The sequence below is a fragment of the Mustela nivalis genome, assembly GCF_964662115.1.
Source record: "Mustela nivalis genome assembly, chromosome: 19".
Taxonomy (NCBI): Eukaryota; Metazoa; Chordata; class Mammalia; order Carnivora; family Mustelidae; genus Mustela; species Mustela nivalis.
This window is the reverse complement of record NC_139038.1, coordinates 24,781,255-25,025,047: the sequence shown is the minus strand read 5'-3', so window position 1 is coordinate 25,025,047 and position 243,793 is coordinate 24,781,255. Positions and strand designations below refer to the sequence as shown.

The window sequence follows — 243,793 nt, the reverse complement described above, 5'->3', positions numbered from 1 at the left end:
GTGACCATCTATAAAGAAAGTTAATGGGCCTTTTAGTTTTGCTGTGAAATTAGCTGGGCGCTAGCCATATTTTATATTGTGTTCAACAACCATACTTTGTGAAAGATAAAGGGAAATGATTACTTTGTACAAATAGTTGGTGGAAGTACATCTGTGGATTGACAGTAGTTACTGTACAGTCATTTCCTGGGTATATACCCACATATGCGGAACACAGACCAAGCCAAAGGTAAATGAATATAGATGAAGGAACCTCAATTTGTTAGCCAGTAAGCATAGAGTCACGTGTCAGCTGGACGAGAGATGAAAATTGGGAGGACTTTGCTCCAAAGTATTTTGGTAACTTGAGAATAAGTGTGAATTACTTTCATAATTATAAAAAGTAAAAGTTATAAATAAATAACATTTTCATTTTTTTAAAAGATTTTATTTATTTATTTGATAGACAGAGATCACAAGTAGGCAGAGAGGCAGGCAGAGAGAGAGGAAGGGAAGCAGAGAGCCTCCGCTGAGCAGAGAGCCTGACGCGGGGCTTGACCCCAGAACCCTGGGCTCACGACCCGAGCCCAAGGCAGAGGCTTTAACTCACTGAGCCACCCAGGCGCCCCTAGATAACATTTTCAAACCCATCTGTTTAACTTTGCTCCCACACCTAAGTGATTTTCTTTCTTTTTAATTTCACTGACACACTGAGTAAATCACTCAGCTCCTTCTTTTTACCATGTGTTCTATCTTTAACTTGGGGTACTTTGGCACTGAAATCCTCTGGTACAACTCCTTGTGAGTTTTCCTAATGACCCAGTACGGCCAAATTCAGTCACCTATTCCGGGGACGGAAAGGAAGCCAGAATGGAGGGAGCAGAGCACGCGAATGAGCTGGGAGGTGACGTGGCCAAGGTTGCTCTGTAGTGGCCACATCGTATAGGCCAGTAAAGAGTGTGAGTTTTATTTTAGGAGCGGTGGGAACTCATCACAGCAATAGTTCTCCATCTTACTGGGCCCAGTACCCCCTTGTCGCACTTTATAGAGCCCTCTTCGGGTCCTGAAAGGAAATGCTTAGATAATATTTACTACCTACTTAACAGTTACCTGATTGCTGTGTTGTTGTATCATAAACAACCTGGAAACTTTACGGCTAAAACAGTGATTTATTATTTCTGTGGGCTGACTATTCTCTTGGTCTCACCTCCACTCACTCAGGGGACTGCTTTCAGCAGGTGACTGGGCAGGGCTGGGAGGCCCAAGCTGGCCTCAGACACAGGGTTGGAGCCTGGGTGCTTGCTGGCTAGCCACATGCCTCTCATCCTCTAGTAGGCCAGCCGTGCTCCTTTACAGTCTGGTGGTTTGGGGACAGTGTTGCAAGAGGGCAAAGGCAGAAGTGTGACGCCGAGGCTCTGGAACTCCAACAGCATCCCTTCTACCACATTCTGTGGGTCAAAGCAAAGTGCCACCCAGGTGCCCTGGAAGTCATATATATATGTATGTGTGTGTGTGTGTGTGTGTATGTATAATTGGTACTACCCACCTGGAGAAAAATTCGGCAAAACCTAGTAAAATTGAAAATATACTCTATGACATAAAAATTTCCCTTCTAAATCTGAACTATGGCTAGAAAAACTCAGTCTTTGTAATAAGAAGCTCTGAAGAAGAACATTAAATGCAACATTGGTTAAAATATAAAGAAATGGAAATGACCTTAAAGTCCATTAACAGGACACTGTATAAATAAACTTAAAAAAAAAAAAAACAGCTTTACTGGGGTGTCTGGGTGGCTCAGCGGCTTAAAGCCTCTGCCTTCGGCTCAGGTCATGATCTCAGGGTCCTGGGATCGAGCCCCACATTGGGCTCTCTGCTCTACAGGGAGCCTGCTTCCTTCTCCCTCTCTGCCTGCCTCTCTGCCTACTTGTGATCTCTGGCAAATAAATAAATAAAATCTTAAAAAAAAATTAAAAAAAACAAAAACAAAAACAGCTTTACTGGGGTGCCTGGGTGGCTCAGTTGGTTCAGCATCTGCCTTTGGCTTCGATCATGATTCCAGGTCCTGGACTGAGCCCCGTGTTGTGCTCCAGGGACTCATCAGGGAACTTGCTTCTCCTTCCCCCTCTGCCTTGCCACCCCAGCTTGGGCTCCCTCTCTCTTTCTCTCTGCTATCTCTCTCTCAAATAAATAAATAAAATCTAAAAAAACCACCCCAGCTTTATTGAAGTATAATTTAGATACCATAAAATCCTTTCATTTCACCCAAGCGTCCATCATGAATGAGTGGATTTTTAAAATGTGGTATATCCATACAATGGAATATTATTCAGCCTTTAAAAGGAAGGAGCTCTTCTTGTCCTATGCTACCACATGAATGTACCTTGTGGACGTTATCCTAGTGAAATAAGCCAGTCACACACAACACAAACACACACACACACACACACACACAACATGGGTTCAGATACAAAGTATGATTTATATGTATGATTCCGCTCACATGAGAGGTACCTAGAGTGGTCAGATTTGGAGACAGAAAGGGGCATATGGTTGCCAGGGCCTGTGGGGAGGAGGGAATGGAAGTTGTTGTTTAATGGGTAGAGTTTCAGTTTTGCAAGATGAGAGAAATTCTGGAGATGGGTTACACAATGTGAATGTGTTTAACACATCTGAACTACAGCTAAAAAATTGTTAGGATGATATTATGTATATTTTACCACAATTTAAACAAGCAATTTTTCCACTCATTTTAACTGGAGCAAATTTATAGAGTTATGCAGCCATCACCATAATCTAATTTTAGAACATTTCCATACCCCCTCCCCCAAATCTTATTTCTGGTCACTCTTCACTTCCACCCCTAACCCCAGGCAGCAGCTAACCTACTTTTTATCTCCATAGATTTTCTGGACATTTCCTATAACTAGAATCACATAATAGATGGTCTTTTGTATTGGGCTTATTTCACATCATACAGTGTTGGAGAGGTTCATCTCTGCTATGGCTTCGATCAGCACTTCATCTTTATTGCTGCATGGTATTCAATGGTATGGATATACCACATTTTGTTTGGGGTTGTTGTCCTTTTTGGCTATTATGAGTAATGCTTCTATGAACATTTGCATATAAATATTATATGGACAGATATTTTCATTTCTCGTAGATATTGAGTAGAGGAAACTGAGTTTTTACCTGACCTTGTTATGTTTGAGTGAATATTATAGCATTGAAGTGGGTCCAGACAACAGATCCCAATTTCGCATTTTGGAATTTAATACCTAAATATGAAATATGGCTCCAAGGTAAGGGCTATTTCTTAATCATCTACTAAGCAATTAATCAGTGGTGACTGATGGCATTCATTTATAGAGTACTTCCTATATGCCAGGCATTATTTCACATTGCAATCTTATTTAATCATCACAGCAACCCTTGGAATGGGTGGTTTTACTGCCCCCATTTTGTGGGTTAGGAAACAGAGGCTCAAGGAGTACCCCCATTCACAAGGTCACTCAGAGGAAGAGCCAGGGTTGGAGCCCAGGAGTCTGGCTTCCAAGCTAGGCACTTAGTCCTACAGTAGCAATGCCCCCTAAGCTGAGGTTTCGGTGACCTATGGTCACACGTGTTCCAGAAGCTAGTGATGTTCCTTCTAATGATCATCAGAAGGTCAATAGTAGCCTAACACCCCTCCCTCATTCACCTCATTTCATCTTGTAACACAGACGTTTCATCATTTCACATCACTAGAGGAAGAAGGGTGAGTACAGGACAATAAGATATTCTGAGGCATATGGGCGCCTGGGTGGCTCAGTGGGTTAAGCCTCTGCCCTCGGCTCAGGTCATGATCTCAGGTTCCCAAGATCGAGTCCCATATCAGGCTCTCTCCTCTGCAGGGATCCTGCTTCCTCTTCTCTCTCTCTGTCTGTCTATCTGCCTACTTGTGATCTCTCTCTGTCAAATAAATAAATTCTTTAAAAAAACAAAGATATTCTGGGGCATAGAGAGACCACATTCACATGACTTTTATTTCAGCATATTTTTTCAGCATATTGTTATAATTGTTGTTGTCTTACTGTGCCCAAGTTACAAATTAAATTTATCATAGGTATGTATTTATAGGAAAAATATAGTACATGGAGAGTTCAGTACTGTCCACAGCTTCAGGCATCCACTGGGGTCTTGGAACCTACCCCCTGGATAAGGGGGGCCTGCTGTATGTCAATAACTCTGTTAGTGTTGAAAATACTTCCCTTTGAGGCTCTTGGAATTGCTGTCAGATCCAGTTTGTAAACCATGCAAGAAAATCTTATTATAACTTTATAGTCATGCTTCTTTTCTTTCTTCCTTTTAACAATGGCAGCATTGATCACTTCATTCCCAAACTTGGCTAGGAGTTGCTTTTGTTTCTAAAAATCAAAGTCATCCTCAAAAGAGAAGACTTTAAAAAGAAAGTCAACAGGCTCTGACCTGAGGGTGACCCCATGGTTGTCTTACAATATAAAGGGCAGTGGCTTTGTGACAGCATTTTCCTTTTCTGCTCTGAAGCTTTGTCCTCTGGCTTTCAGGGGCATGGCTTTTTGCCAGGTGGCTGTGGTAGCATTCTTGATGGGCTGCTACTTGGGGAGAACATGACCATTTGGCCATAAATTGCATTTCACTTATTAGTCATGGCATTAGTTAACGTTTGCTATGTAACAAAGTACCTCAAAAGTTAGGGCTTAAAACAACAATTTATTTAGTTCACTCTCCTACAAGGCAGTAATTTGGGCTGGGCTCAGCTGGGAGATTCTTCTGGCCTTGACTGGGCTTGTTCACGTGTTTGTGGGTAACTACCAGGCAGGCTGGGTACCAGCTAGTCTGGGATGGCCTTAGCTGGGATGCATCATCTCTGTTCGACTTGTTCTCTTAGCTTCCATCAGATGAACCCTGGATTGTTCACATGGTAGCCGGGCAGGGGTGTGAGGATTCAAATAGAAGTCCTCAAGCCCTCTTGAGCCTGAGGCTTGGAACTGGCACACTGATACTTTCATGGCATTATATTGGCCAAAGCAAGTCACAAGTCCAGCTTGGATTCAAGGACTAAGGAAATAGCCTCCACCTCTTAATGGGAAGATCTATAAAGCTACCCCACAGAGGGTGTGGATCCAGGGAGGGGTAAAGACCAATGACCCTTTTTGTAATTTACCTCATATGTTGTATTAGAAATAGTATGGATCTGACAGCAGGTGACAGGTTTGACTTCTGGCTCTAGCCTAGTGACTTCAGGGAAGCTGCTTGTTTCCAACTCCCTCCTCTCCTCATTTGTAAAGAACAGGTAGAATTATTGAGAGAGTTAAATAAGGCAAGGTGTGGAAGAGCAAACCCCAGAGTCCAGCTGGGTTCAAATTCATACTCTTCCATCTATGAGTAAAGAACTTTGGGCAAGGTATTTAACCTTTCTGGGTCCCTGTTTCCTAATCTGTAAAATGGGAATAATAGTAACAATAACAATAACAATAATAATAATGTGTAGCTGTCATGAGGATAAATGAGTTCAGTAAAATTTAAAAGAGTGCCTGGCATAGAGAAAACAGTACACATTAGCTGTTGTGAACACGATTAAGATAATGCCTGGGAAACAGCGAATCTGCAACAGAAATGTTACTCCCCAGGGTCCCAACCGGGTGACCCATTGTTGCTTGAGTAAATGGAAGGTGGCATCCTTGTTACTAATTTCTGGGTATTACAGATGGCCAAGGATGGACTTTCCTCATCATACTAAAAATACTAGGGCCTTTTAAACATAATATATATTTGTAAAAATCTAAACATAACTCTTGGAAATAATATGGTGAGCTCAGAACCTGAGAATGCAGTATGAAAGCCCTCCAAGGCTGAAGAAGCTGCTAGAATCACTGCCACGGTGACCAAGAAAGAAAGGAAGACAACTAGTGTCCCAAACTTCTCTTGAGAATTAATGTCTAAAGGACTGGGAGCCATTTTTTAAAAAATGAAAAAAAGATTCAATTGGTTCTTTTTTAAAAGAACCAACCTTAGGAGTGCCCTGGGTGGCTCAGTTGTTAGGCATCTGCCTTCAGCTCAGGCCATGATCCCAGGGTCTTGGGATCAAGCCCTGCATTGGGCTCCCTACTCAGTGGGGAGCCTGCTTCTCCCTCTCCTGCTCCCCCTGCTTGTGTTCCCTCTTTCCCTCTCTCTCTGTCAAATAAATAAATAAATAAAATCTTTTTTAAAAATTAAAACTATATAAAAGGACCTCCTTAAAATAAGTCATTGACCCTCTTGGTTGTTTTGAGAGCCGCAATTTCTCCTGCTACTTTTGAGGAACAAGAAACCTCAAATCATAAACTAATAACTGATCCAACAGATATTTAAACTGTTAATGCCTTAGAATAATAAAAGGGTTACCCAGGAAGTAGGTGAAACAGAGCTTTCTTGAAAATCACATTTCTGTGTCCCAAATCAAGAACTATGGATTTTTCCATATTTCTGCACGAAAGATCATCTATCAATGATTGACAGTGTTCTAAAGCGGAGGCCGGCAAACTACGGCCTATGGGGCCAGCTGCCTATTTTTGTAAAACAAGTTTTATTGGAATTCAGCCCACTCATTCCTTTAAAGATGGTCTATGGCCACTTTTGCACTTTTGTACTTTTTCAGTAGAGCCAAGTTGAACAGTTGTGACACAAGTCTAATATGTACACCTGCCTCTTTAAGAAGAAGTTTGCTGACCCCTGTTCTGAAAACCTGGAACTACCCAGATTTTTGTAGTAGTACCTGCTGCTCTTATGTGGGAGGTAGGGGAAGGAAAGCATCATGAATAAGCGTCGAGTTTAGAGCTGTGCTCACCTGAATTTAGGGTCCAGTTCTACCTCTTTCTAGATATGTGACTTTGGACATTGCTAGCATTGGAACCTTGTGATTTTAATCTTCCTAAGCCTCAGTTTCCTCCTCCATAAAATGGAAGTAATGATAATGGTTATGGTTAGTAGTAATAAGAGAGTTTATCAGAATTAAATAAGATAATGCATTTAAAATGTTTAGCTCAGTGACTGGCATAGCTACAGTGAAAAGTAGCAATAACACAAGAACAAAATTAAGTTGAAGAAAGTTTCCTTAGGCTTGGAATAGAAGACTAAGACTGAGGGCAGTAGGTAAGGAAGAGGAGGGTTGAGACTGCCCTGCGGGGAGTAAAAGACTGGTGGGAGATTAGACTTGGCCATGTGGAGGGCTCTGACAGAACACAATGATGAAGGGTACGGTAGGGGTGCTGGAGTCACACATGTGGGCTCGAATCTCCCCCTCCAACTTGTGTTAGTTCTGGGCTCCTGGGAAGATTCCTTAAACCATGAGCCTCAGTTTTCTTATCTGTTAAATGGGGAGGGTAATAATCCTAGTACCCACCTCACCAGGGCTTTTGAGAGGATTGAATAAGAAGTTGCATGTATAGCACTTAGCACAGGGTGAGTGTTCAGTAAGGGGTAGCCATGGTCTTTCAGGACTGTTTTGAAAGAGGGTTTCAGGAAGGGATGAAGCTGGCAGCAAGAGAGAAAACGGGACCAGGCTGACCGTGAAAAATAAATAAAATAAATCCTGTTTCAGGCAGGAATGGTGAGATGGATCAGCAGAGCCTCTCCCAGAAGCTTCCTTTTGCACAGGACTTGACCAGTTTTTCCATCTTCTCTGAGCAGAGGGCAGATCTTAAAGATAGTGCTCTAGATTCCTTGATCTCTTGGAACCTTGTCTATAAAGCTAGGTTGCAAATAGTTTCGATACTGAGATAGGAGTTTTCGTGGGAGTGGAGTCTTCATGAAGACTTGCTTGTCCCTTGTTGAATCTTTGTTGACATTGACCTTCCTGGTCTTTTATTTATGTTATAGTTGCCTTCCCTGGGACTCCTGGGCTGCCCACCGTCTATGTGATTCTGAAGGGGGAAGAGGTCTTAAGGCAGGAAATCAACTGTGCAATTGTTAAGGTAGAACTTCAGCATTTTTCTCAGACTGATGGTTGATTAAAAGGCTACAATACCACTCCTGTTCTGTCATGAATTGGGTTGTATTCCACTGGAGCAAATTAAGTTTGAAACACATAAATAACATCATAAAGATTAGACATTACAGTTGGCTCAATGTTCTTGGTGATCCCCTGACATCGAGCCATGCCTTTGGATTAGCTTAATTGGAACATGAAAGATCAGAACTAAATGAGAATTTAAATGGACTGATATATTGAACAGAGCTGGCTTAGTGGCTCTGTTGTAAACTTCACTTGGGAATTCTTTCCAATGTAACTCTGAAAATATTTTGTGCACTCAGAGTGAGGTTAATAATTTTTGCCATAAGCAGTTTTTGATAAAAGGTTGATATTGTTAGCAGTTAAAAATAGTATGAAGTCAAAAGAGTGTGTTTTAGTTGGCTGTGTTAAGTATGTCAAACTAACCAGTCCCATATCTGCCAGTTTACTCTGAAGGCCAGCCCCTCAAAATGGCAGAAAACCCCATTCAAGCTCACTTCAGTGAAAAAGATTTTTTGTTTGTTTGTATTTGTACATGCTCTCCCATGAGGTGATCTTCCACAGCTTGATCTGGGGCCCAGATGATGTCTTCATGATGTGGTTGCCTCTCCATCTCTTGATTTTGTTTCTTCTGGCTTGGCTCTACCTTCAAACGGTCCCCACCAGTGACACCAGCCCAGGTCTCATAGACTCAAGTGTACCTGAGAAAGAGAAAGTATCTTCCAGAGTTTCTAATTGAACAGATTCAGTCTATTACCTACTTTGGAGTCAGTCCTTGGAACCAGGGAATTGAGTGGGCAGTGGGCTGTTGGGCAAAGGGAAGGATCCCTAACCTAATGCACAAAGCTTTAGAACTGGGGAAGGGTAGATCCCCAAAAGGAACTCAGGATCCAGTGACCAAAAGAAGTCAGAAGGGATACTGGGCAGCTATCTTGGCTAGGACTCATTATGCTGCAAATAGCAGAAAACTGCTATTGGTTCAGGGAATTAGACAGGTCTGAGATAGAGAAGGAAGATCTCAGGATTGGTTTGATTTAGGAGCTCAGTGATGTACTCGAGGACTTGCTTCTCTTCTGCATCTCTGGTTGGCCTCTTGCAGAATTTATTTTATCCTCAGGCTAGCTTCCCTCAGAGTGGCAAAACAGCTACTGCTACTGGCCTAGGCTTTGCCCCCACCTACTTCAGCAACAAGGAGAGAATGACCAAGCTCATTTAGAAAAGCAAAGGAAATTATTTCCCAGAAGCCCCAGCACATCTCCTCTCATACCTTATCAGTCTGAAATGGATTGCACACCCATTCTTCATTCAGTGAATCTCTTGGGCCTGGATAAATGTGGACCAGATTGGTTTAGGTCTCAGTGGCAGGTGGGGTGGAGTTATCTGGACTGCCTTATCGGGGTTCACACCAGGAGCTGGAGAGGGGGTTAATCCTCTCTATTCATCACTGCTACAGCCCAGCCGGGATTGGCTGCTGGACATTAAATTAATAAGCACAGTGGGGCCATGGCTTACTCATTTCTTTATCTCTAGTGTTCAGTACAGGCTTGGCACATAGTAGGTCCTCAGTAAATGTTTACTGAACAAGACCAAACTGGAATAGTGCACCTTGTGTAATTTGGAAAGAAATCAGGAGTTTTTTGTATGAGTAAAATGATGCCTGAAAATAAAGCTTATCTCAGCTTTGAATATGGATTAAATGCAGAGTCTGGATAGAGGTGATAAGACTTTCCATCTCTTTTCCTATCCTATCCCACGTAGCATAAAATTTTCCCTTTCGCTTTGGTTGCTCATCAAATTCCATTACAATGAAGAATGTTGTAAACAAAAGTTAGTATCAGGAAACTATTTCTAACTCCTGATAAGTCATTCGATGATCTCATGACACTAAAATTTGCCACTGTGAATAATTCAGTAAAACAGAATCTTCTATTTCTTCTTAGAGTCCTTACCACCTAATGATCATTTATTGTAATTTTTTATTTTTTGAGCAAAACACCCAAATATCTTTTAAAGAGTGCAAGGGCTTTGGTCAGTGAAGGAAGAAACTCCACTTCCTGGCCTTGACTAATAAGGGAGTTAGAAATACCATCAGCTTTTGTTTGAAAAAGTTTTCTAAGGAATGGAAAAAAAATAGATTCTCACAGGAAAGGTGTGGTAGAATTATTTTAGCATTACTCCTTTTAATTAAGAACACTTTTAGAAATGACCACATGACCTCTGCTAAAAGGCTTGGTCAATACTTTGTGTGATGAGTACATATTTTTAGGTTCTTTTGAGAAGTATTGTTTTTCTCTAATGAAATTCTGATGCACTGGGGAGAAAACTGGACTTCTGTTTGAAGTTTGCTTTGATAAATATTTTGGCCTCTGGTTATCATCCAAGTATGTACTCATTTCTAGCTTGAGTTATTTACTGCTTTTGTCATGTCTGGGGGGGTTCTCTAGCATGTGGCAATTTACTGTGGAGAATACCTGTGTGGGAAAGGAGGCTGTGACATTCTAGGTGCATGCCATACCCACAGTCTTAACTCAGTCCTCTATCCCTGCCTTGTCCACCTCCCCATCAAATGATAGAGCCAGGAATAAGTGTCATTTTATAGCCACTTGGCTATAAAATGATCTGATACAATTGCTCTGCCCAGTAGGGATGGCCTATCCTGAATTGTACCTTACCAACCCAATCAGATTCTTCCTCCTGGGGAGTAGTGATGACAAAGGGCTTAGTCCCACACAGATCAAGAATGAGAATTGTTGAGCCACAAAGCTACTGATGGACGAAGCTATTGTGGTTAGCTAGAAATTGTGCCCCGAACAGCCACTTCTCCCTGAGACCTGCCCCCAGTCAGAGGAATTCTCATTTTCCTTCTACTCCTCTTACCTTTACAGTAACCCCCTGTGCCAGATAGAATATTTAAGTGTTCACAGATGTTTGTGGGCTCCTGTAACGGAAAGACCATGTGACTGCTTTGGTCAAAGCAATGTATGGACGTGACATATGTCATTTCTAAACACACACTCTAAGAGTCAAAGCATGGTTCGCCATAGTCTTTTCACTTGATAACTAGTGATATTTCAGAGAGAGTAAAGACAACATGGAGCAGTTATTGATTGAAATGTTCATGTAACATGAGTCAGAAATAAACCATGGATGATAAAAGCTTCTCAGATAGCAAAATCTATCCTTAACTGATTTGTCAAAAACAAACAAACAAAAAACAAAACCTAGTAACCAAGGTAACCTGAACATATTTCTATCCCTTGCAAACCCAGAGTTTCAACGAACACAATGTGATAGCAAGCCACACTTCAATTCACAAACCTCACAGCAGGTGCTTTTGACATTTCTGGGGTGGAAATACATTCATTACCTGATGCAGATTCAGTGCCTGTCCAGTGCTAGAAGTTTCTCTCCCCAGGCTCTGCACCTCCAGTCTGTCTCCTGTACGCATACTCTGCATGACCCCTGGATTGAATCTGTCTTTTCTCCCTGTTGGGTTTCAGCCTTTTATGATGATGTTCTCCCCCGCCAACCCCTCCCTGAACTTTAGTACAAAATTTCTCCAGCATAGAGAACAACTAAAAGACTTGCAGAGGGAACACCCACATATTTACCACCTTGATTCTATAGTTACCATTTTGCTTTATTCGTTTGGTTGCATATCTGTCCACCAATCCATCGGTCCATCCCGCTATCCATCTACCTTGTTTTTTGGATGCATTTTAAAGTAAGCTGCCAACTCATGATGACATTGATGATGCCTTTTCCCTTGACATTTAGTCTTTTTCCTTTTAATTCTGGATTTTTAAAAATTGCTTTTTAACCTTGAGGTTGTCTTAACTGTTTCCTCTGCCTGCCCAACCTTGGACATACTCATCCTTTAACAATCGTGAATTCAGTGTATTTGTCCACCTTACATAAACCCTGGGTGCCCACACTTTCTTAATCTCGCTCCTTAATTTTTCTCTTGGTTACTTCCTCTCTTATCTCTTCACTCACCACAACTTTTCATTTGCTTTCCCTTCTCTCTTTCAGCTCCCCGGCAGATAATTTTTAAACTAAACAACAGCTGAACAATATCCCCACTGTTCCAAGTGTCTGAGTATGCACGGCACGTCCACACTTGCCCAGAACAGAAGGAAAACACAATTTCTTCCATTTTATTTCTTTGCATCAAAAGTGATTAAATCGGTCTGCATGACCTTCATACATCAGACCATTTGGCTATTTTAAAAGTCCATTTAATAGAGTAAGTCAAGCTGCATTCCCTTGGTAGAAAGAATCTTTACCACCAAACGGCGCGGTAAATGCCAAGGGAACAATGCATCTTTTGTAGGACGGGAGAGAGAGACATTGCCATCTTACAATTGCTGAATTGTCTAAATTATTATATGGCAGTTCATACTAGATACATATTTGCATTGTTGTACAAGTATTTTCTTATTTTGGTTAAAGATGACTCTTTGAAGGGATAACCTACTCTTGCAAGGCAGGCTTAGAAAACCCCATTCCATGGGCTGGGACATTTAATTTTATTACCCTGGCCAGGAGTATTTCAATTTTTTAATAAAAGGCTATCAGCAAGAAGGTAAAAGGCTGCAAACAATCTCCAGTAACTCAGACACCACCATATTTTATTTACTAACAGCTATAATAAAGCTTTCAGTAAAAAATATTAAGCGAAGCTTTCCTTTTTGGTGAGAATCAATTTCATAACCATCTTTTCAAGCTCATCTAGGATTATAAAGCTGAGTTGGCTGTTTTGAAGTGAAAGGGGAAAAATAGGAACAAAGTAGGAAATTTTTTTTTTAAAGATTTTTATTTATTTATTTGATAGAGAGAGATCACAAGTAGGCAGAGAGGCAGGCAGAGAGAGGGGGGGGGGAAGCAGGCTCCCCGCTAAGCAGAGAGCCCGATGTGGGGCTCGATCCCAGGACCCTGAGATCATGACCCGAGCCAAAGGCAGAGGCCTAAACCACTGAGCCACCCAGGCGCCCCAAAAAGTAGGAAAATTTTTATGATAAAATATTATGAGAAGAAAATGAAGAGAAATTGTCCAGAATTATATCATTAATTTCTATTTTAAAAAATCAGAATTCTTAAAAACGGGTTCTTTCTTGGCATCTAGAAGGACAAATGGGGATTAGCGGATTAGAGAAGAAAGGAATAGGAGTTAAAACTCTTCCTGTTGTAAGCAATAAACAACCGAATGCAAACTGGCTTAATTTAAAAAAATATGTTCGCGGGGTGCCTGGGTGGCCGAGTCATTGAGTGTCTGCCCCTGCTCGTGTTCCTGCTCTCACTGTTTCTCTCTCACTGTCAAATAAATAAATAAAATCTTAAAAGATATATATATATATATATATGTGTGTGTGTGTGTGTGTGTGTATATGTATATATATATATACACACACATATATTTGCTCATATACCAGAGGACATGAGCCAGGGGATTTGGGCTTTGTATATAGCTGGATCCAGGATCTAGTACAGTGTTGTTAGGAATCTGCCATTGGTGGTCTAGCCAGCAGCATCTCCCTTCTTCCTTGCTAACAGAACCCCAAATTTATTCATTTTCTTTCGAGTTGCTGTGTCCTTCAGGGATGACTGGGCGAGGACCCCAGTGCAGGGCTCAATCCCACAACCCTGAGATCATAACCTGAGCCGAAATCAAGAGTCGGATGCTGAGCCACCCAGGTGCTCTTCAAGGTCTAGATTTAAATAAAATCCTTCTGTGATCATTCCAAAAGCATGTAGTTGCCTCCTACTGTGTGCACTATCTTTTATTTGTGCCTGCTGTCAGAAAATAGGCTTGTCCAAAGACGACTAGAGAAATATCCTCAGAAGTCTTTGCATCACCCCAAGTTACTATTTGTTGATATACTTATAAACCTCATAAAAGACTTGTGCCTATTTCCCTAACACAAAAAAGCAATTTTCCCCTCCTCCTTTGTCCTACTCAGACATGTGGACAAAGAGTATAATTTAATTCTCTCTTCTCTCTCTTCTCTTTAGAGAAAAAGAACCAAATTCATTGCCTGTGATTTTCTGACTGAGTGGTTATACAAGTAAGTTTTGCTTGTCTTCAAATATTCAATGACCCTAAGGGTTCAATAGTGTTAATTTGCAGACAAAATAGCAACAATTGACTTGAATTTTTGCTTACTGTTTTCTTGTCCACCAAACATATGGCATCGTTACCAGTCAAAATCCAAAGAGGATGGGGTTGGCTTTCACAGAATTCTTCTCCATTCCCTTTGTGGACCAGTGGCTGAAGCATCAGTAAGTACCAATACAATGCCTCAAGTAATTTCTCCTATTTTAAGATTGTGTTAATGATCATTTTCTCCAATCCAGCTAATCCATGTAACTCACCCAGGACTCCAGGTCAATTATATTTGTGGCTCTTATCTCTGGTTATTTTCAGTCTAGGTTAAGAACATCCTACCCATGTGGTGATTATTCAAAAAAGCACTTCAAAAATAAAGCAGAAAACTTAAAAAAAATTTTATTCTAAGTAATTCATCTCTCCGTATTCTCTCCTTCCCTCTTCTTCTCTTCCCTCCCTCCCCACCCCCTCTCAAGGTTATTGTGTCTCAAGAAATATGACCAAACTTTTCTAAACATTAATTTTTAGTTAATTTTTAGTTACCCATCAATTCTACATTTAAAATATTAGAGCATGACAGATGCACTTAAAACTGTCTTTGACCATCATTCTAATATGCCTCTTCTCTCCTCACAAACGTAATCAGTTTAGTCTATAGTGCATCCTTGCAGAGCTCATAGAATTGGTGGTTAATGTAAAATTAGATTATATCATAAAAAATTAGTAGTATTATTTGCTGTAAGTGAATTTCCATCAATATAATGATGATGATGAGAAATGACATTTATTGAATGTTTATGTCATTGTTTTCAGCATTTAACACTAATGAACTAACTTGATCCTCATAACGATGCTATTACTAGCCCTATTTTGCAGATGAGGAAATATATGCATTATTCTGCAACTTGCTTTTATTTGACTCAAATATATGCTTTGGAGATCTAGCCCTGTTGATTCAGTTACATCTCGTTCATGCCTTTGATGGTGTTGCAATATATTTCATTTCTAGAGTTGCATAATACACTCATTCTTACAATAAATATTTATTGAGTACTACAGTGTGCCAAACATACTAGATGCTGGAGGTAAAGCAGTAAACAAAGTAGCCCCAAATCCCTGCCTTAATGGAGTTTATATCCTAGTGGGGGATGCCAGACAATAAGTAAATAATTAAATGCTGCAGGGAAAAATAAAGCAGTGAGGCGGGGATACAGAGTATTTGAGGGGGCTTAATTTTTGCATAGAGTGGTCAAGAAAGATCTCACTGGGAAGATGACATTTAAGCAGTGGTCTATTATTTTAAGCCATAGATGGAAGAAAGATAGCTCACTTAAGAGAAAATGATATATATTTAACCTGTTGTTTTGAAATCTTTTCATGCCAGCCCTTTGCAAGAACAATTTCAGGAAACTGAGGCATTAGAAAATTAAGTGAGCCTCAAAAAACCCTACATTATACTGAGCAAAAGACCTTAAATTAGGCCCTTAACCCTCAAATGTCACATTTTTTTACTTGAATTGCCCTTCTAGAGAATACCAAGTTGAGTAGACTCTTCACTTTCTTAATTTTGAGAATTAAATGTACCACAGGTATTACCAGTGTTTTTTAAGAGGGTTTTTTTTTTTTTTTTTTTTTTTAAGTAATCTCCACACCCAACACTAGGCTTGAACTCGTAACCCTGAGATCAAGAGTTACATGCTCTATCAACTGAGCCATCCAGGTGCCCCATTACCAGTTTTTTTTAAAAATCTGAGAGTAGCTACACATTGAAGGAGAATGATATTGGAAAACCTTGTTTTTTAATTCAGCTTCTAAACCTGTGCCTAATTTTGCCCACTGTGAAAATGGAAGACCCATAATGTATTGAGTATAAGTGACTAATAAGTGGAAGATTTGCATGTTTTTTTAAAAAAGACTATTTATTTGACAGAGAGAGATCACAAGTTGGCAGAGAGGCAGGCAGAGAGAGAGGGGGGAAGCAGGCTCCAGGCTGAGCAGAGAGCTTGATGCAGGGCTCGATCCCAGGACCCTGGGATCATGACCTAAGCCGAAGGCAGAGGCTTTAACCCACTGAGCCACCGGGTGTCCCTGCATGTTTTTCTAAGACCAGGTTTTTTCAATATCATTCTGTTGCTTTGCCTTGAAAATGAAACATTTTTCCACTTCTAAGACCCAGTGACAAAGAATCTTAAAGATATGAGAACTTCTCTAAAGAAGAGTCCTCTCAAATCCCCAGTTACTTATTATACAAATCTTAATTTAAAATGGTTGCTAACTTCTGCTGGCAGTGCATATAAGTATACTGAGAAGTAGCCAAAGCAATCATTTCACTTTAACTCTGCAAGAACAAAAGCATAAGAGCTCTCACCTTAACTGGCATTTGTACTCTCTATTTCCATAACCTTCCAAAGAGATGCCAAGAAGCATATTAAAACTGTAAATTATATTATATTAATCTAATTTAATGTAATATTTATTGAACACCTACCACGTGCAATGCACAGAGCCTGGTGTTGTAGAATAAATTCAGATGAATCAAATATGGCTCTGGCTCCGGGGTAAGAGAGCCATGTTTACAACCAACTATAGTTCCTGTAGTGAGTGTTGTAATACAGGTGAAAGCACTGAAGGGAATTGGGGAAGCATAAGACCATTCACAGACCCTCCAGACAGGCTTGGAGCCAGCCCAGGTAGGGCAGAGGCCAAGCTGGTTGGTGCCCAGATCTGGTTTTGAGAGGCAAAGACTCAGGTACTGTATCCTTCTTGAAGATATTTTTGACCAGATGAGTCAGAGAGATAAGTAAGAATGAGAGTAGGACCTGGGAAACAATATCTAATCCAGGTTTTTTGAACCTCAGCATGATTGACAATTGGCACCGGAGAATTCTCTGATGTGGGGCTGGCCTGTGCATTCTGGAATATTCAGCAGATTCTCTGTCCTCTGCCCGCCAGATGCCAATAACACCTCCCTAAAGCCATCACCAGCAAAAAAATCTCCAGACACTAGCAAATGTCAGGGGCATGAGGAGTTGAGCGCAGCAAGGAGCCAACCAAGTAGCCCCTGGTTGAGAACCTCTGACCTAACCCACTGGGTTTCTACCTTGGCTGCACTACAAAGTCATCTGAGGAGCTTTTGCCTGGCTTCACCCAAGACCTGGTAAATGAGACCTATTAATTCAGGGTATAGCCTAGCCATTGTTGTTTGGGGTTATTGTTGTTGCTGTTGTTTTTAATAGCTTCCTGGGTGTTTCTTATATACAGCCAGAGTCAAGACCTCATCCCTACAGCAGAAGACAGGCTGTGTCTAAATAAATAGTATAATTATATTATACAGTATAAATAGTATGCTTGAGGTAATAGTATAATTTAGTCATTCCTCTGCTAAGCACTTTTATACATATTATCTCATTTAATCTTACTGACAACACTAGTATGTAAGTACTAAAGCTAAAAGGAGCTGGGAAGTTTCAAACAAAGTGAGGTAGGTCTTAGGCAAATATGGTGATTGTTGGGGGTGCAATAAATGGTCATTTTAGAGAGGGCTTAAAAGTACAGATTGGAGGAAGATGAATTTTGAGAGAAAACTCCGTCAATGTTTTATAAAGGAAGCAAAATATAAACTAGCACTTCAGGCAGCTTTGGACTGGGGTTAAGAGCTTGAGCTCTGGGGATAGACAAACCAGCATTCAAATCACTAGTCTACCACTTACTTGTCACATGACCCTGGGTGTTTTAGCTTCTATTACCATGTAACAAATTACCCCCAAGGTTTAGGGGCTTGAAACAATAAATCCTTATTATCTCACAGTTTCTGTGGATCAGGAATTCAGGTGCAGCTTGGCCGGGTGGTTCTGGTTCAAGGTCTCTCCTTGGCTACAGTCAAGATGTTGCAGGGGCTATAGTCTTCTGAAGCTATGACTGAGCCAGAGGGGTCACTTTCACAATGGCTTCCCCACATGCTGGTGAAAGGCCTCAGTTTTTCTCTACATGGGCTTTCCCATGGGCTGCTGAGTAGCCTCAGGCTGCGGTGATGCCTCTTTCAGGATGAGAGGCTCAACACCAAGAAGGAAGCTGCTGGGCCTTTTGTGATCCGATCTGGAAAGCCAAACACCTGCACTTCAACCACATTCTGTTGGTTAATTAGAAGTGAGTCTCTAAGTACAGCTCAAGTACCACGTTCAAAGGGAGTGTGATTAGGCTCTACCTTTTGAAGAGAGGGTTATCAGACCCTTTGCAGACATATTTTAAAAGCGCCACAGCAGGTCACTCTGTAACCTGGAACCTCCATTTCCTTGTTAGTGAAATGTTTAGTTCAGAAAATTAGAAAGATGCAGTGAAATGGTGCACCTGCAAATGAAATCATGAGCCAGGTTGGCCCGTAGTAACCTGTGGCTTACTAGTGCTACAGATGCCATCAAAGGACTCTGTGGACTTAGGAAGAGAGATACCACAGAAAAGGGTACTCAAGGCCAAAGGCAGGAAAGTGGGAGAAGGCAGGACTTGATCCAGGCACAGAAAACCAGCATGGCTGACTCATAGAGCATGTGAAGATACAGGGATGGGATATAGGAGATAAGGCTGGAGGGGAGTTAGGGGCTGGATTTTGGTTTTCAGTAAAACCATGAGGTTTGGGCATTATCCCATAAGCAAGAGAGCATATTAAAAGATTTTGGAGCGGAGGTGTAATGTGAGCAGGCTGTTTTGGCAAGATAACTCCCAAGAATGCAAGGGATATGTGAAACTGGGGAAAACCTGATTACCCTCTTGAACTGGGACAACAGGAATGGAAAAGGAGGTACCTGGGGTGGGTAGAGTGGATGGGTGGTGTGGGATGAGTTTAAGGATAGAGAAGAGATGTGCCTAAAAAGGTGAGATTTGCTGGGCAAATGGGAGGCCCATGATAGAAGAAAAAGACCTTGCCAGCAAAGCAGGCTCAAGGGTAAAGGCACATTGAGATTGAGGTGCCTCTAGGACACCCGTACTGGGAATATTGGCCTGAAGCTTAGAAGTGGGGTCTGGAGGGAAACACTGATTTTGGAATCAGGGTTCCCATGTCAGATGTATAGATCAAGCTGAGATGGACCACAGCTAAACTTTGGGAGTACCCCACAGTTGGTTCCAGAGATGCCTCGAAGGAGGTACTTTCTCTAAGTCATGTGGTTGGCAGTGGTGACCATGACTAGTCTTCTAGTTGTTTGCAAAGCAAGTCACTGTTTGCACTTGGATTTTGTGTTGACCTGAATGACCAGCAGGGAAGGAGTAGGAATACGTTACTTTTCTCTTGCTGCTGTAACAAATTACCACAAACTTGGTGGCTTTGATGAAGTTATTTTCTTACGGTTCTGGAGGTCAGAAGCCTGACATGCGTCTCCTTGGGCTAAAATCAAGGTGCAGGCAGGACTGCATTCTTTTCCAGAGGCTCTAGAAGAGTACCCATTTCCTTGCCTTTTGCAGTTTCTAGAGGCTTCCCGTATTGGCTGGTGGTGCCTTCCTCCGTCTTGAAAGCCAGCAGCATTGCCTATCTCTGATCCTGGGTTCTTAGTTACATTTCTCAAACTCTCTTTTGCCTCCCTCTTCAACTGTGAAGGACTCCTCTGATCACATTGGCTCGTCCACCTAATTCAGAATATTTTACCCATCCCAAGGTCTTTAATTTAATCCCATTTGCACAGTCCTTATTGCCATTGTAAAGGTAACATAAGGTTCTAGGAATCATGATGTGGACATGTTAAGGCACCATTGCCTACCTCAAAGGCTATTGGACAATATGAGAAAATTGAAAGTCCCTCACTCATAGGAATCACCTACATTTTCTTGGGGATCACTGACATTTTAAAATGGTATTATGGGTTTTGCAAAAATGTTACATGCTCAGAGAAAGAAGTAAAAGCAAGCAGAAAGGCTAGAAGAAAAAGGTGCAACTCACGTAATAGTCAGCCTCCCAGATCTAAACATTGTTGACATTTTAGTGGACTTCTTTTCAGAGGCTTCTCTATGCATGCATACACATATATTAGATATAAGAAGATGTATGTCTTGCTCTGAGACCCGAGCTACACGTGAAAGGAAATTTGAGGTGGAAGGGGAAAAGCTGAGCAAGTTCATGGTGGGTCCTGTCATTCTGCTTGTTCGTGTAGGTGTGGAGGCATCTGCTGAGAGGGAGGCCCAGGCAGGTTCTGGAGGCTTGTGGGGGATGGAGGAGGGGGCCGTAGCAGCTGCCATTGTGAAATGGATAGGGAATCAGCTAGGGATAAATAGGGATGGCCCAGCTGATGGCCCGAATATGGGGTGCATATAAACAGCCTGCTTATGTGATTTATCACCAGCACCCTCTGCAACCCTGGAACGGGGGTGGAGAAAACAGATGGTTGGGTAAAATCAGAGTTGAAGACTAGCAAAGCTAATATAGTGAAAGATCTAGACTGGGCCTAGGGGATCTTAAATAAAGGGAAAACATGGTTAACTTTTTTTTTTTTTTTTTAAGATTTTATTTATTTATTTGACAGAGAGAGATCACAAGCAGGCAGAGAGGCAGGCAGAGAGCGAGGAGGAAGCAGGCTCCCTGCTGAGCAGAGAGCCCGATGCGGGACTCGATTCCAGGACCCTGAGATCATGACCCGAGCCGAAGGCAGCTGCTTAACCCACTGAGCCACCCAGGCACCCCCATGGTTAACTTTTCTAAGAATAGTATCTTGGGTTTTTCTCAAAAACTACCGTATTTTTGAAATTCTGTTAAGGAGGGGCACCTGGATGGCTCAGTCATTAAGTGTCCGCCTTCAGCTCAGGTTATGATCCCAGGTCCTGGGATTGAGCCCCGCGTCAGGCTCCCTGCTACATGGGGAGCCTGCTTCTCCCTCTGCCTCTGCCTGCTGCTCCACCTTGTTGTATTCTCTCTCTCTGTCAAGTAAATAAATAAAAGCTTTAAAATAAATAAACTTATTAACGTTTTAACAACCTATTTCCAGAAAGAGAGAGAAACACTCCATTATGTGTTCACTTTGGAAGTAACAAACATACCAAACTTGGAGATATTAAAATGGGGACCGTAGGGGTCTGTATGGATTTTAAAATTTCAAGTGGTAGATCTTATTTGGATCATGATTCAAAGAAAGAAAAATTAGGAGGCAGCTGATGATGTAAAGAATTATTATTCTTTTATTTAAGGTATAATAATCATTTCATAGTCATGATTTTAAAAAGTTATTACCTTTTAGAGAAACATGCTACAATATTTATGAATGGAAGATCAAGTGTTATAATGTCTGTGGACAGGGTTGGAGAGTGACATTCAATAACTGACATGCAGAACAGTATATTTGAAGCTGGCTGACGGTGACTTGGGTTCATTTTTGTTTTCTGTCTTTTTTTTTTGTGTCTTTGAAATTTTCCACGATAAAAAAATCAAAAGGAGAAGAAACAGTGAGATTTTTCAAAGCTCCTCATGACCACTTGATTGAATGATTGATGTACCGTGGGCAAGGAGGTATCTTATGACTGGCAGAGTCAACTGGGAGGGCTGAGAGGTGTTCTCCACTGGAGGTGTCTGGAGTGACAGACAGTGGGGGACACTGAGTTTTCATGTGATCCTGCTCAGAAACTCAAATGGCATGGAAAGAAAATGGCTCTGGGGGCAAGATGAGAGTAGCAGACGTGGACCAAGTGAGTGGTGCTGGGGAGGCGTTGGTCGCCCTTCCTGACACCTGGCTCTGAAAGTGCATGACTCCCCAACAGTTCCCATACCTCAGCCTCATTTACCCTTCACATCCTCCTTCTGATGCCAAATCCACTTCTCCCCAGCACCAAAGAGAAGAAGGGTTAACATGATCAGACCATGGCTCCAGTAATACTTTTCCTTTTAACAAATACTTTTTGTAGAGCAGGATAAATCTCTTAGGTTTTGCAGGCTACATATGGTTTCTGCTACAATTACTTCAACTCCACCATTGTAGCACGAACGCAATCCTAGGCAGTGCGTGTATAAACAGGGCTGTCTGGATTCCAGTACAACTGTATTTATACAAATAGGTGATGAGTCGGGGCGCCTGAGTGGCTCAGTCGTTAAGTGTCTGCCTTCAACTCCGATCATGATCCAAGGGTCCTGAGATTGAGCCCTACATTGGGCTCCCTGCTTGGTGGGAAGCCTGCTTCTCCCTCTCCCACTCCCCCTGTCTATGTTCCTGCTCTCCCTATCTCTCTGTCAAATAAATAAATAAAATCTAAAAATAAATAAATAAATAGGTGATGGGCCAAATTTGGACCATGGGCTATGGTTTGCTGAGCCCTGTTTTAGATACCGGTAACCTTCTCAAATCCTAGTCTTACATAGGGACTAAAAATACAGGCGTGCCTGGGTGGTTCAGTGGGTTAAAGCCTCTGCCGAAGCTCAGCTCATGATCCTAGGGTCTTGGGATTGAGCCCTGCATCAGGCTTTCTGCTCAGCAGGGAGCCGACTTCCTCCTCTCTCTCTGTCTTCCTCTCTGCCTACTTGTGATCTCTGTCAAATAAATAAATAAATAAATAATCTTTTAAAAAAATGCATGTGAGTAAGTGGGAAAGATGGAAGGATTAGAGGAGGTTAAGATCAGAATGGGGATTTGGAAAATTGAGATATGATAGTCTTCAGGGACCACCTGTTCTACGATATGGCTGTTCTGTTGAGTGACTGACACAATGGAAGATGGGGTCATGGAATCATGTGGACTGGAAGCCATGGTGTTGGAGGTGTCATCAGTTTGAATACAGAAGCATCTGAGAAGGCCTTTGGGGGATGGGTTGGAGAAGATGACAGCAGGTCACATCCTGGAGCCGTCAGAGGTGGTATAAGAGTATCCTAGAGGACAAAGTGGCGACTGTGGAAAAGTAGGCATTAGGAACTTGGGCTCTGGAATCGCATCTCCACCTTACAGACCAAGCTTCACTCTTTCTAGCTGGGCAGAGATGACTTCATCTCTCTGAGCCTTAGTTTTTTCATCTGTAAAATGATCTTTCATCTAAACAAAGCTAATTCTTTATCCGAGAGGAATTCTGGTGCAACTATGAAGGGGCTACCATTTTTCCAGTACCGATACGTATACAAACAGCTGTGTTCCAGCTATTGAATGGGAGTTATTTATTTGTTCGTTTATTCATGTAATACATATTGAATGCTGAAATAAGCTCTAAAATTACAGAGCGAACACATTCACAAGCCTGTTGGCTACTGCTTATTGGATAAAAAGAAGCCTTCTTACTCTACATCATGGAAATACGACACAGATAAACACGGTCCTGTCTTCATGGACCGTTTTTGTGTAGAGCTGGATTGTAGTATGCATGTTCTTAATTTATACTCATTTAATGGTATGCTTTTGGGGGAAAGAGAGAGAGAGAAGGAAATAAGATTTTTGAAAATTCAAGCAGTTCCCCTTGCCATTTCACTCTGGAGGTTCAGCACAAATAGGACACATGACTCAGCTCTTTCCTTAGTTGTTCCCAGTGTTATGTGCCCCTCGTAACATGAGCGGCTCATAAGGCAACTGTTTCCTTCTGTTTGTCTATCTGTATGTCTGTCTGTCTACATAACTACTTGCCAACCAAGCGTTTATGTGGTGTTTACTCAGGTACTATTCTGAACAATTGATAAGTAAGACCTAATTTAACTTGGGTAACAATCCCACAGAGTAGGGAATTTTATACCCCCTTGTATTCGTCAGGCCATGTTAGGCTAGGTTGCAGTTATAAACAACAGTGGAGGGGTGCCTGGGTGGCTCAGAAAGTTAAGCATCTGCCTTTGGCTCAGGTCATGATCCCGGAGTCCCGGGATCGAGTCCTGTATCGGGCTCCCAGCTCTGTCCATGGGGAGACTGCCTCTCCCTCTGACCTTCTCCCCTCTCATGTTCTCTCTTACTCGCTCTCCCTCTCAAATCTATTAAAAAATTTAAAAATAAGTAAATAACACTGAAATACTCAATAACAGCTTACTTTGTGCTCGTACAAAGACAGATGCAGGTTGGACAGCCCTTTGGTTTATAGCTATTTGGAATATATGATTTTTGAGGTCACTGAAGCAAAGAAAGAAAAGAAGAGGCACCCTAGTTCTTAACCTTCTCTGTCTAGAATGTTCTTAACCTTCTCGCCTCTCCTCACAGAGCCTGAACCCAAACCAACTTCAAGGGAGGCCAAGATCCCTAAGGGAACACTGGATAGTCCATGAATACTAGCTGTCCTGATGACAGCATATTTCGGAGAAAGAAACGTGTCACAGAGATAACTTACCTGCCCAAGGTCATAAGCTAGCAAACAACAAGACAACAAGACGGGATTGAACTCGGGCGGCCTGGGGGCTGATGCCATGCCGTAAAGAATGGTTAACCAGTGACTCAGTGGGTTAAGCCTCTGCTTTTGGCTCAGGTCATAATTTCAGGGTCCTGGGATCGAGCCCCAGATCGGGCTCTCTGCTCATCAGGGAGCCTGCTTTCCCCTCTCTCTCTGCCTGCCTCTCTGTCTGCTTGTGATCTCTCTCTCTGTCAAATAAATAAATAAAATCTTAAAAAAAAAAAAAAAAAGAATGGTTAACCCATCTGCTCCACTGCCTCTTAGATCACCTGGCACTTAGAGTGATCAGGGCTCAGATTGGGAGGACACCAGCTATGTGACACTAATTGAAAGATGCTATGGGTAATTTAAGGTTTGTTAAGGGGAAATTTTGACTAGATGGGATTTTCATCTTATGTGCTGATTTCAGAGTGCAGCTGCTGTAGAAGATAGTACTCTGTATATTATGTGTGTGTTAGCATTTATTGCCTCAGAGAACCCTGTCTACCAGCCTGGGGAGCCATCTAAAATGTGAGCATGGCTCTATTTTAATGTTCTTGGTAAGACAAATTCTACCAGGCCCAGATGTCTGTGTTGCTTGATGTCCTTATACTGCCAGATCACAGCTGGTAGGTTAGGGTCATTTGCCATAGATGGCTGCCAGTCTCTTTTCACATAAATGGGGGGCCCTTCTCCTATAGGTTCCCCGTAATTTAGCATATTCTTCACTCTGTCCATCCTTTCTCAGTTATCCATTTCTTTTCTGTGATTTTATTCTTTAAATAACTATATTTTATGTAGTTATTTTATATAGACATTGGCAACCCTTAAAATTTTTTCTTAGATTTATAAAAATAAGATTTATCACATACAAAATAAGCATGTTTATTAAATAAACTATAGAGTGAAACGGAAAGGTTTAAAATCAAGGATAATCATAGAATTAAATAACTCTAGACCTAAAAATCTTTCGAAAGGATGTTTCACTCTATGGCATTGTTCTGGGCCTCTCTATATAGCCATGCCTAAAGCTGGCTCTACGCCTCTTAATTAAGCCTTTTTTTTTTTTTTTTAAGATTTTATGTATTTATTTGACAGAGAGAGAGATCACAGTAGGCAGAGCAGCAGGCAGAGGAGGGGGAAAGCAGGCTCCCTGCTGAGCAGAGAGCCCAATGCGGGGCTCAATCCCAGGACCCCAATATCATGACCTGAGCCGAAGGCAGAGGCTTAGCCCACTGAGCCACCCAGGTGCCCCTAATTAAGCCTTTTAAAAATTTTTTAATTTTTTACTTAAGACCGCTTGACTTAAGTTTCTAATACTTGCAAGTGAAAGAGTCCTAACCTGTATGTGCTCCTACATGGTATTGTCCCAACTTCCCGCCAGTATTCTGAATTAGTCAGCTCTCTCTAGGTTCTGTTGCAGTAACAAATAACCCTCAGATCTCAGTGCCTTATGACGGCAGATGTTTATTCTTCACCCTTTTTTGTGTTAGTTGCATGTCACTTTGGTTCCTTGTCGTTTTTCATTCAGGGACCCAGGATGCAGGAACAGCCCGCCCCCTCCCTCTCATGGCAGAGAGAGAAGAGCAATGGCTGATGCATGCAGTGGCAAGCAAGTCTTCTGCTCACATTTCATTGGCCAATGCAAGTCCATGGCCAAGCCAACTAGCAGTGCTATGGGGAAATTGACACCCCCCTAGGCAGAAACTGCAAACCGTATGGCAAAGTAGAGATGCACAATTCTCTTCCAGGGAAAAGAGTAATAATTGGGACCAATAACGCAAGCTACCGCATGCTCTAATCAGAGTTCCTCGAGGTTGTTTTCTTCCCCACCTTTCAACGGTTGTGGATTACATCATATTGCCTGATAGCTTTACTCCTGTTGAGGAATCTGGCATCATTCACTTTCCTGGTATAGAGTCCTGACTCAACAAGACAATCAGAAACAATGAAACTATTTGCTATGATATTGAGAACAAGTAAAGTTTCACTTTTTATTTTGACTGGGAAGAATTGGTCAGATTCATTTGCAAAAATAAATCACTAAATAAGCACAAGGAACAAAAGTTCCCTGCTGCCTATCTGGTCCCGAGCCCCAGGGGAGAAGGCTCATGAAAGACATCATTAAAGCCGAGACCTTCAATGAGACAAAGATGGTGTTTTAGAAAAGAAAGCTTGCTTAGGGTGAAATGTCTTTTCAGCTAAGTTCTACCCTTAGACCAAAAAGAAAAAAAAAAAAATTCACAATACTTTCATGTCAGTGAAAGGTATCTTATAACCAAAAGCTGAGGTGAAAACAAAACTGTCACCATGCCATTTGAGGACAGGCACCAGTGATATGATGGCGTGGTTGTGTGAAAGTTAATGGTGGGAAGAAAAACACTTGTGCTTTCTAAATGGCACAGGAAATAGCATGCGTGTTGCACTAAAGATCATAATTAAATGGCACAGCAGAAAATTTGCTGTCATACCCTGTGGAAAGGAAAACATCTTTTTTTTTTTCTTCTTTTTTTAAAGACAGAGTGTGTGAGTGGGGAGAGGCAGATGGAAAAGGAGAGAGAGAATTTCAAGCAGGCTCCGTGTCCCACGCAGAGCCCGATATGGGGCTTGATCTCACGACCCCGAGATCACAAATTGAGCCAAAATCAAGAGTCAGATGCTTAACTGACTGAGCCACCTAGGCGCCCCAGGAAAAAAATCATTTTATTTTATTTTGTCTTATAGAAGGGTAACTTCAGAGGTCAGGAGTCTCATGAGGATAATAAATCATCTTTGCTCTTTATATTAGCATATGGGAAGGAAGGAGAGCTATTTCCTGAATTTGGGACATGCTGGATGCATAAATCCCCTAAGCGTCTCTTTCTTGCTGGAGGTTTGGCATGTGGGTGGCCCTTTCTCTGAGTCACACAGCCCCACTTCCTTTCTTTCTTCCTCTTGTCTCTAGGTGACTGGCAGTAATCTCAGGGAGCCTGTGTGAAGGAGCGTGGCAGACAAGTCTAGGTTCCAATGTGAGCTCTGCCATTTATTAATTGGTGTATTCGTTTTCCAGAGCTGCCTAATAAACTACCACGAAACTGGTGGCTTAAAACCACACAAACTTATTCTAGTTCTGGAGGCTAAATTCATTCAATTCTAGATTCATTCTTTCTAGATTCAATTCATTCTGGAGCTTCTGGAGGAAAACTTGTTTTCTTGCCTACTCTAATTTCTGGAGGCTCCCTGTATTCCACAGGGTGAGTGACCCCTTTGCATAACCCTGACCTCTGGTGTCCACTGTCACATCTACTTCTGTAGTAGCATCTCCCTCTGCATCCCTCTCCCAAGGATACTTGTGACTACATCATACTTGTGCCCACCTGGATAAACCCAGGATAATTTCAAAATTCTTAACTGAATCAATTCTATGAAGTGTCTTTCATCATATAAGGGGACATAAATATTCAAAAGTCTGGGAATCGGATGAGGACATCTTGGGAAACTGTTATGCAGCCTGCCAGTCAGGCAACCTGGGACAATCCCTTCACAAGCCGTGGTCCTTTCTTCTGTTACTTGGGGATGGCAATACAGGTTTAAGTTGGTGAGGTTTAAGATGGTACCAGAGTATCCGAGTGCTTTGTCAAAAGCAACAGAAATTTAAAGGCTACTTAAGGAAAAGGGTATATACTGGAAGAAAAAAGACAACTCACAAACATGAAGGAAAAGGCAAGGACCTGGCTTAGGAAGCCAGTGTAGGGATTGGGCAAGCACAGACCCATATTTTCATGATAACTGCCAGGAAGCATCTCGTAGTCTCTGCCAGTCCACTCAAGATTCACATTCTAGGGGCGTTTGGGTGGCTCAGTGGTTAAAGCCTCTGCCTTCAGCTCAGGTCATAGTCCCAGGGTCCTGGGATCGAGCCTCACATCGGGCTCTCTGCTCAGCAGGGAGCCTGCCTCCTCCTCTCTCTCTCTCTCTCTCTCTGCCTGCCTCTCTGCCTACTTGTGATCTGTCTGTCAAATAAATTAAAAAAAAAAAAATCTTTAGGGCGCCTGGGTGGCTCAGTGGGTTAAGCCACTGCCTTCGGCTCAGGTCATGATCTCAGGGTCCTGGGATCGAGCCCCACGTTGTGTTCTCTGCTCGGTGGGGAGTCTGCTTCTCCCGCTCTCTGCTCATACTTTCTCTCTCTCTTTCAAATAAATAAATAAAATCTTAAAAAAAAAAAAATTCACAGTCTAGGGAAATAGCATCTGCTTGGCTAAGCTTGGGTGTCAGACATACTCCTCGGTCATGGGTAGGTAATGTGCTGTGACTCACATTCCCCCTAACACAGGGAGGTGAGCTGTCAAAGCAAAATCTGAAGGCTGATGCCACAAGAAAGGGGAGAGTATGATGAGCAGATAAAAATTAAAGACACCAGTGTAGAGGGCTCAGAGTAGGTGTCCAAAGAATGACAGCTTTCATTTTATCCTAAATCTTAGGAGAATACTAGTCACTCCTTTAGCAAGATGAAATGTGGACAGCCAAATAACCAAGCAAGAGAAAGACCAAATATCTGCTCTACCACTGATAAATCCTGACAGTAAGGAAAGTTCTGTTTTCTTTCTTTCTCTCTATCTTTCTTTCTTTCTTTTTTTTTTTTTTAATTTGTAATATTTATTTGAGAGAGAGCACGAGCAGAGGGAGGGGCAGAAGGGATGTAGACTCCCAGCTGAGCAAGGAGCCTGACTCAGGGTTTGCTCCCCTCACCAGCTGATCATGACCTGAGCAGAAACCAAGAGTTGGATGCTTAACCAACTGGGCCACCAAGGTGCCCCTGTTTTCTTACCTATAATAATATTCATTCTTTCAAAAATACCTATTGACGGGGCACCTGGGTGGCTCGGATGGTTGGGCGTCTGCCTTCAGCTCAGGTCTTGATCCCATCCATGGTCCTGGGATCCGGCCCCGAATCTGGCTCCCTGCTGGGGCGGGGAGTCAGCTTCTCCCTTAAAAAAAAAAACAAAAACAAAAACGAAAACAACAAAAAACCTTACTGAATGCTTATTTTTTTCCAGGCACTTTTCTAGGTGCTGTAGATAGAGTAGAGAACAAGAGAGAGAAAGTCTTGGCCCCCATAAAGTCAAAGACTAAGCTAACGTATCATATAATGTATAGAAGACCCAAGAGCTCTGAGGAAAAATAAAGCAGTGGAAGTGGACAGAGCATCCCAGTGCTGCGGTGAGGGCTGCTGCTGCTTAGAGAAGCCGAGGAAGGTATACTTCTCTAAGGAGGTAGCATTTGCACAGAGGTCTTAAGCCAGCCTTACAAAGAACAGAAGGAAGAGTGTTCCAGGTGAAGAGAATAGCCACTCTGAAGGCCCTGAGATACAAACTTAACTACTGAGACAACAGGAGATGAGGGAGGCCGAGAGAGTGGTAGGAAATACAGCCAGCCAGGCAGGCTAGGTTGTACCCAACTTGGGTGGGTGGGTCTTTGAGTACCATGGTAAAGAGTATGCTTTTACTTGTTTTCCTCTGAGCGTGACAGAAAACTTTTAGAGGATTTTGAGCAGAAGATGGAAGGAATCTGATTTATCTTTTAAGAAGATCACTCTGGGGGCACCTGGGTGGCTCAGTGGGTTAAAGCCTCTGCTTTCGGCTCTGGCCATGATCCCAGGGTCCTGGGATCAAGCCCCGCATTGGACTCTCTGCTCAGCAGAGAGCCCACTTCCTCCTCTCTCTCTCTCTCTCTCTCTCTCTGCCTGCCTCTCTGCCTACTTGAGATCTCTGTCTGTCAAATAAATAAATAAAATTTTAAAAAAATATATCACTCTGGGGGCACCTGGATGGCTCAGTTGGGTGAGCGTCCGGCTCTTGATTTTGGCTCAGTTCATGATCTCAGGGTCCTGGGATCTCGCCCCATGTCAAGCTCTGCAGTCAGCGAGGAGCCTGCTTGAGATTCTCTCCCCCTCTCCTTCTGCCCCTCCCCCTGCGCTCTCTCTCTCTCTCTCTCACACACACACACACATTCACACACTCTCTCTCTCTTTCTCTCAAATAAATAAATAAATCTTGTAAAAAAAACTTCACTCTGGCAGCTGGCAGGGGAATTGATCAGTCAACTCTAACAATACAAGTGGCCAGTTGGGGATCCCAGCACAGACAGACAGACAGGATGGCAGCTTGGAGTGCGGGAGACAAGAAAAGGTTGGATCTGGGATATTTTGATGTTGGAACCAAGCAGACTTGTTGATGGATTGTATGTGGAGTGAGAGAAGTCAAGTATGACCTGGAGGTTTCAGGCCTGAGAAACTGGCTGAATGGAGATCCAATTACTGAAATGGACTGGCAGAAATTAGAGTTCTGTTGTGAAAATTTAAGGGCTTTATGGAAAAATTACAACTTTGGGGGAATAAAAATATGAAGGTTTCAGGACACGTGGGTGGCCCAGTCGATTAAGTGTCGGGCTCTTGGTTTCGGCTCAGGTCATGACCTCCTGGGTCACGGAACCGAGCCCCGCGTCAGGCTCTGCGCTCTGTGAGGAGTGTGCTTGAAGATTCTCTCCCACTGCCCCTCCCTGTCACCGCCCCCTCTCCCCCACCACCACGTGCAGGATTGAGCGCACTCTGTCTTTCAAATAAATAACTAAATCTTTTTCTTTGAATATGAAACTTTTCATTTTTTTCCCCCAGTAACTGCCCCCACCGTCTCCCTTCCATCTGGGAGGCACCCTTTAAATAGCTTTTTGGACAAATTCCCTAAGTTCCTGGTCACTCTCTTGTTTTTAGATGGTCTCATTTCATTGGAATTCGTCCCGTTTCGTTTTAAATCTTTAGTCCTCAATCTCATTCCAGATGTAAACCTCATCGTCCTCCTCTTCTCTCGCTCTAGCCACAGCTGTCGGTAATTCAGGGGTTCCTGAACTTTGAAGGTGGACAAATTGCCTCTTCTGTTTTCATTAGCCTCTAACTGAGATTTAGTCTCACTTTTAATTATCAGCGAGGGCAACAAACCTCAGGAGTGTCCACAGTACCAGTGTCTTCATCACTAATTGCAATCAGATTTTTTGACACCCCAATCTCGTTGTTGCGGTAATCCTGAAATATCATTTACTCCTGTCACTTCTTCCAAATAACATTAGTGAATTGACCTCCTCTTAGTTCTTCTTACTCACTGCACACTCTAGAGGCATTTGTATTATTATATCACCAACTGAGTTTTTAAAAATATTTTTGAAAACTGTATTGCAGTATCATTGGTTTGCTTTGAAATATTTACTCTCATATTTCATTAAATATTATTTAGAGAAGAAATCCAAACTGCCAGCGTAAAAAGGGGTCCATGGTACAGATCCCCTGTAAAAGATTTGGAAGCCGTGAAGAGGGAGGTGGTTTGCCCTTCCCAGACGCTCACCCTTGCCCAGGCTCATGTTCTGGAGTGGAAAGACGGAGACTGGGAAGGGGGTAGGTCTCCTTCAGGTTTCCTTTGAGTCCCATTAGAGAAAACACGTAACCCATTAAAAAGAGACCGAAGAGGGCGCCTGGGTGGCTCAAAGGGTTAAAGCTTCTGCGTTCGGCTCAGGTCATGATCTCAGGGTCCTGGGATCAAGTCCCGCATCGGGTTCTCTGCTCAGCAGAGAGCCTGCTTCCTCCTCTCTCTCTCTCTCTCTGCCTCTCTGCCTACTTGTGATCTCTGTCTGTCAAATAAACAAATAAAATCTTTAAAAAAAAAAAAAAAGAGAGAGAGAGACCAAAGAGCACAGCACTCTGGACATGTTTTTCAAAACGCATTTTTGAGTATCACAACCCTGATTTTCAAGATGGCTGTATCTGCAGGGTGGGCACCTGGCCTCCTCGCATCATTAGGTGAGCTCTGTTGACTGGCGCCATATGCCGCTTCCGAGGATGGGGCTGGCAAAATGGGAGTCGATTCTGTGTCTGACTTAGGTGATTCAGCTTGATGCTGGGGTAATAACAACTTGTCGGGCTCCCAGGGTGGAGTTAGTGAGGGGGCGAAAGCCAGATCACATCCTAGTAACCACGGTTTCTAAACACATGTTAAGGCTGATGGAGAGATATGTAGCTGGCTCTCCCCTACTGGCTTTCAGAGCTCTTGCTCCCATCACAGAAAGGAGTCTGTCCTAGGCTGGTCACCATATATCTGGACACCCCATTCCAGAGAACCTCTTCTTCCAAATACTTGGAGTTTATTACGCAAGACTGATGCCTCCAACAGAATGTTTGGGAAACCCATTTAGGCCAAGATCAGGGACTGAATAATCTCTTCTGCTGGGATGGGTAGATGTTTTCAGATATGAGGCTCTTGAAAGACTATATAAACAATGGTTGATTTAGGGCCTGTGTCATTTTGTAAATGGCTTTGCATCACCTTCCAAGTGATGCAATGGCTGTGCTCTCACCTTCCAAGAAAACAACTTAATCTCTTACCTAATGAAATGCAGATAGAATTTGGATTCCAAGATTCGGTTTTCAATATAAAGCAAGCTTTCTCCTTCCTCCTTTATTCTGTTTAAATGCCACTTTGGGATGGTCCCTCTTGTTTTAGAACTGGATGCAGAGATTTTTAAAGACTGACTTTTCAGATTCCCTTGTGTATTTTGAAAGCATGCTGTGTCTTCTTTAGACCCTGCAAATCTTTTACTTAGCACCCAAAAGGGAGGAAGCAATTGTGTGGGTTTATGCATACACACAGAATCAGAAAAATAAATTCTCAGAATTATGGCATCAATTCTTACGGTTCAAATATATTTGATTCACATTTAAGAGAAAAAGAAAAGGGGAGTACCTGGTGGGTGCAGTCGGTTGATCATCAGACTCCTAACTTCCGCTCAGGTCATGATCTCAGTGTTGTGAGATCAGGCCCCAAGTTGGAGCCTGCTTGCGAATCTCTCTCTCCCTCTTCCTCTGCCACTCCCACTCGTGCTCTCTTTCTAAAAATAAATAAATAAATCTTTTTTTGGGAAAAGGAAAAGGATATGACAAATGAGCGTTACCAGCAAGCCAGGTCTTAGAAACATACTTAGTGGTTCTGTATTGCCAGTAGAAACCCATAAACCTGGGCCGCCTGGGTGGCTCAGTGGGTTGGGCCTCTGCCTTCAGCCCAGGTCATGGTCTCAGAGTCCTGGGATCGAGCCCCGCATCAGGCTCTCTGCTCAGCAGGGAGCCTGCTTCCTCCCACCCCCTCTCTCTGCCTGCCTTTCTGCCTACTTGTGATCTCTCTGTGTGTCAAATAAATAAATAAATCTCAAAAAGAAAGAAAAGAAACACAAACCTGTCTGCTCTGGGCAATCTCTTCAGGGGGTGCCTCCGGTGCTGCCTTCTCCTTTGACTGACATGGCCCATCATCCCCCACCCGAGTTCCCCAATGACGAGTGGTCGCTTCTACTCCACCTCGATTTTTATTTGACCTGAAGCCAGTTGCACTGATTCCAAAAGAGAGAAAAGGGCCTGACGTGGCTTCTATCCCTTCAAGCTGGCCTGCTGAAATGATTGATAATTCCCAGGGACTACTCTCGGAAGATTAAGTCCTTTTCATTTGGCCTGATTTACACTGGCTCTCTCATACTTATTCTTGGTTTGGGAACGAGACAGCGCCCCATTATTTAGCTGTGAAAGCAGGGATGTCACTAAAGGTGGCCTCATATTACTGCTTAAAGGCCTATTAGAAATCTCATTTTGCTTTTTGGAGATTCATTGTGATGCAAAGCCATTCGAGGTTTCATTACTGGTGAAAGCCCTTTGTCAGGCTGGCTCAGCCTGTTGTCCCAAGATTTGCAGTTCTCTTTTCCTACTGCTATTCCGAAACAGGAATACTGTTACTTTGAGGATTTCATGACATCAGTAGGAAAAAATATACTTAAGGCAGGAAAATTGCTGCCGAACAGAAAGGCGCCATCAAATCTCCCCTCAGATACAAGCGACAAACTCTGCTTTGTTCTGCTGTCCTGACATCAGATTTCCCCGTGGAACGTCAGACAAATGAATACCTGCCAAGTTATTTCTGTAAGAATTAATGAAGAGGGCATTTTCTGTGGTTACGACACCCCCCACCCCCCACCCCCATTTTTTCTTCTAGGCAAATGACTGTGCTTTCCTCTACTAAACACACACAGCTGTGAGACCCTGAATTCCTCATCAGTGACCTTGTGAGCTGCCTTCTCTTCTCCTTAGGCCAATCTCTGTGCTTCCCCGGGCCAAAAGATTCTCAGCAAGATATGGTCAGTGACCTTGAATGAGTCACTTCACACCTCTGTGCCTCGGTTTCTTCATTCCAAAAGAAGGATAACAATCGCTCATTACAGATACTGTGAGGATTTTTTTTTTTAAGATTTTATTTATTTATTTGACAGAGAGAGATCACAAGTAGGCAGAGAGGCAGGCAGAGAGAGAGAGGAGGAAACAGGCTCCCCGGTGAGCAGAGAGCCCGATGCGGGACTTGATCCCAGGACCCTGAGATCATGACCTGAGCCGAAGGCAGCTGCTTAACCCACTGAGCCACCCAGGCGCCCTGTGAGGATTTTTTTAAAAATTTTTTTAATTTAGTTTTTTTTTTTTTAATTTTAAACAGACATATAATGTATTTTTTATCCCCTAGGGGTACAGGTCTGTGAATCACCAGGTTTACACACTTAGCACACACCATAGCACATACCTTCCCCAATGTCCATTACCCCACGCCCTTCTACCAACCCCCCTCCCCCCAGCAACCCTCTGTTTGTTTTGTGAGATGAAGAGTCACTTATGGTTTGTCTCCTTCCTGATCCCATCTTGTTTCATTTATTCTTTCCCTACCCCTCAAACCTCCCAAGTTGCATCTCCACTTCCTCATATCAGGGAGATCATATGATGTCTTTCTCTGATTGACTTATTTCGCTAAGCATGATAACCTCTTGTTCCATCCACGTCATCGCAAATGGCAAGATTTCATTTCTTTTGATGGCTGCATAGTATTCCATTGTGTGTATATATATACCACATCTTCTTTATCTGTTCATCTAGGTTCTTTCCATAGTTTGGCTATTGTGGACATTGCTGCTATAAACATTCAGGTGCACGTGCCCCTTCGGATCACTACGTTTGTATCTTTAGGGTAAATACCCAGTAGTGCAATTGCTGGGTCATGGGGTAGTTCTATTTTCAACTTTTTGAGGAACCTCCATGCTCTTTTCCAGAGTGGTTGCAGCAACTTGCATCCCCACCAACAGTGATACTGTGAGGATTTAATGAAATAATGTATGGAAAGCACTTAGGACGCTGTGCCAGGCAGAGAGGCTCATTCCACAAATATTTATCAAGTACCCACTAAAAATGGTGTCCCCACCCCTAAGGTTCTCCCTGGCTTTGATGTCTTTGATTCTGGAATCATTCCTAAGCATTGGGACTACCAGGATGAGCAAACACAGGCCTGGTCTCTGCCCTCGTGGAGCTTTCCGTCCAGTTGACGATTGGGGCATTCATCAGATAACCACACAGAGTTACATCTCCGATTTGGGCCAAGGACTAGGAAGGAAGATTACACAGAGTTCCACTCTCCACTGGGTCCTAATATAATCAAAGAACACCTTTCCATAATCAGAAGAAAGAGTGAGAGTGAACCAGGAGGAGGAAGTGTCAGCCCCCTCACCTCCAACCTTAAGGTTTTGAGCAAGTTAGGAGAAGGTGGGCCTGCCATAGGTCAGATGGGCCTCACACCCTGAACATGGCCTGGGTTTCAGTGCCCTCTGACTCGCCGGCTGGGTGTCTTTAAGCAGCAACCTGCACAGCTGTACACAATGCCCCTGGCTGGGGTAAGGGGATTTGGAGGCAGACGAAAGCCCCTCTGCAAAGGCCCTGAGGTGGGAGGGCACTTTAAAGAGGTGAAAAGGGCCAGTGTGGCTGGAACACAAGGAGCAATGCTTATAGGAGGGGAATCCGGAAAGCTCTTGGTAAATATCAGCTAGTATTAATGCACAATAATGTGAGTCTTGTAAATCCATTGCCAGCACACCAAGTATCCTTAGAAACACAAGGTGTCTCTGGAAGCCATTGATTTTTAACTAGTGGAAGAGAATTACTTCAGGGATATGATCTGTTGGTGTCATATAACTGAGATTCTGAGAATAAGGACAGTGGATAAGCACAGACATTTACTGTGAAAAGCAGGCCTCCAGCAAAATATGAATGTTCCACTGCAGCCCAGAGAGCCAGATATTAGGCAAGAAGAAGTGAAAACCAAAAGAGAACCAAAGAAAAATTTTAAAAAGCCACCACATCATGCAAATAAAAATGGAAACAGAACATTAGGGAAAGGTTTCTAACAATGCTATCATTTTGAGGGTGTCGTCATCTCTCCAAAGACATAGAAGAATCTTCTTTACTTGGTGTCTCCGAAAGGGCCTGCACAGCCCAAGACCCAGAACCTGGCAACAATACCAAACTCCCTTGAAGTGATCTCGGTGACCCCAAGATTCTTCTGGGCTTTGATTTCTTTTTTACTGGAATAATTCAAAAGCACATTCATTCATTCATTCATTCAAGCAAACATACTATATCAAGGGTGGGTTGTGTTGTTGTTTTTAAATCAGAGTTTAAAGGGAAATAAGACCACACATCCTGGAGAATCTATGCAATGTTGCCTCTTAGCTTTGCAGTCTGGGCCAGGCTCCGCATCTGCGAGTGTTTGCCCAGGGAAAGTCTGGTGTCAGCAGAGCATTGAGAGGGAAGCCTACCTAGGCTTTGGGATCCAGTGGATCTGGGCTCAGATCCCAGCTAGGCCACCTACAAGCTGTGTGACCTTGGGCCAATTAGTCAGCCTCTCTGTATGATGGGAGTTACTATAAATTCAAATGATGGCTATTGTTAGGGAGAACTCTAAGGCCCGGGAACTTAAGAACCCCTGACTTGGAAAGTCAAAGCAGGATCCTGGGAGCAGCCTCCATGTGACCCACATCCTTTCTGAGGTTTATTTCTTTGTACTCATATCTAAAAAGGCTTAAATTTTCTTTCCAGAGGCAGCTGTGCTTTAGAGAAACAGAAGGAACCAGAATTAAATCATACTTCTAAGATCTTGTCAGGAGTTAGTCTCTCTATGCAACTTTTAAGGGGAGGGGGAAGGAAAAGAGCATTTCGCCATGATTTTTAAATGTGTTATCTATGATCAAACATCCCATCACAATCTGAAAAATCCCACAAGAGCAAACAATGTCATCTGACCCAGCACTTGAGATATTTTATTGCCTATTAAGATGTAGTAACAGAACTTAACTTAAAAATATGCCCAAGGGGTGGCTCAGTGGGTTAAAGCCTCTGCCTTCGGCTCAGGTCATGGTCTCAGGGTCCAGCGATTGAGCCCCCCATCGGGCTCTCTGCTCAGCGAGGAGCCTGCTTACCCCCCTCTCTCTGCCTGCCTCTCTGCCTACTTATGATCTCTCTTTGTCAAATAAATTTTTTTTAAAAATCTTTAAAAAAATATATATACGCCCAAACTCAAGCCACATTAAACTGGAATGCACACACAATTTATCAGAGATAGATTCCAATAATTTTGCCTTCAGGAAAGATATGAACTACTTAATTTCCCTTCAGTAGAATGGTAGAAAAAGAATCCTTTATTATGTCTCAGTTATAATGCAGTATTTAAGAGCCGCTCCTGCTTTGTCTCCTGTTTTACATCTATAGAGCCTTACGGATGTCCCACCTTTAGGACTCACATGCAGCTTTAGCAGCTGGAGCCTTTCAGAACAGCGCGGGCTCCCAGTGATTTCAGAGTACGCTGGTTAAAAACAAAGCAAAATGAATTCATCTCAGATTTTAAAATTAGACGCGATAACTCAAGGCTAAACTTCTCTATCAAAACTGGCATTGTTGCTTTCTAAGAATGGAAATGGATGAGGCGCTTAATCAGAGAGGCCATTATGTTGTCAAAGGGCTCGCTGAGGCTGAAGGATGGATTCTCATGGGCATATGACCATTTGATTGCTTTTCAGCCCCCGGCCGCCAGTCCCACTGTCCCTCCTGCTGACAGAGGAAGAGGCAGCGCTGTGCATTCAATCCTTCTGGAGAGCCTATCTGGTAAGAGTCATGTGCGATTATGGCGTTTGGCCTGATGGGGAATTTTTGTGATGTGGAGGGCCCATGGGAAAACTGTTAGATGAATTTGAAATAGAGGGTACTACAGCTAACATCCAAACCTCAGAAATAGGACTCTCTGTAAAATACAAAGAGTGATTTAGAATTTTTACCAAAACCTGTGTTGCAGTTATCATTAAAAGTACCCTCCAACCTTTTAATGTTGGGCTTACTGGTCTGTATTACCTAAAAAATATCATTATATACATGCAAAGAGCAATACCATGTTCATTTTAGAAAAGAGAAATAGAAAATTACTCAAGTAGAGCAAATAAAAATTTTTGAGGCACTGAAACTATTACCCCAAAGTAATTGTTGGCATTTTTGTGTAGGCAAAATGGTTGAAGGAGATTAAGAGTACATTTTTCTTGCTGAGCACTGAATCATACATGGAACCATCAAATGGCTATATTGTACACTAAAATTTATATAACACTGCATGTTCACTACACTGGAATTCAAATGAAAAAAATACAATAAAGCTTAAAAAATCTTAAAAGATAGAATAACATATAAACATGTATCATATGCTAGAAGTGACCTTTTCTTTCGAAAGCTTTCATTTCTAGTCATTGGTTATTCCCAGTTTATCATTATTCTAATGAATGCTGTAATAGATACCTTTGTGGAGGCATCTTTGCACACTTGTCTGGTTGTTTCTGTAGGACGAATTGTAGACGTAGAATTTCTAGGTCAAAAGATGAGTTCCTTTCTAAAATTCCTGACCCATATTGTCATGTGACTCTTCAGGAAGGGTTTGCTTTGAAAAATTCTTACCAAATACATATGAGAGTGGCATGTGTATCTCGTGCTAAAACATGTACATCCTGTTCGATTTGTTGGCAGAGTATCAATGTTAAGAAGTTTCGAGGTAGGGGCGCCTGGGTGGCTCAGTTGTTAAGCATCTGCCTTTGGCTCAGGTCATGATCCCAGGGTCCTGGGATTGAGTCCCACATCAGGCTCCCTGCTTGGTGGGAAGCCTGCTTCTCCCTCTGCCACTCCCCCTGCTTGTGTTCACTCTCTCGCTGCGTCGCTCTCTGTCAAATAAATAAATAAATAAATAAATAAAATCTTTAAAAAAAATGTAAAAAGAAGCTTCCAGGTAAACATGAAGCTCCCATTCTAGGTAGAAGCATGTCTCCATCCAAATCTGAGTGTTAGACATCAGTGGAGTGAGTTTAGAATTGATTTCAGGGGTGGTAGATCGCCACAGAGAAGGTCTCCATGGATTTACAAGGAAACCCAAGATGCAGGTTGATGCACTCTTCAAAATGACCACAGGAGAAGCAGGCTGAGGGGAACACACCAGCAAACTGTTCTCCATGAAGAAGTCAGATTTATTCTAATGAGACACAATTAATAAATCAACAAGTGAAATATTTGTTAAGTGACCATTAAGTGGGACTTGTCCTTTATTACAAGGAGCTTCCTTCTGTCTCAGGCAATATCGTCCAGTCACTCCTTTGTACGTGGCACATTCCTAAACCCATGGCTTGAAGTCAGGTGTGGAGGTTAATTAATAGACTCAGACATTACAAGGAGCCGTTTGCTCCCAAGGAGTTAAAAACCGATGATAAAACCCTCTATTATACCCCACGATTTAGATAGAACTTTTGACGACATAGGTTTTCAGCATTTCATACATACTTTATACCTGTGGTCTTTTTCCTTCATGATTGAACATCAGCGGGTTAGCTGAAGTTCCGGGACGCCCAAGCGAGGTGAATGATTCCAGGCTTCCACACGCTTTCTGAGCTCCGCCTTTGTCGGCCGCGTATTTCATTTGTAAGACTTACACTTGTTACACTAGAATTAGCCGTTTTACTTTCCCAATTTCTGATCCTTTTAGTGAAACAGAAAGAGCAAAATGCAATAAAATAGTGATTCTCAGGTTTCGTTTCTTTAAAAACAGCAAAGCCCTTTCTTCATACCAAATCATACTCAGAAGCCTGTAATATAACCAGTGTTAACAGTGTTAACAGGAAGAGGGGAGGTTCTGTCCCTGATCTTCCCATGCAGTAAGACGTTCACACTCAGGGGCCTGTGTTATGGGCACAGCATGAAAAACAGAGAGATCTTTCTCTACTTGTCATGGGGCAACATCCTGATAAACCCACTATAAATTGAAAATACTGTGAGTTGAAAATGCATTTAACACACCTAAACCCTCTGGACATCATAGCCTAGCCTTGCCTATAAACGTGCTCAAAACATTTACGTTAGCTGACAGTTGGGCAGGCTCATCCGCTGTAAAGTCTATTTTATAATAAAGTATTGAATAGCTCGTGGAACTTATTGAATATTGCACTGCAAGTGAAAAAGAGAATAGTTGCATGGCTACAGAATGGTCATCACTGTGTTAGTTATTGACCCTGGTGAGAGGCTGGCTGGCTGGGAGATGCGGCTCGCTGCTATTGCCTAGGATCACGAGAGTATTGTGTGGCGTATCACTCACCCAGGAAATGATCAAAATTCAAAATTTAAAGTACAGGGGTGCCTAGATGGCTCAGTGGGTTAAAGCCTCTGCTTTCAGCTCAGGTCCATGATCCCGGGGTCCTGGGATGGAGCCCCGCATAGGGCTCTCTGCTCAGCAGGAGGCCTGCTTCTCTTACTCTCTCTCTTTCTGCCTGCCTCTCTGCCTACTTGTGATCTCTGTCTGTCAAATAAATAAATAAAATCTTTTTTTTAAAAGATTTTATTTATTTATTTGACAGAGAGAGATCACAAGTAGACAGAGAGGCAGGCAGAGAGAGAGAGGGAAGCAGGCTCCCTGCTGAACAGAGAGCCCGATGTGGGACTCAATCCCAGGACCCCGAGATCATGACCTGAGCCGAAGGCAGTGGCTTAACCCACTGAGCCACCCAGGCACCCCAATAAATAAAATCTTAAAAAAAAAAGCTATAAAAAATTTTAAAGTACAGTTTCTACTAAGGCATATGGCTTTCAAATCATTGTATAAAGTGTAATCATTTTAAGTTGGGGACTCTCTGTAGTCTGCATGACAGCTGAATTCAGCCCATTCACGAGCAAACCCTACCATATAAAAATGTCAAAGTGGTTCAAATCACCATCATCACAACAATAGCTGGGAACGTTCCTTATGGTACAAAAGATGTGTAGTGGTAAGAGTTTGGGTGGTTCAAATCCAAACATCTTCTGTGTGTATATATACACACACATATGCATATACATGTGCTGAAGAGTGCCAAGTAGGGGGGTAAGATCCTAAGTTGTTACCAGAAGGAAAGATGTGTGGGCCAGCCTCAGAAGTTTCCACAAAAAAAAAGGAGGGACTTGATCCCATCCTTAAAAAAAAGATGGAAACAAAAAGAAAAAGAAAGATGGGATGCTGGAATATCTGCTGGGAACAAGATGGTATCTCAAGAGAAAATAGCACACACACACTCATATATGTATATATATTATACCATTTTTTATTAAAACATGTATTGTATAGGTGTGGCTTAGTCAGTTAAGTGGCCAGCTTCTGATTTTGGCTCGGGTCACATGATCTCAGGGTCTTGAGATTGAGCCTATGCAGGGCTCAATGTGCTCAGCAGGGAGTTTGCTTCAGGATTCGCTCTCCCTTTGCCCGCCACAAACTTGTACATGTGGGCATGCGCTCTCTCTCAAATAAATAAATAAATATATTTTTTAAAAAAACATATATTTTGGGGCGCTTGGGTGGCTCAGTGGATTAAAGCCTCTGCCTTCAGCTCAGGTCATGATCCCAGGGTCCTGGGATCGAGCCCCACATCGGGCTCTCTGCTCAGCGGGGAGCCTGCTTCCTCCTCTCTCTCTCTGCCTGCCTCTCTGCCTACTTGTGATCTCTCTCTGTCAAATAAATAAATAAAATCTTTAAAAAAAAAAAGAAAAACATATATTTTGGACAGCTACACACACACATACATACACACACATAGGATAGGAAATTACCTGAAAGGAAACGAAGCCATCTGACAGAAGCTGTTAACTGTGGATGGAGAATTAGGGAGACCATAGCCTTCTATACATTGAACAAAGTCTTTACAAAGAGAATGCAGTATGGCTTTCCTTAATTTCAGATTGATTTAAGCCATGTTGTGGATGCAGAAAGAACATCTGACAAAATCCAACAAGCTTTTTTTTTTTTTAAGATTTTATATATTTATTTGACAGAGAGAGATCATAAGTAGGCCGAGAGGCAGGAAGAGAGAGAGAGAGGAGGAAGCAGGCTCCCCATGGAGCAGAGAGCCCGATGCAGGGCTCAATCCCAGGACCCTGGGATCATGACCTGAGCCGAAGGCAGAGGCTTAACCCACTGGGCCACCCAGGTGCCCCGTTCCAACAGGCTTTTATCCAAATTATGAATAGGAAGGAACTTCTTCAACTTGATAAAGGGTAGTTACCAAATTCCACAGCTAACAACATATTTAAGATGAAAGACTAGATGTTTTCCCCCTGAGATTGGGAATGAAAAAAAGATACTCTCTCTACTTCAGTTCAACACAGCACTAGAGGTTTTAACCAAGGAAGTTAGGCAAGAAAAGGAATAAAAGGCATTCCAACCAGAAAGGAGGAAGTAAAACTATCTCTATTCTCTATATAAACATGACCTTCTATACGGAAGTTCCTAAGTAATTCACTAAAAAAAAAAATTAAAAATTAGGATAAACAAGTCCAGCAAGGTTGCAGGATACCAAATTAGCATACAAAAAATCAATCATATTTATATGTACTTAGCAATGAGCAATCTGAAAATGAAATTAATATAATAATTCCATTTGTAATACCATCAAAAAGAACATATTGCACGGAGCACTGGTGTGGTACATAAACAATGAATTTTGAGACACTAACAAAAGAAAATTAAATTAAAAAAAAAAAAGGAACAAAATACTTAGGAAGAAATTTCACAAAAGAAGTGCAAGACTTACATGCTGAAAACTACAAAATATCACCGAAAGAAATTTAGAAAGACCCAAACAAGTGGAAAGATAGCCTCTGTCCATCGACTGGAAGACCTGATGTTGTAAAGATGACAGTATACATTGATCTGCAGATTCAGTGCAATCTCTATCAAAATCCCTACTGATATTTTTTAACAGAAATTGACAAGCAGATCCTAATTTGTATGAAAATTTTACATTTTCATGTAGAGCCCAAACAGTTTTGAAAAAGAGCAAAATCAGAGGACTCACATTTCTCTATTGCAAAACTTACTATGAAACTATAGTAATCGAGTGCTAATGGCTTAAGGGTAGGCATAGATCAATGGAATGGAATTGAGAGTACAGAAATAAACTCTTCCATTTATGGCCTATTGATTTTTTTCAAGAGTGTCAAGACCGTTTGATGAGGAAAGAATAGTCTTTTCAGGGGCACCTGGGTGGCTCAGTGGGTTAAAGCCTGTGCTTTCAGCTCAGGTCATGGTCCCAGGGTCCTGGGATCGAGCACCACATCGGGCTCTCTGCTCAGCAGGGAGCCTGCTTCCCTCTCTCTATGCCTGCCTCTCTGTCTGCTTGTGATCTCTGTCAAGTAAATAAAATCTTAAAAAAAAAACAAACAAACAATAGTCTTTTCGACTCATAGTCCTGGAATTTCTGAATATCCACATCCAAAAGACTAAGGTTAGATTCCCCTACCTCATACCATATACAAAAATTAATCCAAAATTAAAGACCTAAATGAAAATGCTAAAACTATAAAAGTCTGAAAAGAAGACGTAGGTGTGAATTTTCTGACTTTGGGCTAAACAACAGTTTACATAACAAAGAGCACAAGTGACAAGAAAAGTCCATTGGATTTCATCAAAATTAAAAATTTTTTGCTCTTGGGGTGCCTGGGTGTCTCGGTTGGTTAAGTGTCTGACCCTTGATTTTGGCTCAGGTCACTATCTCAGGATTGTGAGATCAAGCCCCACATTGGGCACTATGCTCAGCGGGGAGTCTGCTTGAGATTCTCTCCCTCTCCTTCTTCCTTTACCCTGTTCTCTCATCCTCCACTCTCTTTCTAAAATAAAAATAAATAAATCTTAAACACACACACACACACACACACACACACACACACAAACTTTTGGAGCTCCTGGGTGGCTCAGTCTATTGTCTGCCTTCAGCTCAGGTCATGATATCAGGGTCCTGAGATCAAGCCCCTTATCAGGTTCCCTGCTCAGCAAGGAGTCTGCTTCTCCCTCTTTCTCTGCTCCTGCCCTCCCACCAGCTTGTGCTTGCACTCTCTCTCTCTCTCTCAAATAAATAAAATAAAATCTTAAAGAAAAAAAACAAAAAACCCAAATCCAGGCTTTTGGCTTCTAAGAACACCATCAAGTGAACGAAAAGACAATCCACAGAATGGAAAAAAAAAATGCAAATCATATATCAGATAAGGGTATAATATCCTGAATAGATAAAGAATTCTCACAGCCTGACAAATAACCGAGTTACAAAACTGGCAAGGGATTCCCATAGACACTTCTTCAAAGAATATCCACAAATGGCCAAGAGGCACATGAAAAGATGTAGGAAATGCAAAGCAAAACCACTGTGAGATGCGACTTCACACCCACCAGCATGGCTAAGATCCAAAAGGCAGTAACAGTGTTGGCGAGAATGTAGAGATCTTGCAAGAGCTCGCACACTGCTGGCAAGAATGGGAAATGGTGCAGCCACTTTGGAAAGCAGTTTGGCCGTTTGTCAAAAATCTAAACATTGAGTCACTGCTCCATGACTCAGCAGTCATCCTCTTAGGTATATATTTGAGGTAATTGAAAGCATCTGTCCATACAAACACTTATACATGAATGTTCATGGAAGCATTATTCACAATAGGCAAAATGTGGGAAACAAAACATCCACCAACTGATGAATGGATACATAAAATGTGGTACAACCATAGGGTGGAACGTTATTCAGCCATGAAAAGGAACGAAGTACTGATCCACACTACGAGTTGGATGAGCCTTGAGCACATGATGCTAAGTAGAAGGAGCCAGACGTAAGAGGTCATATATTCCATTTAAATAAAATGTCCAGAATAGGTAAATCCTTAGAAACCAGATTAGTGGCAGTCAGGGACCGGAGGAAGAGAGGAACAGAGAGTGACTGCTAACAGCGTTGTTTCAGGTGATGGAAATGTTCTGGAATTAGGTGATGGAGATGGCGGTACAACTGTGAATAAACACCGAATTTGAATTGTGAACTTTAAAAAGGGTGAATTTTTTTGTTAGGTAAATTCCATGTAAGCAAATGAATGAATAATTATGGGCAAAAAATGCAAAGCAAGTAATTCTATACATTTTAACCATGTGTTCTTATGACACAAGGTCTTGATTTTTGGCCTGGTTCTGTGAGTAACAGCGAAACATCCTAAGATGAGAAAAAAGGATTTTCAGGAATTAGTGACATGTTCTGTCACAGGTAGCACTCGCACAAACACTCTCTCCCTACACACTCCCGGGTAGTCTTATTGCACTTACCATGAAGAGTTTGCAATGAATGAAAACCTTTACTTGTACTGTCTTAAACACCATGAGGGGAAAATAGAGCCCCCCACAAAATTGTTTTGTATGGTAAACTATATATATCAGGGAATTTACCATTTTAACCTTTTTTTAGTTGTACAGTTCAGTGACAGTAAGTACATTCACATTTGTGCAACCATCACCACCATCCATTTCTAGAACTTTCTTCTTTCTAAACTGAAGCTCTGTCCCCACCAAACAATAACTCCTCCCCATGCCCCCCTTCCCCCCAGCCCCTGTCAGCCACCCTTCTACTTTCTGTCTCTGTGGTTTGACTACCTAGATACCCCATAGAAGTGGAATCATACAGTGTTTGTCCTTCTGTGACTGGCTTATTTCACTTCACGTAATATCCTCAAGATTCATCTATATTGTCGTATGTGTCAGAACTTCCATCCTCTTGAAGACTGAATAATATTCTTGACAGGTAGTTTTAAAATCCAGAAATCTGATATTCTTACTTGTTAACATAAAACTAGCTGGACATCTCATAGAAATATATTTTAACCGACCACATTAAAAGAAATGTCACATGGTATGAAAAGCTACGTGTAATGAATCATTCCCAGTAGCCATGACTTTATGATTAGCCTTAGAAATAGGTTCCTGGGGGCACCTGGGTGGCTCAGTGGGTTAAAGCCTCTGCCTTTGGCTCAGGTCATGATCTCAGGGTCCTGGGATTGAGCCCCACATCGGGCTCTCTGCTCAACTGGGAGCCTGCTTCCCCTCTCTGTCTGCCTGCCTCTGCCTACTTGTGACCTCTCTGTCAAATATATAAATAAAATCTTTAAAAAAAACAAACCCAGAAATAGGTTCCTGGTAGTTATTACTAGATGTTAAACATGTTTGTAAAAGTAGACACACTCTTGTTCCTTCTTTCCAAAATACTAGATTAACGGTTAGGAAGCCAGATTGTTTCAACACGCAAAACTGAATGTTTTTTTTTTTTTTTTAAAAAAGCTGTCTGGATATTGTGAATGAAGTCTGTCCTCTGAGCACTCTCCCTTCTGAAGTGTGGCTGGTGATAAGCTGCATTACCACATCAATGGTGCTCTTCTGCCGCTGAAACACAGGCTGTTCAGGTAACCCAGAACAGAGAAAACCCTGCTCTCCTGTGAAGTTCAAATGAGGTTCCCATGGGCCATAAGGATTGAAATTTCTTTAATGATTTAGGAGGCAGAGACCAGAGAAATCCACTGAATATTGATTCTGTCCAAATAAGCTTCGGGTGTTTTATGCCTTCTGCCTATTTGTTTTATTTTACTCTAACTCAGCCTGGACTCCAGCATGGCGTATAATCTTCCCCGCTCCCAGGACCAATGTCCCCTCCAGGCACTGTGACGGCTGACAATCACAAAGCCCATCAATCATCAATCATCGCTGCTTTTGTTCCTTTGGTGAACAATACAGGACAAGGTTGCTCTGGCAGCCCCTTTGTGGCTTTGCCAAAAAAACAAACAAAAAACAAACAAAAAAACCCCCCAAAACTGGCCATCCCGATTTCCACCTGCAGAGAACAATGAGAATCTGTGCCTTTATACCTTTGTCTGTCATGCCACAAGCTGGGGGGGATGAGGCACCCCCGAGGAGAAACAGCTAGCTGTGAACAAAGAGTACAGGTTTAGAATGGGACAGTCCCCGTCCATCCCCAGACACTAGAATATTGCCTCCCTCTGGCTACAGGAATTGATTCATGATGGGCAGGGGACTTAAATCCGTCATACCTAGTGAAAGGTATGTGGGAGTCTCATAGGAGTTGTTGAGACGGAGCAGCTTGCTTTGCCTGGGGGTTAGCTGGGAGGCCAGGCTATCTGCAAAGGTCTTGTCACTGAGTGAAGAAACTGACCGAAAAGAGAATGCGGAGGCCAGAGAGCTGGGAGCCAGGAGAGGGCTGACCCTTGAAGGCTGCGGAGCCCTGGATTCAACAGTGCCAGTGAGTCTCTTCATACAGGCTTCTGTCACAATCTGGAGTCCTGACAATGATCGTTTTCAAGACAGAAAGTTCTAGGCTCTTGTTTGCTTGCATATGAAGGAGGATATTGGTACAAAATAAAAATCTGAGTCCACTCGTGCAGGGAAACCATTCCAGTTTGTCCCAGAGGACTGTAGCCTGTATCGACTTGCCCTTAGCTGGAGAGGGGAAGCCTAACCCAAGGAGAAGTTTTTCTAAAACATATCTGTTATTTTTATTGTTCAAGTAGTACATTTCCATTGTGGAAAAAAGGAAAATACATAGAAGTTTCTTTAAAAATGTTAATGTATTCATCCTTCTGGAATTTTTCCTGTTCATAGAGGAATTTTTTAAAGCAAAATTGTGATGATAAAAACTGTTTTGCAGGGGCGCCTGGGTGGCTCAGTGGGTTAAAGCCTCTGCCTTCAGCGCAGGTCATGATCTCAGGGTCCTGGGATTGAGCCGTGCTTGGGGCTCTCCGCTCAGCGGGGAGCCTGCTTCCCCCTCTCTCTCTCTGCCTGCCTCTCTGCCTACTTGTGATCTGTCAAATAAATAAATAAAATCTTAAAAAAAATGGACATGTAGATAGTCCATAGAAACAAATATATAAAATAATATTGTAGTTGTTCAGAGGTAGGATAAGGGGTGATGTTTTCACCCTCTCCTTTTATCTATTTTTCAAATTATATACAAAGAATATATTGTTTTTACAGAAGAATAGAAACATTATTTAAATTAAGACTTGGAAATCTATATTCAACCATGATACTTTCTGTACCCTTTTCCTCTTTAGTTCAAATTTGGTCTCATGAGCCTTTTTAGGGTGTGTGTGTGTGTGTTTAGAAAAGATCTAGGTATTTATGCTCAAATAATATTGTAGGTTGTAAGAAAGTTTGCTTATTTTGCCTATAGCTCTCCTGTTACAGTCTTAATTAATAAGAAATAATAGACCACAGGTCATTTGGAGAACGGTTTGATTTCAAGAACAAAGAAAGCCTTTCACAGCCCATGTGTTAGACTTCACTAGAGAAAACCCATCCGATCGGCTGACAATTTAAAAGGCAGGGGAGAAATATTGGCATTCTGAAGATTCTAAATAAAAAGTGGCATGTATTCTACAAGAATTGAGAGTGGGGTCCCAAATAGATATTTGTACACCCGTGTTCATAGCAGTATTGGCACTGCCTAAAATGTGGGAGCACCTCAAGTGTCTATCGGCACATAAATGGATAAGGGAAGTGTGGTATACATGTGCAGTGTCATGTTAGTCCCCCTTAAAGAGGAAAGAAATCTGTCGTAAGCGGCAGTGTGGGTAAGGCTAAGTGAAATGCGCCAGTCACAAAAAGACGTGTACTGTAAGCAACATGAAGACAGAAGGTATAAGGGTGGTTGCCAGGGGCTGGGGAGAGGTTAAATGGGGAGTTAGGGCTCAGTGGTTATGGAGTTTTAGTTTTAAAATATGCGAAAGGTCCTGTGAATGGGCTTAATACTACTGTACTGTATGCTTAAGAATGGTTAAGGTGGTAAATTTTGTGTTAAGTGTATTTTACCACAATAAGAAAAAAAAAGAAAGAAAAAGAAAGAGATGGGTGTTCAACTGTGTTTGATTTGATTTAACTTGATATTTTCCCTCCTGAAAAACCACTCCTTTCTATTTAGAGATGACCTATATAGTTAGGTAGGAAATGGGGGACGAAAACAGCCCAAGATAAAAACCAAGCAACTGTGAAAAGACGCTTCAAGAACACAAAGAAAAAGTTTTGTGGTTCCTCCCATATTTTTCTGCAGAAAGCAGCACTTCCAACTTGAGGCTCTCTACCCAGAGGAAGAGAAATTTTTGTCTACTTCGGGCAGCTGGCTGGATTGTTGGGCATGACCCCCCAAAAAATTGTTTTTGAAAGATCACTTGAAGGTCTCATCATTAGCCTTAACTTTCTTGTTTTTGAAAGTTGTGGCTGAGTGGAAGGACTTGTTTTCTTCTATGTAAAACAAGCCTTATGGCTATTTGTTAATAATATGGACTGTACCAGCAGACAGATCTGTTTGAATCTGTACATCAGGTTATTGATGACTTTGGGTGGGCTGACTTTGGAATGACAGTTTCCTGCTCATAAAACGGGACTATTAAGATGAAATCAGGTGGTTAGTCCACATTTGGGCCTTAGTGCAGTGTCAGGCACATAGTAAATCCACAATAAATATTAGCTGTTGTTGTTACTGTTATTATTTTATTAGTATTACCGGTTCCATCTTACTTCATGGGACATCTTTTCTTTTCTTTTTTTTCTTTTTTTTTTTTTAAAGTAAGCTTCATGCCCAACATGGCCCTTGAAGTCAAGCAACCTGAAGATCAGAAGTTTGATGCTCTGCTGACTGGGCCAGCCAAGCACCCCCAGAGCATCTTTTTCGAAAGCCAGATAGTGGCCTCTTTGGAGTAGCTCAGGAACACCAAGCATGCTCCTGCCTCAGGGCCTTTGCACTTGCTGTTTGTTCTTTGTACTTGGCAACTCTCAGCCATGGTATCCTCTCTTGCTTAGTTCAGGATTCTCTTGAATGTCTCTCCTGGTTACCCTTTCTAAAATAGCACCGACTCATCATTTTCCAGCCTCTTACTATGCTTTATTTTCTGCCCATCACTTACTAGTTACCTGACATTATATTAGTTATTCATTTGTTTATCCATTGCCTGTCACCCTAACCAAAGCGAGCTCCAGGAGGATAGAGGTTGCTTGACCTGTTCATCTTGTATCCCCAGCCCCTAGAACATTGGCTGGCATATCTTACATAATAAATATTTTAGTGAATAACTGAATCCTTTAAATGATCTCTCTAATGAGGCCATTTGAAAACAAAGAAGAACAAATTGCTTTTGTTCCATTTTCAAAGTCCTTCTCTGGGATTTACGCAGTCACTTAAACAGGGATTTCTGTGGGGAGGTGCTTTTGTCCCAGGATCCTTGAACTCAACAGCTGTGCTCATTAATCCCCCAGAGATTACACTTGAGAAAAATGTATTCATTTTAGCATTGGCCTTCGTGAGCCACCTCTGCACCAAGCCTCATAATGTGAAGAAATGAAGTGTGCTATGGGAAATTACAATCCCCCAAACAGGCTTGAAAGGACAGCATCAGCCGAAGGGTATCTTTAGTTCATCTGAGTATTGGACAGAAAAGATTTTCTTCGTTTGGAATTTCTCTTCTGAGCGCTGATATGTGCTGGCAGGTGGGCAGACTTCGCTGGCAAACGTCAGACATTGTATTGTGTAAAAGGAATGCTGAAAATGGGGCACTGCATCAAATTACCCCCAGTTTTCCTCTTGATGGTGCACAGCCGCATCTCAGCCTCCGAGTTGCTGGTCACGACCTTTGTGGTTTGATAAGCAGTCTCAGCCCTGGGTTCCTCTAGTGGCAACTCCACGTGGAAAGATTTATCATCTTGTGGTATCCTCTTGGTGTTTGCTGGCCTATGGATATAGTTTTAGTCTCTTTCACCTTACCTTCCCAACCAGAAGATCCAATCCCAAACAGCCCTTTCTGTTGGGCTGTCTTGGAGGTATTTGTGAATCCTACGTAGTGAAACTGGTTTTGAGCATTTTCTAACCCATAGGGGATGTTTATAAACTGTTAGGGAGTTAAAGGCCACCTGTACAAACCCCAGTGATCCAGTGGAATAAAAGTCTTGACCTTCTCAACATTGTAGAGGTCTTGGTCTTAGGCTGAGGATTCCGATATCAGACCCCTAGCATTTGAAGTGGAATGCTCCCAAGGATGGCTGCTCTCCACCCTTCTGCCAGCTCCACTCCAATAGTGGCCTTACGCCTTCCGTTGATCTGTGACTCCATTTGTTCACTCTTTCATTTGACAGACATGTATTGAGGACCTTCTCCTTGCGAAGAACAGGGCTGCATACTTTACAAACAGAGCTCCTCTGTCCCTTGACGAACTCAGAGGCAGCAATAACAGAAGAATGTTAGCAAAATTAAGAATAGCAAAATCTAGGGGTGCCTGGGTGGCTCAGTTGGTTAAGTGGCCAAGTCTTGATTTCGGCTCAGGTCTGATCTCAGGGTCCTGGGATCAAGCCCCGCGTCGGGGTTCCAGCTCAGTGGGGAGTCTGGTTGAAGTACTTTCCCTCTCTCCTTACGCCTCCCCTGCTCCTGTGCTCGCTCACTCTCTCCCTCCAAATAAATAAATACATCTTGGGGGTGGAGGGGAAGAACAGCAAAATCTAGCATTTTTGGTTACTTGCTGCGTACCACGCACCAAACTAAGCACTTACTAGCATTGTCTCCTTTATGCTGTATGCTGATGCTGTAAAGGAAGCAGGTATTACTACTATTATCTCATGTGTAGATGAACCAACAAAGACTTAGAAACCCTAACTGACTTGCCCAACATCACACAGTGGTAAGTGGTAGGGCCAGAGTTTTAAGCCCAGGTCAGACTGTCCTTAGAACCACATCTCTCCCTTTTAAAAACAAAACAAAATGGGGTGGCTCAGTGGGTTAAAGCCTCTGCCTTCAGCTCAGGTCATGATTTCAGGGTCCTGGGATCGAGATCCGCATCAGGCTCTCTGCTCAGCAGGGAGCCTGCTTCCCTTCCTCTCTCTCTCTCTCTCTCTCTCTGCCTACTTGTGATCTCTATCTGTCAAATGAATGGATAAAATCTTTAAAAAACAAACAAAACAAAGCCATTTTGCATTCCTACTAGAAATGTAGGAGAGTTCCCATTGCTCCGTGTCCTTACCTGTAAATAGCATGGTCGGTCTTTTTAATTTTAGCCGTTTTTGTGGGTGTGTAATAATATCTCGTTCTGTGTGTGCATGTGTTTTTTGGTTTGTTTTTGTTTTAAAGATAGTGAGACAGGGGCGCCTGGGTGGCTCAGTGGGTTATAGTCTCTGCCTTCAGCTTAGGGCATGATCCCAGAGTCCTGGGATCGAGCCCCACATCGGGCTCTCTGCTCTGCAGGGAGCCTGCTTCCTCCTCTCTCTCTCTCTGCCTGCCTCTCTGCCTACTTGTGATCTCTGTCTGTCAAATAAATAAATAAAATCTTTAAAATAAGTAAATAAAGAGAGTGAGGCAGAGAGTGGTGGGGAGGGGCAAAGGGAGAGAGAATTTCAGGCAGGCTCCGTGCTCAGCACAGAGCCTGATTTGGGGCTCAATCTCATGACCCTGAGATCATGACCGGAGCCCTATTGTAGAGTCAGAATGGCTCTTAATCAACTGAGCCATCCAGGCGCCCCAAGGGTGTGCATGTGTTTTAATCGAGTTTATCACGATATACAATTTACCCTTTGTAGTGTATAGTCTTTCAATTTCAACAAATACATACAGTATATCTACCCCTATAATGAAGGCACAGAAACATTTATATCATCCCCCAAAATTCCTTCAGGCTACCCCTCTATAATTAACTCCTGCCCCCAACCACCAGCCTCTGACCCTCACGGATCCATTTCTGTTAGTCGGGTTTTGCCTTTTCCAGAACGTCAGAAAAGTGGAATCCTAAAATACATAGCCTTTGTGTCTGGCTTCCTTCACTGGAACTGATGCATTTGAAATTCTTCCACGCGGTTATGTGTATCAGTAACCTCTTCCTTTTCATTGTCGAGCAGCATGCCACTATAACACCCCAGTAAGAGGGTGTTCTCAGTCCTGGTGATGAGTTAACACATCTGAGTTTAACAGGAGACTAGCTTAGTTATACCCACGGATTGCGATGGTTTCAAGCCTCACCATGTATCAGGGTCATCCTTGAAAAGATTTTATTCTTATATTCTAATACCCAAGTTCTCATTCCCCTGAGATTCTTGTTCAACGGACCAGGATGAGAACAGGAGATGGGCAGTTTTTAAAAGACGCCCCCCTTGCACACCCCCGCCCCCAAGTGACACTAATATGTAGTCAGGTTTAAGACCCATCAAGGAGTTGGAATCCACTTTGCAACCTACCAGTTGGGTGACCCAGGACAAATCATGACCCTTGGAATCTCAAACTCTTCCTTTTCCAGTTGCGAATAATAACAGTTGCCCAGTCTAGCCCACTAGGTTATCATAAGGATCAAAATATCTTCTGGTGGCAACCCATGAGAAAGCGTCCTGTGAACTCTAGCTACAGAAATGAACAGTATCAGTATGGATGTAGCAATCCCGCCATGTCTTTTTTTTTTAATTTATTTAAAGATTTTATTTATTTGACAGAGAGAGATCACAAGTAGGCAGAGAGGCAGGCAGAGAGAGAGGGAGAGGGAGGGGGAAGCAGGCTCCCCGCCCAGCAGAGAGCCCGATGCGGGACTCGATCCCAGGACCCTGAGACCATGACCTGAGCCGAAGGCAGAGGCTTAACCCACTGAGCCACCCAGGCGCCCCCTCCATGTCTTTCTTATTTGAAAAGTACCAGGGGTTCTGTTTCCTAAACCAATGAGAGAGGTTTTCAAGAGCAAATGGAAAGAGCAGCCTTTCTCTGTCAATTTTATGTGTGCTCTTAGAAGACTGCCTGATGTGTAAGAGTAACTGGGACGCCAACAAGCAGATGGAGACAAGAAGCGGGGTAAACAGGAGCGCCTGGGTGGCTCAGCGGGTTAAAGCCTCTGCCTTTGGCTCAGGTCATGATCCCAGGGTCCTGGGATCCTGCATCAGGCTCTCTGCTCAGCAGGGAGCCTGCTTCCCCCTCTCTCTCTGCTTCCCTCTCTGCCTACTTGTGATCTCTGTCTGTCAAATAAATGAATAAAATCTTAAAAAAAAAACAAAAAACAGAAGCGGGGTAAACACACGCCTTCCCGAGACAGTGGGGATGCGGGCAGAAATGGGCAGCGCTGGAGACCATGGTCTTCTGCTGGATGGGTTAAGTCAGCACATTTGCAAAAAGTAAACACTAATGTAACTGAAAAGACAAGGCAAGCCAAGGTGTGGCGCCAAGGATACAATTACAGGGCAGCTCCTGATCCAGTCCTTACCTCCGAGCAAGTCTTGTTGGGGGCAAACATCATACAAAGCAAGAAGTCGTTTTACAACCACGCCTGCCCACCTCAGGACATATTGCAAGGAGGACCTTGTCAGTGTGATTATGGAAAGGAATGGCCATCTTTGCATGAAAAAAAAAAAAGTCTTTCTTTGATATTTTTATTGTAAAATAGCAGATATCCATTGTATTAAAAAATGAAGCCATATAGAATTAATGTCTTAGATTGGGGTGCTCTAACAGAATTCCACAGACTGGGTGGCTGAAGCAACAGACCTTTATTTCTTTCAGTTCTGGAGGCTGGGAGGCTCAAGGTCAAGGTGCCGGCATGTTCGGTGTCTAGCGATAGCCCCCTTCCTGGCTTGCAGATGGCTGCCTACTTGCTATGTCCACTTATGGCAGAGAGAGAGAAAGAACAAGCTCTCTGATTTCTTCTTCTTCTTCATCTTCTTCTTTTTGTTTGTTTGTTTTTTTTTTTAAGATTTTATTTATTTATTTGACAGAGAGAAATCACAAGCAGGCAGAGAGGCAGGCAGAGAGAGAGAGAGAGGAGGAAGCAGGCTCCCTGCCGAGCAGAGAGCCCGATGCGGGACTCGATCCCAGGACCCTGAGATCATGACCTGAGCCGAAGGCAGCGGCCCAACCACTGAGCCACCCAGGCGCCCTCTTTTTGTTTTTTTAAAGATTTTATTTATTTATTTGAGAGAGTGAGCAAGTAAGAGCACGCAGGGGGAGGAGCAGAAGGAGAGGGAGAAGAACACTATCTGCTGGGCAGGGAACCCAACATGGGGCTCGATCCTGGGACTCCGAGTTCATGACCTGAGCCAAAGACAGAAACTTAATCGACTGAGGCATCCAGGCGCCCCTCTCTAGTTTATTGTGAAGATACTAATCCCATCCTGAGAATTCTACCCTGGTAACCTCATCTAACCTTAATTACCAACCCCTAATACCGTCACACTGGGGGTTAGGGCTTCAACATATGAATTTTGGGGAAACCATTCAGTCCATAACAAGTACTTTAAACTTAAATGTGGAACTCTCCATTCTTGTCCAACTCTAGACCTGTTTCCCAGGCGAAACCACTGTTAACAGTTTGGAAATGTATCTTTTTAATGTTTTTCTTTTGCATATATGAACATTTATGTGTATATGCTATATTGTGGGGTTTTTAAAATAAACATGGGATATTTATTTTTATAAGTTTGGACTCACACTCTACAGCCTGCCTCCTGCCTTTCACTTAGCATTAAGGATAGCTTTCCACATCAGCACACGTACATCTACTCTGAGCATTTGTATTTGAAGGAAAATATCCTACTAATGTAGCTGGCAGGTAGAAATTTGACCATGCACTTTCTCATTCAAAATCCTCCCAACCCAAAGTGAGCCCTGAGATGGCAAGAGGGAAGCTTTAGGAGTTTGGTGTCGATTTCTGTTTCCTCAGCAAGTCCAACAATCAGTGACTTGAAGGACCAGCCTTTTTCCTTCTGCTTTCTTGTGAGTGTTGGCTTCCCCAGAGTGTGGGTCAGCTTTACAGCTTTCTTGACTTCCTCTTCCTCCTTTCCAGAGAGGGGTGTCTCCTGGTGCAGCTGTTGGAGGCAGGGGCGGGGCGGGGGGTGCATTTCCTCCCTTTGTGTGTGTCATTAGCCATCTCTCTGGCTTCCTGGGGACAGCCGCCCAACCAGGTGAGCCAGTGTCATTTCAAGCAGCACTTCCTTTCCCAGGCAGGGGTTGGTTGTCGTTTCTGGATGATGTCTGATATGGCCCAGGTGAAGAGGGTTGGCTTCTGGCAGAGAGACAATGGCAGACAACTTGGTCACATTTTCTTTGTAAAGGATAGGCTGCCTACGACTCCTGTTCAAGACAATTTTTTTTTAATACTTTGCCATTTTTTTAGGCGAGCTTGAAGGCAGTACAGCATAAAGGTTAAGCAAGTATGCTCTACAATTCATTCACCGATATTCATTCACTAGTATTTATTGGGGACCTGCTCTGTGGCAGGCGGGCATTGGTTTTCGATGCTGGGCATACTGCAGGGACTAAAACCATGCTCCCACCCTCAGGGAGCTTGCATTCTTGCAACAGACCGTAAACAGATATAAATAAATATGTAATCTTTCCATCTGGTTGGAAATGCAGACTCTAGGCCCCACCCCAGGCCTCTCGAATCAGAACCTATATTTTAACAAGATGCCCCCGTGAGTCTTTGCATGCAAAAGTTTGAGAAACAGAGCTGGTAGCTGGAGTGCCATGATGTGGGTTTGAATCCTGGCTCATCAACCCTGTGGCCTTCAGGAAATTTTCCTAAGCCTCTGTTTTCTTTCCTATAAAATGGGGATAATAATAGTGTTGCCTTCACAGAGTTATAGGTAAGGGTATAAAGGAAATGGTGCAAGTCAAGTGCTTAGCATAGAGCCTGGCACATGGTTAGGGCCTTGTAAGGGTTAGCTCTTTATTGCCTGGATCTGATCTGATCTGTGCATTTCCCCCCTAATATTTCCTGATTGTTTCCTAATGATTCACCTTAATTATTTTTTTTATTCCCTGCCAAAGAAAAATCCTATCAAAGAAAATCCTGTTTTGCAAAATGTCCTTGAGCTCTTCAAAAAGACCTTTGTGCTCAGCGTGATTCCAGTGATACCCCAGAATGAAGGCACCTGATTTTCATCATCAGTTCCCAGGCCCAGTTCTCGGGCAATTTTCAGGGCCACCCAGCAGGCCAAAATAGGCCACAGCACTATAAATAGCGAGTTTAGGCTGCTTGGGGCCTAGCTTCCCAGGCCAGACCCTTCCCCTTCCCCCTGCCTGGTCCTGTGGTTGTTGAAATATACTCTGGACTATATCTGTAAGTGGGTTTTTCTTAAGATGCCCAGAAAATGCTTTGCCAACTTGCCAGACTGTCTGCAAAACCCCCTTATTACTTGCTCAGTTGCAGCATATCCCCAGTATAAGAAGGAGGCCAATAAACCAAACTCCCAGGGTGTTGTGAGGAGTAGATGAGGAAGCCATGTACTGGTGGGACTGGCTACAGAATGTGTAGGGCCTGGTGTAAAATACAAATGCAGATCCCCTTGTTCAAAGTTTTAAGAATTTCTAGATGATGACAACAAGAGTATTAAAGCAATGTGAGGCCCTTCTAAGCTGTGTGTGACCGCCAAGGGCAATGCCCCTGAAGCCAGCTACAGGTACGAGGTGTGTGGGGGCACACGTGGCAATTAATACTAGCCAAATTCACAGCTTTCTGGAGTCTTTCTCTATAAAGGGCTAATCAATTTCCCTTCAAAGCAAAGTGTATGGGTACATTGTATAGCTGTAATCTGATTCCTTCTGCTGCTAAATCTTAGTGACTTAAGCCATAGCAATCCATTGTTTTTCACAGTCCTGTGGGTTAACTGGCTAGTTCCTCGGCTACTTCTCCTCCACTCACCCATGGGGCTGCTTTCAGCTGGTGTGTTTAATGGTGAACACTACAATCGGGAGCTAACACTATGGGATGTCCCCACGTAGCTCCACTCTGGGGCTCTGGGTCTGGTACTCCAGCCTCATCTGTACCGTCTTCAGTGGGCACTTCTTAGCTGTGATGGACCTTTCCAGCACATCATGGTATTCTCTGCCTAGATGATCTGGACTGGGAAGGTCCAAGTTGTCCTCACACACATACCTGGAGCCCTTCAGTTCTCCTCTACATGGCTTGTCATCCTTCAGTGGGTCACACCAGCTTCCTTACATTTTGGAAGAAACAGCCCCCAAAATGGAAGCGTTAAGCCTCCTTGGGGACTAGACTCTGAAACTTGTTCAGCACTTTAGTTATCTTCCATTGGTCAAACCAAGTCATGAGGCTCACCTAGATTCAAAAGGGGGGTGGTTAGACTCCCCCATTTAATGAGAAGAGTGGTATAATTTTCCAAAGGACAGGGTGCTTTTTGAAAAGGAAAGAGTGCTGGGATTCACTGGGGGCACAGTGTAATAGCTCTCAAACTGAAACCTATGTCAGAATTTTCTAGAAGGCATGTTAGTTAACACACGGATTGCTGGGCCCCAACTCCAGAGTAATCTGGGTCAGTAGGACTGGAATAAAGCCTAAGAACTTACATTTCAAACTAGCTCTCAAGAGATGTTGATGGTGCTCGTTTGGGAATCACACTCTGAGAGCCACTGGTGGAGGGGTTAAGTGTTCATACTTTGGAGCAGTGCCTCTCAACCTTGACTGCACATTAGAAACATCTGGGCAGCTATAACTACAAAAATGTCAGTTCCGGGTATCAGCGGTAACAAAGAGATCAAAGCATTGTGCAGTAATACCGTCTTTGGCATCGTTCACATGGCTGTAATTTATAATCATTGGAAAGTTCATCGAATCCCTTAAATGCTTTTGCAACTTAATCATTCCCTGATTATGTGGGTAAACAAGTACCAAGAAAAGTTGGATGAACTTTATCTCAACTGTCATCATTGAGCTATTGGGGGGAAATTCTGCTTTTTCCAAGTATGTACTGGGATATGACTTTATTATTAAAGGAACCTCAGTACAAAATAGGTGTGGCTTCCCGGGAGAAGGCCTTTCTGGAACTGCACTGAGGAGACTGCCCCACCAAAAAGCAGCTGCTGTTCATGAGTCATACAGATCCTGTCTCCTGACCACACACTAATAGCCTGAGCCATCCTTCTTGACTTGGATTGTCAGAATTTGCAATAATTGATGTGGCATTGTGTAAGAACTGAGACAGAAAATGTACACATGGTAAAGCAGTAGGTCTCCTAACACTGAGCTCGTTCTTCACGTTCTCTGTCCTTAGAGTAGCGTTTCAAACCTTTATTGTTCTTGCTAAACATATATGTTGGTTCCATGTCACATAGACTGAATCAGAATCTGCCAGGCAAGAGCCCGGAAGTTTTATTTTTAACGAGTCCCCTAAGTGATCTCAATAGCATCAGGTAAGGTTAGGGAATTAAAGCAATAATAATGTTATGTAATACATCCAGAAAGACAGAAGGAGCACTGAGGGAATCAGGGGGCTGCAGTTCTAACGCCTACTCAAGGATCAGAGCAGGGGCTGACAAACTACAGTCCATGGACCAAATCTGGCCCTCTGTCTATTTTTCCAAATAGTTTATTGGAACACAGCTGGGCCCATTTTTTTTAAAAAACATACTGTCTTTGGTTGCTTTTTTGCTTTAATGACAGCCATTGGGACAGAGACTATATGGTCCATAAAGACAAAAATAATCTGACCTTTAAAAAAAAATTGTATTGACTCTTGGATAAAAAACATGATCTCAGACCTGGGCAAACTTAGAATTAGAACTAAAGCCAGAGAGAAAGAGAGAGAGAGAGAGAAAGGGAGAGAGGAAGAGAGGGAGAGAGAAAGGAAGGAAGGAAGAAAAAAGGAAAGAACTAAGGCTCTCAGTAACTATGAGCTCATAATAAAAAATAAACCAACAAGGAACGGAGGCAGGGGGAGTCAGTGAGCACAACCAGCTGGAAAATCTAAGGCCTCAAGAGTGGCAGTTTGAGACTATGAAATAAGTATTTTTAAGATGATTATAGAGATCTACTAAAAATTTTTTTAAAGAATATAAACGTCGCTATAAAAAACGGGGTGATAAGAAAAAAAGGGATCAGGTTTGAAAAAGAACTAAGTATAAGCTGTAAAAATGAAAACCATTAAGTGAACAGGCTGAAGTCATGCTTCTCCAACTTCAGTAAGCATCAGGATCATCTGGAGAGTTCGTTAAAACTCAGGCTGCTGGGGGTGCCTGGGTGGCTCAGTGGGTTAAGCCTCTGCCTTCTCCCAGGACCCTGGGATCGAGCCCCACATCGGGCTCTCTGCTCAGCGGGGAGCCTGCTTCCCCCCTCTCTCTGCCTGCCTCTCTGCCTACTTGTGATCTCTCTCTGTCAAATAAATAAGAAAGCTGGGAATTTGCATGTCTAATGAGCTCCCAGGTACTGCTAATGGTGCTGGTCCACGGGCCATCCGTTGGGTGGGTGTACGTTGCGCAGCAGACGGACGCCGCTGGAGGAGTGACTGCTATCCGGGGAGATCCGGGAGAAAGAAGGCAGCAGGGAGGTAGACGTGGGGAATGTGGGACAGCAGTCGCGACAACAGAAGGTCAGACGTGAGTCTAGTAGGAATTGCAGAGGGCGACGACAGAATGAGCATGGAGACTCTCTTGCCCAGTAGCTCTGTCTACTGGGCGAGAACATCCCAGCTAAAGAAAACACAAATCCTGAACTAGATAAATAAGGACAAAACCGCAGCAGAATGCTACCTGGTTAAACCATGGCATGCCAGGAGCAAAGAGGAAGCCTTACTGGATTGCCTATGAGGGAAAACCAAGGAGACTGATCAAGACTTCTCATCATCCGCCGGAAAACGGTGATGTGGATCCTCTTCAAAGCCTAAGGGAAAGTAACATTCAACAGAGAATTATATGCTCACCAAATTAACACTCAAGAGCAAGGGCTAAATACATTTTGAAACACATTCCTCACTGAAAGAACCACTAAATGATGTACTTGAGTTAGAAGGAAATTGAATCTACAAGGAAGGAGTGGGAGTAGAATGCAAGAAACAGTAGTGAAAGGGGAAGCTGCTAGATCCAAATATACATGGACTATTATATAATATATACATACATGGACACACATGCACATATATTATATATGCATATAAACATATACACACATGTATATACATGCACATGTATATATACTGTATGTGCATTTATACACATAGATGCATATACACATATACACATATGTATACATATATACACACATCACATGCATATACACATACCACACACATATACACACACCACAGTCATATACACACACCAGTGAGGGCTAAAGGACATTAAACCAAAATACTGGACAGCAATCACGAGAGTTGAGAGTGGGATGTTAAAAGTGTTCTTAAGTCCCGTAACTGCTTGAGGGGAGGTTGGACAGACTCATTTTTTACTTTAAGTCATTTATTACATTATAGCAACATAGTCAAGAAAAAGTAGAATAAGAACTAACAACGCAGTAGAAGGGAAAAATGGAATCCAAAAAATCAAATACAATAAGAAGCAGGAAAGGAAAAAAGAAGACAAGAACATGTAAATAAAAAACAAGATCAGTACAAATGTATTACTGATCACAATGAATGTAAATAGAATGAGCTTTTGTGATTTTTCAGATTGGATTAAAAAGAAATCTGCGTCTGTGTTACGGGTAATACAAAATAACCCAGAATCGTTGAAAGTAAAGAGTTGGAGAAAGATAGACAATACAACACAAATACCAACTGAAAGGAAAGTAATCTTGCATTAGGAGCATCAGATAAAATAGACTATGAGAGAAAAAAAAAAAAGAACCTTTTTTAGAGATAAAGCAAGTCCTTAATGGTAAAGGAATATCTGGTATTTTCTATTGGGTCAGACTTTTTGTAATGCTTTTTACAACACACTGAACTGAATTTACCATACGCTAATGTGATGAACACACCGTTTTAAAAAATGTTTCTCTAGGGGCGCCTGGGTGGCTCAGTGGGTTAAGCTGCTGCCTTCGGCTCAGGTCATGATCACAGGGTCCTGGGATCGAGTCCCGCATCGGGCTCTCTGCTCAGCAGGGAGCCTGCTTCCGTGTATGTCTCTCTCTCTCTCTGCCTGCCTCTCCATCTACTTGTGATTTCTCTCTCAAATAAATAAATAATCTAAAAAAAAAAAAAAATGTTTCTCTAGAACACATTTCTACCCCTCCCTGAAAGCCCCAAGCAACTCCTAAGAGACATGCTGTCATACTACAGATGACTATCTGAAACACCTCCACAATACCAGGAAATATGTGATATCTACAGGTTTTTATAATTAGTTTCCCAACACAATAGAAACACTCATAACCACCCGAACGAGAAACTAACTTTTGTTTCATTTCACCAAAGATCTGAGAAGAAATCACAAAGCTTACTTACAGAGAGAAAATTGAATTTATGAGAGAGTTGGAAACTCTGAATATTCCATTAGGTATTTGAAAGAGAATTTGCAAACATTTATTTCCTTCATGTTGAAATCCACTTTTCTCGAGTACAAAAATCCTTTAATATAATCATGAGTGAATCAAGTCACGACAAGGATGTGATAAGAACCTTCGGAGGCAGCTCACACCGCCTTGGAGGGTCACTCTTGCTTATGTTGCTGAAGGGCTGCCTGTTGTGTTGTTTCTGCAGCATCTTTCCAGGAATTGTAATATACTGAAACTTTTTTTCCCCAAAGCCATTAGAAAAACTCCGGGGACTCATCCAGAGAAAGTAGTCATTGCTATGTTATTGTCTGTTTTGCCAAGAAGCAAGGAAACCAACTGAGCTAAGAGGAATTCAGAAGTATAGATCTAGGAAGGGTAACTTCCAAGTCCCAGGAGTGGCCCCTCTCTTCTTTCCTGCCTGCGGTCACCATTCTACACTCCTTATACCTCTACTGGCTGAACACTGCCTAAAGTTATATAATTACAAAATCATTTATGTATTCAATCATTTGCAAACCCTTGGGAAGAGGACTCACTTCCAGTTTTATGAATCACTGGCTTTTCAGCCAGTTGGCTCCACGTCCTACCAGCAACCTCACAATGTTACTGAAGGTTGCAATCTCAGAGCTGAATTCTTGTTCTTATTGCTCTTAAAAATATTTAGGTGTGTATGTATGTATTTTAGAAGGGGGGAGGGGCAGAGAGAGACAATCTCAAGCAGACTCCACACTGAGCGTGAAGCCTGACCTGGGGTGGATCCCACAGCCCGCGATTATGACCTGAGCTGATATCAAGAGTCGGGTGCTCAACCAACTGAGCCACCCCTTACTATTTTATTAGTTGAATTAAGAAATTGCTAACACAGGGGTGCCTGGGTGGCTCAGTGAGTTAAAGCCTCTGCCTTCAGCAAGTCATGATCCCAGAGTCCTGGGATTGAGCCCCACATCAGGCTCTCTGCTCAGCAGGAAGCCTGCTTCCTCCTCTCTCCTCTCTCTCTGCCTGCCTCTCTGCCTACTTGTGATCTCTGTCTGTCAAATAAATAAATAAAATCTTTAAAAAAAAAAAAAGAAATTGCTAACACAGTGAGGGCTTGTTATGGACCGGATATCTCATCTTGTTTTTAAAACACCAACGCAGTGAGGGAAATATCTATACTATTCCCCTTTTACAGATGAGGAAATCAAGGCTTAGAGAGTTTAAGTAACTTGCTCCAGGTTCCTTAGCTTGTTATATGAAGAGCTGAGATTCAGCTTCAGGCTTTCTGATCCAAAGTTGGCTCTCTTAACCAATACGGTACCCTGTTGGCTTTCATCAGAATAATAGATAATTAGGAGATTTTGATTGGTTCACGGGTATCTTTTAAGAAATTCACATCCAAATAATGGAGTTTTCTTTCTGGACTTACCCCAAAGTCAAGTACACAATAATGTATATAACTCAGGGTGCCTATCTTGGAAAACAGATGGACTCCATGTGGTGATTTAAAGGATTTAAAGAAGTAAAAATAGGAAGCCACTCATCAGGGAGGCCTTTTTTTTTTTTTTTTTTTTTTTTTGTAAAGCAATGAAATTGTTTATGTGTTAAACATTACACTGCACTCTACGGTATTTGCTGATTGGCACAACCGCTGCTGTTTAAATTGATTCCGTAATCATGACCATAATGACCAGGATTAGCCCAGTTCAATGAGTGCATGCTTTCCCCAGGGCTCACAAAAGCCTTCTCTAGGGATCGAGGCTTTCCTGGTAATGAGAAGTTAACTAACAAGGCTGCCGTACTCCACTTTGGTAAACAGCAAATGAAGGAAATCAAGAAAAAAAGATGAAGGGTCTCTGGCCAGACAGAGGAAAATCACCCTACACTGGTCAGCAGAACCCTGAGAACAACTGTAGGCTTCCAGAATGATGAAGGAAATGGGCGTTGCTGTTTGTTGAATATTTAGGTGATTGAGTGTTCAAAGGATTGTAGAAAAATTCACCAGATATTCTTAAGTTAAAGAACTCTTATTTTGCCTCTCAGCAGCCTGTTACTTAAAATTGAGACGCTTGTATTCCTGAATCAATATATGTTCATTGTAATCCAAAACAATCCGTCCAGAAAAATACCGAGTAAAAAGTGAAAGCCTCCTCCCCCATTTTACTTCCTCCCTAAAGGAACCCACACTCTGTGTGTCCATCCAAACTTTAAGAATACATCAGTTATGGAAGGAAAACTTCCAAACTCATTTTATGAGGCCAGCACTACCTTGATCCCAAAAACCATACAAAGGCCCCATCAAAAAAGAGAATTACAGACCAATATTGTTGATGAACACAGATATGAAAATTCTCACCAAAATACTAGCCAATAGGATCCAACAGTACATTAAGAGGATTATTTGCCACGACCAAACAGGATTTATTCCAGGGTTGCAAGGTTGGTTCAACATCCACAAATCAATCAATGTAATACAATACATTAATAAAAGAAAGAATAAGAACCATATGATACTCTCAATAGATGCTGAAAAATCATTTGACAAAGTACATCATCCTTTCTTGCTCAAAACTTTTCAAAGTGTAAGGATAGAGGGTACACACCTCAATATCATCAAAGCCATCTATGAAAAACCCACAGTGAATATCATTCTCAGTGGAGAAAAACTGAGAGCTTTTCCGCTAAGGTCAGGAATACAGCAGGGATGTCCTTTATCATCACTGCTATTCAACATAGTACTAGAAGTCCTAGCCTCAGTAATCAGACAACAAATAGAAATTAAAGGCATCCAAATTGGCAAAGAAGAAATCAAACTATCACTCTTTGTAGATAATATGATACTTCACATGGAAAACCCAAAAGACTCCACTCCAAATCTGCTAGAACTTGTACAGGAATTCAGTAAAGTGTCAGGATGTAAAATCAACGCACAGAAATCAGTTGCATTTCTATACACCAACAACAAGGCAGAAGAAAGAGAAATTAAGAAGTCAATCCCTTTTACAATTGCACCCAAACCCATAAGATACCTAGGAATAAACCTAACCAAGGAGGCAAAAAATCTGTACTCAGAAAACTATAAGTACTCATGAAAGAAATTGAGGAAGACACAAAGAAATGGAAAAATGGTCCATGCTCTTGGATTGGAAGAACAAATATTGTGAAAATGTCTATGCTACCTACATATAGATACAAATTTTTGTCTACAAATACAAATCTTTGTCTACATAGATAGACAAAGCAATCTACATGTTTAATGCAATCCCTATCAAAATCCCATCCATTTTTTTTTCAAAGAAATGGAACAAATAATCCTAAAATTTATATGGAACCAGAAAAAACCTCGAATAGCAAGAAAGCTTGCTAAAAAGAAAGCCAAAGTTGGTGACATCACAATTGCATACTTTAAGCTCTATTACAAAGCTGTCATCATCAAGACAGTATGGTACTGGCACAAAAACAGATGACACACAGATCAATGGGACAGAATAGAGAGCCCAGAAATAGACCCACAACTCTATGGTCAACTAATCTTTGACAAAGCTGGAAAGAATGTCCAATGGAAAAAAGACAGTCTCTTCAACAAATGATGTTGGGAAAATTGGACAGCCACGTGTAGTAAAATGAAACTGGACAATTTCCTTAGACCACACACAAAAATAGACTCAAAATGGATGAAGGACCTCAATGTGAGAAAGGAATCCATCAAAATCCTTGAGGGGAACACAGGCAATAACCTCTTTGACCTCAGCCACAACAACTTCTTTCTAGAAACATCACCAAAGGCAAGTCAAGCAAGGGCAAAAATGAACTATTGGGACTTCATCAAGATCAAATACTTTTGGACAGCAAAGGAAACAGTCAACAAAACCAAAAGACAACTGACAGAATGGGAGAAGATATTTGCAAATGATATATCTGATAAAGGGCTAGTATCCAAAATCTATAAACAACTTATCAAACTCAACACCCAAAGAACAAATAATCCAATCAAGAAATTGGCAGAGGACATAACAGACATTTCTGCAAAGAAGACGTCCAGATGGCCAACAGACACTTGAAAAAGTGCTCAACGTCACTTGGCATCAGGGAAATACAAATCAAAACTATAGTGAGATACCACCTCATACCAGTCAGAATGGATAAAATTAACCAGGCAGGAAACGACAGATGCTGGCGAGGATGCAGAGAAAGGGGAACCCTCCTACACTGTTGGTGGGAATGCAAGCTGGTGCAGCCACTCTGGAAAACAGTATGGATGTTCCTCAAAAAGTTGAAAACAGAGCTGCCCTATAAACTAGCAATTACACTACTGGGTATTTACCCTAAAGATACAAATGTAGGGATCCGAAGGGGCACGTGCACCCAAATGTTTATAGCAACAATGTCCACAATAGCCAAACTATGGAAAGAACCTAGATGTCCATCAATAGATGAATGGATAAAGATGTGGTGTGTATGTGTATATATATATATATATATATATATATATATATATATATACACACCTTGGAATTCTATGCAGCCATCAAACGAAATGAAATCTTGCCATTTGCAATGATATGGATGGAACCAGAGGGTATCATGCTGAGCGAAATAACTCAATCAGAGGACAATTATATGATCTCCCTGATATGGGGGATTTGGGGGGCAATGTGGGGGGTATGGGTAGGGAGGGAAGGGGTGAGGCAGTATGGGATGAGGGGCCATGGGAGACTCTTGGTCTCACAGGGCAGGCTGGGGGTTGCGGGGGTTGGGGGTGTGGAGGGTGGGGTTGTGGATGTTGTTGGGGGGGGGTTGTGGTGAGTGCTGTGGGGTGTGTGGGCCTGACGATTCGCAGATCTGTGTCCCTGGGGCTGGTAGTACATTGTATGTTGGTGGAAACTAAAAAATCTTTTTTAAAAAGTTATGCTACAGGGGGGCATGGGGGGCTTAGTCATTTAATGTCTGCTTTTGGTTCAGGTCATGATCCCAGGGTCCTGGGATGGAGCCCTGCATCGGGCTCCCTGCTCAGCGAGAAGCCTGTTTCTCCCTCTCCCACTCCTGCTGCTTGTGTTCCCACTCTTGCTGTCTCTCTCTCTTTGTCAAATAAATAAAATCTTTTAAAAAAAATAGAAGAATACATCAGTTATGCAGAAAGAATTTGACTGTAAGAAAATATAGTCAATTTGCTTGATTATAATTAGTGTTAACTTTTCTTTAGTGATTCAGAAGATCCTTCACATTTATTATCATTAAGGGTATCAGTTGTCACAGTGCAGAAATGTGGAGATTTCTGTGTGCTTGGACCCAGAGAAATTGAAGCTGGTAGGAAAGATGTGGATAATTCCTTTTTTGCTGCCCAAGAGGCTTTGGGCTTGCTCAATCCACAGAACAGAGATGTTGAAGGTGTCTAATATTTTGAACACAAGACTTTCTAAAACAGTAAAAACATTGCATTGTAATTTAAAAGACTTAGGGGATTACCTTGTGTTCTATGACATTAATAGAGGGGCATTTTACTCTCTGAAATTTGCATAACATTATACTGGTATATGTTATATACTTTATAAACAAAGTACTTGATATGTATAAACACACAATATACAAATTATATATATACATATACTATATATATGCACACAATATATACATATATGGTCTTTTGTATGTGTGATTTTAAAAATATATATTTATAGATAAATTGTATATTTTCTTTTTTTGTTAAACAAGTGTAGTTGTCATTTATAAGTTCAGCAGGAAACTACAGTCCATCTTTTTTATTTTGGAAAAAAAATCACTTGAGTAGTTTTTATTTTTTTAAGATTTTATTTACTTATTTGATAGAGAGAGATAGCAAGTAGGCAGAGATGCAGGCAGAGAGTGGGTGGGGAAGCAAGCTCCTCGCTGAGCAGAGAGCCTAATGCAGGGCTTGATCCCAGGACCCTGAGATCAGGACCTGAGCCAAAGGCAGAGGATCAACCCACTGAACCACCCAGGTGCCACTTGAGTAGTTTTCTTAAGACAACCAAGGCACCCCATGCCCTGGGAGAGGAAGTAATAGGAAGGAATTTATTTTTCTTGAATCTGATAAGGTCATCTCTCCAAATGCCTCTTAATGAGAAGAGCTCTGGTGCCTGGTATCAATTCACATAAAGAACCCAGGCACTTTCTAGAAGGGAAAGGGATTGCGATCACCCCAAACCCAACATTGCCCCCCACAAGTTTCCTAGTAATAAAAAGCCATGGAAGGACCCTACTAGAGGACAACAGCGTTTTTCAAAAACGAATCCAAGAAGCTTGGATCCCAGTGATCAGAGCAGGAAGTCTTAAGATCCAGTGCTGGTCTGAAACATCAGGAGGCAGGGACCTGGCTTTATGACATGATCACAATAAGCAGAAATGGACCACCGTTACACTCTACCCACCTTTCCTCCACGGCTAACTCTAGTTTATGCTTCAAAACTCAGCCCAGGGATCGTCTCCTCCATGAAGTGTTTGCTGACCACTCCAGGCTGAGTTCAGTTCCTCCTCTGCATTCCCTTCTACTCATCAGTATCCTTGTTGATCTTATTCCTGAATACTCTGTTTCCTACTAGATTCTCAGCCCCTCAAGGGCAGCTGAAACAGTCTGCCTATATTTCAACCTCAATACCATTTCCTAGCTCTGCAGCTCTGCAAGCTGCCTAAACTGAGTTTCTTCATCTGTAAAATGGGCATAATCATTCTTGTCTTATTGGGTGTTTTGATGGTAAAATTTGTAAAACACTGAAACAATGCCTGGAACCTAAGTGCACATAAGTATGAGCTATGAAAGAATAAAATAAAACTTAATTCAAATTATCATCAATAGTCTCTTTATTGACAATGTCTAGCACAAAGCCCAGTATGCAGTAGGTGCTCAGTTGGTGTTAAACGGAACAGTGATTAATACATTGTCTGTGATTCTTCTAGAACCAATACAGTAGCCACCAGTTATATGCGATCATTGAGCACTTGAAATGTGTCTAGCCGAAACTGAGGTGTGCTGTAACTGTAAAATACAGTAGATGTTGAGGACTTAGTATGGAAAACAGAGAGTAAATTATCTCATAAATAATTTTTGTATTGCTTACATGTCAAAATAATATTTTGGACCTTTGAGGTTAAATAAAATATATTCTTAAAAATAATCTCACTGGGGTGCCTGGGTGGCTCAGTGGGTTAAAGCCTCTGCCTTCGGCTCAGGTCATGGTCTCAGGGTCCTGGGATCGAGCCCCACATCGGACACTCTGCTGCGCAGAGCCTGCTTCCCTTTCTCTCTCTACCTGCCTCTCTGCCTATTTGTAATCTCTGTCTGTCAAATAAATAAATAAAATATTTAAAAAAAATAATCTCACCAGCTCGTTTTTACTTTTTTAAAATGAAACTGCTAGGAAATTTAAAATTTCACATGTGGCCCCATCATATTTCTATTAGACAGCACAGGTCTAGAATGTTTTCAACCTACCACTATTATAGCAAATCCTCATACAACCTCATTTACACTCAAATATTACATAACCTGTAGGAGTTCAGGTAAACAGAACACTGATTCACTTGGAATCCAGAGTATATCCAATTAGTTTGTAAATGATTTTCTATGCAGAGTTAACAAGCTAATGTATAGATGTATTTTTGAAAAGGAACCAAAGCTTTGTGGGCATTTTCCAGGTTCGGTGCGATCCTGAGATTCAAGAGTTGCGTCAGTGGCAGAAGAAACTGCGCGAAGACAAGCACATTCGCCAGCGAGTCAAGATTTTCTGGGCCAAACAAGAACAGAAAGGTCAGTTGTTTGAGTCACAGTCTTTAGTTTGTTTAGGAAAAGACGGAGTCGAAAGATTGGAGAGGGAGGAGTCAAGATGGCGGAGAAGTGGCAGGCTGAGGAGAAGACTGAGTTCGTAGCCCAGGCTCGAAAAGGAAGCCCTCTGAGTCCTTGTCAGGTCCCTGTCTCTGCAGGGAACTCACTTTGTGTGTGGGTTGGGGGAGTGACTGCAGATTAGGATTCTTCTCTGGAATGACAGAGGCGATGTGACATAATTTACAGGGCCATTCTCCTCACTCAGGGACAAACTCAGTGTCATCTTGTGTCTGCAAGTCGTTTTGCTTAAGCTGTAAGTCATCAAGGGTAACCCCTCATTTTGGAAGCACAGTGTCCATCAGTGTCATGGGTGGTTATCTTTTTTAAGTTGTTGATTGTGTGTCTGAACTGAAATGATGCATCATGCTGGTCCTCTCTCTCTTTGTGAGAAACTAAACGTGCACGCGTCCATGTACAGACACACACAGAAATACAAAGAATAACAAGCACTCGTCTCCCGTCATATGCAGATGTCACCATTTTGTCCTATTTGCTTTCCATACTCTTTATTATAAAATTTTAAGTTACTACACATTTATGATAGGAAAATTAGAAAACCAACAGCCAAAAAAAGGGGAAAAAACAGAAATCCCACCACTGTTACTGTTTTGGTGTATATCCTGCTGTACTTTTTCCGGTGCAAACAGGTACAAATAGATATCCGTACATATTTTATTAAAGACTGGATTTTACATTGTTACCTTCTGTCCCATGATCTACCTTGTCACTGGACGTACTCAGAACATCATTATGGCCAACAACCAGAGAGTAGCATCGTGACGTTTAACGGTTGTGTGTATGGATTTAGCATCATTTATTCAAGCAACAACACGGAAGGAGATTCATGATATATTATCAAGTGGAAAAGAATCACAGAACCATCGGTTTTTATCCATATTACAAGTATATATGTGTAGGGGCACTTGGATGGCTCAGTTGTTGAGCGTCTGCCTTCAGCTCAGGTCCTGATCTCAGGGTCCTGGGATCGAGCCCCGCATTGGGCTCCTTGGGGGGATCCCTCAGTGGGGAGCCTGCTTCCCCCTCTCCTTCCGCTCCTGCTCTCTCTCGCTGTCTCTCTCTGTCAAATAAAATCTTGAAGAAAAAAAAAAGTATATACGTGGAAACATGGAGGTATCTGAACGGCCTGGAAGGATACATTGATGATGGTCACCTTTAGGATTTGGACAAGGGAGGAAGAGGTGCACTGTTGGAATCTTTTAAATAATTCATAGTACTTTAGAATTTATGAAAAATAAACCTTCTCACCTCAGCAGGCTATAGGCCATCCATGCTTGGAGCCCTGTCACCTCCCCATGCTTCCCTGTACCTGTCCCCCATCACTAGGCTACAGCCCTTCCAGACTTTTCTGTTCTTGTCATATGCCAGTGCCCACCCCCCCACACCACCTTGGGGGTCTGTGCTTTCTATTTTCTTTCTGTCAAATCACTCATCCCCAGCTGCTTCTCATCTTCTAGGCCTGGGCATTACCTCCTCAAGGGACCTTCCCCCCGGGACCAGGAGCCAGTCTATGAACAACCTCAGCATGACAGTGTCTAAACAAAGTCTTCCTCTTCTCCCCAGAAACCATCTTCAACCCTATTTTTTCAAACCTCTCTTCCCAATCCCTTCAATGGCATATGGGGGTGGGGGATTCCGTGTTTTTTCAGTATGTTCTAATTTCAGAAAGCCCAGTCTAGTTAAAAATTTCAATCTCAGATCCAGTTTGATGCTTGCCCAACCTCATCTGCCCTCCATCCATGGGGATGGGAGTGGGGGAAAGAAGTGTTAGGTCTTGCACACCTCTATCCTTGCCTCTCCCGGACCCCTTTCTGCTGCAGTGGGATGGGTAGAAAGAAGGGAGATACAGGGTCATCCCTCTCTTCACTCTCTTGTCGTCCTCCCGTGGCCGCTGCTGCTTCTCTGGCTAAGGCTACCGCTCCTGTCCTGTGGGCAGGCATCTCCACGCTGACTCTCCGACTCCTGTATCTCATATGATTCTTCCTGGAGGTGAAACAGTAGGCGGCAGAACACCTCTGTGGGGATCTGGTTCTGTCTCTGCCTCTTCCACCACCACTTCGGGTTCCACCTCTACCAGTCTACTCTGAGTCTTTTGCTTTTGGGGTCTCCTTACCCAGTGGCCAGCCCTCTTGGTCAGAGCATTAGGAAAATAGTTCAGGTTACCTCTCACTGTCCACCTGACACACAGGAAACCAATGGTGGACATGCAGACTTCTCCATGGTCTCCTTCTCTCTGCCCCCGTGTGTCTACCCAGATCACATCAAACCTCCTCAGATAGGCATAGAGGAATGATCTAGATGTAAGTCTACCTTTAAAGCTGATATTTAACCAAATAATGAGACACCCCCCAATCTTTTTGAGTTGTTCTCTTGGATTTTCCCTCCCTTGCTTTAGGGCTTAGGTTTAGGGAAGCACCCATTTTAGTCTAAGAGAGGAGAGGGGCGCCTGGGTGGTTCAGTGGGTTAAGGCCTCTGCCTTCGGCTCAGGTCATGATCTCAGGGTCCTGGGATCGAGCCCTGCATCGTGCTCTCTGCTCAGCAGGAAGCCTGCTTCCCTCTCTCTCTGCCTGCCTCTCTGCCTACTTGTAATCTCTGTCAAATAAATAAATAAATAAATTTTTTTTTAAATCAGTACTTGCTAACACCATTGAGTGAAACTTTGATGAGGAATATGATATTTAGAGTCTTGAAATATCCCTCTACAAAGTAGTCATTAAACAAAAGGAAAAATATTAACTTTGCATTAGAGCAACCTGGCAGACCCAGTGTTCAAAATTAGTGTCGCCAGTATTGGAACAAGCTGACGTAACGTACCTTCTGGTGTGATGTATAAGACGGACACTCATCACATATGCTTATCTACTACTCCTGTCAAAACACGTAACTTGAATTGAATCATGGGGAATCATTGGACACACCCAAGTTGAAGGACATGCACCGGAATAACTGATTTGGACTCTTAAAAAATGCCGGTGTCAAGAAAGACCAAGATTAAAGGAGAACCAAGGGGACGTGACAGCTAAACACAACATAGGATCTTAGACTGGATCCTGGATGGGGGAAAAAATTCTAAGAAAGACATTATTGAGACAATCAGCAAACTTTGAATAGAGGCTTTATATAAATGACTACATAGCACTATCAAATTTCCTCATTTTAAAAAATATTTCATTTATTTATTTGTTTATTTGAGAGAGAGGGACAGAGAGGGCACAAGCAGGGGGAATTGCACAGGGAGAAGGAGAAGCAGGGAGCCCAATGTGGAGCTCCATCCCAGGACCCTGAGATCATGACCTGAGCCGAAGGTAGACGCTGAACCAACTGAGCCACGCAGGCGCCCCAAAAACAAAATCTTTAAAGAAAAAGAAAAGAAACCACCTCATTCTTAAGAAACATGCTGAAGGCTTTAGGGATCAATGATGTATACACCATTGCTGTCAGACATGTTGATGTACACATAGCAAGTATGATATGGAACTTAACCTCTAATAATTCAGAAAAAAAGAATGTGTAACACCCATGTGTACATGTGCACACACAGAGAGAAACCAGTAACGTAAATAAGGCACAGGGCAAACTACTGGTGAACCTGGGGATTGTGTGGATGATTTTTGCAACTTTTCTGTAAATTCAAAATTATTTCAAAATTGTAATTCAAAAATTACCAGTTCCTCACTGCCACAGCTTCTGACCTGATGGTTTTGGGATGAGCCTCAGGCATCTGTTAACGTTAATTTTCCGGGTTCTCCTGGTCAGCCGGGGTTGATACCCTAAGGAGGCACTGGCTCTGCACTTGTTTTGTGCTCTCTTTAAAATGTGGAGGCCCTCAGTTCCCAAGTTCACTTTAAGGGAAATTTAGGCCAGATTTGAAAGTGAGCGGCTTGAGAATTAACCTGTGTATATCTTGATTTTTCTTTTGCAATTTCTCCTTGCCAGAAAAAAAAAATAATAATAATAAAATAAAATAAAATAAAATGTGGAGGCCTCCCAAATTAAAATAAAATAAAATAATAAAATAAAATAGAGCAATTCATTAAAAAAAAAAAAAAGTAAATAAATGAAATGTGGAATCCTCTAAGCCTGCACGCCCTGAGCCCCGGTCAAGAGAAGTCCATCTGTTATTTGTTTACTTGGCAGTTATGTGTTTTCCTTATTAAAGTATAAGCTTCCTGAGGACAAAGACCTGTCCTCGGACAGTGCCCGGCACAAACTGAGCACCGAATAAATATTGGCTGAATGAGCAAGTAAGTGAGTAAATAGATGAGCAGAACGGTCTAGTCCTGAGGTTTAGGTGAGCCTGCCTGCAGACTGTGCCGTAAGGGGCAGGAGTTGGGGGGTGGACCTCCAAGTAAGAGTTCATCACACTGGCGGTTGTTAAAGCCTCCTTAACGGTTTAACCCTTGCTAACCCTTGAGCTGTGATTGGCAGGCTCGTATATATGCGCCTCTCTGCCACGCACAACTGCTGTTTCATTTCACTTCAAAATTGGAAGACGATCAAGGCTGTAATCAGTTTAAAGGTCAGGGAAAGTGCAGCGTGCCTATTTATTTCTGTGGTTTCTGATTCTTCTGAGCTGATTTGCTGTCGGTTGACAGATTGATTTGGCTTGCTGTGGAGCGGGGAAGAGCAGCCGGGCTGTGATGTGTGTCTGTGGTCCAGCCTGCGGTGCAGCTGCGGAGCGAGAGCCTTTGCATCTCGGCCACCTGCTGCTCGGACCCTGGCAGGCTTTGCAGGGCTCCAGAAGGAGCGGTCCTTTCCAAACAAGGTGGGCTCCAGGAGATGCCCCAGTGGGAACTCATAGACAAATTTCCCATTTACAGTAAGACTGTGAAATGGCCTTCAGGTGAAAAAGCCCGTTCTAAACACTGTCCCCAGAGCTGTAGTCAGCTAAGCAGGAGGTCGGTACAGTGCAGTGGGGAAAGGAGTGGGTTTTGAAATGATGTACTTACCCCTGATGTACTCAACTTCATTAAGCCTCAGTTGTCCCATGTAAAAACTGAGCTAATGATAGAACCTGCCTCCTATGGTGATTGTTAAAGATTTAAGAGATGATCTTTAGAACAAGTCCTGGCACATTGTTCCAACAAATGCTGGTTATTGTCGTGATCAGTATTATTAAAATATCTGTGTGCTTTTAAACAACCTTGTTGCTTTCCTCCACTAAATTCTAAGTTCCATGGGGTTCCATGAGGGGACTGTGCTTGTCTTCTTCAGCGTGTTGCCCCCCACCCCAGCCTAGCACAGGGCCTGGTACAGGGCATGCAGTCTTCATGCACATGGTGAGTGCAACTGTGGGCTTCATTTTACAGATGAATTAGTAGAGGCCCAAGGAGGTCGAGGGACTTGCCCAAGGTCACACAGCCAGAGGAGGGCCCAGGTGTTTCCTTTTCCTGTCCAGTGTTCTGACATACTGGGGAGAGACACGGAGAGAGAAAATGCTCCGTTGGGTTCTGCTGTCAGACCCAAACCTCTCAGGAATCCTACCGAACATGACACGCGCTTGTCCTATTTCTTATGACCTAGGCCTTGGGTTCTTGCTGTTTCTGTTGCCTGGAGCCCCTAAGTAGGGGCTGAGTTGCTAGGAACAGGGTATAACATGCCCACCGAAGGAAATTTTTCCCTTCAAGTGTCGCTGAGCTGAATCATTTTCTTATACTGGGGCACTACCAAGTTACTTCCTGTTTTAAACCTTGTGAATTTGGGTAATGTGGAAGTTAAGAGAATAATCCGCCCCCCTAGCCAAAGTGACACTGTAATTAGACCCTGAAGCCCTCTGATAAAGCAATTAATGTTAAACACATGCTAGTTCTCCTTTAGACTTTCAGTAAGGAAAAAAATGGAATAATTGCAAATAACAAGGTTTTTCAACTTCATAAAAAAAAAAAACACAAACTAATCTGTGTACAGATCCAACAAACAAACGTAATATATTTTTTTGAGTGGATGCCATTTTATCCATATTGTGTTCTGGTATTTATAGTATGAATAAATTTTGCCAAGTTCATTTCTTGGAGCAACCTTGGTGCAGACAGGAGGTCTGAGGGAGAACAGAGTCAGCTGTCAGGGTAGAGTCGTGGTCATATATAGCTCGTCTCACGTTACACTGAGTCAGAGGCCCTCCCAAACAGGATTTTCTTCTAGGATAGAAATGGTGTGAGGTTATCCTCGAGTCTCTATCCATCGGGACAGTTGCTGGAATTATTTTAAAATGTGTGACAAGAATTGCAGCCAATATAATTCCAAACAAGATGCCTAAGTCATTTTTGAGATATTGTCAAAAATCCCTTCTCAATTAATAGCGCATTTTTAGCTTCGTATACTTAGTAATTGTTTTCAAATGTGCCTTGTAATTGAATGGCCATATTTTATTTGGAAATCCAGTATGAGGAGGAAGAAAGAAGCCATAGAAATTGTTCCTACAACATCAGGTTACATTTTTCTGTGTGTGTATTCTTTATGTAAATGTAAATACTTTTTAAATGACTTTATCACTTCTTGTTGATATTTTAAAGAAAGGAATGGAGGAGGTTGACCTGTCAAAGGGAATCGATTATTTACTTTTGTTTGCTTACCTGTTTATTCCCGACCTCATTCCAAGAGTGCCTTGCAGTATCTTACAGAAATTTGTATAATATAACATTTTTAGATAAATGTGGTAATTGGGTTGGGGAACAATTAAAAGTCAAGAAAAAGTTAAACCACAAAATGCAGTAAGCAAAATACTTACTCCAAGCCCTATACTTGCTAAAGATTTTATAGAGATAAAACAAAGAGGGAAATAGGATCTGTTACATAATTCACAGTGACTGTAAGAAAAAAAGACAAGTTAGTTGTTCAGGAAACAACTGGGCCCTTCCCTAATACATTATACAACGTGAATAATAACCTCGAAAATGTTCCTATTATAAGTAGAAATACGGCTCTGAGCTTCCTAGAAGCCACAACAATGAAGAAAATAGGATCATTGTATTGTTTGATTGTGTCTTCAAGAGAAAAACTTTCTTGGAAGCACATTTATTCCTGGAACTGAGATTTTTTTTCCTTTACTAAGAGGACACTGGGAAAAGACAAAGCCTAAGGTGAGGGTCAGGTAGAAACCAGAGAAATTTCTTTTTCTGACTTTAAATATAGTATTTTAAGTTTAGATTGCAGTGACAAATCTTAACTGTTAAGATTAAGTTTTAAGGATAGTCTCAAAGTATCATCATGGCCATACCACATGGGTATGACGTTAGGATACCCCTGGAACTTCATTCTTAGAGCAGAGAAGGATGTCTGAAACTAAGAAGTAGCTGTAGTTTATTGGGCACATAGCATGTGTCAGACACTGTACTAAGCACTTTAAGTTTCCACGTACTCCTCACTGGATAGGGGAGGTTTGGAGATGGGGGAGGCTGAGTCCCTAGTCCAAAGGCTGCAGGATCTATGAACATGTTTCTGGGAGACATTTCCATTAGAGCAGGAAGCCAGGGCTAAGTGGATAAGGATGAAGATGTTCTTTGTCCTTCCTTCCAAATACCCTGCCCAGCTATCGATGAGGAACAGGAAGGGTTCCACTACCAGAGAGAATAGCCTAGCGGGGTGCAGAGAACACTAGCTTGTGGCTCAGGAGGGGGATTCTGGCATTGGCTGTAGCCTGTTGTGACTAACAAATATAATCTATCCCATAACAATGATCCATGTTAAAATAACCAGTCACTTATTTTCCAGAAACAGTTATTATTGAGTGGGTCTACCCTTCGGGTTTCTTCCTCTATCTACACATATGGAACCATATTATATACCCTGTACCGCAACATGTTTTTTTTTCCTTTACTTGGAAGGAAACTTTTCATGCCAAAAGTTCTAATACCAACTCCAATGTGTTGGGGGAGGGTGGTTTCTATACCACTAGCAAGCGATTCTCCGACACCAGCTGAGTTGGAGAATTCAACTCAATTCTGACATGTATTGACCCAGAGAAAGCATCAGACCCCACAGGTTAAGGGCTCTGTCATGTAGGACCACCACCACCCCCACTTCAGACAGTCCCAAGCCCAGGTTTTTACCTGTGCTTCTGACTGACCAGCACAGCTTGGAGTTTCCCTATTTGTTGGGTTCAATTAATTTGCTGGGGCAGCTCTCAGAACTCAGGAAACTAGTTTACTCTCTAGATTACTGATTTATTACAGAGGATGTATTAAGGGAAATGAAACAGCAGCCAGATGGAGAGATAAAAGAGAGAGGGAGGTCCCCAACAAAGGAGCTTCTGTCCTCACAGAGTTTGGGGCTTGGCTGGTAGTACCTGGAATTATTGTGACATCCCCACCTGGAAGTCTCTGAACCCTGTCCTACGGGTTTGTGTGGCTACTTCTTTGGATAGGCACATTTGATGAAATCATTGGCCACTGGTGATTGATTGAACCTCCAGCATTTTTCCCTTTCCGAAAGGTCAGGGGAATGGGACTAAAAGTTCCTAAACTTTTTAATAACATAGTTGGTTTTCCCCGCCACCAGCCATCCTTGGGTGGGTCTGAAAGCCACTTATTAACATAACAAAAGACACCTTCTGGTCTTCCTCCTCACTTGGGAAATTCCAAGAGTTTTTAGGAGGTCTATGCCAGAAATGCAGACGAAGAAAAATACGTATTTCTTAATATAAGTCATAATATCACACATGCCAATATATATAGATCTGTCTCATTATTTTTTTTGTGGGTCCATAAAAATGATAAACCTGTACCATACTTTTTTTAAAGCCAGTCCCTATAAATAGATATTTAGCTTGTATTATGAACAATGCTTCTGTGGACATTTTTGTAGATTTATTCTTGCTTTCTTGTAGAAGTATTTTTATAGGATATAGTCATAAGAATGAAATTCCTGGTTCAAAGGACATGCATATATTAAGTTTAGACTGTGATCGCCGCATTGTCATTCAAAACTGTTGCATCAATTTGCCCTTAAGGCCACCAACCCACTTTGGAACTTTTGATGGGTGATGTAATCTTTGTGTTTCATTTTCCCTACTTGTAACATGAGAATAATTATGCCTCGGGAATAATTTGAAATGGAGTCATCACTTTGGTAATACCATGGCTCTTTATTTACTTATTTTTTTGATACCATGGCTCTTTAAGAAGAAATATATCAATAACACTAAGGTGTCACTTTCATCTTAATTTTTCCTCTTAAATCTCCTCAAACCTTAGCTCCTTCTGCATTTGAACCTGCAAAAGAAATAAAACTTTGATTAAAAGAAACTAGTGACTCCATGCCGTGATATTACGTTCATCGGTTCTATTTTTAAGACTCACCAGCAGCTGGATATGTTTGGATGACATCAATTTTCATATGTATTTTTTCATTAAAACTTTGTAAAAGTCTGTACAGCTAGGACATGCCTTCTATTGAAATGCTTAAAGTCGTGGCACCTGGGTGACTCAGTGGGTTAAAGCCTCTGCCCTTGGCTCAGGTCATGATCCCAGCCTTGACCCCTGCTCAGCGGGGAGCCTGCTTCCTCCTCTCTCTCTGCCTGCCTGCCTCTCTGCCTACTTGTGATCTCTGTCTGCCAAATAAATAAATAAATAAATAAATAGATTTTTAAAAAAAGAAAGAAAGAAATGCTCAAAGATCCCCTACTATTCTGCTGAAATTAAAAAAGTAAAGTAATAGATGATTTCCTTTTTTTAAATGGTCCACCCCGCAAGTTCAAGATCCCAAATTTAAGTATATGTAAATGGATTCCTCCAACTTCCATAGCTTTGTTCCTTCATCTGATTATCCAGTATTCTTCTTTGCAGTTCCATAGATGCAGAATGCCTTGATAAGATCTAGATAAACCTACCAACTTCTGGAAGTCTCTTGAAACCAGATTGGATTAAGTTTCCCACTTATTAAGGACTGTAACCCTGTGCAGGTTGCTTAATCTCTCTCTGACTCAGTTTGCATGGCAATAAAGTGGAAATACTGATATGAGGAACAACCCTATAGGGTTTGGGAGGATTAAATGAACTGGAATAGTGCCTGGCTCATAACAAGAAATGATCAATAAGTGATTCGCTCTATATGGCTAATATATGTTGCTATTAAGAATATTGGCCTTGGGAAGGGGTACCTGCACCCCAATGTTTATAGCAGCAATGTCCACAATGGCCAAACTATGGTAAGAGCCTAGATGTCCATTAACAGACAAATGATCAAAGAAGATATGGTATATATACATATAATGGAATATCATGCAGCCATCAAAAATGAAATCTTGCTATTTGCAACGATGTGGATGGAACTAGAAGGTATTACGCTAATTAAAATAAGTCAATCAGAAAAAGACAATTATCATCTGATCTCACTGATATGTGGAATTTGAGAAACAAGGTAGAGGATCACAGGGAAGAGAGGACAAATTGAAACAAGATGAAACCAGAGAGGGAGACAAACCATAAGAAACTCTTAATCTCAGGAAACAAACCGAGGGTTGCTGGAGTGGAGGGGGTGAGAGGGATGGGGTGGCTAGCTGACGGGCTTTGGGAAGGGCACGTGTTGTGGTGAGCACTGTACATTGTGTAGGACTGACCAATCACAGACCTGTTACCCCTGAAACAAATAATACATTATATGTTAATTTTTAAAAAGAGAATATTGGCTTTGGGGTGCCTGAGTGGCTCAGTAAGTTAAGCATCTGCCTTTGGTTCAGGTCGTGAACCCAGAGTCCTGGGATGGAGTCTCATCTGCTTCTCCCTCTGGCTCTGCCTCTCTCTCTCTCACGAATACGTAAATAAAATGTTGTTTTCTTCTTGAAAAAGACTATTGGCTTTGGGATCTGACAGAACTGGGGTCCTGCCCCTTACTATCAGTGAGGTCATGGGCCAGTTGCTCATGCTCTCAAGGCCCACGTTTGCTCGTCTGTTATAATGGGGACAATTAGGGCCTATTGTAGAGGCCTCCTGTGAGGATCAAATAAGATTAAATACCATTGTATGCTGTTAAACAGACCCCTGGCACAGAGGGAAGGGACAATAACTGGTTGCTGGTTTTGGTAATATTTTTTAAACCGTCAAGAAGTATATATAAAATTTTTATTCCAGGTAATTTACCTGTAGCAGTGGCTCTCTATCCTGACAGCAGGATAGATCAGCATCCCCTGGGGGGAAATTTGTAAGATGTGTCAGGCTAGGGGCCCGAGAAAATGATGACACGGGTTTATTCTTAGTAGAGAATGTGTTGTAACCACATCAGCAAAATCCTAATACTGTGGATTAGTTGCAAGGTCCCAGCATAGGTCCCCAATTCAGGAGATCTGAGTTCCTGGCCCCCCTCTGCAGTTTACCTGGTTGATGGACTTTGCTTTCTCCTTTGAAAAATGGAAGGAGTAAACTAGGAAATCTCTATAAACAAGAAGCCTAATAGGTGTTTGCTGTAGAGTCTCCTGCCCTCTGGGCAAGCGGTCTATTGCTGAGCAGATGCAAACCTTGGAAAACTTGCTGTTGTCTTGGTGGTGATCATTGGCCTTGGGAGTTTGGTCTCAAGACTGGAGGCAAGAACAGTAAGATGGTGAACATTCTGGGCATTTGCTGGGGGGAGAGTCGGGCAGGATGGTTGAGGGCCAGAGCATAACTGGGGGGGGTTAGATGTTGAAGGGGGAAGACAAAAGGATGGATTGGGTATTTGGCCATTTAGGAGAGTTTGCAGGGAAAGCACAGGGGTGTTTAAAGGAGATTTTGGTTTGGTCATACACTGGAGGAGTGGGAAGCCTATGTTGTAGACTGAGGGCCTTTCTTACCACCCTATTTGGGTCTGTCACACTCGGGGTGACTCTGAATGAAAGGTGAAGCTAACAAAGGGAGGACAATGGGAACGCGCTCCTGCTGTGTGGCATCTTGACCTGCAGGAGACATGTCGCCTATATCCTTAGCTGCCAGACCTTGCTGGTCTGCCAAGATCTGTGGTCCTCACGAAAACTCAATTTATTGGATGCCTCCCATGGGCTAGACACCTTACAGATATTATTTTCTAATCTTCACCATAAATTCAACTAGTACAAACTATTATTACCCCTGTTTTTCAGGGGAGGAGAGTATCTCAGAGGTTAAGTCACTCAGCTTTGGTCACACAGCTGAGGAAATCTAGAAGTTTCCACAACATCGTACTGCCTTTACTGTTCTCACAGCCTTCCTTTCAGTCGGTCCGTGGACTGGTAGGCTGAGGGAAAAGTCTGGAATTCATGCTTTCCAAAAGCTCGAAAGGCATTCAACACAGAAACGAAGGCCACACTATGAGAAGAAATGAAGAAGGGATGCCTGCTCCACCATGGCTGGAACCTGGAACACATTATGCAAAGTGCAAAGAATCAGACATCAAAAAGACCACATATTATGTGATTTCATTTATATGAAATATCCAGGACAGGCAAATCCACAGAGACAGAAAGTAGATCAGTGGCTGCAAAGGGCTGGGGGAATGGAGGGAATCACAAAAGGGTATGGGGTTTCGTTTTGGGCTGAGGAATAGTAAAATTGATGGTGGTGGTGATTACACACTTCTGTGACTCTACTGAAAACCATTGAGTTGTGTGCTTTAAATGGGTGAATTGTGTGGTATGTGATTCATATTTCAATAAAAGTGCTACAAAAAAAATTAAAAAGAAGGCCCAGACCACCTCGTACCCAATCGGATGGATACTATCAAAAAATCCCCCAAAAGATAATATGTGTTTGTGAGGATATGGAGAATTGGATCCTTATGCATTGTTAGTAGGAATGTAAAATGGTAAAATAGCCAAAGTCGTTCCTGAAAAAAACTTAAAAAGGAATCACTGTATGATTCAGCAATTCCACTTCTGGTGATGTACCCAGAAGAACTGAAACCAGAGTCTTGAAGGGATATTTGTGCACCGAATTCATAGCAGCATTCTTCACAACAGCCAAAAGTTGGAAGCACCCTAAGTGTCTATCTGTAAATGAATGGATAAGGAAAATGTGGTCTATATATACAGTGAAATAGCATTCCGCTTTGAAAGGGAAGGAAGTTCTGACACCTGCTATAACATGGATGAATCTTGACAGCATTGCGCTGAGTGAAATAAGCCAGTCACAAAAAGACAAAGACCATATGACTCCACTTATAGGAGGTAGAGTAGTCAAATTCTAGAGACGGAAAGTAGAACAGTGGTTGCCAGGGGCTGAGCAAAGGGGAGAATGGGGAGTTCGTGTCTAATAGGCACAGGGTTTCAGTTTTTGCAGGAAGAGAACAATTGTGGGTATGAGTGGTCGTGATGGTTGCACAACAATATGGAGACACGGGGCGCCTGGGTGGCTCAGTGGGTTAAGCCTCTACCTTCGGCTCAGGTCATGATCTCGGGGTCCCAGGATTGAGCTCCGCATCAGGCTCTCTGCTTAGCAGAGAGCCTTCTTCTCCCTCTCTCTCTGCCTGCCTCTCTGCCTACTTGTGATCTCTCTCTCTGTCAAGTAAATAAATAAAATATTTTTAAAAAACAATATGAAGACACTTATTACCACTGAATTGTATGCCTAAAAATGGTTAAGATGGTAAATTTTATGTGTATTTTACCACATAAAAAACTGAGAGGAAAAAGGGACACCTGGGTGGTTCAGTGGGTTAAGCATCTGACTCTTGATTTCAGTTCAGGTCATGATCTCAGGGTCATAGGTCAAGACCCACCTTGGGCTCCTCACTCAGTGGGGAGTCTGCTTGAGATTCTCTCTCTCCCTCTGCCCACCCCCCTCCTCAAATCAGAAAATGAATCTTTTAAAAAGGAACTGAGAGGAAAAAATGAAGGCTCAGGTGCCAAATATCCTCATGGCTAATGCTCTTTCACCTCTTAATGTCACCTCTACTTAATATCACCTCCTTAGTGAGTCCTTCCTGACCATCTCTTGCTTCCCCACCTCTCTGCCCTGCTTGTCCGCATCCAACATGTCCTCTACAGAGCGATTCAAAAAGAGTTGACCATTTCTAGACTTGTCTTACAATATGCTGTAGCTGGTGGGCATCAAGACCTTGGTGTGGGGTCCACCCCTTCTTTGCAGCCTCGCAGGAGTAAAGAAACAAGTCACAGCTGCCCTTCAAGCTGTGACTAAGGATCTAGAGGAAACTGACTCCAGAATGGCTGGGCGCCATATTTCCTGTGTGTGTTACACGGAGCTGCATATACGTTGGAGTTAACTGTACTAGTTCCTTTACAAATTGTCACATAACTTATAATTTTTCCAAGTGTTTAATTCTTTTGAGTCACCCAAGATTTTTAAGATTTACTTTGTTTATTGCCTGTGTAACCATACAATATAAATTTGCTAATAGCAGGGACTTTTTATTTTTCCTTCCTGTTTTGTTCACTGCTCTATCCCTAGCACCTAGAACGGTGTCCAGCACATGGTAGATGCTCAAGAAATATTTGTTGATTAATGAATGAATCCGTGTCTCATAATCCCTTTCCAAAATTATCTAGCTTGGTAAGCTCTCCCAAGGACAAGTAAATGGAACTGTTTCCAAGCAAACAAGCAACCGTACACAGACAAAGGGAAGACATAGGCTTACACATAATATATAAAGGGACAAAGAGAAAAGTCTACTAGAATATAACCCTAAAATGTTAATAGTGATCATTTTTTACATTTTTCTGTTTGTTCTAGTAATCTCTACACCCAACATGGGGTTCAAATGCACAACCCTGAAATCAAGAGTCACATGGTTTTCCGACTGAGCCAGCCAGGCACCCCAGTATGGTGATTATTTTTCTAAGTAGTAGTAATGCTGAAGATTGATGGGTTGATTGATTTCTGCCTGGGGTTTTTTTTTTCCCCCTAAAATAGAAATACAGGTGATTATTTTCCTTTTTTGATTATTTATGTCTTCTAAAATGATAACACGGATTGTTCATATCCACTGTGCGCTTACTATGAGGTAAACACTTTTCGAAGTGTTTCCTTAATAGGGACTCTGTCCTCACAGCAGCCCTGTGAAGCAGGTACTACTGTGGTCTCCGTTTTATAGATGAAGAAACTGAGGCACAAAGAGGTTGAGCAGTGTACCGAGGGCCCCACAGCAAAGAAGTAGCAAAGCCAGGCAACTTCTTGGACTCTGGCAGATTCCAGAGTCCTTCCTCTTCCCCACTTCGTTATGCTGCAATGCACAGATGTTATTTATGGGGTTCAAATGCTCAGGAGAAATCTGTTGGTGTTTGGTTTCATACAAAGTCCATCAGGATCCAACCTCTGATTAAGTCGCTGAGGGCAAGAAGCACATGTCCCTCTATGCCTGTTAGCCTGGTTTAAAGGGCAGTGGTCCCACCCGCGTAACTGTCCCGCCTTCTCCCTCTGAGCGCCAGTCCAGCCCAGTTGACACATGGTATTCGCCCTTAGGATCTAAATTTAGGATCTGAGTAGCTAAAGTGTCTTGCCAATTTCCAGATTCAACTCTCATTAGTCCAGGACATGGAAAATTTTCAAGGTAAAGAGCTATGGAAGCTAGATGTTAAGAAGGGCAAGCTGATTCCTTTTAAACTAATTTAAAAACTGTCCCCTTATCGAAGTAATACATTCTCATGGTGAAACTACAGAAAAGCATCAAGAGATCAGAAAAAGCTACCCACCAATGCTGTTACGAATCCTTTGGCATATAAAAAAACTTTTAAAAAAAGATGTTATTTATTTATTTGATGGAGAGAGCCAGAAAGCACAGGGGGGCAGGGGGGAAGGCTGGGGGGGGGGTGGGGGAAGGGCAGAGGGAGAGGAAGAAGCAGGCTCCCCGCTGAGCAGGGAGACCCATGCGAGACTGTGGGTCTCGCATCCCAAGCCCCTGGGACCATGAATTGAGCTGAACAGAGCCACCTAACCAACAGAACCACTCAGGTGCCCCTAGAAAAACTTTTTTTTAAAGTGCCTTATTTTGTCCCATCCAAGTAGGAGGGAGGTAGCAGAAGCTGAGTCTATGTAATATCCTCCCGTTGCCATGTGCGTCGGAGTTACCCTCATTTGCTTTTCGTGGCTTCTAGAGACTAGTCTCTTAAGAGGTTTCAAAGTGACGTTTGAAGCTGTCCAGAGAGAGCAGCTCGCTAATGATGGCAAAAAAAAAAAAAAGTCCAGGCCTTGGACTGTACCTTCAAACCCTGCTTGGAAGCTTCCTAGCTGTGTGTCTTTGAGCAAGGCACTTAACCTTTCTGATCTCCCATCTTCTAACTGTGAAATGAAATTAACACCCCTCTAAAAGTCCAGCTGAGAGGTCATTTGAATGAAAAGACTTGAGCTCACACTTACCTGCAGATTCTCACTGGCTCTGTGACCTTGAGCAAGTTACTGAACCTCTCTGTGGTTTAGTTTCTTCATCTGTGCAATGGAAATAATAAAAGTACTTCCCTCACTGGATCCCAAAGGGACCTGTATGAGACAGTGGGTGAAACATGCTTACCCCAATGCCTCATTCATGTTAGGTGCCCAGTAATGATCAGTGACTACTGTAAACCATACAACTTTTGAAGCTTATTAGAGCTATTTGCCCACTGTGGATGGTGAAATCAATTAGTGGGTTGCCACAGCATTTAAAAAATAAAAGGGTAGGGGCTCTGGGTGGCTCGGTCAGTTGAGTGTCTGATTCTTTTTTTTTTTTTTTTTTTTAAGATTTTTTATTTATTTACTTGACAGACCGAGATCACAAGTAGGCAGAGAGGCAGGCAGAGATAGACGAGGAAGCAGGCTCCCCACAGAGCAGAGAGCCCGATGTGGGGCTCCATCCCAGGACCCTGGGATCATGACCCGAGCCGAAGGCAGAGGCTTTAACCCACTGAGCCACCCAGGCGCCCCGAGTGTCTGATTCTTGATTTTGGCTCAGGACCTGAGATCCAGCCCCGTGGGGGGGCTCTGAGCTCAGCGTGGAGTCTGCCTGGGATTCTCTCCCCTTCTCCCTCTGCCCTTCCCCCTCTTTGTGCTCTCTATCTCTCCGTAAAATAAATCATAAAATCTTTAAAAAATAAAAGAGTAGATCTAGAAAATGTTAGTATGCATTGCTTATAGTAAGGGATGTTCATTTGTGAACATTTAGTTTCAGGTGTGTGTGTTTGCCTACTATAAAAGCAATGTAGGGGTGCCTGGGTGGCTCAGTGGGAGAGGGGTGGGGGAAGCAGGCTCTCCGCCAAGCAGAGAACCCAATGCGGGGCTCGATCCCAGCAGCCTGGGATCATGACCCGAGCCGAAGGCAGAAGCTTTAACCCACTGAGCCACCCAGGTGCCCCAGAGATGACCACTATTGAGAGGTCCTCTTTCTTTCTTAAAAACAGCTTTATTGAGATATAGTTCATATGTCATACAATTCAAAGTGTACAAGACAGTGGCTTTTAGTATTTTTACAGAATTTGCAACCATGACTGCGATCAATTTTAGCATCTTTTCGTCACGTCACAAGAAACCCTTAGCCATGACTGCCAAGAGCCCCCTTCCTCCCAGCCCCAGACAACTGCTAATCTACTTCCTGTCTCTGCAGAGTTGCCCTCATGACTGGTTTATTTCACTCAGCACAATGTTTTCAAGAACCATCCATGTCATAGCATTTATCTATACTTCATTTCTTTTTATGGCTTGTATTAGTTAGCTTAGGCTGCCTTAACAACATACCGCAGACTAGGCGGCTTGAACAACAGACATTTTCCCACGGCACTGGAGGGGGGCAGTTGGAAATCAGGGTGCCAAGGACGACGCGGGCAGGGTCTGGTGAGAGCTCTTCTACAGGCTTGCGGATGCTGCCTCCCAGCTGCTACCTCGCACAGTGGAGGGAGAGCTCTGTATCTCTTCCTCTCTTTAGGACGGTACCAGTTCTATGAGATTAGGGCTCCACCCTTATGACCTCATTAACTTTGATCACCTCCTTAAAGGTCTTATTTCCAATACAGTCACTTGAGGGGAGATCACCATTCAGCTCATAACATAACTGAGTAACATTCCATGGTATGGATATATCACATCTCATTGACCTCTTCGTCGGTTGATGGACATTTGACTCATTTCCATTAGGGGGCTACCATGAACATTTCATGCACTGGTTTTGTGCGAACACGCAATTTCATTTCTTTTGGGTATAGACGTAAGAGTGGAATTGCCGGGTCATATGGTAACCCTAGATTCAACTGTTTGAGGAACTGCCAGACTGTATTCAGAGGGGTTAAACCATTTTACATTCCCACCAGCAATGGATGAGAGTTCCAGTTTTTGCACATCCTTGCCAACACTCTTTATTATCTGTCTGTTGGATTCTAGCCATCCTAGGGGGTGTGAAGTGGTATCCCGTTGTGGTTCGATTTATGTTTCCCTGATGCCTAATGATGTTGAGCATCTTTTCATGTGCTTATTGGCCATTTGTGTATCTTTTTTTGGAGAAATGCCTATTCAGATCCTTTGCCTTTTTAAACTGGATTATCATTTTATTGTCGAACTGCAAGAGTTCCTTGTATATTCTAGTCACGTTTCTTTTTAGACACATACTCTGCAGTTTTGTGGGCTGTCTTTTCATTTCTTGGTGTCTTAAAGCACTAGAGTTTTCAATTTTGATAACGTACATGTATTTTTTCATCTGTTGCTTCTGCCCTTGGTATCATATCTAGGAAACCATGGCCCAATCCGAGATCGTGGAGATTTATTTATTTATTTATTTTCTAAGAGTTGCTTGATTCAAGTTGTTTCCTTTAAGTCTTTGACCCATTTTGAGTTGATTTTTGTATATGGCCTAAGGGAAGGGTCCAACTCCATCCTTTTCCATGTGGCTGTGCCGGCACCCAGCAACGCTCGTTAAACAGACTCTTCTTTCCCCGTTGAAGTGATCTTGGCACTTCTGTTGAAAATTGGTTGAACATGAACGTAAGGGTTTCTGGACTTTCAATTCTTTCTGTTGATCTATATGTCTATTCTTATGCTAGGACCACACAGTCTCCATCGCCGTAGCTTTATAGTAAGATTTTAATTCATGAAATTTGAATATTCTTTATTTTTTGGATACTGTTTTTGGCAATTCTGGGAGCTGTGTATCTCCAGTTGTCATCTTCATTGTCAATGTTTTTGAAAATGCAACTTTAACTTTACATCAGTGAAATCAAGCTCCATAACAATTATTTTCATGTCTCCCTAACTCTACGTTGTGAACATCCTTCTATATTGTAAACTTATTTTACATATTCTTAGCACATAATTTAGTTTTTTTCCTATCAGACACTTGTTTCTGAACTTCACCATTGTAAATATTGACGCCATGGCTGCCTTGATTCCTAAAACAGTGTAATATTTGAATATTGAAGATATTCTTACATATTGAAAACCTCAATCTTTTCATTCAAACATTGAGATGATTTCCCTAAAAGCAGTAGAAGAGGCACAAATAAGAGTCAAATCTTACATTTGCAACTTAAAAAATCTACTAACCTTCTGAATCTCGATGTTCTCACCTGAAAAATTCAGATAATAATAATAGGGTTCTTGTGAAGATTAAAGGAATGTAGGAATATAAAGCGTAGCACACATATGACTCAATAAATAGTACTTATAGTTACTTTCTATGTTTTTATTTTTTAAGTAGACTCCATGCCCTGTGTGGAGCCCAACATGAGGCTTGAACTCACTACACTGAGATCAAGAGTCAGATGTTTAACCGACTGAGCCACCTCAGTGCTCCTATGTAATAATAATAATTATTATTATTGTTTTCATCATTGTTGTTATTGTTGCTAGCTATATTAAAAGTTTCAGAATGTAGCTGAAATGGAGATGATAGGCTGACGCTCATGTCTTTACTATCAGCCTGGGAATTGCAATCATAATGAAGACCTAAGGGGCGCCCAGCTGGCTCAGTTGGTGGGACATGCAACTCTTGATCTTGGGGTTTTGAGTTTGAGTTCCACATTGGGTGTAGAGATTACTTTAAAAAATTTAAGAAGACTCTATTTTTTAAAAAAAATAAAGAGTAGACATTAAATATTCCCTACATCAACCAAAGACCAGTGTTTTAAATATCATGCACCAAATTGATGTCTTCATTCCTAAATCTTTGTATGTATTTCAGATTAGTTTCTTAGAATCATTTCTCAGCAACAGCCATGAGATGGTCTGATTCCATTTGTGTAGCTATGGAAGATATTGTTTACATATTAAAAACACTTATCTTTTAATTAAAACATGGATTAGCTCCAAGAGAGCAATGGCTCTGTCTGGCATGTGCACCATTTTATGTCCAGCATCAACCAACACACAGTAGATGCTGACAAAAGAATGCAAAAAAGGAAAGCAGCAGGCTGCCAATATATTTTGTTGCTTTGGATTACTTTGTAGAGGCAGCAGGGGTTAAAGGGGTTTAGCCCAGGAAAGCAAGCACACAGCAGTTTGAACCACAATGAGAGCTACCTTTTTTTTTGAAGATTTTATTTATTTATTTGTGAGGGAGCAAGAATGAGAGAGATCACAGAGGAAGAGGGAAAAGCTGACTCACCGCTGAGCAGGGAGCCAGATGCAGGGCTTGATCCCAGGACCCGGAAATCACAACCTAAGCCAAAAGGCAGAAGGTTAACCTACTGAACCACCCAGACACCCCAAGAAATACCCTTTATGATTATGCACCTGCTGCATCTGTTTTGTTGATCATTCTTCTGGTGGATTTTTGTATGTGACCTCAGTTAATATATTTAAATATGAAGATTACCTGTGCAGTAAGATCCATGGAGAACCCAGTGCTACAGGCAAGGAAACAGAAGCTTCAAAAGGCTTAATGACTGGGCCTAAGGTGTGCTGGTAGTAAGTGCTGAGCCCAAATGCAAACATTTACTTCTCTGATACTAAAGTCTGGGTATTTTTTTTCCCAGGAAAGATGTGTGTCCTTTTGTGTCCTAGAGGCTGAGAGAGAGGGTGGTTGGGGCTTACAGAAGGAAGCTAGCGTCCAATTTCTTAATTAGATCAACAAATATTGATTGAGAACCTGCCCTGGGGGTGGACTGGACACTTCCAAGTGCTGGGGAGACAATGGATACCATACACCAGCACCTTCCTCTCCTGGAAACCCCAAATCTAGTGGGGGAAGCAGACACTATTCCAGTAATCACACAAGTACTTGATTATAGACTGTGATGACTGCTTCAGAGATGTTCAGGGTGCCACCAGAGATTAGCTGGGGAATTTGACTAGGTTCCTGCAAGGCTGAGATCAGAAGTAAACTAGGAATTAACTAGATGTCAGGGCCAGGGAGGGCTTTCCAGGATGAGAAAAAGACCTAAGTAAGGACCTTGAGCCTGGAAGAAGAAGGCCTGTGTGGCAAAAGCAGTACGCAGGGTGACGGGGCAGCGGGGAGAGAGCAGTGACCTCACAGATCCTATTAAAGACAGTGGCCTTGATCCTGAGGGCAGCAGGGAGCCTTTAAAGAGTTCTAGCTGAGCAGTGGCGGCATCAGATGGGCTATCTAGAAGGATGGATGTGGCCGCAAGTGGGAGACAAATTAGGTGACCAGTTGGCAGTGGGAATGGACGGAGGTAGATGCATTTAGGAGACATTTATGGGTTAAGAATGACATAGGTGTTAAGAGTAATCCTTTCCAAAATGCAGTTTTGTTTGGAGGTAAATATGTTTCTCACCAGTATCCACAGTCAGAAACATTCACATTTTCTTTTCCGTATTTTTCCTACTGGGAAGAATCCTGTGGTTGAAACTCTTGGTTTGTGAATTCCCAACCCCTTTCTGAACATTGATAAGTTTGGTTTCTTAGTCCTTGGAGTTTCTTGACTTGAGCTCTGTCTGCTCAGGGTTCTGGACCAAGCACTAAGATTATGAGTGAATACCACCCCAGACCCTCAGTACAGATCGAAATGATTTCTCAATTAGTTATTAAATTGTTACACTTGTAAAGGAACTGCTTAAAAATAAACTGGAGGATTTGTTTCCTTTTCGCTTAAAGGCAACATTTAATATACGAGCTTCTACCAGTCTGAACTGGATGAGACTGTTTATACCCAGGCTAATTCAAAATGCTTGGGATATTTCTAAAGGTTCAGTCTTGGCAGCGGCAGCTGAGAATGCAGAGATAAATAAAAAAGTCACAAGACGCGGCTGATGGGGTTCGTCTGTTCATTCACACCCATGACTCACTGGGCTTTTGGAGACACTGGATTTTGAAGGGCAGCCTAGTGGATGGTGGTGGGGTAATCAGCTGTGCTGAAACTCCAGTCTTGATGCAATTCAGCTAAATGGACCTACCCTCAGAAACAGATGTGGAGAGAAAATGCTTATACAGATATAGACATACGAATAGCACATAAAGCTTATCCACAAGACTTAAAGAAAATGCATTTAAATATCTGTTCGAAAATAGCATATTTTCCAGTTTTTCTACAGACACTCTGTTACTTGTATGATTAAGAAATAGTTTCATTGAGGGAATCCTGGGTACTCAGTTGGTTGGGTGTCTGCCTTTGGCTCAGGTCATGATCCTGGGGTCCTGGGATGGAGCCCTGCACCAGGCTCCCTGCTCAGTGGAGAGTCTGCTTCTTCTTCCCCCTCTGCTGCTCCCTCTTCCCGCCACCGCTTGTATGTGCTCTCTTAAGTAAATAAATAAAAGATTTTTTTAAAAAGAAGCAATGTCATTGAGGGGTACCGGCTGGCTTGGTCAGTAGAACAGGCAACTCTTGATCTCGGGTTGTGAGTTGGGTGTAGAGATGACTCAAAAATAACACCTTAAAAAAAAAAAAAGAATTTTGCAGCACCTGGGTGGTTCAGGCAGTTAAGCATTTGCCTTTCGCTCAGGTCATGATCTCAGGGTCCTGGAATCAAGCCCCACATCAAGCTCCCTGTTCAGCGGGGAGCCTGCTTCTCCCTCTCCCTCTGCCACACCCTCTGCTTGTGCTCTCTCTCTCCCTCCCTCTGTCAAATAAAAAAATAAAATCTCACCCCCCAAAAAGAATTTTATTGAGCACCTGCTATGTGTCAGGTCATCTCATCTGATCCTTCATGCCCCTGAGAGGAAGCTGTTATTACCCCAGAAGGAGCTGAGGCTTCCAAGGGCTTCAGAGACTTTGCTCAGGTCACTCCGTTGGTAAATGATGGTAGGGTTCTGGTTCCAGAAGGTGTGATCTGAGCAACTCCACTCTGCTCCCATGCCTCTGTCACTGGTTTTGCCTTGGTGGTTCCCTTCTCCCATCGGGGCCATACTTATAAAAAAAACAAGCCTTTTATTAAATATCTCCCTTTCTAGGACTCCAGATCCTTTTCAGGGTCAAAATTTGATAATCCCCATGTTTCGGTCTCAATATAACCAATGTTGTCGCTTCCAGCACCAAATGTCCCCACTTAAAACACTGCCTCCAAGGAAACTTCACTGAGTTTACTGAAGTAACACTGTTTAGAAGTCAGCAATAAGTCTTAATTATTGCACATTCAAGATTGTTAAATTCTCCCCAGTGCCTTGTGGCTTCCAAGGCTCAACTTTCCTTAAAATGATGCAGCTCAACATCTGACACTGTCTAGAAAGGGAGATAAACTTAATCAGACTACTGACCTTTACTGCTTGAATGTCAACATACGTTTCTTTTTAGACAAAAAGGCTTCCACCATTTATTCCCCCACTGGGGGGACATGGAGTTATATTCGTAGATTTTTTTTTTACACTTTTTTTGTGTTCTTCCAATTTTCTATTATGCCTGTGTTTTGTTTTTATAGTGGAAGAATACTCTGATTTTTAAAAGTCAGTCCAGTAAAGTAGAAGAGAAATAAAATCTTGGTAATATATATTGTATATCCCATGCCTTCTTAATTGGAAAGTATGGAAGTTGACTATAAACTCCACTAGATGATTCTCGGTCAGGATCAGGGACCCCAATTCTTACTTTGTAGTGCTATGACTTGATGGTGTGGACCATGGATTTTGATCTCAGATAGACCAGGTTTAGAATCTTGGCATGACAATTTACTTAGCTTTATGACCCCGGGCAAGTTGCTTAGTGTGTCTGACTCTTAGTTTCCTCATTATTAAAATGGAAATAATGATTACATCTACCTCCCAGAGTGGCTGGGGAGATTGAATGAGATGATAAATGAACATAGTGCCCAGCATTCCATTAATGCAAGTTTCTTGATTAATTATGTGATATTGTTAATATTCTGTTGCAATCCTCCGCCCCCCCCCCCCCCCCAGGGACTGATGAGGTACCTAAGACTTCTGGCCCTGGCTCTGAATTAAAAAGTCCTTGGATCTTTATTCTCTTCCTCCCCATTTTCCAATTTATTTTATTTTAGTTTAGTTTGTCTTTGAAGTGGAACTCACAGGCAGTAGGATATACTAGTCCCCAGTGAACTTCTATGTGTGTATACGCCGGCATAACCACCACCCAGATCAAGATAAAGACATATCCAGCCCCTCTGCGGGCTCTCTCATGCCCCTCTCCAGCTGACAGCCCCCAACCCCAAGGCAAACTCTATTATGACTCCTAAAACCATAGAAGAGTTTTGCTTATTCTCAAACTTCGTATAAATGAAAAACACAGGGTGAATTCCTTTGTGCCTGCTGAGCATTAAGTCTGGAAGATTCAGCCAGATTGTTGAGCATAACAGTCGTTTGCTCTTTTTCACTGACGCACAGTATTCTTTCTAATGAATCTCATTACAGCTTGTATATCCGTTCACTTTACTGATGAACGCTTGAGTTTTACCCAGTTTTTGGCTATTATGAAAAATACTGCTATTATGAATGTCTTTGTATATGTTTTCTGGCTCACTTCAGTTAGACTACCGGGAGTGGAATTGATGGGTCTGGGAGTATATATAATATTTAATTTTAGGGGATACTGCCAAGTCCTTTTCTAAAGTGGTTGCACCATTTCCCATTCCCACCAGTGGTACCTGAGCTTTCCAGTTGCTCTGCGTCCCTGCTAACCCTTGATATGCTGAGTCTCTTTCATTGTAACCACCCGGGTGGGGGGATGTGCGCTAGCTATCTTGTCATGCCTTTAATTTCCATGACATCTAACGATGTTGCACACTGTTTAATGTGATCATCCGCCATTGGGACACACCGTTGCGTTCCTCAATTCAGTTATACTCTTGGGATATCTGATAGCTGCGGTTGCCAGAATGAGGTTTACAGAATGAGCACACATGTTCTGGGAGAGGTTGCAGAGGTTCTCCTGGGACCAATATGGCAGAGTTTGGGGCACACACAAGCCATCTACGCTGGTTTCTGCTAACTTTCAAGTTCTTAACTCTTTGATAGTGAGCTTGCAAGAGAAATAACTTGCAGATGAGTGACATGCTGTGAATTTTTAAAAATGCTAAGTGAACTCTCTAGCAGCATTTCAGCTGGTATTTCTACAGTCCATGTTGGAGAAAAGAAGTCACATTAGTTGAGTATCCACTACGTGCCGGACCTAGCACTAGGCACTTTAAATACATTATCCTCTTGGAGCACCTGGGTGGTGAATTTGGTTAGCTGTCGGACTTTTGGTTTCAGCTCAGGTAGTGATCTCAGGGTTGTGAGATCAAGCCCTGCGTGGGGCTCTACACTGAGCACGTGTGTGCTTAAGACTCGCTTTCCCTCGCCCTCTGCACCTTCCCCAACTCGTGCACCCGCGGGCGCACTCTCTTTTTCTCTCTCTGAAATAAATAAGTAAATATTTAAAAAAATTTTTTTTCTAGGGGCGCGGGGGTGGCTCAGTGGGTTAAAGCCTCTGCCTTCGGCTTGGGTCATGATCCTAGGGTGTTGGGATCAAGCCCCACATCAGGCTCTCTGCTCAATAGGGAGCCTGCTTCCCCCCACTCCTCTTCCTGCCTCTCTGCCTGCTTGTGATCTCTGTCAGATAAATAAATAAAATCCTTAAAAATCTTTTTTTTTCTAAAGATTTTATTTATTTACTCGAGAGAGACAGCACAAATGGGGGAGAAGGGTTGAAGGAGAGGGAGAAATAGGCTGGATCCCAGGACCTGGAGCCCATGACCTGAGCTAAAGGCTGATGCTTACCCAACTGAGCCACCCAGGCGGCCCCTACCAAAATATATATTTTTTAAGATTTTATTTTTTTATTTGAGAGAGAGAGAGAGTGTGAAAGAGAGCATGAGAGGAGAGAAGGTCAGAGAGAGAAGCAGGCTCCCCATGGAACTGGGAGCCCGATGTAGGACTCGATTCCAGGACTTCCAGATCATGACCTGAGCCTAAGGCAGTTGCTTAACCAACTGAGCCACTCAGGTACCCACCAAAAAAAAAACACCCATTTTAATGACATACTTTGGAAGGCCCCAACCAGGAGTAAATGTAAAATAGGAGTCATTTGTTCTCCAAAAAAAATTTTTTTAGAAAGGGAGTTGGGAAAAAAGGGGCAGAGTAGAATGAGTGAAAGAAACTGGTTTCCACTTTTACCCTTTAGAAAGATCATCCTGTTTGGCTTCCAGACCAACAGACAGAGCCTTGGTGTCCCCCTTGGAGACAATGTTAACCTTTGGTATTGAGCAATTTTAAAATCTGCATCGTCAAAATTTGCAGAAAATGTGCTTCACTGTATTCCGCTTGACATTTCTCCCTGTTCCTTCGAACTTGGCAAAAGCATCACTTTGTTTTAGTGACTTCATATGTTTTACCAAGTTTATAAATTGTCAGACACCTCTTCATTCCCCAGTGATTGGATTATTCCCAATCACTGTTGGGCCTTTAGGTTGTCCCCAAGCTGTTTTTGTGGTAAGACAACGCGGTAGTGAACACCTTTGTCTGCGAGTCTCGTTGTGGCATCTTTGAGTATGGAAATCTTCATCTACTGGTGAGAGACACTGTAAGACCATGACCTTGCAGGGGTTAAAAGCACAAATGCAGGAGCCAGAGAGCCCGTGGTGTGACCACGGGCAAGCCACATAACCCGTGGGCCTCGGTCTCCCTGTCTGTCAGACTGGGGAGAATCATGGCACTTAGCTCACCATCACTTCGTATGTGTGAAGGGCTCGAACAGTGCCACAGAAGTGTCTGCTTGTATTATTTACCTCGAATCCTGGCAACTGGGGGCTAGTTAATGCTTTTTGAGTTTTCTTGGGGCACCTGGGTGGCTCAGTCGTTAAGTGTCTGCCTTCAGCTCAGGTCATGACCTCTCCCTGTGCTGTGTGCGCATCTCTCGGCTCTTGTAATCCCGTTTATTTTTCTGCTTCCCCCTCTGGACTGTGAGCTCCTGGAGATCCAAGACTACGCCCTAAAGATAATAATAATAGGTCGTGTTTACTGAGTGCCTAACTCAGGCCCGGACTCCGTGTCAAGCACCGGGCAGGCCTTGTCTGTCTTGCTCTCCCAGCACCATCTCGCACCTGGGCCCTCGGGAGACAGGTGCTGAGTGCTGGCGGAGCCGTAGCGTGCGCTTTCCCAAGCCCATCACATCAAAGGGATCACTCAGAGCACGAGGTGGGGGATGTTGAGTGCCAGGATTCACTCCTGGAATCTGATTCTCAAGGTCTAGAGCAGCCCAGGGATCTGTCCCATGCGATGCTTCGTTCTGAGGCCACATCTGGGCAACCCGAGTGAGAGGCTGCATGACCCCTTGGTCCCTGAATTTCCTGTGTCTCAAGCCTTAGGCAGTTTCTCCCAACTGTCCGGAATTCTCAGCCTGGTCACTGACTGGAACAGGAGAGGAGGAGGGTGACTGAGAGGAGGAAAACCCTAGCAAGTCTCATTAGTATGCAGAGCCTTTCTTGTCACACTGCCTTTAATTGAAGCTGAAGGGCTGGCTCCTGTCTCTGGGATTTTCCACTCTCCACTCCAGCCCTTCCGGAACTGGCTGTGCACCAGCCTGCTGAGGGGGACAAGGACGGTGCAGGGGCACGGAGGCATCTGTCTGTTGGTGTTGGAGGCCAACCGTGATGATGTCTCTAAACTAAAATGGAAACCAGGTTCTTTCGTTCAGTCATCGCCACCTTCTCCTCCCCTGCTGCCTCCTTCCAAGCTCCCTCCTTTTACCCACCTGAGGACCTACCTGTGCAAGGCTCTGTTCTGCCAAAATGAGGAAGAAAACCACCAAGGGGAGACTTTTATCTGTTTCTTAACTTTTAATCCCTGCACATGGTTCCCATGGTTAAAAGACAGTACCCATCTCCCTGCCTTATTGCTGGCTATGAGCATTCACTGGGGGTCTTAGAACCCGTCCCCCAAGGATAAGGGAGGACTACTGTGGAGGATGGACAGAAGGACATAACCAGCGTCATCCCTTTTACACCCTCTGCTACAGCATTCACTTTGAGCTCTTAGCTGTTCCTCTCTGAATAGTTGTGATTTTTGATATGATAGATATGATTTTAGACAGTATCTGATTTCCTGCTATGACAGATGAGGGCGAGTTCACTTATACCCCATCTCCACCCTCCCAAAGCAGTTAAATTGTTCTTTTCTGTTCATTAGTTGGCTTTGTCATTTCAAGTAACATATCATTTTTATTTCATTTTACCTGTTTTTTGGGGGGTAGGGGAAAGATTCATACAATATTGACCACAATGCACATATAACTCTGGGGCAAGCACTCACGTATAACTACCATCCCAGTTAAGGAAATAGAATACTGTCAACACCTTTAAAGCTTCTTCTCCCCCAGTGAAGCCACTTATCCTGACTTTGGGGCTAATTGTTCTCTTGCCCTTTTTTTTTTAAAAAAGATTTTATTTTTAAGTAATTTCTACACCCAACAGGGGCTCGAATTTACAACCCTGAGATCAAGAGTCACATGCTGTACTGAGCCAGCCAGACGCCCCGTTCTCTGGCCTCTTTTAGAGTTTTTCTCATCTTTAGAGGCACTCCTCGGTATTTAGATCTGCTGCAAATAGAATCGCACTATACGTATTACCCTGCACCTTCCACCTTTCCTTCAACGTGGGTGAGCGCATCTAAGGCAACAGGTGTAGCTGTGGTTTATTCACGTTCCCTGCTGTATACTCACCGTTCAGGCAGACCACGATTTGTTTATCCAGGCAGCTATTGATTGACATTTGGGTTCTTTGAAGCTTCCTGCTATCGCGGACATCTTAATCCACGTGGCTCAGACGTGTGTGCAAGGGTTTCCCCGGGGGGACAGCAAAAGGAGAGCAGTCGCTGCATTGTGGGGAGTGTGCATACTCAGTGTCACTGGATAATGCCACTTCCCCAGGGTGGGGACACCAGTGGAGAGGCCCCGCACTCCAGCAACTCTGACCTGACTGGCTGGGGTGGGCATTGAGGACGTTCAGATATCCCCAGGTGATTCCATCCTGGAGCTCCACATCCATCTTTATTTCCAGTCCATCAACTCTAGATAGTATTTTGATTTTTCAGTTTGGAGGAGCGGTCCTAGCCTCACTCTCTGCTCTCCTTTCTCAAGACGCTTGTGTAATAATTGCAAAAAGATAATAAGGGCTTTTTCCCCAGGCAAAGCCGAAGTATATGGGTGGCTAAGAGAGGTTATCAAGGCATGGGCAGGAATTGGTTGATACGGGGACAGAGGGGACCAGGTGAATTCTTCCTTCAGGCAGGACTGAGGAACAACAGAAAACCCAAAGGCTGAATTCTTCCCAGCAGTCTTCCTTCCCTCTCTGGCTACTGGAAGCCTCTAGCGACTGTCTGCCAACTGTGGGCCAGAGAGGTCATCAAACTGCTTCCATTTTGAGACATGGAGGGGAACTCTAGGCTCTTCTGAACTGTAAGGGTCTTTATGGTCACTTTTTTTTTTTTTTTTTAAGGGACTCCAACCCCAGTTTGGGTTTTTCAACACTGACTGAGCATTAGCAACATAGGGGAACTTTGAATACTGTTCAATACCCGGGCCTCAGACCAATTACATCAGAATGTCTAGGGTGAGACCCAGGCACTAATAGGCTAGACGCAGCTCAGGTAATTCTTAAACACAACCAAGGTGGAGAACCAGCGGCAGCGGGTCAAACTCTGATGTATCCGTCATCCCTTGGGGGGGCTTGTTGACAACACAAACTGGCTGGGCTCCACTGCTGCTGATATTCTTTAGGTGTGGGTGGAACTGTGGATTTGTGCTTCTTCTTCTTTTTTTTTTTTTTAAGGATTTTATTTATTTAAGAGAGAGAGAGAGATCACAAGTAGGCAGAGAGGCAGGCAGAGAGAGGGGGAAGCAGACTCCCCACTGAGCAGGGAGTCCGATGCAGGGCTCAATCCCAGAACCCTGAGATCATGCGAAGGCAAAGGCTTTAAACCACTGAACCACCCAGGCGCCCCTGGATTTGCACTTCTAACAGCTTCCCAGTGATGCTGGGAACAGTGCTGCTCCCCCTGACCCTGCCTAGAGCACTATCTTGCCCCTGAGGTTTTCCCGCATACCTCCCTGTCTGGACCGAGAGCAGCCCAGAACTGAGCTGTTCCATAGGGTGGAGCAGACCGCCTCCCAGCTCTGATGAGGCTGATAGCTTAAAATCGAATGTGGAAATTGACAAGGCCTACCAGTCGGGAATCTGCCATCCCCACTCAGTTGCTCAACTTTCCCATCCGGATCACATCAAGGATCAGCAGGATCCTGGGAAAGCACCTTCAGAGGCATAGAGCATCCTTGGCTCTGAAGGACCATTGTCATCAATAGGATGTAGAGGCACATGGGATATTCACGGTGGTTACTTGGACAGCTTTTGTATGTATATGAAACAAAAAACGGTGTATACACTCAAAACAATTCTTTTTTTTTTTTTTAAGATTTTATTTATTTGACACAGAGAGAGAGATCACAAGTAGGCAGAGAGGCAGGCAGATGGGGGAGGGGGAAGCAGGCTCCCTGCTGAGCAGAGCACCAGATGCAGGGCTGGATCCCAGGACCCTGAGACCATGACCTGAGCCAAAGGCAGAGGCTTTACCGGCTGAGCCACCCAGGCACCCCCCACTCAAAACAATTCTTTAAAATTTCCAGTGACCACAGGTTCTAAGTATTAAAAATACTTTTTCTAGTTTGAGTTATTAAGTCATTAGTAATGCACAAAGCCAAATAAATACACTTTAACTTTTGATAATTATTAAACACAGAAAACACGGGAAGGAGACTCTGGCGGACTGATTGCCTCCTTGTTTGCCACCTGGGGATTTTTTACACACTAGCCAGTGCCAGGACCAGGGGAGGTAGGAAAGGGAATCAATATAAACCCCACCAACCACAAGTCCACACTGTCCACAGCTGAGGACTTGGAGGGTGACTCTCTTTGAATAAACCATGACCAAATACCCTTCGAAAGCCCCAGCTTGAGGACTGCTGTGCTAGCCTGGGCTGCTGAAAGCTTTTCAGTCCACATCCAACAGGAAGTAACTGTGTTGCCCGTGATGGTGTCCCCACCTCAGTCCATGCTTGGGTCTGTGCCCTACACGCTAACAACACGCTTTCGGCTACAACACTCCTCCCCATGTGTGATCAGAGCCTGTGACTTTACTCAGAAGAACCTTCAGGCATTAATGTCCAGGACAAGCACTTGGAACGCTAGAAACAAAAACTTCTTAAAAACAAGAGTCTTTCTTGGGGGCGCCTGGGCGACTCAGCTGGTTAAGCAACCAACTCTTGATTTCAGCTTAGGTCATGATCTTGAGGTCCTGAGATCAAGCCCTGCTTTTGGGCTCTGTGCTCAGCACGGAAGCTGCTGGAGATTCCTGATTCTCTCTCTCTCTCCCTACCTGAACCCCCCGACTTGCGCAAGTGCACGCTGTCCCTCCAATAAATAAATAAAACCTTAAAAAAAATTTTTTTTAAATGAGAGGGTCTTTCTAAAGGGACTCCCCCTCCCCCCACCCTGGGGGACTGGTTTCCCTATTTTTCTAGGGAAGGGGCTTTTCCCTATTGGGACAATTTCCCTTACAAGTTGTGCTGTCCTGTGTTCTGCCAACTTTCCTGTTTAGCCGATGCAGGAAATCCCCCAGATCACATTCTTTTCCAGACCATGAAAGACTGGAAGAGATTCCCTTCTGACCTTGCATTCACCCCAGTGTTATCCTGAGATTTTAATTTTGGGTGGGTGGGGGAGCAAGGTGAGTGGTGACAGATTGGACGGAGTCAAGAGCCTGGAATGTGTCATCGTCTTCAGTAAAACTTCCTTTCTTCAGTTTCCCTGACCCGCAAAGAACACTTTTGACCTTCTACTGAACTACATTAAGAATAGCTTGATGGACTTTGAAGGCATTATGCTAAATGAAATAAATCAGGTAAAGAAAGACAAATACTGTATGATCTCATTTATATGGGGAATCTAAACAAACAAAAAAAAAAAACAGAACAAAACCCAAACTCACAGGAAAAGAGATCAGACTTGTGGTTACCAGGGACGATATAAACCTCCAGTTACATGATAAATCAGCACTAGGGCTCTAATGTACAACAAAATGACTGCAGCTAACACTCCTGAATGATACATAGGAAAGTTGTGAAGAGAGTAGATCCCAAGCGTTCTCATCACAAGATTTTCTTGTTATTGGATCTGTGTGAGAAGGTGGGGGTCAGTGAACCCCATTGGAGTAAATGTTTGACCATATATGTAAATCAAACCATCTTGCTATCTGCCTTAAAATTATACAGTGGTGTATGTCGATTATTTTTCAATAAAACTGGGGGACAAAAAGAATAGCCATGAACATTACATGGTTGAAGCTTTCGATTCCGTCCTTGGAACACAGTGGCCCCGCGTTCTTCCCTGGTAGGTCCATGGCCCCAGAACCAGAGCAGGTGCTCAGTGAGTTCCGATGTCGTGGACCTCCACACATCAGAGTTTGCTGTTTGCAAAATCACACAAGTCTGTCTGGGTATATAAATTGATTCTGACTTTCTCTTTCATTTCTTTGTAGTGAAATGCAAAATGGAGGACGATGAGGAAATTGCACCTACGACTCCACCACCTTAACTACTGGGGGATCTTTTCCCTTTGGAACTTCAAGGACCCTACGTGAGGAAAACGTACAAATTATGCTTCCTCTCTGTTGATTTTTTTTTTAAACGACTAGATTTGGTACATGTGAATACAGAACCTTTTCTGCACAAGCTAGGATTTGTTGCAAACATGCTTTACTGCATATAGTTTATCCTAGGAGAGTACGAATCTTAACTTTCTGCATTATCTCCAAATTTTATTATTTTACCTATTATTATTTCTTCAGTGCTTCCAGTATATTCTTCTACACCAACCGCCGTTAAAATATACAACAAACTCTAGATCCAAGAAACGCTGAAGTGTTTTAGTTTCCAGTTTCCCACTTCTGGCTGCCTTGGCAAAGACTGGTACTTAAATTCGAGTCCCAAACCTTTGCCATGGGCTTTAGGTTTATCTGGTGAGTATTCTCTTCATAAAAAAGATGTATTGCCTACAACCACTTGCAGAGGAGACTGACTCTTAACTCTGACTGCAAATCCAACAAGTTGAAGACACCCAGACAGTGACAGACAAAGGATTTTGGTTGTCAAGCCCCCAGAGTACTATAGAAAGTTCCTCATTGGTGGCTAAGCTAACTTATTACCCTCATTTGTTCTGTGGTTTGCTGTGAACCAGGATTCCCCCGTTCAAATTGCCACAGACTGAGCCTCCAGGCAAATCCAAAAGCCTCGTAGTTATTCTGGGTGGTTTTGACAAGCTAGCACACATCTTTTAAGTAAATAGGAACGCCTTTATTTTTGTGTTAAGAACAGCATTTTGAAAATAAAACCTATCTGCCCATGCTTTACAACCTTTAAATTTGTCATGTTTATATACAGTCATTTATGGTACACGTTGATTGTCTTGAAGTTTCTTTAACGATTTTTTTTTTTTAATAAGTATGCAACAGTCAGCCAGGGGAGGATAAAGGTACATTATAAAACACACATTAATACATTTAATAAATATATATTATCTATCAAAAACGAGCCTTAGCTCTTTATCAATTAATAAAAAGCACCTGCTCAGAACTCTTGTAAGCTGGTGTAGTCATTGCATCATTGGATTATAAAAGCCACAACACTCCCCCTTCAGTTTAGGGTTCAACTCAGCACTGGCTGACCTAGAAGACCACCCCAAGTTTACCCTTGTTTGCTGGGCCCAGACGGAGTCTGCGCTAAAAGCACGGGATCCCCACATTTCCCCAGTTTGTCGATTCTCTGAGCTGATTCCCTCACTGCCTCCACATCCAGTGGAGGTAACCAGGATAGAATGACCATTTTCTATTAAAAGGCGGGGGGTGGGGGGGGAGAAGCGTGGCTGTTATAGTCCCAGAGTGATTTTAATAACCGGACACAGAAAGATTTGTGCTTACAATTAGGTATTTTGATCACAGATGCTCTCCTTCAGGTCATTTTCCCTTGACAAGTGTTGTTTCCATAAACAGAGATGCCACTGGATTTTGTATTTAAAGTTTGCTCCGCGGGGCCAGCTGGCAGCCAGTCTCTTGGCAAAGAGGTCTCTTTGTACCCTTCAGGTGGAGTCATTAGGAAAATACCCGTTCTCTGCTCTCCGCCCTCACTCCCCACCTCTGCCCCACTGGGAGGGCATCCACCCCACTCTCAACCTTAAAGCCAAAATAAAACAAAATCCAGAAGCGCAATAACGTATCAGAGAATTAAAAAGAAAGGGGGGGGAGAAAAGGTCTCCGTAAGTGAGGTCTCCCATGGCGCAAAGCTGGTTCTGTGGTTATGTTGATGAAACGTTACTTTCCCCCTTGTAGCCATTTATGCTGTGCTCACCTTATCCGCCTGGACCACCAAGAACTGAGAGAGAAAACGATCGGGTGAATTGCTCCCTTCTGCAAGGGGGGGAGGGGGGGCTCTTGCAGACGGAATCACTGATGGGATCAGAGAGCTCCAAAGGACTCCAGAGAGCGGGGGTAAGCAACCATTTCCTGGCACGAGAATGTGTATTGCTGTGGTTTTTCACCGGACTGGACCGAGGCGTTTGGAGATTTCTGTATTTCCACAATCCTGGGTCTGCATGCAACCACCACCCCCATCCCCACCCCGGGTCCTAGCTTATTTCCCTCCCTCTCCTCCCCAATATTCCCAGTTTCCAGTCCGCCAAGGACGCGCCTCAAGAGAGGATTGGAATCTGATTCTCTAGAAGCAAGCACATGCTCTGGGCAGGGGTGGGCTGTTTCCCAAAGGTCGGGTAGGGGGTGGCATTCTGGTGCCATGCTTTTTCTTCCTCATGCGTGGCAACACAAGGAAATGCACTAGCTGGATGGAAAACTTGAAGGAGAGCCACGGAGGGAGGCCAAATTAGCCTGGTTTCCCCCGTCGCTCTGCAAGGTTGCAGTGGGGAAGGGGGCCCTGGCAAGGACGGGACACAGCAGAGACTAGGGCCTTGAGAAAAATCAGAAGGTTTATTAAAACAGCTCAGACATATTGGCTTATGAAGAGGTCAGTTTCACACCCCCCCCCAAACACTAACCTTTTTCATTTTCTTTAAAGGTTAAAGGCTTAAGGGTTGTTTTATAGAAAAAGCAATAGAATCATTAGAGTATATGCCAAAGGACTCACCCTCATTTATACATTTCATGCCGTCAAGTTAAAACTCTTTGCTTTGTGTCACTGCTAGTGATTATGCTGGCCAAACAGTGCAGAGAACATGGGGCTTTTAATGGCCGAGATGTTGGAAATGCCGAATAACAAAGGAATGACTTGCTTAGGACAGATGGAAACCATGACAGAAACAATGGGCTTTGAAGAGAACCATTTGCATGGAACTCACAGAAAACCAAGTCGCAACATGTCCCACATACCCTCCAGAAGCAGCAAGAACCTCTCTCGAGTGCTCCAGCCGTCCCTGGAACTTGCACTCCGTCAACGTCTAACACCTGAGAACTCACTGCATGCTAGGCAGCAGAGTGTCCCGGTTCCCCTGGGAAGCCCTGCCATGTGACATCATCACAGACAATCACTGTGGCACCTGCCTTCTGGCCTGCCCACCGGGGGGCGGGGGCGCTGTCAGCTGACAGCCCATCTGAGCTTTGGAAATGAACATGGAAATAAAACTGGGAAAGGGCTCTGGGGTCGGGGAGCAGGGCAAGAACAGGAGGAGCCAGAGCTCATCAAGGGAAAAAGACTGTTGCCCCAAGCAGGAATATCGCTCTGGCTCCAAGGAGGGAGGTGGGCATGCTTTTCTGCCGTAGACCTGCAGCAGGAGGCCCAGAGAGGGAACAGTGGTGGGTCACCACTTTTTAAATGCGACAGTCACTTCAACTCCCAGATAGCCTTCTCTTCGTTGGCACAGGCTGGGGCCCCTCCCCCACTACTGCTGTAAAGCTCATGCTGTGATTTGGCTGGGCCTCACCCCAGGATCACACCCACAACTCCGTTAAGTGCTCCTGACCCCCCTGAAATGTGCAAACCAACAGGCAAGCTGGTGGAGAAGTCCCCATTAGTCCTCTCCGTGAAACAGTCGTCTCAAAAAAGGCCACCTGAGGTCCAGCCCTTGCTGCCGAGGGGCGGTGGTGTGGGGACTTCCACAGTCAGCCAACACCAGCCCGGTCCACCGACTGTGAATGTGGTTCTGTTCTACCCCCGGAGGATGAAACAGTCTTCCCAGCCACATTTTTGAGTGAGCCTAATACTATTTGCAATTAGCTTTGCTTTAGTTTGCAGGGATTGAGGTTGGTTTGGTATTACGTGTGTGTGTGTGTGTGTGTGTGTGTGTGTGTGTGTGTGTGTGTGTGTGTGTGTGTGGCAGGGGACGGAGGGCAGTCGGTGTTAGCTTTTAGGTTCAGCAGTGTTCACATTTACACAAAATCCCCTTGTGTAGGATTTCCAGATCTCCCGGCTGTGAGGCAGCCTTGTTCGGCTCCTGTTACTGATTTCTCCCTCAAGAAAGACACAGCCAGGGAATAAAATCGGTTAAGAGAGATTCTTATTCTCTGGAACTTAACGTCTTTCACCAGAGGTGTCTTCCAGTGTAACTTGGCGGAGCAGTTGGGATCTGGAAACAAGGACAACACACTAAGAACTTCGTGCTTTGCAAAGTCAACATCAGAAACCAATTCGTTAACAATGTGCCAAAGATAAGTTATCTTGCTTTTTTCTAAGGGTCTGAAGAATTCCCAAGAAAAGCGGCAACCCGGTGTGTGTGACACGGCTCGATTCTAGGGATAGCTGGGTCCTCTTTTCTATAATCATACATCCCCGAATGAATGTGTCCTCACTCAGAAACCCACTTGGCTTTTCTCTAAGTCCACAGTGTTTTTACACCCACTGGCCTCGAAGAGCCTAGGAGAGCTTAAGAGTGACTGACGGGGGTTCTAACATTATTTATTACAACACACAGGCAGAATGCTTTCGAGTCAGGCTTTTTCTTGGCTCCCGACAATAATAAAACAGCCCAAGGGATGGCAGGGGGTTTTCAGAAAGCAAATCTGTGAGTCTGTTTGTCTTTGAGCCTGTTCCAAACCAGTGCAAACCAATGCCTCGCATACCATTCAAAAGGCCAGGAAAACCCAAATTCCCTCCAGAGATCAAAGACCATCCCCGACTTACATTAAAAAAAGGAAAAGAAAAGAAAAAAAAAAAAGCTCAGGTTGAGTTATGGAATTGGCACATGATAGAGGAATGGAAGTCCAATTTACACATGTAAACTGGCTTTATGCATTGTTTCTGAGGAAGCATGTAGCTATGTTTGGAAATTAAATGTGGGAATGACAGTGTGTCTTTGGATTGCTGGAGAAACAAAATGATGTAATTTGCACGGAGGCAAAATGTAAACAATGACAATTCTGCTGAAGGTCTGTTTGGCATCAGATAGTAAAATCTGTTTTTGTGCCCGCAGGGGGAGAAATGATAATTGCTCCGGTTTCTTAAGACATCTTTTAAGGAGTGGAGGTAGGGGAACCCGGTATCCAGCTGGGGCACAGAGATGGGGTGGGGGGACACACGGGGGTAGGCTAGGTTGGATGTCAGCAAAATCTGCCGGGGGGGGGGTGGTTCACAACTCTGGGCTTTTCCTAAAAGTCACCTCCCAGGGAGCAGAGGTGGGCATCTTGTGCAATAATGAAAGCCAGACTCGCGGGGTACAGGAGCCCTAAGAAACAGGGACTCTGTCAAAGGAACCCACACAGATGGTTCACTAAGTATAGGTGCATCTTCCGTGCATGGAGAACGGGGGTAGAGAGGGGAAGAGAAATGGAAGCACTGCATGCATTCTAGCTGCAAGGGGTGTCCACGTGGGCCAGTGTGTGCGGGGCCGTACGCAGCCTCCACAGAGCAGGATGCCCCCGTCGAAGCTGCCCCCAACACGGATCGCTCTTGGGCCTCCGGCCAAAACATCACCTCTTGATACTTACAGTCCCTCCATTGAGCACAACGGCCATCTCAGTGGGCTGATACACGTTGCTTCTGAACGGAGCGCTCGGTCTGTTTCCCAAGCTGCCGTTGCGAAATCCCGCTGTTCGGAGGGCTGAGGGAGGTAGGAAGCAGCAACACAACACCAAAACAAAAAACAACCCGCGATTTTGTTTTCTTCTCCTGCATCAACACCATGCTCCCCCGCACACATCCACCCCCCCACCCCCGCCAAGCCCTTGCCACCCCTCCCCATTGTCACAAGCCAGATTCAAAACAAAAGTCACAAAAGGGCTTTGTTCTCTGGCTCTCTTGGAGCTTGACCCATCTCAGTGGGGTTGGGAAGTTTGTAGAATCCAGGGAGCAGGCTGCTGGGGTGGGGGGCAGGGTGGAGCCTCTACCCCACCCCCTCCAGCCCCTGCAGGCCATGGGGGACATCCCTCAGAGGTCTCCTCTCTCACTACACAGTGTCTTTCATGTCAAGTTCAACATCACACCATTCAACCCCGGTCACCGTTTCTGGATACACAGAGGTAGACAACCCTAAGAGCGTGGACATCAAGTATATGACAGAGGCTGTCTTCGTGGGAAAGTGACAGGGAAGGGAACACAGGGGCTCCAACCCTCTGGGACAGGGTATTTCTAAACAGGAAAAAAGGGACAGCTGTAGCAAAGGTGGCAAAGTACGTCAGCACTTCTTAACCTGAGAGAGGTGTGTAAATGGCGCTCCTATTTGCTGTGTACTTTTAGAGACCTAAATTTCCTTTTTTGTAGAGAAAACCCAAACTACGCAAGAAGACATGGAGGAAACAAACACATATTGGTAAGTCAAAGAAGCCAGTCTGTAAAAGCTGCATACTGTGTGATTCCAACTGGGACATTGTGAAAAGGCAAAAGTATAGACCACGTCGAAAGACTAATGATTGGGGCGGGGGGGCAGTGGTGGTGAAGGAACAGGTTGAGCACAGGGCATTTTTAGGGCAGTGAAATTATGCTTTACGATACTGTAAAAGCAAAAGAGTGAGCTCTAAAATGTAAATTGTGGACTTTGGCTAATAATAATGGATCAATACTGATTCCTCAACAGTAGCAAAGGTACCACTAAGGCGAGCTGTTAATAATAAGGGCATGTGGGAACTCCTTGTGATTCCTGCTCAGTTTTTCTGTCAAACTAAAATTACTCTAAAAAGATAGTCTATTAAAAACCAATGCAGAATGTTGGAGCACTGTGAAAACAAAAGTCCATCTCCGTTGTAACACGGATTCCATTATTTTCATTCTTGTTGAAGGCACTAATCGTGTTTTGCCAAGAAAAGCCTCACTTAAAGTCTCCAAAGAGGGGGACTTGGGTGGCTCAGTTGGTTCAGCCTCCAACTCCTGGTTTCGGCTCAGGTCATGATCTCAGGGTCAGCCCAGGTCACGATCACAGGGGAGCCCGCCCCCCCCCCCCATAGCATCAGGCTCTGCACTCAGCAGGGAGTCTGCTTTATACCATAATAGGTACTTTCATTATTTCCATTTTACATGGGCACAGAGAGATTAAGTTACTAGCCCAAGGTCACACAGTTGGAAGGAGGCAAAACCAGCATCCAAAACCCAGGCAGAGAACCTGTGTTCTTAACCATCCCACATTGCTGGCCTCAAATATTGTTTTCAACCATCACACTTACTTAGAAGCAACCTGAATTTAAGTGACATTAGAGAGAGGCAGCTCAGCCCAAGCTGGGCCTAAGACACTGAGGCACAGTGGGGAGCAAATGTCTCTGGCCACAGGTAAACCTCTCTGGCTCTAGCAGCTCCATCCAAGCCTTCAAGCAGCTGTTTATACATGAGCTAAGCAAGGAGATAACCTCTCCCAGGAAGTAGAGAAGGGGGAGCCAGGGAGAGGCAGCCGGGGGCAGAGGAGGTAGTTCCTGGGCTCTTACTAGTCTCAGTCCCTAGAGAGGGAACGCCTTATAAAGCACAGACCCGGCCAGCTGCGTTGGGAGAATCTGACCCCAACACATTTTCCTCAAAGAAACAAAGGCTCGACTCTACCAGCCATCTGTGGGTGCCTTGGCCCCAAGTGTTGCTATGACCACCTTCTACCCTGGCCTGAGGTCAGCATGTGACTTCAATCTGGCCAATTAGGTCCATTCAGAGCCAACTCTGGGATTTTTGCTGGGAAACGATCCTCTTTTCCACTGGGACTCTGTCTAAGCCTAGAGTTGTGGGCTGCCCTGATACTAACAGGGCCAAGAGATGGAGAAAGATCAAATCTAGTCATCACCCGAGCCTCCTTGATCTGATTCCTGTAGCCTGATCCCCAGTACATTTGTTCCTTCTTGTGTTTTGGTTTGGTTTAAGCCAGTTCAAATCAGGTTTTTTCATTACTTGCCCCTGCAAGTGTCCCACCTAACACTGCACTCTGACCTGGGTCAGCTGTGAAAGGCAAGCAGGGCTCATAAAAGCTTCCCTACAGGGATCTAAGTTTATAGGTTGAATGCCGGCCTACTCCTATCCAGACCCTGCCGGTGAGGCTACATGGGCCCTCCCTCAAAGCTGACTCAGGGCCACACACCAGAAAGCTAAGAGTCCAAGTTTAAATAGCCCTTGGCCCTAAGGAGATCAGAGAGCCCAAATCCCCTAAAAGAAAGAACCTTTTTTCTTTATTGCTCCTTTGAAAGGTGAACATTTAATATGCCTCATTAACGCTTTCCAAGATGTGATCTGAGGTGCTACATCCTTCGGTGCATTTTCAACTTTCGTCACATACCTCATGCCTTGCTGATACTTATTAATAAGCAGGAGGCTGATAAAGTGCTCTATGTACCTGGGATCTCATTCGGGGGAAGGAAACCTGGAAGCAGAGGACACTGGGGCTTGACTGAGCCACAGGCCACCTGGGGAATGCCCTTCCCATCTCTTGAAGACGTCAAGATGGACTCTCAAGGGAAGAGGGCCCAAAAGGCTAGCTGGCTAAAGCGCCAAAGAAAGAGGGCCAACTGTAACTCCTGGGCAAGGCCCCTACTGGGGCCTGGTTCCCGAAAATACAAGCTGGCTGAGGTCAGCACCAAAGATGACAATAGTTGTTCTCACAGTGGCAAGGGAACACGCCCAGAGGTTCCCCAGCCAGCAAAGCAAGGGTTTCTAGAACAAGGACAATCCTAGCCAGCACTCCAGTTTAGCTCATGTGAGCTTTCTGACGGAATTGGCTTTGCCTGGGGCCCATCTTGCCTGGTCCCGTGTGAATTTTGGTTGACACACATTTGGGATGATCCAAAACAGGGCTATTAAAACAAAGTCTGATAATATGCAAGGTGAGTGAAGAAGTCGGGCGCTCATACAGTTATTGGCGGGGGCAGAAGATGAGTGTAACTTTTAGGGGGCCATCTGGCAGTATATATCAAGATTTAAAGGTACAGACGCTTTTGTGCATGTCTAGAAGGTGGTGGTTGGTTTGGTGGTTTTTTGTTTTTTTGGTTTTTTTTGGTCTTGCAAGAAGTTAATTGATCAAGGGCACAAAGATCAAAGTTCACTGCAACATTACTTATATGGAAAGTCAGAAACAAGTGGAATATCCACCAGCTGAGGATCAGAAAAATAAATTACTGTGCCCAAGGAAAGCTCTGCATCATGGAAAGGATACTAGAGCTCTGCAGTCACTGACCTGGAAAGGCCTCTGTCCATGATACAATACTGACCTAAGCAAACACACCACAGAACACCACTTAGATCGGTGGTTACATCTTCAAATCCTTTGGAAAGCTTGAGAAACCTGAACCCAAACAGACAGAACGAGGGGGAGGGCACTGGTAATTTTTTTTAGCTGCCCAAGTGTACAGCTAGGTTAAGAACCTGTCTACGGGACTGGAGTGTGTGTGTGTGTGTGTGTGTGTGTGTGTAAAAGAGGGAGGGAAGGAGAGATTGTGTGCTCACTGAGAGATGTCTGGCAAGATGGGAGCAAACAGCAGTAGCTGCTTTTGGATAACGGGAGTTTGAGCAATTTTTGTTATTTTTACTTCCTGAAACTTCTAGATGATTATTCTAGTTTTTGTCACCAAAATGGAATGAAAAGACTGGTTTTATTTTGGAAAAGAAAGAGGGGACAGAAAGACGACTTCCTTGGCTTTGGAATGTGTCAGAATGTGAAACAGATGGGGTTGGGGAGCACCTCTAGGACCCCCCCCCCAGCACCCCCTCATCACCCAGTGTGCCAGCCCTGGTACTGCTGGCTCTCACCTGGGTCCCAGATACCTTTGATCTCTGGATCTTACGTGGATAGAAAGGACTGGCTGCATTTTCACAAGAAAAAAAATGCACATAGTAGAAAACCAACTCCCCCCCTCCCTGCTCTTAGAGTGTGAGCCTAATTAAACATGTTGCCTGACAGCCCTGGAATTCAGTTTCCCACTCTGTAAAATGGGACTGATAAGCCCTGCTTTCTCAAGCCACAAAGTCGTCCTGGTAAACCAACCAGTGAGCTCAGGATCACTAAAGTGCTTTGAAGAGAGATGAGTAATTCTGTGGTAGACTAATCAAGCACGGGGCTCCAGAAACCGCCTGCATGGGCTCAGACCCCGGCCCTTCTGTGTCTCGGTTTTCTGTCTGCAAAATGGACTTCAATGGGTTATTGTAAGGATTAAATGAGATTAGCCACTAAAATGCTCAGAATGGTAGCTGGTCCACGGTAAGCACCTACTAAAGGTTAGCCATCCTTACTCGTGAAGACCCTAATACTTGGGTCATTCTAGCATTCCCATTTCACTGCAAGTAAACTAGACCTTCAGGTTCAATACCACTGATTCTTAGCCTTCTGGGGTCCACAGACGGCTTTGAGAATCTGACAAAGTGATAAACAAAAATCCCCCAATGAATGTACAAAGGTGCACATTCATTCCAGAAGCTGCCACTACCTCTCAGGTCCAAGGGGAGTCCATGGGTCTCATAAAAAGGATCCTGTTCCAGGGGCAGCCAGGAAGGGGTGGCTCCACCAGACCCCGGGAACCAGCTGGGCTCCTGACCTCTGCTCAGGACACCTTCTCTGGAGGGCCTTTGGGGCTCCCAGTGATGCTCCTGACCCCCGCCTTGTCCTGGCAACATGAGCCAACACTCATTCCTGCTAAATCCTTTGACAAACATGGGCTTGCTGGCCTGGGGCTTCCTACTAAGATTAAAACAGCTCCATTAAAGACCACACCAGGGTTTCTAGCCCTATCCCCGATGGAGCCGTTGGTGTTCCCTCCTGTGGGTCTGGTCCAGTGCAGAGGAAAGTGGGCAGGTGGGGAGGGCTCTGGGTGACCTTTGAGGATCTGATGGCTGAATGTGCTTACCCCTGCCTGCAGGGGACAGGCAGGATGCACTCAGCAGTCACCCCACAAGCTTGACTCCGCAGTCATGACCCAGGAACACTGCCCCGTTGCCTGGGTGAGCCGCACTACAAAGGGGACCTTGGCCATCTGGAATGAGCCACCTCCCAGCTATGTCTTTGGCAAGGTCCGGAACCTCTCAGAGTCTCCATTTATTCGTCTGTAAGATGGGGATAATAATAGGACGGCCTCACTGGGTGCAGCAAGGGAGGTCAAGGACTTAGAATAGCACCTGGCACATAGTTAATGCTCAGTATGCAATGACTGTACTAAGTAATCAGCACCACACAGCTATGGCTGCTGCTGTTAATGTAGCCATTATTATTATCATTAGAGCCCCTGATCAATCCTCAGGCAACTGAGAAAAGGCAATTTTATTGAATCTCAAGTGCTGGGAACCTACCCGACTCACTTGAAGGAACGACTCAACAGATACTTCAGAGGCATTCACCACGGGGGCTCTGAGTGCCCGCAATACATCCTCCAGGCTCAGCTCTGAACCCCACTGCAGGGGTGATGCATGGGCCTGGGGACGCAGACAGCCTCCATCTCTTGTGCCCTCAAACCTCTCAGAAGCCAGCAGTACTTATTTGGCCAGAGTAATGGGGGAAGAGGCAATGAGAGTGGGAGACAGAGGACATGAGTGACAAGGGGCGACGGAGGACTTGATGGCGAATGCTGCAGACTCCTGATTCGGAAGGTCAAGTCTGAGGCTCGTGCTACATGCACTCCTTTCAGGACCGAGCCCCAGCTGCCCACATCAGTAACTGGCTCATCGATGGACTTGTCTGGTTGTTTCTGTCTTCCTGGTCTGGTTATCCCTCCCCTCTCCCTTGCAGGGAACACCTCCTGGGGAAGGCAGCTGCACCCAAGTCTCAGGCTCTGCTTTCAGGGGAACCCAGCCAAGACACACATCCAGGAGGCCAGGTCCTGGGGGAGACCCTCAGGATGCTACTTCTCACAACAGCTCTGGAGGTACATTCTCTCATTAGTCTATCTTACAGATGGGAAAAACTGATGCTCAGGAAGATAAAGCAATTTGCTCAAAGCCACACATCTAGGAAGTACAGAGGGCAGGACTTGAATCTGGGCCCCTGACTCTAGGGACCCATTCATACACTCCTGAATGCTGGAAGTGGGGAGGAGACACAAGTAACTGCCCCCATCTAGTTCCTGGACTATAAGCTCAAACACTTCCAGGTAGCCAGGGAATTAATGTTAATATGTTCTAGTGGCTGAGTTCTAGCAATAGGGAGTGGTGGGGAGTGTGGTAAACACAAAACGAATTCCCATCTAAAGGAACAGCCACTTGGGCTGCTTTCATAATTTAGCTCTCGTAAGTAACAATTTACAATATTTGTTTACAACAGCTAAATTATGAAACCCCTGCAGTAATCACAGGGCTGTATATATCCCTTTGAATCAGTGTTCATTTTCTTTGGGTAAATAGCCAGGAGTGCAATCCAATTACTGGATCATAGGGTAACTCTATTTTTAATTTTTTAAAAAAAGATCTAATTTATTTGAGAGGGAGCAGGGAGAGGGGCAGAGGGAGAGGGAGAAGCAGACTCCCTGCTGAGCAAGGAGCCCCACTGGGGACTCGATCCCAGGACCGGGACATCAGAGCCCGAGCTGAAGGCAGACACTCAACCGACTGAGCCACCCAGGCACTTCTATTTTTAATTTTTTGAGGAACCTCCATACTGTCTTCTGCAGTGGCAGCTCAAATGTCCATCAACAGATGAATGGATAAAGATGCGGTTTATATCTATATCTATATCTATACCTAATCTACATAATGGAATATTATTCAGCCATGAAAAAGAACAACGAACAGCCGGAGAAAGACAAATACCATTTCAGTCATATACGGAATTAAGAAACAAAACAAACAAAGAAACAAAGGTCGGGGTGGGTGGCGGGAGACAAACCAAAAAAGAGATTCTTAACTATAGAGAACAGATGGTTACCGAAGAGGGGGTTGTAGGTTGGGGGGTTGGGTGAAGCAGGTGAAGGGAATCAAGACTCCAAATGCCCTGATGAGCAGTGAGTAATGTATGGAGTTGCTGAATCATATATTGTACCCCCGAAACTAAGACAACGCTGTGTGTTAACTACCCTGGAATTAAAATGAAAACAAAGGAGCAGCCCCGACTCCTGAGAGGTGGAACCTTCCAGCGCACACTGGTTCAGATCAGCTCCAGACAATCTTTGCCAGGTGGGAATGCCAAGCCAGCATTGCCAGAGCTGACTTTTCAGAAGAGGTGAGAAACCCAGATTTTGATATTAAATTCTTTGGCAACGGACCGGGGGAAAAAAATGCTAAATAAGAACCCATCCCTGGGCCAGATAAAGTACCGGGCCCAATATCTGTGGCTCCCATCAGCCAGGACTGGCCCCTGGGGCCACCCATCCCCACTAGGGAGGAAGGAGGGAGTCCTTTTGGGGGAAGCGGTCCCAGAGCCTCACCCCGCGGCACGGCGACCCCTTTACCTGCATTGTGTTCATCCATCGAGAAGGCCTTGTTCTCCATGTAGGTGCGTGGCAGCTGCACGTCCTCCTCGAACGCCGTCTCCCGCATCCGCGGCTGCGAGGTGTCGAAGTAGTTGGGCGTGTTCTCCTGCGGCGCTGGCAGGATGGCGCAGTGGATCTCCGGGATGGCGTGGAAGATGACGAAGACCCAGCCGCTGGCCACCAGGGTGATGGCCAGGGTGGGGTCGCCCCAGGCGTCTCCCCGCCGCAGCTCGGCGTTGCCAAACAGGTACATGGTCATCCAGGCCACCCAGATGAGCACGGACAGGAAGGCTGTGACCAGGATGCACGCCCCGTTCTGCTTCCACTTCTTGAACTTGCCGCACAGCGTGAAGAGCGCCAGCCCCAGGGCGGCCACGAGCAGAACCATGTCGTAGATGAGGGCCATTACGAAGTCCATGGGCTCGTAGGCACAGGCCGGCTTGGCGTCGCGCAGCACGGTCAGCACCAGCCACTCGATGGCGATGATGGCCTGCACCAGCATCAGACACAGCGCCACGCCCACCAGCTGCCAGCCCGAGGGGCTCTTGCCGTGGCGCACCAGCCTCCGCACGCGCCACGCCTGGCTCAGCAGGCAGGAGAAGCAGAGCGCGAAGAGGACGCCCCAGAGGAACCGGCGGACCGAGCAGATGGTCTCGTCCTCCCGGATGATGAAGGCGAAAGTCAGCCCGAAGAGGCCCAGGGTCCCCAGAAGGAAGAGGAAGTGGAGGCCCACGGGGTCCTTCTTCTCCTTGTCCTTGATGAATGGCAGCCGCACCAACAGGATGAGCATCAGGAGCAGCGTGATCAGGGCGCCTGCCCCAGCCACCGCCTCCACCACGATGCCCCAGATGGTGTCCAGGTCGCACAGGGACACGTACTGAGGGAGGAGATCCAGTCCACAGCCCCGGGAAGTGCTGGCGTTCTCAGAAGCCCCGGAGGCAATCACGAAGAGCAAGAGGAAGGCCAGCACCTGGTGGGTTTTCATCTTTCTCTCTGACACCGGAAAGGTTCCAGAACATTAAGGACGGGGGAGATGTTTGGAGGGAGAAAAAGACCAGTGCACTGTAAGATTCGCACTTTCCTGACTTCTTTAAGACCCTCCTCATTTCCAACCTGCTGGCCCATGAGGCACCTTTGACAGGTCAGAAAAAGGCACCCCTTTCTTCAGACAGCACAGCCCCTGGTTGGGGTGGGGGAAGGTACAGGACCCTGATTTAAGCTCCCATCTGCAGCCTTGATCTGGCACAGTGAACAATCATGAATCATCATCGCTAGCGGCTGGAGAAGAGGATGAGAGAGAGATTCACTCTCTCTGTATACTCTTTTGTATTCTTTGATTTTTATATTCTGTGCTACGTCTGACCTCTTCAAAAATAAGGGAATGAAAACAAAACTTTGAAGAGACAGCCATGAGACCAGCGCCGTGCTGAGAATGGTATGCACTGCCTCTTCCCAGTCTCTCAATGGTAACGGCTTAATATTTACCCATGACTCACTCTGTTCATTGGGGTAGACCAGGGCTTCTCAACCTTGGTATCATTGACATTTCGGGTCTCACTGCTCTTGGCTGTGTGGGCTGTCCTCTGTACTGTAGGATATTCAGCAGTACCCACGGCCTCTACCCACTAGATGCCCGTAGCACACCTACTCCCCGAACCCAAAAATCTTCTGACATTGCCAAATGTCCCCTGTGGGAGTGGGCATGCAAAATCACCAGGATGACCCCACTGGTGTGGACTCCAGCACTAGCCCCCAGTGCTGGCACAAAGGTGATGCTTAGTGGATGTTGAATGAATGAGAGGCTCCTTCACCGGGACTCTTTCTTGGGCCCCACCTGCCACCAGCTCTTGCTTCTGAACAGAGCGTGGCCTTCAGAAAGCTCCAGCCTACACAGCTCTGCTCTAAGCCCGTCTACAGGCAGCTCAGGCTGGACCCACTGGCTTCGCTGCCCCCTGTGTGAGGGCGTAACCAGCTGGATCCAGGCAGCTCCCGCTCCTCCCTGGGGCTTCCTTAAGTAAATGCAGTATCGACCACCTCTCTCTCCCCCTCTCTGCTCCTTTCAGGGATTCCACGAGCAGCTCTGATCCTGCCTTGGCTGTGAAGCCATTGATTGGGATAAATTATTGATGCCACCAAATGAGAAGGGGTCTGCTGCTATAGGGATCGTCACCTTTGCCTCTTCATTAAAGAAGGCAGGTTCAGGGCAGAAGGCATCTGGCAAGAGATGCTTCTAAAACATGCATCCCAGCATTGCACGCAAGCAAATTTGGGGTGAGGATGCACCCCAGATGTGGCAGTCAGACTCATGGTCCAGCCACTATTCATCCAGCCAATAAACGTGCCTTTTTTTTTTTTTTTTTAGATTAAGCCAGTTTGAGCTGGGTTTGTGTTGCTCACCCCCAAGGAAGTTCTATGACTCCTCCCACATCATGTGGCCCCCTTCTTCCAGGAAGTCCTCCCTCCCCAATGTCTAGGCTTGTGGGTGCCACCCAAGACGGCCAGGAGCTTTAGTGGAATCCACTGGTCTCTCGTGGATCATTATCATTGTTAAGGATGCCTAGGAGGTGTCTAGGATGATCAGGAGAGCTCCTCACAGCCCCACAGGATGAAGTGGAGCCTGGCTCATCTAGGATTTCTGGGGAGATTCAGAATTGCCCTCTAGAGTTTTCTACTGCTGCCAGAGTGACAATGACAATAACTAACTCACGGTGCTCACCACACTGCAGGCACACCTTCACGCACGGCACACATACGAATGCCTTATAATCTGCATAATGACGCTACGAGCCTGGTACTACTACTACCTCCGTGGAGGTCAGCTGGCTTGTTGGAGGTCACAGAGCTAGAAAGTGGTGGAGTGAAGCGGCAAACAATTGTACTCTTGTTACTTGGGCTCTTACTACACACCAGGGCTCTAGAAATGTCACCTGGTGAGTGAACCCTTGCTGGCCAGTCTCTTGCTGCCCCCCCCCATTATACTCTACACCAGTCCTGATTTTGTCTTTGTAGCATATGCCACAATTTTCCAAATATTTTATTACCTTTGGGTCCACTCCCTGCTCTCCCGTGTCCAGGGCTGTGTCTGTCTCGTTCTGCACTGATCTGCTAGCACCTGCCGCATGGTTCGACAGCCCAGCTGCCGAACCAATGAATCGGTAAGAGTAGTTTCAACCCTCATGTCACTCCTGAAGGACAGGTGTTCTCATTGCTCTCTTACAGAGGAAAGAACTGATGGCCTGAAAGGTTCAAGTCCAAGTCAAATCAAGTCAAGTCCATCCTCAGATGGCCAACAGCAGCAGGGTCACCAGGGAGCTCCCTGGAAATGCAGACCCTTGGTGGGGTTGGGCCTAGCCCCCTCCATTTTAACAAGCCCACCAGGCAAGCTCCAAATGCGCTCAGACCCTTGGGCACACAGAAGTGTGAGAAGCTTGGACCCGTGCAGCCGGGGAAGCCAGGAGCCATGGCCCCAGTACGCTCTGCCTCGCCAACTCTGCCAGGGACCAAGCAGGTGGCTCCCACTTGTCAGGTAAGCCCCAGCCTCCGCATCAGCCCCTTGGTGCTTCCTCCCACCAAGGGAGCAGTTCTCCCGGAATCCCAAAGGGAACAATGCCAGATTAGAGGTTTCAAGTCAGCCGCAGGCAAGGCTGATCGGCACGGGATAAATATATGGCAACAAACCCAGGAGAGGTAGGCGTGCGGCTCCTCAGAAGGAGGAATGAGCAAAAGTGAACGAACGCGCAAGCCTCGGCTCACATACTAATTACCTTTGCTGCCAGGCAGGCTCTCAGAAATGTGACTCATTCAGAGGCTCTTAAATATACTATCTCTGTCTCTGTCTCTCTCTCTGTCCACAACCCCCACCTGTAGAGGGGCCAGAAGCCTCCGGCAGGTGGTGAAGCAGCACGCTCCATTTCTCCACGAGCTAGGGCCTGCAGAGGCTGGAAAGAATGCAGGGAAGATTCCTTGTGAGAGGACAGTGCTGCCTGCCTGAAGGCCACGGGCTGGGCTAGCCCTCCCGGCCCAGCTCCTTACCGAGCAGGGCGAACTTCCGAGAGATCTTCTGGTTTCTTTCTTTCTTTTTTTTTTTTTTTTTTTTAATTTTATTTATTTATTTGAAAGACAGAGATCACAAGTAGGCAGAGAGGCAGGCAGAGAGAGAGAGAGAGGGAAGCAGGCTTCCTGCGGAGCAGGGAGCCCGATGCGGGGCTCGATCCCAGGACCCTGAGATCATGACCCGAGCCAAAGGCAGCAGCCCAAACCACTGAGCCACCCAGGCGCCCCAGATCTTCTGGTTTCAAGTTCTGCCCCTGCCACCTGCTAGTACCCTGTGACCCTGGACAAACGGATTTAACCTTTCTTGCCTCAGGTTCCTCCTCTGCAAACTAGGGGTGTGTTCACGGTACCCATCCTGTGGGATCGTTGTGCTTAAAATAATGAGGTTTTAGGACAGTAGTTGACACAGGGTAAGCACTTACATAAACTATCTGTTAAATAAATAGAAATGATTGGCAACTATTCCCTCGTCAGAGGTTATGAACTTTGCTGACTGCTTTTCCAGGAGGAGCAATTGCCATGGAGATGGGGTGCGAAGGGGGCTCACCCAGGTGTTTGTCCGCTATTGGTTTTCAGCCTCCCCCATCACGCCAGGCGAAGAGGATCCCTGAGGTGGTGTGAATAGGAGATGCCTTTGGTGGGAGTCTGCCCTGGGAACCTCTAAACTCACCCGATTCCCCAAACCAGGAGCTCTAAGTGGAGGCCTCACTGTGAAGGTGGTTTTCCCATGGGAAACCCAGGCCAATCTAGGAGCCCTCACACACACACACACACACACACACACACACACACACACACGGTCTCCAGGTCAAGAAGTCAGGGTGAGGACCCACAGAGATCAGACACTGGCCATTCTCTTGGGAACTAGTGTCCCCATCTACCCACTACCCACATGATATGGGAGGGGGATGCTAGAACATGGAAGGGAAAGAAAAAAATGAGCAGGCGGGGAGGGGGCCTTCCTACGTCTGGGCATAGTCAATAGTTTGGTACAGATGAATGCCTGGCACAGAATTTATACACTTTCATCAGTCTCCTCTAGAGTGACGCCAGATCTAACTATGGGACATGGGGCATTACTTAACCTCTCTGACCCTCAGTCTCTTCCTCTATAAAAGACAAAGATAGCGCTGCCTTCACAAAGCCAGTGAGAAAAGTACATGAAAAATAATCTCTGCAAGGTGCTTGTCCCCCAGGGAGGGAATACAGGATCCCTGCTTATTAAAAAGACAATCATGATTCCATCGTCTTTCCTCTCGGTAAAATGAGAGGTGGGACCCCTTTGCCAGAGGCTTACTGGAATTCACAGGCCAAGCTGGGACTAGAACTCATTTCCCCCAACTCCTGACCCCAGGCCTTTCCACTGCATCTCTGGTTTGAGGCCTCACCCGTGACTGGCAGAAGGCCAGGATGAGGCTGTGGAGCCGGTCTCCCCACACACTCCAGCATCACACTCTGTCCCAGCCCACTCCCCTTAGAGCCAATGGTGCATTTCCTGCTCTGCAAGATTAAACTGTTACAAGGTTTCCTGACATTAAGCTCTTTCCCAGACCCACAATCTCACTCTCTAATACCTTTTCCAAGTTACACCATCTCATAATCTTCATTTCCTAATGCTGCCCAGACCACCAGCCTATTTGGGGGCCCTTGAATTTAATAACCCTCCTGGGTTAGTAAACAGGGTTGCCAGAACACAAGCTCCACGATCCATGAATATGCAAAGCAGCTCGAATCCTGTAAATAAAAGCAATCATTTAAATGCAAATTGCATCCTTGGCTGTCCGTTCTGGGGTGGAAGGTTCCTCTTGGGCTGTAATTCCGAGAAGAAAATGTGACTAACTCAGAACCCCTAGGAAGCTCTGCGTGAAGGGCTTATGGGGCCAAGGGCCCCGGGTGGGGGCCACTTAAGGCGGACAAGAACTGCCTCAAAGTGGAGAGTGAATTTTAAAACCTGAGCCACTCCTCAAGTGGGCTCGTAGGACAGAGCAGGGTTTAAGCGGTCCCCGCAGGCCAGACGGAGTCCCTCAGAGGCTCCCGGAGCCTTGCCATCCCCAGAGGCAGAATGAAAGGGGAGCTGCTTTCCATCTGTGAGTTGAGGTCAGGGGAGCTTTTAAAAATCAGATCCTTGGCTTCCCACTCAAAACTCTCCAAGGGTTCACTGGCTCAAGGAGAATAAAACCTGGGCCCAAAAGATGGTGGTCTGGCTGGTCCCTACCATCCCCTCCCCGCACCCCCCACATCTGCCTCAGAGCTCCATCCACAATGGCCTTTGTTCAGTTCTAAACTCATTCCCACCTCCAAGCTTTTGCATTTGCAGTGCCCTCTGTCTGCACAGCGGTCCCCCAAGGGACCCAAGTGGCCCACCCAGAGATGAACCCTCCATCTTGCCAGGCTCCACAAAAATGTCACCCCTGAGAACGGTCTTCCCAACATACACAAACCCTCATTGCTTTTATATCCTCCTGTTTTACTTTCCTGGCAGCACTGACCCCAATTAGAAGTTCCATCTACTTACTATTTATTTACTTATTTAGCTATTTATTTGTTCACCCACCTGGCTAGAGCCCTGAGAGCAGAGGCTTGTCCATTCTCTACTCTGTAGTGTCCCAGCCCCAGTTCTGAAGCTGGTCCATTTACGGAAAGAACAAATAAACCAAGAAGGGTTTGAAGCTTCTCTAACAAGACTGCTTGTCTTGCTGCCTGCCCCAAATGGCGACTCCTCTCCCCTTCCATTTTTCTCTTTCTCAACTCAGCTGACCCCTTTTCAGACTTAGAGCAGGGAACAGATAGAAAACCCTTCACTCCACAGCCTAGATACAAAACTGGCCTCGTGGAGGGCTCCCAACCAACAGATGATGATTTGCATTCTATTTACATGCTATTTGCATGCAGCTTCACTCCAAGACAGAATCCACCGAGAGCCCCCACCCCACCGAGGAAACTTCTGAATCAAGGTTCTTTGGCTGAAGTTCCCCGGCTTTTGTGCCAGACCCTTCTCTCACTTTTCCCTCACTTCTCTTGTCTTTTCGAGGACCCCCAGTTCCTCCTGGGCTCCGCTCAAGTGCCCCCCATCCTGGCGCAGTTGGGCAGCCAATGTGGCGCGTGGGCCGGGGCCCCAGACAGGGACGCCGCTGCCCGCCACACTCCAGGGGCCTTTGTCCGCGCTCCAAGGAGCCGCCCCCTTAGTGAATGGGGGACGAGTGGGGGGCGGGGGGAGGCTGGTTGGGCCCGGGTGTGACAGAGCGAGAGCCAGGGGACGAACTCGCGAGCTGCGCTGGGGCCGTCCTCTGTGGCAAGGTCGGTGCCCGACTCCCCGGATGGCTAGCTAGCTCCCCCGGGCCCAGGCCGGTGCGGGCGGTACGGATCCCGGGATGTGCGGAGCTGGGAGCCCGTGTCCCCCAAGGGCAACGAACGCACAAGACTAGTCCTCAGCCCCAGCCAGGTCGGAATAGGAAAGCCAGCCCCCCGCCATTGTATGCAGACGCCCCCGTCTGTCCCTCAGCCCCAGGTCTCAGCTCTGCCTCCTTCCGCCCCCGCAGTGTCCCCCCTCCCCTTGTCCCGTAGTGCGCAGGCACCGCCGGGTGCAAGCCTGGCCCCCAGCCCCTGCGGCAGGTGCGGCAGGTCACCCCCAAAGCCCAGTCCTTATAACCACAACTCGGTCTGCCCTGCGGTCAGCCCCCACCGGCTGAGCACGCGGCCCCCAGACCTGCCCGCGGCTTCCCTCCCACGACGAGTCACTCGGGTACGGTTGGATTCCCGCACACTACTCCCAGTTGTTCTTCACCTGCGGTCGCCCCCAGACCCTCCTGAGACTTGGATCTCCACCTGGTCCGGGAGTAGGGCACCCTCTCCTCTCCCACCTCCGGCATTAAGGTCTGCAGCCCTCCCCTCCCCCCGCCCTGCCCTCGCGGGACTGGGGTTCCCCCCGCCCTGACCCCCCATCTTCCTCAGCAGACTAACCCGCCGGGGGGGCCTTAGAAGGGCACAAGAAGCACACTCCCCAGTTCTCCCGAGTCCGCGGCGGGAAAAGTTTCTGGGGTCCTAGCAGCTCCCTCTACCCCATCCGCGCGGCTCGCACTCACCGACCGCCGCGGCCTCGCAGCGCCGACGCTCCCGCTGGTTCTCGGCCTCAAGTCACATCGCTGCAGCGCGGCCGCGGCCCCCGCCCCGCGCGCGCCCGCCCGCCCGCCGGTCCCGTCTCACTGCATCGCCCTGGCGAACCGCTGCCGCGCGAGGCGCCCCCTGGCCCGGCCCGCGCTGCTGCAGACGCGGCGGCCCCGCCCCTCTAGCCTTCCCCGCCCCCCGGGGCATCCAGCTCCGCCCCCGGCCCCTGCCCAGCAGGCGGTTCCTTGCTGAGCCCCGGGCGGATGGCTTTGCCAGTCTCCACTCCCCCGGCGCAAGCCCCTATCTAGCTCCTTGCTGGGAGGACTGAGACCGCCCTCTTCCAGGGTCCCAAATTTGGAGACACTCTCTCCACATCCACAGTCCACCCATAAGCACTCCACACACACCGGACGTATTCCCAAATTGATTCATTTGCAGGAACACACACAGAGGGATACTCCCATCAGTGTCTTAGCACAGGGGATTTTTTCCGCCCAGGACAACTCTCCAACGTAGGTTCACAAACAGTAACTTCCCCTCAACCAACAAGCCCCAGGTCCTGGACCTAGAGAGGACCCCGCCGCGCGTGCCGAAGTATACAACTAGGCACACGCGCACGGCTTGGTGTCCTCTAGCGGGTGTCCGCCTGGGCACACTCCATTCCCCCCACCCCGCCCCAACTTGTCTTTTTCCCTTTGCGCGCACTGCTCAGAGCTTGAGTCCTTGACTACCCCAAACATACACATTCACAAGGTGCACCCCTCCCGTAGGTCCTTACGCGGGTTTTCCACCACCAATGCTGCACGCATCACCCACGTACACACACGTCCACCACTCTCCCCGGCGACATACACCCAGCGGTCCAGGGGGCCACTGGCTCGGTAGACGCTCAGGGCACAGTAGGGGTGCACGCCCACCGGACGGCCGCAGCCCCGGCTTGAAGGAGGGATCCCAGACAGCCTCGCTCCTCAACACTGAGTCTGGCTTCTGGTCGACCTGGCTGTGTGAGATCCGCATTGCCCAGAAGGGGCCTGGGGGGCTACGGTCCAGCACACCCATGAGGTTGGTTCCCTCGGTGACTTTCAGACTTTCAAGCTTCCTCCAAACCCAGAACTTTGAGGACCCACCACTCTGGTTTCTCAGAGTGAGACCACCTCCCTCCTGCCCATCTTGGTCCTACAAGACATGACAGGGAGGTGACCCCAGCTCCCTACCTCCCTGCGATGGGGTGGGGATAAGGAGGCAGGAAGGTGGGCTTTAGAACACGAATGATATTCCCTTCTGGAGGTAGTTATATACCCTGATCTTTAAAGACCCCAGACCTTTCAGATTGTTTTCTTCATCTCCCTCGAGCCTCCGGCCTCTCAGTCAGTTCCCGCCCCCACAAGCCAATATTCTCCCGGTCGGGCCTCGAACACACCTCCCCGAACACCTTTTATTATTTTTAAGGAAAAAATGGAAGGAAAAAGCAGAACAATTTTCCTGTTTTATTTGCCGACGTATCCTCAACGACTAGAACAATGCCTGGCATACAGTAGGCGATCACTAGGTATTTACGGGAAGACTCCCCCCCCCACCCCAGCCCTCTGCGGTCCCACGGGACTGCGTAATTGGAAAATGGATAGGCATTGCCACCTGGTGGTACCTAGTGGAACTGACGCCGAGATCCTTTCCTGGAAAAACGTGGTCAAGTTCACCCAAGACTCAATTTCTTGCAAAAGGCAAAATGGAGATAACTTTAGTAGTACATGCCTTTGGGGGTTGTTATGAAGATTAAACACATAATAAATGTACAGTGATTTATGTAGAGTCTGGCACGTGGAATATATATATATATATATATATATATATATATATATATATATATTCCCCTTTCAGACTTATTTTATAGAGGGATCCTCAATGCGATGATCAGTTTAGCTTTGAGTGATGTTACTTTGGGAAGCAAAGAAGGAAAATACAGGCGGCTATTGAGTGGCAGGTGCATACCACCCACCTCCCCTACCTTGTTCAAAGAATCATGGAGAATCACCACCACCACCACCACCATTATCATCATTATAAGGTATGTAGTGCTACTGTGTGCTAGATGCTGTTCTAAGAGCTTTATATTCTTTAAAATATTTAATCCTCCCAGTAGTCCTCTAGATCAGATATTATTATTATTATTATTTTTTTTTAAGATTTTATTTTTTTATTTGACAGAGAGAGATCACAAGTAGGCAGAGAGGCAGGCAGAGAGAGAGAGGAGGAAGCAGGCTCCCTGTGGAGCAGAGAGCCTGATGCGGGACTCGATCCCAGGACCCTGAGATCATGACCTGAGCCGAAGGCAGTGGCTTAACCCACTGAGCCACCCAGGCGCCCCTAGATCAGATATTATTATTCACCCCATGTTACGGATGGGGACACTGAAGCACAGAGGAGCTAATTAATGGTTCACGATCATACCGTTGACAGAGCTGGCATTCAACCCTGGCTGTTCCTTTCATTCAGTGGCTAAACTGGTATAATTTGCTGCAAGGTCAGATATCTTCTAACATCGCGGATGAGCCTCCTGTCCTCAGAGTTTCTCTCTAGCCCTGGAGACGATAGCTCTAGGCTGTGTAGCTGCGGAGCTGCATCAGGCTCTCAAATGTTCAGTCCTCTTTGGGTAAATGAAAACCAGAGGCTTCCCTGGCTCTGTTACTCACCTGAAAAATGACAAGAGCACTGCCCCCCGGATTTCCACTAACAAATGTCGCTGTGTGTAATTAGGTGTTTGTGTGGCTCTTTGTTTAGTGTCTGCCTTTCCAGCTAGGCTGTAACCCAGTGCTTTCCCAATGAGAACTTTCTACAATGGAGGAAGTGTTCTTTTTTTTTTTTTTTTCCTTTAAGGTTTCTTTATTTATGTATTATAGATAGAGCCCATGCAGAGAGGTGACGTGGGGGGAGGGGCAGGGGGAGGGAGAGGTGAAGAATCTCCAACCAACTCCCTCTACCACTTGTGGGGCTCCCCATAGGCTTGATCTCACCACCCTGAGATCATGACCTGAGCTGCAAAATAGAGTCAGATACTTAACTGACTGAGCCTCCCAGGAGCCCCAGTGATGGACGCGTTCTGCATCTGTGCTGTCGGTTAGGGTAGCCACTAGCCACGTGAGGCTATTGAGCACTTTATTTTTTTTATTTTTTAAGATTTTATATTTTATATTTTTAAGATTTTGTTTTTTTAAGATTTAAGATTTTTATAATTTTTTAAGATTTCATATTTTGTATAGTAAGATATTTGAGATTATTTGTCAAAGAAAGAGAGAGGGAGTACAAGCAAGGCAAGTGCCAGGCAGAGGGAGAAGCCAGGAAGCAAGGAGCCCCATGCAGGACTCAATCCCAGGACCCTTGGGATCATGACCTGAGCCAAAGGCAGACACTTAACTGACTGAGCCACCCAGACATCCCGATTGAGCACTTCCTATGTATTTAGGATGACTGTGGAAATGAAATGTCAGTTTTTAATTAAATTAAATTTTAAATTAAATACAATTTTAAGAAATATTTATTGTAGAGAAAAAGAGAACACAAACAGGAGGGCCAGAGGGAGACGAAGAGAGACTCTCAGACAGACTCTGCATTGAGTGCGGAACCCAGTGCTGGGCTCCATCTCACAACCCTGAGATCGGGACAGCCAAAACGAAGAGTCTGACACTTAACTGACTGTGCCACCCAGGCACCCTGAAATTAAATTAAATTTTAAATTAAATTAATTAAAGTTCCTAATTAAATTGAAATAGCCTCATGTGGCTAGTGGCTACTGTAAGGACAGTGTAGCTCTAAGCTCAATGGTAAGAGGAGTCATGTCTGTTGTTCACCCTTGTCTTCCTTGCCCAGACCAGGGCATGGCTCATCAGATATTTGTTGACTAAATGAATAAGTGAATTCCAGTCTTGTTTTTCCCTTTTAGAGTATGTCTATTTTGCATCCAAGCCTGTCAGAATCCTCTCTTCTCTGCAAAGTAGATCATCTCCCAGATGAATGTGGGGTTCAGGGCTCTGGAGTCGCCAAAGTCCATTTCCACAGATTGTGTTGCTTTAACTGCAGAACCTTCTGAGGTAGGTGTCTGTGCCTTGCTATGACAAAACCAGAGCTTGGAAAGGTTGAGTGGCTTCTCCAAATTGTCACAGCTGAGGCAGGATGCAAACCTGCCCTTCCCAATCCCATGCCCTTCTGGAAACATCAACCTAACTCTAAGTGGGAATGACTTTGAACAGTGGGCATTCAAGCGCTTGATAAGATGATATTTCAGTACTTCTCTAATTGCCTCAAGCAGGCAACTGCCTGGATATTGAACCCTGATGGTGTCATTAATATTTTCCTTGGGTGTCTACTAAATGCCAGGGTCATTGCCTCATTCTTTGTGGTTCATACACACGAGGTGGGTCCTGCTCTCAGCAGACTGTGGGAGGTGGTTAGCACAGGGTGTGGGGGAGAGCCTGGGAGTCCTGGAAGTCCTTGCTGGGCAAGGCTGAGAGGAGGCTGAGGTTCCCCAGAGACTCTAACAGTAGACTTTCTCTCGGGGTGGGAATGGGAGATACTTCACTCCACTGACATCTCCAGATACATATCTGGAGGGAGTTGCTAGGAATAAACAAATGTGGATACACCCATTGCTATCACTCCATTATTTTGTGCCTGTGATGGACATCACTAATTGATTGTCATGCTGCTTTTAATGCCTTTGATCTATAACTCATGCCACTCATTTTAGAAGATTCAGTCACTTTTGCAAAGGGCACATGGGTTTTTTCTAGATTCCCCAACGGGGTACATCATAGATGTTCACAAATCACAGTCAGCTACAATCACCGTGTGGTAGCCACCTGTTTTTCCTTCCCTGCATTGGCTCCCACAGGTCCTTCATTTTCTGTGGTCCATAAAACTGCTTGGGGCGCCTGGGTGGCTCAGTTGGTTAAGCAACTGCCTTTGGCTCAGGTCATGGTCCCGGAGTCCCGGAATCAAGTCCCTCATCAGGCTCCCAGCTCCATGGGGAGTCTGCTTCTCCCTCTGACCTTCTCGCCTCTCATGCTCTCTCTTACTGTCTCTCTCTCAAATAAATAAAATATTTAAAAAAAAAAACTGCTTGGAGTAGTCTCATGGTGACCTCTGGGGTCCCCTGTGTGGCCACCATGGGGATAACTTCCCAATGCCCCCAAAACTGGCAGGAAAAATTCAAGTGACAGGACCAAAAAAAAAAAAAAAAAAAAACCCAAACAATAGGGATTTTTGTTATCATACAAAAGTAAGTTAGGACATAGGTGATCTCACCTTTGGTTCACGTTCAACAATGTTGGGGCCCAGACTCTTTCCAGTCTTCTACTCTGGCATCTTCAACTTGGTTGGCACCTCATGGTCACAAAGTGGTTGCCATAGCACCAGGCATCAAGTCTTCACTAGTCTCCTAATGTAGAAAAGAAGATGTTCAGGGAAGAGAGCTCTCCTCCTGATCTTCATGGTAACCAGGAGGGAAATGATTCCTAGAACTATCTCCTCTCCCTCTCTCTTCCCAGCTGTAGACTTCCCCTTACATTTTGTTGGTGAGAACCAGGTCACCTAGCCTCCCTAGTGTAAGGGAGTCTGGGAAGCAAGCACTCGGCACACGGAGACTCAGTAAAGAAGGATGGTGAGGAAAAGGTGGTTGAGATAAGAACTTCAGTGTCTGCCCCTGTGCGCCTTTTCCAGATAGGGAGCACGGCCTGGGCTGCAGCACGTGTTTTCAGAGTCTCAGCTAGCCACACAGGAAAGGGGCTGCCAAACTTCCTCCAATTCTCACCACTGCAACTCAGAGGAAGCAAAACCAGTGCCCTCCCCTCTTCTCCTCTCTCTTTAGTTTCTACAAAAGCAACTTCATCTCCACAAAAGCAACTCTCTTCTCTCAAGAAAAGATTTCTTTTCTTTTTCTTTTAAGATTTTATTTATTTGTCAGAGAGAGAGAGGGAGAGAGAGCGAGCACAGGAAGACAGAATGGCAGGCAGAGACAGAGGGAGAAGCAGGCTCCCTGCCGAGCAAGGAGCCCGATGTGGGACTCAATTCCAGGACGCTGGGATCATGATCTGAGCCGAAGGCAGCTGCCCAACCAACTGAGCCACCCAGGTGTCCCAAGAAAAGATTTCTGCTTCACCGTTTCCCTGCTGGAAGCTGCCTTGCTGTATACCCAAAACAAAGGATTTGTTTGCTCCTAAAGGCAAATGAGCTACAAATGCTGTATGATCTCACTTATATGTGGAATCTTAAACAAACAAACAAAAAACCAACAACAGCAACAACACCAAAAAAGACCCAAAAAGCAAACGTATAGAAAAAGAGGTCAGATTTGTGGTTATCAGAAGCAGGGAGTGGGGGAGGGGGAGTTGGGAGAAAGTGATCTAAAAGTACAAACTTCCAGTTGTAATACATATTAGTGCTGGGGATGTAACGTATAGCATGATGATTATAGTTAATACTGCTGAATGGTGTATTTGAAAGTTGCTAAGTGAGTAGACCCTGGAAGTCCTCATCACAAAGAAGAAAACTTTTTTTTTTCTCTTTTTTCCCCTTGCATCTATATGAGATGGTGAATGTTAACTAAACTTCCTAGGGTCATCATTCCACAAGCTATGCAAGTCAAGTCATTATGCCATATAATTTACGCATGCACAGTGCCGAGTATCAATTGTAACTCCTTAAAAATGAAAAAAAAATCATAAAATGCAAATTTTAAAATATCGCAAAGAACCGTTTGAATTTTTGCAGTTCTAGGTGAGTCCTTTACAGGCTCCTCTGAACCTCCCCAATGAAGGTTTCAGAAACTTTAGGACCACTTGTCTTTACTCCGTTATTAAGCTTGGAGCAGTGTGGGCTCCGAGGTTAAGAGAGAAGCTGTGGCGGGTAGGGGGATTTGTAATGAGCTGCACCTGCCACAGAGCCTGGGCTCTAACTACTGCCTGATCTTGCCTCCTCCCCTCTGGCAGAGATCTCAGGTCACTTTCCTTTAGTCCAGGCTAAATGCACACTGTAATGTGCATACAGGTAGGCTAAATGCACACTGTAAGGTGCATACAAATCACCTGGCGCTCTTGTCAAAAAGCAAATTTTGGTTCAGAGTGTCTTGCTGGAGGCAGTTGTGTGGGAGGATTCTTCCTTGTAATGTGCTCCCGGGTGGCTGCTGTCAGAGGGCTGCGCTTTGAGCGGCCAGGGTTTAGCCCAGTTCTCAACCCCGGCTACACATTAGAATCATCTGAGTCATGAAGCATAATGGGTGCCTGGGTGCCAGTGGTTAGAACCACTGGGGATGGAGCCCAGGGACCAGTACGAAGGCTTTAGTGTCCACCTGGACGATTGCTAAGCTAGGTGGAGGGAGACCTTCGAACTTTGTATCTAAGAGCAGGAGCTCCTGAGTGGGGAAAACTGGGCACTGAGTCTCCGGAATGCTGCGCAACCTTGGAAAAGTCGCTCAGTCTGTGTCTCTGCGACTGTGCAGGGGGGTGGAGGCAATCAGAACAGCCTGCACCCTTTAGAGTTGAGTGAGCAGTAACAATGTGTCTCAAAGGCTTTGTCTCATGCCTGGTCCATGTGAATGTCCAGTACAAGGCGGGTGGTGGTGTTTTAATTTAAAAGACTGGAGGAGATTTGGGTCAAGAGAGCAAATCTGATGCCTGCCTTCTCTTCCTCATGATTCCTTTGGTGAATGCAAACTGGGTGAAAACATGACAATATTCCTGTTTCTCTCTGCTCTCTCCCTCTCCTCAGTGTACTGCGTAGTTCTCAAAGTGTGGCTCAGGGAACCTCTCAGAGCATCTACAAGATCAAAACTGTTTTTATAATAGTCCTAAGATTTTATTTGCCCTTTTCACCGTCATGCCCTCCAAGCATACAGAGGAATTTTCCAGTGGCTTCAAGACATGCGGTATCACAAGTGGCGGGATTCTGCTATAAATGTGGCACCCAGCTGCCTTTTATTAAGCAGACATTACAGAGATTTTCAAACATGTAAAATATCATTGCTTGCTTCTTAAGTGCATTTTGTTTTGGAAAGCACATTTGCTTTTCATAGAAAAGATTTTATGTTACCAGGTAATGTAATGAGCTTATTGTTACTTTTAGATGAATGAGTAAGTATTTTCAAAGCTATTTTTTTACATTTTAATTGAAAATACAGTAAACTTTGGCAGGTACAACCCACCTAAAAAAAAAGCTCCTTGAAGCCTTCTATCAATTTTAAGAGTGCAAAGAGTTTCTGAGACCATTAAGTCTGAGGACCACAGATCAAGGCACACCTATCTAGAACCATCTCTCCAAAAAACATAGCAAACAGCTCTATAGTAGTTATGGTGCACCAGGCACAGTTCTAGATGCCATATGTTCTAGATACTATGTGTGTGACTGTATACAAATATATATATATATATATATACTATATATATATATCTAGTATCTAGATCAATATCTAGATATCTAGTATCTAGATATTCATACGGTATCTTGGTATAGTATCTAGATACTAGATATATATAAATATATACATATTTACATATAGTCACACACATAGTATCTAGATGTTGATCTAGACACTGTATGTGTGAATATCTGTCAAGTATGTATATATGTGTATATATATATGTATGTATGTATGTATGTATATACACTTGATCCTTATGACAATTCCATGAGGTATACTATATCCCCATTTTATTTCTTTATTTTTATTTATTTACTTATTTTAACAGTTTGTTGATTTATTTTGGAGGGGGGCAGAGGTAGAGGGAGAGAGAATCTCTAGCAGACTCTACACTGTGGGGCTCGATCTCACGACTGTGAGACCATGACCTGAACCGAAACCAAGAGTTGGAACCTTAATGACGGCAGGTCATTAAGCCAGGTGCCCCTCCCTATTTTATTTTATTTAAAAGTTATTCTTCTAACTTTACTGAGGCATAGTTGGTGAATAAAACTGTATATATTTAAGGTGTACAACACGATCATCTGACATATGTACCTACCATGAAATGATTACCACAATCAAGCTAATTAACACATCCATCACCTTTCATCGTTTTGTTTTGCTTTTTGTTCATCTGTGGTCAAAACACTTAAGATCTATTCTCTGAGTAAATTTCAAGCATGCATTATAGTATTATTAACTACGGTCCACATGCTGTACATTATCTTCAGAACTTACTCCGATAACTGAGCATTTCCCTTTGACCAATGTTTCCCCATGACCCCCACCCCCAGCCTCTGGGAACCACTAATCTACTCTCCACTTTTTTTCTTTTTTTTTTTTTTTTTAGGATTTATTTATTTATTTAAGAGAGAGAGAGCAGGAGGAGGGGCAGAAGGAGAAGAGAGAGAATCTCAAGCAGACTCTGTGCTGAGCGCAGAGCCTGACACAGGGCTCGATCCTATGACCCTGGGACCATGACCTGAGCTGAAATCAAGAGTCAGATGCTCAACTGACCAAGCCACGAAGGCGCCCCTACCTACCTGTCCGCGTCTATGAATTCAGGTTTTTTGTTAGATTCATCATATAAGTGAGATCACGCAGTTTTTGTCTGTGTCTGGTGTATTTCACCTAGCAATGTCCTCTAGGCTCATTCGTGTTGTCACAAATGGCAGGATTTCCTAGGGTTTTTTTTTTTCAGGCTGAATAATATTCTTTATATATATATACCACACCTTCTCTGTCCATTCATCTGTCAATGGACACTTAGGTTGTTTTTATGTCTTGGCTATTGTGGAGGGCCCTGCAGGGAGTTTGGGGATGTGGAAGGCGCTCCTCCAGAGCTCATTCCTGCCTGTTGAGTTTCGTCCAGTCCCACTGTTGGGGTGAGGAATCCCTCCCCCTCCCCATCCTCCAACCCCCTCCACGTACTTGCTGAGAGCTTGGCCCAGCCAACTGTGAAAGATTGTATCAGACAGGCGAGGCTGAGGTGGGGATGGAAGCCTGAGGTGACATGGGTTACATAAGGGCCCCTGAGACAGGGGACAGTTATGTAATGGGGAAGGCAGGCAGCGATGGTGAAGTGTCAGGACAAGGAAAGAAACCGGGAATTAGGGGAGGAGACAGAAAAGGACAGAGCACCGGAGAAGTGTCTACCATCAGCCAGAGAAGCTGCCATGGAAGAGAAAACTAGAAAAGGTCAAGGGTGGGGCTTCCTCTGTCCTTGACCTTCCTAGTGCCCCTGCCCTGGGAGACTCCAACTTCTCTCCTGGCCCCTTTGGGTATAAATGATTCCAGAAGTCCCCCCAATATCGTTTAAGCAAATACCTGTACTGCTTCATTAATCAGAGCCAGTCTCTGTTGCTTCCAAACCAGAATCTTGAGTGATAGAGGCCTTTCCTACTCAAGTACTGGAATACCTGGGGTCTGGAAACTTCCAGGAACCTGGAGGAGGGGCTCAGTAGATACATGTTGAATGAATAAGTAAATAATGGATATTTATTCATATTCTTGTAATGGTTTTTACTGTTATACTTTTTCTATCTGAAGGTCACTTTGGGGGGCAAGTAGCCCAGTGAGTTACTTACCTGTCTATTCTCTATGGCCAACAGGAGAACGGACCTACTATCATAGTCATTTAGTCAGTCAACAAACACTACCAAGTTTGCCTAGCTGAGTACCAAGGATGCAACGGAAAACAGGATGTTAGAGCTATTCACCCAATATTTCCAGCTTGCCACCTCTGGATGTGTGGTAGGATTGCACCATCAGGCTCTTTGCAGGTGGAAAGGTTCTGTGACCTCTACTGACCAGTGAGTTGTGGCGGGAATAACTAGTGTCACTTCCTGGAAAATGATTTCATGGTTGGCTCAAGACCTTCCAGCACTTTCTTTTCTCTGGCACCATGCAGAATGGTGGCTGCCCTGCCAGCCTTGGGATCCTTCTGGGGCTCTGGATGCCTGGGTAACCGTGGTGAGCTGATACCCATGAGGTCCAGTTGTATGAACAAGAAATAAACTTTGCTCTTTTATGCAACTGAGGACTGAAGGTTGTTTCTGTAGCATAGCCTGGCCTTTTACGACTGATTAAATGGTACCAGTCTTCTAGGAGCTTCCAGTTTGGTAGAGAAGATGGACATGTGCTTATTTCTGTCTGTCTCCCTAGATCCACTCTCTGCCTTGCTCTTTGAGCCAGGAAGCTGAGCTCTGTGGATGGCCTCTGTGGGCTGCCTGTCCTCCAGCTTCTAGCTGGGTTTGGCTAACGGAAGCCCTGGCCGAAAACTAAAGGAGGAGACTGAGGTCTTAGTATTCATTCCCTTGGCTCCTTCCTTATGCCTTGGGCTGGTTGTGGTCCTCAGTTGAAAGGTCAATCCTTTGTGTGGCACAACCATTTCTACACGGAACTCTCTCCTCTGGGTTCTAGTAACCACTCCTTCCTCATGACCTGTCAGATGTGGGCTAGGAACCGCAGATGACAGCACTATCCTATATAGATGGCCCCCCAACCCATACCTTTGTTTCCCGCTCCTTTGTAAACAGATCCTTGTTGTAGATTAAAGACCTGGAGTGTATGATGCTCAGGAAGACAAGTTGGAGAAAGACAAGTACCATGTGATATCATTTATATGTGGCATCTAAAAAAGCCAAACTCATAAAAACAGAGATTAAAATGGTGGTTACCAGGGGTTGGGGGCAGGAGGGGTGGGACAGATGATGTGTAAGGGTACAGACTTGCAACGAGCAGGAAATAAGTCCTAGAAATCTAATGCACAGTGTAGCGAATATAGACAACAGTATTGTATTACAATCAGCAAACTTGCCAAGAGACTAGAACTCAATTATTCCAACCACAAAAAAGGAGCGGTAATTAGGCAACGTGATAGAGGTGCTAATTATCACTACAATGGCAATCATTTGACAACATATTAATGTATCAGATTAACTTGTTGTACACCTTGCATTTATACAATGTTGCATGTCAGATGCGTTTCTTTTTTTTTTTTTCCCTAAAGATTTTATTTATTTATTTGACAGAAAGAGATCACAAGTAGGCAGAGAGACAGGCAGAGGGAGAGAGGGAAGCAGGCTCCCTGCCGAGCAAAGAGACTGATGTGGGGCTTGATCCCAGAACTCTGGGATCATGACCTGAGCCGAAGGCAGAGGCTTTAACCCACTGAGCCACCCAGGTGCCCCTGTGAGCTGCATTTCAATTGAAATTAAAAACAAACAAACAAACAAACAAACGGTCATCTCTAAATTTTGGCTATCCTCCCATCAAGAGGTGAAATCTATTTCCCTTCCCCTGGAATCAGGGCCAGGCTTGCATCTGTTTGACCCATGGAATGTGGTGGAAGTAATGCTGTATAACTTCCAAGGCAGGGCCTTTCGGGACTGGAAGCTTCTGCTTCCACATGCTTGGGATACTTCTCTGGAACCCGGCTGTCATGCTGTGAGAACCCCAAGTCACACGGAGAGGCTCCATGTTGGCGAACTGAGGTGCTCTGGTTGACAGCCCCTGCCGAACATGCAGCCAACAGCCATGAGAGTGCACCACCTGGACACCCAGCCCAGCCCAGCCCAGCCCCATTTTCCACACTGTCTTATTTCTAGTGTGTCATCTCTTCTGCTGGGGCTCTGACTCATACTACTAGATAATTACAAGATAATTATAAGAGATGAGTTATGAATAGATAATTATAAGAGATTACCTGCTCAGAAAGAGGTAGCATGGGGCCCCAGGTGCTCAAGGAAGGTTCTTATCTCTGATTTGAGGTCAGAGCAGGTTTCACAGAGGCGGCGGCACTAAAGCTCACCCCTGGAGGCTGAGTGTGGTCAGCAGTAGCAACGATCAGGAAAATGGGGCTGTGGGTGTAGGGAACCACAGGGGCAAAGGCCTGGGGGCACTGGAGTTGCTGAATGAAGTTCGTGGCGGCTGGAACAGAGCAGGGAGTGGTCCTGAGGAGGGCAGAAGGGTGCAAAGGCCTGGTGCTCTGTGCCCTGTGGGAGGGGTTGTAGGTCTGTGCTGAGGGCAGTGGGATCCCCCAAAGGTTGCAGGAGGGCTACCTGATCTGAAGCCTCTTCTGTGATTTCCACTCCAACTGCTAGGAGGGAGATTGTCTCAGTCCACACAGGCTGCTATAGCAAAATGCCACAGGCTGAGTAGCTAATAAACCACAGACATTTATTTCTCATAGTTCTGGGCTGGAAGTCCAAGGTCAGGGGGCCGACACAGCTGGATTCCTGGTGAGGATTCTCTTCCTGGGTTGTGGACAGCTGCCTTCCTGCTGTATCCTTACTTGGCCGACAGAGGGGGCGCTGGGGTGTCTCCCTCTTCTTATAAGGGCTCTACGCTCATCATGGGGCAGCGCTGTCAGGACCTCCGCTAACCCTAATCACGTCCCAAAGGCCCTACTTCTGATACCATCCCATTTTGGGGGTAGGGTTTCAGTGTGTGGATTTGGGGCGGACACCAACATTCAGTCCATGACTGAGCTGGTCTGGGGACCACCTCATCTGTGGTTCGAGAGAAAACAGGGAACTGATGTGTCAGGATTTTAGCAAATCTCACCTGGTCAGTCTCGCCTGGTAGGGAAGACCAACATGGCTTGCACAGGGACCCGGGAAGTCCTGGGAAGATGAAGGCGCACCCCCTTTCCTTTCTTTCTTTGCTTTTCTTTGTAATATAGGTTATGGTACAACAGCTCCTCCCATTATGAAACTGATCTATTCATGTTGTAGAAAATCCAGAAAATATTATACATTTTATTTTATTTTTGAAGATTTTATTACTTTATGAGAGAGAGAGAGAGAGAACACACACAAGCAGAGGGAGCAGCAGAGGGAGAGGGACTAGCAGGCTCCCTGTTGAGCAGGGAACCCCTAATGGGGCTTTATCCCCAGGACCCTGAGATCATGACCCAAGCTGAAGACAGATGCTTAACCAACAGAGCCATCTAGGCACCCAAATATTATAAATTTTAAACAAAACAAATTCAATCCAATCCTGCCACTCAGAAAGACTCCATGGTTTTTTTTTTTCTATCTCTCGCACACAGTATTTTATCTACATATGTCTCTCCTTGAAATAATTTGTGTATGGTCTTGAGTTCTAATTTTAAAAGTTTACGCTGTGTTCTGAGGATCATGGCACATGGTTGGGTATTGTCTGAAAACACTCCGGTGAGTGCATCCCATTCAGTCACCAGGCCAGACAGACAGCCGGACAAGGGGTTCTTTCCCCCACTTTATTGAGATAGAACTGACATGCAACATTGTACAAGTTTAAGGCGCACAAGTGATGACTTCATATATGTATATGCTGCAAAGTGTTTACCACATCTTTTATCTCACATAATTACCAGTTTTGTTGTCATGGTTATGGTGAGAACATTTAAGATCTACTCTCCTGGGTGCCTGGGTGGCTCAGTGGGTTAAGCCGCTGCCTTCGGCTCAGGTCATGATCTCAGGGTCCTGAGATCAAGTCCCGCATCAGGCTCTCTGCTCAGCAGGAGCCTGCTTCCCTTCCTCTCTCTCTGCCTGCCTCTCTGCCTACTGTGATCTCTCTCTGTCAAATAAATAAATAAAATCTTTAAAAAAAAAAAAAAAGATCTACTCTCCTAACTTCGAGGTAGACATATTCTAGTATAAACGGTAGTCACTGTGCTTTGCATCAAATCCCCAGAACCGATTCATTTTATAACTGAAAGTCTGTGTCCTCCTGATCAAGATCTCCTCATATTCCCCTCCTTCCCACCCCTAGCAACCACGACTCTACTCCCTGGTTCTAGGAGTTTGGCTTTTTTTAGATTTCACATATATATCCTGTGAGATCAAACCGTATTTGTCTTTCTGAGTCTGGCTTATTTTTACTTTGCATAATGCTCTCCAGTTTCATCCACGTTAATGCAGAAGACAGGATTTCCTCTTTTTGTGGCTTAATAATCTTCTATTCTATAAATATATATATACACCATGTTTTCTTTATCCTTTCATCCATCAACAAACACGTAGATTGTTTCCATGTCTTGGCTATTGTGAATACTGCTGCAGTGAAGATGGGACTCGAGGGGCGCCTGGTTGGCTCAGTGGGTTAAGCCGCTGCCTTTGGCTCGGGTCATGGTTTCAGGGTCCTGGGATCGAGCCCCACATCCGGCTCTCTGCTCAGCAGGGAGCCTGCTTCCCTCTCTCTCTCTGGCTGCCTCTCTGCCTCCTTGTGATCTCTCTCTGTCAAATAAATAAAATCTTAAAAAAAAAAAATGGGACTAGATAGGTCTGAGAGATTCTTTTCGTTTCCCTCATTTACATACTCAGAAAGAGGATTGCTGGATCATGTGTAGATCTATTTTTAATTTTTTAAGAAACCTCCTCCTTACTGATTTTTTTTTTTATAGCGACTGCTCTAATTTACATTCCTACCAACACTACACAAGCATACCCTTTCCTCCACACCCTTACCAATACTTAATTATCTCTTGACAACACTTCCTTAAAACAAGTTTTAAAAATTAACTTTTATGAAAACTAGTGTATTATAGGTGTGGAATTCTACCTTCCTGGATCTCTCATTATGTAACTCCTTCTTATCATTGGGCAATTAGATTATTTGCGAACTTTCCCTGCTTATCCACAGTCCTTCAAGGAAAGCGTTATTTGTGTTTCAAACGTTACTTCTTTGAGCTCAATTTTTGAAAGTGGGTTTTTAATTTTATTTTTTATAGATTTTCTTTATTTATTTGACAGAGAGAGAGACAGCAAGAGAGGGAACACAAGCAGTGGGAGTGGGAGAGGGAGAAGCAGGCTTCCCGCTGAGCAGGGAGCCTGATGTGGGGCTCGATCCCAAAACCCTGGGGTCATGACCTGAGCTGAAATCAGACGCTTAAGGAATGAGCCAACCAGGCACTCCAAAAGCAGGATTTCTACATTGAGGTGTATGAAGACTTGTAAGGCTTATGATCCAGAAAGTTTGTAACAATGTACCGTCTTTTTTTTTTTTTTTTAAATATTTAATTTATTTATTTGACAGAGATCACAAGTAGGCAGAGAGGCAGGCAGAGAGAGAGAGGAGGAAGCAGGCTGCCTACTGAACAGAGAGCTGGATGCGGGGCTCGAACCCAGGACCCTGGGATCATGACCTGAGCCGAAGGCAGAGGCTTTAACCCACTGAACCACCCAGGCGCCCCCAATGTACCCTCTTTAAAACAGTTACTGGGGGCACCTGGTTGGCTCAGCCAGTTAAGCATTCAAGCTTGGTTTTGACTCAGGTCGTGATCTCAGGGTTATGAAACAGAGCCCCGCATTAGGCTCCACATCAGGATTTTTTCCCTCTTCTTTTCCCTCCCTCTCTTATTAATTAGTTAATGAATTAATAAGATCTTAAAAGAATACTTTTTTTTTTTAATAAAATGTTCATCTAGTTCAAAAACATCGATGCGAAGAGATATGCAGTGTAAAATTCCTTCCCTTCCTTCCGGGGGCTGCGGAGAGTTTTTACAGGTATTCCTGGGACAGGACAGGTGTCCCTCTGGTGGATGCTGCAGCCAGAGGCTTGGGGAGAGAAAAAGGCATCTCTTTCTTTCGGGATACTTGACTCCACACTGGCGACCGAACTTTGCCAGGGGAGGGGGGCCCTTGGCCACCTCCTCAGTTCCCCTCACCCCCTCAACTTGGGTTGAGCTCAGTCTCCTTGGGAGGAGGGAACAGAATTACCTTCTGAGGACAAAGCACGAGAAGAAACTGCCCCCCACCCCAAATGGGATATATGTGACATTCCTCACTCATTCCTGGCTGCTGTAAAGCTAAGGAAGGGAAAAACAAACAGTTAACTTACAGAGATCACAATTCTGCAAGACAGGAGTCTCCACTGCACCAAACCTCACCTATATTCCAAGACCCCATCACCCACCTTGGTGGGGGGGGGATGCTCTGTCCTCTGTCTCTGCTACTGTTGGTAGTTCTTGGAATGTGGGTGAGATCTGGCGCAATGGCCAAGAAAGAATTATTGAGACGTCCTTGGGGCAAAAAGGTAATTTTTATTAAAGCATGGAGACAGGCCCCGGGGGCAGAAAAAGCTGAGTCTGCCCTAGGAGTCTGTGCAGCAAGTGATTAGATGCTTTGGGGTTGGGGAAGTAAGGAAAAGGGACATTCCAAAAGGATTTTCGTATACTAAGGAAACTTCAAAGGATACTAGAAGCTTCGCTATTGTCGAACCAAGATGTTTTTCCCTCTAGCGAGGCATTAACAGTTAAGACTGTGGGAGCTTCCTGGAGGAACGTTACTCTGCCTGCCTCAAATATTTGCCAAACGGCTTCAGGGACGTTTAATTTTTATGTACATTTCCTTCGGCCTTTTTTCCTACAGCAATCCAGGGAACCTCCCTCACAGGTAACGACTGGTCTTCCTTTCTTCTCTTGTGCTCCCAGAGGTCATTTTTCTTTTTAAAGATTTTATTTATTTATTTGACAGAGAGTGGGAGAGAGAACGAGAGAGAGCACAAGCAGGGGGAGCAGCAGAGGAAGAGGGAGAAGCAGGTTCCCCGCTGAGCAGGGAGCCTGATGCGGGGTTCGATCTCAGGACTCTGGGATCATGAGCTGAGCTGAGGGCAGATGTCCAACTGACCCAGTCACCCACGCCCCCCCTCCACCTCATTTTTTAATTCAAGCACAAGCTGGGGTATTGTGACTTATAATAAGAAATACATATTTGGACTTCATCCCTGTTCCTGGCCTAGAGCTCCTAAAAACCTTGGAATTTCCTGTGATGTAAGCAGACAGGTGCCTTCTGTTATGTTCATGAAGTGAACTTTGGACCCCACCTAAGGATGGGGGCTGGTGGCCTGAAGAACCCACCTTGCCATTAGAGGGTTAGGACTTTCAGTACCCCCACCCTCAACATCCGGGGAAGGTGAGGTAGGGGCTGGAGGCTGAATCAGTCCCGGAAGGCCAATGATTTAATCCGTCATGATTATGTAACGAAGCTTCCATAATCCTAGAAAGAGAGGCTTTGGAGAACTTCCAGGTTGGTGAAGACATGCAAAGTGGGGGAGAGGGGTTTGCCAGGAAAGGGCATGGAAACTCTGCACCCTTTCCCCATACCTTGCCCTATGCATCTCTTTCTACCTTTCTTTGATCAGAAAGTAGTGATCTACTGAGTAAGATGTTTCTCTGAGCTCTGTCAGGTGCTGTAGCAAATTAATTGAAGACGAGGAGGGAGAGGAGCGAGTCACTGGCACCTCCCCTCTGTGGCTGGTAGGTTGGAAACCCCGGTGATCTGCTGACTTGGAACCTGTGTATGAAGCGGAGGGGGATGGGCTGGTGGACTCAGCCCTTCACCTGCAGGATCTGAGCTGTCTCTGGGTAAATCGTACCAGAACTGAATTGAATTGTAGAACACCCAGCTGGTATCAAAGACTTCCTTGGTGGTGTGGGGATACAACACACCTATTATAAATGGGTGCCTAATTGTAACAAGCAAATATGAATATGGACTCTTGGCCTTTTCACTTAAGGACACATTGCTCCTGCATGAGATTCAAAGAGATTAGAACTTCTCCCAATGCATCGGGGTGCTTTTCCATGAAACTGGAGTCTGGGTTGGGTCCTGGGCCCTGTGTCAGGGCTGGGGTTTTGGGGTAGGCGCTCTTTTGACCCACTGGGTGGTTGAGGTTGGGAACCCCTCTGGCTGCTATGGTATCTGGGTATCAGTGACTGAGCAGATGTGTGTGTGTGTGTGTGTGGGGTCACTCCCCAGCCCTGGGGGAATAAGGCAAGGAAGGGCCGCCTCCACGTATGGTGGGGGCGTGTGTGGGGATGCAAGCTTTTCCGGTGTATTTATTGAGATTTCTCTCTTGCAAAAGAAGCATGACCTCCACTCACTTTCATCTCCATTGGCCATAAAACTTTGTTAATGCTCGATCAATCCCACCTTCCTTGGTTGTTGGCTAAAGGAAGGGGGGGCCTTCGGGAGAGAGAGGTGGCAGGTGAAGGGAATTGGTGTCAGAAATAACGTTCTGGGGGCGCCTGAGTGGCTCAGTGGGTTAAATCCTCTGCCTTCGGCTCAGGTCATGATCCCAGAGTCCTGGGATGGAGCCCCGCATCGGGCTCTCTGCTCAGCAGGGAGTCTGCTCCCCCCCCCCTTCTATCTGCCTCTCTGCCTACTTGTGATCTCTGTCAAATACATAAGTTAAATATTTAAAAAAAAAAAAAAAGAAAGAAAGAAGATTCTGTTGCTTATCAGTGGTACCCTGGTATAGCAGCCTGGCTAAGAAAGACACCACCAGAAGCAGGCAAGAGGTGCCTGGGTGGCATCTCCTGAGTGTGAAACATCTTTCGAACCCCTGTGTGGGGAAGCGGCCGTGTCCCCTCCAGCTGATCGAGACAGGACAGTGACATCTTTCCTTGTGGGCTCGTCTTGCCCTGTGAGGAGCCCAAAGACACCCGGTGGCAGCTGCAGTTTGATATTTCATGATATTTGCTGTGTCCCCTGGTGGGATTTTCCCCAAGACCCGGATGTCCCGAGTTGCTGCAGAGTGGTGGCTGCCCTGCCTCCTGGGGCTGGCGCTCGCCCTGGTCCTGACCCAGCCTACCTCTTCCTGTCACCCCCCTGCCTGTCACAGGAGGCCCTCAATTTGCTACCTTGGTCTAGATGGTGAATGTCCTCCAGCTGCACTTTCTGAGTTCTCCTTCAGAGAGAACGCCTTTCTCTCCGAAGGCATTTCCCACAATTCCCACTTGGGGGAGATGTCTCTCTTTGTCCTGTTGAAAATTTTTTTTTTCCTTTAATTTTATTTTGACCGTGTCTTTTGCATGTCCTATGCTTTGGGCTTTGTTATCAATGAGTCGGTGGGATGAGGGGCAGGAGTCAGAGTAGCCTTGACAGCTTTTTGAATTGGCAGCCTCTGCGCTGGTCAGATGTCCCCCAAAGCCCACGGATCCCTGGGGTCTGAGACACAACAAGGCACACATTCTTTTTTTTCCCCTTTTTTTAAAAGATTTTATCTATTTTATAGAGAGAAAGTGCATGCACACAAAGGCAGGGGGAGAGGCAGAAGGATCAGGGAGAGAATCTTTAAAAAAAATTTTTTTTTTTAATTTAGGGGTGCCTGGGTGGCTCAGTGGGTTAAGCCTCTGCCTTTGGCTCAGGTCATGATCCCGGGGTCCTGGGATCAAGCCCCGCATCGGGCTCTATGCTCTGCGGGGGGCCTGCTTCCCTTCCTTTCTCTGCCTGCCTCTCTGCCTGCTTGTGATCTCTGTCAAATAAATAAATTAAATCTTAAAAAATTTTTTTTTAAATTTAAATTCAAATAATTAACATATAATGTGTTATTGGTTGCACAGGTAGAAATTGGTTTCAGAGGTATATGTGCCCTCCTAAGTGCCCATCACCCAGTTAGCCCAGCGCCCCACCTCCCTCCTCTGCAGCAACCCTCAGTTTGTCTCCCGTGATTAAGAGTTTCTTATGGAAGAAAAAAAAGAAAAAGAGTCTCTTACAGTTTGTCTCCCTCTCTGATTTGATCTTCTTTTATTTTTTCCCTGGGAGAGAAAGAGGATCTTAAGCAGGCTCCATTCCCAGCACCGAGCCCCACATTTCATCTGACAACCTGGAGACCTCGACCTGAGCCGAAATCAAGAGTTTGACACCCAACCGAGCCACCCCAGCACCCCACCATGGCACATACACTTACAGGTGTGTGAGAGCATCGTCTTCTGAGGGTTAATAATATTACAGTGTGTACGCAGATATATTTGTTTGTTAATGAATTCATTCAGTCATTCATCTGTTCTTGGTCCCATTCCACTAAGAATTAAGTAAGCCGGGGCGCCTGGGTGGCTCAGTGGTTAAGCCGCTGCCTTCGGCTCAGGTCATGATCTCAGGGTCCTGGGATCGAGTCCCGCATCAGGCTCTCTGCTCAGCAGGGAGCCTGCTTCCCTATCTCTCTCTCTCTGGCTGCCTCTCCAACTACTTGTGATTTCTCTCTGTCAAATTAATAAATAAAAGCTTTAAAAAAAAAAAGAATTAAGTAAGCCTATTACTTACTAAACAGCTTCGTGAAAAACACCATAGACAACTCAGAGCATGCTTGAGGTTGAATGTGCTTGGGGTCTGAGTTGTCGGGTAAGCCACTCCAAAATGCTGTAACTTAAGATATGCCCATTGACTTGTTCATGTCTGTGTGATCTGGAGGGGCTTGTCTGTGCTCTTTGTGGCATCAGTGGGGGATGGCAGATCCAAGATGGCCCTTCTTTTCACTACATCTGTATCTTTGGGGTAAATACCCAGGAGTGCAATTGCAGGATTAGAGGGTTCCTGCTGCCACTTTGATCTTGGACTTCTAGCCCCCAGAACTGTGAGACAATGAACTTCTGTTGTTTAAACCGCCCAGTTTGTGATGCTTTGTTATGGCAGCTCAGGAACCTACTACATAGCTCGATGACCTTGGACAAGTGACAGAACTTCTCGGTATCTCAGTTTTCTTTTCTGTACAATAGGTGTGATAATAATAGCTATAAATATTATTACCTATAAGACTCATTGATACAATAAGCCCCTTCTTATTTGCTGAGCAATGTTCTAGGCCTTGGAGATGCAGCAGCAAAGAATATAGGAGGGGTTCTTGATCTCAGGGAGCGTACCTTCATTATAGACAAAAAATAAATAAGCAAGTAAATAAAATAATTGAGATATTTCAGACTGGTAAGTGCTATGAAGAAAATAAAGTAAAGTGATGCCATAGAGAGAAATGGATAAAGTGGTCAGAGCAGGTCTCTGTGCGCAGAGACCTGAAGCATGACAAGGAGCCACAGGTGGAAGATGAGAGGGAAGTGGGGTTTCTATAGGGCAAACAGCAAGTGCAAAGGGCTTGAGGTAGGCACGATCTTCCAGTGTCTGAGAAAGAGAAGGAAGGAAAGAGTGGTTGGACCATGGCAAAAGTGCTGTTATAAGAGATCTGTGCTGACTAGTGTTGTGGTGAACAGGAGATGCATGTAGTTCCAGTGTATTACATAGCAACCTGTATGAATGTCCTGTGACTTCTATAACAAAGTGTTAGGAATTAGGTGGCTTAAAACAGCAGAAATGTATTGTCTCACAGTTTGGGAGGTTAGAAGTCTAAAATCAAGGTGTGAGCAGGGGCGTGCTCCCTCTAAAGGGAAGAGTCCTTCCTTGTCTCTTCCAGTTTCCAGAGGTGCCAGATGCTCCTTCATTTGTGGCATAATTCCAGTCTCTGCCTCTGTCCTCACGTGTCTTCTTCCCTGTGTTCCTGAGCGTCTCTCCGTGTCCTCTCCTTGTCTTGAAGGACAGCAGTCATTGAATTTAGGGCCCATCCTAATCTAGTATGACCTCATATATAAAAGCCATTTTGCCAAATAAGATCACATTCTAAGGTGGGCACCTGGTGCCTCAGTTGGTTAAATGGTTCAGGACATGATCCTGGGTTCCTGGGATCGAGTCCCATGTCTGGAGTCCTGGGATGGAGCCCCACATTGGGCTTTGTGTTCAGCAGGGAATCTGCTTCCCCCTTGGCTCCTCCTCCTTACTCATGCTTTTTCTCTAATAAATTAGAGTCTTAAAAAGGGGAAAAAAAAAAAGATCACATTCTGAGGTTCCAAGTGTACAGCTTCCAGCGAATTTTTGAGAGACACTGTTCAACTTCCTGCAGAACCCACGGTATAGGAACTCCTTTTTTCTTCATAGGAATCCTATGAGGAAGACAAGAAGATTTTTTTTTTTAAGATATTATTTATTTGACACAGAGAGAGATCACAAGTAGGCAGAGAGGCAGGCAGAGGGAGAGGGGGAAGCAGGCTCCCTGCTGAGCAGAGAGCTCAACGCTGGACTTGATCCCAGGACCCTGAGACCATGACCTGAGCTAAAGGCAGAGGCTTAACCCTCTGAGCCACCCAGGCGCCCTGGAGAGGATTGTTTTCGTCCTTATTTTACATTTGAGGAAACTGAGGCTCTGAGAGACTTAGCAACTTGCCCAAGGCACTGAACCAGTACATTGTTTATTCATTCATTTAATAAATATATGCGAGGGGTGCCTGGGTGGCTCATGCTTGGTTAAGTATATGCCTTCAGCTCAGGTTTTGATCTTGGGGTCGTGGGATGGACCCCCAAATTGGGCTCCTGCTCAGTGGGAGAGTCTGCCTCTCTCTTTCCCCCCTGCTCATGCTCTCTCTCAAATAAATTAATAAAATCTTTAAAAAAATGAATGCACACATGAAATGAATGAGTAAATGGTCAGGCAATGTCCTAGGCGCTGGGGATACAACAACCAGTAGGACAGACAAAAACTCCTGTCCTGTTAAAGATTTTATTTATTTTATTTGACAGAGAGAGAGATCACAAGTAGGCAGAGAGGCAGGCAGAGACAGAGGGGGAAGCAGGCTCCCCGCTGAGCAGAGAGCCCGATGCGGGACTCGATCCCAGGACACCGAGATCACGACCCGAGCCGAAGGCAGTGGCTTAATCCACTGAGCCACCCAGGCGCCCACTCCTGTCCTGTTAAAATTGACGTTTTAGTCAAGGGAGATATGATGAGCAAAAAACCTACGGTCTAAGGTACTAAAACACGTAGACCCTCAGAAGGGGTGAGTAATATGGGGAAAAATATGGAGCACACGAGGGTGGAGCTGCAGGTGTGGTATTATAAATGGGGAAGTAAGAGAAGGACATGTGAGCCAGGCTTGCAGGCCTGAGAGAGGGAGCAATGTTTGTATTTGGGAAAGAGCATTCCAAGTGGGGGAGCAACTTTTTGTGCTTTTCAGTATGCCATGCTGCCCTTTCTCTCCTCTAGGCCTTGTTGAGTTTTCCCACCACCAAAGGCCAACTGTGCCCTCCTCCTCTCCTTTTGAATTCACAGCCTGTGAGCTGATGGCAGGCTTACCCTTGCAAGCTCCTGGAGGTGGCCCGCCTGCAGTGGAGCACAGTGGCCACAGGGTGGCAGTGCTTCCCACAGATATGGCTCCTCACCTAGCCCAGGCGCCCTCAGGGAGTTAAGTGGTTAAATCAGGTCCGTTTCTCTTTGTCCTTGAAAGGACAGCAACTTTTGGCTCCAAAGAGCAGACGACTTTGTGTTTTACAGCTGTTTGTGTTTCCACCTTCTGAAGGTGAGGTTGAGGAATGGTGGGGCTCAGACTGTGAGAGTGGGGCTTTCCCCACGGGAGGCTGATGAGATGATCACGGAGGATTTGCGGTGGGATGAGGAACAGGGGGCTCAGAGAGGGGGAGTGAGTGACCCAACATCACACAGCTGAGTCGTGCCAGAACTGTACTTTCTGATCCCCGGACCACTCCTGTGCCACCCCGCCTGCTTCCCTAGGCCTGGACACAGGTTGAGTCAGTGGTGGAGTGGGGAGAAGAATGAAAGGAGCACTGGGTCTGGAGTCCACAGATGTGAGCTTCCCATCCAGTTCATGAGAAGTGGAATCAGAAAGATGGTCTCTCTTGGGGTGCCTGGGTGCTCAGTGGGTTAAAGCCTCTGCCGTGGGCTCAGGTCATGATCCCAGGGTCCTGGGATTGAGCCCCGCATCAGGCCTCCTGCTCAGCGGGGAGCCTGCTTCCTCCCCTCTCTGTCTGCCTCTCTGCCTACTTGTGATCTCTCTCTCTGTCAAATAAATAAAATCTTAAAAAAAAAAAAAGAAAGATGGTCTTTCTCTGCTGCTGGGGTAGACCTTAGGACTTAGTTTTCCTATCTGCAAAATGAGAATAAACAATGGAGTAGTACGTGTGTGTAGAGATCAAATGTGAGCTAGCCTTGGGGATGAGATCTTTATTCAGACCTTCTGTACTGTGTTGGGAAAACTTTTAAAATGATTGTAACTTTGGGGAATCAGGTACACCTGGTTTCAGAGCCTATTTCCTAGCTGTATGATCTTGGTGTCTCTAAGCCTCAGTTTCCTTCTCTGTAAAATGGGTCTAATAAAATCGCGGATTAAATGAGATAATGTAGTAAAGAGCCTAGCCCAGTTCCTGGCATATTAAAATTGTGAATTACATATCAGTACTGGGTTGGGGTGGGGAGGGGAAGGGAGTGTAGCTGAGGTCAGAATGGAGGTGGGGCGGGGCTCAGAAATATAGTCAAGTTAAAAGCTTGGGAGCACCTAATCATTTCCCTGGGTGGATGGGGGGAAAGCTGAGAATCCAGGCTTTAGTTTAGAAGTAAAGATAAAATAATAACCATAGTAACTACTATTCCTTTTTTTTTTTTAAAGATTTTATTTATTTATTTGACAGACAGAGATCACAAGTAGGCAGAGAGGCAGGCAGAGAGAGAGAGGAGGAAGCCGACTCCCTGCTGAGCAGAGAGCCCGATGTGGGGCTTGATCCCAGGACCCTGGGATCATGACCTGAGCCGAAGGCAGAGGCTTTAACCCCCTGAGCCACCCAGGCGCCCCCTACTATTCCTTTAAGTACATATGTTACTTCATTTGTTTTCTCACAACTATGTCTTAACCCATTTTACAGCAAGGGTGACCAAGGCTCTGAGAGTTTGGTAACATGCCTAAGGTGGCACAGCTGATAAATAGCAGAGCCTGAACTTTTGGATGTCAAAGCCACTGGGCTTAGCTGATATGCTATAATGTCTCTCAGTGTTCCTAATTTGTACCGTCAGGATAAGATCTATAGTGACCCATTGTGTGATGCAGATTCTGACCACCAACCCTCATGGATAGTCTCCAATTCTTCTAAAAACCAAAACAAAACACCAAAATAGGAATTAGGGCCTAGTTCCAGGAGAGAAATAAATGAAACTTTATTATTAAAAAAGAAAAAGAAAAAGAAAAACAACTTTTAAAATTTGTATTTATCTCCACTTTTTTGTTATGATAATTTTCACAATTACATACAATATATATGTGGGTGGTATATTCATTATCAGCTTCAAGGGTTATCAGCATTTGCTGTCTTGTTGAATCTATTCTCACCACCAAAACGCATTTTTTCTCAAAGAGGGATTTCTCAAGATTTAACTTAAAAAGTCTTGTCAAACCCACTCCAGTCCTCCCTCCACACAATTTTTTTCCTGGAGCTTTAATGATATACAAGTGACATTTAACATTGTGCAAGTTTAAGGTATACAATGTAATGATTTGATATATGTATTTATTGCAAAATGATTACACAGTAAGGTTGGTTAAGGCATCCATCACCTCACATAGTTACATTTTTTTTTTTTTTTTTGGTATGGTGAGAACTTTTTTTAGCAACTTGCAAATATACGATCTAGTTAACTGTAGTCACCATACTGTATATTATATCCCCAGAACTTATTCATCTTGTAACTAGGAATCAGGGCTTTTTTTGTTTGTTTGTTTTTGCTGAGAGTATTTAAAGTAAAGCCCTGAGCATCAAATCATCATATGGCCTGGAACTTTTAAATTTGTTCTACCCACCCACACTGGCCTGTTCTTCCTACCTCTATCAGTAAAGATATGTTCCACTGCAAGTGAGAGAAGATTTAAATAATGAGGCTTAAACAATAAAGGCATTTGATTAATTTGTATAATCCAGAGTCTGGAGGTAGGCAGTTAGAGAGTTGGGGAAGTCATTCAGTGATTGCTAGGCACTAGGGTGGTGTCTCTGTGAAGTCTCAGTCTTTACCTCATGGCCTCAAAATGACTGCCACAGCTCCAAGTATCACAACCTAATACAAAAGCATTTGAAACAGGAAGGTTGGGAGGAAGGGAGCAAGAAGGCCATCTCCTTGTTGGAACCTGCTGTTTTCCACAAGAGCAGTACTGATCACATGGGATGTTTTTGGAAATGAATGGGGATATTTTGTTGTCACAATGATCAGAAGGTGCCAGGGGCATTAGAGTGCAGCAAGTCAGAGATGTTATACATCCTGCAATGCATACGTCAATTCCTCCAGTGAAGTGTCCCTCCTAGGCATTCATTATAATCATTTGAGCCAAGAACCTAACTCCACTTGCATATAAACAGCTTTGAGTGTTTTAATATATACCAACTTTTCCAGGGATGCAGATACTGATCGTTAATAAAGGAAGTCTGTACTTTGTTTTGTTGAGAATGTTAACATTCTTCTGCTCCTTCTCTCTTTCAGGAACTCCTATCACGGTGGCAGCCAGCTGGGTGGTATTTGAGGGACCATCAGCAGGTCCATGCCTGTCCATGTTTGCGGCGGTTGCTTCTATAGTTAGGTGTAGCAGTAAGCATCTGGCTGCTTTTTTTCTGATGTCTTCTGTGTAATGGTGTCTGAGCATTTATATATTAAAATGCATATTATCCATTATAGATATCCTGTTACTATTTTTCCCTTTGTACTACAATGAGGTTATTGTATTGACCTAACCAAAAAATTATGTGTGGGGAAAAAATAATATGTGTTCAATTTCCCTTTAGGAAAAGTAATGAGATTACAAACATTTTTATTATAAAAAAGGAGGTACTGGGTCCGAAAGGTTGCCACCCCTTAGCTTAGAAGTATCTTCTGGAGATGGAGCACCTTCCCGAGTGCTTGGACGCCTGATCCCTGCGCAACACTGAGGCACTGTTAGCAGGGAAGAATGGGAGGCTGCTGTTGTGTAGGAGGCTATCGGTGTCTGTTCCCCACTGATGGTCAGTTCCAGCATCTCCACGAAGATTTCAGGTCCTAGGCGGCGCAGAACAAGCAAAACTTTTGACAGTTGAGTATGTAGGTGAATAGAGAGGGGTATGACTGCCGCAGGGCCGGGGCGCAGAGCTGGTTTTCTAGGTAGATAGCTGGTGTTCTAGGTAGATATGTGTATATGTTATGTGCAATGCGGTGTGTGTATGCAGATGTGGCATGTCGATATATTTTAATATTCTCTGATTTAGGTTCTGGTCTAAATAAAGAGAAGAAAGAGATAATAGTGGTTTGGTTGCAACAGAAATTATAGAAATCCCCCCTTATCTGTGGTTTCTCTAACCGCAGTTTCGGTTATCCTGGAATCAGCAGCGGTCTGAAGGGGCCACTCCTCGTTGAGACGAATCTGCGGAAGGTCAATAGATGCCTGACGCTATGTCAAGGCATCGGCGACAGGGCGCCTACGTCACGGTGCCTACGTCACGGTGTCTACGTCACGGTGCCTGCGTCATGGCGACTACGTCACGGCGCCTGCGCCAGGGTGCCAACGTGGCTTACGTCAGGGCGCCTACGCCCCCTACCCCATTTTGTCCCACCAAGTGGACATCTTACCACCTCACGTGGCTTCGAGAAGGGTGAGTGCGGGGTTGAGAGAGGGAGAGGCCACACTCACGCAGCTTTTATTACAGTGTATTGTTAAAGTTCTAATTATCCTTGTTCATCTTTCACTGCGCTGACTTTATAAATTAAACTTTTCTCATAGGTGTGCATGTGAAGGAGAAAAGCGTGTATACCAGTGTGCAGTTCTCTCCTCCGGGTCAGGTGTGCGCGGGAGGGGGTGGCGGGTATTTACCAGAGAAGCTTTTCAGGGAAACTGGGTGCAGCCTCTCCCGGTTCCTCAAACAGCCTCTGCAAGAGTTTAAAAAAACCCGTGAGGCTTCAGACTGGTGGTGGTGGTGGTAAGAGAGTGGGTGGGGATTGTAGCCCCTGAGGTGGTGTTTGTTTTTTATTTTAAGATTCTACTTATTTTATTTTATTTTATCTTTTTTAAGAGAGAGAGCGCAAGAATGCAAGCCCTAGCGGGGGCAGGGTCAGGGAGAGGCACAGAGTCTCCTCCGCGACGACCTCCGGAGACCATGACCTGAGCCCAAATCAAGAGTCAGCCAGGCCCCCTCACTAGTTGGGAGTTTCTTTAAGTCAGCATTGTCGGGTGCCTTGGTGGCTCAGAGGATTGAGCCTCTGTCTTTGGCTCGGGTCATGATCTCGGGGTTTTGGGGTCGAGCCCTGCGTTGGGCTCTTTGCTTGGCAACCTGCCCGCTTGTGATTTCTGTCAAACAAATCAATCTTAAAAACGAAAACAAAACGAAACAAACGAAAACCCAGCATTGTCTTGACTTGGCCTGAGGTTCAGAAGGGGTGTCCTGTGGAGAGGATTTTGAATTTAATTCCAAGGGTTGTAAGAGCCGTTGGTAGTTTGAGCAGGAGAGTAAGGGAGTACTTGTTTAAAAAAAAAAAAAAAAAAAATGCACATACCCAGGCCCCATTCCCTCCTCTCGGAATCTGGGTGAGCGGGTAGGGGGGTTGTCTAGGAATGGTAAGCACACCCCAGAGTGATTCTTGTCATTATGCAGTTTAGGGGACACCATGCCTCACAGTTGGGGGTCCTTAGACCTGAGGGGGCATCAGAATCTCCTGGAGGTCTTATTAGACCGCTGTGTGCTGGGTCGCCCTCCCAGAGTTTCTGATTCAGTAGGCTAGGGGAAAGACAGAGGTTGTGCGTTTTTTAAAAAAAGTTCTCAGTGATGCTGATGCCATGGGTCCCTGGACATACTCTGAGAAGCAATGGCTTATAGCAGGGGTTCTCAGCCCTGGCTGCATATTAGAATCATCTGGGAACCTTAAAAGTTACTGGTGTCCCAGCAACACAAGGGTCTCAAGACATCAAAATCTGTAGAGGGATGAGATCCAGGCATTAAAACAAACAAATAAGCCCAACATTTGCAGTGTGTAACCAGGGCTGGGAACCATTATCTGGGACCTGGTTTTTCTGTTTTTTGTTTGTTTTGTTTTTTTCTTTTGAAATCCAAATGGCATCTGATTTCTTTTTTTAAAGTTTATTCTTTTTTATTTTTTTTTTAATGTTTTTTTTTTTTTTTTTTTAAGATTTTATTTATTTATTTGACAGACAGAGATCGTAAGTAGGCAGAGAGGCAAGCAGAGAGAGAGAGGAGGAAGCAGGCTCCCTGCTGAGCAGAGAGCCCGATGCGGGGCTCGATCCCAGGACCCTGGGATCATGACCTGAGCCGAAGGCAGTGGCTTAACCACTGAGCCACCCAGGCGCCCCTTAAAGTTTATTCTTTTAGTAATCTACGCACCCAGCATGGGACTTGAACTCACAACCCCAAGATCAAGAGTTGAATGCTCTACCAACTGAGCCAGCCAGATGCCTCCCTATTATCTGAAAGTTTTTTTTTTTTTTTTTAATTTATTTGACAGAGAGAAATCACAAGTAGATGGAGAGGCAGGCAGAGAGAGACAGAGGGAAGCGGGCTCCCCGCTGAGCAGAGAGCCCGATGCGGGACTCGATCCCAGCACCCTGAGATCATGACCTGAGCGGAAGGCAGCAGCGCAACCCACTGAGCCACCCAGGCGCCCCTATCTGAAAGTTTTAAACCCTGAGCTGGTTATCAAAAAATGCAGCACCTTCAGCCTCCCTCCCTGCAGTCAGAAACACTGGGGTTGAGGATCCTTGCATTTTAAACAAGCATCCCAGGCACACTGAAATTAGAGAATCATTTTCTGGCTATGTGGCCACTGCTCCCCCCCCCCCCCCCCCCCGGCACCCCGGGTCAAACTTCACTGGGGAACATGATGTGAAAATGACCAGAGTCATTTAATAGTACTATTAATAACAGATACCATGTGCTGTGCCCAGTGCAAGTGGGAACATGCAGATATAATATCTTCTAGTTCCCAATATTAACCGTGAAAGAGTTAGAAGTTATTAGCCCCATTTGACAGATGGGGAGACTGAGGCTTAGGGAAATGACGACCCTCTTAAGGCTACTCTGCCCCTAAGTGGCAGAGCCAGGATCTGAATCTAGGACTCTCAAACATTAAAGCCCCTGTCCTTTGTGCCGGGCTATATTCTTTGCTTGGTGTCTTCTTCAGGCATGCGTGTGTGTGTGTGTGTGTTGTGTGTGTGTGTGAGAACTGGGAGCATTTGCAGAAGTACAAATTATTTTATATCTGAAGATGTAGCTGGGGGGTCAGTTGTTGAATCTACAGTTAGAGAGATTCATTTGTGTCCGTCATCTTGCCTCTTCTTTCTGGAACTGGCTTGTTGATATTAATGGGCGAGTTGGCCTCAGTCAGACAGTTGTAATTAACTTGCTGACCACTGAGATTTTCTCAGCCCCAGTAACTCCCAAATGCCATAAAGCTTCCATTAATGCAGCTCCTTATGATGTGCTCAGGGTCCCAGGCCTGGGAGGGAGCCCCAGGCTCAGGGGGTTTAGCAGAAAGGAAAGACTCTTGACTATTGGCTTTTTCAGACTATTGCCTTAGTTCAGGCACTTGTCATTTCCTTCTGGCCTGCCTCTGACTTCAGAAGCTTGACTGGTGGGGACTGAGGGAAGGAAGGCACTTAGGAGGTAAGGTGGAATTTGGGTTCATGTCCACGTGAGCTGCTCAGAATGCAGTAATCAAGCCTTTGGATCAGATACCCTTTAGGGGTTAAATCTGTGTTCTGCCTCTTTTTCAATAAAAATTGAGATACAATCGATTTACCATAAAATTCACAATGTAAAAGTGTACAGTTTAGTGGGTTTTGGTGTATTTATAGAGATGCACAACCATCATCACTAATTCCTAAACATTTTTATCATCTCCTTTTTATCATCCCCCGTCCCCAAGAAACCCTGTTTCCATTTGCCATCATTCCTATTTCCCTTCTATTCCCCAGCCCCTGGTGACCACCAGTCTGCTTCCCATCTCTATAGATTTGACGAATCTGGATGTATCAATGGAATCACACAATACGTGGTGTTTTGTCTCTGGCTTTTTTCACTTAGCATAATGTTTTCAAGATTTGTCCATGTTGTGGTGTGTGTCAGTCTCTCATTACTTTTTTATGGCTGAACAGTATTTCCTTGAGTGCATATATAACATTGTATTTGTCCATTTGTCCGTTGATGGACATTTGAATTTTTCCCACTTTTTCTCATGACTAGTGCTGCCATGAACACGGATGGACATGTCTTTATTGCCTTTGGGTATACACTTAGGAGTCCGTTGGTGGGTCATATGGCAGCTCCATGTTTAACTTTTTTTAAGAACTACTAGACTGTGTAGCATGTACCCTGCTCCTTTTTGGGGGGAGTGACCTCATCTCTGGGATCTTGGTCTCCTCTGTAGAATGGGAACCAGTGGAGTGCCAGACTCATTGGGTTGTTATAAGGGGGGAAATAAACTAACAGATGGTGCTGCAGCACCATCCCTGGCCCTGGGCCAAGCACTTAATAACTGTTAGCTCTTATTAGTATTTACTTACATATTTACTTATTTATGAAAGGAATGCAGTCCCAAAATACATACAGCCCTCACCGGGAAGAGGAATAATAAAACAGGTTTAGAAAATCAATGGGGATATAAATGGCAGTATTTCCTGGAGTCCAAGTGTAGGTTTTATTAAAGTTCAGTGCAGTAAGCATTTCTGCATTGGAGCCAAGCTTATTTACTCTTATTACCTGAGCAAAACGGAGACTGCGACTCTAACTAATCACCTGGAGGTCTGTTAGCTCCCTGGGATGGCGTTCCCTCATCCCCACATCCTTATTTCTAGTTTGTCGTTAAGGTAGGTGAGCTAAAGATGGGATAGACCTGTAGTTGGCTGGCCTGGAATGAGGAGTCCAGAAAGAGCACGGAAGAAATTGTGATGAGCTGTCTGTTCTTCTTGGCAACAATCACAATAGGAAGGGTGACCATTTTTTTGAGTACTGTGTCAGGTGATTTGTTCAAAGCTGGGGATACAACCTTGACTGTTGACTATATCACAGTTATGTGAGTCTTTTTGGTCAAATATGTAATTAATAAATAATGTGTGCTAAATAGGTGCTGTGCTAACTTCCTCACATACATTATTTCATTTAGTCCACATAATCTATATAGATTGTTCCCATATAATTCTTGTTTTATAAGTAAGAAAACAGTCTCAGATCAGTTAAAAGACGTATCCAAAGGTCCTCAGTGAGGAAGAAGTGAAGTTAGAATGTGAACATGGGTCTCTTTGATTCCTAGGATTTGCCTAGAGTGGGAGCTAGGCACCTGGGTTTGCTAACGTGCATAAGGGGCTGAATCCCTTCCCTGCTCCTTTTCTTGGCTCCTCCCCTCCTCCTCAGTGTGTTCTGGTCATTCTGGCCTCCTTTTAGTTCTGAGATCACACCAACCTCCTTTTCTTACTGGAGACTTTGTACTTGTGTTCCCTCTGCTTGGAACCTGTTCTCCTATCGCCTCTTCACTTAATTAACTCCCGTTAATCTCTTAGTCCATAGCAGAGGCTGCTCATTGCCTCTCAAAAACAATTCCTCCTTTTTAGTAACAACTCTGGGCAGTGCATTAGGGACTATAGTTTCCAGCCTCTCTTGCAGCATGGTATGTTCATGGGACCATTTTCTGGTCAACAAGGTGGAAGTAGAATATTCTGTAAGGCACAGTCCTCTCCTTAAATAGATGGGGACATGTTCCCTTTTCTCCAGTGTCCTTGCCCTGTCCTGTTGTCTGTGATGCCCATGTGGTGACTGGAGCTCTAGCCATCATTTTGGACCATGAGGTGACCTACAGAATGAAAGTCACATGTTAAGGGATGTAAAGCACAAAGACAGGAGAAGGCTGGGCTCCTGGTAACTGATGGAGCTACCAAATTAGTCTTGGGCTGTCTACCTTCTGGTTTCTCATGGAATGAGAGAAATTGGCAACTGTTTTGTTAAAGCTGCTAAGCTGGGTCTCTTATTAGCAACTAAAAAAATTTCCTAATATAATTTCTTGGCTTAAATATCACTTTCTCAGAATGGCTTGTGTGGAACTCAAAATAGGTCCCTCCTTTTGTTCTTTCTTAGAACACCTGGTTCTTTTCTTTCATTGCAATGATTCCAGTTAAAAGAAATATAAACGTATTACTTATTTTCTCCACTGGGCTATATTCTCCACTGGGCTATTGGACATATGGGCAAGGCCACTGGGTATAGTTAGATTTATCTGGCACAAATCCAGGGGATGGCAGTTAAACAGTAGTTTATGTGAATGGGTGTTCCTGAAATTGTATAGTGCACAGCCTGTGTGAATGTACATGCAGCCCTATCTACAAGGTCAGGAGGGACTTTGACCTCGAGGCTTATTAGTGTACTTCTGGCAGTTAGTGTAATGTCTGGCCCATGGTCAGTCCTCAACAAACATTAGTTGCAGAATGGAAGGATTCACAAAAATGTTGGATTCTCTGAGCTGGGTTCTCTGAAGGCAGAGAAATGGATGAGGCATGGAAATCATGGCAGCGAGGCATGGATAGTCTCTCACCTTGAAAAGAACAAAGGATTCTGGTGCTTCGAGGGAGGTGGTCCCACTGCTTGGAGGAGCTGGAGGTGCTGTAGATTGGAGAGACCCTTCTTTTATTTAAGCCTCAGTGTTCCATCTATAAAGTGGGGGCATTGTTGTAGAAAAGTGCTTTTGTTTAACCTTTATTTTCTCTTTTATTTTCCATCTTTGTTTTAAGTAGGCAATGCCTAATGGTAAAATACTCAAGTAGTACAAAAAGCATAGAGAGAGAAGTAAATTCCTTTTATGCCTAACTCCCAGAACATCCCCCTGCACATCCTCTGCATTACCATCCTCCCCCTGTTCCCAAACCTCTTGGCTGTGACTATACCCAGTGTTTTAAGGGAGCACATTTCTGATTTGTTTCATGAAAACAGCTTAGAAAAACGGTGTTGTCACCAGGTGGGGATGTAGCTCAGTGGTAGAGCGTATGCTTAGCATGCATGAGGTCTTGGGTTCAATCCCCAGCATCTCCATTCTATTATGTCCCGGCTTGGGGAAATTCTTTTCTTCTCTGTTAGAGCTACACCACATTCCTATAGAATCTGCAAATTAATCATCTTTTCTCCTAGTACTCATGTTTTTTTTCCCGTTATACTGATGACTCTCCTCTGTTTTATTTTTTAATTGACTTATAATTGGTATATAACACTATATTAGTTTCAGCTATACAAATATAATGATTACATATTTGTGTGTATTGTGAGATTACCATCAAAATAAATCTAGTTAACATCTGTCACCATATACAGTTACAAAAAAAATCACTTTTCTTGTGATGAGAACTTTTGTTTGTTATTTTATTTTATTTTTTAAAAGATTTTACTTATTTATTTGACAGAGAGAGATCACAAGTAGGCAGAGAGGCAGGCAGAGGAGGGGTGGGGAAGCAGGCTCCCCACTGAGCAGAGAGCCTGATGTGGGGCTCGATTCCAGGACCTTGGGATCATGACCTGAGCCGAAGGCAGAGGCTTTAACTCACTGAGCCACTTAGGCGTCCCGAGAACTTTTATTATTATGAATTTTTTGGGAGTGGGGAGAGGCAGAGAGGGTGGAGAAGGGCAGAGGGAGAGAGATAAGCAGTCTCTACTCACAGTGAGGAGCCTGATGTGGGAATCAAGGGGTGGGGGCTCCACACAGGGCTCAACTTGGGGCTTGATCTCACAGCCCTGTGATGATGACCTGAGCCAATATCAGGAGTCACTTAACTGGCTGAGCCACCCAGGTGCCCCTATAGAACTTTTAAGGTCTGCTCTCTCAGCAACTTTTAAATAGGCAGTACAATATTATTAATGATAGTCACCGTGCTGTACATTACATCCCCGTGACTTATTTATTTTGTAACTGCAAGTTTGTACCTTTTAACTCCCTTCACCCATTTCACTCCCCCACCCCATAGCAACCACCAATCCATTCTGTCTATAAGCTTGTTTTTTTATGGTTCCACATAGAAGTGAAATGATAGGATATTTGTCTTTGTCTGATTTACTTCTTTAGCACAATGCCTGTTCGATCCTGTCACAGATGACAAGATATCCTTCTTTTTTTATTTTAATGGACAAATAATTCCATTGTATATGCAAACCCCACTTTCTTTATCCATTCATCTATTGATGAGCACTTAGGTTGTTTCAATATCTTGGCTGTTGTAAGTAATGCTGCAATGAACGTTTCCATTTTCTTTGCATCAGTACCTAGAAGTTGATTTTTTGGATCATTAATCTTTGGGGGGGATCCTCCAAAATTAAGACTGCAGAAAACACCACTGTTTTTTGTAATGACTACACTAGTTTACAATCCCAGCATTGCACTAGGATTCCCTTTCTCCACATTATTGCCAACACTTGTTATTTCTTATCTTTTTGATGATAGGCTTCTAAGAGGTGGGAGGTGGTAGGTCACTGTGGTTGATTTACATTTCACTGATGATGAGTGATGTTGAGCATCCTTTCAGCAGTGTACCTGTTGGTCATCTTTCAATTTTTGGGAAAGTGTCTATTGAGATCCTCTGCTGTGTAACCAGTTTGTGTATCTTTCAGAGTTAACCTGTATAACACATGCTACATATGTATATGTACATATGCTACAAATGTATATGTTGTTTAAATATTTTAAAATAGAAACTTACTGTTTAAAAGCAGTTAGTTGTTTTAAATCTGAAGTATGACTTGAGAAAAGAATGATTATTAGTGATTATTAAATGATCACTACTGAAAATAATTTTGCCATTAATCACATACTGTTTTTCACCTTGTAATTTTTTTTCACTTAATAAAATGTCATTAAAGAATGTGATTCTTTCATTGATCTGACTTCTTTTATTTAAATGGTTGTCTAGCAGAGTATCTCACTATATGACTGTACCGTAATTGATTTAACTGGTCTCCTGCTGGGAAATGAGTTATTTCTGATCTTTTGCTGTTGCAGACAATGCTGCAAATGAATAGCCCTGTACTTAAATCTTTTCACACATGTGCAATTAATATCAGTTGGTTAAATTCCTAGGAGTAGAGTTAATGGTTCAAAGATGAAAAGTGCTTGCAATTTTCATAGGTACTGTCTGCATGGGGCTGTACAAAGTTGCCTTCTCACCAGCCTATTCCCCTATGACCTTATCAGTGTATTACCAAACTTTAGTACATTTGGATGGGTTGTTGTATTAGATTTTCTTATTATGAATGAAGTATTTCCCTGCCAACTGTCTGTTCTTCTCCTTTGCCCTTTTTCTATTGGATTAGATTATTGGTCTTTTCATTACCCATTTGTAGAAACATTTTATAAACTTGGGGGATTAGCTCTTTGTCTATGATTGTCAAACTTTTGATCTTTGCCAATCTGATAGGTGAAAAATACAGTATCACGTTATGGGGTCCTTGTCTCTGGGTGAGGATAGCATCTGATGTCTGAAATTCGTTGGTATTTCCTTCTGTAAATTCTGTTCATGCTATATACAGCAGTGGTTTGTAACTGGCATGGTGTATGAGGATCACCATGTTTGAGATGCATAAATGTAGCCCCCAGCCCTGGGGATTTTGGTACAGGATGTCTGGTACATTTAAAGAGCTCCCTAACTGATTCTGATGTGTACCCTTTGTTATGTATGAGGGGCAGAGATGATTGGGGGGGCTCTTTTCTGCTCAGTATTGCTGTGGAGTAAATACGCAGCAGGGGCAGGAAGGAGAGTGTTATGTGGGGAGAGAATCGATAACCCTCCTCGCTGTGGGGTTCAGTGGGGCCTTCAGATGGAGTGGCTCAGGGGCTAATGTGTCCCAGCTCTTGTTGCTGTGGTAACCAGTCAGTATGTGGGCACTTGGTTTGGGAATCAGTGCCCCTGTGTGCTTGCTCTGGGGTTCCTGGCCTGACAGGACATGAAATTGACAAATAGCTGGGTCTTCAGAGAGACACAGATTTCATGGAGGACAGGTCTGGGAGGGGCAAGCCCCTGGCTCAAATGGATAGAAACTGTATGAAGAAAAACATCTTAGGGTGCCTGGCTGCCTCCGTTGGTAGAGCATGCAATTCTTGATCTTGGGGTTGTAAGTTCAAGCCCCACCTTGGGTGTAGAGATTACTTTAAAAAAAAAAAAAAAAAGAGAGAGAGAGACCCCTCTACTTTCCTCATGTCTTTCTCTTTGGACGAATTCAGTGCTTTCATCATTTTATTTTAAAAGAAGCAGCCAGGACACCTGAGTGGTGCAGTTGGTGGAGTGTTGGGCTCTTTGCTTTGATTCAGGTCTGATTTTGGGGTTGTGAGATCGAGCCCTGGGTCAGGCTTTGTGCTCACTATAGTAAAGTCTACTTGGGTTTCTCTCTCCTTCTCCATCTACCCCTCCCTGCCCCATGCCCCCCCCCCCCCCAAAGGCAGCATCCAAGAAGAGGAAAACTTAAGAAACTTAAAGTCCCAGTGTTGCTGTTTTGTCTCAAGAGCAAAGCTTGAACCAAGAGTACACAGAAAGGTTGAAGGAAATTAAGTTAGGGAGCACAAGATTAGGGAAGAGAATTTAGAAGGTAGAATTAGACCTATACTGTATGTCTTTGTGCTGTTTGATTTAAAATTATTTTGATATATTGAATAAAAACAAAACATTATTTGTAACAATACAGTGAGTACAAATCTAAAGTTAATGGGTATATTCTCCATGGTATACATAGTATTTTATACCTGGGGTAGATTATTATCTTTACTATTATATTTAAAATATTTTATTTATTTATTCTACAGTGAGAGAGGGAACACAAGCAGGGGGGATGGGAGAGGGAGAAGCAGGCCTCCTGCTGAGCAGGGAGCCTGATGCACGGCTTGATCCCAGGACCCCAGGATCCTGACCCAAGCTGCGGGCAGATGCTTAATGACTGAGCCACCCAGGCATTGTAGATTATTTTTTAATATCTCCCTCCTTTATACACCAAAACTATATTCAGTAAAGATTTAATGTTCAGAGGCGCCTGGGTGGCTCAGTGGGTTAAAGCTTCTGCCTTTGGCTCAGGTCATGATCCCAGAGTCCTGGGATTGAGCCCCACACTGGGCTCTCTGCTCAGCAGGGAGCCTGCTCCCCTTCCTCTCTCTCTGCCTGCCTCTCTACCTACTTGTGATCTCTGTCTGTCAAATAAATAAATAAATAAATAAATCTTTAAAAAAAAAAGATTTAATGTTCAGTGATAATCATTTATTTCTTGGTCCATAGTTAGGTTTAAAATAAATAATTTAAAAGGAAATATGAAATTCTATTTAAACATATTATCAAATTTAATAAAATATGTAATGTATGAATCAAAATTTGGAACCACCAAAAAAATTGACATCTTATAGTTTATGCTTTTTTGATATTTTAGATTTTAAACATGAATAAAAACTCCCAAGTGAGCAAATAGAGTGAGAGAATTGATGAACCTCAAGTTCTCTCTTTTTCTTTAGATCACTGTGCTATAATTTATTTCCAATATGCTATTTAATAACAGGAATATGCAATATCACAGAGGTTAGAGATATGAATTGCACCCAAAACAAACCCAAACAAATTGAAACTCTTACGAGTTTACCACAGAAAATGAGTGGGTGTTGCTGAATCTATGTATGTCAGGGGCTGGCTGTGAAACTAGTTCTCCAAATTACCTTGCATATAGAACACATCGTTTATTTTATTTTGTTTCTTTTTTAAAGATTTTATTTATTTATTTGACAGACAGAGATCACAAGTAGGCAGAGAGGCAGAGAGAGAGAGAGAGAGGAAGGGAAACAGGCTCCTTGCTGAGCAGAGAGCCTGATGCGGGGCTCGATCTCAGTACCCTGCGATCATGACCTGAGCTGAAGGCAGAGGCTTTAACCCACTGAGCCACCCAGGTGCCCCTAGAACACATTGTTTATTGAAGAGCCTGTTTATCAGGGGCCACTCAGGAGACACACACCACACAAGTAGTCTGAATAGAGAAAAATTTATAAAGAAGTATTTACTAGTTGAGAGGATTACTTAGAGAGGTAAAGAAAACCCTAAACAGTATGGGACTAACACATGTAGGAAGCAGTTACTATCTCTAGGGCTGGAAGAGAGCACTCGAGTGTATTAATTTTCTATTGCTGAGTGACAAATTAGCACAAAGTTAGCAGTTTAAAACAATGCCTATTTTGCTGCAGTGGAAAACAGCATGGTAGTTCCTCAAAAAATTAAATATGGAGTTACCATATGATCCAGCAATTCTACTTCTGGGTATATACCCAAAATAATTGCAAGTAGGGACTTGCAGAGTTATTGGTACACCTGTCTTCATAGCAGCATTAGACAGCATAGCCAAAAGGTGGATGCAAATGAAGTATTCATCGATACTTGAACGGATAGACAAGTGTGATATATGTGTGTAATGGGCTATTCTTCAGCCTTAAAAAGGAAGTTCTGACACGTGATATACTGTAGAACAACCTTGAAAATATATGAAGCAGAAAAAGCCAGACAGAAGGACAAATACTGTCTACACAAACTTACACAAAGTACCTAGAATAGTCAAATTCATAGAGACAAGAAAGTAGAATATTAGTTTCCAGCAGGTTTGTGGGGAGACATGGGGATTTATTATTCAATAGGGGCAGAGTTTCATCTTGGGATGATAAGAACATTCTGGAGACGGATGGTGGTGATACTTGCACAATAGTGTGAATGTACTTAATGCCATTGAACTGTATGCTTCAAAATGGTTAAAATGGTAAATTGAATGTGTGTTTTACCACATTAAAGAATATTAAAAAAAACCCCAACACACCTATTAGCTCATAGTTCTGTAGGTATGACAAGGTACAAAAGGGTAAGACAAGACTGAAATCAAGGTGTCAGCCAGACTGACTTCCTGTCTCTCACCTCTAGACCCAGACTTAAAGGACTCTTGTGATTAGCTCCTGCTCACCCAGATAATCTACTTTCCTTAAAGTTAGCTGTGCCATTAGGCATATTTTATCATATTCTCAGCATTAGGGATTACACAGGGCATGTGCACCAGGGGAGAGGTGTCCCTGGAGTCCACCTTATGATTCTGGCTACCACATGAAGGAAGGAACAAATTGTAAGACACTGCCTGCCCAAGGAAGAGATGTGGACCTTGTGGGAGAGGGAAGGGCTGTGGTTCACCACATAGCAGCAAGGTCTGAAGTACCAAAGGCCAGGGCTGGTAAGCAGAAAACAATCCATTGGGATGTTGGCAAATCTCACTAGGAACCCTTTCATTGGGGTACTCCTGAAACCCCCTGGGAAGCCACCTGCAGGCTGCCATCCCCTAGGAGCAAGAAAAACTTTCCCATCAGGAATAGAAGTGCCACCCTTTTGTAGTGTCCCTTCGGTGCCCTCTACTGCATAACCTAATGTCATGCCGGCTGGCAGAGGAGTACCTTTCACAGGGCCCAGCTTCAGAATCTCGTAACAGGTCAGAGAACGCTAAATTTGGAGCTGATGGACAAAAAAACTGATAACTGGCACAAAGGATAAACAATAAAATGTGAAAATTTGAAGTTTACATATATACATCTCTATACATACCTATATAACTAGCCATTGCGACAATTTTTAGAACTTAAACCGAAAAAAGCTTTTTCTAGGGGAGAAGTATTTTATCACTGACATTGTTTAGAATTTCTGGAGCTTGGTGAAAGTGAAAAACAGACCAATTGATTTTTTACTTGTTTTAGTGTTTTAAAATTCCCTGCAGCAGTGAACCGTACCTGTGCTCAGGGTGAACTGCTCTGTTTTCCCCTGATTGTGTCTCCTTCTGTCTTCCCTCAGAAGTCACTACAATTGTGAATTTTGGGTTTATCATTCTGTTGCTTTTCTTTGGTATTGTATAGTATGTTTATAGGAGTAAACAGTGTATTGTTTCATTGGGTGGATTTCTGAATTTATGTCAATGGACTCACTATATTTGTCCATAACTTGCTTTTCCACTGTCTTGTAGCACATTCACATTTGAACACTTCTTTAACTTGACCTTAGCATTTTGGGCTGCCCCATTACCATTCCCTATTATTTGCTCTCAGAGTCAGCGCTGATTTCTCCCTCACTGAGGTGGACACCTGTTGCTTTTACTGCCACAGCATCCCTTAGTCTGGGAATCTCTCTCCCTTATTTTCCTTTGGAGAACTACTCCTTTTTCATGTCCAGGTTCAAGCAGAGAGAATTGTTCTAAAACCCTGAGGAGGTAAAGAATTAGCCATCCTCAAAATCCAAGTACTGCACTGTTCAATATGATACCTATTAACCTCATGTGGTATTTAAATTTACATGAATGAAAATTACATAAAACATTTGGTTCCTTGCTTACATTATCCACATTTGAAGTGCTTGGTAGCCACATGTGGCTGGCTGTGACGTCCCATGTTGGGCAGTGCAAATATTCCATTTATCACAGAAACTTCTAAGGTGATTGGAACTTAGTGATCAGGGAGAATGTCAGATGGTGAGGCTGGAGAGGGGACAGGGACTAGAGCCTTAAAGGTCTTCATAGGGACCCTTGAAGGTCTCCATCAATGGCAACGGTATTGATATCCATGGTCCTAGCAAAGTGGGGAAACACTGAGTTTTAAGTCCATTTGAAAGTCGCTGATGGTTTCTAAGCAAGGAAATGACGTTGCCTGATTTATGTTTTAAAAGGGCTACTCTGGGTGCTATGTGGGGAAGCGTTGCAAGGAGGCAGAATTGGGAGTGGGGAACAGAGTGAGGGAGAAAAGGGGGAAGAGTAAGTGGGTTTTTGGAGTGGGTTAGCAGGTGATGATGGTGGCTTGTGCTGAGTTGTGCTGATGAAACTGGATTGAAATGGACAGATACTAGAGACATTTATAAGGTGGAACTGATAGAATTTGCTTTTGGCAGTGGTAGGGAGGGAGCAGTGGTGGCTATGAGAGTGGTCCTGCCAGCCTGGGGGGAGTATGATTGATTCACTCCAAATCAGTGGTCCCAAACCTGGTTGTAATTCTGGAATCTTCTATAGGAGCATTTAAAAATACAAATGCTCAGTCTTCTACCTTGAGTGGGGCCTGGGCATTTGTATTGTTTTTAAAAGCTCTCCAGGTAATTTTAATATGCATCCAAGGTTGAGAATCATTTTTCTAAGTAAAAGGAGCACTGAGGACATGTACTGGGTTCCAACACAGTAACTGAAACAGAAACTGAGTGGTTTGATGTTATAGTTCAATTCAGAGTAATACCGGATTCCTAAGGCCAGGAATACAATAAAATGACCATATAAAGGAAAAATACAGCTCAAGGCATCAGTGGGCAGAGAGTTCCAGCTTCAGTGAGAGACTGACCTTGGCAGTCGCACTGATGTCCATGGTCCTAGCACAGTTATCTGTGGGAAACATCAGTGGAGATATCTTTTTTTTTTTTTTTTTCCGCCGCTGCCCCCCTCAGTGGAGATATCTTAATAGGAATGGGCTAACACTTTTGCCATCAGCAGAAGGCATCACTGTAGTTAACAGGGGCAGAAAAGGCAGGAGTGGAAAAGAGATAAGCAATGAGGTCATTGTATTTGACATTGCTTTTGTCTGTCAGCATCATTTTCTTGAGAGAACCTCTTTCTCCCTCCTTGCTTTGTAAGTGGAGTTGTCCATCATGGGGTCCCATTTTAGCCAACAGTTGGGTCAGAGTGTGTAGCTTTCTCCTGGATTCAGTGATTGGTCCCGAGGTGGTTATATACCTCAAAAAGTACCAATCCCTGTCCTTCCATGGGATTTTACGTCTGCATGCCACATGACGTGGCACGATTCAGGTTCTTCCTGTATTCATTATAAACTGCATAGCAAATGATCGTAGAAACACAGTGGTTTAAATACTAACAGTATTTGTTATCTCTCTCAGTTTCTGCAGGTCAGAACTTCAGATAGGGCATAGTGGGATGGATTGTCTCTTGGCCTATGATGACTGTGTTATTAGCTGGAAGACTTCACAGCTGGGGACTGGGATCATCTGAAGACTCATCCACCCGTACGTTTGGTTGTTGATGCTGGCTGTCAGGTGAGCCTAATGGGGCATAGTGTGTCTCTAGCCTCAGGAGGTGGCTGAGCCACAGACCAAAGTCTAATCATCTTCACACTATTGGGAAACCAGCTCAAAGTGGCTGGATTCACCAGATGACTCCACAAGGTGACTTTCACAGGGACTCCAGAGTCACTGAACACAAAATAGACTGTGTTTTCTGATCCTGAGAAGGCAGGATGTCATTTAGTCAGCTCAAGAAAAAAAGTTCAGCCCAAAGATAAGTGGAAACCAAATTTGTCTGCCTTTCATCTAAGTCCCAAGGTTGGGGAAAGATCCGGGGAGTGGGGCTGGTTTATGACATCTAACAGGTTGTTAATTACCTTGAATGGGTCCCACGTGATGCTTTTAAGCACATAGCTTTTGCTCAGGGAGGATGGAGTGGGCATTTTGGTTTGGGCCAGGGGCAGGACGTGAGTGAGGTTTTATAGATCTATATTCTCAGCTGTTCTGAGCTCATCGTTGTGATGATGAGGCTGGTGTGGTTAGTGGGCCAGAGGGTATGATCATGGTCAGACCCAAACAGTGAGTGAGACTTTGTGTTCCACTTTATTTTGCCATAATTCAGAAGCATTGGGAGGGGGTATAGTAAGGGCAGTGATTTTTCTCCCCCCTAGGTTCAGTATTCCTGAATGCCACTTTTTCAACAATTTGTTCGAGGTAGATGGTATATGATTTATCATTTTAACCTGGACATACTGTTGATTACACTGGGACAAAAGGTGCAAATTAAGATTTTACTGGGCAAATAGAGTTGAAGGATCATCCTAGGTAAGGGTGGCAATATGCATGTAGAAAGATGTTGGAGAAGGTGGTATGAAGCAAGACTGACAGGTATGTTAGGCAAGAGAGGGAAGTCAGAGGATGAAAGCTTCTTAACTGAGCTGGCTTCTGCCTCAAGTCCCTACCATCTTATAATGAGACTTGGCCAATTCCCTGTAAACTGCCACCTGCCCCTTCCAGCCTGCTGACTCAGTTGGCTGGATTTAGGGGGACTTTTCTGCAAAGGTCTGTTCATGATATTTGCTGTGCCTTTTTGACTTTTTAATTGATGTATAATGCATATATGGCAAACAGAATTTACATATGTTTTCATGTGTATATATCACCAGCCAGATCAAGATTTAGAATGTTTGTCTGGCTAGAATATGTGAAGTTGTTTTATCCTTCTAGAAGAAGGGGTTGTTTGGGGTGCCTGGGTGGCTCAGTGGGTTGAGCCGCTGCCTTCGGCTCAGGTCATGATCTCAGGGTCCTGGGATCGAGTCCCACATCGGGCTCTCTGCTCAGCAGGAAGCCTGCTTCCTCCTCTCTCTCTCTCTCTGCCTGCCTCTCTGCCTACTTGTGATCTCTGTCAAATAAATAAATAAAATCTAAAAAAAAAAAAAAACTCAATATCTAAATTAAAAAAAAAAAAAAGAAAAAAAAAAAGAAAAAAAAAAAGAAGGGGTTGTTTGTTGTGTTACCTCAGCTTCCAAATCTCACTGCATTAGTTTCCTATGGCTGCTGTAATGTGATCACAAATGTAGTGGCATAAAACAACAGAAATTTATTATCTTACAGTCCTGGAGGTTAGAAGTCTGAAGTGGGCCTCACTGAGCTAAGGTTAAGGCATCAGCAGGGCTGCATTCCTTGTGGAAACTCTAGGAGATAATCTGTTTCCTTTGCTTTCTAGAGATAACCCCATTCCTTGGCTCATGGCTTCTGCATCTTCAAACAATCAGTGCTCAATTGCACTGATTTCGTACATTTCATCTCTCTGACACATTTTTCTATCCCTCTTTTATGCTTAAAGACCATTGTGATTGCAGTGGGCTCACCCAGATAATCCAGGATAATCTCCCTATTTCAAGATCAGTTTTGTAGCAACCTTAATCCCAACTACAGTCTTAATCCTTCCATGTCATGAAACATATTTGCAGATTCTGGGGAGTAGCATGTGGACATCATGGTGGCTGCCACATTATTCTAGCTATCACACATGCCTATATTACCTGTTCACTAACTAGGGAAAAAAAATCCACCTTAACCCATTATATGTTTTTGCTGTCAAGCAGTCCAGATTTCTGCAAGGGGGTTTGGGAGGAAAGAACTTCTATGTACTGAACACTGAATGTTGTCTGGTACAGAGTTTGGTGATTTCATAAAGATTATTTCATTTGTTCCTCTTGGAAATCTTTGGTCTGGATAGTTAGGGATGCTTTTGGCTGGAAGGAACTTAGAGCCTGGCTTACAGTGGTATAAGTAAATAGACGGTTGTTTCTCTTACAGAAGAAGTAGTCTGGAGGTAGGCAGCTGCTGACCTTGATTTAGCATCTCAGCAGGTTCAAGACCAGTATCTCTAAATTCCCTCAGCTTTTTCTAACTGCTTATTGCCTCCTGGTCAAAAGAGGGCTGCTTCTGCTCCAGGCATCACATCTGTTTTCAAAGCAAAAAAGAGGGAGAGGGAAGGATGGCACCAGCTACAATTGTTCCTTTTATTTATTCATTTTTTGTAAGAAATGCAAAATCTCTCCTAGACATCTGTCTACATATTATGGTATTTGGTTACATGGCCACTCCTAGTTGCAAGGAAGGCTGGAAAAGTGAGTATGTGATTTTCATCCCTTATTAATGAGAGTCAGCAAGGGAGAAAGGATTTGGGTAGCTAAGCAGTCGTGTTTACCGGAGTGGTGCTGTTCTCAACTTTTATAGGCCTGACTTCTGCCTCCTTTGCCTGAGATCTTTCAGTTTGAAAGTAGAGGAGTCAAGACTCAAATTCCTAAATTCACACAGACACACATATTCCCCTACCCCATGTTCCCTCTTGACAGTTTTTTAAAAAAAAATTCGTGGTTAAACATTTATTGAGGTAAAATTTGCATAGATCAAAATGCACAGCTCTTAACAGTATAGTTTGATGACTTCTGACAAATGGGTACACCCATGTAATGATCACCCAGATCGAGATAGAGAACATTCCCATCATTCCAGGAAGTGCTGTCATGACTCTATATTCAGTGTCCCCTCTCACATCAGAGACAACCACTACTCTGATTTCTTTCCCCATATCTTTGTTTTGCATTATAAAAGAATTTCATATAAATGAAATCATGTAGCATGTACACTTTTATGTTTGGCTTTTTTCCTTCACTGTAAGGTTTTTGAGATTCATCCGTGTTTTGCATGGATCAGTAATTTGTTCCTTTTTATTGCCAAGATGTGTTCCTCTGAATGGATGTACTGCAGCTTGTTTATCCTTTCTTCTGTTGATGGTTATTTGGGTTGTTCCCGGCTTTGGTTTTTATTAAGAAAGGTGTATGAATGTTCTTGTATAAGTCTTTTTGTGGGCATGTGTGTTCATTTCTCTTGGATGGAAGCTTAGGGGTGCAATTGCTGGGTCATACACTGCATGCATATTTACTTTATTAGGAACAGCTTGGCTGATTCTTGCTGGTGGCCCTCCTTAAAGAGAGGGAATGGGGAATGTAGGGAGAGCCTTCTGGGAGGAGAGGAGGTTCAAGGACATTGAGAAGATTTGTAAGTTGTGGATCATAGGCATGTGGTAGGTGCAGGTTATGAAAGTGCGTGATGAGGCCAGGTGGGGTTGGAGAATGGCTCCGCAGCCTCAGCCACTCTTTGCCATGTGGGGATAGGAGATAGGTGTTTCCAAGTGTTTCCAGATATTCTGATTTTTTTTTTTAGAAGATTTTATTTATTTATTTGACAGAGAGGTAGAAAGAGAACACAAGTAGACAGAACAGCAGGCAGAGGCAGAGGGAGGAGCAGGCTCTCCTCCAAGCAGGGAACCCAATGCGGGGCTCGATCCCAGGACTCTGGGATCATGACCTGAGCTGAAGGCAGAGGCTTTAACCCACTGAGCCACCCAGGTGCCCCCAGATACTCTGATTTTAATCGATTGCTTCTTAAACAACCCATTGGAATCACCTGGGAGCTTTAAAAAAATGCTCATGTCTGCATCCTACCCCTAGGGATTCTGAATGAAAAGGGTAGAGTGTGGCCTGAGTGTCTCAATTTTAAAAAAGCTCTTCAGGTCATTGGGATGTGTAGCCAGGGTTGAGAACCACTGATACTAAGCAAGCAGCTTTTCCTTTTTTAATGTTAAAATGTGAATTCTGGTTTACAGTGTCTGGGGTGTGGGACCTAAGATTCTGCATTTCAGACAGGCTTCTGGTTGGTGCCAACGCTGCTGGTCTGGGACCTCACTTTGAATGTTTAAAGAAAAGCTACCAATTTGGAATAAAAGTGGAAAATCTGTTAATTAGAAAACAAACCAGTGGGCAAGCCAAACAAGTCTGGGGACTGGGTCTGTGAATTATTGACTTAAATGTATTTCTCTCTGTCTCTGTCTCTCTCTCTTTAAATGTCTCTTTTGGGGATGCCTGGGTGGCTCAGTTGGTTAAATGTCTGCCTTCAGCTTGGGTCATGATCCCAGGGTCCTGGAATCGAGTCCCACATTGGGCTCCCTCCTCAGCAGGGAGCCTGCTCCTCCCTTTGCCTGTCGCTTCCCCTGCTTGTTTTCTCTCACTCTCTGACAAATAAATAGGTAAAATATTAAAAAAAAAATCTCTTTTGTAGGGTTCCTGTTGTGTCCAGGACACAGGGGTCTTGTAAGGTCTGAGACAGAGCCCCTGATTTCAGGGGCTCAGAGATGTGTTGGTCTGGAGAGAGGGATAGACAGGAAGGTGGGCGAGTTGGCAGCCTGTTTGGGGACATGGTAATCTGGTAAATGCCTTGGAACAGTCTTCCCTACACCACCTCAGGGCAATCTCACCCATAATTGGCATAACTGGCTTTCCTGTAGATGAGAAGAGGCTAGACAAGGTCCAGACAGCTCCCCATCACACCCCGGCCTTAGGAGCACACATTTCTACTCTCCCTTTATCAGATCAAAGTCTTCCATCAAGCTGTCTGGTTCTGTCTTATTCAATTAAATTTTTTAATTCAATTTGACCCATGCATTCATCTTCTTTGAAATCTGAGAGACGACAGCATCCGCTACAAATTGAGGGTAAATGGCTGAATTAGCTTTCAGGGAGGATTCAATGAGACTGTTTCTTCCCAGAGACCAGCAGGCTCTTTGGAGGCAGCTGGATCATGGAGGAAGCTGGCTGGAGGCATGGAGGGAGGGGAAGAGAGTCATAAGCACACTTCACCTTGGGGTCCTCAGAATGATGGCATGGCATGTGGCCCCTGGAGTCACAGTGTCTGGGGTCAAATCTAGTTAGGTGATGTCAAAGCAAATGCTTGAAACTCTGTGCCTCAGTTTCCCCATCTGTAAGATGAGAATGATAACAGTAGTACCTACCTCCTTGAGGTGTTGGGGGGATAAGTGTATTCATACGTGTAAAACACATAGAGTGATGCCTGACACATGACAAAGGCTCTTACATAAGTGTTAGCTATGCAGTTTATGCAGCAAATCCACACACACAGCACACACCCACAAAAAACCACATCACATGAGACACCCATTTAACTTAGCGGGAATTAAACTGTGCAAGCTTGGCCAAAATTTCACTCAGCTAGACAACCCCTAATCAGGTGTTTTTGTTTTGTTTTGTTTTTGGTGTTTAACTGAAGGATTGGCCTTCTGTTTTGATGCTGGAAGAAAAATTCCCCAGTGGAAGTAGTACAGTAATACTCACAACCATGCTGACTTTTTATGGATGATATATCTTCCAAGACGAATGTTAGATTATATGAGTTTTGCCTTAAATACTGATTTTTCAGTGTTTTAACTGAATGTCTGTATGATCTTGGACTTTACTGTGTCTTATTTGATCCTTGTCCAATCTGGTATAGTATGCGGGCTGTGAAGGATAATTGTAACAGCAGAGCATTCAGTTAAGACTGAGAGTTTGGAGGGGTGCCCGGGTGGCTCAGTGTTAAGCATCTGCCTTTGGTTCAGGTCATGATCCCAGGGTCCTGGAATCGAGTCCCACATCGGGCTCCCTGCTTCCCAGGAAACATGCTTCTCCCTCTTTCACTCCCCCAGCTTATGTTCCCTCTCTCCGTATGTCTCTCTTTCTGTCAGATAAATCAAATCTTAAAAAACAAAAAACAAAAAACACTTGGGAGTTTGGGAGTCAGACTGCCTGGGTTCAAATTCCAGCTCTCTCACTTACTCTCTGAGTCACCACAGACAAATTAACCTCTTTCTGTTTTCATTTGCATACCTGTAAATGTGAGAGATGATGATAACAACAGCAAAAAAGTAGTAATAATGCTCATCTGATAGTGTTGTTTGAGGATTAAGTGGGCTAATATACATAAAGTGATTGGAACAGTATTGGGCAACTGTGCTTAATAATTATTATTTAAAAGTCATAGCAATAGTAATAGAACAGTGACTAATGCCAAACCCTTGGTGATGCATTTCATGTATAACATTATCTTCAAACTGCTAGGTGTCCTTTTTGCAGAGATGGTAGAGCCTGCGCCGATGTGTGCCATTAGCCTCAGGGGGCACCCTAGGAAGAAGTATTGATGACACAGATCTGCCTCTCTAAGGATGTACAGCAGAACCTCAGTTTATTGAGTACCTGTTTTGTGTAGAACATTGTACTAAGTGCATTATCTCATGTAATCTTCACTGTGACTCTGTAAGTCAGGTACTGTCATTAGTCCCACTTCTATATAGAGAAACTGAAGCTAGAGGCCTGTGTCTGATCCATTTCTGGAGTCCCAGTACCCATCCGGGTCTGTGGGGTATAACTGTTTGCTGAACAAAAGGTTGCCTTCAGTTCTGGGATAATGTGTGGTCTGTTTATCTGTTACAAGAGGCTGGGGGGAAAGAGCAGTGTTTTGAGAGGTACACACAGTGAGGGAAGTGGGGCCTAGGGGCAGAAAGCCCCCAGGAGAGGCCAGCTGGAAATGTTGTGATGCCCTGTCTCGCTGCCTATGAGCGTTAATAGGGAACTGTCTGACAGAAATCCAACGAGACAGCAGCAGTGGCATTTATGAAGCTCAACCAGAGGTGTCTGATTAAGGGTGAGCCCAGCTGGAGGACGTCTGGGGTGTCTCCCCTACTTACAGACATTTGGTTTTATATAGGGCCAGGGCGAGAAGAGAGAGAGAGAGAGAGACAGTGTGTGTGTGTGTGTGGTGGGCACATGAGCAGGAGAAAGATTTTGAATGGTCTCAAATGAGTTTGCTTTTGACCTTCACGTGACTTTCACTTTGGCCTTGGGAAGAGATTCCTTGCAAAGCATTTGCAGAGTTTATATCTCATTTTGCTATGCAAGGATATGGAAAAGGCAGGATCTCAGGTATGTTCAAATCTGGCCCAGTAACTTTGGGCAATCTTAAAGTCATTGGCTGTTTCCGTGCAGGGCTCCTTTAGAGGTGTGATTGCAGGGGCTAAGTAGTGGGTAAGAGGGTAGAAAATGGAAACACATGTTAATTCCTTTTTGGGGGAAGCTTGGTTGCAAAGGGCCTGTGTGTCTTGTGGTTTTAATTTGCATTTCCTTCATCACAATGAAGTTGAACCCCTTCTTCATATTTGACAGGTCATTTGGATATTTCAGATGTTGCTGTTTAAAGTAGGAATGGAGGGGTGAGCCTCATTGGGGAGGTTACATTTGAGAAAAGATTTGAATAATTCAGGAAAAAGGGAGGTAAGGTGGGAGGAGTCAGAATCTGGGGCACATAGGAGTCTTGGTCACATATGGGAGGAGACAGTGGACACAATACATGGGTCAGCTTCTTTAATCCTCATAAACACTGGACTAAAGAACATGGAGCTGAGAGAGGTTAAGTGACTTGCCTGAGGTCATGTAGCTAGCAGATGGCAGAACTGGGATTGGAACCCAGAGGCATCACCAACTGCACGGAGTAGGCCCTTTACCCTTTACTCCACGAAGTTCAGGGAGACCACGCTGTCCCTTTCATGAGAGGCCCATTCCCACCAAGAGTAATGTTCATCAGTCCACTGCACACTGAGATCCAATGAGGTCTGCACTGAATGGAATTCTAGGGAGAGTAAGAACGGAGCCTGAAGGACTGTTTGTGCCAATAAATTGATTTCTTTATGTCCTTATGCTGCTAGATTACAAGAAATGAGCCAGGCCTACTGCCGCCCTGAGTCGTCCCTGGGGAGGTTTTTGGAAGCCCCTGTTGCCAAGGCAACCGAGGCCACCTCTGGAAGCGGCTGGCCCTGCACACACTCTTTGCTGCCTGGTTGCAGCTGGTTGTCTGGACCTTGGCCAGGCTTACCTGCCGTCCTTTCCAGAGAGAGTGGAAGGTAGAATGGAGCAGGAGATTTCGGGAGTTCCCTCTGGCAAGTGCTTCTCTCAGCTCCCACTTCCTACCCTTCTCAAGCCCTGGAGTGACTACTGTCTCACCACGAGACCTGTGTGATCTGGCCTCCTTGTGCCTCTCAGGAATTATCACTTGTCACCCTCTTCTCACTCCAATTCAGCCTCCTTGCTGGTCTTCAACACCCTAACCCTACACTCACCCCAGGGTCTTTGCATTTGCTGTCCCCTCTGCTGAGAAGAGTCTGTCCCCAAATTTTAGCCAGGCTCATGCCATCATCTCCTCCCAGTCTTTACTGAAATGCTGCCTTTTCATCAAGGACTTGACTAACTACTCTGCTTAACATTATATCCTCATGTTGCCCATCTCTATTCCTTGCTGTATTTTCTCCTATATATACCATTCCTCATATACAATCTAGTTCATTTATTTTTCTTGCTTATTGTCTTGCTTTCTGTGGCAGGCAGCCACTGTGAAGGAGCCCAGTGGTCCCCACTTCCTGGTATTCATGCCCTTGTGTAACCCCCTCAAACTGAGTAACTTGCTTCAAGCCAGTAGATGGGAGCAGTGTTGAGAGGATGTCAGTTCTATGATTAGATTGTGACTTCCATCTCGGTAGGCAACTGTCTCTACTGCCTTCTCAGGTGGCATGCTTTGATGGAGTAAGTAGTCACACGGAGAGTCTCATGTGGCAAGAAATTTTCAGGCCTCCAGCCAACATCCAGCAAGTGGGAACTGAGGCCCTTAGTCCAACAACTTGCAAGGAATGGAGCCCTGCCTACAACCATGTGAGGCTGGAAGTTGATCCTTCCTCATTTGAGCCTTCAGAGGAGACTCTGGCCCTGGCTGACACTTTAGTTACACAGTTTGTGATAGAATCTGAACAGAGGAGCCAGCTGAGCTATGCCTGGACTCCCTGACTCACAGGAACTATGACCTGATGTGAGATGTTTTAAGTTGCTAAGTTTTGTGGTCATTTGTTATATGGCAATAGATCACTAATATCCTCCTCTCCTAGGATGCAGATTCCACACTCTCATTAAATTTGCAAGTGACCTCAGTGCCTGAAATCCAGTAGAAACTTTTCAGTCTATATTTTGCTTGTTCTTGCATAAGACGCCTGCCTCTGCAGCCCTGAGCCCATAGCTTTGCCCATAGCTTTCCACTGCCTGGGTGGCCACCTGCCCCCACAAAGAGCAGAAAAACATCTGGACATAAATGGAAACACTTGCTGGGTTCTTTTCTTTCCCTTCCCTTCTGTTCCATTCCATTCCCGTTTATTTATTTATTTTATATATAGAGAGAGCACAAGTGGGAGGGGCAAAGGGAAAGGGAGAGAGAATCTCAGGCAGACTCCATGATGAGCAGGGAGCCTGACGTGGGGCTTGATCCTAGGATCCTGAGATCATGACCTGAGCTAAAACCAAGAGTTGGGCACTTAATCAACTGAGCCACCCATGTGCTGCTGGGTCCTTGCTTTCTGAGGGACCAACTGATTGATCTGTAGAGAGACTTCTAAAACAGGGATTATCTGGAATTATCAGATAATTGCTTAGTTGGGACATTGCAGAATTCCCCAAGGGAGAAGAACCAGAGAAGGTGGGAGGACATGTTCCCTTCCTTAAGAAAATAAAGGCTGGAACCCCTGTTGGAGGGAGAGTCTCACTGCGGAGGATCAGCCATTGTTTCCCCAACTTTTTCCTCAGAGATTTGTCTTACCCTGGATGGTTTCTGGAGGCTGCAGCAATATGGCTGGATTCAAGGGTGATGGTGGTCGTCCTTACAGCCTTTGACCCTATTCTTACTTGTAAAAGGAGCTTTATTGAGTTATCATCTATATAAAGTTCACCCATTTTAAGTACACAATGCAGTGATTTTTTAGAGTCTATCATATCCTCACAATTTAGTTTTTTTACTTTATTTTTTTTAAAGATTTTATTTATTTGATAGAGAGAGAGAGAGAGAGAGAGAGACCTACCGTGGTGGGAGAGGCAGAGGAAGAGGGAGAAACAGACTTCTTGCTGAGTAGGAAGCCTGATGTGGGTCTCTCAGTCCTAGGACCCTGAGACCATGACCTGACCCATAGGTGGATACTTAACTGACTGAACCACCCAGGCACCCCTCACAATTTAGGTTTAGATTTTTTTCTTTTAAATAACTAGGCCCACCCCCAACATGGGGCTTGAACTCAGAACCATGAAATCAAGAGTCACATGCTCTACCAACTGAGTCAGCCAGGTGCCCCAGTTTTAGATCATTTTTATCATCCTCAAAAGATCCTTCGTTTCTGGCTAATCCTTAATCTTACCTCCAGCCCCAGCTGGAGGTAATGTATTTTCCATCTCCATAGATCTTCCCTTTTTGGATATTTCATATAAATGAAATCACACAATAGATGTACTTTCTACATGTGGCTTTTTTTGTCTAGCATAATGTTTTTGGGATTCATCCATGTTGTAGCATGTGTCAGTAATGTTCCTTTTTATTGCTGTTTCCCTTTGTATATCTCAATTTATCTATTTACCACTTGATAGGCATTTATATTACTTACAGTTCTCGGTCATTATGAATGACATTGCTGTGAACATTCACGTGAAGTCCTTGTGTGGACATACTATTTTCATTTCTTCTGAGTGCCTACCAAGGAGACCCTATTTCTGATGCCCTCAGTAGTGTGGGTGACGTGAACCTGGACTATTTGGGACACATTTTATGAAAGGGTCAGGAACCACCATAAAGATAGAGACATGGAGGGAGCTTAAAGACTGGTGTAGCTTCCCTTTATTTTAGTATCATGTTCTCTCACCCTTGGCTTGATCACATGTCCAGTCCCCAAGGTGGTCCTATCTTGGAGTGGGCTTGGGAGCTGGTCTGTCTGACTTCAATCCTAGCTGTGTGGCTTTGGGTGAGTGACTTAAAAAATTGTACTTTTGTTTCCTTAACTGTGAAATGAGACTCCTGATGGCACTTCTTTCATGGATTTGTGAATATGGGTGTGATCGTACATGTAGTGGGGAAAATGTTAGCACCCAACATCCTTTGTATTGGTTTCATCTCCTTCCGGAAGATAGACAGACAGATGGATAGACAGACACCTGCCTTTAGTTCCGATAGATGCTGGACACATCACTGAAAGCGCAGAGAAGCAGTAAATATAGGTGAGAAGCAGGAACCAAAAGGAGGATTGGGGAGGACATGGGTAAGAGGGTGGATGGAGCTGGGTTCAAATTCCCGTTTCACCTCCTAGTTATCCCTAGGCTAATAATCCCTGCCTCACAGGGTTATGGTGAGGATAGAGATGCATGACAAGTGTATAGGCCATTGGAGGTGGCCAGTGAACTGGAAATGTACAGTGGGCTTTGGAGCCAAACAGAATTGGATTTGAATCAAGCCCTGCCATTTTCTAGCTGTGTGGTCCTTTTGAGAAGCCCCTTTGCCTCTCTGCGCTTTTGTTTTATCATTTGTAAATTGAGGGTAAGAGTATTTACTTCACAAGTATCATGTAAAATGGAATGAGATGATACATTTTGCCTGTAACTTACCTGGTCAGTGGATCACTCAGCTGTTTATCAAAACTCAGCTTCTCTGAAGCTTTATCTCTGAAGTTAATAAAATGGGTGGGATGCAGGAATGGGTAATTTTAATAAGCAAGTTTGGGAAACACCAAGGTAAGTATGCAAAACACTTAGCTTTCTGCGTGTTTACTTTCATTTTATTAGTGATAGTGCGTAACACACAGCATTGTCACAGTCACCACTTTTTGCATTGAACAGAACCTGACTGTTACGAGGTGTTCATGCAGTCTGCTACAGATGGGGTACTCTCACTCACTACCTCCTGTCACTTCCCCAACCCCGTTCTGTGATCCTTCCACAGTAGCCGAATTGTTTCCATGCACACAGCCATCCATCATCTCAGGTCAAGCACTGCTGAAAGATTCACTCTCAAAGCAAAGTGCTTTCTCTGCTAAACTCATTATTTCTTCCAACAGAGCCAAGAAAGGATATCATCTTTAAAACCTGCTTGGGCCCAGCCAGCAATGTTTCTTAGCACTGTTTGCTTTTGGAGAGCCAAGACATAATCATTGCTTCCTGGATCAGCCAGTGTCCAAATCATGGTGAGGGGAGGAAGAGAAGAAACTTCTCCAAGTTTCTTAAATTTATATACTCAGGGGTGTGTAACACATGAGAAGGAAGAGCTGGGAGCCAAGCAGAGCACTGCAATACAACCCAAAGTGGGAAGCCACCTCTATCAGCAGGGATGGAAGGACAAAGGGAAGGAATAGTTTTGGCAGAACCCAAGGCTGGGTTCTTTTAGAAGAAGAATCATGGCGCACATGTCCTGTGGGGGCTGAAGTCTCAGAAAAGTCAGAGCTGCTGCTGGAGAAGCTGACTGAATCCATGGGGCAGGAAAGGAGAAATATCCTGGCTTTGCGCTTCCTCCCACCATCCAGTGTCCTGCTAACAATGGCTAGCTGCTAACTGATTCAGAATCCTGGGAAACAGACAGCAGGGGTCAGTATGGCTGAGAGTAGGGGGAACGCCTAGGACTAGCATAATTCTGTTCCCTAGATGACCTAGAGGAAGGGTCAATAAACTGTGGCCTGAGGGCCAAATCTGGCCCACCACCTATTTTTGCTAATAAAGTTTTATTGGCACACACATACAGTGTATTTATGAATTGTTTGTCTTTGGCTGTGTTTGTGCTGCAACAGCAGAGCTGAGCAGTTGCAACAGAGACTGCATGATGTGCAAAGCCTAAAATATTTGCTGTTTGGTCCTCTCCAGAAAGTTTGCAGTTTCCTGCTCTAGAGGAAGGTATCTATAGTAAAAATGCCTCCCCATATAATAGGACGTGCTAGGAACCCGTAGGGCTTCTGCTAGGCCTGGGACCTCATGGGGGACCTAGTGGGAGTCCTGGGAGAATCTCATTTTCTTTCACTAGCTTCAGTACCAGAAAAGTACGTTGATTGGAAGGAGTTTGAAGCTTCCAGCCAGACTGAGAGCTCCTTGAGGGCAGGGAGTCTGCATCCCTAGGATTCATTAGTACTGGCTGAACTTGTCATAGCCATCCTTAGAAGAGGCCTAAAGGGTTCTCATTGTGCACCATATGGTAACTGCTTATTTTAACTATAGGGGGTCCTTGTTATTCAGAGATTATTTATGCTTTGGTAAGCCCACTGCAAGTGAATCTCTTTTAAGAGAGGACCAAGATTTCATTGTAGACAGTGCAGAAGAAATGAACAACAATAAAAATGGAAAGATGGAGTTTTAGAATTGGGAAAGCTAAGTTTTATATTATGTTTGATATATTTCATATAATTTAAGTTATACAACAGCTCTGCACTAATCTTTTTTTTTTTTTAAGGTTTTATTTGTTTATTTGATAGAGATCACAGGTAGGCAGAGAGGCCAGGGTTGGGGGTGGGTGGGAAGCAGGCTTCCTGCTGAGCAGCTCGAAGCTTGATCTGAACCCAAGGCAGAGGCTTTACCCACTGAGCCATCCACGTGCCCCACAACTCTGCACTAAATCTTAAGTGAAATGCATCACCATTATAAAAAATAAAAAATAAAAAGTTGTAAAAGAAAAAAAAAAAGAAATGCATCACCATTTTTTACACATATTTTTCTTTTTCTTTTTTTTTCACATATTTTTCTACAAAAGTAAGCAGTAATATACTGTGACATCCTTCTCTTCCTATTTGACTAACAACACCAGCATCAAGAGTATTTTTTTCTTTTTAAGGGTTGAGAGCTTCACCCACTTTTTTCAAGGCCCTCTCAATCCGCTGATATTCAAATCTAAGTTTTGGTACCCTGCAGCAAATTTCAGTTTTCTCTTCCTAGTTACAGCTTGGTCTGACATGTGCTACTTGCTCAACAGATATTTCAGAATGAAGTCGAATTTGTAGGGAACAGAAGAATGAAGAATTGGTACTAATTGATTCATCTTTTGGAAACTATAAAGCACAAATATACTGGTTTGGTCGAAAGTGACAGAAACATAACTCAAGGTTGCCTAGGTCAATAGGGGATCTGTTGGTGCACAGAATGCAAGCAAGGATTGAACAGCCACAGGCAGAGTGCGAGGCCATTGGCCTGATGAAGCAGGGCTATTGTTTTCTTGTTTTTGTTCCTCTCCACATGTTAGCCTAATTCTCTTGTGATGGATGTATTTATTCCATATGGTAGGAAGCATGGTGGCCACAGGTGTTCACTTTCAAATTGTGGTTGTACCAACAAGAGAGAGGCCACCTGCTGGCCTCTGTTTGACTCAACATGGGTCAAGTGCCCATCTCATTAATCAGTTGTGGCTTGAGGTCAAAGAACTTGGCAGCTTTCATGGAAATGTTGTGGACAGAGCTGGGAAAGAACGAATGACCAGAAGAAGGAAGTAATGGAGAAGACAAAACAGTAAATATTCTCCACAGTGGGTTTTTCTGTCATGCTCCTTGCTGTTCTGCTATTGAGAAACTGCAGAACAAAGAGCTTCTTGGAGCCTTGTGAGGCTCAGACTTTGGCATAGTTGATCCCTAAAAGTAGTCTGTGCTCTGTCCAGCACTCACTCTCATCTTTCAGGTAGGTCTCCTCCACACATTTGTCTCAGTCCTTCCACTCCAGAAGAATTGTCTGCTTTCTTTCTGTGCCTCAACATTTAGCATATACTTACGTGCCTATACAATTCATTTAGGTGCTTGCATATCTCTGCGTCTACCCATGAATGCTTTGAGGGTGGAAGTTATGGGTGCCTAGCAGGTGGCATTATACACAGCATGCAGTAAGCACTCAATAGATCTTTTCTGATCAAAGAGAGGACTTCCAGAAAGCTATCATCATATGAGGATGGCCCTTGGCATCTTCTGGTATGTGAGTTTGGGAAAAGGAGGCAGCATAATATATGGGTTTAAAATACAAACTGTAGAATTGGCAAATGTGGATTCCAGTACTGGCTTTGCCCTTTACCAACTGCATGACCTTGGGCAGGTTACTTAACCTCACTGAGCTTCAGAGGTTAAAATGGGGATGGTTGTGGTAATGATACTGTCTTTGTTCATCACTTAGCACAATGCCTGGCACATAGTAGGCACTCAATAAGTGGTAGCTGCTGTGATTGCGAAATGGTTAACCTGGCTTTGATTTTTCTTTTCTGTGAAATGGGCATGCTGCTGCACAGTAAAATTGAGACAAAAAACCAGGCAAAGAAACTCTTCAGAGTAACATTCCCCATAACCTCAAAGCTCACTATTTGGAAATCTTGAAGTTCTTTGGCACAGTAACAGTTGAACACCATTTCGGACAGTGGCTTACTTGGATTTTATTTTATCCACTTAGGTTATTTTGGTCTAAAAAGCATTGTGTTGAGAAGATACCTGATATATCCAGTTAGAGCAAGTGAATAGCACACATTCACTGATCCTGCCCACTAAATGATAGACCCCAGTTCAGACTTCTAAAGCTGAGGCTTCCCTTGTGAATAATTTATTCCATTTCCCTTTCAAGCCCCTATTTGTGATTTCATTACAAAGACTTTACATAAAACTCATGTCATATCCATTTTAAGTTCTATTAATCAATGATTATAGGGAAAACCGACCTTTTTTCTCTCCTGTGGAAGTGAAGGTACTCACTGAAGTAGGCTTTGGCCTGTCTTCAGTACATGCCTTGCTATCCTCTCCTACCTTGTAGCATTGAGTTTTGCCAGATGTGTGCACAGGTAGTAGGAGGGTGGTTGTTGCCTGCCTTGCTTAATGCCTTGTGCACCTGCCTGTTTAGACTTTTTATTCTGAAGAAGGAAGAGGGTTTGATACAGCTTTTCCCAACTTGCCTGATCTGAGAATTTAAAAAATACAGATTCCCAGCCCCTGCCACAGAATGTTCTGGTTCAGGAGGTCTGGAATGGGAATGGAGGCTATAGTGTTGTTCACATATCACAGGTGGTTCTTATAATGGGAGATTTGGGGAAACAATGTTTTAGATCAGTGCTTTTCAAGGCTCATCTGGATATCTTAGTCACCTGCAGCTGCTGATGCTGCAGATCTGAGGTTGGGCCTGGGATGAGGCATTTCTCATGTGCTGTCAGGTGATGCTCATATTGCTGTCCACAGACTGCACTTAGGAACTGCAGCTACTAACTGTTGCGTCTTTAAGAATAGCTTGGGGGAGTGGCGCCTGGGTGGCTCAGTGGGTTAAGCCGCTGCCTTCGGCTCAGGTCATGATCTTGGGGTCCCGGGATCGAGTCCCGCATCGGGCTCTCTGCTCAGCAGGGAACCTGCTTCCTCCTCTCTCTCTCTCTCAATGCCTGCCTCTCGGCCTACTTGTGATCTCTGTCTGTCAAATAAATAAATAAAATCTTAAAAAAAAAAAGAAAGAAAGAATAGCTTGGGGGCATCTGGGTGGCTCAGTCAGTTGAGGGTCCTACTCTTGGCTTTGCTTCAGGTCATGATATCCGGGTCATGAGACTGAGCTCTGTGTCGGGCTCCATGCTTAGCGTGGAGTCTGCTTCTCTCTCTCTGCCCCTCCTCCCGCTCATAGAGACACACTCTCTCTGTCAAATAAATAACTAATGACTAATATGCTGTTTATTTGAGAGACAGATGCGGGGGAAGAGAGAGAGAGCTGGGAGAATAGAGGGAGAGGGAGAAAGAATCTGAAGCAGACCTTGTGCTGAGCACAGAGCACATGTGGTGCTCCATCCCACCACCTGAGCCAAAATGAAGAGTCAGATGCTTAACCAACTGAGCCACCCAGGCGCCCCAATAAATAAATCTTTAAGAAAAGAGAGAATACCTAAGCTTGTCTAAGTGGTTTATTGGGAATTAGAGATTTTAAGGAGACACTGATTTGCATAGTTTGGTTAGGTAATTATGAATCCCCTTAAGGAATATTTATTTGCATAAGTGACTTATATTAAAATTTTTTTGTAGGGAGGCCTTCACTATTTAGGGCAATGGACTTCTAAATTGAGACTTTTCTTGGGGTAAGGGGAGAAAAATTAGACTTCTCTTTTTCTTTTTCATTGCATTTTTAAAGATCCCCCCACCCCTGCCTCCTGGATGTTTTATAATCATCCCGTATATCTATATAACAGGATAACAGCACATGCATATAATCTATGTATACATGTATGTGGGTACTGGGAGTGCATGCTCAATGATGTTTTTTTTTTTTTAAGGATTTTATTTATTTATTTGACAGACAGAGATCACAAGTAGGCCGAGAGGCAGGCAGAGAGAGAGAGAGAGAAGGAAGCAGGCTTCCTGTGGAGCAGGGAGCCCGATGCGGGGCTTGATCCCAGGACCCTGAGATCATGACCCAAGCCGAAGGCAGCAGCCCAAACCACTGAGCCACCCAGGCGCCCCTCAATGATGTTTAATTAATGGTGTGTGCAATAAAAAAATTTGAAGACTATGGCTTTGGCTTTAAGTTCTTATGGAAGAAATGAGTTTTACAGTATTAAAATTCAACTGTGTAAATTTTAAGTATCTTATTGGCTTTATTCAACAATTCATGAATCAGGAGCATCCCATCCAGCAGATAAAAAGGAGCTGTGAAGAGCTGCACAGAATGAAAGACTGTTAGAGGGGCACCTGCGTGGCTCAATGGGTTGAGCTGCTGCCTTTGGCTCAGGTCATGATCTCGGTCCTGGGATCAAACCCTGCATCAGACTCCCTGCTCAGTGGGGAGCCTGTTTCCCTCTCTGTCTCTGCCTGCCTCCCTGCCTGCTTGTGATCTCTCTCCCTTTGTCAAATAAATAAATAAAATCTTTAAAAGAAAAAAAAAAAAGAAAGACTATTAGAGGCAGAAGGGAGCAAGAATGAGGAAATTATGATAAGCAAAAAGTGGATTGATTATTGCAAGGTCACTTTCTTTAGGGGATGGCAAGTGTTTTTTGTTTTTTGTTTTTAAAGATTTTATTTATTTGACAGAGATCACAAGTAGGCAGAGAGGCAGGCAGAGAGAGAGGAGGAAGCAGGCTCCCCGCTGAGCAGAGAGCCCAATGTGGGGCTTGATCCCAGAACCCTGGGATCATGACCCGAGCTGAAGGCAGAGGCCCCAACCCACTGAGCCACTCAGGCACCCCAGGGATGGCAAGCATCTTATTAGGCAGATGACCCAACTAATGCTGATCAAACAGTTTTTTTTTTTTTTTAAGATTTTATTTATTTGAGAGAGAGAGAGTGCACCAGAGAACATGAACTGGGATAGAGGCTGCAGGAGAGGGAGAAGGAGACTCCCTACTGTGCTGGGAGCCCAGTGCAGGGCTCGATCCCAGATCCCAAGATCCCAAGATCATGACCTGAGCTCAAGGCAGATGCTTAATGGACTGAGCCACCCTGGTGCTCCTCTCTCTTTCTTTCTTGTTCCTTCACTTTAGTCCCTTCCTTGGAAAATGTTTGTTCCCAGGCCGCACAAGAACATAGCTTAGCCAGACAAACTGATAGAGCATTCCTGGAGCATAGGAGAAAGAACTCGGTAGACAGCATGTTTAATTTCATCTTTCTTTGATTTACTGCTGCCCCTTGTCCCCACCATTCAATTTCTGGCCTTCTCTCCTTTCTAACTGAGTTGTGCTGAAAGGTTTGACACACATCAGTGTGATGAATATACTCAGAAGATTCAGAGAAGGTAATGCATTCAGGCCACTGATTTATGTCTCATGAAGGCTGAGGGTAGAGGTATGGTGGTTGAAATTGCCTAGTAACTCAAAGGGAGGGCATCAGCAACTCAGCTTGGTGCAGGATCATTCGTTACCAGATCAGCCGCCCATTCCCAAGGACACTGCTTTCCAGTGCAACCTCCAAGGTCCTCATGGCAAAGTACTAAGTTAGTACAGAGAGCATTGGGCTGAAGAGCCATAGGAGATTTTGTTGGGCCAAATATATGTCCCATGGGAGTCCAGCAATGTTCAGGACCAAGTCTGACTCATGAACAGATACTGAGATAGGAACTTAGTGTCATCAAAGAACAAAAAGGATGGCAGTGTGGCAAAGATGTGGTCAGGGTCCGGATTATCCGGGACCCATGGGCCCAGGTAAAGATGTTCAGTTTTATTCTAGTCATAAAGTCACGGGAGGGTTTTAAGCATCCAATTTTGGTTTTTAAAGGTTTACCCTGGCTGATACTTGGGGAATGGAGGGCAAGCGTAAAGGCAGAGAGACCAAGATGAAGAGGCTGTTACAGGGTGTCTGGCTGGTAGGGCATGTGATTCTTGATTTCAGGGTCATGAGTTCAAGCCCCACACTGGGCATAGAGTGTACTTAAGGAAAAAAAAAAAAACAACAACAGAGGTTTCTGGAATACTTCAAACAAGAGATGATAGCAGTGGGACTGGAGAGGTAAAGACCTTGGCAGGGCATGTGGTGAGACGGGAGCTGGACCCAGGGCTCCAGTCAACGGTGCTCGAGTAGAACAGACCTCAGTAAAGGGAACAAGTTATCAGTGAGGGCCTGAGTAACTTGGATCTGAAAGAAGAGACCAAGAGGCAGGCATGGGGCAGTAATTGTAAGGATAAACCTTAACACTGCTCTTCAGTGCTGGAGGCTCCAAATAGATTTCCTGATTTGCATGAAAGGATGCAGCATTTACCTGTCCTTAGTCATTTAGTGAGACAAGAAGGGGCAGCAGGTGACAGTGGAGATGTGATACACAGGTGGCTGGACAATTTCTGATGTAGGCCCAAATTTCCCCTTGATTCTCAATAAAACTGGGCAGTACCCAAGCTGTTTGAGACCCATAGCTCTTCCTAGTGGCTGTGCTGGGATCAGACTCGTTTTCTTGCTAGCTCCTTTTTGGCTTCTGCAAAGGGATTTTGTGCAGTCTTGTCCTCTGTCTTCAAAAACAAACCTTTGTTTTACTTTGGGACTTCACTGGTGCACATACCATGCATGTGCCTTTTAAATAGTTTTTTTTTTTTAAAGATTTTATTTATTTATTTGACAGGCAGAGATCACAAGTAGGTGGAGAGGCAGGCAGAGAGAGAGGAGGAAGCAGGCTACCCGCTGAGCAGAGAGCCCAATGCGGGGCTCGATCCCAGGACCCTGGGATCATGACCTGAGCCGCCGAAGGCAGAGGCTTTAACCCACTGAGCCACCCAGGCTCCCCGATGCATGTGCCTTTTAATCACAACTTTCTTTTCCATTGCTTGCCCAGCTCTTTGACTTTAGGCAAATCTCTTCCTTTCTATTCCTTTTATCTAGTTCATGTAAAAGCACCAAAGGGTCATAAACAGGCTTGCTAAGTGGCAGAGTAGTTTGGCAGGGTGTATCTATATTAAGGTGAAGGAAAAGCTCTAGTTTTCCCTAAAAAAAAAAAAAATCCAGGTTTTTTTTATATAATAATTGACAAAACTATATATATTGAAAGTGTAATAATATGATGATTTGAAATATGTGTACTTGATGAAATGATTACCATGATCAGGTTAATCAACATAGCCATCATCTCACCATAATTACTTTTTTTTCATTTATGGTGGAAATGTTTAAGATCTACTCTCTCAGCAAATTTTGAGCTCCCAACATGGCATTATTAACTGTACACACAAAGCTCCCCAGAGCTTAGTCATCTTTTTTGTTTGTTTGTTTTAGAGAGGGAGAAAGAGAGCATGAATGGGGAGGGGGCAGAGGAAGAGGGAGAGAGAATCCCAAGCAAACTCCTCGCTGAGCTTAGGCTCAATCTCACAACCCTGAGATCATGACCTAAGCCAAAACCAAGAGTGGGACACTTAACTGACTGTACCACCCAGGTGCCCCCAGAGCTTATTCATCTTATAATTGGAGGTTTGTACCCTTTGACCAGCATCTCCCTGCTCCCACATCCCATGGTCTGTTTCTGTGTTTGATGAAACTCTCTCCTTCTGAACTGTCAGCAGTGTCACAGAGAATCGCCTTGTTAACCTCAGAAGCCAACAGAAAGGCGCAGGGTTGTGTTCAGAATCTACACAAATGCCTCCCCTGATTTCTCTGTTATCTTTTGAATTAAACCTGCTTTTCCCCATTCTCTGTGGTGCACATCCTACTGTGTGCACAGCATCTGCCTCTAACCTAACTAAGGCTGTCTCTTATTTAATACTTGAATTACTAGCACTCACCAGAATTTCTTCCTGCCATTTTGAAAGTTGTAAATGTGGAGGACTTCAGCTATGTTAGTGTTAAGTAAGCTATTGGGAATGACTCTGGGAATTAAACCACCACATTTTCCTGCAGTATGTACTTCATTTGTTTCAAGCAATATTTATGGAGCGCTTACAATGTACTGGGGCTGAACTAAGTGACAGCATTGAGTAAGATTTGGTCTCTGCCTTCTAGGAGCTCACAGCATGGGTGAGAGAAAGTCAAGTAAATAGATAAGTGTAATATAATATTTGGCAGGATAATGTTAATTTGTGTTCATTGTACTTACGTTTCCCTTTTCCCGTTTCAAGCAGATTGCTAGGCATCGCATTTCCTAACCCTTGGGAGTATTTAAAAGATCGAAAGAAGAATCTGCTTAGAGTAGATAGTTCTTCCTGTCTTTTATAAAATGCCTGGAATCACTGAAAATATAAAGGAGGAGGAGGAGGAGATGGGAGGGCACTGGAAGGCAAGATTAGAGAAAGGACATGACCCTAGAGTCTGGGACAGTTGAAGGTTGGCAGGTCACTTGATTAGTTGGTTTGATGGTTGATTTTATGTGTCACCTTGCCTTTCTAAGGGAGGCCCAGACAGCTGGTCAAATATTATGTCTGGGTGTGTCTTTAATGGTGTTTTGGGAAGAGAATAGCATTTTATTTGGTAGACTGGGTAGAGCAGATCACCCTCACCAGCGCAGGTGGGCATGATCCAGTCCACTGAGGTCCCGAGTAGAACAAAAAGGTGGAGGAAAGGGGGATTTGCTTTCAGCTTGAGTTAAAACATCCATGTTCTCCTGTCGTTGGACATAGGCACTTTTGGTACTCAGGCCTTTAGGTTTGGACTGGAACCACTCCAGGGTTCCTGGGTTTCCAGTTTGCAGACTGTGAGACTTCTCAGCTTCCATAATCACCTAAGCCCAGTCTCTCACAATAAATCTCTTTATATATGTTTATATATATCCCATTGGTTCTGTTTTTCTGGAGAACCCTGACAAATACACTTGGTTCTGCCACCTTGCTTAGAAGTGACACCTTTGGCTCAGTGGGTTAAAGCCTCTGCCTTCGGCTCAGGTCATGATTCCAGGGTCCTGGGATTGAGCCCCACATCAGGCTCTCTGCTCAGCAGGGAGTCTGCTCCCCCCCCCCCTTTGCCTGCCTCTCTGCCTGCTTGTGATCTCTGTCTGTCAAATCTCTGTCTGTACCTTATACATGTACAATTTGCCTGGGATTCTGAACCCTAGGAATCAGGGTTTCCAGCCTTGGCAAAAAATTTCTATGCCCTTTTCTGAGGCAGAAGCCAAGAATTCAAGGGAATTATGTCTGCTTAGGCCTAGGGTCAGCAAATTATGGCCCGCTGCCTGTTTATTTAAATAGTTATATTGGCACACAGCCATGACCATTCACTTGTCCATCCTATGGCTGCTTTTGCAATGCAGTGGCAAAGCTGAGTAGTTGTGACAGAGATTATGTGGCCCTTAAAGTAAAAAATATTTACCATCTGGCCTTTCAGGAAAATCTTTGCTTGGACATGTATATCCTAGCAGTGATAGCAAAGGCCAAAGAAACAGAGCGTGGGCTGAGTAAGACCTCAGGATTTTCACATGACCTTCAGAGGTGTGGCTGCAGGGCTCAGGGAAGGTGTTCTGGTAATGACTGAGGTCTGCTTTCCCACCAGTACAGTAGGATGGGGACCCAGAGTTGGATTTGAGTTGATTTAAGGAAAATAAAGAAACGGAATAATCTTGTACACTGGCAATTTGCATCTGCTTTGGTAAAAATGAAATTATTGTAAACTGTTATTCAGTGCATTCCACCACTCCTGGAAATTCCTTATATCTCTGTCTTTCCCACCTCAGGCTGCCCTATTCCATCCTCATCACCCTCAGGGGAAGGCTGTCACAGCCCAGAATGCAGAAGGGAAGAAAAAAAACAATGCTCCCCTTTTGAGTTTCAAAACAGGCTTTTGAAACTCCTGGCACCTGATAATAATCTTGAAAGCCAAGACTTTTGCTTTATGAGAGCCAGGTTTTTTTTTTTTTTTAAGGGTTTCAAAGGCTTAAGTCTTAAAGAGCTTGGGGTGTAAAGTTTATGCTATAATAAAAGAAATTGGAAAGGGCAGATGAAGAGGCAGTTTTATCATTGTAGAAGTGATAAAAATCTCCCTTGGAAGGGAGAAAAACAAGGAGAAACAAGAGAATTAGGTGCTGATAAGTATTGTAACAGTTATTTATTGCTGCATAACAAATCACCCCAAAGCTTAGTGACTTAAAACAATAGCACTCATTTATTTTGCTCACTACTCTGCAGTTTGGGCAGGGTTTGACAGAAGGCTCCTAAGCTGGAACGACTTGGTGGGGTAGGGGTTAAGGGCATTTAGGAGGATCCATTTGAAAGATGGTTAATTCAGATAGTTGGTAGGTTGGTATTGGCCGTTGGTGGGGAGCTCAGCTGGGGCAGTGTCCAGGGATCTTAGTTCTTGTCCAGAGTCCCTCCATGGGATGCTTGGATTTTTTTTTTTTTAATGATTTTATTTATTTATTTGACGGACAGATCACAAGTAGGCAGAGAGGGAGGCTTGGGGGCGGGGGGGGGGAAGGGGAGGGAACAGTCTCCCCCACTAAGCAGAGAGCCCGATTAGGACTCGATCCCAGGATCCTGAGATCATGACTTGAACTAAAGGCTTAATCTACTGAGCCACCGAGGCGCCCTTGGATTTTTTAATAGTATAGATCTGGGTTCCAAGAACAAGTGTCCCAAGAGAGCAAAGTGGAAACGCATGGCATTTAAGTGATCTAACCTAATCATGTCTCTTTTGCTTTCCTCTGTTTGTTGAGACAGTCATAAAGTTTGGCTCAGGTTCAAGGGAAGGGGACATAGACCCCACTACTTAGTGTTTGAGTGTAAAGGTCACACTATAATAAGAGATGTGGGATCAAAGACATAGTTGCTGTTATGTTTGGGAAAGCTAATCTGTCACAAGTAGTGTTTAGAAGGGGCTTTGTCTCCTGCCTCCTCCCAAACTGAGTGTCAAGGGGGAAGAGGTTGAGTATGATCTAGGTAGGTTAGGGGTCCAAGAGCAGAGTGACCTGAGCCTTAGCTGTCAAATCTCTTAGAGGAGCTCCTACCCAGCCTGACTTGAAATGGTAGATTAGAGTTAGCTAGGAGTGTTGACTGAGCAGATTGGGCAGGAGCAGGCTCACTGAGTTCTCAACACTCCTGGTATTTCCCGGCAGAGGAGAGAACACATTCCCTTGTGCCCAAGGTCATCCAAGGTCAGATTGGTTGGGCACTGAGTCTTGGAGTGAGAATGAGGGGAATGGCTATCGCTGACCAGAAACCAGAAGGCATAAAGAAGTCCCTGTGATGCAACAAAAGTAGTGATTTGATTGAAGACAGAATGTTTTTCAGTGGATACTGAAGGGATAACCAAGGGCCATATAGTTCACCCACCAATGTCATGATGCTCTGTGAGCCTCCCAGAAATTAGATGTAATTTTAAGGAGAAGGCAGAAGGGAACAGACCATGAAATAACCAAGGAAGACTTGAATTTGCTGAGTTCTTCCTGAATTGTCCATGTTTATCCTCAATTGAACAGGATTAGGTTTACTGCAGCCAGATAGAGTGGGGGCTCCAGAAAATCATAAAATGCAGTTATGAGGGAATAAGAAAGATTATATTTTTGCTTACCTGGGTTTGTGGCTTTTAAAAGTTATATGAGCTGCCAGGAGATATGCTTTGGCTACAAAAAGCAATACAGAGCCAAACAGTTAGGAAGAGGGGAGGTCAAGGCTTGGTGGTGAATGAGTCAGTTGTGGGTCCAGAGAATCTTTAGGAATACCCAACATTGTAAAGTGCCTGTCTTCCCTGAATCTTTGTGGAACTGAGAGGGAGCTTGGGGACAGATATAATTTTAATCCATCTCCTTCTGAAACGCAAGACAGAGCTGCAAAATTGAACAAAAAATGATGGACATTTCTGCATTGCTGTCCAATTTGGCCAAGGCTATATCAGCTCCATAAGCAAACGAGTATTTGGCATCCCTCGGCAGGTTTTTCCTGGAGTCTCATTAGTTCCCCAAATCGAACAGCTGCTGCCAAAGCAGTTTGCTTCACCAGCCCTGTGAGTGCTCCCCGTCTGCCCTATTTCCTCAGCTCTGAAGGAATTAATTTCATCTGTAGCAGAGCTCAGGGGTACTATGGTGATTTCTGTTGGTGGCCAAGGGGCTCCAAACAGCCAAGCTAAACATGGTGGGGAGGTGAGCTCTCTTGTCCCAGCTGATGGCTGGCAGGCCAAGACCCCATTAGTCACAAGCACCTTCCCCAGTGCTAGGCAGGATTGGGAGGAGGCTGGACCAAAATCTCATCTTGAGGGTGGGAGAAAGCCTGTGGAGCAGGAGGTTGTGCTCAGGGCCTCTCTACCTTATTTTTTGTCTTGAGACTGACCTCGTACTATTTCCCATTCACAGCTGTCCTGGCAAATGTTTTTTTTGCACCCAGGCAGCAGAATATTCTAGTGGCATTGCTTTTCAAACTTTAATGTGCATACGTGTACCTGGGGATCTTGTTAAAAGGCAAGGCCTAGGCTAGCCTTGGGTGTGGTCTGAAACTGGATTTTGGGGTGGGGGGAGGATTACTATTATTTTTTAAAATTGCAGTAAAATACATTTAAAGTTTACCATTTTTAAAAGTATATAGTTCATTGGCCTTAAGTACATTTACATTGTTGTGCAGCCATCACCACCAACTATCTCCAGAGCTTTGTCATTATCCCAGTCAAACTCTGTACCCATTAAATAATAACTCCCCATTTCCCTTTTCTCTCGGCCCCTGGCGGCCACCATTCTACTTTTTGTCTCTATGAATCTGACTACTCTAGGTACCTCATAAAGTGGGATCATACAGTACAGGGATACCTCATTTTATTATACTTCACTTTATTATGCTTTACAAATACTGCATTTTTTTTTTTTTACAGTTTAAGGTTTGTGGCAACACTGTGTCAAGTGAGTCTGTTGGCACCATTTTTCCAACAGCATTTGGTCGTTTTGTATCTCTATGTCATATTTTGGTAATTCTCTCAGTATTTCAAACTTTTCCATTATTACTATATTTGCTTGGTGGTCTATGATCAGTGATTACAACTGCCTGAAAGCTCAGATGATAGCATTTTTTTTGCAGTAATTTATTTTGTTTTTTAAAAGATTTTTATTTATTTATGTGACAGAGAGACAGCGAAAGAGGTAACAGAAGCAGGGGGCAGTGGGAGAGGGAGAAGCTGGCTTCCCGCTGGGCAAGGAGCCTGACAGGGGGCTTGATCCCAGCACCCTGGGATCATGACTGAGCTACCCAGGTACCTCTGTAATAATGTATTTTTAAATTATGATATGTATGATTTTTTTTAGACATAATACTGTTTTATACTTAATAGACTACAGTGTAGTGTAAGCAACTTTTATATGCACTGGGAAACCAAAAAATTCATTTGACTTGCTTTATTCTGATAATTGGCTTTAATTCCAGTGGTGTGAAGCAGAACCTATTAATATTTCTGAGGTATGCCTGTATTTTTCCGTTTGTGTCTGATTTATTTCACTTAGCATAATATTTTCAAGGCTCATTGATATTTTAGCATGTGTTAGAATTACTTCCTTTTTAAGGTTGAATAATATTCCATTTGTGGATATACCACTTTTGTTTATTCATGCATCTATTGAAGGACATTTGAATTCTTTCCACTTTTTGGCTATAGTGCATAATGCTTCTACAAACATGGGTGTGCAAAGGAGACTGTATATTTTCCCAGAGATGCTACTGCTGCTGGTTCTTGGACCTTACTTTGACTAGCCAGGGTCACAGTGGCTAAGGATCTCAGCCCTGGATTCAGCTGCCTGGGTTTTTATCTTATACCTGCAATTTTATACCCCGAGCAGATAACCTGACTTTGCTGGTTTCAGTCTCTTCCTCTGTCACATGGAGATAATCATGGGACTCACCTCAGGGAGCTGGAATAAGTATTGAATGAAATGATACATGTTAGCTGCTTAACACAATGCCTGGTATGTGTTAGTTTGAACCTTTTGAAACTGCTGATATCTAACCAGTTCTGACCTATAAGGAAGCAGTTTCATGCTGTTCAACCAAATAACAAGCTTTTAAGATGACTGTAATAATTGTTACTGAATAATGTCAGTGTTCACCCTAATTTCCAAACCATAGTTACTCATCTCCTTAATATGGGTTGTTTGCACGGAGCTCCAGCAGGGAAAAGTCACCATCCCTTCACTCCTTTTCCCACCCCATCTAACCCTAGTCAGCAGTCACACCTGCCACCTTTGGCCTTACCGTTTGCAACGTTCTCCTTGCCTCAAGCCTACCAATATAAGAAAAAACCTTGTGAGTGTCAAGTGATGTTTCTATATTTTACTGCCCAAAGATAATTTTTTCATTTGTGTGTATCTTACCTTTCCTAATAAACAGTTTTATTAGTGACCTGATTTTATAGGCCTCCAGCAGCCTTTGGGGACCAATGGGATCTTGTTTACTGGGACAGTTTGGCTTTTGTTGGCTTTACCTGCAGAGTGCAGAACCCCAGTGGGCCTTTTCTGGAATCTTCCTTCCATAATTTCTGAGTCCTAGGGGCATCTCTTATGATCCTAGCCAGACCTTTTGGCTGCCATTCTGTGTCCTCTGACTGATCTTGGCTGTCTGACAAGGCATGAGAAGAGGGAATGTTCACTGTGGCTGCTGTGTTGGTACCTTTAGAAACTCCAGTCTTTGGACACAGAGTTGTTGTCTCCCCCCCCCCCCCCAAAAATGACAGATCCTTGAGGTGCAGAAATAGCACTGCCTCTGAGTCCATTCTTGCTGTATCCTGGTCATAGTGTGGAGAGATCTTTCTTAGTTACTCTGGATCATATTTAATCCTATGGACCTAAAACTGTATTTGGATCACTGATCCCAGGACCCAATTTGAAACTGGCTTCACTACTTCCATCCTATAGTCCTGATCCCCAAGGTTTCCGGATAGAGGCAGACCCAAAGCCATATTTTCTGTCCTTCCATCTATCTTTGCCCATAAAAATCCAAACCTCTCTTTGGGGCCCCTTCTGTCATGCATGAAAACTATAATAGCTATTTTTTACCAATGGTTGTGTTAGATTTTATACTTTTTCTCAGTTATTTGTTTCCCAATAAGAGAATTAAACATTACTGCCCATTGCTATGTGATTGAATAGCCTCCCAATGGGAGAAACAACATTCCTGCCCATTGATATTGGGCTTGGCCATGTGACTTGCTTTGGCCCATGGCATGTTGGTCGATAAGATGGTTGTCTGAATAAAAGCTTTAAAGATGTTGCCTGTTTTTGTCAGCTCTCTTGTTCTTATTCTTTTGCTAGAAGAGTGGCACATGTCAGCTTATCCTAGATGGGGACTGCTCTTAATGAAATCAAGGAGTAAAACTTTGTGGCTGTAAGCCTCTGAAGTTTGGGGGTTATTTGATGTATAATAAAGCTGATTAATAAAAGGGTTTACCATGTTCTAGACACTGTTCTGCATGTATTTATTTTTTTGATTAATTTACCTGTTAAAATAATTTTATGGGATACATACAAGTCAGAATTAGGTAGGTTTTGCTGCAGCAACAAAAACTCCAAAATACTCAGTGGCTCTGCAAGAACTTATTTTTCATTCATGCTTTATGTCTGCTGGAGGTCTGCAGGAGAGTCTGCTCTTTACTATTATTAAGGGACCCAGGATGGCAGAGAATCTAGTCTTGACATGTGGACACAATATAGGAAAAGACACACAGCGAATTGTGCACTGGCTGTTGAAGTTTTTGTCTCAAAATGATACATGTCATTGTGCTCAGGTTTCCTTGGTCAAAAAGTCATGTAGCCCTGCCTAATTTCAAAGGGTTATATTAATTTCACATGATAACCCACAAAGCAGATGGGCTTCCCTCTAGTTTACAAATGAGGGACCCAAGGCTTAGCAAGGTGAAGGACATAGGGTCACACAATAGGGTGAATTTTGCATTGAGGTCAGGTCTGTCTGACTTCAGAGCCTTCTCTTAACTACTAAGTCCTACTGCTTTACAAGAGTTGATTTCTTTCAGGTCAGAGGCCTTGTGGCTTCTACCAGGAGAGGTGGTCTTATTTTTAGATTTTTTTAGCTTCCCCTTGCTCAGAAATTAGAAACCAGTGGCCCAAGAGTTGGATTTGATCCCTGGTTTGTTTAGCTTGCACAGTATTGACATCCTTAATGATTAATTGCAGGTATTTAAAAATTGAGAGTTTTTATACACCAGCCCCCCGCCTTCTCAAGTTCCAAGATCTGGTTATCCTGTGGTCCCATTTGCTTCTGGTGACAATGGCAAGGTACTGAGTAGGGCCATTCCCTTTAGAACTGTGTTCTCAAATTCATCATCCTTTCTTGTCCCCCAGCCCTGTGCTCTCATTTGCCAGACTCACCTGGCTCATTTCGGGCCAAAGAAATGAGCAAATGGGTTGCCATCAATAAAACTGTAACATAATAACCCAGAATGGTCCCAGCCACTAGGACAAGCAGGTTAGACATGCAGGGGCATACTTGGGACAATCATATTCAATAAATATGAATTTTATATCAGCAAGTTTTTGCCACCAGCTCATTATATTTCACTAATAAGTATGGGGCTGAGTGCCCACTTAACACACTGCAGCCAGAAGGAGGGTTGATGAGGAACCAGGCAAGAGCCTCACAGGGGGAATCGATACAGGCAATGAGAGAACATTCATCACAGCTGCTGAGTAGGCCGGAGAATGCCCCATGATGCACAATTGCAGCCCGAGGAGGAGGAGGCGGCAGAATACAGAACATGAAGCATTTAAGCCAGGGCAATTAGCTAGTGGTTCTGGTGAAATTAAGGGGTTCTTGGACACCACCTTTGCTCCCAGTTCCCTCTTTTAGGGATGCTTTTTCTCCTCATCCCAACCACATTGTACAACTTCACAACCATAGGGGGTGCCATTCCCACTGATTATGTGGTGGTATCCCCTTGACTTGTGCAGTGCGCAGTCTGTATAGCTGCACATGGCAGCCTGTTTCCTGCACTTCCAAGTCCCACTCATCCTCCTTTCAGGTCATGTTCAAATGTTGCAGCCTTGCAGAAGCCTCTCTTAACTCCTCTGAACTGCCTCTATTCTTTGCTGTCTCAGTTTTGGGACATTTATCATTCCTTTAGAGAGTTCTTTCCTGACCAGCCCCCTGCCCCCACCCGAAGCGCATTTTCTCTTGTTATTTTCCCTCATAGCATCATGTTCTTTTCCTTCATGGCATTTATCCCAATTTGTAATTAAATATTTATCTGTGTGATTATTATTTCATGTTCCTTTCTGCAGCTGGTTGTAACCTGCCTAAAAGCAGGGGACCAAGCCTTGATTTGTTTGCTGCTGTTTTCTCACCCCCAGCACAAAGTAGGTGCTCAATAAGTAATGATTAAAGGAAAGTGTATACAGGGGCACCTAGGTGGCTCAGTCGGTTAAGCATCTGACTTTTGATTTCAGTTCAGGTCATGATCTCCATGTTCAGCCTGAGAATCTCTCCTTCTCCCTCTGCTCCTCCCCCCAACTCGTGCAGGTGTATGCGTGCTCTCTCTCTCTCAAATAAATAAATAAAATCTTAAAAAATTGCATACATATTACTTCCTTTGCTACTTTGCAGACTAACAGAGGCCAGGGTCTGGCCTTATTTATGGTTGGGTCCCTTGAATATTTAGTAAAGAACTAGTGCACAGGAGGTGTACAGTGAATGTTTGAGTAAATGACATAAGCTTCTACAACCAGATGGACTTAAATTTGCTCTAGCTTTTCTCATAGTGAACATCCCTTCCTGGGTCATTTCCATGTTTTTCTCTGTTTTCCTCTATTTTTCTCCAGCTTTTCGTCTGAAAGATTTGAGTGAGTTATGGACAAACATGGGGTCAAATCTGCCTTAGATCAATGCCTAGCTCAGATGCTCACAAACTGTGGTTCATGGGTCAAATTCTGCTCACCAGTTGTTTTCTAAATAAAATTTTATTGCAACATGGTCAAGTCCATTTGTTTACATCTTGTAGCTTTTGTGCTACAATGGCAGAATCGAGTAGTTGTATGAGAATCATATGGCCCATGAGCCGAAAATATTCACAAACTGGCCTTTTTGCAGAAAAACTTTGCTGACCTCTGCTCTGGCTCAGTAACCTTAAATAAGTCATTTAACCTTTCTGAGCCTCAGTTTTCCTGTTTGTAGTGGTCTTGTAATACCCACCTCATAATGTGGTTGTGAAATTCACATAGAGTAGATGCTCAACAAATCCTTGTTTTTTTCTCTCTTTTTCTTCTTTTGTGAACAGAATTCTGGTCCCTTTTCCTGAACCTCATCAGAATCCCTGTTTGTAGTTACCCATTCAACAAATATGTACTGAGAGTCAACTATATGCTAAGTATTTTGTTATAACGTTAGATACTGAGGATTGAGTGGTGAACAAGGCACAGCCTCTGGTTTTGTGGATCTCCAGGTCTGTAAGATACAATTAACAGGTAACCCAAACCCAATGTGTTTAGGAGGTCCAGGAGACTTTGGGGACACAGAGGGAGGCAGCTAATCTAGCCTCCATAGACTGAGGAGGCATTCTGGAGGAACTGACATTTAAACTGAAACTAAGGAGCCAGAAGACAGGATCTTGGAAGGACCATGCAGAGCTATCTCTAAGCCCAGGGTGTGGGATGATGTGGTCAGAATATGTGACTCAAAGACTGAGGACAGGGCCTCGGAATATGTATTATAACATATTTGTTGGAGCCCCAGTTCAGTTCCACTGTGGATGAATCCAAGACCAGCTGTCTTGCCCTTCCTTCCTGCAGGTATCCATTGAGTACCTGCAGCAGTCCTGCTGGATAAGGAGGGAGCCATGAGGCTGGACAGGGAAGCAGGGGTTTGTCTTCAAGGGCTTGATGGAGCCTCTTGCTCCAGATTCATCCCCAGGAATGTGGATGCTGACTCCTTAGGTGACTCCTGGCCAGGTGTGGTTTGGGCTGGCGTATGGATGAGAGTGTTAGAAATTCTGCCTCTTGGGAGGAGCAGTGATGACATGTGTTTTTAATTAAGCCCTCCATGTCACCAACACAGAGGCCTGCCGGGCCACCTGGAGAATCCCCATGAGGGATGGCAAGGTGACTAAGTGCTGTGTGTGGGGTGCCCAAGTCCAAAGTGGGCAAATACCACCTGGATCCAGCTAAACGTTGTCATGGGAAAAAGAAAATCTAGAAATCTACATTTTAATATAGTTAACCTTTATATTTACACTATGCCAGATGCTCTTCAGTGAGCTTTCTATCTGTGAGCCTGTTGAATACTCTCATATACTTATGGGGCATGAACTGTTATTATCCCATTTGGAGGTTGAGGAAACTGAGATCTAGAGTGTGTAAATGGCACAGCTGGAGACTAGAGCAACCAAGATTTGAACCAGGGGGGTCTGTCTTTTGGGCTTTGACCAGGTTCTTTATAAAACCCTAGGTGAGATGTCAGGGTGGGGAGACTAACTGGCTAAAGAAAAATTTGAGACTGCCAACTTTAGCCCTCTGATTCAGGGGACAAAAATGAACTTCAAAAATGTAAAATGATGAAAGAAAAAAAATTGCTAACTGATTAAAAAACAGCATTCTTTCAAAAGCTGCTTTGTCCATCATGGATGAAGATGTATGTACCAGGCATTAGGGAAGAATGCTTGAGATATGGTTCTCAAACTTCAGCCTTCCTAAAACTCTTTTTGGGGGTGTTTATTTCAAATGCAGATTGCTGATGTTGTGGTCAGAATGTGTGACTCAAAGACTGAGGGCAGGGCCCGGGAATATGTATTACAACATATTAAGTGGAGCCCCAGTTCAGTTCCACTGTGGATGAATCCAAGACCAGCTGTCTTGCCCTTCCTTCCTTCCTTCCTGTCTGTCTGCCTTCTTTCCTTCTTTCTTTCTCTCCCTTCTTTCCGCTTTCCTTCCCTTTCGCTTTTCTTTCTTTCAGATTTTATTCATTTGACAGAGAGAGAGAGAGAGAGAGAGAGAACGTGCGCATACACAAGCAGGGGAAGCAGCAGGCAGAGGGTGAGGGAGAAGCAGGCTCCCTGCTGAGCAAGGAGCCCAGTGGAGGACTTGACCCCAGGACCCTGCGATCATGACCTGAGCTGAAGGCAGACACTTAACTGAATGAGCTACCCAGGCGCCCCTAGGACCACCTTTCAAGAAGCAGTGTGATGTAAGAAGATCAGGAAGGGTCTGATCCAGCCTCCTAGTGATTGATGAAGAGGGTGAGATGTTGCTTCTGTCTCTGGGCATCCAATCGGGAAAGAACTCTGCTCTTGAGTTTAGAATAATGACCATATCACTTTTCAGCTACATGTCCCTCCCAGAGAGCCACCTAATCTGTATCCTAACCCTCAGCTTCCTCATCTGTAAAATGGATATTTTAAAAAATATCTTTTTTAAAAATTTTATTTTATTTTTTCAGTGTTCCAAAATTCATTGTTTATGTACCACACCCAGTGCTCCACGCAATATGTGTTAATGTTATTAAGGACCAAATCGATTTAGCTTCTTAGCTATGTAGTATTGAGAAAGTCATAGATCCTCTGAGTCTCAATTTTCTCATCCATAAAATGGTCAGTAATAATGGTGAAGACATTATAATTCTGGGTAATAAAAATTAGAAAAAATAAAAGATTGTTAGGGGAATTAAAAGGAGGGAAAATAGGAAAGTAATTAGGAGACTATAGATAAATGTTTCTTCTCTTCCCTGCTACCTTTATTGGTCCAGTTAATTGCTTTCCCTGGGTGAGTTTATTGTTTTGAAAGGAGATGCTTGGTTCATCGTAGGCATTTAGCTCAGTTGGTTAAGATGTGGAGTTAATAAGAGCCCAGCTGTGGTTTGAGGCCCAAGGTGTTGGGGGTTTTAGTTTCTTATATTCAGAAGTCCCCCAGTGGGTTTCCTCATTCCACTTGGCAGCCAGCTGCTGTCAGACCAGAGACCTGGCAGATTAGGGTAGATGAGGGAGGAAGGATGGTGGGAGCCTGTCATCCATCACTGTTACTAGCCAACCCTCTTTACAAGGCACAGGTTCCCTTGAGCAGTCATCAGTAGCAGGATCCTTTAGTTGGAAGGTAGCTTGTTATCAGGAGTTTATTAATGGATGGCTCAGCAGGGTGGGAATTGCTCACTGGGTGTCGGGAACACTCAGCCAGGCCAGGCGGTCAACTGAGCCAGCCATCCCACTCAGTCCCTGGGAACTTTGGAAACAGCCCCAGAGCCTCCAACCTCTCAGGAGGACCTTCATCAATTGGTAGGGGACTTCAGGAGGGCCTCCTGGCCTGCTTCTTCAGATGGAGGGGACAGAGGAAAAATTGTGGATGGAGAAAATATCAATGGGGAGGGGTGTGGGTGATTTTGGAGTAAATTGCGTTTTCCATGAAGACTGTCTTGACACCATGCCCACCTTCAGAGGAAACAGACTACTTTCTGCTTTGTGTACCACGATATCTGAGCACCTCTACTGCTTCACTGTACCTGTTTGACTATTTATTTGCTGATGTCAACTGTTGGTTACACAATACCTGAAACATTGCCCTTGTAAAATACTGAAAATTACAGATAGGTCTAAAGACTTCCTTGTCCTCCTTTCCCTTCCTCATGCCGTTCTCATGGTAATCATTGTTTTTATTTTTGTGTCTATCTTTCCAGATTGATACCAATAGTAATAATAATAATAACCGCCATCATTTATTAGTATTGATAATAGCAAGCACCCACCGAGCACTAACTGTCTTTTAGTAGCTCATTTCCCCATCTTGTCCATCCCAGGACACTGAGATCGTGACCTGAGCTGAAGGCAGACACTTAACTGAGTCACTAGGGTGCCCAAGCACTTCATAGACTTCATGGATTGTAAATATAATTGTGTTTTGGTTGTCTTTTTTTCTTATTTTTGCCATTTCCCTGTTAATGGATACATTTAGTTTTATCCTTTCTCTCTTTTTAAAGTTTTTTTTTTGGGGGGGGGGTGGTGTCTGGGTGGCTCAGATGGTTAAGTGTCTGCCTTTGGCTCAGGTCATGATCTCCAGGTTCTGGGTTTGTGCCCTGTGTCTGGCTCCCAGCTCAGCGGGAAGTCTGTTTCTCCCTCTGCCTCTCCCCCTGCTTGTGCTCTCTCTGTCTCTGCCTCTCTTAAATGAATGAATAAAATCTTAAAAAAAAATTCTATTTTTAAGTAATCTTTACACCCAATATGGGGCTTAAACCCACCACTCTGAGATCAAGAGTCACATGTACCGCCAGTGCCAGCAGGTAGGCGTCCCTATTTCTCTTTTATTGTAAACTAAATTTTACCTTTTGAATCTTAATGAAAAAATGTACATTTTTTAACACTAAGATTTACATTTTGACAAAAGATATTGCCATGCATATTGACCCTGCATCTGTGTGTACAGATTATACAGTGTTTCTTGTGGGCTCTGTATCTTGCTCTCATTTATATGAATGTCTGGTCCTGCATTTGACTGAGCAACCTGAGGATTTAGACCATGCCTTGGCTCTTTCTATATCTCCAACTCTAACATTGTGTCTGGTGTGTAGTAGTGGCTCAGTGAATGTTTGAATGAATCAATGATTGAATTGTTAGTAGTTGTCTATTGCTGCTTAATAAACTACCACAAAATTAAGTGACTTAGAAGAACACACATTTATTATCACATAGTTTTGGTGGATTAGGAATACAGGCAGAGTTCAGCTGGGTCCTGGCTTTGGACATCTCAAGGCTCCAATGGGGAAGGTCTGTTTTCAAACTCATGGTTGTTGCTGGGTATTAATTCCTTATGGCTATTGGAGGGAGGGCCTCATTTTTTTTTTCTTTTTTCTGTTGTCATATGGGCCTCTCCAACACGTTATTAAAATGGTCAAGCTGAGAAGGTAATAGAGAGCCTGCTAGTAAAATAGGAGTCACAGTCTTTTGTAACGTAGTCACAGAAGTGACCTCCCATCACTTCTGTCTTGTTCTATGGATTAGAAGCAAGTCCCAAGTCCCAAGCGCACTTGAGGGGCGTTTACATAAGTGGGAAAGAAGGTAGGGATCACTCAAAGAGTGATTTGCCTCACATAGCCTGTACCTCATGCATGCAGCTGCTGTTCTCAGGAGAGCTAATTAGGCAACAGCATTATTTACAAACATGTAATACGCACTTCTGAAAGCGTCTTCCAAACCCGATTATTGTTAATGGGCTGAATCTGGGGTGTGCCTTCCAAGGTATCGTATATGATGGCTACTCTGCTTGTTGATTTTACACACACAAACCCACTTGATTAATAATTGATGGAAAAACAGAAGTCGTAATTCAAGCAAATAAAGAATTGTCCATGAGAGGAAATCTTGACAGGTGTGAAATTAGTGCGTAAGTATGGTTGCCATGGTTAATCGTGACTGAATAACTGGCCTCAGTGGGAAACTGCCAGCTTAGACAATGGTTATCAAGGGAACTTACCCACTGTGGGTTGAGGGCAGGCTCCTGTGAGGCACACACTAGGTGGTGGGGTTTTAGGCAGATGGTTGCCCTTTTGCTGTATGGGTTTTGGACCAACTGAGAAATTAACAGACACAGGAGCAAGACAGGAATAAAAGTATCTGTTGCTGACTAATCTGAATTGGAGTACATGACTTGGATCTTTGGACCTAATGATCCTTCTGGTCGTCTGGTCTAGAACTCAAGATCCTCTTTTGGAGATAGCTAGGAATGAGGGAGGAAGGGAGAGAGAGAGGGAGGGAAGGGGCTGGGGAAGAGATTCTGATGGGGTGGGGGAGGGGAAAAAGAAGAGTGAGCGGCAGGGGAAGGGGTGGAAGAAGTGGAGATATTAGGAGGGAACAGTGGACCAATGGAGGTCAGAGCGTTGTTAACTAGCCAATCAGACCATTGCTCCACCTCCCAGGGGAAGGGATCATTGAGGTGGCCAGAAAGGTAAAGGCTTTCACGCAACATTCACCCAATAGTAATGGTTCAAGTTCCTGTTTTATGAGCTAGACTGGATACTGGGTGGAGACTCTGATTCCCACCTTTCATCAGCCAATGATCATCATAATTGTACTGAATATTTACTAAGTTTTAACTGAGTGTCAGGCATTGCGCCAAGCCCTTTAAATGAATTATCTTGTTTAGTCCTCGCAGCAGTCCTTTGAGAGGAAGAATAAAATTAGCCCCATTTTACAAGTGAGGCATACTGGGACTATGACACCTTGTCAACAAGCCAAAGTCCCACAGCTAGTAAATGTCAGGCTGAGATTCAAATCAAAGTCTGCCTGCTCTCAAAGACTTGTTTTTTAAATGTTTGTTTTCTAAAAAGGTGATCTGTGCACTTCCTGATTCAGAATCATCAGGGATGTGTTTTCAAAGTTCAGATTTCCAGTGTGCCTGACTCCCGCCCCCAAACACTGACTCAGGAGGGCTGAGGATTGGCATAGGGATGTGCACTTTAAGGACCCTTGGTGATTCTAATGCATACCAAAGTTTGAAAATGATTGCAGTGGAAGGATAGATTTCCAATTCAGCTTTTGCTAATTTACCTTTGGGACAAGAAAATGAACACTTGTTTGCAAACAGGATTTTTCCTTACTGATTTTTACTAATTTATTGAATCTGGCAGCTCTTTGGGAGCTGGATAAGCCAGTCCTCCCTCCTCTCAGGTATCTGAGCACTTTGGATGTCCCCCAGGACAACTTTTCTTATAGTATTGAATCTGGAGGGCTTTTCCTTTTGCCAGTGGTGACCCCTATACCAAAAGAGGACAAGACGAGGGGGTATTGCCTTCTGAAAAGCTGTCTCCCACATCCCCTTTGCTTTTCAGGACAGTGTCATTTACATAGACTGGCATAGCCATTTAACATTCATTTGCATTCATCTGCATAGATTTGCATTCATTTGGGATGTGCTTGGATTCTTACTTATTTAGATCTGTGCTTGAGTGTGCTCTGTGTATTGCAACTTCCTACCCTTCCATTCTGATTTGGACCTAATGTAACTCTGATTGCAGAGGTTTGTTTGCTTCGACTAAAAAATACTTCCTTCATAGGGACAGTTGGCTTTTTGGGAACCTCACCTGGATGTTGGGACAGGTGGCGTTTCCTTTACTGGCCAGTGGGAGGCAGTACAGAGTACTGGTTAACAGCATGGACTCTGTAGTTAGATGGATCTGGGTCCAAATCCTTTATTCACTTATTAGCTATTTTGCATTGAGTAAATCACTTAATGCCCAAAAGGTTCATTTACTCAACTATAATGGGAATAATAATAGTACCTATCTAATTGTATTGCTGTAGGGATTAAATGCATATATAAGCATTTGCCTGGCGTGCGGCTCATACTGCGGGGCCCATGGCTCAAAAAATGGTAGCAATTAAAATATCATCATTCTCGGGGAGCCTGGATGGCTCAGTCATTTAAGCATCTGCCTTTGGCTCAGGTCATGATTCCAGGGTCCTGGAATTGAGCACCGCATCAGGCTTCCTGTTCACCAGGGAGACTGCTTCTCCCACTGCCTCTGCCTGACTTGTGCATGCACTCTCTAATAAATAAATGAAGTCTTAAAAAAAAAAATCATTCTCTTGTGTTATTAATGATGATATGATGATGATGATGATGAAGGTGCAGCACTCATAATGCTCTTAATTCCAGAAGACAAGTATTAAGTGGGGAGAGAAAAGATTCATAGTTACTGTGATTTTGAAAGTATGTCCACAAATTCTTTGATACTCTTCCCTCAAGACATAGAGCTTAAGTGCCTCCCTTTGAGTGTGAGCTGGTTTTAATGTCTAGCTTTTAATGAATAGAATATGGCAGAAGTGATAGTGTGACACTTCCAAGATTAGGTTATAAAAAGACTACAGCTTCTGTTTTGGATTCATGCGCTTTCTCTCTCCCAGATCACTCTGGGGAAAGCCAGGCTGTGAGCAGCTCTGTGGCCAACAGCCATGTAATTAAACTTGGAAATGAATCCTTCAGCCTTTTAGAAGCAGCTGCAACCAATGGCTTGACTGTAATCTCATGAGAGACCTTGAGCCAGAACCAAAAGTACGCCTCTTCACATTCCTGACCCTCACAAACTGTGAAATAATGAATGTTTGCTGTTTAAAGCTGCTTAGTTTTGGGGTAATTTGTTATACAACAATATATAACTAAAGCAGTTGGGAAGACTGTATTCTGATTGCGGATGTCCACCTCTGGGATCATAGGGTTATTATTCTTGCTCTGAAGTCTGAATGCTTAGGCCTGGTTATAGGAGAAGTTTGTGCAGAGGTGCCTTGAGGCATAGCTGGAATAATGGTGAATTTTAACTTGTTGACTGCCACATACATGACTAATGCCTTTCCTTGAATGACGCACTTACATATATGTTTCTAGATCTTTCTTTTTTTAAAAAACAGTTTATTTCTTTATTTGACAGACAGAGATCACAAGTAGGCAGAGAGGCAGACAAAGAGAAAGAGGGAAGCAGGCTCCCTACTGAGTAGAGAGTCCAATGCTTGATTCTAGGACCCTGAGATCATGACCTGAGTCAAAGGCAGAGGCCTAACCGACTGAGCTACCCAGGCGCCCATGTGTTTCTAGATCTTGAATAATATTTAAAAGTCATCGAGTAAAACACAACTGCATTTTGTAGCAGCTGAAAGGGAGGTTAGTAACAATAGTCAGTAGAGGCTGAAGCATAGTTGGGATGGGGGAAGGGTTGTGTCCCAAGCTGGTTGGTAGCCCATTCCTTTTTCCCTTTTTCCCCCATTCTTAAAACTAGAGGATGTTATCCATTTATTCACAGTTTCATTGAGTACCTACTAAGAGGTGTTCATACTACTATGACCTGGGAATTCTGTAGTAAATAAAACAGTTTGTACCATTACAAAGAATATAGTCTAGTGGGGAAAATCTGGAGGCAGCAGACAGTTAAACAAGCAAAAATATAGTGTGCTGAGAATTATGATAGATGTATTTGTTACACTTTTTAAAGCTATAATGGCAGAAAATCTTGATTAAAACTTGCGTAGGGATAAGAAATTTATTCACAGAGCTGGAAGTTTCCATAGGGTAGACTCTAAGCAAGGAATGATCAAGTAGCTCAATGATGTCAAGAAAACCTAGATTCTTTCCTTTTCTCTGCTTTGCTTTCCTGGAACTGGCCTCATCATGGTTCTCCCTGTAGGTACAAGATGGCCTCCAGGGGCAGCTGGGACTCCATGCTTCATCATTCACTTCTGTTAGGAGAGATGCTAAAATCTCTCTACTATACATATACTGTATTCCTTCTCTTCAGTCTGACTGGCCAACTTAGATTGTGTATTCTTTCTTGGATAAGTAACAATTACCAGGGGCATGCCTTATTCTGATTGGCTTAGACTAATTAGGCTACAGCTGGGAATGTGTTACCGTTGCCCTATAACATGTAGAAGGTGTGAATGTCTGAAAAAATAATAGACTTTTGGATTCTGATTAGGTAGACAACAATGTCTGATAATATGAGAGGATTGGGGAGATGTGGGAATAGATGGCTGGGAGTCTGAGAAGTCTTCATTGGGGAAGCGATAGGAACAAAGAGATCTGAAGGATGAAGAAATGGAAGCAGATGAAGGGAGTGTGTGTGTGTGTGTGTGTGTGTATATACCAGTCACAGAAGGTCCTCTTATGGCACCACAAGATAGAATGAGTTAGGACCCATGAAAAAGTTTCCCAGGAGAACTTTCCAACCTTCATCAAAAGGTAATGTGTATAAGATTTGAACCCTTTGTTTGTTGAATCACAGATTTTGGAGATGTTTGTTACAGCAGCTAGTGTTAATTATCTTGACTAATACAGCTGGTATTCTCTTGTTAGAAGGAGGGTGATTGCAAGAGAGAGAAGGACCTGAGTAAGCAGGAATTATCTAGGGGAGGACATGGACTTTGGGTCAAATGTAGAGTGAGCTCCAGATCTTTAGGTTACTGGCTGGGTGACCCTTAGTAAATTTCCTTGCCTCTCAAACGTCAGTCTTCCTAAATGCACAGTAATGACTAAACTTAAACTTTCAAAGTTATTGTGAGAATTAGGGATAATATGTGTAAAAGCCTGCATACAGTAGATGCTCAATAAGTGGTAAACTGTCATTGTAATTTTTTAGTAGCCTCAAACCTTTTGCCCAAGCGTTAAACAATTTTAATGTCTAAGATAGGGTAGTGAGGAATGAAGGGTGGGCCAAACCTCTGGTATCTAGCTAATTCTAGGGTAAGACATGCTGCTTTGATAGACTGGAACCAGAGGGGCTAAGTCTACACTGGAATCCCTTAGGACATGCCATCAGGTATTGCCCAGAGACTGAGTATATACCATGAGTCCTAAGGCAGCATTTTTCAAAGTATGGTCTATGGACCATCTTCTTCTGTAGCACCTAGAGTACTTCTTCAAAGTACTTCCTAGATCCAACCCTGATCTACTAAGTCAGAATTCAGAGTTGTGGGGTGCAGTGATCGTGAATACCTTACAGTTAGGATGACTGATCTAGGACATGGAGCCCTAAGCTCAGAGATTGTCCATGACAAGACTGGAAGGAGAATTAGTCTACTTTAGTAATGGTTAGCATTGCATTTTACTGGGTGCCTGGTGGTTCCCACTATCCAAATCTGTTTGGTTCCTTAGTTTCCATAGGAAGAGTTCTGGTAGAGAGAGTTACCAGTATATGCTCATTCAGTTATCACACAGCAGGAGTTTTTATTAGTTTCCTGGGGCTACCATAACAAATGACTGCAAACTAGGTGGCTTAAAACAACAGAAATGTATTCTTTCACAATCCTGGAGGCCAGAATTCTGAAATCATGATTTTGTCCTCAAAAGACTCTGGCTAAGAATTATCCGTTGCTTTCCTAGCTTCTGGAGATTGCTAGCAATCCTTGGCACTCCTTCGCTTATGGTAGCATAAGCATAACTCCAATCTCTGTGTCTTTCTTTAATGGTCATTTTTCCTTCATATATCTGTGTTTGGGCCCAGATTTATTTCTTCTCATAATGACACCAGTCATATTGGACTTAGGGCCCACCCTAATTGAGTATGATCTCATCTTGTTTACATCTTCAAATAGCCTGTTTCCAATTAAGGTCACGTTTACAGGTTCTGGATGGACTTGAATTTTGGGGGGATGATATTCGATTCAATATATTATTAGCCCATTTTGCATATGAAGAAATTGAGACTCTGCGAACTCAGTCAGTCAGCTAGTAGGTAGGAGTTGTAGGATCTGAACCCAGACAGACTCACTTCAGTGCCCTATTCTTAACTGCTGCTTTGGAACACAGAAGGGAGGCTTAAGGACAGTGGTCTTTTTAAAGCCTTGAGGGTAGTCATTCATGGGCTTCTTTGTGTCAGTGGCTATGTGGTTGGGTGGGCAGATTGGATTAGTTTGAAGGTGGATATTGGGCACATGGGTCATGGGCAGGGCCAGTCTAGGATAGACCAAGGTAATTGGGCTTACCCAGTGACCGCTTTACCAGCCTAGCCTTGCTGTTTCAGTTTTCACAGCCATAGGAAACCACCCCTACACTTAGTGGCTCCAAACAGTAACAGTTTATTTCTCAGGATTCTGTTGTACATGGTTTTGTCTGGGGCCATTCATGACATGTTCAGTCAGGATCTCTACTGGGCTCTTCCATATATGGCCTGTTTCACCACATGTTGTCTTATCTTTTAGGATATCTCCATGTGAATGATAGCCTGGACTTCCTTATAGCATGGTGGCTGGGTTCCCAGAGAGAGTATTCTAAGAAGATAAGCCCCAGTATGTAAAACCTTAGTAAGCCTTAGTAAGCTTTGCATTGCATTACAGTTGCTGTGGTTCCATTGGCCAGTGCAAGCCATATGATCAAGTAGCTCAATGATGTCAAGAAAACCTAGATTCTTTCCTTTTCTCTGCTTTGCTTTCCTGGAACTGGCCTCATCATGGTTCTCCCTGTAGGTACAAGATGGCCTCCAGGGGCAGCCAAGGGAACAGACTAAAAGGTGGGGTTCATTGGGAGCCTCCATGGAATAGTCTACCACTCTGCATCTTGGGGAGGAGGAGGCAGCTGCTACATACTTCTCTAAGCGGGACCCTTGGCCAAAGTCCTTCTCATACACCTGTCAATTTCTGCAAATCTCTGTGTTTGAAGCGCTACCAGCTAAATCACATGCAGTAAATAATATTTACATGAAAGCAGTCATAGAAGGCATGAGTTATGTACTGACTTGGATCTGATCTTCCACTTTGACCTTTTTAAAAGCCAGAGCTAAGTTTTTCCTTTGACCCCAATGCAATGGAGGACTGATGACTTATTTTTTTCTAGTAGCTTTTTTCCCTTGCTGCAGAAGTAATGTACATTAACTATGGACATACAGACAAAAGGAAGACGGTTAAAATCATCTGTGAGGATATGTGCTGCACCCCACTGATCCCCCTTCTGGGAACACGTGTTGCCCAGGTGCTAGACATGCTATTGGTCCCTTCATTGCCTCAGCTGCAGAGGGTTGGCCCCATCCAGTGAATGATGGAGGAGGCATGAAGATCTTGCTACTGCAGCCCTACTTGGGGCACTCTGAAGGACTCTTTCTTCTAGATCTAGAGTTCTCTGCATTGAAGGTCAAGCTGTCTCTCTGCCCACTTCCTTTTTTCTCCCCTCTCTAGGTGTTGGTCCCAAGAGACTACTTTAATAAACATCCTTCCTGTGAAATTCCATCTCACAGGCCCCTTCCTGGTGAATGCACCTGCATCATTGCACCTTATCAGTCTTTTGAGGAGATAACATAACCACTGTGAACATTTTGGCATATGTAAGGGTGATGCTTTAAAATTCTCTCTCTTTCTATATGTAGTACTCTTTAAAAAGAAAAAGATTTTATTTATTTTTTTAGAGACAGAGTGAGCAGAGGGAGGGGCATAGGGAGAGGGAGAGAAACTAAACAGACTCTATGCCTAGTGCAGAGCCTGATGTGGGGCCCAATCCCCTGACCCTAAGATCATGACCAAGAGTTGGACACTCAGCTGACTGAGGCACCCAGGTGCCCCTTTTGTTTGTTTTTTTGTTTCTTTGTTTGTTTTTATAAAATCGGGATCATACTGCACAAACTTTTATATAGTTCTGTGTGGTGGTTAAGAGTGCGGGCACTGCTGGGGCATATGGTAGTTCTATTTTTAATTTTTTTTGGGAATCTCCCTACTGTTTTCCAGAGTGGCTGCACTAGTTTACATTTCTACCAGGGAGTGCACAGGGCTCCCTTTTCTCCATATCCTCACCAACATTTGTTAGGTCTGTCTTTTCTTTCTTTCTTTTTTTTTAATCTATTTCTTTTTTAAAGATTTTATTTATTTATTTGACAGATCACAAGTAGGCAGAGTAGCAGGCAGAGAGAGAGAGAGGAGGAAAGAGGCTCCCTGCTGAGCAGAGAGCCCCATGCAGGGCTCAATCCCACGACCCTGGGATCAGGACCTGAGCTGAAGGCAGAGGCTTCAACCCACTGAGCCACCCAGGTGCCCCTACCTCTGTCTTTCTGATGGTAGCCATTCTAACAGCCATGAGGTGATTTCTCATGTGGGTTTCATTTGCATTTCCCTGATGAGCATCTTTTCATGGGCCTGTTGGCCATTTGATATCTTCTTTGGAAAAGTGTTCATTTAAAAATCTGGACTTAGAAAAAATAGAGAGTAGAATGGTGGTTATTGAGGCCTGGGAGTTGGGGGTTGGGGATATGTTGTTTAAGGATATAAACTTGCTGCTTGGTAGATAAATAAGTCCTGAAGATCTTGTGATTATAGACAATAATACTGTGTTATGACCTTCAAAACTGCTAAGATCTTAATCATTTCCACCACAAAAATGAAATGATAGTTATGTGATGTGATAGAGGTGTTAGTTAATGCTGGGGTGGTAATCATTGCAATATATCAAATATCAAATAAACATGCTGTACACTTTAACAGTGTTTAAGTCAGTCATATCTCAATTTAAAAAAGAGTTCAGGAATGAAAGGTGACCTGGATTAAAATCCTGGCTCTGCTACTGCCTGGGTTTATAGACACGTTATGTGATGTCTCTGAGCCTTGGTTTCCTCATCTGTAAAAGAGGGTAATCATGTACTTTTTAAAGCCCTTTTGTGGATTCCGTGAGTTAATTCATATAAAGTGTATGGTGGTAGAACAGTAGTACAGAGTATATTTTTAGTAAATATTAGCTGCTTTATGATTTCATAGCTAGGTTTTCTCAATGTATTGCAACATTTTCCAGTGACACCTGATAGTCTTTTCTATCATTGTTTCTTTTTTTCTTTCTTTCTTTTTTTTTTTTTTTTTAGATTTTGTTTATTTATCTGACAGAGAGAGATGACAAGTAGGCAGAGAGGCAGGCAGTGAGAGAGGGGGAAGCAGGCTCTCTGCTGAGCAGAGAACCCGATGCGGGACTCGATCCCAGGACCCTGAGATCATGACCTGAGCCGAAGGCAGCGGCTTAACCCACTGAGCCACCCAGGTGTTCCTCTATCATTGTTTCTAATGGCTTCATGGATACTCTGTTATAAGAGTGTACTGTAGGGGCGCCTAGGCGGCTCAGTCAGGTAAGTGTCCAACTCTTAATTTTGGCTCAGGTCGTGATATCAGGGTCCTGGGATTGAGTCCCACATTGGATTCCATGCTCAGTGTGGAGTCCACTTGAGATTCTCTCCCTCTTCCCTTTCCCTTCTCCCTGCTCATACTCTTTCTCTCTCTCAAATCAATCAGTCTTTTTTTTTGTTTTGTTTTAAAGATTTTATTTATTTATTTGACAGATATCACAAGTAGGCAGAGAGGCAAGCAGAAAGAGAGAGGAGGAAGCAGGCTCCCCGCGGAGCAGAGAGTCCGGTGCGGAGCTTGATCCCAGGACCCTGGGATCATGACCTGAGCTGAAGGCAGAGGCTTTAACCCACTGAGCCACCCACGTGCCCCAATCAATCAGTCTTTAAAAAAAAAAAAGAGTATACTGTAGTTTATTTAACAGTCTCCTGTCATGGAAGGACATTCTTTTTTGAAAAAATTATTTTTTAATTTAAATTCAGTCAGTTAACATATGGTATATTATTAGTTTCAGAGGTAGAGTTTGTTGATTCATCAGTCTTACATAACATCCAGTGCTCATAACATCACTTGCCCTCCTTAATGCCCATCACCCAGTTACCCTGTGTCCCACTCCATCCCCTCCAACAACCCTCAGTTTGTTTCTGATGATTAAGAGTCTCTTGTGATTTGTCTCCCTTTCTTATTTCATCTTACTTTATTTTCCCTCCCTTCCCCTATGCTCCTGTTTTGTTTCTTAAATTCCACATACAAGTGAAATCATTTGATAATTGTTTTTCTTTGATTGACTTATTTCGCTTAGCATGATACCCTCTAGTTTCATCAGTGTTGTTGCAAATGGCAATATTTTGTTCTTTTTGATGGCTGGCTAATATTTTGGAAGTACATTCTTGGCAGAGGGACAAGTATGTCCAAAGGGCAGGTGGCAAAAGAACATTTGGACCTGAACCTGACTTAGTGTTAGGGGAGTTGACAGAGGAGAGCAGGATCAGCCCTCTGTGAGCCTTTGGCCAAGGTTTGGGCTTTACCCTGTGGTTGATGGCCACCAGTGGACAGTGCTCTCTAAATATATAGTTGTAGACACTGTGATACCAAGGTCTAGTGCAAATATTTATAGGGAAGAGGAGTCTTTTGGGGAGATGTTTGGGGTCATCCTGGACCTGGTCTGTGAGGCTTTATGCTGGAGGCAGAAGGTAGGGCAGGAGGATGATGTGCTGGCTGCCCATTTGCCTCCGGAGAAGCAGCTGTTGTCTGACCCCCTAATACTAACCTCACATCCTGAGTGGTCAGGATGTTACAAGCTCCCTTAGTCTGAATACACTTCTCAAATTGAATTCCCTGCAGCAGGCAAACAAAACCATTGGATGATCAGTAGCTGTTGTGGGCAGTCAATTCACTTGTGGTGAGAGATCATTAGCAAGGGCGAGGAACTCAAGTGCTGGATCAGAGAGAAGGTGAGCTCATCAGGAGGAGGCCTTGCTTGCTTCCTCTGAATTTTTGAAAACCAAGGAGCGAACAACATCATAAACTCCCTCTTAGATGAAGGATAGGAGGCTTTTGGTGGAGGCTGTTTGGACTTTGAATTTGATGAAACTTTTATGCCCTAGAGAAATCTAGGCAGTGGGAGGAGAGTGTCACTGTATAAGGTTGTGCAGGTTGGGCACTAGCAGCCCATTCATATTATAGCCGATGGGATTGGCAGCCTTTAGGGCTGTGCAGTATTCAACTAGAATGTTTTCATGCATTCTAGTTGAATAGAATGGGTGCCTGGGAGAGGACTGAGCCTTCATCTAACAACTTCTGGGTCTGAGAACGATGCAAACACTGGCATTTTAGTTCTTCACAAGGAAGGAACATAGAATTCTCCCAGTGTTTGAAAAAGAGGGACTGTATTTATGCTTGGAAATCCTCTTCTCTAACAATTATTTACCTGGTCAACTTGAAAGAAAAATGCCTATTTTTACATTTGTGTAGGCAACATTTCCGTCCGGTTCAAAATTCAAAAGACATGAAAGGTTTTCAGTGACTAGGCTCCTTTCTCTTCTGTCCCTCAGACACTTGTTTGCTTTGCTCTGAGGCAGCCGGTGGTGCAAGCTTGTCTTTATCCTTGGTAAATTCTTTTTTTTTAAAGATTTTATTTTTAAGTAATCTCTACACATAATGTGAGTCTCAAACCCATAACCCTGAGATCAAAAGTCACATGCTCTACTGACTGAGCCAGCCAGGTGCCTTGATCTTTGGTCAGTTCTTCTATTTTATTTCATTTATTTCTTTGAGAGTGAGTGAGCAAGCGAGCGAGAGAGAGCGAGTGAGCATGCACATGTGCACACAGCAGGGGCAGGGACAGAGGGAGAGGAAGCAGACTTCCTAGTGAGTGGGCAACCTGATGTGGGGGTTGATTCCAGGACCCTGGAATTAGGACCTGAGCTGAAGGCAGAAGCTTCATGAACTGAGCCACCCAGGCACCCCTCCTTGATCCTTTTTTTTTTTTTTTTGAAGATATTATTTATTTATTTGACAGACAGAGATCACAAGTAGGCAGGGAGGCAGGCAGAGAGAGAGGAAGGGAAGCAGGCTTCCTGCTGAGCAGAGAGCCCAATGCAGGGCTCGATGCAGGGCTCTATCCCAGCACTCTGGGACCATGACCTGAGCTGAAGGCAGAGGTTTTAATCCACTGAGCCACCCAGGCGCCCCTCCTTGATAGATTCTTAATCCTACTTTAAGCTTAGGCTCTTCCCTGCAGCCTACCAGCATTTTTGGTGAAATTTATTAATTCAACCAACCAGCCTCTCTGTCTCCTTTCTCTCTTTCCTTCCTTTTTTTGTTCTTTCTGGATCCCAGGGGTTGAGGAGTCCCTCTTCTTCTTGCCTAGAAGATTATCATGGTTTATTTGGACAAAGACCCCTTTTGTTTTATTACTAATTAGTTAGTTCTTCTTTAGTCTACCCTTTCAGGTCCCTAATAGATAGCATTTCTTTTTTTTTTTTTTTTTTTTTTATTTTGACAGAGAGAGATCACAAGTAGGCAGAGAGGCAGGCAGAGAGAGAGAGGAGGAAGCAGGCTCCCTGCTGAGCAGAGAGCCCGATGCGGGGCTCGATCCCAGGACTCTGAGATCATGACCTGAGCCGAAGGCAGCGGCTTAACCCACTGAGCCACCCAGGCGCCCCTAGATAGCATTTCTAATGTGTCTAGTTTATATCCCTTTGTTCATATGTGTTCTTGTAAGTGGGTAGTGTTAAAAAAAAAGAAAGAAACAACAGGTCCAAAAGGTAGTCACTTGTGGTATGCCCCACATCAGCAGTCAAGACTTTATCTCTAACCTAATTGCACTTTCAGCCTTCCCAGGGACTTTGCCTCAAACATGGAATTACCTGGTCAGGACAGTAGTCAGCCTGTACATCTTCTTCCAAAGAAAGGTGACTTTGCCCGAAACAAACCACTCTTTGCCCTGCATCCTTCTACCTATAAAACCTTGCATTGTGTATAGTTCCTCAGAGCCCCTTTCTATCTGCTAGATGCGTTGCTGCCTGATTCATGAACTGTTGAATAAAGCCATGTTCATGTTCATTCAGTTGAATTTTGTTTTTGAACATTAGCCATGTATTTAAAAAAAAAAATCAAAGTAAACATTGAGGATCCATTCTGGGGTAGGCCTGGTGTTGGTCTTGGTATAAAATTCAGGCTAGGGCAAGATAGGGTGGTTCCTGCTCCAAAGGAGTCTCCAGGGTAGGGTCATTTGGGAGCTTTCCTTTGGTCTCTGTTCCTGTGTAAATAACTTCTCAAGTGTTGTTCTTGCCCCTCTATCTCCTGTTCCTCTTTTTGTCTGCTTTCCCGTTTTGTCTTCCTGTTCCCCATGGCATCCCCTCTTACTTAATGCTTGCTCTGGGTCAGCCACTTTGTATATTGAATCTCATGAATCTTCTCCCCAGCTCTGGAAAGCAGTGGACCCAGGCTTGCTGGAGCTTCCCAAGGGTGTCTGTTCTCTCTGCAGTCCCACAAAGAGACTCATCTCCTTGGTGCAGTAGCAGCGATGCCATTGTTTCTGAGGTTTTTCATGGAAGGGGGAAGGCGGCTCACACTGCACACCGCTCCATAGAACGCTTAAGCAGATTCCTCATTAGACTCTTGTAGCTTTGCGTACCAAGTTTTCTTCCCAGTAGGGAACTTGTCTAAGTCTGTATTTTCTTCTTCTTCCCCTTCTCCCTTGTCTCCTTCCTCTTCCTCTTCCACCTTACAGCCTTCAGAAGTCCCTCTGGTGTCCCAGGGAATGCCACTCTCACTCTTAGTATCCCCTTTAAGCAGGACAAAAGCTGGAGATTAGCTGTAAAGGTCACCCCTTGGAGTGGGGAGAGGTTAGAGGTAGAGGTGCAGATGACTTATCAGGGGGGATGGGTGATGGGAGCAGCTGCCCCTGCAGGAAATGGGAGGCGGAGAGGGTGTCATTTTATCTGTAGAGAGAATTCAAATTAATATTAAAACTAAGAGTGAGCACACTTTATTATCACCAACATTGGCCAGAAATTTTAAGCGGTATCTGTGATAACAAGTACCTCCCCACACACATGCCACTGCCACGACAAGTTGGGGGCAGTATAGCGGAATGTTTAAGTTAGATGTGAGACAGTCAGGTTTTAATCCCAGTTGTGGTGTTTAAGTGCTGTGTGACCTTGGGTGAGTCACTCCACCTCTCTGTACCTTGGTTTTCCCATTTGTAAATTGTGGACTGTAACATCATGGCACGTTGGTAATTTTATCTGAGTTAATGTCTGCATTTGTTTGGAGCAGTTAACAAATGTTGGCCATTAGTGACTGGGAAATTGTGAAAGACTTGGGGTGAGAAAGCAAAAAGATGACTAGGTATCCTCTCTAGTGCACTCCTTCAGTTTATCTTTACCTTTCATGGTTTTTGAGCGATTTTGCATCTCTGTAAGTTGCAGAAAATGGATAATGATGGAAATGATTCTTGTCCAAAGAAATGCAAATGAATTGTGTCTCATAGACTACAAGTGGCTCTCATACTGTGCCTATCAATGAGTTTTGCATCTATTAAGCAAATTAATTTCCGGAATCCTGCTACCAGTGTGTCTGTTCTTTGCCTTTTCCTTTGAACCAGTTGTAGCATATTTTTGGTTCACTCATTAACGAATGAGTTAAATAAAATCTATGATGTGCTTATATGTGTATTCAGCCTGTTTTAGAAACATTATCCTTCACAGTATGTGCTCTTTTTCTTCCATTTTATAAAGAGAGCAACCATAGCTCAGTTCCTCTTTTCTCATCCATATTTCCAAAACAAAAGAAACTTTTTTAAGGGGTGTAGTGACTTTGTAATATCAACATATTACACCACATTTTCCAGAATCCTCTTTCCTCCGTACCTGGGTAGGGTGGGCTACCAAAGAGATTTTTGTGGGAGATGGTGGTGGGCAGGAGTGAAGCAGCTTACCCATACCCCTGCCTATCTCCTGGCTCTCCTCCTTGGTGTGATGCGGTGCGCGGACCTGTATCCATTTCCCTCCCCAGCTCCTCCTTCATGTTTTCCTTCTTCTGGGTAGGTGTGTGCTCGCCTTCACGGTGAGGCTGCTAGGGTGAGCGGCACTAGGACCTCACATAGGTGCTTATGTCTTCTAGCAGCCCGTTCTTGATGTCAACCCTCAGCCTCCCCAGTTTTTTTTTTTTAATGTAAGAGGAAAAGAAGAAAGAACTCAAAAGGTGTAAGAGGAGAATGAGAAATGGATTGAAAAAGAGTAGTCAGGAAGATAGAAAGTCAGGAGGCTGTTTCTGCCCTCCCAAGTCTACCTGCGGTTGTGTTCTTTTCACTTCAAAGGACTTGCTAGACTTTTCTAGTTGGATATACCGCTAGTATTTAAAGGAAAAAAAAGTTTTGACATTACCCCGTTTGTGTTATTGTGAGGAAAAACATGCCTTCTTCCCAAATAAATTCGAAGCCTGATTTCTTGCCAACAATGTTTATGCTTTGAATCATGCTGTCCTCGCAGGTTCAATGTCTCCTTCATGATTATTCCTCCTTTAAGAATAAGCTTGCCTCTGCATTCTCTCTGCCACCCCCCAAAGCCTTCATTGTCCTCACGGTCCAAAGTGTGAGTTAGGGACTCTCTTCACTGTTCACATTATACCCTGCATAGTTTTACCACTGCATTTAAAATAGTTTATATGTAGTTATGGTTATGTTATTTCCTAAGTATTTGTTTAGATGAAGGAACCCTTCTTTATCTCTGCATCACCAGTAAGATACAAACTAAGCATTTGGTGAACATTCATATTCATATCTACTTTCTACAGCCAGGTTTTTTTTTTTGTTTTTTAACACCAGGTCTACATCAGTTTCCATAGATCTGCTAGTGGTTCTGCTTCTCTCATCAAGCCCTAACTGAAATGCACCCCACTCAAGGACACAGAGCTGGCTGGTAGCAGAACCCAGGTCTGCGTGGTCTGAAAGCCCCTGTTGTTTCCTGATTCTGTTGGTTTCTCCTTCCATCTCTGCACTCCCTTTGTGTCCGCTCTACATGTGGTGGGCTGACTTAGTTTTACCTCTGTTGGGTTCTCTGTTCTTTATGCCCAGTCTGCTCTCTTTCTTCTCCACTTTCCTTTTTTTTTCCCTCAGCCATTTTTCCTCACCCTAAGAAGAGATGCTTGTCTATTATGATTATGTTGATTGAATGACTTAAAAAAATCTACTGGTGATTTAAAAATCAAATGACTTAAGAAGAAAAAAGCCCAGTAAACTAGTTCAGCTTGCCTTTAAGTGGGGGTGTGGCTCAGGATTGGGTTTTTTCCTTCTGAGTTCCTCACTACGGCAAAGTTCTGCACTCTGGTGGATCTAGATCCAAATTACACAATGCCTGTCGTAGGTGAGTTTGATTCTTGGCCTGATGCAGTCTTCATTTCCAGAGGCTAACATAATTATGCTCCTGCTAGGAATCATTTCTCCCTTCTCTGACTCCCAGGCTCTCAATCTTTTTTTTTTTTTTTTTTTAAAGTATTATCAAATCTTTTCCTTACAGTAGTTATTTTTGTAACCCAGATGTCTTCTATCAGGGCCACATACCACCCTGTGTCCCATTCCTGAGAGTATAATCTCCTAGGTGCTTAGGAAACACCAATTATTTACTAAAGAAGTTGTAGGGAGACTTACATATGCCCTGTACCTCACAAATTTATATACCCTACTGTTCTTCCCCCTAAGGTTATTTGCCACTAGTAGCCACAGCATTTCCCCTCCTCCTTCCCTACACAAACTCCCAGACCCTACTCTGATTTATGGAATCAGAATCCCAAGGGTGTAGGGTCTTTTTAAATACGAATTTTAACAAGTTTCTCATATGCTTTTTATTCACAGGTAAGTTTGAGAGCCATAGTACTATAAGATAGTCCTGGCTTGGTCCAGGATCCTGGGCTTTTTTGCTACAGATAAAAACTCAAGCCTTGAATTAAAAACTGCCTTACTTTGAATCATAGCCCGTGCACTTTTTAGCTTTATGACTTGGGCAAATTGTTTCAGTACTTTGAGCCTCAGTTTACTCATCAGTAAAATGGGGCTAGTGATAATATCTTTCTCATTGAATGATAAATCAAAATTCATTCGTTCACCTCTTCATTCACTCATGCATTCATCCATTCACTTGACAAGTATTTATTAAGCATTTACTATGTGCTAAAAACTCTGCTAAGCATTGGGTCATATAGAATTGGAATACAGACACACACACACATACATTGCTTGCCTTCTTTGAGCTTATATTCTAGTGTAAGAGTTGGCATACTTTTCCAGTAAAGGGTAATATGTTAAATATATTTGGTTTTGTGAGACGCATATGATTTCTATCACCTATTTTTCCTTTTTCTCTCCCCCCCACTTTTTTTTTAAAGATTTTATTTATTTATTTGACAGACGGAGATCACAAGTAGGTAGAGAAGCAGGCAGAGAGAGAGGAGAAAAGAGGCTCATTGCTGAGCAGACAGCCCTATGTGGGGCTCGATCCCAGGACCCTGGGATCATGACCTGAGCTGAAGGCAGAGGCTTTAACCCACTGAGCCATCCAGGTGCCCCTCCTTTTTTTTTTTTTTTTTTTTTTCCCCTCCTAAAGCCCTGAAGTATATAAAAACCATTCTTAGTTCATGGACCATATGAAGACAAGCCACAAGCTTGATTTGGTTGACCTCTATTGTAGTGGATTCAGTAAAATAATAGCTATAAAGTATTTTAGCAGACGTTGATGAAGTAAATTGCTTAGCACAGGTCCTTAGCACAGGACTGGAGTCTGAGCTCAGTAAATAGATATGTAATTAATGCCTGATGCCTCTCCCTTGTGCTTTGTGCTTCTGCCCCGGTCAGTGCCCTTTGGCATCATGTCTCACACGTAGACCCACTGGCTACTCCACCTTGTGGAAATGACCAAGGGCTACCAGCATATTTCTGCCTCCCCACGAGGTCAGTGGAGTGGCTGTAGGAATCTGTTGTGCTGGTTGGACAGGTTGGACATGGCTGTGCCTGGTAAGCTGGTCACTGGTCTCCTGCCTGGTCTCACCAGGACATACTTCCTCTTGCTCCTTTGACTCTCAGGGAAAATAGCCAGAAGCAGCTGGGATGACTCATGATGTAGCGGCCATGTGGCTTGGTGCTCTGCAGGCCTACAGCTTCTTGGTGCCAGTTGAGGGGGTGGCGAAAGTGGACAGGCCACTGCTCAAGATGTCCTCCACTCACCAGGATGGGGCAACCCGAGGACATCTCTCTCCTGCCGGAAGCCTTCCGGACATGGAGTGAAATGGTCCAGTGTTGCATCAAATTCTCTCACTGGGCAGACAGCCATCAGCTTTTATATCCTGGGGAAAAGCAGGGACTGAGTCTGCCTTTGGCATTTTCAGGAGCCGCTGAACTCCTGCTCTCACTGGATTGGCGTCTCCTGCCCTTGATACCACCCTGCTGTCTTTTATTACATGGCAAAAGTTGGCCCCAAGAAGACAAACTCTCCAAATGTGGCTTAGATGACTGCCTCCTAATTTGTCTCCTTGTCCCTGCCTCGAGTCTCCCTCCCAACACTCCCCTGGTGCTGAATCCATCTTCCATACTACAACCAGATGACTAGCATGTTCTTTCAGAGATGCAACTTTGATCTTGACTTTTTTACTTTAAAAACTCTTCGATGTCGCCTCATAAATTTCAGGATAAAGTTCAGTCCTTAGCTAAAATGTGGGGCTGCCCATGATCCTCCTGTTTTTCTCTTCAGCCTCACATCCTTCACTCTGCACCCAAATCATACTGAATTATGTCCACTGGTTCCCAGAAATTGCATGTCTTTGTGGCCCCATGGCTTTGTGCATGCTGCTCTCTATTTGCTTGGAATTCCTTCTCCTTGTCAATTGGGAAAAACACGTTTTTTTTAACGCTACTCAGTTGTCACTTCTTCATGCAGCCTTCCCTGATCTCCCTAATCAAGTCCCTTTTCCCCTCTTCTGAGCTCCCCCTTGTACTAATTTTAATCCTGTCTCCTGAGTTTAGGCAGGGTACTTAAGAGTTTGAGTTTGAATTCCATCTCAATCTGTTGCTAGCTGTGTGACCTCAGGTAAGTTACTTAACCTCTCTGAGCTTCAGTCTCATTTGTAAAGTGAGGCTAATAATAGTACCTGCTTCATAAGGTACTTCTGTTATGAAGATTGGGTGAGAAAATACATACAAATATCATCACACTGTGAATGGTCCATAGTAGATGCTTATTTAAATTCATCAAAATCATCATTGGATATACTGTGAGCTCTTTGATGACAGGGGCCATGGTTTATTCACCACTGGATAAACCTAACACAGAGCCCGCCTTATATCAAGTGTTAAATTAGCTTTTGTCTGAATGCTGTTGAATGAAGATCATGAAAAAAACCCAATCTATCCTAAGTATGAAAATTTATCTATATAAGGATGTTCACTGCAGCATTCATTTGGAGAGTAAAATACTGAAAACCACTGAAAGTTCAGCAATAAATTATGGTACCTCCTTAATATGGAGTACTTTGCAGTGATTAAAAACAATGAGATTACCCCACATGTACTGACATAGAAAAATATCCAGAACATATTCTGTGAAAAATGAAAATTTGTGTCAGCAGGTATGATATCATTTGCATTTCTGTGTATATATATAAAGGATATCTATACGTAGAAAATAATTTGAAGGCCAGATGAGAAACTGTTAATAGCAGATAATCCCTTGGGATAGAGGGAAAAGAAGGACTTTACTATTCATTTGTTTTTATTTATATTTATATATTTTTAAAACATTTTATTGATTTATTTGAAAGAGAGAGAGCAGGAGAGTGGGGAGGGGCAGAGAGAGAAGGAGAAGCAGAGACTCTCTGCTTAGAAGGAAGCCTGACACCTGGCTCAATCCCAGAACCCCAGGATTATGACCTGATCCAAAGGCAGACGCTTAACTGACTGAACCACCCAGGCATCCCTATATTTTTTATTAATAATAAGAATAAAATTGACACATGAATTGGTGTCACTTTATAAAGGTATGTGATGTGCTGATTTGATATATATTGCAGTATTATTATGGCTGTAGTATTAGCTAACTATAACCTATCATACCACATAATTATCATTTCTTCTTTGTAGTGAGCGCAATTATGATCTGGTCTCTTAGCAGCCTTGAAGTTTATAATATAGTATTGTTGACTATAATCACTTCTTTGCATTAGATCTTTAGAACTTTTTATCAATGGGTTGCAAGTTTGTAACGTCTTCCCTGGCTATGTGCCAATAGAGCTTTACAAAACCAGGCAGGCAGCTAAATTTGGCTGTAGTTTGTCAGCCCCTTACTCTTACTGTTAGCAACTCTTAATAATATATCCTAGTGTCTTTGGAGACATTGAGATGTCTAATGAGAGCTTTTTTTTTGCTTTTTTTGCTTCAATTTCTTAATGTTTAAGATGTGGGAAAGACACGTACCTCCTGAGCTCCGGCAGGTCTAAGAAGAGATCACTGGGAGAACACCACTGCCGGTTGACCCATGAGCTGAATGCTCTGGCAACTGGAGGCTCTTTACTTCCTCCCCACTTCTTGGAATGGACACTCTGCCCACCATTCTCACAGTCTTAGCCATTTCAAGGCCAAGGCCTTGAAAGAATGGCCATTTCAAGGCCAAGGCCATTGAGAGAATGAGGTGTTGAGACCATGTAGATGGCAGAATGACTGAATCCCAATGAGGCTTCTTTATTAACTCTGAAGATTATGGTGTGCAGGTGCAGAGATCTGCTTGTCTTGTGGCCACCCAGGACAACCTCATGAGTAAGTTCCCCTGCCTATTAACCCTGCTCCTATCCATCTGGACTGGCCTAGCTCTGTCTTCCATCTCTTCTTGCTGTCCAGGTGCGGGTACTGGTTTTTTGAACCACCGTTTGGTGAGCCAGTCAGGAGAAAGAAGAAACAGACCTTGGGAAGAATGCATTTGTGGGGGATATGCCTTGTTGGCCATCATCTCTGTGCGAAGAGAGGTGGCCATTGAGTCACATGCTTGTGCAACGTTGTGTGAGTGCAGGAATGACCTGAAAACTCTACTTATTTGAGGAACCGCAGAGTGTGTGCTGCAGCAGAGAAGTGAAAAGCATGGCTGCATGCTGGGCTGGCTTCTGTTGTGGCCATATTGGGTGGTTACTGATGCCCAGCTGAAGGTTAAAGCTCAAGTTAGAAAGTTAGCAGATGAGCTGATGTTAGAGAAGAATGTGCGTTGTCTGCTAATTTGGCTGGTTTTGGGGCTGGCATAGGAGGTGGGAGAAGCAGGCTCATAAATTGGAGACCTTGGCATTTTGGAAAGCTGGGAGGATGTAGGCTGTGGTGGATTAAGGCCTGAATGTTGTGACAAAGCCTGATTGGGATGCTAAGATACAGAATCCCTGGGAAGGTGTTAGAGGAGGTCATCAAGTGGATGTGACTGCAGGTCGACCTGAGAGCTGGCACTGGGCATTAGAGGCTCTTCACTCCTTCCCTGTCCTTGAAATATTTTTTCTGCCCAGTAGGAGCTGTTCCAAGGATGCAGCCTTCAGAGAGTAAGGTGTTGTTGAGACTACCTGGACAGTAGATGTGATTGAACCCCATTAAGGCCTGTATAAACTTCTGAGGTTCTGGCAGGTGTGTGCAGAGATCTACTCACCTTGCAGTACCAAAGACAAGCCTCATAAATTCCCTTGCCTAATAACCCTGCCAGCCACCCATCTGGAGTGGCTTGCCTCTTTTCTTCATTCTCTCCTGGCCCACTCCATGTGGAAACCAGTTTGCAAACTAACAAGAGGGTAAAGGAGAAATCCCTTCTGGGCCTTTAGTGGTCACAGGCAATCCTTGGTGTTCCTTGGCTTGTAAGTACATCTCTGCCCCTGTAGTCACATGACATTCTCCCCGTGCATCTCTTAGAAGGACACCAGTGATTGAATTTAGGGTCCCCTCTCATGCAGTATAACTTCATTTTAACTTAAATCCTGATTATATCTGCAAAGACCCTATTTCCAAACAAGGTCACATTTCTAGGTACTGGGGTTTAGGACTTTAGCATATTTTTTGGGGAGGCACAATTCAACCATTACAGGAGGAAAGGAAGATCAGTGTTGTTTGATTTTTTATCAGATATTGGGGCCACAGGGAACCATGAGCAGTGATTAATTCCTGGTAAATGGAAGGGCATCTCTCAGGAAAAAGATAACTCTTAGGTTCCTGCTTAAGAAACTGGGTAGATGGTAGTGACATTCTAAACTTCTTCCTTTCAAAGTGAGCTTTAAAACAGGTAGATTTGGGGAAAAAATAGGTTAATTTGGCATATTTGGGTGGGTATTCAGTTCGATGAATGTCCAACTCTTGGTTTTGGCTCAGGTCATGATCTCATGGGTCGTGGGATCAAGCCCCTCATTGGGCTCCGTGCTCAGCATGGAGTCTGCTTGAAGAGTCTCTTCCCTGCCCTTCCCCACTCGTGCACTCTCTCTCTCTCTTTTTTTGCTCTGTCTAAAATAAATGAATAAATCTTAAAAAAAATTAAAAATAGGTAGATGGTACATTCGTCCAAATAATTTTTTATTGCACTCTTTGTCTGTGGCCATGCTCACCCATCTGGCCCAGGCCCACATCATCTCTTGCCTGGACCACTGGAATCTTTTCCTCAATGCATGTCCGTAGTCACTTGGCTCATCTATAAGTCATTTTGCATTCAGCAGTTAGAGAGATCTTTATAAAATGTGAACTTGACCATTTATTCTCTTAACTAGACAATTCAGTGGCTTTTCCCTTTGCACTTAGTGTGAAATCCAAACTCTTCACCAAGGCCTGCATGGCCCCTTGTCTAGGACATTCTCTGTTTCTCCCAGCTTGATCACTTGCTCCAGCCACATTTATCTTGGAGTTCCTGGTACATGCCAAACATTTCCCCACCTGAGGCCCTTTGCACACAGAGATCCCTCTGCCTGGAATGCCTTATTGATTTCCTTCATAGTTTCTGACAAATCAGAATTCTTTAGTTAATTATGTTTGATACAAAACTATCAATGTCCTCTATGTCCCCACTAGACTGAGAGTGATAGGAGGTCAGGAATCATGTCTATCTGGTTTGCTGTGGACCCTGAGTGCCCATGCCTGGTATGGTACCTCACAATGAGTAGATGCTGTTTATGACTGAGTGAATAAAAGAAACTGGGAACTGCTAGTTTTAACAAATGATGCTCTCCTTCAAATAGAGAAGGCACAATAGACTGGACCAAGCTAGGGCAGCAGGTGGAGTAGCCACTCACCACAGTTCCAGGGTCTTTGTTTCCAAATATTTTCTTTTCCTTTGGACCATTGCTGTAGATTTTGATTCCTGTTCAGAGTTATAAAAATATTACTTAATTTCTGCTCTAATTCGGAGCTCAGGTCCAGACCCCCATCACCATTTGCCTATTTAAGAGGTAGCCTCATAGTCCTCCAGGCCCTCCTGCCCAAAGCTGGTATGAGTTGTCCTTCTAAAATGCAAATCTCACCATGTCTCACTCCCACTCCAAATCCTTTATGACCGTTTATTGCCTGTAGGATAAATCTAAGCTTCAGATCTCCAAGGTCTGCCCTGATGGTTGTTTTCCTATTCTTTGCCCTTGTTTTATCCTTCCTTAAATATTTTACTTCAGTAATCTCTGCTAGTTTAGGATTTCCACCACACTATTTCGCTGACTTTCTTCCTCTACCCACAAAGCCATCCTATATCTTATCCTTCAGACCCCATCTTGGATGTCCTCTCTTCCAGGAGTCTCATATGAGGGTTCCTTTCTGTCCAGGTAGATTTTCTTGCTCCTTTCTCTTTGCTGGTCACTAGCTGTACATGTATTTATTTTTTTATTTTTTTAATATATTTATTTTTATTTTTATTTTTTATTTATTTACTTACCTTTCTATATTGAACTGAAGTTGAGGAAACCTGTTCTCATGGAGCATGTGGTACCTGCTTAAGCTATGCAGCTAGTGATGTCAGAGTTTCATTTTGTGCCTGTATCCTGCATTTCAAAACCTCTGTTCTCAACACTATGCTGTGTATTCTGCCTCCCAGGACATCAGGAAAATGTCTGGACCCCTCTTTCTCTTCTCTCAGTCCCTTGGGGCCTTTGAGAAGGGGATTAATTGCAACTTCCAGACTGTCTCTAGCTTTGCACAGGAAGCAACATTTCTGGGATGGGGGCAGCACTTGGGAGGGGCACCCAGGGATCTGCCATGTCTGGCTGTGTCTTAGGTCCCAGAGCCCCTGAATTTGCATGCTGCCTGTGCCACCATTGCCTGCACGACAGCCTTGCTGTCACGTAGCGCTAGACCGCAGGTGTTCTGCACCAGACCCTCTTTCAGGAAGAAAATGCAATTAGGGCTGCACAGTTGGCAGACTTCATTTCCATTCCTGCCTTGGGAGAGGAATCAAAGGGCAGTGCGTGGGCTGCGTGTGACTTTGTATGAGTGTGTGTGTATGCATGTGTGTCTTGGTTTAACCCCTTCAGGATTCACAGGGCATTGTTGGGAAGGCAGAATCTCAGGCTTTTCATTTCTGCCAGCAACCTTCACCTCCTTCAGTAATAATAGTTAACATTTCTTGAGGACTTCCCCGTACTAGGTACTGTGTTGAGCACTTTGTGTGCATAATGTCATTTAAAACTTCTAACCACTCTGTGAGGTTAGTGTTACTGTCAATCCCATGTTACCCTTGAGAAAACAGACTCAGGCTAAGTCTACCCAGGTGGTGAGTAACTGAGACAGGAATTAAATCCAGGTCAGTCACACTCCACTATCGACCATATTGTATCACCTTTTCAATAGGGTTGATACTGCTCTATTTTTTTTTTAAAGATTTTATTTATTTGGGGCACCTGGGTGGCTCAGTGGGTTAAAGCCTCTACCTTCGGCTTAGGTCGTGATCCCAGGGTCCTGGGATAGAGTCCCGCATCGGGCTCTCTGCTCAGCAGGGAGCCTGCTTCCTCCTCTCTCTCTCTCTCTGCCTCTCTGCCTACCTGTGATCTCTGTCAAATAAACAAATAAAATTTAAAAACAGATTTTATTTATTTGACAGACAGAGATGTCCCATGTCTTAGTAAGTCCCAATAATATCTCCATGATTATCTCTTCCCTCTCTCTTCCCCTTCCACTTTCTGTGTCTGAGTGACTCTTCTCAAAGACCTGTCAAGTCTATCCAACTTTTTTCGGGGCATTATTATTATTTTTATTTTTATTTCAGTATAGTTAACATGCAGTGCTGTATTAGTTTTAGGTGTACAATGTACTGATTCAACAATTCTGTACATTACTTAGTGCTCATCATGGTAAGTGTACTCTTATTAATCTTGGGGAGTCATATTATTATACCCCTATGAGGGACAGATCCCAGAATTTGGGGACATATAGACCTGCATGAGGATCTTGATTCCACCATCATCTTTGTTAGCTGAGCGATTTTGAGCATGATACTTGGTCTTCCAGAGTTTCAGTTATTTCACCTGTAAAATGAGATTGGTAAGAGGTCTTGCATTGGGGATACACGAGATAATCCATGTAAAGCTCCTGGCACTGTGTCTGGTGTTCAGCAAGACCAATGATAATAACAGTGGTTAATATCATTAATGTCCACTGAGTGCTTAGACTATGTGCTCAATAAATGGTAGAGCACATAGAGAATGGTTTTGACTCTTGTCACTTTTAAATTTTGTTAGTTACTTATGAATGTTTCATATTTTCTTTCTGTTCATTCATTCATTTATTCAGAAGGTATTCATGTGAGTGTTGTCATGTGCTATGTACTGTTTTGCCAGTTGGAGAAATACTAGAGAAGACATTAGACAATCTCTGCCCACACAGAGATTAGTCTTTCTTTTCCTTCTCCCTCGTCCTCCCTTTTTATTTATTTCTCTCTCTCCTCTTCCCCATTCTCCCCAACCCTTTCCTTTCTTTCTCTCTAAAGGTCCATCTTCATTAGTCATTTGACAGGTTTTCATTGAGTGTCTGCTATGCCTCAGGACATGGAGATACAGTAGTGGACAACACAAGTACCACTCATGCCCAGTGGCACAGCAGCAATTTTCATTTAGGACATGGGCAGTGCAGGCTCTGCCCTTGGTTCTGAGTAGACTGGGCCGCTTGGCCTCTACAAATGCCTATTGATAGAATCAAGTTCCATTGCCTGCTTCTCAAACTTTAGCATCCTCTCCAAACTCCTTACATGTTCTCATCAGCGCCAATGTCTGCTGAAACTTCATTCTTCACCAGGTTTTGGGGTAGAGCAGCACACAGCTACCTGAGTGGTGGACCCTGACTGGCTGCTTTCTTAGGCATGTCAGGGCTCTCTTCCATTCTCCTGTGAGAGGCCAGAGCTGATGGACAAGGCTTATATCTTCCACCATCCCGACTGGTAACAATATGCTCCTCGGCGAAGAGGAAGGAAAAAGGGTCACTGATGGGGTTTCAGCTGGGGCTATCCAGTACAAATAAGGGGACTTGTTCAGTGAGCATGAGACCTGGGTTACCAGAAAGACTAAAAAACTGGGAACAGAGAGACCTAGTGTTTGATTCCATCTCAGTCCATTGCATGCTGTGTGATCTGGGAGAAATTCCTTTCCTTCATTGGCATCACTCTTGTGATCTGTGATGTCTGTCTGATTCTATAGCACCTTCACTATTTTGCCATATCTGTGTATTACTTCTAGACTTATTTAATTTTTTTCTTTAAAATGACTTACCTTAAATTTACTTTATTTTTTTTTAAAGATTTATTTTACTTTATTTTGGGGGGTAGGGGAGAAATGAGTGGAGGGAAGGGCAGAGGGAGAGAATCTTTAAACAGACTTCCTACTGAGCATGGAGCCCACTGTGGAGCTTGGTCCCATGACCCATGAGATCATGCCCTGAGCCAAAACCAAGAGTTGGATGCTCAGCCATCTGAGCCACCCAGGCACCCCTTAAAATTACTTTATAAGGAAAATTTATTTAATATTTATGTCATATATTTATATGACACAAATGAAAAGCCAATTATCAATCAATTGCCATAAATAAGAGACAACCATGAAAATAAACAGAGGGAAACAAACCCACAATATTAAATTCTATTCAGATACTGTTCCCCATTGGAAACTCTGAGTCTGGGACTAAGTTAAGTAGGAAAATGGCATATTTCATTTTATTTTTAAAAGAATTGATTGATTGATTGATTGATTTACTTGTTTATTATGAGCTGGGAGAGGATTGGAGCCTGGCATGGGGCTTAGTCCTACAACCCTGAGATCATGACCTGAGCTGAAACCAAGAATTGGATGCTCAACCAACTGAGCCACCTAGGCATCCCTGCAAGTAAAGTTTTATTGGAACGTAGGCAGGTTCATTTGTTTATGCATTGTCTGTGCCTGCTTTCACACTGTAATGGCAGAATTGAGTAATTTTGACAAAGATAGTATGATCCTCAAGTCAATATTATTTATCATCTTTTACTTAAAAAAAAGGGAGGTTGCCTGGCTGGCTCACTTGGTAGAGCATTTGACTCTGGATCTTCGGGTTGTGAGATCAAGCCCCATGTTGGGGGTAGAGATTACTTTAAAAAATTATTTATCATCATTATTATTTGTCATGCAGAAAAAGTTCACTGACCATGCTAGAGAAGAACTGGCTGGTATTTCAAGCTGAAGAATTGATGATGGACTCCTTAAACTTTGACACATGTTTAAAACATTGCCTTAATAAAAATGTGACCACAGGCCAGAACAAAACATAGAATGAGCTCAAGTTCCAGATTATGTACTGGATGTGACGTGACCCATCCAACTGTTAGATTTTTGCTTGCATTAAAAGCTCTTGTTGAACTGGGGCATTGTATCTTTGGAGCAGTGTGTTTTTAGATGAGTAAAGCTGGGTGATAATGATGACGATATTTCATAGCATCACACAGCCACTTAGCATGATAAGCACAGCATAGACATATGGAACGATGTCCAAGTGAAAACCCAGTGCCTTAATGCTATCTCTCTGCCCCTTGAACTCACCTTTCCCTTCATTGTAATAATTAATTTACTCATGATTTTTACCTGGAAGAAACACATGTACTTAAGGCACAGTTTGGTCATCACACATTCTGGATCCTGTGGTCAGCCAATGTAAGATGAAGTGGGTGGTTAATGGATGGCTGCAGTCTTCATGTCTCAGAGTTTTGGGTGAATTCTCAAAGCTGATAGGAATAGGGGCTATTCTAGAGTGAGGTGTTTGATTATTTTGAGAGGACTTTGGCAGGCCCCCAGATTGGATCTTCTAGCATTAGCTCATCCTCAGATTAAGGACTCTGGGTAGATTGATTCAGGAGTTGAAGAGAGTAGAGAGTGAATAAACCAAAGAGTGGAAGTGTCTTTAGAGAGAGAGTTTTTAGACTATTGATGAGTTTCTCCCTCCTCTTCCCATCAGAAGGCAGAAGTGGGGGTGGTAGTGGACTTAAGCATAGGTCCTTAGAAAGGTCCCTGAAACTTGAGGAATAAAGTAACTCTTATCTTTTGCATACCTAAAACCCAAGCCATGCTCCTGGCTGGAAGCTGAGTGGGAGATAAGGTTGCCTTTGCATTCCCTTGACTCACACGGGCAAGGTTGCCCCACCTTACTGGAAGGGAGCTGGCTAGGGGTCATCCTTCAGGGATATGCACGCATGAGGATCATCTGGAGAGAGAAGGTTCCCCAGCAGAAGGGTGGACTGCCAGGAGTCAACACCTGGGGACATACAAGATGAGAAAGTTTGTTTAATGGAACGGTGGTAAGAAAAAAAGTTTACACTTAGTCTCCATTCCCACCTTCAGTCTCAGGTAACTGTTAGTCTACTTTCTGTCTCTGTGGACATTCTTTTTTAAAAACGTTTTATATAAATGAAATCATACATTATGTCATCTTTTGTGTCTGGTTTCCTTCACCTAGCATGTTTGTGAAGTTCAGGTGGTAGCATGTGCTGGTATTTTGTTCCTTTCTATTGTTGGGTAGTATTTTATTGGACGGATACATACTGGTTATGGGCATTTTTTAAAGTTCCTTAGGTGGTCCCAATGTGTAGACTTGGTGGAGCCACTGAATACTAAACCATCGATTCTGAGTTAAAACCTGTGAGATACCAGGTCAACATGTTTGAGTTTCTCCTGATTTATAAAGAAAATAAAACCAACCAACCTCCCTTAGCCTTAAGCCTCCATACAGGAACAGTTTCCTCCTTTTCAGTCTTCCTTGCTGACAAACTTCTTGGCTAGCTGTCTCCAGTTCCTCACCTTCTACTTGCTCTTCAGTCGACTCGCACCTGGCTTCTGACCCGTGCACTGCTCTGAAACTGCTCTGTGTGAGGATATGTCTTGGTCATCCTTTACTTAGCTTTGGGAGCATTTGTCTAGCTAATTACTTCTTTCTTGTTGAAACTTGAACATCATGACATCACAGTTTTGTGGTTTTCCTTTGAACTGTTTCTTTTCATGAATGTTTTTTCTGTATTCATTTTCTACTTTTGTGTAACATATTACCAAAAATTAGATGGCTTAAAACAACACATATTTATGATCTCAGTTTCTAAGGGTTAGGAGTGCAGACACTGCTTACCTGGGTCTTCTGCTTAGGGATTGGCTAAGTAGCATTCTTATCAAGAGCCTTGGGGCGCCTGGGTGGCTCAGTGGGTTGAGCCGCTGCCTTCGGCTCAGGTCATGATCTCAGGGTCCTGGGATCGAGTCCCGCATCGGGCTCTCTGCTCAGCAGGGAGCCTGCTTCCCTCTCTCTCTCTCTGCCTGCCTCTCCATCTACTTGTGATTTCTCTCTGTCAAATAAATAAATAAAATCTTTAAAAAAAAAAAAAGAGCCTTGACTGGGGGAAAATTCAGTCCTAACCTTGTCAAGCTGCTGCCAGAATTCATTTCTTCGTGCTCTATGACTGAAGGCCATGCTTCTTACTTGGTGTTAGCTTGAGACAATATCTAGAGGCTTCTTTACTTGGTGTTAGCTTGAGGCAACATCCTGGAGGGCCACCAACAGTTCCTTGCCATGTGGCTCTCTCACAACATGACAGCTTATTTGTCAAAGCCAGCAAGACACTCTCACTCTACTCACTCTACTCTAACAGAGCCTTATGTGATATAATGCAGTTACGAGAATGATACCCTGTCGCCTTTGCCATATTCATCTGGTTAGAGCCAGGTCACAGGTTCTCCTCATACTTGTAGGAAGGAGATTATTATAAAATGAATGAACATTTGCTCTGTAATGTAGGATCCTATTTATTTAACCATTTTCCTCTTGATTGACATGTAGGCTGTTTCTAGGTTGTTGCTAATGCTGTAGTGCTGCCATAAACATGCTGGCACCCATGGCTTTGAGCGCATGCATGAGATTTTTTTTTCCTAAAGTATACAGCTGGAAATAGAATTCTTTCGTGGTAAGGTTGTTCTTTCTGATGCCTAGTTTCTCTTCAAAGTGCTTATATCTCTTCACCCTCAACATAGGTATTTGTCTTTTCCGTATCCACCTATCACTGGAGGCTGTGTGTTTGTTTTAATGATTGTCAATCCAAGAGGTGTGAAAATCGTTGATGTTTTAATGTTCACATTCCTGATTTTTAGTGAATTAGCACATGGTATGTATGTATGTATGTATGTATTCATCCATTTGTTCATTCATTCATTCATTCATTCACCTCTAGGTTTCCTCTTCTATGAATTATTTCTTCATAGTTAGAGATTTTATGATTTTTTCCCAAATGTATGCCAAGTTGACTTGACCTGGAAGGAGACCATTTCTCACTTATGCTTGGAATGTGGCCTTATTCTAGCTTTTGTTGGCATTTTCATGGTGTTCTCTGTCAGTGATGGCAACAGTGAGGTCCTCTGAAGTTCTTCATGTTTGGGAGACATCAAGGAGGACCTGGGACGATAGAGAAATAACAGGGAGGACTCCATGTGGACACAGTAGCTAACAGATTGAGAACATGTTAAATGCCCACAGAGACACTTAGAAATATTGAAGGGGGACCTGAGGGAACACTCAGAGGCAAGACAGAAAAATTTAGGAACAATTATGATTAATAGAACATTTTTCATGTAGCTCTTTGTATGTCTATAGGATGGTGAGGCAGAGGCATTTTTGCATTATTATACATTTAGCTTTTTTTGGACTGAGACAATATGGCATCAGTTAAATCCTTTTATAACTTAGCAGCATATGTAAACCAAAGGGAGAAGTTAATCTCTCAAAAGTATTGCTGCCTCCTTCGGCACATCTCTCTCACTACGAGGTATGATCCTCCTCACTTTCTCTTTGGAAGGGGCTTACCACCCCTACAACTGTGCTTGACTTGGTTGGGGATACACTCTCATTTAATATTTCAGTTCCACCAAGACAAGAGGGGATATTTAAATAGGACTTTGCTAAAGGTCTGGGACTGTGACAAAAAAACCATCAAAGGAAATACTAAAACTTGAAGTAGAGGTGCCTCTGAGTAGACCAATCTCAATGGAAATCTCAGGAAAGATGAACCATCCTAGTCCTCTTTCGTCTGGCTTTGAGCTCCGCCTTTACCATATCCTTCCCAGGAAACTTATTATAGACACCTAGACTGTCCAAATCAAGACAAAGAATCTGTACTCTTTCTTCTACTTTTCCAGGCCCATTTCCTTTTGCCCTGTCCAGTGGCCTGCTTCTTCCCCAGATGACATATGCTATGATAACCTCATTCTTGGGGAAGACCCTGTCCTTTCTTCTCACAACGGTGGCCTTTCCCTTGCAGACCTCACAGGGACAGCAATGTCAGAACACATCACTATGCCCCAGAAATCAGATACGCTAAGAGGCACACACGTTTAACAACAGGGAGTCATTTCCTTATAGCCTGTTAGAAATCAGATATTTACAAGATTAATTTGCAATAACAAGAAGCCCTTGTCTCCAGCTGAGGAATATTTGTGTCCTCTTTGAGAGCCCTGGAGACATACTTGACATCTTGGGGACAGGTCACCTGTATCAGTCCTCTCCCACCAGCAGGACTATTTCCATTTTTCTCATCCCTGGAGCCAAATGCTGGCAACCCTAATGAGATGGGCAAGCGGCCTTTTTGCAGCCTCTATCTCATCATCCTGAAGGCTGACTTTTTACTCCAGAGTTTAGCAGTGGATGCAAACAGTTTGAGAGAAGGAATCAGGGTATAACTGGAGGCCACATTTCATGGTATTGAAATTGACTGTGGAGTGACTGATGGCCTGCCCCTAGTCTTCCAAATCCTTGATGCTCTATCTTCTTTAGGGACTGTCAGTGGATAACTGCAATGAATGATATGCTTTCCCCACTTTGGGAAAGAGAAAGCTGGCACATGACTCTTCCTAGGAGTGGCCTCATCATCACAAAAGTGTCCTAGTTTCCCAGAGAAGTCCTGGAATTTGCAGTGTTCTTCCTGTGCCTATTATGGGGAACTAAATAACAATAACACAATTTATTAAAACTATAAATATGTTCCAAATACTTAAAAAATATTATAAGTAACTCCCACCACCCCCTTTTGAAGTCAGTACTATTATTATTCCTCCTTTTCCATATGAGGCAGCAGTACCTCAGAGACTGGAAGAGACATTTACCCAGTGTCACACAGCTGGCAGGTGGTGGAGTCAGGATTTGAACCTAGATTTGTATGACCTACATCCTGCACACCAGGAACCTATGGAGTTGCAATGTTATGACGGTGTCTGAAATTGCTGCCACTTTTGTTCACTCCTAAAAGTGCTATTTGGCATCCTTATTTTAATTAAAGTCAGTTGAAATTAGTTTTATTTTCAGAGCTTTTAGAGAACTGTGTGCCAGCAGTGAGTGGTAGGTAGGCCCGGGCTGAGAATCTCTGAACTTGAGGATAGAATTATGCCTTTGGAGGCACCCAGTAGCCCTAATTTGATGACATGACATTCTGAGGGATCAGAAAGATCTTTTCTTGCCTTTTTTCTAAGTATTTTAACAGTGCAGCACACTTGACTGTCTGCTTGTGGGTTGTGAAATTTCCTGAGCCACATTTGTAAAATTCCTTGGGTCATGAGGAGACGAGTATAGGGTGAACCATTTTTTCTTTCTAATAGTTCTATCTTAACCCATAATTTAGGAAAATTTGATTTTACTCTCAGAAGTATTTGGAAAGTAACTTCTCTCAACTCTTTTTCACTCCATCCCCAATGGAGAGGGAAAGTCTTGACTGATTTGTAGAAGAGGAAGAGGAAACACCATATATATGAGAAAGCTACCTTATCTTTCTGTTTCTCGGGCTTCAGAAAGAAGGAATTGTTTCTATCCTTACATTTCCATATAGGAATCCTAACTGGGTTTTGGTCCCAGTGTGGCTTCCAGAGGAGGGTCTAGAGGTCCATCTCTGATTGTCCTCACTGATAGTACTCTACTTGGGGGATGGAAATTCTGCTTCCGACTGTCTTTTCTGCAGTTTCAGAGTCTCTCATGAGTGTTTGAACCAAAATATAAACTAAGTAGGAACTCCATTGGCTTTCAGTTCAACTGAGGTTCTTCATTCCACCTTTCCAGTAATAGAACTGATAATTGATCTCCACCAGTCTATTCTCAGCAGGTTTCACACTCAGAGTGAAGGGGTAGATGGGTGTGTCTTTCAGCTTCCCTAATCTTCCACACTGTGAAATCTCAGTCATTTGTGGAAAGTCTGAATTAGGAAAATGGCCATAGACAGATAATTTGGGAAAGCTGTATTATAATTTCCCAGTTTTTACAGACAACCAAGTGTTACCAAGAAGGCAAGTGGTTCTCAATCCTGGCTGTGTATCAGAATCACCTGGGAAACTTTTAGAACATTCTGATGCCTTGGGCCTATTTCCCTATGTTCTGATTGAATTCATCTGGATATAGAGTCTGGACATAGGTTTAAGTTAAGGTTGGGAATCACTAAAATAAGGAACCTGCTGAAAGCTCCTTATTTAATAGATCAGTGTTTCCTAAAGTATAGAGCTTATAACAAAGGGTATGTGAATAGGTTTATATGACGCAAGGCTTGGCTTCAGTAACGTTGAAGAGCACTGTGAAAAACAATTGCCCTTTCTAATTTGTTGTCAATCCTTCTAATTAGGTTAAGGAGAAATTCTCAATATGGTGGTAGTAGGCCCTTAATACCTATATTTTGTATTTTTTAAAAAAAGATTTTATTTATTTATTTGACAGACAGAGACCACAAGTAGGCAGAGAGAGAGGGGAGTAAGCAGGCTCCTTGCTGAACAAAGCTCGATGCAGGGCCTGATCCCAGAACCCTGGGATGACCTGAGCCAAAGGCAGAGGATTTAACCCACTGAGCCACCCAGGTGCCCCTCTCTGTTGTCTTTTTAACAAAGGGAGAGTAGATGTTAGTTTCAGACAGTAGTGTAAAGTAAGAATTACTAACAATCTTTGGTTTTTTGAAAATGGTTTCTCTATTTATGGAATGGTTTCTCTATTTATGTCAGGTGATACTGGTTTTCCATTTGAGGTAGTGATACAAAGTTTGCTCTAAAAAAATCAGTGGTTATCCATTTTGGCTGTACATTAGAATTATCCAAGGAACTTTAAAAAATACTGTTGTCTGGGTTTCATCTTGGATATTGGGTTTTTAAAAAGCTTCCCCAGGGTGTATAACCACTATTTTAAAGAACAGCAGTGCAGTCCTTCTCACATTTTATGTGTGTATGAATCACCTGGGATCTTGTTAAAATTCAGATTCTGGTTCAGCAGGTTAGGGTAGGGCCTGTGATTCCACAGTTCTTACAAACTCCCAGGTGATGCTGATGCAATATGAGCGGCTCTTAGGGGGACCACAGTTAGAGGAGCAAGGCCCCAGAAGAGTTTGCTTTGTAAGCAAGAGAGATCCTATCTTAAATAGTTTAATAAAGTAATTAATACTATATCAGTTTCTTTTCTAATGAGAGGGAGCAAATATGTATCTTTATACATAAAATTTTCTTAACATGGGGCACCTGGGTGACTTAGTCAGTTAAGCATCTTGCTCTTGATTTTGGTTCAGGTCATGATCTCAGGATTGTGAAATAGAGCCCCTCATCAGGCCCCATGCTGGACATGAAGTCTGCTTAAGATTCTCTCTCTCCCTCTCCTTCTGCTCCTTCCCTGCCTCTCTCCCTCTATGAAACAAACAAACAAACAAAAAAACCCAAAACAAAAAAAAAATTTTTTTTCTTAATTGATACTGACTTTCTTGCTCAAAATCTTAGTTGTGGGTAAATGATTTCAGCACCTTGGACAGAGGCACAGGGCTAGCCACAGAACTGAAAGAGGAAGAGGTGAAATCTGTATAAGAACAATTGCAGGGCGCCTGGGTAGCTCGGTGGGTGAAACCCTCTGCCTTCGACTCAAGTCATGTTCCCGAGGTCCTGGGGTTGAGTCCTGCATTGGGCTGTCTGCTCAGCGGGAAGCCTGCTTCCCTTCCTCTCTCTCTGCCTACTTGTGATCTCTGTCAAATAAATAAATAGGAAAAAAATTAAAAAAAATTGTAAAACATTGTCATTGAAAATATTATTGCAGTTTGTGTTTAAAAGTATATACTTTTGGGGTATCTGAGTGGCTTAGTTGGTTAAATGGCTGCCTTTGGCTCAGGTCATGATCCCAGGGTCCTGGGATTGAGCCCCGCATCAGGCTCTCTGCTCAGCAGGGAGCGTGCTTCTCCCTCTCCCTCTGCGTGCCTCTCTGCCTACTTGTGATCTCTGCCTGTCAAATAAATAAATAAATAAATAAAATCTTTTTCTTTTTTTTTAAAGATTTTATTTATTTATTTGACAGAGAGAGATCACAAGTAGGCAGAGAGGCAGGCAGAGAGAGAGAGAGGAGGAAGCAGGCTCCCTGCTGAGCAGAGAGCCCAATGCGGGACTCGATCCCAGGACCCTGAGATCATGACCTGAGCCGAAGGCAGCGGCTTAACCCACTGAGCCACCCAGGCGCCCCAATAAATAAAATCTTTTAAAAAAAAATCTTAAAAAATATGTACTCCTAAAGTTTTAAAAAGTGTGTGTGTGTGTGTGTGTATATGTATGTTTTTTTTTTTTTTTGCCTTACCTACCAGTAGGGTCTATATTCTTTTTTATCTGCAGTCTTGTGTGACTAATACTCTGTCAGATTTCATCAGACATATGGATTGGGTCATGAAATAGAACCATATGCTATCATGACCTGATGATTTCTGACTTTTCATTACTGGAATTAGAGGGTGGCTTTAGTCTAAGTATCAACTTGGGTAATGAAAAGGCTAATGGAAACAAGCTGCTAATTCAGAAGAGAGAGTGTGAGTTGTGAAGGGAAATGTGTCAAAGTAGCCTGATATCAGAGGGAAGGAAAAGAGAGATTGGGGATCCTCCACTTCCTCTCTGACATCACATCTCTGGCAGTGGTGTGTCACCTGCTTGCTGGAAGGCCTCCCCTCCAAAGCTCTGCCCACACTGAGCTGCATTAACACTATTTTTTCCTGTTACCCATCAGGCCTAGAGAGGTAAGGCTTCCTATTATTTCTGGTTCCTATATCTCAGTTGCTCTTGTTGGTTCCTTTAATCTTGTTAAGACCATTTAGAAAAATTCCTGGTTAAAGGCTTTTCATTGAAACCATCTGAGTGAGATTTGCTTCCCTCCAGGATTCTGATATACAGTCCATTTGGAAGTATACCTAGAGAAGCAGATGCTAAGAATCCATTTTGTGGAGTGAATAGACATCACTATGAAGACATCCCCTTTGGGTTTCGTCTGGATCTCTCATACTTGAGTTTACGTCTCACATGCTTTTGTTTCTTCTCCACTAAAGAGAAATACTGTTATTGCCATTCAGTAGGTAACAAAGCTCTGTGGATATAGTAAACTCCTCATGCGGAGAGTTGATGAGAAGCAATCTCTTTACTGTAGCCCTGTTTTGCTCCTGTTTCTCAGAAAAGTTTTCTCCTTCTGGCATGCCAGTGACACATTCCCCCAATAAACCCGGGAAATTCACAGTATCTATTTATCCCCTTAGACACAAGTCTCTTATCCCTCTTGTTGTGTCTGGCAAGTACATGGATTAATTGCACACCCCCCACAGAGGCTGAGCCATCACATTTAGCCAAGTGTACTAATAAAAGGGTTATTATTTAACAGTTCAACCTTCATCAACTCACTTTTATCCCACCTTCCTGAGCTGGTGAACAAAATTAATGAGGATGCTGTGGCCATGCCTTAAGGCTTCTGCTTGCCACCTTCTCAGCAGGTTCCTTAATTTTCTGTACTTCCCTCTCAACTTGTAAGTTACTTTCATTTTCCAAGTTAATGCAAAGATAGATTGTGACAATAGTTTTTGGGTGGCTGTCAGAATTGATGGTGATTTGTGTGGGAAATGGGAAATGCATAGCTAGTTTAAGAACTATGGTTAGAATTCCAGAGAGTCAACTTAAAAAAAATTCTGCCGCACAGGGAAAGGTCAAGCCGAGTGTTTTAGTTATGATGCTATTATAATATATCTCATGCTTGAATGACCTGGGTTTGAAAGGTTGGAAAACTATTCAATATACTCAGGTCTAAAAAGGGCACCAAAAAATGTGATCTTTGGGTGGGGGGATGAGTCAGAATCTTGCAGAGAAGGCAGTGCGGTAAAGAGGAAAGCATGAAGTATTTAGTGACCACTCTGAAAATCATTAACCTCTTTTGGTCTAGTATCCTTACCTATAAAATGATATGCAACTAGAGGCTCTTTTTAGCTCTATCATTAATAGTCACCCCATGAGGTATGTACTGGAATTACTATTAGTCCTATTTTATGGAGATGAAATTGAGACTCAGAGAGTTTGAGAACATTGCCCATGGCGCACAGCTAGAAAGGGCATAGCCTGCAAAGTTATAGCTTGCCACAACTGACTCCAGACCTTGATTTCCTGACTTTGAGAGCCTCTTTTTACCTTGGAGGCAACTGGAAAAAATTAAATTTTATACCATTTTTATCTGAGGGCAGTCTTTCATAGATCTTAAAGGAATTGTTAAAGGCCACCCATCTAGTAAATGGTGGAGCTGGGACATACCCATTGTCTGACTTCAACATCCAAGCTCTTACGAAATATGAAAGCAGCTTAAGCGTCTGTTAATAGATGAATGGGTAAAGAAAATATGGTGTATATACACAATGGAATGCTATTCATCCATAAAAAAGAATGAAATCTTGCCATTTGCAACAACACAGATAGACCTTGAGGGCTTTACAGTAAGTGAAATAAATAAGTCAGAGAAAAGACAAATACTGTATGACCTCATTTGTATGTGGAATTTAACAAACAAAACAAAACTAAAAACAAAGCTCTGATACAGGAAACTGGTGTTTGCCAGAGGTGGGGGATGAAGGTAGGAAAAATGGGGGAGAGGGGTCAAAAGATACAAACTTTCATTTACAGATAAGTTATGAGGGAAAACAAAAGTCCAAGCTCTTAGCTGTTATGCTAGATCTCCACTTATGATTATAGCCATCACTATCTCTAGGACATGTGGAGGATGAAGTCAGAAGAGAATTAAGATTTATACCCAGTAAGCTACTTAATTAGGATTATAGGAAGCAGAGTTCAGTGGTCTTAAATTCTGAAATATATCTGGCTAAAAAGGGACAGGTGGGACTTAGGTCGCATTCTCGCACCAGTACAAAGTACAAGGAAAGCGCGCATTTAAAATTAAAATTTTAAATTTAA

At 43.8% G+C, this 243,793-nt stretch overlaps 2 protein-coding genes and 3 long non-coding RNA genes across 8 annotated transcripts; 3 read left to right on the top strand and 2 right to left on the bottom strand.

The window, feature by feature from the left end:
• The first annotated feature begins 3,224 nt into the window (after positions 1 to 3,224).
• On the top strand, positions 3,225 to 105,265 carry IQCK (IQ motif containing K). Its single transcript, XM_082714956.1, has 6 exons — positions 3,225 to 3,281; positions 14,003 to 14,055; positions 14,192 to 14,269; positions 38,331 to 38,415; positions 70,537 to 70,648; positions 103,508 to 105,265. The coding sequence occupies exons 1-6, from the start codon at positions 3,264 to 3,266 to the stop codon at positions 103,561 to 103,563; spliced, it is 402 nt and encodes a 133-aa protein (XP_082571082.1). The 5' UTR covers positions 3,225 to 3,263; the 3' UTR covers positions 103,564 to 105,265.
• Positions 29,269 to 33,730, bottom strand: LOC309855069. Its single transcript, XR_014306598.1, has 3 exons — positions 33,638 to 33,730; positions 33,152 to 33,296; positions 29,269 to 29,353 (listed from the first exon to the last, which is right to left on the bottom strand). It is a non-coding gene; the product is annotated as an uncharacterized lncRNA (long non-coding RNA).
• On the bottom strand, positions 104,307 to 125,108 carry GPRC5B (G protein-coupled receptor class C group 5 member B). Of its 4 annotated transcripts, none has more exons than XM_082714932.1 (4): positions 124,948 to 125,101; positions 116,792 to 117,805; positions 108,953 to 109,065; positions 104,307 to 105,526 (listed from the first exon to the last, which is right to left on the bottom strand). In XM_082714932.1, exons 2-4 carry the CDS (start codon positions 117,795 to 117,797, stop codon positions 105,479 to 105,481), a joined length of 1,167 nt encoding a protein of 388 aa, XP_082571058.1. In that variant the 5' UTR covers positions 117,798 to 117,805; positions 124,948 to 125,101; the 3' UTR covers positions 104,307 to 105,478. The 4 variants fall into 4 exon arrangements, with proteins under 4 accessions (XP_082571058.1, XP_082571056.1, XP_082571059.1 ...); XM_082714930.1 differs by lacking the exon at positions 124,948 to 125,101 and adding an exon at positions 120,577 to 120,669; XM_082714933.1 differs by lacking the exon at positions 104,307 to 105,526 and adding an exon at positions 105,984 to 107,595 and having other exon boundaries at positions 124,948 to 125,108.
• LOC309855062 lies at positions 107,602 to 115,457 on the top strand. Its single transcript, XR_014306590.1, has 3 exons — positions 107,602 to 108,491; positions 109,725 to 109,773; positions 115,138 to 115,457. It is a non-coding gene; the product is annotated as an uncharacterized lncRNA (long non-coding RNA).
• LOC309855064 lies at positions 117,813 to 122,630 on the top strand. Its single transcript, XR_014306592.1, has 3 exons — positions 117,813 to 120,338; positions 120,680 to 120,875; positions 121,096 to 122,630. It is a non-coding gene; the product is annotated as an uncharacterized lncRNA (long non-coding RNA).
• Positions 125,109 to 243,793: the final 118,685 nt, after the last annotated feature.

Excerpts from the sequence above, each read along its gene's own strand:
- IQCK (XM_082714956.1), top strand. Across the intron at positions 14,056-14,191 it reads CTGACTGAGTGGTTATACAA|TCAAAATCCAAAGAGGATGG; the intron begins GTAAGTTTTGCT and ends CATCGTTACCAG. Across the intron at positions 70,649-103,507 it reads GGCCAAACAAGAACAGAAAG|TGAAATGCAAAATGGAGGAC; the intron begins GTCAGTTGTTTG and ends ATTTCTTTGTAG.
- GPRC5B (XM_082714930.1), bottom strand. The coding sequence starts at position 120,613 with ATGAGTCACATTTCTGAGAGCCTGCCTGGCAGCAAAG. Across the intron at positions 109,066-116,791 it reads GATGGATGAACACAATGCAG|CCCTCCGAACAGCGGGATTT; the intron begins GTAAAGGGGTCG and ends TACCTCCCTCAG. Across the intron at positions 105,527-108,952 it reads TTGTGCTCAATGGAGGGACT|GAAATGGTTGCTTACCCCCG; the intron begins GTAAGTATCAAG and ends TTCTCGTGCCAG.